At 36.4% G+C, this 263109-nt stretch overlaps 2 protein-coding genes, 1 non-coding gene and 1 pseudogene across 3 annotated transcripts; 2 read left to right on the forward strand and 2 right to left on the reverse strand.

Annotated features, from left to right (window-relative positions):
- Nucleotides 1-16028: 16028 nt before the first annotated feature.
- LOC121441317 (connector enhancer of kinase suppressor of ras 2-like) lies at nt 16029-193767 on the forward strand. The gene is made up of 21 exons (XM_041642450.1): nt 16029-16047; nt 18199-18362; nt 19194-19396; nt 25034-25121; nt 51331-51372; nt 66282-66401; nt 72762-72821; nt 77485-77553; nt 91998-92144; nt 101613-101746; nt 104983-105194; nt 118360-118449; nt 119960-120174; nt 150163-150211; nt 150568-150740; nt 153601-153674; nt 154226-154297; nt 159981-160048; nt 164964-165064; nt 167579-168113; nt 193353-193767. The coding sequence occupies exons 1-21, from the start codon at nt 16029-16031 to the stop codon at nt 193355-193357; spliced, it is 2640 nt and encodes an 879-aa protein (XP_041498384.1). The 3' UTR covers nt 193358-193767.
- Nucleotides 120317-120451, forward strand: LOC121441369. The gene has a single exon (XR_005973454.1). It is a non-coding gene; the product is annotated as a small nucleolar RNA SNORA70 (small nucleolar RNA).
- Nucleotides 193768-215494: 21727 nt separating the features above from the next.
- LOC121441341 (kelch-like protein 34) lies at nt 215495-217583 on the reverse strand. Its single transcript, XM_041642473.1, has one exon. The coding sequence runs from the start codon at nt 217528-217530 to the stop codon at nt 215596-215598; it is 1935 nt and encodes a 644-aa protein (XP_041498407.1). The 5' UTR covers nt 217531-217583; the 3' UTR covers nt 215495-215595.
- Nucleotides 217584-229416: 11833 nt separating this feature from the next.
- On the reverse strand, nt 229417-230665 carry LOC121441318 (annotated as a pseudogene).
- Nucleotides 230666-263109: the final 32444 nt, after the last annotated feature.

A 263109-nucleotide genomic window follows, 5' to 3' on the forward strand; every position in this document is an offset into this window, starting at 1 on the left:
GTCTGGTTACCATTCTACTGAAATTAACATCTTACCTCATCAACTTTTTAAATTGCCCTTTGGTAGTCAGGAAATATATATAAGAAAAGAAGAGGAAACAATATAATTGATAGGATGCAAATTACCAAAACTAAGCCCCTTCTCTGTATTTTACCTGCTAACTAGTTTGCAGTCAAACACTTGCATGGAATAGTGAGCTATTATAACCTCGTTAATAACGTCTGATTCTCAACACTCATTCTAACTGTACTTTTGTTTCCCACAGACATTTTTGTTCAGGAATGTTAAATACGGCATGAACATTTTGAGCAAATAAATGTTGTGCTGTCTAATAATTGGTTTTCAATTGTATAAATATAAGTATGTGTGTAAATAGTGGCACATTTACTCAGGGCAGAGTTGATGAAACTGAAAAGACTTTTGCTGATTGCTTTCCTGCAAGGATACGATGGTCTTGTCATTAACACCTTATTTTCATTTTGATAGATCTGTGGAATGTGTTTTGGTGAATTTGGTTTAGGAGGATGATTAGAATTTAAGACCTGTGGTCACATCTCTAAGAAATGATATTATATTTTGAAATATAACTATTTTAATACTTAATTCTTGCAATTTTAATAAGAACGTATTGACTTTTCATAGAAAACAGTCAATTTTAAGAAAAAAAAAACCATTTTTTTCCTGATCTTGAATCACTGAAAACAAGAGAGAATGACTGGTAAAAAAATTACTTTTTCTCATTCATGTATTAAAAGTGGTATTTGGATGGAGGACAATTGAGAAACATTAAGACAGCAAATTAGTTCCCATGTTGTACAAAATGGTGGTTAGAAAGTTTACTAAAGATCCTATGCTAGTATTTAATTTCTTTTATTACTAGCAGTTTTGCTTTTCTCCTTAAGCATGACTTCCATTTGTGTTTTCCTTGGTAAAAAGGCTTCTTCTTTCTTGACATTAGCATATATTATATAAATAAAGTTAATTCGCGTATATAGTTCAGAGGGATTTGAACTGTAGACGTTATGAGCCTTCTTTTAGCCAGTCTAATAGTATTGACTTTAAATATTTGGGAGACGATGCTCTCTTGATTTTTTTGTTAGTTCTATTTGATATTGATATGCTTCTAATTGATAGTGTGCAGTATTTTATACTTTATTTCAAACTTAAGGATATTTTAGATTTTTTTTGGCAGGAATGGTTGATGTATTTAGGTTTAGTTTTAAAGCAGTGGTTCTCAACTTGTGGATCATGACTAATGCAATTACAGTTATGAAGAAGCAATGAAACAATTTTATGTTTGGAGGTCACCACACCATGAGAAACTTCATTAAAGTGTCACAACATTAGGACAGTTCAGAACCGCTGCTTTAAAGCAAGTGATTTAAAAAAGGGAACAACCATGAGATCATATGGTTGAGAAGCTGTACTTTTATGCCATAAACAATGGTAAATACTTTGGATTTCTGATTTCCTTTCCTATAAAATGATTCTGAACAATGTTAAACAATGAATATACTATTCTTTAAAATTCTAAATCTATGATCCTAAACTTACTCATCCATGCCCACATTTGATTTAATGACCCCCAGAGATAATGATTCTTTTGCATTTCCATATCAATTATATTCTGATGCCTAATAGAATACCAAGAACAAAACTAAATGAGCATTGTGTGAACATTTTCTGTGTAACAAAAGCAGTGTCGCCTTCATGTTTAAGGTAGATCTGAATCACCCTCCACCAGTATGGGTTTCCTATTAGCAAATGATTGGGACATTCCTGAAAATTAGATTATAAGTACTTCTTCCTTTTCTTTTCTTTTTAAAAAAAATTTGTTACATTTATTCATTTGTCTATTTATTGTGTGTGTGTGTGTGTGTGTGTGTGTGTGTGTGTTTGCTTACACCAAGGTACCTATGTGGATGTTAGATGACAACATGGAGGAGTCAATGCTTGCCTTTAACCATGAGTATTCCAGGGATGGAATTCCTGCCCTTTGGCTTGGGGTGAATGCCTTTACCCACTAAACCTCCTTGCCAACTCTCTTTGTTTTGTTCCTCTTTGTTATAAGAATGTGCCTTAAAGGGCTAGAAAGTTGGTTCAGCCATTAGTTAAACGCCAGCTATTAGCTAAGGGGTAGACTCACAACCAAAATATGAAGAATCTGCCTTAAATTCTTAAATACAATTCAAACAATATTTTATTAATATTTTCTGAAAAATACCCTGCTTAGTTTCTCACCACACTGACATCTTTGTACTCTGTATAGGCTATTAAAGAAAGCTAGAACAAGGAATAGCTTTTAGAAATCTCTTGTTAATTTGCCATTATAGTACATGTAAAGAACTGAACCTACAAAAGTTAAAGAACTTGTCTAAACTCCCTTTTTTCCCTAAGGAATCTATAATGTATGAGAGTTCACAAATACTATCTTCTATGAATATTTTCATTATGATGAAGACATCTCCGTTAGGAACAAAAAGAATGAATTCTCTGATTATTGATGTCAGAGATAAGAAACATTTTCTGTTTGAACTTTAGTTGTCTTTATCCTTCATTTTTTCTTTCTTATCCCCTTCCCTCTCCCAATGAAACTCTTCTTCTTAACAATCCCCCATTTTTGTCTTCCTTTTGTGTGTAATCCACTGAATTTAATTAGTGTTTCTTCCTCAAGTATGATTGGAAGTTATGTACTGGAGTTAAGGCAATATATCAGTGACTACATACATCATTACCAGTAGTACCTTAGTAAAGGAGGGGATTTTATAGATTCCCCCTGTGACTCATGATAAAATATTGATGGGACTCATCCGTGTGCTGGTCTTGTGTAGATAATCCATAACTGTAGTGCTTTCATGAGAGCAATGGCAATTTCATGTCCAGAAAACATCTTTTTTGCTAAATGTCTCCTCATTCTCTGGCTCGTATATTGCCTGTTCCCTCTTTGATGATATTCATTGAACTTTGGAGGGAGTGATAGATCTGTCCCATTTATGTTTTAGCACTCTTCACTTATTCTAGACATTTTAGTTACTTAGAGGTTTCTGCAGTAACCACAGTTGGATATAGTAAGAAGCATTTGTAATGAAGGCAGGGTTCAGCCCTTATCTATAGGTGTAAATATGAATATTTATAAAGCAGTTTGATAATTAGTAAAGCAATAGTAATATGTAGTAGGAGGCTTCTCGTTCGTTTCCCAGCTGCCCAGACTCAAAATAATCACACAGAAACTGTATTAATTACAACATTGCTTGACCAATAGCTTAGGCTTCTTTTTTTATTTTTTATTTTTGAGACAGGGTTTCTCTGTAGCTTTCATTCCTGTCCTGGAACTAGCTCTTCTAGACCAGGCTGGCCTCGAACTCACAGAGATCCGCCTGCCTCTGACTCCCGAGTGCTGGGATTAAAGGCGTGCGCCACCACCGCCTGGCTTAGCTTAGGCTTCTTATTAAGTAACTCATACATCTTATATTAACCCATTTCTATTAATCTATTTATCTTATCTTACCACAAGGTTCAAGGTTTACCAGTAAGGTTCTGGGGCATCTGTCTTATTTGGCAGCTACATGGCATCTCTCTGATTTCTTTCTCCCATCATCCAGTTTAGTTTTCCTGCCTATCTCTATTCTGCCCTGCCACAGGCCAAAGCAGTTTCTTTATTAACCAATGTTAATACAACATATTCACAGTGTACAGAGGGGAATCCCACATCAGTAGTAGGCTCATCTTAATGGTCTATTACTTCCTCAGTCATGGGCTCATAATGAGAGTTACAGAACTAGTTATGAGTTCCTTACTTTGGACCTGCCCCCAGATACAATCCATAGTATGTTACTATCAACTATGCCATTGCTGCATTTCATGACATATCTTACTTGGTAAGTCATTATTATAACTCACAGGATTCACTGTTGAGTAAGATTGTTGATGACTTTTCTTTCCCAGTAACCTATTTCTGGCACTATGAAAGCCAGCCAGCAGGGAAGAAGCTTCCAGTTCAACTCCAGCATAATCTTAAAGCACAGGCAATGATCCTACTCATAGAATACTACCCTCATAAAGAATTGTTTTAGATTTTAACATCATCAAATGTAAAATTCTAATTCCAAACCCCATTTATAGATAGTGAAGATGCTAGTAACTGCTGATGCAAACTTTTCCAAGTGATCTTCTGAAATCTGTGTTTTATGGCCCAATGATTTTAAATCTCATTTTCTAAAGCTTTACAGCGGGGTGTTACATAGTTCAGTGTTACAGAATTAAACATATTTCTAAACACACAGTACTTTCTTGTGTTTGATTAGAACAGAATCAGTTGTTTGCTATACTGTGTAATCTATTATAACTAATTTACTTTACTAAATTTTCACTTCAATTATAAGTAATATACTGCACCTAAAATTAATGTGTATGTTTCTTTTTATAATACAATTTTTGTTTATATTACATAAACTACCTAGTCATACTACTAGGAATATTAACTGGATTATGTCAAAAATTTATTTGAAAAATCAAGACTAAAAGTTCTTTTCAATTTTTTAGAGAACTGATTATCATAGTATCTTTTAAAACTAAATTTTGATAGTACTTTCTTGTATTTGAGGGTTTTGCATACTTTACACTATTCTCGTTCTGGTTTTATTCAGTATCTGAATATCCTAGAGTTAGTTAAAACCTCACCAATTAGAGTAACAGATTTCAAAGGATACTTATTTAAAATTGAGAGTTACTATTATAGTGTGACATCTGCATTTAATAAGACATGTAAATTACATGACCATAGTGAGACTTCTGATAATTTAAAAAAATAAATATAATGATGCTAAATAAGTAACTATTACTAATAAAAACTTAAAAATATATTAAGATATTTCAAGTTTTCTGTTTGTAGGCCTCTTATTGTGTTCTATCAAGTATTCAATCAGTAGGTGAAAGTGAGTAGTAGTACTTTTTCTTTTCTTTTTTCCTTTGATATGGAAACTTTTTCTTTCTCCACTCAAACACATTGTATTTCTTTTCCAAGCATCTTTTCTAGCAGCATTTGCTGTCATTTTAGAGCTATTTTCTTTTCCATGTTAATTTTCAGATGTTTTGAAAATTTTCCATCCCGTAATAAAGGTAAATTTTTTAATAATCACTAGAGAATGAACTGCATCACAATATCCAGTTTCTGATTGCAATTGTCAAAGAGGATTGGTAACACCTTTCCTGCCACCATAAGCATTGTGGCCACTCCAGGACAGCACTGAGTCGTACTGTGAGGGTCAGCAGAAAAATTTCCTATCATTGGCAACCCACCTAGTTGCTCCTGTTTCAGGACAAATGGTGAACTGAAATGCTTCTCGGCTGTCTTATGTTTTAGGAAAAAATTAATTTTAATGAGTATAATGACTGAAATCTATCACTTATTTTGAATTAGCAGCTTTAAATTCCTAATTTTCTGCTTTCACTGATTTGTAATTATTTGGTTTGAATTCAAATGATAATCATATATTAAAACTAAGAAACTTAGACAATAGAAATTTAGCAATTGAGACTTGTTTCTGTTTGGAGGGGGAAGGGTTGGTGAAGTTCATTCAAATCCAGGGCCTTGGATATGCTAGGCAAACACTCTGCACCAGGTATCCTGTAACTGCAGTTACAGATGGTTGTGAGCTACTGTGTGGTGCTGGGAATTGAACTTGGGTCCTCTCTGAAAGAGTAGCCAATGATCTTAACTGCTGAGCTAGCTCTCCAGTGATGCTGTTGATTAAATAGTAACTTTGAAAACATTTCCTGAACATAGCATTCTGTAACAATCTTTTCCACATGGACCCATTCTTTTGTTGCTCCTTCTTGTTTCAGAAATACAAATATACAAAAGCATTGCATAAAGTATACCAGATCGCAAGGATAACTTAATGGAGAGAACCTGCATACTAAATGACTAATCTTTCATAGAATTGGCTGTGAACTATAAAAGCCTATATGAGGGTGGATATGCAAGAAGTAAAACAACAAAAAAAGTCCACAATGGTTCACTAAAGCATAACTTGAGTAGAAAGGGACAATGGATTTTTATTACAGGCTGGAGATCATATGTATTATGCTGAAAAAACCCTTAAGTGTCTTTTATCAATAAAAATGTTTTAATTTTGATGTAGTTCTTGTTTTATGCCAGCTCAGTAATGTATCTTGGTTAGGACAGATCTTTTCCTTCATTTTGATACAGTATTCTCATTTATTTAAATCTTATTTTATAATTTTAATTAAAAATTTTAAAGAGTTCTATTTTCTCCAAATGTATAACCAGCTAGTTGTTCTAGCAGAATTTACCAATATTCTCTTTTAGTACAACTTCAAAGCATCATGATGTTTAATAGAACATTTGCAAACTGAACAAGCAATTTCCTTCACCTTTAGGTTTGGTTTATCAAATGATTCTTAATTATTGATCATTTTTCCTTTTGTGTGAAATTTAGCTTTAGTTTGTCAAATATCAATTTTAAGAACCCACAATGGTTTTAAATGAGATTGAACTGGATTAGTATGTTAATTTTGGGAAAAATAGTGTGAAAACTATTGAATTTTCTCATCCAAAATGTGATATAGCCTTTCTTATTTATTTGGAGTTTCTTTCTACAGTCAGGAAATTTGAGGCCTTTAAATTAAAACTAATATACATTGCTGTTCTTTTAGTTTAATGTTTTTATTCATATTATGAATGAAATTTTTATTCCATTTTCTGACTGACTTTGCTGTTTAAAAGGTTACTATGAACTACATTTAAGGAATGTGATGTTTATTCTGTTTTTCAGTTATTTTTCTACTAATAATATACATTGCCCCTAGATTTCTTCTTATAATATCCATAACTCTTACTAATTTTATTTTCTCTTTATATCTGTTAAGACAAAAATGAAGACTGGTTTAATGCTAAATATTCTTGACCTTTAATGAGACCACTTCTTGAGTTTCATTGTTGATCATAGTGATTCTGAATTGTTCTAAATATGCTTCTTCCTTTGTAAAGGCTTAATTAATCAATATGCCAAAGCTTACATTTTTAGTTCTTTTGTAAGTAAAAGATGAGTTGCCCATCTCCCCATAACCGGAATAGCTGGTTTAGAAAACTTAGTTTATCATTGGTAGTATCTGAGCCTTAAATATTTTCTTTATAAGTTTTAGGAAGGAAGTTTGTGCATAGGATGATATTTTTATATTTATAAAAATGTTATTTTATTTTATGAAGTAACTTGCTATTAGATTTTCTATTAAATGTAGTTTCAGCTTTAAGAACTTTTATTTTGAAATCCTATCAATGATTAATATTTTTATTACTGAACCTTTAGAATATCTAAATCTAGTCTGTCATTGTTTATAAATTTCCTGAACACAACTATAGGCATTCTTCCTGAAATTCAGAAAGCATATATGAGGGAACAGGACCACTAGACAACTAGTAGTCGGGCCAAAGGGTATTCATTTTTCATTGAAAGCATATTTACATTCAATATATTCTGCCTCCTCTCGCAGCTTCTCCCAGCTTCTTTTCACCTACCAGTTCCAGCAACTCCGTGCCCTTTCTTTCTGTCACATTTGGAAAAACAAAAACCCATAAAAATCTAAGGCTACACACACACACACACACACACACACACACACACACACAACCCCACAAAACTCCAACACCAAAACATACAGGCAAAATACCAATAAAACAAAACAAAAAAATTGTATGTCTTTTGGGCTGACCATTTAGCACTGGACAACAAATTAGAATCCTTTTCTTGCTTTCAACTTTCTCATGTAGGGTTGCAGTCTTGTGGACTTTTCTTCATTCAGTATGGTATGTCCTTTGATATCATAGTTCATGTCATGCTTGCACAGTCATGTTGGTGAGACTTTACAGGTGCAGCTTCTATGACTAGGAGACATAGTCTCACAACAAATTCCCTGATCCTCTGGCTCTACAGCCTTTCTGACCCCTCTTTCCTAATGTTCACTCTTCATTTTGATTGGTTGTAGTTTTCTGTAGTGGTCCCCATCGGTTGCAAAGAGAGTTTTCTTTGATAACGGATGAAGACTATACTTATCTGTGGTGTAAGGACAAATGTTTATAGATTGCTGTTAGGCATTCTGCTGGTTCAGTGAATTAGTGGCTATAATTTTTCTTCCAGTAATCATGACTTCACTAGCCGTGAGTAGTTAGCTAGGTTTCCAGTACTAGACATGATTTTCCTCTTGGTGAGCAGGTCTTAAATCCAATTAGAGAACAGTTGGTTGCTATCAATGTTTGTGTGCCACTACTGCACCCTTAGGGTTACTGTGCCATCCTGCTCATTGTTAGAGTTCATAGGCATCCTAACTGGGTAGGACTGTTGGTTTCTTCCCTCCTTTGCAAAGAACATTATATGGACTGAGCAGGTTATATTTATATGTAATATAAATATATAACGCATATGTATAAATTCATGAAATAGGAATTAGTGAAAAAAAGAGACCATAAATATTAAAGAGAGCTGGATGGATATGTGGGAGGGTTTGGAAGGAGGAAACTGAAGAAAGAAATGTTGTAATTTTAATTTCAAAAATTAAAAACAAACAATAAAAAATGTCCAAACAAAGCTATATGAGACCAAAAGGTATACAAAAATATCATTGAGCTTGTTTATTTATTTTGTTTGTTTTATTGAGACAAGGTTTTACTTTGTAGCTTTGTCTGGCCTGGAACTCCCTATGTAATAGCTAGCTCATAGTAATCTGCCCGCCTCTACCTCCACAGTGTTAGGATTAAATCGTGCATCATCATGACTCACAAAAGATTGTTCTATTAAAGTTCCATTATCTCTCTGTGTTATTTCATGTCACGAAAAGAAGGAATGGAAGTAGTTGAACCAGTTTCATATTCATTTACATTTTAAGAAATCATGATCCAAAATACGGGTTTCTAATCTTCCTGAGGTTTTCTAACTATACAAAGAATGTTAATCATATATCATATTCATATATTTATTTATTTAAAGGAAAAATTTAAAAGGCTTTTAATTTTAAAAAAGAATCTAGAGACACTGACCATATTTATTTTGAGATAGGACCATTTTTTCAAAATCAATGATTCTCTTTCCTATACTAAATTTTCCTTACACTCACTTTTCTTCCTTTCATCCCTCCTTTTTCCTTCCTCTCTTCCTTCATTCTTCCCTTCCTTCCTTTTCTTATATGGTTCTCACAAGGTTACCAATAATACACAATCCTTAATGAACCATCTTTAATTGAAGCAGAAATTATTTTGTTTTACTCTCCTTTTGAGATTTGGAGTTGTTATGCGAAGTGAAATCTACACACACCACATGCACACACATGCATCATTTCCTAGGAGGACATGACTCAATTTTGAATTAAGAAACAAGGTTGCACCTTAAACAATTTACTGTTTTTAGCGCATAACACTAGGAGGTCAGGATTAGAGTTCATTATTCACAACTTGAACGTATATAAAATGTTAACAGGAACTTAAAATTGCCTTCATCCTTGCTGAATGATCATATTCCTCTTAAATTACTTTTAATCTGTTATGCTATAACCATTGAGAACATGTTTCCAGGGTGACTGATGACAATAAAAAGTAGTTATATATTTTCTTGCATTGTTACATATTTTAGTATATTTTTATTTTCTTTGTGAAACGAAAAGGATTCGTTTTAAATTCCTTAGGAATGTTTTCTAGTTCTGTAAAAGTACACTGAGTTCATTAGCCTACGTTTTAAAGTTGTCATAAGTGATTGGAAGAAGTAGTTCAGACATAAAGTTCATAATTTAGCATGAATAAAGCCCTGGCTTCAATTCTCAGCACTACAAAAAATTAAAATTATTATGAATATTGAACACCTTTGGCAAAGGAGCATTCAAGTATAAAAATTCAAAAGCTAATATTAATATCATCTATATTAACTTAGGGATTTTAACCAGTATTTTCTATAGCTTTCATCAAAATTTCTTTTGTGCATATCAAGTTTTGCTCTTGTTATGCTTATAACATCTGCAGGACAGTTAAAAACCCCTGCTTGTAGCTCATCAAGATATATTTTGGTAAGTTCTTTGTTGCTTTCACAGGTTCATTTATAGCTATTTTGAATGAAGGCCTCTGTAGAAGGCAATGGTATTGTGTTTATATGCATGCAAATCTTATATCCCTTAGGGTCTTTTCATTAAAATTCACCATTGGAAGAATTTAGGGTTTGATTGAAATAAAAACTCATGAAAAGATTGTTTGTACAGCTGCTTTTAAGCAGGGGCCAAAGTCTCATAGGAGGGTGAATGAATACATTGTTGTTGAGCCAAGCTAACAAGTTTCTTGAGTAGTGTTTTACAAAATATAAAATCATTACATGTGTTGGATCTTTGCCCTTGCCCTCACCTCCCCACATTCCTTTCTCTTTCTCTTCTTTCATGGTCTCCTTTCTCTAGAAGGGCTGATTGCTTATTTTTTTTTATAGAGACAATTGAAAAATACTTTGTTTTCTTGTTAAACTTAAGTATAGGTAACCTCAGAGTGGTACTTTAAACCATCATTTTTAGATTCTGAAACCTGAGAAAGCATGATGTTCACGCCTCTTTCCTTTAGAAAGTACCATTTATGAAAGTACTCTTTTTAGTGGGAATTTAATAAGAAGACTCATAGTGCTAAAATTTATTAGCTTCACTTGCCAGCAAAAGGAGTATCATATTAAAATATGACTTGGAGTTTGGAAATGGCATATAAAAATTAATTCTTAAATTCTTAGCGAGCAATTGCAGTTTGTTAGAGAGATTACTTTATGGCTGGAGAGGCAGTGGTACCTCTGTAGGAAGGAGTGATCACAGCACAGTGTTAGCTAAGGTACTGGCCTCCCACCTGTGCTTGTTCTTACACATCTTCTTACAACTGCCCTCCTTCCTTCTTATCATCAGGCAATTAGTATTCTGACCCACTGGAAAGAATTGGGAGTCCAGAGGGAATGGAGGGAAATCAGTAATTTTTTTCTTTTTCAAAACTGAAAATAGATTCTTCTCTAAAATCCATCCAGACCCCACCCTTTACTCCTCCCAGTCCTTCAGCTTTCCTCTCCCCTAGATCCACTCCTTTTCCATTTCCCTTCAGAATGGAGCAGGCCTCCATGAAACAACTGAATGTAATGAAACAAGATACAATAAGACTGGGCACAAATCCGCATATCAAGGCTGGACGAGGCAACCCAGTAGGAGGAAAACGGTCCCAAGAGCAGGTCAGAGTCAGACACCCCCACTCCCACTGTTAAGAGTCCAACAAGAACACCAAGCTAAACAACCACAGCATGTATGCAGAGAACCCAGTGCAGACTTATGCAGGCCGCATACTTGCTCACTTCAATCTCTGTGAGCCCCTGTGAGCCTTGCTTAGTTGATTTGGTGGGCCCTGTTCTCTGTGTTCTCCATCCTCTAACTCCTAAGTCTCTCCTCCCTCTCTTTAATAGTCCCTGAGCGCTGAGGAGAGCAGTAATTTCTAATGACATCTTTCACATTTGATTCTCTAGTAGACATTGATTGTAATAGAATGCTTGTGTAATGAAAGTATTTTACTGAGAAAAGTAATTATAGGAAATATCGAAAGACCCATAGTTTTGGAGCTTATCATTTGTGCTTTCTTTACTATTTTTGAAAATCTCCTACTATACCATTTATAACTGATAGTAACAATATTGGGAAGCATGAGACTATTGCTCATTTAGGCTGGAGAATTTCTCTAATGTTTTTAATGTTTTGCTTTTTATAAGCCCTTAAATATACAATTAGGGATTTATTTAAATAAACATAATTAAAATTAGTTTGGAGTAGCTTTTTCCTCCCCTTTATTTTGTCTAACTTAAAGCATGAAAAATGTGCTTCTTTGTAGTCTATACATTTATAGTAAATATTTGTTGATTCTTTTCTGTCATTATATGAGCTTTCATCCCGAATTGATAATTTCTAGATACTTGGAAACATAAACCTATTATTTCCAAGAATTGTATTATTATGTATCCTATTTGATAATGATAAAACTTTAAAAAATAAAAAGAACAATTCTCTTTTTGCCTTGGGCGAGTGAACTGGTCTATTTATTGTTATTTCTGAATGATAGGAATACAAAATCCCAGATCACACCCCAGACAAAATAAATAATAATCTGATTCGATCATATCTGCAAATACTTTATATGTATATATAATTTGAAAACAATGAAAAGTTATTATTGTGAGTAATCAGAATTATTTTAAAGATATTTCACAAACTTTAGGGGGAAATAGTCTGAAATATCTTATTTGTGTAATAGAGTAAAATATCTGACAATTAAATTACATATTTCATATTGATTCCGATACATAAAGTAAAACACTGCTTATATTTTTGATACCCTATCAGAAATAGTTATAGGATTAATGTAGGCCAGTTTTTTCTAATTATAAACCCTCATATGTTGTAAAAGAAATATTTGTAGTTTCATTTCAGTTTTAATGTTCAGCATAGCAAATGATTTGTTTAGTGATTAGTAACAAAATATATTGACTAAAAATTAAATTGGGCCATATATTTTAGAACTTGTCATAGTCATAAAAATTATAAGACACCACAGGGTTCTTTTTTGTTATTTGCCCCCAAGAGATTATTGAATAGTAATAATGTTGACATTCATTTGTCTTAGGAAAATGCTTGTGTAACAGTGAATGTGGCTTTAAACTCTGAATTTTAAATTATGAATAAGATTTGTTTCATGTTAAGAAAGGATCATGGGAGATGTATTGAGATAAAGTTTAATAGTGGATGAGGCCATTTTTTTCTGCAGTTACTTTACACCAAGATTTTCTTTTATTGAGGCTATTTCAGTCAGAAGTAATAAGCCTGAGTTAAAATGATAGTCTATAACCTAAAGGTAAAATTGACATCTATCTTAGCATACTTCTAGATGCAGGATTTTAAATGAAATTTGTACCACTTGCCACATTGTCTTTTAATTACGATTTCTTATTGAGGAGAACATGAGTATAATTCTAAATAGTATCTTTTTCTTGTAGGTCTTTTCATTCGTGTAGCTTACTCAGTAGATAGTAAAAAGGATTATTAGGACTGATAAATCAAATGTCTTAAAGAAAGACATGTTTGGGAAAGATGAATACTCAATAAATATGGCTGAAATAGCTGACCGAGTGATGGGACCAAGCTGAAAGATTAGTTACTAATAGATTACTCTTTCTTTAACAAAAGGCAATGTGGTTACCAGTTCTGTTCTATATATTGAAGCCAAAGAGTTTTTCACAGCATAGGTATGAACAAAACCTTTAGTCTTCCTTTCATTTTCTCATACTTCCCATTCATTTTGTCTCCCTAGGACTTTGCTGTTTCCAGCTTCTAGTGGTCTTTCCTCCTTCACTGCCTCCTTCACTCCTACTTCTCTCCAGATAGCAGTTCTTCCCTTCTCCACAGAAAGCCTGTCCTTGGTCTCCTGATTTGGAGCAAGGTCATTTCCTTCTCCTCCCCTCCTCTCCCCTCCCCTGCCCTGCCCTCCTCTCTTCTATCCTCCCTTACCTTCCCCTTAGTGAATTGTTAGGCTCATTTGTATGATTCCATAATTCCTGTGCTTCTCTGTTAATAAAATATTAGTTCCAGGAAAGAAGGGACCATGTCAGATTCGGTTACCTTCTTCTCCATGCTCCCTAGAACAATACCTGACTCTCAAACAGGCATTTACTAATTGCTTGTTGAATGAATAATTAAAAGTCGGTATCAGGACTTGGGAAAATATTAATATGCTATAGGAAAAAGCCAGGAGATCTTTCAAAGGGGAATCATATAGAGGTGGATAATGAGGTAAAAATGTAAGATGCAGGCAGTACTTTAGAAAACTGGTTTAAATCTGAAAAAAAAAATGAGAGCGTTGGGGAAATGTAGTATGGAAATAAGGTTTCTGTTTTCCCCAGAACCTGTCTTCCCTCGAGAACGTACTCTCCTAGCAACCTGAGATTCCTGATTAATATATTGTAATACTATTTATTTGCAATTCATCTGAATAGCATTTTATATGCTTTATGAATCTAATCTATAGAATTATAGGTTCTATTAATATGTTGTTATATGGAATCATATGTTCTTGTACATTGTAGCATCATTAAAGGAAATATTTTAAACATACATTTTTCTACATGACAACCCACTATGACTAGACGCAGAGCACAGTATTCATTTCTTTTGATTTATTCTATGTCTTTTGCACCATGTATCTTGATCACATTCATTTCCCCATCCCCTTGCATCTGTCATGCACGCCTGCACCCCCCCACCCGGTCAAAGTTTAAGAGAAAAAAAGAAAATGGAAAAAGTTAAAAATCTGGCCATGGAATCTTCAGTGTTACACAATGAGTCGCGCAGTAAACCCCTTTCTTTGTCCATATATATTTACTTGCAAGTGGTCATTGCAAAGTCATTGGTCTGGTTCAAGGCCTCTAGTTTCTACTACACTATTGAGGCTGGGTCCTTACTAGGACTCTTCTTGGACATCCAATTGTTGCCCTTTGTTGTGGAGAGCCTATAGCTTTGGGTATGTGAGTCAGCTTCCTTCACATGCTCCAGCAGGTCATCGATGGGGTGGATGTTGGGGCAGGCCAAGTCATATACCAGCCAATCCTCCCCTGTCCTCATCTCCAGCATTGCCCCTACTAATTCACCTCTTGCAGTGATGAGTGAGGGGTGGGGCCATTTCTCCTTTCACTCCCTCAGGGTGGGCTCTCCCACACCTGTACCACTAGGGCCAGTTCTATTGTGTTGCCCAGGCTAGGCACAGAGGCCACTCTTCCAAGTACTACCGCTGGTGAAGGGTAGGGGCAGCCCTGAGCTCTACCGACCCCAACCAGCTCTTCCACCTCTCTCAGGTGTTTATTGGCAGGAGGTGGGGGAACATCTCTCCTCTGCCCATGGTAGCACATATCTGATGAGTAATAGAGAGCTCTCTCCTTTGTCTGTAACATGGACACTTCCAACCACTGGGCAGCTCTGCTGTGCTGCCTAGGTGAGGGGCAGGACCCGTTTCCTGAGTGCTAAAGCTGGTATTGGGAAGGGTCTGCTCTGTCATTTGTTGCAGGCAGTAAGGAGCAAGGCGTATGGGGGGCCATCTCTCACCTTCCCACACTGCCACCTCATAGATGAGTAGTGGGGCCAGCTCTCCCATAATTACAGCTTTGAGGCCGGCTCACCCACACCTCCACCAACAGGGTTGGCTCTATTGTGTTACCCAGGTGAAGTGCAGGGCCTGCTCTCCCAGGTGGTACAGCTAGTGGGGTTCAGGGACAGTTCTTCTGCTCTTATGACCACAGGGCCAGCTCTTCCATCTGTCCAGGTGTTGATGGCCAGGGGCAGCTCTTCCCCACCCACGCTCACAACTTCAGAGCTAGCCCATTCACACCTGTGCTAACAGTGTTGGCTCTATTGTGCATTGGTGAGGGGGGAGCATCTCCCTCCAGTCCATGCCACCCTATGGCAGATAAGGGTGGGGCTAAGTTTTCTGGCAATCACTACTTTGGCTCTGGCTCACCCACACCTCCACCAACAGGGTTGGGTCTATGATGTTGCTCAGGCTAGGTGCAGGGGTATATATTTCCTTAAGAAATCTTTTTGCTGACTTAAAGATCATGAACAGATAGTCTTAAATGAGTGATTGGCTTGCTTTTACCTACTGAATGTTTTAAATTATATCTAATCATATTTCCTCCTTCACATTAACCCCTAGACAATTTAGAGTCTATGTGATAGTGCTTTGTACATTCTAATAAATCTGATCTTCATTGGTGTGCACTTGTTTGTATCACTATTTTAGCTTCATATTATATGGGTAACCATATTTTTGTTACTTTCAATTTTCATGGTCCTACTGAATTTTGCATCTGTAAATGGAACAGTTAAATTTATTTTTGATAGAAATCGTAATTTAAACTTTTTAACAAGATCTTTAGCTTTGTAAATGGAAAAAGGTTTAGACATTAATTACTGGTATGATCAAAATGGTTACTCTGGAGAATTGTAAGCAATCCTTTCCATTTTCCCTCCATTCTCAATTCAGTGTAGTATTTAAAAGCAGAGAAAAGGAACTTGCCTTAGAGCCCCACCTTACCATTTATAAGGTGTAGAATCCTAGACCTGGCCCCAAATTTTCAGGTTTCTTCCAAAAAAATCAAGACAATGATATGCAGCTAATAAGTTTGCTATAAAAATTAAATAAGGAAATATTTGTAAAGCACTTAGATTAGTGCTTGGCACACAGTGAACACACACACAAATATATAGAAAGTAGTATTGATCTTCAGCATGACTACTTTTTTGGAACTAACAGAAAGCTGTTGAAGTCATGGTCTTTTTCTAAAATAAATTAGGACAGAGTAACTGCGTACAGGCCTAGAAGAAAGTCGCCTTCTTTTTCTATTTCATTTGGTTTTCTTGAGAGTTCATGTGAAAATGAATTGTATGCTACTTGTTAGATTGCAGCCGTGTTTATGCAGAGGGCAACTGAATGACGGCATTGACTAAAATAAGGGAGCGTTCGCCAAGTCAGCATGTATTGTATTGGTTTCAGTGCTGTTGAAAGACTAGTGGCGGTGTTTTCCCTTTCGTTTATTTGAATGGAGCTTTAGACTATGTGTCTGTCAGGTACTTTACATTGTCCTCACTTCCTGGAAGTATGCCAGCATGGAATTCAGTCCTTGCTAGTTTTTGCTAGCATTGTTTTCACCTGTGTGAAAAAGAATGGGACGCTGTTACCTCATGTTATTTTGTCTCATATAAATAGCTCGAGTGTTCTCTGCCCGTTATACTGCCTTGGTTTTTTTTTTTACACGAATATAATACACTTTATTTTTGGAAACTTTTTTTAGTCTTTAGGTGGTCTGATGTAGTCAGAAAAGATCCAACTTCAAATCTTCTAGTTCTGATTTTCTGATCAGTTACTTACTATGTATACTTACGGAGTTACTTAATCTTGCTGTTTTAATTTTTTTTCCCCCAACATGATATTTTTATTAATTATTCCTTAATGTTATTCAGTGCACCCCAATCACACTAGCTTTCTATTCCTCCCAGGTCTACCCTCCCATCTAGCACCCCCTCCGACTCCAAATTAAAAACATTAAGTCCAGTTAGTATTGCTCATATACTCGTTGGAGCATGGCCAAGATTTAAAACTGATAACAATAGTCCCCTTATTTGACACCTCCCAATCTCCTCTTTGTCCTCACCAATACTATAAAATTTCCAGAAGAAAATCAAAATGTTTTTTAAAGTTTATCTTTAGGATAGCAGAGTTTTAAGTATAAAAGACATCAAAGAATAGAAATTTATTGAAACAAAGTATTCAGCTTTAAAGTTATTGAAGTAGTGGTACAATGATAGAAGAGAGGAGTTCAAAGTACAGGAAGATAGATTCATTAGGCTTATGTAAGAAGAATGAGGCCCCTCCCTCTGAAATAGTGTTAAAGAAAATGAAATGGTATGATAATCTAACTCTAAAAGTAGTTATTCATTCTAAATATTTGTCTCAAATTAGAAGTTAGAAGACAGGTGAGGTTTTCAGTGATTACCTGGAAAAGTTTGAATAGGAATAGTGATCTAGCAATTGTTATTGAAGTCTGCTTGTTTGTTTCCCAGCTGCCCAGACCCAAAATAATCACTCAGAAACTATATTAATTACAACACTGCTTGACCTGTTAGCTTATGCTTCTTACTGACTAGCTCTTATACCTTAAATTAACCCATTTCTATTAATCTGTGTATGGCCACATGATTGCGGCCTACCAGTAAGGTTCTTTCCGGTATCTGTCTCCTGCAGTGGCTACATGACTTCTCCTTGACTCTGCCTTTTCTCTCCTCCTCTGTCTGCTTGGAATTCCCGCCTTGCCCTCTTCTGCCCTACAATAGGCACAAAGCAGCTTTTTTGTTAACAGATGGTATTCACAACATACAGAGGAGAATCCCACATCAAACAACGAAGAATATAATTATTTTTTGCTACAGCTCACATATAGAATGAGAAAAAATGGGTGATTTGACTAGACCAATGTCAAAATGGATTTAAGTTGTGGCATGGTAGGAGTTATTGCTTGCTTTCCACCTGTCCATCAATTGATTTATATCAACAATTGTTCTTTTGTATTTTTTTTCTTTTTTAATTTTATTTTGTAGGTCTTGATGATTGTTTGCAGCAGTATATTAAGAACTTTGAGAGGGAGAAGATCAGTGGAGATCAGCTGCTACGCATCACACATCAGGAACTGGAAGATCTGGGAGTCAGCCATATTGGCCATCAGGAGCTAATCTTGGAGGCAGTTGACCTTCTGTGTGCACTGGTAAGGATTTAAACTGATTGGAAAGAAAACCTTTCTTATCTCCTGTCTTCCACTGTCTGCTGTTTTGTTTCTTTCTCTTTTATTTGTTTTTGCTGTGCTTCCATATCACAGTGCATCATTGAGATAATCGGGACAGAAACCCGGGAACAGGAAGAAATACAGAGGCCATTAAAGAGTCATGTTTACAGGGTTCTTCTTCATGTTCATGGCCTGCTCAGCCTACTTTCTTTTCCTTTTTTTGTTTTGTTTGTTTTTGTTTCTTGAGACAGGGTTTCTCAGTGTAACAGCCCTGACTGTCCTGGAATTTGCTCTGTAGACCTGGCTGTCCTGGATTCACAAAGATCTGCCTGTCTCAGCCTCCCGAGTGCTGGGATTAAAGGTGTTTACCAACACCTCCTGGCCTCCTCTGACTTCTTATGGTACCCAGGACCACCAATTCAGGGACGGCACCACCCACAGTGGTCTGGGCCTTCCCACATCAAATATTAATCAATAAAATGCCCTACAGACTTTCCTGTGGACAGCCAGATCTTATAGAGACGTTTTCTCAATTGAAGTTCTCAGCTCTCAGATGACTAGGTTGTTCCGAGTTGACATAAAAACTAGCTAGTACAGCTATCTTTATTATAATTGTCTTCCTTGGTATCCCCAAACACGCATTTGACTGGATTCCACTAAGCCAGGTATCTATCTTACTCATTTGTAATTCTAACATTGTCCCACTGCCATTGCATAATAAAGTACTCATTCAGTTCTTTTTATATCAATAAATTTTTAATAAATAAAGAAAATATTGACATTAAATATACGTTTCTCTGTTTTATTATTCAGAATTATGGCTTAGAAACAGAAAATCTAAAAACCCTTTCTCACAAGTTGAATGCATCTGCCAAAAATCTACAGAACTTCATAACAGGAAGGAGAAGGAGTGGCCATTATGATGGGAGGACCAGCAGAAAATTGCCAAATGACTTTCTGACCTCAGTTGTGGATCTGATTGGAGCAGCCAAGAGTCTCCTCGCCTGGTTGGACAGGTATACTCTTCCCCATGTTCTATAAGTAACTCGTCCTCATATGCCAGTTTGTATCATCACATTATTTCACATTTTCTTATGAAAATATTAGTCAGATAGAAAAGTAAAAATAATAAATATCTGGTTATGGGCGTGCTGTGGATTTTCCTGTCCAGAAGTCTGAAGACTGGACAGAGCCAAGAGATCAAATAGACACTGGCCTGTCAACTGAAGAGTTGCTGGGATCCTGAGGACCTGGCTGCGGTGGTCCGAGTGCCAAGGATTGTTCCTCTACCTATGACCATCCCATGATATTGGCAGCCATTGCTGTGGCTGCCAGAGCAGCTAAGGCTGCTGGACTTTCCATTAGTCAATCAGTTGCTTCTGCTAGCACAATGGATACCTTCTCAGGGCAGGTTGTAAATGCCTTGGCCATTCAAATTGAGCTAAATTTACAAATGAATATTGCAGTTAGTTTTGCTATTGGTTTTGGTTAACGACCACTTCTAGGTTATACAGTAAAAGCTTATTGCTGTTATTCATGAACCCTGGAGCGCACAATTTACAAATTGGTTCTTGAGATTATTCTAGTTAACTATACCAGGGTTCCTCACACCAGCACTGAGACCTTACTTAAAGGGCTCCAATTTGGGCAGACTTGTTTAGGATTGAGCAGGCACAACCTCCTTAAGGAGTGCTTACATGTTCTGGAGCATCATCTTCATGGTTTCATGGTACCAGAACCAAAGGAAAGCTCAGGTCAATGTTGCCACATGGCAGGTCCTCTTAGCTATTGCCCCAGAGGATCTTTCAGCATGAGTCTGGCTGAACTCAGTGATGGGTGACTAGTGAGCCAATGACAGGAGAGGTTTTTCGGGGGCTGCCTCAACCTAAGATAGGAAATGTGTTTTGACCTGGATGCTTTCCCATGATGGGTAAGGGGTATTGCCTGACATTCAATGCCATCTAAGACAGGCCTAGTCATATAATTTATATAAAAGGGGGACAGCCCTATCTCATTCCTGATTTTAATAGCATTGTAATTTTTCTCCATTTGGGATAATGTTGGCTGTGGGGTAATCATATAGCTTTCAGTTAAAAAACCTATTTAAAATTATATCATAAAAAGAAAGTAGGGTGAGAAAGCCATGAGGTTTAAGCCAGTATATGCAGCATTCCTCCATAGCCTTTGCTTCAGTTCCTGCCTCCAGGTTCTCATCTTGAGTTCCTGCCCTTATTTCCCTTCATGATAAAATGTTAAATGGCACTGGAATCCTATTCTCTTTGGATGTATACCTTGCTCAACCTGGATGAAGTGGGAAGGGCCATGTGCTTCCCACAGGGCAGGGTGCCTTGCCCTCTCTTAAGATTGGAGGGGGGATGGGGGGGAGAGTGTGTGGAGGGAGTGGGAGGGAAGTGGGAGGAGGGGAGGAAGTGGGAATTTGGATTGGTATTTTTTTAAGTAATAAAATAAAATAATAATAATTTAAAAAAGAATGTTACTCTAAGCTGAAATAACCTCCATATTTACATATATAGTAAATATTACCTCTGGTCAGTAAGATAGGCTAATTGTTAATGCTTAAATAACACATCAGTATTAGTTTTATTTTCTGTCACTATTATTTAATCTGTAACTATACATTTGTTTATCCCAAAATAAAGTGATTTAAGTAAATTTCATTGTATTTTCTTTTCCTTGCATAGAATGATTACAGAATGCTTTTGTTTCCAAATGGTAGGCCTAAGTATACATACTCTAAATTAATTTTTATAATATAATAGTTTTGAGATTTTGTTGTATTATGTATCATTACATTATATCATCAATACAACTCTTGATAAGCATCAATTCACCTCCATGTACAAACACCCACAGAAATCCCTGAAGCCATGCAAGTCATAGTTGTTTTATGCTTATTTTATAGGAAGTGACAGTATGACAAAGTCCTAAAGAAAATAGTTGGTGTGAATTTTGTACTATATCAGCAGTATTCAGTTAAATTAGAGGCTATTTGATATTTTGACCCTAAAAATTAAATAAGTACTTAAAAGCAACACAAAAAGATAAATTGGGATAACTTTTAAGTTCTATATAGATTTTTGAAAGTTGAAAAAAGAAATGAATGTTTATTATTTTTAATCACAGAAAACTTCAACTGTAGACTGGCTTGATCATTAACATTGCTTTAACAACTTGAGTTAAAAGAAAAAAAAAACTGAACTTGGTGGCACATGCCTTTAATCCCAGCTCTGAGGAGGCAGGTAGATCTCTTTGAGTTCTAGATCAGCCTGCCAGCCTGGTCTACACATTGCACTTCAGGACAGTCAGTCTAAGTTACCTCCTTTGACCCTGTCTCAAAAAAAATTAATAAAATAAAATAAGAAGAACAAAAGAAAGTCTTGGTCTTACTAATACATTTGCACTACATAGGAAAGACAGTGGGGTGCAGCCCAGAGTCATTGTTTTGTTCAGATCTGTAAATTTAAAAGATTCCTCCTTGCAGAAGATTGGAGAAGACCAATGCTAGAAAAAAGGAATACTACTTTGGAGACTTTTTCAGGATTTAATCACTGCTACTACTGCTAGCATGACGATGACACTCTTTGACATGAATAACTTTAGGCATATAATTATTTACTCAAAACAATCCAAAATGGTTGTCCTTATTTTACAATTAGGCAACCTAGGATGGTTAAATTCAAAACCAAATGAGTAAATGGACCTAGTACTTTATAGAGCCTAATAATCCAACGATATATTTTATTTTCTCCACTGCTATGAGATTTTAATTAATGAAGCAAAAATAAGAATATATCAAGATGTCTGGATAGACAAATAAGGCCTCGGGTCAGATAAGAGCTGGAGAGTCAGAGAATGGGGATATTTGGAAGGAATAAGTCATGCCGGACTTGGCCAACCCAGTGAATAATCAAAGGAAATGTAAGGAAAATACTAGAATGTATTTTGATTGTCCTACTTGATTTTTCAAAACCCATAGACAGACCTTCCTAACATGTTATATGATTCTACTTATAAACTAGGCCAATTGTTCTTATTAACTGTTCTTTCTATAATATGTCGTTCACAACAGCGAAGATTTTTCTTGTACTTTGCTCACTGATATCATAGTTATCCAGAAAATGTCCAAGCCTGTACAGTACACATTATAATTTTTTTGAAGGAATAGAGGGCTATGGAATAAGAAATGAGCCCTGTGGACCACCAACAGTTGAAAAACAATTAGAAGTTTAGTTCATGTTTGGCATGGTTGCCTTTAATCCTAGCACTTGAGAGGCAGAGGCAGGAACTGACTTCAAGGCCAGCCTGGTCTACAGAGTGAGTCCAAGGAGGAGGAGGAGGAGGAGGAAAGAAGTTTAGCTCATGAGAACAAATTTAGAAGTATAACTAGAATAAAAAATAAACTTATATGAAAGTAGTGTCATGGAAGCAAAAGAAAATAAGAATTTGAAGGAAAAAAGTTATCAGTAGGGTGAGATGTTGCTAAAAGAATAGATAGGGTATAGTATGTGATACATTAAGAAATCAGGATATTTGTGAATTATTTGGTTGAACATAATGTGAGAAAAGCTGCAGGATAGTTTTCTATTTTAACTTTACCTGTGAATCAATGTTTAATCTTTAGTGATTATAGAAAAAAATATTAGCACAAATTCTAAGTCCTAATAATACATTAGGGAACGTGACTGTTCCACCTCTGTCTTGGGTTGTAGGAGTATCAATCTGTATTTCTCCTTGAGTGATAGAAATTTTAGAAAGTATTGATACCAATTTAAATGTAATAGAATCTTATTTTCAATTACATTGAGAAATTTATTTTCCTGATAAGCAATATAAACTTCTGTTAAATATTGTTAGTAGGTATATGCTTATTATATGTTTAGTTTTCAAAAAAAATGTTTTCTACATAGCAGTTCATCCAAACATTCTACGTACCCTGAAGTAATAAGAGCGACGGGGCTGCGTCCCCAGCACCCCGGCTGCCTGCTCAGCTAGCTTATGCCCCGAAATAACAACACACAAACTGTATTCATTTAATCACTGCTTGGCCCTTTAGCCCTAGCCCTTACTGGCTAATTCTCACATCCCGATCAACCCATCTCTAATAATCTGTGAGAACCGGTCTTACCGGGAAGATTCTAGCGTAGTCCATCCTGGGTCGGAGCTTCATGCCGGGAGCGGGGCATGGCGTCTCTCTCAGGTGTCTGCTCCCTAGAGGAGAGCTGTCAAGTCTCTGAGCTCACTTCCTCTTCCTCCCAGCGTTCTGTTCTGTTTACTCCTCCCACCTATCCTCTAACCAATAAAATGGGCCAGGGCAGTTCCTTTTTTAGCCAATGACCTTCCTCCATCAATACCCCCTTTTTGGTGTATCCTGAAGTCTTTTGAAAAATATGTTTAACCTTTACTGTTATTTTATGTTTGTGAGTGTTAAGCTTATGTGCATGTCTGCACATCCTGCATATATAGTACCCACAAAGGTCAGAAGAAAGTATTGGATCTCCTGGAACTGGAGTTGTGAGCCATCATGTGGGTGCTGGGAATGGAGCCAGGTCCTCTGTAAGCAAGCACTCTTAACTGCTGAACCATATTTCTACACTCCATGTCCTAAAAAGTATACACAGAAAACAAAACACAAGAATTAGATGCTAAAAAGTAGAAGGAATATTATCCATGAGCATCATTGTAGATCTCATATTTATCTGTAATAAATATGCTTTTCTTTTCATTAACTAAAATTTAATTACTTAAATATAAAATTTCCATATAAATCATGCTGAGCAAATGTTAAGATTTGTTTTTCAGTCTATATTTGATTTGTAAGGTTTATCCACTACAATTAAATATTGCTAAGTATTTTATCTTATTTTAAAGTTCTTTATATATAAAATTGTCATGATAGATGAAATGGAACAATTCCCTACATAGAAGAGATTTATCATTGCTTCAATCTCTCACTAGAAGAGATTGAAGCAATGATAAACCCTAGGTAAATTTATGTTAGTGTCTAACTGCATGTGACTCTGGGTTCTGGATTCAGACTTCTGAGTCTGAACACTAACTCCCACACTCACTCGTTCTGTTTCTTAGACAAATCACTAGATAATTATCTACCTTCATTGTTTTCTTTTGTAAAACGAAAATAATAAAAGATTGCCTATTTCATAAGAATTACTGTGAATATCAATTAAGTATGTATGTCACAATTAGAATAGTGATTCACATGTAGTAAGCCATCAGTAACCATTGTTTTAGTAATATTGCTAACCTATAATTATGAGTATTTCAAGTAAATGTCATATTTAAAATGTTAGGTTTCTTTGGAAATAAATACTTAGATGCTTAATGCTTTGTATTAGATTTAGTAAAGGACTATTTAAAAAAGCATTAGAGAACTAGATATTAAGAAATTTATGAAGAAAATTTTGATATAAAGAAAACTATATATTTCTAAATTTTAATTCTTCTTAATTTTACTCATGTTATTCTAAACGAGTCCCAGATATTGTGTTTTCTCACTATGTAAGCTTTAGAACAATTTATTTCATTATTATTCAAAATCATATTTTATACCATTTCATTTTGGTGGTCTTTAAAAGCTGCTCTGAATAATCACAGTCTTTGTTTTACCTTTGTAGGTCACCATTTGCTGCTGTGACAGACTATTCAGTCACAAGAAATAACGTCATACAGCTCTGCTTGGAACTAACAACAATCGTGCAACAGGTATTGACTGACAGTTTCCTTTGGTTAAATTACTAGCTATTATATATTTCATAAATGAGTAAATAATTTTGTTTTAGTTTTTCAAGATAGAGTTTTTCTGTGTAGCTTTGGAACCTGTCCTAAAACTCACTCTCTAGACCAGGCTGGCCTTGAACTCACAAATCCTTGGATTAAAGGCACGTGCCACTACTGCCTAGTGAGCAAATAATTCTTAAAAAACAAATTATTTATTCGAAAAGTATGCATGTATCATAAGTTTTGTTTCTCAGAAGATATAAAAATGAATTGGAATTCCTAACTTCATTATTATAAGATCCTGTCTGTCAGTTTCATCGTCAATGGAATGTCTAAACTGTGTCACTTTCGCAGAATGAAATCACTCTATCCAACAGAGTCCGATTTTTGCTCTAAGATACAGTTTCACTTTGTGTGTACACATAAATAAATATACCTAAGAGCCTTTTAGTAGTGATCTAATTACCTGAGCAAATTTTTCAGTAAAAAGGAAGCGGGAGATTCCAAGATCAAATGCCTTCAAGAGTCCAACAACTAGTATAAATGTTTGAGTACATTCTTTTATAAAACAATGAGAAATGTCAGAGACTGAAGTAAATTTACTAGTAGAGCTACGATAATTTTTTAAGTAAAATCCATCTAGGAGGATTGCTGTTTAGAGCTACAACTCTCCATAACTCTTGTGGCATCCTATCACCACTGCTTCTTTCTCAGGATACCATTATGCAGTAATGCAGGGACTGGGAGAATGGGAATAATGTATAATGATGCAAAAAAATTATTGGATAAGCTAGTGAAATTGTGATTTACTTTATCCTTGTGCCACCTATCCTTGATTGTTAGCCATAGTTCTCAGATTGCTATATTGTTTATAATTCCTCAAAATAGGGAATTTTATTAATATAGACTTACTAGCTTCAATATACTTTTCTATCATGTAGTTATTTTTGCATCATTTATCTCATATTTTATGTTCTCATTATTTTCATTTAGGGTCTAGTTAGTAACATTGTGATGCCTCATCATGATATACATCAGACACTTATCAGATTGATATGATGGAAATGAAAAGCTTTCGTTAGTCAAATGATGGGAAACATTTTTTGGCATTTTATTAATTTTCGTTTTTCTTTATTCTTTTCTCATACAATATATTCTGAATGCAGCTCCCCTCCATCACTCCTCCCATTTCCCTTCCACCTGCCCTCTTCTCCAGATCCACTGCTCCTCCATTTCCCTTCAGAAAAGAGCAGGCCTCCCAGGGATATCAACTGAACATAATATAACAGGATGCTCTAGGAAAAAAGTCTCATCAAGGCTGAATGAGGCAACCCAGAAGGAGGAAAAGGGTGATGGGAAACATTTGATTAGCTTATAAGTACTCCAATAATATGTGTCCCTTCATATTTGATAATGATAAATAACTTTTTAAAAATTTCAACTAGAAAATAGAAAAGCATAGTATATTGAAAGTACACATTAGGAAATATTTTTCTGAAGGGCCATATCAAAGTAGTAGATATTTAAGACTTTATAGGCTAGATTGTATTTGTCACAATAATCTCTCTTATTTTAAGGCAGAAAAGTAGAAGGTATAAATACATGAATGTGTTTAGAATCCATTAAAAATTGTTTCATAAAAATTAGCCAAATTTCAGCCATAGCTATTGACCTGTGTTCCAGAGCGGTGGAGTCCAGTGTGACCAACTGCTGTTTTGATGGCATGAAAAAAATGTTAGAAACTGAAATGCTTGGGCCTCACTTCAAATGTATTATTATAGGTAAGGCCCAAGATCTTGCATTTCTGCAAGGTTTTCTAGGTGGTTTTGATTGCCATGCATTGCTCTTGGGAACAGAGTTAATAGCAATAACATAACTTACAGCTAATGACTCCTGTGGTTATGGCTTATCAGAAACATTTATTTTTATTGAATTTTTTTTCATACAATATACTCTGATCATGGCTTCCCTTCCCTAACTCCTTCCCGATCCTCTCATCTCTCAACACACCAAACTCCAGGCCCTTTCTTTCTCTTTAGAATGCAAGCAGGCAACCAATAAAAACAAATGATGATTTACAAGAACAAAAAAAAAATCCAAAACATTTCTTAAAAATGTTCTTTCTAGAGTGTTACTTTATCTCTATGTCTGTTTTTTTGGCACAGTGTATGTGCACATAATAACAAAATACATTATTAACACTTTACTGTTACTTGGTAAAAATTTGTGGTAATTAAATTATCTGTTATTTAATCAATCTTTTTTGCTTTTACATGACAATTGTAATACTGTGAAATTAAAATTAAATTTATTGTTTGTTTTTATTTTTAATTTTTATACTAAAGGAGTTAATACTTATTGCTATTTTTATTATTTCAACATTGAAAATACTTTCAAGTATATTTGTGAAATGAATGTTGGTATTTATTGAATAGTGGGCTAACTCTTCGTTGTTTTTGTAAACCGAGACTGCAGTGCTTGATGACCTTGGAGATCATCAAGTAATCATTGCTTAACTCACATATATCAATATTGTTTTTTAATGAGAAGGCAGTACATGAAGGGATTTTAAACAAAAGTTATATATAAGGTAAGGTAAAAATAGTTTTCTCTGTTTAGAATTCACAGATTATACAGCACACCTTTGTTCTTAACCTTCACCTATTACTTTGAGAAGAATATGGAAATAATTTTTAGTGAATTACCATTTTTCTGCAGAGATATGCAGTGATAGAAATGCAGTGCATGTCAGATATGGCTAGCTCACACATTCTGTGATTCATTGATTTCTTGCTTTTCTCCTGATTGCATGAATGTCTGCTATTGACAGTTACTTTACATAAAACATCCCCCATCCTTACATTGCCCTCAAAGACTTGTTAGTATTCGCAATAGGTCTTTTCAGTAGCTTTGCTCTTTATCTCTAGATTATCCTTGAGCATCTTATTATAAGGTAGTAATGGGTTTAAGTTTTGCTACTTAGAGGTCAGAAAACGTTAAGTAGACTAGAGATTCTTTTACAGGCTGAACTTTAAGTACACATTGTCTTGACCAAACATAAAATTGCTAAACTAATTCAAATGTACTTGGAACACAAAAGGACTTTTTGTACCCTCCACCCACTGGATACTCTGCTTGAAAGATAATGGTGTGCCCTCTTAGGACATTTTGCTCATATATCACCAGCTTCTATATTTTACAATTCAGTAGCTCATGTCATTTGTCATAACTACTTCTACCTCATTTTCATTTTCCCATCACATACCATGTTTGATGTGTCATCTGTAGAACAAAATCTTACATTGTTGGTTTATTCCTTGCTTTTCCATATTTCTAATTTATACCTAGTTCTGTTGTTCCTTAAAGGAAACATTAAATGCGAATTCCTCTTAGTAAATAATGTCGTGACAACCTTTTTTAATCTGTCTATAAATATAGACCTTATCACTTTTGAATTAGTCATTACAAATCAAAGCCCATTTTTCTGTTTAAAATACATTGCTAACTTGTTCCTTTGGGATTCAAAGGAGCTAACATTCTATTTCAGCATAACTCTGGTTTTATCTTCAAGAACTCCCAGGTATATTAACTCTAACTCATACAGATAAATTATCTTTAGTAAAACAGAGCTTAGTTTGGCTGTTCATCTTATGATACCTCTGTACAATATACCCTATATCTTTCATCTCTGCCTGATTAAAATTATGTCCTATACTTTAAGGACTTTGAGAAATGATAATTAGTTCATGAAGCTTTTCTGATTTCCCACAAGTGTCTGTGGGAAATCTGTCTCTTAGTATTGAATATTTATTGTAATGTGTTTCCTGCTATTGTTGAAATTAAGTGTAACACCTTGCTATTGGTCTTTTACTTTCTCACACATCCAATTGTTTACCTTTTTCTGTAAAAGATTAGACTAGTTATTTGCCGTATTCTCTTTTATCCCATTTTTGATGCGTGTTTTTTGATGCACTGTTGTATGAGCAGAGGTAGAGTTCCTCATCATTCTGTGCAGAGCATCACATACCTTCTGGGGCAGTGATAGCCTTGAAGAGCAATCATCTTACTGTCATTAGATGATAAACTCCTTGAAGACAAAAACAGTGTCTTTCTTAGTTCATATATACTGCTGGTTAAAAATAATTGAATGAGCAGAATTATCCTCTGTCCTTGCCATGAGTTCATTTGTCTTTTGCAAAGAAAGAAAAATGAAGGAAGGAAGGGAAAAAAAGGAAGAATTGTGTTACTCTTTTATTAACTCATGTGAGAAAGCTTCCTTTCTGTTTGTTATTCATATTTTAAAAACCTCAATGATATCCATCACTTTAAATCTCTCTTAAATAGTTAAAACATGATTATTTGAACTGCTGACACAGCTTAGTGACCGAGCGCTTGTTTTCTGCATATGGCACTACATACTACCTCAGTGCTATAAAAGTAAAAATAAATAAGAAGTGATTATTCTCATAATTATATTACAGGCTAGCATAAAAATCTGTTCTGAAACATTATACAGATACCTAATGCTAACAAAATGTATCTTTTAGGAATTTTGTGTATTTGTAGTCAGAAATTATCTCTGAATTACTGCACTGTTTTTTTTTTTTTTGGCTGTAGATGATACAATCTAATTCCTGAGCTCTGTGTTATGTTTCTGCTCAGAAGTACCAAAAGGAATGAGGACTGATAGATAAAATTGTGAAATAAAATAGTTAACTGTTTGGTTCTGGATAGGCAAATTTTACTTTTCTATTTTTTCCAAATTTCCAAAAAGTGAATTTAAATTATCCAGAAAAGAAAGACTTTTTTTCCACACTGAAGGAATGTTAGTTTAAATTTGACAATGGAACCTATCATAACCAAATACTAAAATTATATTTTAAAATAAATTACATATAGTTACCCTCCAACAAATTGTGTGTGTGTGTGTGTGTGTGTGTGTAGTAACCAAAGATTTATTTGGAATATATGAAATAACTAAATATAGAAATTAAAGTTCAGCTACCACTTAAAAGGACAAGTTGAATAAGTAAGGTATAGACTTTAAAATATATCTAGGGCATGCGTTTATTACCAGGATTTTGGGAAATCTCACGTGAACAGTTTTATGCTTTGAAATGTGCTGTGCTTAAAATGATTATTTTACTCCACTTTAATTATTTTTATTCCCTTTGCAGCAAGATGAGATTATCAATATCTAAAAATAAACTGTCATAAATTGTTTTTGTCCCTCTCTTAACACAAAGGGGTGGTCCAATGAAGTAAGTGCAAAGTTCTTATTGGCGTCGGGCACTTCTATTTTGAATAATGTTAAAATTAGAGAGAAAAAGCCCTTTAAATCTCTTTTGAAAATCTCCATTTGGAAGAATTTACTTGGTCTAATTTAATCTATATCATCTTTACTTATTCTGTGTTTTGATAGGTTGAGATTTTTTTGAAGTTATAAGGGTATTTTCCCCTAACACTTTTGTTCCCTACATAAAATTCATTATACCAACACAAGAAAAAATGGGGAAACTTGTTTTAAAATCTTAACTGGAAAGAATTCTCACAAAGAACTGAAAATTCTTTTAGAGCACTGTCAGCAACTGAATCAAAAAAAAATGAGACAAGTACCCACGCATTTCTTGTCAGCATGAAATAATTGCCATGATGCCTGTCTTTGTGAATATTAGCATAACCTAAGATAATTCTACTGTATCATTTTAATATTCTCTACTTCAGACAAAAACTGAGACTGTCACTAATTAAGAATTGAGCAGTAAAGTGTCACTTTGAAAGGTAAAGCTTTGATGAGGTTGAGACTCCTTGGGATAAGGGACAAGGATGAAGGAAATTAGGAGAGATGTAACCCAGCTCTGCTGAAGAACAGTTCACACTGAAAAATTCATTTCATGGTTTTTACAACTTGTAAACAAAAGTTATCACATCTATCTCAAAGTTATTAGAAGGATGAAAATAAATAGGAGTTAAAATGGCCAAGAGACGTCAAGTGAAAACCAAGAAGAATGTAACCAGAGACTGCTAAGAGGCAGTAAAACATTTTTATTTTAAAACCAAATATACAGAAACCATTAGTTAGTTTAGTTGGCCAAAATTTACACTTATGTTAGAATTATATGCTGAGAGAATAGTTTGGAGTGTTGTAAAACATTTTTAAATCAGATTTTCAATTGTTAAATTCATTTTTTAATTAATTAATTTTATTTATTAAAAATTTCCACCTCCTCCCATTTCCCTCCCTCTCCAGTCCTAAGAGCAGTCAGGGTTCCCTGCCCTGTGGGAAGTCCAAGGTCCTCCCCCCTCCATCCAGGTCTAGGAAGGTGAGCATCCAAACAGACTAGGTTCCCACAAAGCCAGTGCATGCAGTAGGATCAAAACCCAGTGCCATAGTCCTTGGCTTCTCAGCAGCCCTTATTGTCCGCCATGTTCAGAGAGTCCGGTTTGATCCCATGCATTTTCAGTCCCAGTCCAGCTGGCCTTGGTGAGCTCCCATTAAATCATTCCCACCATCTCAGTGGGTGGGCGCATCCCTCGTGATCCTGACTTCCTTGCTCATGTTTTCTGTCCTTCTGCTCTTCATCTGGACCTTGGGAGCTCAGTCCAGTGCTCCAATGTGGGTCTCTATCTCTATCTCCATCCCTCGCCAGATGAAGGATCTATGGTGATATGCAAGATATTCATCAGTGTGGCTATAGGATAGGGCCATTTCAGGCTCTCTCTCCTCTGCTGCCCAAGGAACTAGTTGGGGAAATCTTGGACACCTGGGAAACCCTCTAGAGCCAAGACTCTAGCCAACCCTAAAATGGCTCCCTTGGTTAGGATAACTTCTTCCCTGTTCCCATATTTCAGAGTTCAGAGTGAAAACTTCCTTTTAAATTTTATTTTTTGGAAAAATACCTTTACTTGAAATTGTTTTTTCTGAGCTTTTTTTTCTTTGTTCCATTTTTACATGGAATAGTTATGTTGCTTCATTATAAATACATATTTAAGAAAAGAAAAAGGTATTATTTGTTGATATACTATAAATAGCAATACTGAAAAATGGTTTATTTTGCTGAGCAATCTCTCTTAAATTATGTATTTGTGCTTTTAGACATTTTAACTTTATAGTACCTTTTATATAAATTAAATTAAATATTAACTATTCTACAATTATGATTTTGAAAGTAAAATTTTAATCTCTTAAATATTCCCACTAAAATTTAACTACTTTTATCTATTTAGTTTTGAGATTTTAGTTACTCAAGCTAAACACTTTTAAGAAAATTATAACATTTTATGGCAGTAAAATAGAATTTGTGATTTATATTTGTAGAGAATACAATTTATAAACAGTTGGAAAATATTGTAGACTTTATTTAAAAATGTAACCTACAATTGATTTTAAATTTTTAATGATTATTCAAGGAAACCTTTATTAATAATGGCTGTCAGTCTACTTTATCATATTCTATGTATATGAATGTCAATTCCTTTACTTTCTTCAGGAACACTCTCTCTAATTTACTCCCATATTTTATCCTAAAATACTGTGGTAGAATTTGACATGAAATAAGATCTGAGTTTATTTGTACTGAATATGCTTTTCAAAAAATGGTGTACGCTTAGATAAATTGCTTCAGAGGTCTGTTATTATTTACCTGTAAATGTTTACCTTTAAGTATCTTGTTAGATTATTGCAGGGTTTTAGGTGAACATTTGAACATTCATAATATCTTAATAAATGGCTGTTAGAATTATTAGCAAGAGACTTTGGAAACAAAACTAAGCTAGCTTCTTGTTCAGAACAAGCTCTGAAGACTGATACTCTGCTTCATTTTGCTGTTGAATGGTCATAGAATAAACAACTTTTCTGAAATGTGTGATTTAAAAAATAATTTGGAAGCTGAGTATAATATCACATGCCTTTAATGCCATCAGAGGCAGGTGAATCTCTGATTTCGGGGCAAGCCTGGTCTACATAGTAGGTTCCAAGACAATCAGAGCTACAGAGTGAGACCGTATCTCAAAAACATTAAATAAAATATATTTTGGTTTTATTCAGGACATTCTATATTTTAATATACATTTATATAATTTGTATTCTGGAACATATCTTACCATTCATATTTAAATATAATACAGAAATTAATGTTGGTCATATATGAACTTGCCACTCACACTTAACATTTATAAATCACCTACATGTGAACATGTACAACTCAAAACATGTCCATTTTAGTGGTCAGTGTATAATAATCATACAAAATATGTCTTTTAAAGTTGATAGTAAAAGCAAACATGAGTTATATTTATGTAGAGATGCAGAATGGTGCCCTCAATTGTGTGTGAATGAGCAGAATACTTACTCTTTAGATCATGCAGGGTTAAGGCATGAAAAGTTGAGCCAGAGTAGTCTTGTAGTCATTTCAAACACAGCTTTAAATACTTTTACTGCATGCTCAGGGTTAGTGCTTAAACCTTCTTGAATCAGACATTTACCCGAAAATTGAATCGGGGCTTTTGGGATTGAAACTAGAGCATTTCAGACCAAAAACCAGAGCAAGGCTTATATATAATTTTTTAACCAGTATGAATTATATCAATTCAGCTTACCCAGTGAAGATGGTATAACAGTTGATTCTATTTTTCTCTCATATTTAAACTAATATCTTTAATTCATTTCACCTATAGCTTATCCTTTAAGTGTTCTTCAACTACTTTAATAATTCAGAAGCAGGAAATATTTTCAGATTTCCTAGCTTATCCTAATATAATAGATCAAAAATCAGATAATAGAAATATTAGAGACAGTAGTCAAATAACTTGAAGATTTTATCTGGATACACATATAAAAGTGGAATTTGCAAGGTTGATATTATGTTAAATATATGTACAACTGTATGCTTTCCAAAGGCCTGTGTGTAATTAAAATGTTCTAATCAGATAAAAGTACACATGCATAAGAAAGTTTCATGATCTTAAATAATCATTAAGAGCTGTTTATTTTCCTAAGGCTCAGGATGAAAGAACGAGTGAATAAATTATTGCTTGCTAGAAGTTTCTCGGGAAATGCAAATCAAGACAACTTTAAGATACCATCTTACACCTGTCAGAATGGCTAAAATAAAAAACACCAAGGATAGCCTTTGCTGGAGAGGTTGTGGAGAAAGGGGTACACTCATCCATTGCTGGTGGGAATGCAAACTTGTGCAACCACTTTGGAAAGCAGTGTGGTGGTCTATCAGGAAATTCAGGATCAACTTACCCCTGGACCCAGCAATACCACTCTTGGGAATATACCCAAGAGAGGCCTTATCATACAATAAAAATATATGCTCTACTATGTTCATAGCAGCATTGTTTGTAATAGCCAGAACCTGGAAACAACCTAGATGCCCTTCAATAGAAGAATGGATGAAGAAAGTATGAAATATATACATATTAGAGTACTACTCAGCAGTAAAAAACAAGGGTTTCTTGAATTTTGCATGCAAATGGATGGAAATAGAAAACACTATCCTGAGTGAGGTAAGCCAGACCCAAAAAAGAGGAGCATGGGATGTACTCACTCATATTTGGTTTCTAGCCATAAACAAAGGACATTGAGCCTATAGTTAGTGATCCTAGAGAAGCTAAATAAGGAGAACCCAAAGAAAAACATATAGGCATCCTCCTGAATATTAACCTTCATCATGCGAGGAAAGGAGACAGAGACAGAGACCCACATTGGAGCACCGGACAGAAATCTCAAGGTCCAAATCAGGAGCAGAAGGAGAGAGAGCATGAGCAAGAAACTCAGGTCCACGAGGGGTGCACCCACACACTGAGACAATGGGGATGTTCTATTGGGAACTCACCAAGGCCAGCTGGCCTGGGTCTGAAAAAGCTTGGGATAAAACCAGACTCGCTGAACATAGCGGACAATGAGGACTACTGAGAACTCAATAACAATGGCAATGGGTTTCTGATCCTACTGCACGCACTGGCTTTGTAGAAGCCTAGGCAGTTTGGATGCCCACCTTACTAGAACTGGATGGAGGTAGGGGTTCCTTGGACTTTCCACAGGGCAGGGAACCCTGATTGCTCTTCGGGCTGAGGAGGGAGGGGGACTTGATTGGGGGTGGGGGAGGGAAATAGGAGGCGGTGGCGGGGAAGAGACAGAAATCTTTAATAAATAAATAAATTAAAAAAAATAAAAAAAGAAAAAAACGAAAATTAATAAAAAAAGGTCATCCTGCCAAAACACTTTTAAATATGTAGACTACAGCAATATCTGTACCAAAAACAATAGATTGTTTATACTGCACTAGATGGGAATTGACAATGGACTGTTTCTCAAATATCTGCTTTATTTACTATATTATAGTAATGTTGTATAATATTCCATATGTGCAAAAGAATATATGCAGCATGTTTTCTATAGAACGTAATAATAAATAGTACATAAATCTATCTTATAAATCTAATAGTTGGAGTGCTAAATAATGTTTTAATTATTGAGTTTCTCCTGCATCCTATCTGCCTGCCATCTCTTGTTTTGTCATTTTTTGTCTTTAAAGAGTCATATATCATACTTTATTAACCACATTTAATGATGCATGTCTTTGAGCTATAGAAAAGTATTATTACCAAGCATCTCGCTTTTTTCACTTGGCATGTTCTAAATTTTGTTTGATTTATAGCTGTAGTTAATTTCACTGAATATAATATTGTATTCTGCTCATATTCACTAATGAGTTTATTCTCCTGATCATGGACATTTGAGTATATACACATATTTAAGTATATACCAAAGCATATCTACTACGTTATATAGTTTATGATACACTATATCATTTTCTCCAAATATTTTTGCTTATTACATTTTTTCATTTTCATTCAACCCATGAACTTTTTTGTCACATATTTTATTATATAATCAACTTTCAAAAGCTTTTATAATTTTCTACAAAAAATCCTAAGAATTAGATTTTACCATTATGCCTATGTTATGTGAAAGAAACAGTGCAAAATGTTAGGTGTAAGGAAACAGATGTAGAAAAGTATGTTCTTGACCCTCATAGGGAATAAAATAAGCCTTAGACGATATTCCCTGGTGTGCTACCATTTGCAACATATGGTAACTACTCTGTGAAATTTCATGCTAAAAGTAATAGCAATACATTTCTAAAAGTTTTTTTGATGACAGATTTGGTGAAAGCAGACGGCCTCAGCATATCTAGTACTTGGCACATAAATGTTTGCTGAAAAAATGCTTATGTTTCCCCCTAAAAATTCACCAAAAAAAGGTTAAAGAAATTCTAAGTTAGATTTATTAATTACTCTGATACTAAAAATGACCTAAAAGAGAACTAACCAGAAAATACTAATTTTACAATCCATTTATATTGTGATTATGGCACATATAAATTAGCTGCACATATTCTAACATGACTTATTCCTATTCCTTTTCCCCTTAGTCTTTGTACCTTTAGGGACAAGGGTTAACACAATGCTTACAATACCGGCATCATAGTGATTTGAGGAAATGAACAAGATAGAAATTATTGTGAAGAAGACTAGAAGTTCAAGGAAAAGACTTGATTTGAAGATAGGGAATTTTTTGTCCCATTATAATCCAATCTACTTCTTCCCTCTCCAAATTTTCTAGTGTCACTTAGAATCATTTGTAGCTTAAAAACAACAGTTTTGATATCATATTGAAGTTGGAAATGTGAGCTTTAAATATGAAATATAATGTCCCTGAATAATGCAATACTACAGATAGTATGTGTTTAAAAAAACTAGATGGGAGAGCAAAGTATCAAAGAGATATCTTTATAGGTTTTGATTCTTCTATAGCTAACTCTTTATTGGTTCTGGTTTACATATGTATCTACTATTGAGTGCTGTGCAGATTTTTCCCAAATGCTTTTAAAATGTCTTTTGGGATGCTTCTCAGGACCTATCGACACCACAACTATTAATTTCCTTTGTCATGCCTTACTGTTTTCTATTTCTCTCCTCAGCTCACTATCTCAGTGCATGCTCCTTTTCTTTTCATGTAAATTTCAAACATAAATGTTCAATTTCTGTACTTTGTACAGGGAATGAAATCTCTGCTCAGGTACTTTCCCTACTCTTTTTAACCCCTCACTCGCATCCTATCTCCTGAGAAAATCTTATTCTACATATTTTCTCAGTCACTAGGAAGAAAAGGATTTGTAGGCTATGACATTTCTTTCTTGAGTTTAGCATGGTGTTTTTACAACATTATTATGTTTTTCCCAGACGCCAAGTTAAGAAGATAGATCGAATATCATTATCTTATTTTTTGAAACAGGGTCTCAGTAGCTAGCCCATGTTGCCCTAAAATTCATAATTTTCCTTCCCGAAACTTGCAAATCCTAGAATTACACACATAATACTTTTACATGTGATTACTGTCAATTTTATAGGTGACTAAATTCAAAGTTAGGGATGTGACATAAGTGACATTATTCAGGGCTTTAATCAAGGTGTTCATTACTCCTCAAGTTAAGCTTCATCCTAGAATCAAATAGCTTTAATCAAGGTGTTCATTACTCCTCAAGTTAAGCTTCATCCTAGAATCAAATAGCTTTTGTAAGTATTAGTGGTTGGCCACCACCCAAGACCTATTAAATTAAGTCCCACTGTGTAATGGGACTTGACATTAATATTTATTAAATGATGTCACAGATAATTCTAATATATAACAAATTGAGATGATCACTGTGCTCTATTTACACCTTGGCAGTGAACGAATGTGAGGTGGGAAGAAGATATATATGCCAAGAACAGTGTTTACCAAATGTTGGTCCAATATTACTGTGGATGAAGCATTTTAAACCTGCAAATTATGCAGGCTTTATTGAAGGCTGAAGTATTGAGAAGTGTGGATAATAAGACTCAGTTATCCATAAGGAATATCAATCAGCTCAGAGCCTGATCAGCTGAAAGCCCAAAAGAGTTTAGAATTCATAACTAAAAGTGACTCATTTGCCAGGTATTATGGCACACATCTGTAATCTCAGCACCTGGAAAGTAAAGGCAAGACAATCACTGCAAGCTCAAGGCTATTGTCTACCCAATGAAGTACAATACTAGCCAAAGCTACATTATGAGACCCTGTTTCAAATACACACACACACACACACACACACACACACACGCCCGCGTACACACACACGCCCGCATACACACACACGCACACATGCACGCACCCTTGACAATTTATCTCAGCAGTCAATAATATGTTAAAAAGATTAGTCATGGTCTTTTGAACATTGAGTGTGTTATTTTACTTTAACTTGTATTAAATTCATTGTGTGACAGCTTCATAAATACATATAATGCATTGATTACTTTCACCCTCTCTGAGAGCCTTCCCCACAATTCCCATTTTACCTCTCTTTCCTCCTTCGAAGTCTCTTTTTGCTATTCATGTCTTTTTGTTTTATTTTGTAACTTGTTGGGTATACTTAGCATCATCTATGTTATCATGAATCTGGAACTACCTATAAGAACATCTAGGCTCATCAGTGGGTACGTAACTGTAGACAGTTTGTTCCCTTCCCCCGAACCCATCCTTAGCCAGTCATTTACAAGATAGGATTAGGGCCCAGTGAGACACACTCCAATCCATGATTGGCTGTTGATAGACCCAGTTTTTTGTAGGTCCAATGCAGGCAAGTGCTGCTGATATAAAATCATTATTGCATGGGCTGTGTCATGACTGGAAGATAGTATTTCACAGGCCTTTTCCCCATCTTCCATCTGTTACATTCTTTCAGTCCTTCCTTCCAGAATGCTTCCTGATCAGTAGGTGGGATGGTATAATTGTACTGTTTAGGGATAAACATTCAAACAACCCTTATCTCAGAACCTAGAGCATCCATTAGTCTCTGCATTCACTGCTGTTCACTACAAAGAGTTGCACATATTAAGGCCAAGAGTAGCATCAGATATTTTATTATGCTCTTGTAATTAAAGGAGGACCAGTGCTACTCTGATGTGTTATCAACAGACAAGGGTAGGAACTAGCTAGATAGCCAAGGAGCACTACTAATATTTTAATCATTTGTTATTTATCAGACTATCCCTGGATCAATTTCATATTAGTCTTTACATGGTTTGCATAACATATTTTTCATACTGATATAAGAAATGAAGATGTGATTTTTAATAACAGTACTTTAGGTGGGGTTTAATGACAGCCAACATCAAATAGCGAATTCAGGTGTATTTAGGCCATAAGAAGTAAAATAGTTGGCTGAAATTATACTTAATGGTATCAGTCTGAATAACTGATCAGAATTAAGTAATTAGAAAAAGAGAGCTTGAATCAAACTTATAAAAATGTCATTAAAGTGTTAATGAACACAAAATGACAAAGGAGTAGACCTAGATGAAGGTGGTAGTAACCTGAGACTGATTGTGTGTTACAGTGTGAAGTTCAACATAGGACCTCTGAGAAAAATTGCACCCATATTTCTTGAAAAGATGCCTTAGAAAATGAATGGCATAGTTTTTATATTAAGCTACATTTGTCATATACTCAGATGCATATCTATCTTGTTTTCCCCTTGTATCTGGGGACTATATTACTCAAGATCAGAGATATTATGCTGCGGTAGCAGCCTGAAAATGTTAGTGGTTTCAACACTGGTGCTCACAATCTACATCCACCCTGGTTGCTAGATCTCCTATATCATTTCTTCACTTCAGAGCCAACTGTGAAAGGGTAGTATTCTCTAGAATACTCCTGGTCATTATGACAGGTACGATAGAACATAGTAAACTATGGGTTTTTTTTTCATATGGAAATAAGACACAGTTCATCAACTCACAATTTATTGCCCACAACATATTTCATGTCTGACGGAACTTAGTCAGTCTAAAAAGTTTACTTCTCCTATTAAGAAGGCAGTGCCTGTTCAGAAATGTTTAAATGTCATCTGTTGAGAGAGAATAAATGGCTTGTTGAATTTTTCCAAAGTATCAGATTCTAGCTTATGATCATTCAATGCTAGTATTTAGAAACCTTAAATGGACATCTGGTGTGTCAAATATTTCCTTAGAAGGCTTATCAAATTAAGCCTAAAACTTGGGCTTCTACTACTGTTTAAATTTATTAGTATTTAGGTATTATCTCTATTGTCATCTATCTAAAATATTAATCAAATACCTAAGAAATTTAAAATACTACATTTACTAAAAAGAAATGATTTTACTTTGCCCAGGAAAAATACAATTGAAATAGATAAAAGATATATGAGTTAATGAGTTTTATAATTCTAATAGTAGGAATTTATTTGAATAAATTGTGACAACAGTTTTCTTGCAATCAGGTAGAAAATCTTGAGGAAGTAATATTTAATGTATATATTTATTTAGGATAGTGTATGGTGTTTATTTTTTCTTGTGCTATTTAATTAAAATTGTCACAAGGGAAAATTTCCCTCACAGATATCATACAGATTTTCTTTTCCTTGGGATATGTTAGATGGTCTTTATAAATAAATTGAACATCTAGAAGCTAAAAAGCTTTGCATTACAAAGAAATGTTACCTTCATTGTATGAATGCACACTTCTTGATATCTTTTATGCAAGAGAAAACTTCCATGGATAGAAAGTCTCAATCATTTTTATTATAAATATCTTCTGAGATCTTGCACATTAAAGTTAAGCTTAAATTCACATTCAGAATGTTTTTAAAGCTGTGAAACTCAATCCTTTTTGTACAAAATAGAAGTGTGAAGAAACTAAATATACTATGAGTTTTTCAATTACATATTTTATTTTCAAATGATTTTTTTGAAAGTCACATTTTTATACCTCATCTGTAAAACATTTATTATAAAAATTGAACATTGAGAGTTAGTGTGATGAAATATTTATAAGGTGAGTTAACCTCATAGAATCTATGCGGCCCCTAAAGAAATTAAAGTTACAAGGCAGTTGTTTATAAGGTTCCTTTTTGAAAGTATTGAAAGTTTAATTGCAAAAATTAATAACTGACTCAACACATACAACATGAAAAGCATAGTTCATGATGGAAATTAATTTACTGCTTCCTCAGACTGACTAAAGTGATATTAAAGTTACAGAAATTATGGTCTCAATATAATTAACTTTCTAGTCATTCGTGGCTTTCTATTAAATCTTGGAAATTTGAAATCATTAGGAATTTTTAGGGATCTAAATAACTTTTTAAATAATCAACATACTTTTTCTCTGTACCCCATAATCTTCATATGTTAAAGGTTTCACTTATCCACCCACCTCACTATTGAAATATTAGTCTTTTATTTTCAACTGGAAAACTAAAATGGTTACAGCTGACTTGCACTTCATTTACTATGGTCTTATTGGAGTGAAATGGGATAGATTATTACAAAGTACTATCATACGAGATATGGAAGAATTAACCATATTTATTGAGAGATGATTTTTTTCAGCCTTCCTATCACAGCATGATTATTTCTTTGTGGGATCCATTGCCTCAAAAGATTTCAGAACTGCATTTGTGTAATTAATTTTTGTATTTTATATTAATTAATAGCCTGTAACTATCCATTTCAAAAGACAACCAGTATTAGAGTTCATATGAACTACCATTTCTAGTGCTCTCTTTGAAATGTCCATATTAGTTTATGTGTCCTTGCCCTTTCAGTACTGTCTCCATGTACTATCTTGGAAAGTATGGTTAATGCTATATTCCTGTTTTGTTTTATAACTTTGAAAAACATTAAATGGCAGTTAGAAGTAGAGAATAATATAACTAGCAAATACACATAGTCCAGCACTTCATATTGACATCTTGAAATTTTGTCTTATTTTATTTTTTATTTTTTAAAAAATCTTATTTCACATATTAATTACAGTTCCCTCTCCCTCCAGTCCATCCGTTCCCCAAACCTTCTACCCACCCCAACCCTATTCACTTCTCAGAGAGGGTAAGGCGTCCCATGGGGAGTCAACAAAGTCTGTCACATCACTTGAAGCAGGACCAAGGCTCTCCCACCTGTATCTAGGCTGAGCAAGGCATCCTTCCATAGGGAATAGGCTCTAAAGAGTCAGGTCATGCACTAGGGAGAAATACTGGTTCCATTGCTACTGGCCTCACAAAATGCCCAAGCCACACAACTGCTATCCACATTCAGAAGGCCTAGTTGGGTCTTATGCAGGTTCCCCAGCATAAGTCTGGAGTGAGTGAGCTCCCCCACTTGCTCAGGTCAGCTGTCCTGTGGGTTTCTCCATCATGGTCTTGGCCCCTTTGCTCATAATATCGCTCTTCCACTTTTAAGCCTGGACTCCAAGAGCTCGGCCCAGTGCTTAACTGTGGATCTCTGCATCTGCTTCCATCAGTTACTGGATGAAGGTTCTATGATGACAAAGTAGTCATCAATCTGATTACAAGGCAAGGCCGTTAAGTACCGTCTCCTCTATTGCTTAGATTCTTAGCTATTTCCCTATGTCTTGTAACTTGACTAATATGACAATGAACAAAGCAGTGCAAATAACTCTCTGAGATAGTGATTTTATTTCCTTTGGACATATGTACAGAGATTGGATTGCTGGTTAATATGGAAATTCTAATTTTAATTTTAAGAGTAAACTCATTTTTCAAAATTATTATACTAATTTATATTCCCATGAAAAATAATCAAGAGATTCCATTTCTCAACATTCTTGATAGGATTTTTGACATTTTGATAATTGTCATCATAACAGTAGGAAGATAATACCTCATTCTGACTTTAAGCCTCCCCAAGAATTAGTGATAGTGACCATTTCTCTCTATTTTGGAAAAATGTCTAGTCAGGTCTTTTGCTCAATTTTCATTGGATTATTTGATTTTTCTGTTTTATTCATTTGACATGCAAGTTCTTTACATATTTTAGTTAACAATTCATTATGGATATATATTTTTAAAATATTTTCTTTTTCCTATTCCATTTTTAATTTTTCTGGGAGTTCTGAGGATGGAACCTAGAGATTTACATGTGCTTCTATTTCAGTGTTTTGTTGATAATTTATTTTGTTATGCAGAAACATTTTTAAATTGATGCAGTTCCACTTGCTGTTTTTGTGGCCTCCATTTTTAATTATATGTATGTAAGTTTTTTTATTGTATTGTATTTTTCCTATTTGGAATTTTATTTGATTAATTTTATTTCAGCTTTTTATCTTTTGAATTATCTGTGCATTTATTTCTTTAGAATTCGTAGTAATGCTTGACTTAATCTAATCCTTCATTATGTTTGTAAGAATTTAGTGATAGGGAAATATGGTAAAAGTAAAGCATTTCATTACTGCTTTGTTAACTAAGAGACAGTTATATGTTTGTTAAATATCCTACCTTAGTATACCACAGTATTATTGATCAGTGTATTGTAACCACCTAAACAGATAATATGTTGCAAAAGGAATTATACTCTTCATATGTGGCTGAGCGGTGTTAGTGCACGCCTTTAATCCCAGCACTTGGGAGGCAGAAGCAGATGGATCTCTGTGAGTTTGTGGGCAACCTGGTCTACAAGAGCTAGTTCCAAGACAGGCTCCAAAGCTGCAGAGAAAGCCTGTGTTGAAATACCAAAAACAAACAAACAAAAAAATCTTCAAATATATGGAAACATTGTATCACTATGTGCAACAGAGGGACAATGATTGTAGGTGAGTTCAACAAAGATAAAAAAAAAATCACAGAAATGGGCCATTTGTTAAGTAGAAAAGAACATTAGGGATTATCTAATTTCATTTGCTTCCATTTCAGTCTACGGGTAATAACTGTTAACATTCGCATGTTCTGTAATTTACAAAACAGTTCCATGTCACTTGATGTTCATAGACAACAGAGTTGTTATTATTGTGATACTCATGACAACTCTGTGAGGTAAGTATAAACATTCCCATTATTTTTTAATCTACTAATTATGGTTGTCTATTCAAAAGGCAATTCATTGTTTTTCCTTTTATTATAGAGTGTGGCTTATTGTAGAAGATAGAGGCATTAAGCATAATAGCAAAAATATTCAGTAATTAACTACACTGAAAGACATTTTTATAGTTACAGTTTTATTGCCAAGTAACTGTCTAGTTGTGTGAATTACTTACCTACTTTATTTCTGTATTTCTTACCTGTGAAGCTGTGAGGGCTGTCTACTATGGCTATACCCATCCACACACTTCCATTCTTTTTGTATTCTTTTCTCTGTTACCACTTATAATCCCATATAAGCAGATGAAAATATTAGGAAATTCTGAGAATAACTGGCCCTTATAAGTAAAATAGCTAAGCTGTCTCTTTCTCAAAGTAATGATTACAGGAATACAAGCAAGACTGTGATAATTGAGCTGTTCAAAATGGTGGATAATATGCAGAAAAACTGTGCAAGATCCAGACAAAATCCCAACATAGAGGGCATGAAGGTGAATATGTAAGCCCACCGGTAGCTGAGGGATTAGTAACCATTGATGGCTGTTGGGAGAGGGAGGGTCGAGAACATTGTAATAATATGACTTCTGGTAGGCTGCTCCCACAACAGAACCAGTCACAATCCCAAGACAAGCTGGGCAACAAACTACACTTGCTGGCAAAACAGTAAAAAAAGCAAAAGAAGTAATCTCAAAATTGTAAAGGAAGAAATAGAAGGATGGAGAGGGCAGTAAGGGAAGTAGCTGAGGGGGTGAATATAAATTCTCAAAGAATTAATTTTAAAATGGGTGGATGCACTGTTGAGGAAGAGCTTTCCCCCATCTGCCTTATATCTCAAGAGCACATAGGATGAAATCCCAAAGAGCTAAGCAATAACATGCTGGTAATGCCTGTATACTAACCCATGGGTAACTTTATTGCACTAACAAGTCAGCTTTCGGTCTTTAAAAGTGAAGCTATTGTTATTTCACCTTTCTCCTGTATTTAGCTACGTCCCACATCCCTAAAGAAGCCCCCCTTTCCCATTTCCCTATCAGATGAATTATACCCTGATACTTGCCTTTACCTATATTACAGAGTATTTTATTTTAAAAAAATATTTTATTTTTTTCTCCCTTTGAAACCCACAACGTCTTCTCCAAGACCTAAATTTAACCACATGCTTTTTATACTTGAGGATGTATGAACATATTTTTTTAAAAAAATTAAAAGTAAAGTTCATACTCCTAGCCTCCTTGAGGATAAAATGTCTTCCTGGTATGTCTAAGAAGATATGCAATTTTAAAAATTTCATATGTCCATTAAGAAGCTATGAAAAAGGAAGACGAAAACAGAGAAGAAATGAGACGTTTTTATTTTCTTAATTGCCTTATTTCAACTTTATACTCTGTAGCACACCATACCACATTTACTTGCAACTGAAATACTCTATAACGTTAGTGTTAGAGTAGGCTGCCTTCAACTTCAACCCTCCCCTAGGAAAGTGAAGAAAATTTAATTAGTTGTTAAAATTTTGCCACCCTGTAGTGCAGGAGCCTTGAAATAAATACAAACTTTATTCTCCTTTAAACACAAACAAAATTTCCTAACAGCCTAAGGCTTTCATATTTTTATAAAACAAGTCCTTATTGCTGGCCTGCTTTCTTTCCCACTGCATAACCTGCACATACCTTATCCTATAACAAAATATGTGTCCATGTTCCTTACTGATTTTTGCCGTTGTTCAGTTTTTAAAAAAAAAAAACAACCAGAATTGTTTTTTTATCTTTTTTTTTCTTTTTCAGAATTGTTATTTTGCCCTGAATTCCCAGTATTCTCATTTGAAAGCCATTTAGTCCAGCTAAAATACCATCTCTTCCCCAGAGAGATAAGCCAGAATTATGAATCGTAATTTATCGCCTTCTGATGGACCTTTTTCATTAATATTATATTGTCTACATTATCTTATTGTTTTCTCTCCCACTAAATAAGGAAATCCCAGGATTAAGTTTAATGTATCTCTGATCACTCAAAGGTGCCTAACACTACATTTCAAAAATACTAAAACGTCTTATGGCAAACTGCGACTTGAATGTATAGAGAGAGTGTAGATGGAGTCTGTGCTTTCCTTTCCCAGCTTTCCAAACCTCAAGAGTTGCACAGAAATGAATTACAACACTATTTGGCTCAGGCATATTCCTAGCTAGTTCTTACATGTTAAATTAACCCATTTCTACTAATCTACATGTTACCACGAGGCTGTGGCTTACCAGTAGTGTTCTGGCATCTTTCTCCTTTGGCAACTGCATGGTGTCTCTTTGACCCTGCCTACTCTCTATATCTCTGTTTGGATTTCCTGCCTGGCTTTACTTTGCTAAGCTATTGGCCGAAACAGCTTTATTCTTCAACCAGTAAAAGCAAAACATATACAGAATGACATCCCACATCAAGGGAGTGACAAAGTAAAACAATGAAAGAGGCAACTTGTTGCTTGAGTTACTCAGGCATATAAGTCATCTCAGTAGCTTAATAACAGAATTATATAGAGGTGTGAACATACAATATGAATATACTGTATTCAGAGGCTTTCATTGATGGGTCATTTAACATCTTCTAAGATTCATTATTTATAAAAGTATGGTATCAACACTAAAATTAGACTGATGAAAATCTAAGGCAGTTATAAAAATACAGTTTCATAAAATACAATTGTATACAGTATTAGAGACCTATACTATTTCTTTTTATGTATTTAATAACCTGTGTAGTGTTCTTGAGAGTATAATATACATATATTAATGAGAAGTGCTGTTTATTCAGGGTATTAAATAGTGCTTAAAACTTGTCGACCAGTACATGGTATACCAGTAGTAGTGTGTAGGAATAGAATAAATTTTGTGTGTTCTGTGCTCAGTATAGCAAAGATATCATTATTTTACAAAAATGATAATTAATTATAATCTATAATACAGCTCATCTCTAAAATGGTATTTCTGTGTATATATGTTTTGAAATACGAAGTGATCAAAATTGGAGGAACAATCGTCACTTAATGAATACATTCTCATTAAGAATTACGTGCATAAAATTCAAATCGCATGATTTAAAGAAGCAATATATGGATAAGGATGAAGAATTGCAAATTTCATTTTGCATATAGAGCAAAAGACAACTTAAGCTATTGAAAAGAATTTGAGGAATGTATACTGTTCTAAAACCAACTTTTAAAAACTAAATTTAATTTAAACATGAAAAACTAGAACATAAGAGTTATATCTTTCCATACCATGGGTATGTTCATAAGAATGTAGATTTTTCTATATACAACACTATTTTCTTTTAAAACCTTGAAATACATTTTTAGGACAATATTTAGCCCCAAGTGTTAATAAAACCTACACTTTGAGAAGCAAGTGTTTTAACATCCTATTTTTAAGGAAGTAAAATAACTTACTAATAAAATTAATCCTCCAAATTACCTGGGGCTGTTTAAATATTTACCATGATAAAAACAAATTACATAAAATTCGTGCTTAAAATATCATATAATTATTTAGCTTTTATTATTTTCTGTGATAACAGGTTATTATGTACTGACTCTGTTTCTTGGTTTTGTTATACAGTATTTAATATACTGTGACCTTGTCCTTGATAAAAGTCTATGGCTTTCATTAAGAATCAAGCCAACATAGGCAAAACAAAGAAGAGATACAAACAAGTATATAAGTGTCTATTCAAAATAGTGAACTATTAAATAAGTTTAGTGGATGAAAAAAATCAAGTGATAAATTGTGTGAATGTATGCACCATGAGATTCTAAGGAATGCAGGACTGTTTAGAGTAAGCCAGTAACAATGTTTTTAAACCAGGTTACTAGTTTGTGAATTCTGTACACTTCATTTTTAATTTGGTTAATTTTTCCTCTTATATAATAATCTTAATCTTGATCTTGATAAATAAACTTTTTCTAAAAATGCCATCTCATCAAAATCCTCTTGACAGTCTCCATTTGTGAGCCTACTGAATCTATATTACTGGACATGAAACCCATGGCTGCATTTTAGCTTGGACTCTTGAGTAATTCTTGCATGGAAAACTAAAATTTGAACTTGATTACATTAAATGTGTTTGACTGCAGATGCCTTGCTCTTGTACAAATGTCTTTATATGTGCTGCCACTTAAAAGCAACCACTACTAATTGTTTTTAGGTAGAATTTGGCTGCTTTCTCCTCTGCTCTTTGAGCCCTATAATTTTGTCAATTAAACTAATCAAAGGAATTCCAAATGTTTTTATTTAATATTTAAGGCTTTATACACAAACACTTAAAAATTTTAAAAATATCAATTGAAAATTCATTTTTAAAAAGAGTTCACTTACAATCATTTAGCTATGTTTATGTGAAATGGTAAGTTTAATTCTAACATTTGTATATGCTTTATTACTCTGGTTGAAAATTTTAACTACCTTGGTCACCTGATATATATTTCTTTAGGCTTTTGCTTAAAAGATTACATCAGAATAATTGGGCATGTACCACAATTTCATTTTTCCAAATACCATTAAATCTACAACTATAAGTGTAATAAGTTGAGGCAATATACCACAGCTGATGAAAAGTTTTGCAGGTTTGAAATTTGACTGATACAAGGAATACTGTAATGTAGTTTTATTGAATTTTATAGTAAGGGTATTAACTTTTAAAAATAAATACTTGCTCTTTCACATAATTTTGTGGCATTTATGCTTTACAAGACATTAAACTTTAAATGTCATGAAAACTGTGGATTCCTGTGTAAGTTTTGGCACATCTGTGCAAATGCTATGTGATTTGCTTTTCTTTCTGTTGCTGTAATAAAATACTTGAACATGAAGTAACTTAGGGGAGAAAAGGGCTATTTCATTAAATAATCCAGCTACAGTCCATCATTGTGAGGAAGTCAAGGCAGGATTTTAATCAGCTGATATTAAATTCACAGTGACGAGCAGAGAAATGAATGTTTCCATTCTTACATCATTCAGGAACCTTGCCAATGAAATGGCATCAAGCAGAGCAAACTAGGTCTTCCTATATTACCTTAAGTCAACCTTCTGGTCTGGGCCTCAGGCCAACCCAAATGTAGACAATCAGTACTTGAGATTCTCTGCCCAGATAATTCTAGGTCATGACAAGTTGACAATTAAACCATCACAGCATATTATACTCATTTTTTAGTGCCTAGCACAATAGAATAGTAGTTACTCATTCAAGAGGAAAAGACATAAATTTTCATGGTCCAATCTGTTATATATATATATATATATATATATATATATATATATATATATATATGTATATATATATATCACTAGACTATTTTACAAAATATATTTTATTACCTCTAGTAATTTTTAAATTTCATATTAAAGCATTAGACATATTAATGTAGTTAATATTCTAAATTATTTAGTATGTTTCCACCCATTGCATTATTATCCTCTTATGTCCTCAGATTATTCTTTTTAGGAAGTAGGAATCTCTTCATGTTAAATCCTAGGTCAATATTAGTCATCTTAGATAGTTTCATTCTATCTTAAATCAAAATATAGTCCATTCTTATATATAGTTCCAATCTTATTTGAAATTAGCCATTTTCCAAGAAGTTCTGGAAAATGGTACAAGACAACAAAACTGAAATTTTCATTATTATTAAGTTGATCTTTGTTTCTATTCCTTCTCAGTGAGCATATATACATACATACATACATATATACAGCATCAAGATCGTATAAGGGTGGTTGTTTTTACTTCCTTAGTAATATGTATGTATCTGCTTTCTCCCTCGCTAAATTAATAATTATTAATGATGCAGGTGAAAAAGACATGACTTTTTTGTTTTGTCTTATAAGTCATACAGAACAGGTTTAGCACATTAATGCTATTTACAATAAGTAGTGTTGCTAAAGATACGTTTAAGATTATTTCAACATTTCTTTGTGTTATATCCATATTAGATATGGCGTGAAATTATTATCTTGTATGAGTATTATGCTGCTAGTAGGGTATATAAATTATTAGGCCACTAGTAGAATATTAACTTAAATGATATTTACTTTCTTAAGGAGATTCCCTTTGAAGTTTGAAAGTAAAAGTAATGGATTTTTATTTTTTATTTTTTTTAACTTTTTTTTTATTGAGAAAAGGAAAAAAAACAAATTTCCTCCTCCTCCCAGCCTCCCATTTCCCTCCCCCTCCTCCCACCCTTCTCCCCCTTCTCCCACCCTTCTCCTCCTCCCCCCACTCCTCTCCCCATCCCTCTCCAGTCCAAAGAGCAGTCAGGGTTCCCTGCCCTGTGGTAAGTCCTAGGTCCTCCCCCCTCCGTCCATTTCTAGGAAGGTGAACATCCAAACTGGCTAGGCTCCCACAAAGCCAGCACATTACGTAGGTTCAAAACCCCGTGCCATTGTCCTTGGGTTCTCATCAGCCCTCATTGTTCGCCATGCTAATTGCCAAACAAGAGTAATATTTTACAATAGCATATTTATTACTCCTTATGTGTCAATCTCTGAGGCAAGCAGTTTATCTCATTTTTCTCACTTAATTCTCAGATCACTCCTATTGGGTCACTACTACTACATATCATGTCTATGGCCAGTTTACAAATTTCTTGAAGAAAATGACAACCATTATGTTTCTAAGCATAAGTCACTTTTACATATTGTGATTTATTGGTGAACAAATAGTTAAGAAAAAATGTAGTTGATTTTTAACTTTTTTTGTACAATTTCAAAGATTCAAATTTATGTAAGAACTATAAACCTGATATTTTAAAATATATAATAGAAAGTAGATTTGATTAGTTTGAGTAGTTAAAAATAGAAAAGTATGAGATTTTGATATCAATGTTGAAATAAATGTTAGTGTATTCTTAATGGTCTAATCATAATAAATCAATGTTTAAAATCTTGGAGATAGTTTGACAGATTTACTTATCATGGGTAAAAATTTCAGATAGAAAAATCTCTAATAATTTTTTAAATGTTTCCAAAAGTAATCTTAACATCTATTGCCCCTTGTTATATGTGCTTAAAGTTAGTCAAATTAGAAAATATACTTAAGGCAAAGTAACTGACCATCTAACCTTACCATTGGTTCTACTTGGGTTAAAAAAAAGTAAAATTTCCAGATTTTACTCATTCTTATTTGAGTTTTTGCATGGAATGTCAAGAATTTTTCTTAGTACAATTTCTAAAAACATACATTAAAATGGATATTAATTTTTTGAACATAATATTTGTTCTTGTTTTCAGGATTGCACTGTATATGAAACTGAGAATAAAATCCTTCATGTGGTAAGTAGATTTGGATGTATTTTTATCTCCATTAGATAATATTTACTTAGCAATTAAAAGAATATGGCTTGAAAAATGTAATCCATAATAAAAAAAAAAGATTAACTAACTTACTTTAGTTAAGTATACATTTTAGGAAACCTCTAAAAGAATCAAAACATGTTAGTTATAGTCAACTTGTTTTAGCTAATAGAAAAAAATGCTCTGATGTAATATTTGAATATTATGAGGCAAGATTTGAGTAAAATAATCTTGCAAACAGAATTGGAAAGTACAATTTTTCTCAGTAATTTATGATTTAAAAAATATACCAGAACAAGGTATTTTCTTCTACAGTAGGAGTAATTTGTCGCTATATTCATTTGGATGAGATATTTCCTAAGAAAATCAAACTCCCTTGCTCTGATCTTGTATTCAAGAACTAATCTATCTAGAAACTTGTCATTATTTGTTAAATCCATTCATTTCTTTGGTTACTTTTTTTACATTTATTCATTTTGTTGATGATGGGGGAGGTATGAATACATGCCACAGTATGCATGTACAGATCAGAGGACAATCTGATTGGAAGTTTGCTATTTTTTTTATGAGAAGTGAGGTGTTGTTAAATTATACTCAGAGAAAAGGTATCTCTTGTTGTTAGTAAACACCTTGATGACTTTTGCCCTTTCTTTAGGGTGATCTCAGGAAAGAAGAACTGATGTACTCTTCTCTATTTTAGCCTAGGAAAAAACAATAACTATCCCTCTTTTTAGGTACTGCTATCCATAGGCTCTGGAGAACAGGAAGGAAATAATAGCATATGTGTTTGTGTGTGTGTGCGTGTGTGTGTATGTTTTCCAATCATTAGTTTAATTTTTTAAGCATATTATAGGTTAAGTAGTAATCCTGAATTTCATTCAAAATATGAAACTGGTGTATGCACATATATACATGTAACACACACACATATGCGGACTTCAGAGGAAACTTGTAGGAGTGGCTTCTCTCCTACAATGTGTGTTCCAGAATTCAAATTTAGGTCATCAGGCTTTCCCCACTGAGCCATCTCACCTACTCAAAAATCTAAACTTTTTGACCACATTTCTGAAGCTGCTGACATTGTAAGTGGAAAATTCCTTATCTGACTTCATATGATGGGGCCCATTCAACATTGAGGCTCACAACACAACTAATCCAACATCACCAAGGAAAAGATGACTCTCTCAGACCTCACCAACAGCTGTGCTATATCTTTTTCATGTAGCTAATGCAAGAATACCTACAAAGAATAATGAAATGGTGTATGTGCGGGCCAGCCGCAGGTTTCACATGAGACCTGTGGACATTACTTACAGTTGTTCATTTCTTGCTTTAATTTTGTTTATTCCTTCTGTAATATAAATATATTGCTAAAAATACCCCCAAAATGTCTGTAGATAATCTGTTTGTGTCAGGGTGAAAAAGGATAAAGATACGTTTATCTATAATACGGAATGTAAACTGTTGACAAAATGGACGGCAGTGTAAAGCACAAAACTTCTCCAGGAGAACGTGGTATTGCAATGACCACTGTGTATGACATAAAGAAACAGAAGGATGAACTGTTGAAGTACTGTGCTAAAATGCTGAACAAAATGTCACATAAATTAAAGACTGGAAATCTCAAGTTATATATTTAAATAGCGGAGCCACTACATTGCTATCAGCACCTTCCAATTACTGTGCTCATCATGATGAAACAAGGGCTGATCTACCTCAATGAACTGAAACTTAAAAGGAACTGTATTTCCTAAGCTAGGTGCAGAAGTTTAAAGCATGACTCAGCATGAAAATTTTCAAGATTTGTTGTGATAAAGCTTCTGCCTATGGGAAAATGAAAATATTCATTGAAGTGGCTATAAAAGATTATATCATCATTGGGACTCTAGTTGTTCATTCGTTGGCTGGTAGTAGAATAGTCAAAATGGTCCTGAATCAAGATGATCATGATAATAGTTACAATCAAGATGACATTTTTAATACAGCAGAGAAAATGCCTATTGTTGACACAGTAAAAAGAGATAGTGGGCTTTTTGGAGGAATAGAGAAATGTTCATTTATAACAGAATAAGAAATCATAGTAGTTCATAAGCTCAAGAAGAGACTTCTAAGACAAAATCTGTTTTTAATGGGTTAAATGACTCTGGAAGAAACAATAAAAAAAACTATCCAGTACTGTGCTGTCTTATCTCTAGGAGACCTACTTCTTGATCCTGTAACTGAAAATTTTTATGATGATTTAAGAAGAAAAAAATCATTGGTCTCTGAATGGCAAATCAGATTTTATAGTATTTTGGATTACATAAAATATTCTGATATGATTGAAACCAAGATTTGCATAAGGAGAGATAGACATTTTGCCTTACACCTTTAATCCCAACACTTGGAAGGCAGAGGTAGGCAGAAGTCTGTAAATTCATGCCTAACCTCATCTGTATAGTAAGTTCCCAAGAATGTCAGAAGTGAGACCCTCTCATTAAAAAAAATGTATAAGTAATAAAAGCAAAGTTCAAATGATACATATAGTATAACATTGTTTGAATATATTTATACTACAGAAAATGTCTTGAAGATGTTTGTAATAGACTAGATCTTCTTTTGTCTGGTAGGAATGGGATGGCAGTTGTCAAAGAGGAAGGAAATGCTCAAGTGTGGAAAGCTATAATACCTTAGGAATTCCCTAAGGAAATATAGGTATCGTTGTGCCCTTTAACACACCTGGGAAAACTAGAGAGCTAAGCAAAGTTATGAAGTGTCTATTCTTAAATTAGGTCAATATGTAAGGATTAGCTTTTAAAAAGAAAGAGAAAGAAAATATGTTCTAATACACTATAATATTAAAATAATCCTACTTCATGAAGTAGACTTATTAAGTTTGTTTAATGTCCACAATAAGAGTCAACAGAACACTGCCTATTTTTTTAAAAGATACCATATTATAAAGAAGGCATGTCCACTGTAAACAGAGACCACCAAGTGAGCTAAGACAAATGATTGTAGTAAAAGTAACCAAACAGAAATAGAAGTAAGACTACACTAAAATCATTAAAATGAAAATCAGATGTTAAAGATAATATGAGAGGGAGACACAAAGTGGACTTCGATAGTACAGTACTAAGATATTTACATATTTGGAAAATGGAAATATGAGAGCAAGCTTTTAGAAGACAGGTTTTAGTTCTCATCACTGTTTCTAAAGGAAGAAAGCAATAATAAAGGCTATAATAGAATAATTTTGGACTAGAAATTTATATATTCACTAAAGTTAGAAAATGTGTTGAAAGGATAATTATTTCAAGATATATTCATAGTAACAGTTCATAATTATAATGGCAAGAAGTAACTTTGCATCCATTCAACAGAGGGACTAGAGGAAAAGAAGCTCATTTTTGTGGTAAATGTCTGTAATCCCAGCAGCTGAGAAATTGAGGGAGGAGGATTATGAGCTCCAAGGTACCTGGGCTATATATTGAGACTGTCCCAGATAAGAGAGAGAGAATATGAGTATGAGTATATTTCCATAAGACAGTGGATGAAAAATTATAATTATTTTAAAGAAAAGCAATGGCCAAAGCTAATTTGCAGAAACAAAATTTAAAAGCATGTTTTTAGATTAACAAGGTTGCTAAAGTAATTTCTTGATAAATACGTTAAAATAAAATTATTAAATAAGTGAACAAAGTAAGCCAAATTCCAGAATAGGAAAGTATAAGATGACGAAGAATACATGATAAAAAAAACACAGATGAGATGACTAAGAGCAAAAAAAAAAGGATATAAAAGTGCTAATTATTTTTAAATTACAGTTTTAACTATTAAAAGATAATGTGCATATTCTGAGTTTTGTATATTTTTAAAGTGACAATCTCCTAATTGCATATTAAATTATAACATCTAATCAGAGGCAGTTACCCTCAGATACCAAGTAATTTTAATAAAGCAGTAAAAAAGTGTTTTCTATCTATTCCTAAACATACTTTTAAACATACTCATGTACTGACAGAAATCTTCATGAAAATAGAATGGGCTTAATTTTTGCTATCCATGTATACTACCAATGCCTTTTAGGAAAGCAAGTTTGACATATATTAATTCTAATATTTGCATGGTATTTTACAATTGCTTCTGCCGTTACTTTGAGTGCTATATACAAACTAAACTCATTTTGGTTCTCAGGAAAAATTACTATCATCTCTCTTTTATAGATGAATAAATTTAAGCATATAATAGTTAAATTTCTTGAAATGACAGAAATGATTTATAATCAGTTTCTCTACTCCTAAGGTTCAGGGAAAAATCATTGAAGAGATGGTGGAAATATTGTAAGAACCAGTGGATTGGGATGCCTGCCACTAGATACTGTCTTATAGACATGATAGGGAAGCTGCACCTAGGAAATCTCAAAGTATGGTGCCTTATCAAACCTGAATAATAGTAGCATCAGTTGACATGCCAGTGTGGATGGAGGAAATTTCACTAGGTCCCACCCCTAGATGATGAGCCACAGATAGTCAGTGGCTGCTAAGAGAATAATCAGTTTTCTCCAGGGTCAAGTTGCCTGAAAGGTGCTCCAATCTCAAGTGGTCATTCCTAAACATAAATGCAATTCAAAATATACCTAGTAGCTTAGGCGAAGGCGCTCAAAGAATTGGATAGGTGAGAGGGGGAGGTGAAATTTTATATATATATGTATATATATATATGTATATATATATATATATATTTATGTATGAAATTCTCAAAAATCCATATTCCTATACATTCCTAGGAATAAAATCTAGAATAAATTGTGGAATACAATAATATTTTCTATAGGAAATGTTCAAATAATCATAATACATAATAATGAAAAATAAGAAATGGAGTAATACTACAGTCAACTATGGTACATTAATAGTACATAATATTTACTACTCATGATTATTACCTGAAAATTTTCAGGAATATATAATTTATGTTATAATTTATGAATAAATTATATTAGTATCCCCAAAATATTCATTGACCAGTGTTAAGATTCTAAATTATAATGCTAAGTAAATCATGCATAGAGTAAGTCCTTACTGCTAAAATTTTAAAAGTGAATATTCAGGAATAGTAGTATAGTAAATAGAATTTACTGTATTTGCTTGGAAAGATGAGAACTGAATTTTCAGCTTCAAGTAATTTCCTATTTTCAATTATTTATAGTATGTTTATAATAAAAACAAGAGAATTATATATTTTATTCTACTTTATTCATGCTTCTGATGGGATCTAAGGCTTAATTTCATATTCATATGGGTAAAACAGTCAAAACTGGTTTGAATATGACTTAAGGACAATTTTGATATATCGCATTTCTCATTAAAATCGGAGTAGTCTGTGAAAAAGTATTGCGGAAGGGAATTTGCTTGTAGTGTCTAGTAGGGATGTGTATCAATGTAAATCATGACCAAGAAAGAAAAGATACTGAACAACCTAGGATTTGGGGGTTTTGCGTTAGATCCAATTGTCAAAACTGAATGAGACCATGAAACACATTTCAGATAATTGATGTAGTATATACTGGAGTGATAAACATTTTCTTATAAGTCATGTTCCTTGGAATGTTGGGGACCATCTGCTTTGCTTTGCTGGCACCATTGTTTTATATGTTAAAATGGCATCAGAGTATCTGGGATTTTCTTTAGTTCCATGCTTTTATACCTCACTCCCCCCTTTCTCCGTAGTCTTTGTGACTGATCTCCTCCACAACCTATTTTACTCACTTTTATTTAACTTTGGTAATAAATGTTAACTACTTTCTGCATGTTAAGTATTTGTTTTACTTCACAAATGTTTTGTGTAAGTTTTCATATCGGCAAGTTTATTGATTTTTCTAAAAATTCATCTGGCCTGGGATTCTTGTGCATCCTCTGCTGTCTAGACTAAAGTTCACAAGGTCAACAGTTGGATATAAGAGGGGAGCCTGCCAAAGGATGTGAAGAGCTCATTTCAGCCTTTGTCCTCACATTGATATGATATATTAAAAACAGCCTTCTTCTGCTGATGATCCCAAACCTTAAAGATTCTTTAAGTAGTTGTGTAACAGCATGTCTCACAATGGAATAAAAGTGATGATATTTAATCTCTTAGAGCTTTCTTGAATTCAGTAGAATGCTAATGACTTTCAAATTCATATGATTTTATATTGATCTTCAGAAGTTCTCTGATGTGTGAAAAGGCAGCTTTTATCAATTATAACCCAGAATCCTCTCCTAAAGCTGCTATCTTGTTCTAAATGCAAATTGAATTTCTGTATGCTTGAAATTCCAGTGTGACTATTGCACTCAGGCATGTAAGTTCTAGTTATTCTCATTAATATGATTTCTAATACTGAGGTTTTTTTAGATGAAAAGCACTAGGAGGTTGCTTGACATGTATTACAGTTAATGTAAGCGATCCTACTAACTTGACATGTATTACAGTTAATGTAAGTGATCCTGCTAACTTGGCCCCAGTTCACGCCTTGTTGTCAACCTAAAGATACATGGTTACACTATTACTGAGCCAGAAATTGGTTTCTGGAGTTTGTATTGGATTTTGACACTTTGGTTATTATTAACATTATAAACCATTTTAATCTTATTTTAATCTCTTGGCCTGAAGAGACGGCTAAAGAGTTAAGAGTACTTGCTATGCCTGCAGAGGATCTAGGTTTGGGTCCCAGCACCTACACTGTAGTTCCCAATCATCTGTAACCCTAATTCCAAGGGATTCAATACCTTCTTCTGGCATTCTTGGGTGCCAGGCACATTCATGTTGCACAGACATACAATCAGGCAAAACACTCATTTAACATAAAATAAAAATAAATCTTTTTTTAAAATTAACTCTTCTATAACTGTTACCCATACCAAAAGGACAAAGGAGGAATGCAAGTGTAAAATGATAGAAGTAGTAAGTATTTGCCTTTCCTACGACAAAAGGAGAAACATAGTCTTAAATATTACAGCTGACATAAAGAAGATAACCTGGTATTGCTGTTTCTTTTTATGATGTGTATAGACAGTAGTATATTTATATGTGTTCTTGGTGATGTTATATTTGCTGAACGTATTATACATCACAGACTACTTTAATATTTAGACTGAATTTAAGGGTATAATCATTGTCCTCATAAAGGATTTGTTTATATTGAGTACCATCATAATATAGTAGAAAGGGCACTGATGAGTGGTAAAAAAAAAAAAAAGAAAAAGAAATGATGTCCTGACTCCAGCCTGACACTTCATCTCTGTGAACAAGCTTAAATTAGCCTTTCTAATTAACTTGAGGAATTGGACTAGCTGTAATATCTTAGGTGTAAATGCCAAAGCTATTTTATGATAAGCTCACAAAATCATGTGAAAGCAACTGGCCACATAAGTGATGAGTTTGTGGACAATCTTTATCTGGTACCATTCTGTATGTGATCAAGACACTGGATTTTTAAAAGTACAGCCAAGTTGCTGTAAAATTAATTTTCAAGATAATTGAGTAAGCATAGAAATGGAAACTTCACACTAACTTAAACAAGGAAAGTTTGATTCAAATCATTATTAACCTATACTAAGAATTCTGTTAGGATAAAAAGGGAATCATGAAAATCATTCCTGAAGCCTAAGAGTACCCAAAAAAAAAAAAAAAAGAAAAAAGAATTGGCTGCTGCTATAGTAAGAACCTAGACAGAGCTGTAAAGTTGCTGAGAGATTTGTATAAATGGTTTAGGTATGTGGTTGGAGCAGAACAATATCTGGAATCCTCGAAAGAATGAGCATGTCTCATAGAACCTAAATTGGAAACAAGAAAATTTAATGTATAGCCCATGAGAACCTGAAAAAGAAGTCTTATTTCCACCTGCAATGTCCCTGCAGTGCCCTCTACTGACAAAAAATATAATACTGTGCCCAATGTAAAGGCAGAAATGCGTAAACATCCAGTTCATGAGCATAGAAAAGGCACTGAAGGGTAGCTTTGGTGCTGAGATTTAATAGATTCCTAACTGACACAATAAGGATAGCACTTACCTCTGCAGAAACATACAGGCCACCTTCAGATTTCTTGGGTGTATGTGGAAATACTGCCCAGAGATCTCACCTGTTTGGTCCTTATTTACCTAAAATTTATATATTATATATATAGTCTGTAAAGTATTGAGCTCATCCAGATCATTTATTCCATTTGAATCGAATTCCCAAAGCACAATTAAGTCACCTTCTTAATAACTTCATTTTCAGTTCACTGATATATCAAAATTTTTGTCATCTTTGAGCCTAGAAAGTAGTATACCTACCCTCTTTTGAAGTGGTTCCCAACCTTCCTAATGATGCGACCCTTTAATATAGTTCGTCATGTTTTAGTGACCAACCATAAAATTATTTTTGTTGCTACTCCATAACTGTAATTTTGCTACTGTTATGAACCATGATATAAATATCTGATATTCAGGATGTCTGATATGCGACCCCTATGAACGGGTCATTCGACCAAAGGGGTCATGACCCACAGGTTGAGAACCACTGCTCTATTGAGTGTCATCTGCTTGGAGACCCACCACAAACATGCCTGCCACTGCTTCCTGAACACAAATCGCAGGTAAATGATCTAGTTCTGGTTTCTAGCTTAGACTCTGTCCGTATGGTAATGCAGAGAAGTAGGTACTGTCTTTTATTTTTATTAAAATCTTTATGTGTGACATAACATAGACACTTGGAAGGATTAAGGAATTTCCCTAATATCATGTAACTAGTGGGTTGTACACTGGGGTTCAGTCCCAAGTTTTTCATCAGTCTTATATGATTGCCCTTCTATGAGAACAAAAGTCCAATTCTGTGGCTCAGAAATGAATGCAGATTATTTCAGTGACTTTCCACTCATAGTTTTCCATTCATATCTATGGTGGGTAAGAATCTAAGATGGCCACCAAGATCTATGCTCCTGGCGTATAATTAGCAATGCTTGAGTGTAGTTGAGATCAGAAGATACAATGAATTCTACTTCTACATGTCTAAATTTTGTTCTGTGACAAAAATGAAGGATTTTTTTTCAAATATGTTTAAAACCCTTTATGATTCGACTTAAATCATAGAAAAGAAGAAATTATCTCTGGTGAACTTAACCTTGTAAGCCATTTTTAAATGTCTCAAAGAAGATGAAATCTGTTGACTGGGCAAAAGCCAGACAGCTTATCTCACTGTATCCTATGAAGTGCTCCATGTAATCAGGACCTGAGGGCAACTCTTGGGAGCTAACAATAATACTTAGATAACAAGAAGAAAGAATATGAAAACCTCAGTAATATAGCCACGTGGAAATGAATTTTACCAATAACCTAAATGAACATGAAGCAAATTCTGTGTCTTAAGCCATCTTTTGGATATTTAGCCCTGTTGACATCTGACAGGCTTGCAAAGCCATCATCTGCAGAGTAAGAACTGGGTCTAGTATCTGGATTCCTAGCTCACAGAAACTGGGAAAAAATAAGTGTGTTATTTTAAGCCTCTGAGCTTGTGGTGATTTGTATCAATCCCAAGTACATGACCAATTTAAATTTAAATCCAGACCAAATCAAAGAACTTGAAAATTTTTAAATAAACCAAAAAAGAGACTAGAAATCAAGAGAGAATAATTTTGAAAACATTTCTTTTGGTCATTTAAATTAAAATGTAGAATACTATATTTCCACCTCTAACATTATTTTATAAGAGCTGGCATGTCATGGGAGGACAAATTACTTTATTGAGCATCAAGATTTATGGGGGTTTGCTTTGACTATGCCTGTAGCGCTGTCAGCTTGTCAGGTTGTTTGACCTTTTAGGATCCGCAAGTGTCATTTAGGAAGACTGAACAAAAACTCTTCAGTTATGTTTATTGAAAGTCTATGACCATGAGGATTTCAACAATTAGAAGCCTTAGTGACAGAGTAGATGCTATCAATAATTGTCAGGACCTATACATTTCAGTGTAAGAATTTAGAAGGTAAGTTGATTTGATTGCTGTGAGTTGTGAATTAGTATTTTTAACTCACAAGGTCTTAGGGGTTATTATTTCTCTGTTTTTGGGAGCTACAGTATAACATGCTTAATGTTTGTGATGCTAAGGTTACAACGCCAAATAAATTACCAGAAACACTACTCCAAGCTGTGGAATCCATAAGCATTGTATTTGGCCTTTAATTCACATAGCATATTCTCTGTGATTGTTGAGTATATGAATGGCTTTAATGTCAGCATGATTGTGGTCAGGATAGATTCATTTAATCTTGTTGAGCTTTTCTCTCCACTACCATATTTTGAAACATAAAGAAATTACAAAAGGGTTTGGGGGCTTTAGAGGAATGAGTTTACAAGTCTTTTATTTGCTTGTATCTGTAGTTCATTTCTTTTTTTCCCAGCAGATTAATTTTTATTACTTTATAAATAATACCAATCAAAATTTCCACTACCTCCCCTCCTCCCACTTCCCTCTCCCTTCCCCACTCACTCTTCCTCCCTCCCCCTCCAGTCCTAGGAGAGTGCAGGGTACCCTGCCCTGTGGGAAGTCCAAGGCCCTCCCCCCTCCATCCAGGCTTAGGAAGGTATGCATGCAAAGAGAATAGGATCCCAAAAAGCCAGTACATGCAGCAGAGACAAATTCCAGTGCCATTTTCATTGGCTTCTCAGTCTGCCCCAATTGTCAACTACATTCAGAGAGTCCGATTTGATCCCATGCTCGTTCAGTCCCAGTCCAACTGGATTTGGTGGGCTCCCATTAGCTCAGGCACACTGTCTCAGTGGGTGGACAAACCCCTAGTGGTCCTGACTTCCTTGCTCATATTCTCCCTCCTTTTCCTCTTCAACTGGACCTTGAGAGCTCAGTCCGGTGCTCTGATGTGGGTCTCTGTCTCCATCTGTTGCTGGAGGAAGGTTCTATGGAGATACTCAAGAAAGTCATCAGTCTGACTACGGGACAAGGCCAGTTCAGGCATCCTCTTCTCCGCTGCTCAGAGTCCCCTTCGACACCTGGGAACCCTTCTAGAGCCAAGCCTCTTGCCAACCCCAAAATGGCTCCCTTAATTAAGATATCTTCTTCCCTGCTTCCATATCCGTCCTTTCTCCATCTCAACCATCCCACTCCCCTAAGCTCTCCCCAACCCTCACATTCCCCCTTCTCTCTCCCCCTCTCCCCTTCCCTCACTCCACCCACACCCCCATGCTCCCAACTTTTGCCCGGCAATCTGTATATGTTTTTCTTTGGGTTCACCTTATTACTCAGCTTCTCTAGGATCGTAAACTATAGGCTCAATGTCCGTTGTTTATGGCTAGAATGCACTAATGAGTGAATAGATACCATATTCATCTTTTTGGGTCTGGGTTACCTCACTCAGGATAGTGTTTTCTATTTCCATCCATTTCCATGCAAAATTCAAGATGTCATTGTTTTTTACCGCTGAGTAGTACTCTAATGTGTAGATATTCCACACTTTCTTCATCCATTCTTCCATTTCTGAAGAAATTTGAAACAGTCCTTTCTGGACATAGATAGAATTTTGACATCACATTGAAATTTATTATTCTATTACATTAGTTTTTAAGTTAAAATTGTCTTTCACTTGTCTTTACTCGTATAAATAAATTCTTCCAGTGTTATGGAACATGTATATGAAATAAAACTTTTAAATCCCAGTTTAAATTTTATTCCTAAACTTTATTCTTTCAGAGTTATCCATGGTTAATTGTACTTTATATTTTAATGATGTACTACTATAAGTAGAAGTATAGAATTTCTAGCTCAGGGCCCAGTAAAATTACTCAGTGGGTAAAGATGGTTTCCAGAAAGCCTGACAAATTGATCTTGAGCCATGGTGGAAAAAAAATACAAACTTCCAAAAGTTGTCCTCTGAATTCCACATGCTTACCATGGTATACAAATGTGTGTGTGTGTGTTTGTGTGTGTGCATGTACTCATATACTTACAAATAAATGTAATAAAAAATTTCACCTTCAACAAATATGTCAAGCACTTGGACATTAAATATTATATTATATTTATATTTCCAAATGAAATTTACCATTTAGAATTCTCACAATTATTTGAATCAGTGTATATTTTATACAAATTCCATCGCAAAATAATAGATACTGGCAAGATTTATACTCAATTATTTTAATAGCCAATCAAAATAGTAAAATAAATGTATACTCCGTTCTCTAAACTGTTATAAATGAAAAATGTTTATATCAGTAATTAGCATTTCCCTCTTTTCTGTGTGTCTGAAAGTAAACCTGAGTTATTAAAATTATGGGTGTATTAAATCATATACTTCACATGAATGCCATTTGTTGATTTCTTTTTTTTGGGGGGGGGCGGTAGGGAGTGGGTTTCCAGACAAGGTTTCTCTGTGTAGCCCTAGCTATCCTGGAACTAGTTCTGTAGATTAGGCTGGCCTCAAACTCACAGAGATCCTCCTGCCGTTGCCTCCTGAGTGCTGGAATTAAAGGTGTGTGCCACCACCTCCTGGTTTTCACTATGTTTTTAATTGAGTTATCTAACATACATCTAATGCAGACAAAACAATACAAAGGGAAGTTAATTGGACACGAGTTAGTAACTAATAATCAAAGTAAACACAATAATTAAGAATTCAGATCATTCTGCCAAATCAGTAGCCATGACTTGTTTTTAGCCTAATTCTTACATCCGTTCAGCTGGCTATAATAATATCTACTACTTCAGGAAGTTAGAACGATAAATGAGAATGAACATGAAATAATTTTCATTGTGCCAAACATTTGTAGGTACTCTGCAAATAATTTCTGCTAGCAATAATATTAGATAATAATTGCAGTGTATCTCCCTATGGTTACTGTTTTTTTTCTAAAATACAATCTTGGATAGTTTTAAATATGATTGAGTTTTAAACTAGTAGTGTAAACCTGATGTGGTGGTTTACAACTGCATTACAAGCACTGTGCAGGCTGACACAGAAGAGAGGATTCATTTTAGCTCACAGTTCCGGTTACAGTCCATCATTGCGGGCAAAGTCACAGCAGCTAGGGCTTCATGGAGCTGGTAATAGCACATCCATAATTGGAAACAGTAATGAATGCATACATGTCATTGTTCAGCTAGTTCTCTCTGTTTCTTACAATCCAAGATTCTCTGCCCAGGCAATAATCCTACCCATAATGGGTATATCATCTTACTTCAATTAATTAATCAAGATAACCCCCCACAAACACACCTTAGGCCAGTATCCTAGGTGACTCTAGATTGTCAAGTTGGCAATTAACACTAACCATCACTTATGAGTAGATGTTTATCAGGGTAAATACTTTCATTGTATCCTGAGACCTTAATATCAGAAAGAAGGCGAGTAATAAACTTTCTATGATTGTTATGTAGCTAGACTGGCCAGTGTAACTGTTGTTTATTATAACATGGTCATGGAATTAAGAATAGTGTGTTATTTCATCTCATGTGTAAGGACTGAGGACTTTGCAGGTAAGAAAAACAATAGATAAGTAAGTATTTGTTTATTATCTTTGGATATTAGCTATATTGGACTGTTTTAAATATAATTATCATATATATTATAAACTTTATAAGGCTGTCTTCATTGCATCATTTAATTTTTTATTTGAAGAAATACAGTCTCAAAGATAAAATTTGCTTACAAAGTCATTGTCAGTGGGGTAATTACAAACATCTATCCTCATATCAGGCTCGTATTTTTCCTCTGGGTATTGGTGTTAGGTGACTAATGTCTGTCTTTAGGAGCTGATAACCACAATTAAAGTGCAGTCTTGAAAAACAGATGCAAAAATCATGAGTCTCATTACAGAAGCAAATTTAGCCTGACAATTTCTGTAGCGGAGGGTATCAGAGCCTAGTGAGACAGAGTGAATCACCTCCTTCATGGAAAACTAATGCAGTCACTGTAGAACAAGTAAAACGTAGCAGAGATGGAGTATTATACCTTGCTTCCCACGAAACCGTAACTCCTTCAGTAAAGAAGAAAACTGCTTATCATTCAGATAAGATAAGGATATATTTGCAGTGATCAGATGTGAGCGGTAGGTAAGCAGGGTACAGGGAAAAGTTAAAAATTACTGGAATATAAATGTTCCCTAGCTCAGCAGGGTTCGGAATGAAGGTCAATTTCTGACTGGTGACCGAAGGGTGAAGAAACAGTTTGAGCTTGTTGCAAGTTTCACCTGATGGAAGTAGGAAGTTCTATACAAAGGTAAACTTGATCCAGAAAGTCATGAAAAATGCAAAAAGAATTATCCAAACAAGTGATGCATCTTTCAAATGCATCATTTTCTTTAAGTTTTCTGATCATTAAATAAAAGAACCCAGATTTTAATATTATTTAGAATATAGTTAAATATAATTTGAATTAAATTAAACCTCAATATCAAGAGTTTCTCAGATTATCAAAATTGTTAGTTAATAATTTAGATGTGATGCATCAAATGATATAAATAATACATTAACTATAACTTGGATTAGTCACCTGGACATATAGTTCATATATCCTTAACTTTAAAAATAAAGATACCTTTGTGTATTATGTGTTCCTAGTGACCTTTTGTATACGATTTTTAAAAAATGAAATGCCAGTTGACATTTCCTCAACTTTATGTTTCCCTCCTTAGAAAGTTATACTAGGGGCTGGACAGATGGCTCGGTGAATCAGAGTAAGTTTAGTTTCCAGTACTCACACTGCCTAGTTCTCAATCGCCTGTAAGCCAGATCTAGAGCCAGCTGATGGCTCTGAGGGACCTGCACTAATTTTCACACAAACATGTACTAGAAAATAAAACTCTCCAGAATCATAGTAAGTGGTGACTTGTATGTTACTACAACATATGTTTACCGTAACTTTTCTTTTCCTCTTCCAGTGTAAAACTCTTTCTGGAGTGTGTGACCACATCATATCCCTGTCATCAGATCCTCTGGTTTCACAGTCGGCTCACCTGGAAGTGATTCAGCTGGCAAATATTAAACCGAGTGAAGGGCTGGTAAGGGATACCATGTTTATCAAAGCCATCATCCATCAGCACACAGCACAAGATGTGGGCAAGAAGGCAGCCTCAGAATAGAGGAGTCTAGGAATTTCCACAGATCCTCACCCTCCTCTCCTTTTCATCTCCTGTAGAGGTCAAGGTAGAAGAGGGTGGCATTGAAACCACTTTTAAAAGACAAACCAATAAAAAGAGAGAAAAGGAAATGAGAATTCTGAGTTATCCTATTTGGTTGAGTAATCATTGATTGCATTCTTTCACCAATTAAAATTCCTGATCTTAAGGACATTTAAGAGTTTTGCAACAAGCACAGTGTTACCTGTCATTCAAGTAGGTATTTTCTGGGTTTGTTTTACAATGATTTATCCTGGTTTTAATAGATCTTCCTTCCCCTTGAGTAAGTAATTAGAGAAAACTCACATATTTTGTTTGTGGGTCTATGTGTAGTGCATGTGTGTTTGTGTATGTGTTTATGTGTGTGTGGGCAGGCATGGCTATGTATTCACATGTGGGGCCTGGATTTAATATGGAATGCCCTCCTTAGTTATTCTCTCCCTTACTGAGACAAGATTATCTTACTAAACCTAAAGCTTATTAGACTGACCAGCTCACTAGTCAGCCTAGCCAGCAGGTACCCCAATACTTCCTATCTCTTCCAGCTCTGGGGTTACAGGCAAGTTTCACCATGTTTGGCATTTTGTGTGGGTGTTGGGAACTCGAACTCAGGTCTTTATACTTACTTATCAAGCTCTTTACCCATTGAGCCATCTCTCCAGACATTATAATGTATATGAATTGCATCTCTGCCATTTTTCACATCTCTTGTTAGAAGAATTGAATGAGCAACTGGATAGTGCTACCACTAGGTTAATATTCATGAAGTGCGTTGATAATGTTAGTAGTTTGTTCAACTGGTTAAAAACATCTTGATTATAAGTTTAACTCAAAGGAGAGCTTTTTAAATATAACTGTAGAAAGCAATTATATAAAATTGATATAAACGAGAAAGGCACAGACACACTAAGCAGAAACTGGCTGGTAAGCATTACCACTTATTAAATGTTAATTTCATCCTTTGGTGTTATAAACTTTCTCCCCATAGATAACGATGTTCTGGAAAATAGAAATCTTGGAAGCAAACATATTCTTAATGATCTCTGAGGAAATTTTAACTTTTTATGTGCTTTTTCACACACATGTGTGTGTTTGTATAGTTATGTTTGTAACTATTTTGGGGAGAAAGCCTTTATTAACCACCAGTGATATTTAGTTTGAAGCCATTCATGCATTCTATACAGTAACTTCTTTCCTGCTAGTTGACAAATTGATTCTGGTTATCCATCATTTCTAGATTTTTTTGCTTGTTTGTTTATTTGTTTTAGTTTGGATTTTTTGATTTTATAAGTGATTTCTTGAAAAGATGAAAATCAAGTATAGCATCCTGGTTACACAACATCATACTAAGTTATAAGTACTATATCTAAGTTTGCTACAGTTTGTTTATAAGCTTATTTCTAATATGTATAGGTTTATATGGAGAAACCTTTATGATTTAGAATTCTCATTACAGCATTTTCCCCTTTAAAGTTTACTTTCTGTGGCTTCAACTAACATCATTTACAGCAGTCCTAAAATATTAATGGAAATTTCAGAGACAATTTAGATTGCATACTATTCTGAATAGTGTGATTAAAATTTCATACCAACTCATCTAGGACATGAGTAATCCTTTTGTCCAGCTTAGCCGAACTATCTATGATACCCACTCACTAACTACTTAATAGCTATTGAGGTTATTATATTGACAGTCATAATACTGCAAGACCTTGTGCTCAATCAACTCATATTTAACTTACAAATAGCCCCAACGTTCATTTATGTTGCTAAGACACCAGAAAATGATTCCTATAGCCAATAAACTGAAAATACATAATACTTTGCGCATTATTTCAGCATATAATCGTAATTTTTATATTACTAATAGTTATTTTTAACTCATTTTATTTAAAAATAAAAATTCATTATTATGGTTGTGTAAGAAAAACAGTACACACATATAGACATACTATGTTTGATAGGATCCATACCCTCAGATATGTCATAGACTTTTTGAACATATGAATAGGTCACTTCTTCCTGAATGTCTGTGCTCCTTTTGGTATCTTTACCAAAGTAATTTTGTTTTTGAAGATAAAACACCCTCAAATATTTAATACTAAATATTTTCCCTTCTCCATCTCCTCTTTCAGGTATAGTCAATGAAAGATCTTAGCATAATGGGTGCAGTAGAAAATTAGGAACTAATACATTATATTAGTTTAGAATTTGTGAATCTGGATTAAAAACATTTACATAAAATATGAGAGCAGTCTTAGGGATGTGGGAGAATAAATTTAACTTCTGTGGCCTTGATTTTATCACAGAGAAAATATAGGGGCAGGAGTAGATCATCTTTAGATGTTCTTTGAGTTTTATGACTCTGTGATTCTAATAGTAGTGTTTGAAGAAAAGCACCTATTTTTCCTTTTAATTGGCATTAAAATCACGGGAACACTAAGCATGTGAAGTGAGCTAAAACTCAATTTACTTTATTGTTCATGAACTTTATGAACAATTTGTTTTCTCTATGAACATACAGCCCTGGAGAAATTGTTTTAAAGTGAGGTCGGTCTGTATCTTCTTTTTAGAATGGACATAAATTTAAAGTAGCGATAACCAAAAATTTAAATAGGTTGGAAAATATCAGAGAAAAGGAAAAAAATAGAAATTAGAATAAGTATTAGAAGTTCTTTCTTTTTGCCTTTTATTTTCCTCACAACATATAGAATAAGTATTAATTTTCTCATTTTGCAAGTAAGAAGAGAACCAAAAATTTTACTGATTGTCTTTCATTAAATAATAACCAGTAGAGGCAGGACATAAATCTAAACAAAACGTATCTGGCAAATACTTTTTCAATATCTTATATCCAAATTTGGAATAGCTAAAGGGAGATAAAGGCAGCTTAAGAGAATAATCTTAAATTTGAGTTTGAATTTTTCTTAAAGAACCTCATTTTTAAAGGACAGTGGGCAATACTTCAACTGAGTTGCTATTTCACAGGGAGAGAAATAAAAACCTAAAATATTGAGTATTAATTGAAAGAATTAAGGGTGAACTTCTTTCTTATGAGTCTTATCAAGTTTGCAGATTAGAGGCTTTACATGACTTACTTAAGATGCTTTTTTAAATGCACTCACTTTTAAGTAACCTTCATAGATCATGTTTAAAATAGATCAGTTTGAGAATGTGACCAGCATTTGGTAAGTTCTTAACCATGTGATATGTCTAAAAGGCAAATACGGGGAGAGACTGCAAACACGTGTGCCTAGTTGTAATTAAGCCATGGCCATGTGATTTGCCTTTAAAAAACAACGATTAGCAGAAAATTAAAAGATGTGGAAATGAGATCTATTAGAGCATTTAAAAGCTGAGTGATAGATAAGAGATTATGAGTTGAATAGAGGGTAGGGGCCTCAAGGCGTCATTCTGGAAGCATGGCTTCAGGCTTCTTCCTCTTGTGAGGTGCTTGAGCTACCTCCAAACTTGTAAAACTGCGTTATTGTACCATCTTGACAGTAAGGCTGCTCTGACTGCTACTGCATAACTGGCATTTGGAGATGAAGTGGAACAAACATCATTTTAGCTAGCAAACTGAGCATGGTAAAGGGAGCTGTTAAGTCAACACCAGAATTAATTGTTGCCCAAAAGGAAAAAAAAAGATGGTTTTCACGCCTTTAATCCCAGCACTTGGGAGGCAGAGGCAGGCGGATCTCTGTGAGTTCGAGACCGGCCTGGTCTACAAGAGCTAGTTCCAGGACAGGCTCCAAAACCACAGAGAAACCCTGTCTCGAAAAACCAAAAAAAAAAAAAAAAAAGAAAAGAAAAGAAAAGAAATATAAGGCAAATATTCATTGCATTTCCAGAAAAACAATGTTATTTGAATGATATATCATCCTGCTATTTGGCGCTTTCTCAGAGAGAAGCAATAATGAGGTGTATTTTCTGTGAACTCTTCATCATTGAAAATATGATTAATTTCAAATTCATCCAAACAATTTGCTTCTTCTCTTTCTTTTGTTGATTTACTTTGGGGCATTTTTTTCTAATTGGTACTACTAAAGATAGATTAAAGGATAAATAAATCTATTTTCCATTATTTAAAGCAGTTGTTGCAAATAATTTATTGATTAGAAATAATACATAAATAATCTTTATTCATGTGCCATTTTAAAATCGTGCTTTCTAACCCTTGGTTCATGATTATGAAATAACTTTAGAGTTGAACTCTATGTATATATCTATACCCAATCTTAATCAGGATCTCACTGTTCCAGTCTGTTTTGGAACTCAATATGTAGACCAGGCTGACCTCTGTCTTCCCAATACTGGAACTGAAGGCTTGTACAACTATTCTCTTTATATAAATATTTAATTAATAATTTTCTAGTTTCTGCCATAATTACACATAGATATTTATTCCTGAATCATAGATTATTCCCATAATTTTTTTTTCATCCCAGGATTTGATTTTCTTTTCAGAACACTTTTATTAGTATACTAGATTTTCTTTGTGACCATAACCTTTTTAGTATCATTTAAAACTCTTCTTGAGGGCTGATGAGAAGCCAAGGACAATGGCACAGGGTTTTGATCCTACTTAATGTGCTGGCTTTGTGGGAGCCTAACCAGGTTGGATGCTCACCTTCCTAGATATGGACGGAGGGGGGAGAACCTAGGACTTACCACAGGGCAGGGAACCCTGACTGCTCTTTGGACTGGAGAGGGAGGGGGAGAGGAGTGGGGGGAGGGGGAGAAGGGTGGAAGTATGGGGAGAAGGGTGGGAGGAGGGGGAGGGAAATGGGAGGCTGGGAGGAGGCGGAAACTTGTTTTTTTTTCCTTTTCTCAATAAAAAAAATAAAAAATAAAATAAAACTCTTCTTAAATACCAGTAATCATAATCAATACACCCAATATTAAAAGATTTGTGGAAAGTAAAATAATCAACCTCTACTTATCATTATTGGAGAAAATGACTTTGAAATACATTTGTAAACTATCCAGTGTCAAACCTAGATACACTTTCCAACTCCATTATGCATACTACATATTGCTAAGGTTATTTTTAGACCTTTAGACTGGATTTCAACAGCTAGGAGTGTAGGTCAATGGTAGAGAGTTTTTCTATCATGAGTGAGGCCTGTGGCTTGATCCTTGGGATCACCAAAAATTAATATAGATTAATTAATGATTTTCTGCTTTAATTTTTACAATATTCAAGTGTTATGTTTTAATAAGAAAAGTGCATTAACTCTGCTGGAAATAACTCCAAAAGTTTGAGGTTCTGTGATTGAGAGGGTATCTGGATTCAGATATGACACCTGACTTTACCACCTTAGACTTACTCTCCAGGCATTCTGCCCTTTAGTTTTCTTAACTCTAAAACCGTGTCAATCGAATTACACCACAAAGACTTGTGTAAAATAGGTGTAAGATACTTAAAACAGACCCAAGCACATTATAATAGCTACTAGTGATGATGGAAATAGGTTGGTGGATAGATGGATGGGTGGATGGATGTCTAGATGATAGATAGATAGATAGATAGATAGATAGATAGATAGATAGATAATTATGGATGAGGATTGTGTTCTAGTTGAAATAATGTTTTCTTTATTTATTTTGCTGCCAGTTCCCACTTTATTTACTCACAACCTTTGAATGGAAAACTTTAAAAAAAAGTGTAGTATTTACCTCTTACAAATACTATTTAAGATCTTTTATTGATTAGATAATATCTTTTAAATAGCTAGGGTAGAAGTGTCAGTATCAATCATTCTATCCTAAGATTTTTAATATTATAATATTTACTTTCCAAGAAATAATGGGATATATATTAACTCAAAAGTGTGTATGTCATACACCCTCACCAGCATCAGGGTAAATATTACCATATTATTATAGCCAAAGCTTAATATAGCCAATTTGTCAGTTAATTTCCATGTATACTTCTACTTGGGCTATTATTTACTATTCTATTAAACTGTGAACTTCCATTTAAAACTAGAGTTTACTGATAAACAGCCTTCTTTTAAAACTACATTCATTTCATTTCCCATTTAGAGATCCAGGCTCAACAATTTTGTAGAACTATTACACTTTTTATATATGATACTTTGAAATGACTTTTTAGAATAAAAGAACTACCTAGTCATTTCTTGGTCCTTCCATATAGTTAACTATTCTGCTTCATTTTTCTTTTTCTTCCTCTCACTGAAATATGTCTGTGGCTTCACGTTTTCTGATTCTTTTTCTTAGGGTATGTATATTAAATCCACATATGATGGCCTCCATGTAATCACTGGAACAACAGAAAATGTAAGTACTAAAACATTTCCAATTTGAGTATTTATGTGTTTCACATGATTGAGGTTAAATGTTGGTTCCAAGAACACATCTAAAAATACTTACTAAATTAGTAGATTCTGGATGCATTGGAATTTCACTCATTTTATTTACTCTAGAATAGTGGCTTAGAGAAATTCTGATGCTTTCCTTTTTAAGCCAGAGAATTATCTTTGTTAAGTACTTTCTGGTTCATGCTAGGTTATTGTGACAACTAAAATAATCTACTTCCATCATCAATTATTGAGTTATCTTAAGAAACTTAAGTGATGTGAGAAACGTCCCATCAGTCAGGCTGTTGTATACTGGCAGCATAATTCAGCTCAATGAAATAGAGGCGTAGCTGAATGGTTTTAACAGTGAGATTCGTCCATTAGTCTACTTTGAGAGCTTGCTAGAAATTTAAATTCAAAGGTTCTATCACAGATCCAGAATCCTAGGAACATCCTACCTTTATGAAAAGATTCTAACAGGTGTTTTGACTATAAATTGGAAAAGATTATCATAACATACTAGGTTGTAAAATTCAAATGAGCAAAGATAGTAGCACACAGAAGTGACTAGCTATGCTCTAAAAAGAGAAATATAAATGCATTAAATAAATCATTAACATGATTAGCATAATAGAAATTGAATAATAAAAAGTCATTAATTAGCCCATATTTCTCTTTTCTTTCATAAACAGGTTAGGAACTTTGGTTTTGTTCTTATTTTCTTTTAGAGATTCAGACAAATTGAATGTTTATGCTGTGTTTCTTTAAAGAATACTGTGGTGGAATTAAGTTAATTTCAGTTGTCATTTATCTCAGTGTTTTATCAATGTTTTCTTCTTTGAAATCACCATTTTCTGTAGTTAATTCACCTATTTACTCTAATTATTATTGATTTAACTTCTTTTCTTGGTTTCTTGTTGAAAATGAAACATCAATGAAAATCAGTAAAATGTGCGTTGTGAATTATTTCCTATTTGAGCTTGAGTAAGACGTTAAACACTACGTGTTTGCCATCCTTCTCTAATTTCCGTGCACTCGTTAGATCATTCCTGCACTCCCCGCTCATTTAACAAGCCCACTGTGTCTGTGCTGTGATCCAGGCAAGGCATTGAGCATTGGAAGGATATATATGATAAACTAGTTTTGTTTTCCTTGAGAAGTACAAAGTATGTAGGGCTCAACTATGTGAGCAAGTGTTACTATTTACTTGATACATGAAGGAAAAAATGTAATAAGTATTGTCAAGTAAACCAGAGAAGAAATCACAGAAACGGTGCTTTTGTCCTGTGTCATGGAGAACTGGTAGGAATGGCTCTCCCTCCGTTATCTAACATTTGTGAATGTAACAGCTGAGTACTGTGCTTCATACACTTTACTTACGTGGTGAAACTTGGTAAATGGCTAAATGATAAAAGGAGCGTTTGAGCCGGGCGGTGGTGGTGCACGCCTTTAATCCCAGCACTCAGGAGGCAAAGGCAGGCGGATCTCTGTGAGTTCGAGGCTAGCCTGGTCTAGTTCCAGGACAGGAACCAAAAGCTATGGAGAAACCCTGTCTCAAAAAATCAAAAAAGGAGCGTTTGAACATGTGATTGCTATATGTTCATAGTTCATCCTGTGGTTCTTCTTTTCTCTTGATAGTATTATATTATTTTGTTACCTATATAATTTGTAATTCGGAGTTCTAGTTCTGTGTTTAATCTTAGTAAAGCTGGTCACTAGAGTGAGTAAGTTATATTTTTATCTGCTGTGCCATCTTATGAAAAAAATATTAGTTTTGAGCCCATGGCACAAGTGACTGGAACTATTGCCCTATGCGTTCTAATCCGTTCAGAACTGTTATATGGCTCTGGTCTGATTGCTAATATTGCCACGACCTAAAGATATTTTCAGATCACTGATATTTTTTTAGAATAGTGTTCATATCTCAGATTAACCTACCTCCATAACAGTATTTTTAGTTCATTCAATAATATACTTTTTAAATATAATCTTGAATTTTAGCCTATGGCAAATTTTTGTAGGCTAAAACTTTTGTTCCCGTGAGGTAATATAGTATGAAGTCTTTTATGTTTTCAAAATAATTAAAAATTGGAAATGAATTTTTGAAAAGTAGCTGCCCTAAGGACATGGCTAAGTTTGTGCTAGAGTACAAACACGAGGGCCTGACTTTGGATCTCCAGTACCCTCATAGGCAGATAGCACAGCAGAGCTGGGGAGCAGACAGGTAGATCTCTGGGGCTTGCTGACCCATCAGTATGGCTAATCCATGAGCTCTACTTCACTTAAAGAAGCTTTCTCCAAAAGTAAGGGGTGGAGTCACCAAGAGGACTCTGCAGGTAAAGGTGTTTGCTGCTGCACCTGACAACCTGAGTTGGAGCCCTAGAACCAATGCAGTAAATAAAGAGAACTGACACTTTTGGTTTTCTGCTGAATTCCATACCCATGGCATGGCCTGTGGATGCCCTCCCTCTCCCCTACTACACACATACTAAATAAATGCAAAAATAAAAGTTTTAAAGGGCGTGTAAAATGGATCAGTGGGTAAAGGCACTTGGTATACAGAATGATGATCAGTTTTCTGTCCCTGGAAGCTACACGGTAGAAGGAAATAACTCACTCCCCAAATCTGTTCTCTGATTGCTACACATGCCACCAAGACACATTCTTGCCCTTATACAAATGAAATAAATAAATATATTTTAGGAAGGATGTAGTGAGCCGGACAGGATCGCCATTACAAGATGGCGCCGACATCCTGTCTTGTTGGTTATAAACAACTCCATATTTGGCTATGGCTTTGAGAGCTGCGCGTCCCCGCTTCCCGCATGCGCAGAGGATGAGGATCCTTGAGCCTATCCCGATGCGGTCTGGTGTCAGCTGTTGGTGGCAGCCAATCACAGGGCTACCCGTGTGCCAATTCCCTATTTAAGCGGCTGCCTTAGTGCACCCCGGTCCCTTCGCTTCCTGCTGCCTCTCCCGTCTGCTCCCTGTTCCTTGTTTTCCCGCCCCCTCATTCCATGCTCCCCATCAATCAAGGGCACTCCAGTAAAAGCGTGTTCTGAGTGGAATCCTGGTGTGGTGGTCATTCTTTCTCGCCGGTCGAGAGGTCCGCCACAGAAGGAAGAATAAGGTGGTGAAGCAATTTGACATCAACTACCTGATGTCCACCTGTGGCCTAGATGCACACACATACAAACAAACACAAGCATAAAACAAAAACACAGAATAACCCAAAATGCCTTTTAAAGAACATTCCATTCCTGGGACTCAAAAGTAGTGTTTTATTCTCTGGATTCTGTCACCATATTATTTTTCTTTTCTGTTTTTAATAGATACTACTGAGTAATATCAGAATACAAGCAAATAATTTTAATAGATTAATATGTCTTATTATTCTATATAGACAGTACACAAGGGTGTATTGCCATGTGAAGATTTCTGAATTGTTAATAGGTAGTAACTAGAAAATAAGACTATAAAATCTATTTATAATACCTGGAGAAAAAAAATTCTATCACAAATCTCATTTAGTTTCTTTTATACAACTTAATACTCACAAATACTAAATTGCTGTGTTGGTTTTATTTATTTTTGTTTTGAATTTTATATTAAAAATAAAGTATTGAAATTACGTATTATAGACATGTTGATATTTTGTTTTATTTAGTGTAGTTTGCCAACAAATCGTATTATAGTATATGAAACGGAACAGCATGCTCTTGACATTAGACATGTGGAGAGAATAATACATAAGACAGTCTTGACCTAAGTGCTGCTTGTGTTTGAATTTTCTGTTCTCTGTTATTTAGGGTTGATTTTATTAATAGTGAAATAAATTTACAAATTGATTATCTGACTTCAAAGTTTAATGATAATTATATGCATATACTTGAAAATAATGATTTGTTTACATTACTGAGGTTTATTTATATTAAATGGGAAGGACACAAGTAAAAACTCAGAATATTGTGAAATATACATATATATATATTGCATTTTTTATTGAAAATATTTTTTCATACAGTATATTCTGATCACCATTTCCCTCCCTCATCTCCTCTCAGATCCTACCCACGTTTGCAACTCCAAACCTTCTGTTTCTCTCTTAGAGCTTTTTATTTCTTCTATATTTTTTAATTTGCCTGTTTGAAATATATTTTCAATCAAGTTGCCTAGTAGTATTTAGCAGGGTTTTCTAGACTAAGTTTGCCAAGCTTAGTAACAATTATTATTGTCCTTTAATGCTTTCAGAAAGATGTTATTGTTTTCCAATATAGATAGTCTCTGTATGACTTTCTTTTTGGTTTTTCGAGACAGGGTTTCTCTGTAGCTTTGGTGCCTGTCCTGGAACTAGCTCTCATAGACCAGGCTGGCTTCGAACTCACAGAGATCCGCCTGCCTCTGCCTCCCAAGTGCTGGGATTAAAGGTGTGCTCCACCACCGCCCAGCTGACTTTCATTTATATTGTCAGAATGCAAACTGTATGTTAGCTATGAGTAAACACATTATATATATATAATAATTACTTAAAAGTTATGATTTTATTTTTAAATCTAATTAAAGAGGTGGATTGCTGTGATGTTCCCAGAGAAAGAAAAAAGCTGATAAACCTTGTGTTATCATTTCTTTTATGTTAAATTCAGTCACCTGCAGATCGATGCAAGAAAATCCATGCTGGGGATGAAGTGATTCAAGTTAATCATCAGACTGTGGTATGTATAATTACCTTAAGAGTCAGTGGGAGAAACTAATTTAAAGATTTGCGAAAACTTTAAAATGATACCAGTGAAATTAAAGGCCAGTATTTTATAAAAGATAACTGAAGAACTTTAAAAAACGTAACTGAGTAATTACTCTTCCAAATTGTTTTATGGAATGTAAGACATGGATTTTTGAAAAATGAGGGTATATTGTGCTTATAAATTTGACATTTTCTGGTAGAACTTAAATTTTTTTCATTTTTATAAATTTGTGAATTAGCTACTAGATAAAGTTAATGGTTATATATGCATTTATTTATCTGTTGTAACATTGACTTATTCATTAATATGTAGAAAATTTGGTCATAATTTAAATGCACATTTTAATAAAAATTATAATCCTCAGTAGCTGATTTGGCTCTTAGTTTTCCAAGAGGTTTAGTTCTAAAAATAATATACTAAATTAAATATGTTCACAAAGCTTTCTTACTCGATGAGGCTCACCGATCTGTTCAGAGAAATATGAATGCCAGTGGCATTTAATGCCTATCTCAGATGTGATAGATTTTCAAAGATGTAGAAATACATAGTATTGATTTCTGTTTATTTTATATGCCTCAAATGGTGCAGTTTATTCACCCTCTTTGGCAAACATTAGATCTGTTGCCAAAATTTGAAAATAAAATATTCTTAGATTATCATTTTAATAATCCTTTTTGAAAATATGGGAATTTAAGAAATAGATATCCTGCATATAGTTTAGTAACGTTAGAGTGGGTAATTCTTTCTTGTTCATACCATTGAGCTAAATTTGCTTCTACGTACCCTAAAGAAAGAAGAAAATTTGGGAAAACTGTTTTTTCTTGAGGGACGTTTAGAACGGCTCCAAATGATCATAAAAGTTAAAAATGTTTCTCAGTGAGTTCATTATCTACCTGATATAAAAGTGGATAGACTCTTTTAAAAATGTGATGTGTTAGTGTGTGGCTGGTACTGAACAACAGAGTTCTGGGAATGCACAAGGGCTTTCTGCCAATGACATCATTTTCTCATTAGAGCAAAAGTCCTGATGACATCATTTTCTCATGAGAAAAATAATTCTTTCCACTTGTCCTTTTGAAAAATTCTGGGCCCATAGTGTGAGAATTTGGGCAAGGGGATAAAGCAACCAACTATTCCAGTACATCAGTAGCTTTTCCTTCTGTTCTGTTCGTATTGCTTCCTTCTCTGCAAGAGATTTTAACATGTAGACCCCATTGCATATTTTTGACATGAGTTTCTACTTGATCAAATTAAAGTTGCAAGTTAGTCTCTAGTGCAAAGGAAGATTGTTTAAAGAGTACTCTTTATGGAACAGATCTGACATTCATGAAATAAATATCAAAGTCTAAAAGTTTATAGATGAACTAATAAAATCTGCACGAATTGGTGACATTTAAATGCTGAGGATGTGCATACACATTTTCATCACTGGAATAATTTAAAATTTTTGTAAACTGTATAAAATAAGGATTCGGGAAACTTAGTTCTGGTTTTTGCTCTCAATTGTAATCATGGATTTAAGTGGCTAATATTACTAGAGTAGCTTACCTTTTCTAGAAACATTAACTGTAAATGAAATTTTAATATATAACTGTAAACACAAATATCATGTCACGGTAGTTTTCTGTAGTTTTAAAATCTTTCTACTGCAGGTAATATTGTACAATATAAAAATCTACTCATTTTCTTTATATAAATTTCATTGAAAAACTATTTTAAATATTCCCATGAGGGTCAATGAAAGATGAATTAATAACAGGAAGTTTTGAATGACATTGTTTTATTTTTATTTGTTTATTTTTGATTTTTTGGGCCAGGGTTTCTCTGTTTATTTTTGGAACCTGTTTTGGAACTCATTCTTTAGACCAGGCTGGCCTCGAACTCCCAGAGATCTACCTTCCTTTGCCTCCCAACAGATGGGATTAAGCGCCACCACTGCCTGGCCTGAATGCCATTGTTTTAAATGGCTGATATGGTTCATATACTCAATAGCAATTGACTTTTTTACCTGTCTTACCTCTTCATGTCCAATAGATAATGTATGATTTTCCTATGTTCTTTTATTTAAATATATATAACTATATATATATATAACTATATATATATATATATATATATATATATATATATAGTTACTTAAACGAAACTGAAGTTACATGTCCATTTTCATGTTGCTTCTAAACTTTTCACATCAACATACTTCTGTGGCTGAGAAACTGGCTTCCAGATAGGAAGAAGAAAAAAATAATGAACATCCAAGCAAAGCAGAATGATTCCTATTCATGTCTTCCTTGCCAGTGAAGATCAACTCATCAAAGGCTGCTGAAAACACCCCAGATTCATTCATTCATTCTCTCTCTCTCTCTCTCTCTCTCTCCTCTCTCTCTTCCCTCTCTCTCCCTACCTCCCCCCTCCTCTCTCTCTCATTCCCTCCATCTTTCTACCACCTTGGCATAATTTGAACCAGCAACTCTGCCCTCATGATGGAGTTTAAACATGTTTTGTACTGATGAAACTGTAGTGATTTTTAAAAAACATCTGGGCCTACCCATAACGAATCTGCTATATTACAGGTTAGTTTTTCTGTGTGAGAGAAAGTGTTCTGAGTATTTAATCTATACTAAAAGCAGGCACTTTCTTCTTGGGCATATCATTTCAAAGAAGGGCATATGTATGGTGATTGAGTATGGCTTTTGGAAAATTTCCCTCTATTTTGTGTTAACATTAAAACATATCCATTGTGATTGTGAAAGGTTTTCTAGCACTTCTTGAATATTTTGGTAAACATGGTCAAATAGATTTGGTTATAAAAACTACCTAAACAGATTAACCAGGGTGAGATGTCAAGAAGACAGACTGCACAAGTAGTGTTGTTAGATCACTGATTACTGAGAGATGGAAGATAAGCATTATATGGTAGTGTCTTTTTTTACTTTCAAGATGGTGAATATTACTGAGTAAGACCTGGAAATCATAGTGAAGGGGATGAGGGGAGAGAACAGCCTGAAGGGCTATTGATTTAACTTGGGAACTTCATTCTATTTCCGGCTGTACCTCTCTGATTCTCAACATAGCTTCTCATTTCTGACTGTGGCCTCAACTTTTTGTTCTTCAAGCCTAAAATAAGAGCTCATTGTTGAAAGGGGGAGAAGTCAACATAATCAGAATATATTAATGTTCATTCCCTTTTGTCCCTTTGAGCTCTAACCTTTTTCCTGGATATCGTTTAGTGCCATATATATCATGATTCTGTTTAACATTAAATATATTTCCCCCCAGTTTTCTAGATAAATTTTGTCCTAGATTTTTGGCTTTCCTTTCTAATTCTTTTGCTCTCCTTCACTATGTGCATTTCTGCTCACTTAGCTATTTCTCCTCCATTCTTACCTGTTCAGTTATCATTATTCTTCCCTATTCTATTCTCCCTTTTCAAGGGAAAAGTTATTTATCTTATAATCCCTTAAACTCAAAATATTGAAAACTGAGACCTCAAATAGCAGTGTTTCCTCTATTTCCCATATATTATTCATATAGTCACAAGGTGTTACTAGACTCTAGAAATTAATTATATTGGCAATATGTTTAACATATTAATGAGCAAATAATTCTTATAATAACCTACAAGAACAATATTGGGGTTCTCCAGAATTGGTATTCTGAAACAAAGCACATGAAATAGTATCTTTTAGAAGGGGAAACTATAAGACATTGAAATTAAACAGTATCACACATTTCAGTTACTCATAATAATGCCTATTGTCTTATATAGTAGTTTATGAGATATTAGGTTTTATGTTACTTTAAATTGAACATCTTCATTAAATTGTGTGCAAACTGGTTTTAATGTATCACTTATTTGGCATAAAATGTATTATTTATTTTGCATAATCAACTCATTACTTTATCATCTACCATAATATTTCATTTTCTTTCTGTTATCAAACTAGAATTCATTCTATTAAATCCTTCTATAAAATAAATTAGTTATGTTAATATCTTAATAAAAGTCACTTCCTGTCAACCAATTTCTTTTCTTTGCAGACCTCTGTGTCTTGATTTGTTACTTTCTTATTTACACAGTTCAAAGTAGCTTCACTGTGAAGAGTGTAATTGGTTTCTTAAGTGGTTACTGTAACACATTTTATTATCAGAATACCTTTTAAGTGCCAAGGTGCAGTTAAATATAATCTAGTTTTTAAATGAATCTTTAAATGACAACTTGCAATTGATTGTTTTGTATGCTTAAGATTTATCTATTGCCAGATATTCTTTTATATACTCTAGGTTTTTAGTTCAAATGTGTATTTTATTTGCAAATTGGTATAATTAACCTCCGTCCTTTCCTACCTTTGAGGAATCTGTCAAATTAACCTCATCTACTCCTTCCCATGAGAAATATGTGTAGACAATTACTAAATAGCACTAAACTTTCTGGTAAAATTATTACATGTAAGAATAATACTGGAGGATACCATGGATACCATGTCATAGGAAATTTGCTAGACAATAACATTAATAGGATATTTATCCTTAGTATTCAGCATCATTAATAAAATTCTGATTAGCATTGGAACTAAAATTTTATATATTGTTATCCATTGTTTCTTTCTTTCTTTTTTTTTTTTTTTTTGGTTTTTCGAGACAGGGTTTCTCTGTAGCTTTGGTGCCTGTCCTGGAACTAGCTCTTGTAGACCAGGCTGGCCTCAAACTCACAGAGATCCGCCTGCCTCTGCCTCCCGAGTGCTGGGATTAAAGGCATGCGCCACCACCCCCCGGCCCTATCCATTGTTTCTTATTTACTTTTTCTTTTACACTGTCCTGTTCTGAATTTTATTATCTTCATAGTAAGAAAGAAGAGGTTTTTGAAATTAGAATATATGGTGTGTACCGTTTACTGTACCCATTGAAAGCTGCTATTGAGTTAGCATTTTTGTGTTGGTTGTCAGAATTTTGATAAAATTAGTTTTAAAGACAATTTCTAAAATGTGGAAATCTTAAAGTAAAACCTTTTATTAATAAATATTTAGAATGATATCTAGTTAACTATACATGTGCATATATGCACGTGGTTTATCTTGTATTATAATATGAACATATTGCAATATTTAGAAGTATTTTTATAGCCACAACTTTGTTGAAGTGTCTGCTTATAAATGGCATCTTAAAAATTATTCAAAGCGGCTATACATTTTTATGTCTGTTACCTTTTTAATACTAAGGTTTGAATTGTATTTTTTTGTGACTTAGGCTCAAATATTGAATTAACCTAATTATTTTCGAAGTATGGATATTTTTTCAAAATCAATAAGCAAGAAATTTAGATTTTAATATAATGAGGTAATAATTCATTCCGTAACATTGGTAACTTGGAACATTTTCTTTTTTTCTTATTTTAAAATAGATATATTTCCAGTGTATTTTGAAGACTAGAACTGAACTATAGGAAGGACTGGCTAAATCAATAATTTCAAATACATGTACACACAATACATTTGTGAATTTTTTAACTCATAAAGATATTTTTATAAAATTTATTTTAAATTCTGTATTATTGTGATCTTTTGAAAATGTGCAAGTGCTTTTTAAAGGACTAATGTATACTATATAATCAGAGGTTTTTCCCACATTTTTGCCTTGTGCTATGATGTGATTGCCTTCTTCTTTTTTCCCTAGCAATACTTTTCAGAATAAATTAATTTTATAATTTGGAGAAATCAAAGGATATCATGAATGGTGCCGAACTGAAAAAAAAATTGGCTATGATTTAGTTTTTATTGATCATATCAATGAGTACTATGGAGCCTCCAAAATAAACTTTTGACCTTAAGAGACTACATTACCAAATGCCATATTGAAATGGGAAAAGGAAATGACAGCTATGTGTACAAGATATTGACCTATGCCCACAGCTTTGGAATCGTATTGCCAATGCAGAGATGGTAGTGAGACAGAGGGTACACCTAATATCAGTGACTGTTTACAGAAATAGGAATGCTGCATGATTCATTAAAGGGAAAAACCGTGATGATGGTTGTTTCTTCATGTAGATTCCACATGGGTTAATCAAGATGCAAGCCTCAGAACTTCTGATTGACTGATGGATGGACTCTAGGGGGAAAATGTCATTTCTGAGATTGCTGAAATTGCCTTGCTTTATTTCCTCCCTTTAACTATCTGGGCAATAAGAAATTGTTATTGCTTGGAAATTTGCCTTTTAATTACTTAACACTCAGATCAGGACACACATTGTGTATATGTATATGTATAAATTTAAAGTGTTATATGTAATATTATATATATATATATTTTATACAACACTTTAAAATTTATGTGGAAATATTAAATATTGACGATATATACATTCAAATGATGAATTAATTCAGCATGTTCTAAGTTTCACATTTAAATTAAGCCACACGGAAACAGAAGCCCTTTAAAAATAGCTACGTGTGCCTTGACATTCATGTTGTACTGAAGAATTGCCTTTTAGCATTTTTGGGGATATGAAATGAAGTAATTCAATAAACATAAAACTAGAGACGTTTCCCCTGATGAAAATGAAATATTGAATTGCCATATTCACTTTTTCAAATATTTGTTTTTTTATCTTATTTCAAGACTATCTTTTCCAATTATCTGTATAAATATTAATACTAAGGTTTTCTTTTTCTTTTTTTTTCACTTTGTTTTTTATTTATTTATTAAAGATTTCTGCCTCCTCTTAGGATGGATAAAACTTAGAATGTCTCGGTCTGCTCCGAATTACCTTTCAAAGTTATTTTATGGTAGAACTTAAAATCACTTATATAGATTTTGTTAAATCAACATATATAGATTAGTTTATCTTTGGATCATGAATAATTTCTTACTTTTCTTCAAGGCATGAATGGTTGTATGAAAGTAAGTTTATAGTATCTCCAAATGCTTAAGATTGTAGGGTTTTCATTCCCATTTTGGGAGAAACTGAGCGAAGTTAATTGTGTGCATGAGTACTGTACACCTAGTTCTAGGATCTTTGAAAGACACGACATGTCAGAGCTTAATACTTCTGAAATGTTACTTACTATGGGATTTCTTCCATGGAGCTTGTTTGGCTAAAAAAAAAAAAGGAAAGGAAAGGAAAGTCACTGGCACAAAATATTCATTGATTACATTCTTAGTAACTTTATAGTAACTCTAAGAAACAGAATATGATAATAAATAACTCAGTTCAAAAATCTTTAGCAAAGGTTGAGAGTGTTTATCCGTAATGCGATCATTTGTGCATTGCCTCTGGCCTCCTCAGTGCTTTCATTGAGAAAGGGAGACATCTCAGTGTGGAGTAACTTCTGTAGTCTCTTTGAGGTTCTAAGAAAGGGTATCGTTTATACATTACCACTGGGGAGCTAAGAATGTGAGTATGCACACACATATGTAAGTATTGATAATGAAACTCATTTTTATGAAGGGCAATATTTTTTAAACTATTTTAAGAAATATCCTACTTTCCTACCTGTGGATATAAAGATGATCTCTGTAACTCCACATATATCCACAAAAAAGGAAAATCTCCAGATTGATATGATAGTTTTAAAAATCTGATGTTTATGAATGTTTGTTAAGTTTTACTACTTGGGTCCAAAGAGTAATGTCTGTCACTTCATAATTTGGTTAAATAATTAACCAGGTGTTTGGAAAACGAATAGACCAGGGAATGTCATAAAGATAACTTCCTTCTATGTGCCCAAATGAATGAAAATCTCTCGCCTCTACTGCACTGACCCAAAGAACCTTGTGTTCTCAGTCCAGGCAGCCATTTGTCCAGAATCTCCCAACTTATGTTTCCTCTTACCCAGAAACACCTGCTTCAGCCTGAAAAGTACACGTAAAAGCCCCCCTCCACAAGAAACCAGAACTTCTGGCTTCTGACCTTCAGAACCTTAGTGACTTTCTTGGGAATTTTTAATCTTGTGTTACATAAAATACATCTTAATATATGTGTTAAGGTTTGGTTATAAGTTAGTGATTGATAAAATTAGCCAGTCTTCTTACTTGTCCAATGGGAAGGATAGCATTAGTTCAACATGTGTGAAAAGTGTTATCTTGAATTAATAAGAAGATATACTATGTAAGACAAATATCATAATTTTGAAAGGTTATTCTAATTGTAAAATATTTTAGGACAAGTAAGAATTTTGTTCACTGTTCTATTATGTGCCATAATCACATTGTAATTTAAAGGGCAGTATTTTATATTTATTTACAGGGAACATTGTATTGCTTCTTTGAGGGTAAATACTATGTATAATAGCTTTGATATCACATATATTTTTTAGAGGGAAGGTCACTTAACATTTATTTAACATAGCAAACTTCAAGTGCATTTAATAAAAATGTTCATGCTACATTTTGATTTTACATCGATACTAAAGCCATTTTGTAGTTTTAGCATTCTGTTGTCACTGAAACATTTAGTTCTCATATTGTCATCTCATCTCATCAGTCAAATTAACATATACTGATTGTCTATTTTTGGAAAGCATATTATTTATTGAAGGGATATCTAAACATGAAACTGTTTTTACTCAGAAGCCAGTGTTGTGATGGTAAGTAGAGAAAGATAGCAAGGAAAAATTATACTAATGAGGCACAGTATTGCAAGATTCATATGAAAAAAAAGGACTGTGCTTGTAAGAAGAGGCAATAGGAGTCTGGCAGTGGTGGCACATGCCTTTTATCCCAGCACTCGGAGGCAGAGGCAGGCGATCTCTCAGTTCAAGGACAGGTTCCAAAGATACAGAGAAACCTGTCTCAAAAAATTTTTAAAAAAGGAGGCATTATGATGGATATTGCAAGCAAATGAGCCTTTATGAATAGGTAAGATTTTAGATTTTCGAAGTGACAGAAAAAGTACAAGCAGAGGGACCAGCACTTCAGCAGTGAGCAAACCATGCTGTTGGAAGGAAAGAGTGCTTACTACTTAACCAACTCTTCATTTTTGATTTCAAAAGCCTCTAAGTGGCCTGCTTCTTTCTCCTGCCTCCTTATCTTTACCTTGCTCTGTCATCCACCCTCGCTAAACTGTTGAAAGTTGTTCAGACTTATAATTTCTTGCACAGATTTCTTTACCTATTGAATTCCTGTGAGTCTTTCACTCCAAACCCTAAAGATTTCAGTTTAGACTAATTGGAAACCTTCCCCTAAACCCAAGGACGGAATAGGTTGGATTGCCCACTTTTTGCAGGATGGGAGGGTTCTACTATAGCTTGGAGTTGTTCCTTCATTTTAATCTAAATGTTTACCTGTTCATCTATTTCTGTGCTCATTATGTTATAATCATACTCTAGGGTCTCAATAAATACTAATTTGAGTTACTATGTCCAGTCTAAAATTATATAAAATATTGTAGGCATTGGCAAGTCATTACCTTCAGTAAGTTCATCATTTATTATAGCAGTTTTCAAAGTATGATTCCCAGACTAAGAGCAAGTAGTATCAGTATTGTATGGAAACTTGGATTTAGAAAGCAAAGCAAATTATTAGACTCCTACCCCAGAACTACAACTGGATCTTAATCTCTGAAGTAAAACCTAGCAGTCTTATCGTTGAAAACAAGCCTTTATTTATTTAGTATAAACTCATGTTTGAGAGCCATATTTAAGAGAAGAAGAGCTGGAATTTGGGGAAATTTAAAAGCTTTGAAAGGAAGAAAACATTGGCACATAGTGGTGCTGTGGAGATGTAAAAGACTAGAAGAAGAAAGGTAGGGTATGACTCAGTTTGAATCTAAGAAGTAAGTACCCTGTCTAGACGAAAAGTAATGTTCGTTGCTAGGAAATTTTCATGATGTACCTGCAGATAAAATGGGGTAAATATCCATAGGCGAATCCAAACTTGATAAAATTGTATGGAAGTTATTGGTAGTTGTGGTAAATGAAATAAAAAAGGGGAGATAATATATTTGTGTTGTAAAATACTGATTTCATTTGAGATGCCAGAGATATTTGAATGACGATATTGAGCTATAACTGAACAGACATAAATATAAACTCTTGTCTCTGCCATTTAATTTGTAATGTTGCCCCCAACCAGTCACTTTTTCCATTTTATCGCATGTAATGTTATCTTAATACTTGCTTCTTTGAGCTGCTATAAGAAAGAAATAGAAATTAAAATAATTTCATATAAATATAAAGAACCTACTTCAATATACTATTGGTATGTGATTATTTGGTAGATATTAGCACCACAGTTAGAGTATGTGACAGAAGCACTTAGTAGGAAACAGAAAAGGTTTGAAAGATTTGAGAGTCATATGCAGAAGATTGCTAATGGAAACTATTAACAGAGAAGGGATTATTATAACAAGACAACATGAAATATTATCTCATACAGACATCGAGAAGAAAGGACAAGGAGGCAAAGATTTAGCAGGACCATATATGTCTGCACACGTTGATCTGTCCTTATCTTTTTACCTCCCCTTCCTTTATTAAAACTGTAATATCTTGTGACTTTGGAAGCTCTCTTATCATTTGAACTACTAAATTATTGAAACATTTCTTGATTTTCTTTCACAAATCAAGCAATTCTTTTTATATAGCTTGATTTAATAGTGGTTTTTCCATGTTTATTCATAGCCTACTATCTCTAATTCCTGTTCTTTGATTCCTTCCAATATTGGTGGCTTATACTGTTATTATTGGTAGACTTTAGGATGTCTTCACTTCTTTAAGCTCCCTGTTTCTCTTACTACATGAGAACTCAGAAGCCAGTGGAAAGAATGCCATAATTTCTTATATATTGCTGATAAGTATTAACATGATTTCTATCATTTAAATCTTTCACACTTGATATTTTAAAGCTAGCCAGAAACATAAATTAGAAAATGGAAAGTTAAAGTGATTCACTTTCATTTGTGTTGTTTAGCTCTTTGGACATTTGGACACATAGATTTAGCTCTTTGCATGGGGGATCCCAAGCTTCTTCGAACTGTAACACACATACATGCCTCATTATATCACACCTTCTGTCCATGTTCTATTATCTGTCAACGATAAGTATCTCAACGAGGTAAAGGGTAATAAATCAATTTCAAGAATTCTTTGTACCTCATTATGTGACTGTAAGAATATGATGATACCACAGCACCATATCTGCAAATCACTTTGCCTGAAGTTGTAAGAATACATCACACTTGCTAATACATTGAAGACAGTTGTTAAGTATGACAGTATAAAACAAGAGGAACTAAAGACATTAAATAATTTGAAATTAAAAGCCGGGCGGTGGTGGCGCACGCCTTTAATCCCAGCACTCGGGAGACAGAGGCAGGCGGATCTCTGTGAGTTCGAGGCCAGCCTGGTCTACAAGAGCTAGTTCCAGGAGAGGCTCCAAAACCACAGAGAAACCCTGTCTCGAAAAACCAAAAAAAAAAAAAAAAAAAAAAAAATAATTTGAAATTATCTACGTTAATAATTTCAAAAGAGGACTGAGGAAATAAAAGAGACATTCAAATGATAAAGTCGTCACATCCAATTACCATTCTTCTATGTATATTGCTCATCAGGCCTCATTTCCATTCCAGAATTGTTATGTGAAATGGACCTAATGATTAAGGGGTGTGTCTACTGAAAATTAGTCACGGAATAAAATATCAGTGTAGTTCTTATTGAACACACATGTTAATAAACTTATATTCCTTTTTATTAGTCATCTAAAATGCAATGCTCAGAGACTTCATCTCCCATTTCTATTGATATTTTAGTGTAGTTGCCTTTCTGATTCTGTGCATTAAGTAGACTGTTTTCAATAGTAAGCTTTTCTCATTAGCTCTTGAAATTCATATTGTCCTAATTAAAACACTACTATTTGTAAATTAAAACCTTGTTTTTATTGTTTTTTAAATTTTTTAAAATGTTTATTTCTAAAATTTAAAGAAATAAAAAGTGGAATGTAGAAAGTATATTGTTCTCCTTAATGTAGTCATCATTAGTGATATTACATCCATTCTACCTTCCATAGCTGTAACCATTTTTAACAAAAATGATATTTTTACCACCATGAGACTTACTTTGTTCCACACATAATTTTATATCCCCTTGTAGTGAATATTTAAATAATTTAAAATATTGGTTTAATTGTACAGTGTTACATATTTATCCTGACATTTCCTTGTGATAATGAAAATAGAATTTGAGAGCCAAACTATTTACTACATATGATTCTTAATTTATATTTGTTTGCTTTTGTTAAAACTATTGACTTCATCATCTTAAATGATAATAATCAGTTTGGTTAAAATAAAGTCAAGTTATATACTCAAATATTTGACTATTAAATAACATTCAGATAAAATTAAAGTATATTCAAGTTAACTTTGTTGCCAGAAACAATTTCACTTTCTTGTGGACAAGTAATTCTATTTTTAATCATTTACTTAAAAGTATACAGAAATTATAACAGAAAAGGACAAGTTAAATTGAACTGTACATTTCACAGAAAAGCATACAACTTTAAAAGTCTTCAGCTAAACCCAGCATGGTCATTTCCTTAGAATCCAACTACATGGGAAGCAGAGACAAGAAGATTATCAAAAATTCATAAGTTTAAAGCCACTCAGCACTATATAGCAAGATCCAATGTCAAAAATAAATAAGTATATAAATATATTAACTATCCATAGTGATTATACAGGGTAAAATATGATTTAATACATGAATACAAATAAATGTGCAGTAAATTGTTGAAAACTATCAGTTCTTGGTTGCTTGTTTTAATTAATAATTTAGGTATGATTATTATTGATAAGTTGTTTATAAGTTTTGTATGAAGAATTTGACTTCCCTCAGATTTATAATTCAATATTCATTTTGTGGCGAGAGTATGAATGAATGCCCAGATTCATATCCACTTATTTTGCCTCTTAGCTTGTACAAACAGCTATCCGGACATTAGCTATCAGATATCAGAATGGATCTAATATATTTATAACCATCCCCTCTTATAGAAAACAGGAAGCATTGGGCTGGTTTCCTAATAGAAATTGATCTGCATTAATCTTCTTTTCAAAAGCTGCGTCCTCTTATTTATCACAGTGACCATTTTGGTCCATAGCAAGCTTTTCGAGATTTGGAGCACTGAAGCTCCTTTGTTTCGTTGTTCTCCTTTCTTTTCTTCGCTCACTTCATCTGTGGTTGAATTTATCTGTTAGAGGAAGTTCAATAAATATATGAAACATCTACCATTAAACTACAATGTATACATTCCAGATTAATTCCTGAGTCTCTTTCAATCTTTGCATCATTTGGTGGAAGTTCTTATTTTTTCCAGTTGAGTAATATCTTTTAGACAATAACGTGATGAAGAGCACAGCAAAGACATCTATCTACTTTGAGTGCCTAAAAGAAACTACATGACTCTTTAGAACATTTGCTGAATTATTTTTGAAATCCAACTTAAATTTTTGACTCCACTAGACTTAAGATAAAAGGTTCTTTTAAGTATTTAATATTAATATGAAATATATTTTTAAAAATTAATAATACAGTAATTGATTTTTAATGTTTCTTTTAAACTATCCATTTTAACTAGCCAGGTCTGAAACCTTAATTACTTGATACTGTATCACTAATCCATTTTAAAAGCAAACTAACAAAAGTTCTATGTTTAAAATTTTTAAAGATGATTAGTGAAGTAATTTAACATGAATATTCATTAAGCCAGTTTTCAAATCATTTACTATTTGTCTTAATTGTCCTGAGCTGATATTTAAATAAAGCAGCTTCATTACATTTAGCTCACAAATATTAAGTTTATAGGGTTACTTGGAACACATTGGCAGTAGATGCTGCACTGAAGTAACATTACCATGTCATTTTTAAATCTATCTTTATACCATAATGAAAGGTTTATTTCACTGAAGCTGCTGCCCTTGCTTCAGAATGTTTCCTTGGTGTGTCCGTACCTGCTATCGGTAGCACAATATCAGTCACGAGTCTCTAAAAGATGGTGATGAGAAAGCCTGTGGTGTGGTTTGTTAGCTCAAGACTTTGCCAACTCATCATTTTCTGGCATGTGGACTTTTAAATTGTACTTGTGAAGAGCTATGGCCAAGACCTCGCAGCTAAGCAGTATCAACGGTGATAGAATTTCTTTATATTCCAAATCACGTGAATGGCAAGATATGTTTTAGTCTCCGCTTTGATATGGTAAATGTCCATTATGTTGTCTCATAATTATATGGACTCTAATGCAATAATATGGTTAATAATTCAAACATAAAACTTCTCTCTTGAATATATATCTCCTGAAAATAGGTAGGCGGATACTCCGATTATGTGATTTCTTTTTTACTAATCTTATTAAAGGGGGAGAACATTAAATCTTCGAGTACTGTACCTCAATTTTATTGTAATGATTTTGCTGGTTACCAGGTGGGGTGGCAGTTGAAAAATTTGGTGAATGCACTACGAGAGGACCCGAGTGGTGTTATCTTAACTTTGAAAAAGCGACCTCAGAGCATGCTTACCTCAGCACCAGCTTTACTGAAAAATATGAGATGGAAGCCCCTTGCTCTGCAGGTAATAAAGCTTAATCATAAGTCATACACCATCATTTTAGCCATAGATTATCGCAGTAATGCTTCGTTTCTGTGCCTCATCTCAGCAGCATATGAATTAATCTTGTATGCTTTTGAAAATTTGTTTGTGAAATTATCTCTTCACTGCTTATCCTTATAGGCTTAATTGTGATGGAATTTGAGAGAATCACTAAAACCCAAGTGATAACACTAATTTAATTAGAAACCTAAAGCATAATTCTAAAACTTCACAAGTTAATCCACGCCAAAATATGGAGAGGGGAAAAAATGAAGAGGTTAACTTTTTGTGATAGGATCTTGAATATTATATGTTAGAATCACATCCACTTCTGGAAGAAGCTAGCAGATAGTTTATAGAGTTACTTTAAATAAGGAAATAAATTTGTACCTTATAAAGAGTAGAAATTTAATTTTCAAAATAGCAATTAAAAATTAACTAGTGTATTCCTCATTATAGCTCATTTTTCACTTGTCCACCCCCTGCAGCAGAAAAACCAGGGAGAGTGTTACATTTTACATCGTGAATATGAAAAAAAGAAGTTTTGCGGTTTTCTTCATTATGAAATTTTACTGTAAAATGTTAATTTGAGTGGTAATAAAGCATATAAGAGTTATTTAAGAGATATAAAATATTGTTATTGCACAAAGACAAGAAATCAATATATTTTTATTTCAATCAGGATATAATCCTTAAATGTATAATTGAATTTTTTCACCAATCTCCACTTTGTTAAAATAGTAGACTATTACCCTTTTCTAGAAATCTAGTTGATTTTTCTTTTTTAAATAGTTTCCCATCTAATGTAGAATACTGATAATTTCTCATATTAAAAAGAAAAGCTTCGTTATAGTCTCTGCTGTGTAAGATTTAGTAATTTTTCTACTAGTGCCCTTTACAAGCAACATTTTTTTCTAGTAAGTTTTCCATTAAACAGCTCTTATAAATATAATTTGTTTGCATTCTTTTAAACTTTACCACTTATCAGCCTTAAAGTTGGCATTATATTTAGATAATATTAAAACACATAAACTGTTACAATGTTAACATTTTTAATGCAAAACTTTTTCTAATTTTCAAATGAATAAATATAGATTGCATTAGTATTTCTAAATGCATTTGACTTACAATATTTATACCAAAATATCTTATGATTGTTAATGTTCTGAGGCTGTTTGCTTCATCTGGAATTTTCTATTGTCTATGCCAATGATCTTTTTTCAAAGTTTAAAGGGGAAGGAACACTTGAGAAGAGCCTCACACTTTCAGCTATAAATAGCTGGAAAAATCACTACTTGTGTGAAGTTTTTCATAAAGGGACCTAAACACCAAAAGAGATCCTAGTTCTTGTTGTTCCATGTACTTTGAAGTAGTCTGCTTAGTAATTTATTTCATTGTTAGATCTTTTTCCAGTAGCATAAACTGAAGTAGAGAATGAATGTTAATAGCAATTAACACTTTTATATAAAAAGTAAAATAATCAAAAAAACTAGTATTTTATATCTTATACATACACATGACATATTTTCTTCAAAGTTAGAGGGCAAAGATCTTTTAAAATTAATTCCATCATTTTGTACAATATAATTATGACATATTTTAAGGTACTGTTTTAGGTCTATTCTTATATAGCTATACATAAGCATTATCAAATCATTAATTATATTTATTTCTCACTACCTACTAATATATGCTGAATATTTTTATGTTTACCTTTTCATAATACTAAAATATGGGGGTGGATAATTTAAATAAGTACATATGTATATACCATATATCACAAATTTGTAAGTTTGCTATTTACCCCAATAAGAATTACCTAAAATGAATTCCCAATGTTCACCATCTCTAGATAAGTAAGCCTGTTAGTGAAAACAAAATTACTTTTAACATCTTTGAAAATAGCTTCAAAATTGACTTTTGCAAAGCAGAAGGAAAAGAATTGGTTTTCTTAATAATTAGATTCTTCTAGCAGTGCTAAACCAAATTCTTGAGTGTAAGAAGAATGTGTTCTGTACGTATACAGCAGCACCACCACCACACGGTCGTACAGCCTATTTCAGGACTGGATATTACACCATTATAATCAAGTTCTTTCATGAACTTAGGCTTTAGCCTGTACTTAAATCAATTCCACTTAGTGGAAACTACCTGATGAGAATTTTTATAGAATATAGATTTGAGAACAAGAGAATGGGGAAACAGGTAAAAATTTTAAAATCTAGAGTTTGAATGCAGACTGTCCTAGAAAAGAAAAGTCAAATGATAAGATGAGGTTTGATGGCAATTGTGGATTGCTTCATACCTTTATCTGAGATATTTTTTCTTCCTAGTTCCTGAGAACCAGCCTCAGCTGTGAACCATAAGTACTAATGCAGTAACAGTCCTCTAGGTAGACACAAGCATCATCATTATTGTTTTCTTAATTCTGGTGTCTATACAAATCACCTGAGACTAGAATGCCTATTAATTCACTTACATATAAATCATCAAAATGCAAACTTGAAGTTTGAATTATGTTGGTTATTTTTATCAAGTATACCAGTAATTTAGTAGGAATTACTTTAATTAAAATCTACACAAAGAATCTGTGAAATTTATTTAAATCAGCATTTCTAGTTCATTTCCTAATTACCAGGCTTAACTTACCTATTAACATTTTTCAAATAAATATTGCAATTGACTTTACATGGAGGTCAAAAATAGTGCATACATCTTTTTCAAACCAATTATTTTAAACAAAAATGGTAATAATTTTATTTATACAAATAAAATGGCATATATATCCTAAAGTATTTATTCCTAAACTGTTTCAAATAGGGCTACTCAATATGAATTAACTGCAATGAGAGATTTTGATTTGGAATTTCTTTGGAAATCATAGCCAAATAAGCAAAAGCATACAATCCAACTTCATGCTCACAGAGAAATTTCATCAGCACATTTCATGAAATTTGGCAGTTCTTTTGATAAAATTCTATTTTCTCAAACTTTTGATGCTAGACCTGAAGGACGTAAAGATCGCTTCATCAGATACAATGACCAAATTTAATTACATCTGAAAAACTGAATTCTGTTATCATCTGTGTATTTTCATAAGTAGCAGAGATGTCTGTCTTTGAGACCCAATCATTTATTCTAAGAAGGTAAACGGGGTACCTTGCCTTCTGAGAGCTGCTTTCAAATCATCTTAGTGGCGCTCTGCTAATTTCCAGGATGTGGATAAGCATGGTGACTGCATATAGTCACATTCGTCTATCGGTGAAATAAATTTCAGGGAGTGCTAAATATGTCACAAGTATATGTTTAGATGGTTTGGCTACTAAATTAGGATGCATTGCAGCAAGAATACATGGACAGTCATTTTCTTCTTACAAGAGATGTATCGAAGAATTAGCTGGACGCTGCCAAGAAATCTCCTTAAATCATCACTGGGAGTCATTGAATTTTTAAAACTGTTAAAGAACCCAGCTTTTGGTGGAGAAAAACATCTCAGGTCAATCAATGCTAGAGTTCAAAATCTGATTTAAATATTGTTCAAGACATTTCATATGAATTAAGATAAAGCTATATGAATTTAGGAATAATTTATATTCCTAAATTATTTTCTACTCCATAAATCTCATATATTGATGCCATAGTTATTAGTATTGGCTTGTTATTTTGTACTTAAATTTTATTGTTTAATTAACCTTGTTGGCAATTTACAGGATATTTAAGTGATTTGAGCAGAAAGGAAGTAGTCAACAGCAGTCAATTTTGTATATCAATTGGTATAACGACTATAGAATGGTGATCACATTCAATTTAAAGTGCATACAAATATAAATGGTTAAAGTAATTGTATAAAAAGTCAAAGCAGGAGCAGCAACAAAATTTATTTCAATATCCAAAATGCAAGTTGATGTTATTAAACAAATATTAGTGAAAGACAATTTGTACGTTTCTGAAAGTTGTTTTGAAAACATATTGTAAAGAAAATGTTTTATATGAGGTATAACACTACAAAATAATTTTAACTAAAACTGTAACTGGGCTGGCTGGATAACAGTACGATTTCTGTGTTTTACATGCTCATATTAGGAAATAACTGCACGCAGCTGTCATATCAATTATAATTCATCAGTGTTCAAACCATAAAATAAAAATCTAAGTAACATTGGCGGGTTTCAGCCTAATGCTTTTACAGTTTTAACACTGACTACAAATAAGAAGCTATGATGTGAAGTGAGCCGTTTTTAAACAATTGACAATTGAGTTAAGCTATGCTTTTCAGAGATTTTAAAATGTAAAGGGATTCAAGTAAAACCTCAAATTCAAATGTAGTTTCTTCGGTGAATATTCCATAATGTTGTTAACTATATTTTGGAATACATAACTTCAATTTTTATATTATCATTTAATTATGCATGTAAGATTGAGCAGCACAAAATTACATACACTTGTCTTATTATCAGTACAGATGATTTGATGGAAAAAGCTATTTTGTAATATGACTACAAAGGCTTTTTATTATATATTGTATAAGAACATACATATTTTGGTGTCCATATATCTGTGTTATTTAATTTCAAGGATCTAAGGTCTCCTGATCATATTCATGGTCTAAAAAATGTTTTCTTTATAGTCTAGTAAGAACAACAGAAAATTTATCTACTTATAAAAAGTACAAATATTTTATATTAATAAATCTGTATTCGATTAGAAGCTGTGAAACTGAGGGAGAATTTTTAAACAATGCAATTATTTTGCTTACATTATTTTCAAATATAATTTCTCACTTAGGAAAAGCTTGGCCAGGTAAAAAGTACACATTATTTTTTAAAATTATATCTAGCATTCTTTATGTGGTCATGAAATGTACAAAATTGTATGCAAATTCTTGTTTCCAAACCCAGAATACTTTTTCTCTGGAGCATTTGTTGGAATGATCAAGGAAATAATTGTTAATATAAAGTAATATTCTAATACTAAATGAAGCTAGTACTGGGAATTTAGTAAGAATGGGCCTGAACTGTGTAAGGACTTAAAGACTGTCCCATGCTAGAAAATTGAGGTATTGTGATCAGCTGGAATCTGTGATTATTTCTAAGAATAAAGAAAATGAATGGCTAGGTTATATACTTAATGTAATCATTTGTATCTCAGTTGATATTTTTACCCCTGAAAGGGAAAACAAGTTTTTGTGTGAATTTGACATAAGTGTATTTTGGAACTAAATACTATTACAGTGTATAACATTGAAATATTGGGGTTGCCTCTATGTCATTGGGTTCACTGAAGACTTTTATATATCTAACTTCGCTGGATCATTTACTGAGGGCCAACTTAATTAAAATATGCTTGCCAAGGATTTGGAAATATAAAATATTTCAAGTAAAACTTAAAATTCAAATTACTTTCTTAAGTGTAGACATTCTTTTTAATAATCTTTACCAGAGACATCTCATATATACTGATTTACTTAAATATAGAGATTTCATATATGTGTATAATATATATATATATATATATATTAGTTCTTTGCAGATGTGCTATTCGTGATATTAAAATTGGTAAATACAAAGACAAAAACACTTGATCAATCAAATAAATTTAAAGTAATGATTCACTTAATCTCTTGTAAAAGTTAAAAATTTTCTTTGACAATTACAACCCTCCATCAGTATGTAAACTAATCAGTAAGATGTTATTTCTGAAGTCTTCACCCATACTTCAGGGAAAGATTTGTACCGTATTATATTTTAGAGAATGTTTTTAAGATATTTATATAGTTTAAACTGGCACTGAAATGCATATATAAGTTCTAAGTAGATTTCTGAGTCCTGGTGACAATAGCAAGTGCCTGTTAAGCTTCTAAATGTACATTTAAAGAGATGCATATGACTTTGAACGTAAAAAGATAAGTGGCAGTGTTCTACAATAATTTATCAGACTTGATTTACAAGAGTAAGGTACACACATGCACACACATACACACACATAGACGTACACACATACACACACAGATGATCTTCTGTGTGAGAGTGCTGTTCAACCAGTGGAAGAGCTTTATGGTGTAAGAACCATACTGGATGTTATGACAAGGTCCTAAATAAAATCATTTGGATGGGAATTCAAAATGGACCTAAATCACACTTGGTTACATACCATAGTGCCATGTTATATTAAAGCCTTACAACAATATGCAGTCTTAAAACAATACTCTTAATTAATGATAGTAGTTTTTCCCATGCACATTTTAATAAACATGTTAAAGTTGTGAAAGAAAAAAATAGCATTATTATTTTTACTTAAAATGCCAATCTTTCTTAGTACAATTATAACTGTTACAATGATGCTATGTTAGAATAAATAATGATTTACAGAAAATGTTTCTAGGATAAGAGTAGCGATAGTTTAGTTTTTTTAAATTCTCTTACTTGAAATTTTTACTCAAAGAATATACCTATTAAAATTTGATTTGAATTCTGAAAGATCATTAGTTTTTTAATTGGGAGACGATAAACTTGTTATTTTCCATGTAATTTCATACTAATAGCAGATGTTTTTTGTTTTTGTTCATTTGGTTTTTTGCTTGTTATAATTAGGAATTTCTTTTTTTTTCCTCAATGGTTGATTTCATCTTAATTTCATCATTTATTCTATGCCTTACACTGTTATTGTCTTCCTAAAGTTTCTTAATGATCTCAGAATTCTTTCAATCATTTAATTTTATACTATTTTAATTCTTGTCCACAGTGTTTTTAATGTTAGGTCACAGTTTATTTTTTCATTGCCAATGTCAAAGTTGATTTTTAATTTGATACTCAAATTAATATTTTCTTTTTATCGCTGTTTAGCTTGATAAAAATAGCACAACTAGTACACAAAAATAACTATCTGTATATTGATTATTTACTATCTGTGCTTTAATTGCTGTAGAACGTACTGATAAGCCAGATTACACCAACACAATAAACCCATTAAAACACTTCTTCTGATTTACCTATCAATAAAATAAACACCCAGTTGAACTCAAGAACAGAATTGAATAATTCTTCTTTTGTTCGGTAAAAACAAGTTGAATTTTTTAAAGCAGTTCAATTAATTAGATCAGGGTAACGTAATCAAACCTGACATCTATTTGAACATTTTAAGCTTTTTTTCTTATATTAATCTTCCAGTATACTGATTCACATTTACTGATCACATTAGTAGCAACTCCTTGTTGAAAATAGAAAGGTACAAATACAGGAATTTGTAGGAAGTTGGCATTGCTAATCCTTAAGTCTCCTAGAAAGGAAATGTATACAGAATAAAATATTCTGCTAGACTTCACCTCATGCTTAAGGCATATTTAAATACCCTTGTAAAAATTAATACAATTCCGTTTTTCTTTGTTTTTTGTGGAGTGGAAAGAAAAAAGTATGTACTAAACAAACAAAAACTCTATATATCACCAAGGGAATGGAGAAACATCTTCAAACTGCAATTAGCAACCTTAAAATAGAGGAAAAAGAATAAAAAATTGAGTCAGATTGCTTTTTATGAAAAGCTTGTGTTATTAGGAAGTGGTTTAAGTTCACATAAAGTGAGATATTGTAACGTACCATACTAGTACATTAAAAAGCATACTAAATATTCATTTGTCTTCCATAGTAAATTGATTTTAAAATATTGGAAATTAATATAATGTGTAATAAGGTTTTCTTTTACTTCATGTTTATTATCATTATCTGTATTTAGAGCTAAAAGATAACAACAAAATAAAAAACTATAATCAGTCATATTGCAGTAAATATGAGTATGTGTGTGTGCATGTGTATGTATCACTGAACCTTTCATTCAAATATTATAGAGGCATGAAACAGTCTTAGAATTTTCATTTAATATCATTGGGCTTCATGGCATTCATCAGTACAAATGACTCTTCCAGTCATCTACATCTCAAGAGTTTCTCATTGCCAAGAATTTTTTTTTCTATAGGACAGGAATAGATTAACTGGATTCTATTCCAAAAAAAAAATTATATTGTCAGACAGAGAAGTTTTTATTGCATACTATCATAATGTATTAATTAATTAATGTATAAAGTTTCTTACCATTGTAAGTCATCATATGATAGAAAATTAAATTTTATACATGATTATTCCTTTTTCCTGTCTCTCTTTCTTTAAGTTTGATTTTATATACATTTAAACTTAACCACCATTTTGGCAGAAAGTGTGATTTCAAGCTATTAAGGGGAGCTGTGTAATGAGGAAGGTCAAAATCATTAACTGATTCCCAAATTATGTAGCGTATCCCAGTAACCTACATTGTAATCTCCATTGTATTCACGCCTGACTTTCAAACAATTTTTGGTTATCTGTATGAAAGTAACGCTACAGTGCAAAATAGTTGTAAGATGCATTTACTTGAGTTTCCAGCAATGCATGTTGAAGTAGTAGAATTGTGAGTCTATCACCTAGATATGCCAAATGTGTTTCATACAGGCTAAAATAGCACCATTTTGTCATACGAAGATGCAATTCATTTTGTGGTCATTATCATCGTGTTTGAGACTGCATTGAGATACTTATTTTAATGTTAATTGTATGTATACTTAATCAGTAAGATCTGTAAGATAAATATAAAAATTTGTGAATTTAAGTTTCAATTTAGGATAATGTTTTTCAATCCACAAGATTATTCTCAAATACTGTGAATCTTGGAATTGGGACTGCTCTTAAGACTAATGTGATTAAGTCGGTTTATACAGTATGTTTAGAAGGCAACTTCCTATTTAATACTTAAATCCAAGGTATCTATAGGCATGCAACCAAAGATGAGTTTTAAATACTAGATGAAAATATGTGTCTGTGAAAGATGAAATGTTTGTGTCTCCTTATTCACTATGCTTTTGAAGATGTGATATAAAATGGCTCTGAGGGCTGGGGATGAGACAGCTACCAGTGTTTATGTTGGGAGAAAGTACAGTTTTCTAGAAAATTCTCTCCTGTGTTGATAGCCATTTTTGCCTTCTTTGAGCATCTGTGACATTTCTTACTAATATAACACTATAGTTTTTCAAATGTCAGTCAGGATGTGAGGAAGCTAATTCTTTTATGAATTATTTTTATTAGCTTTCAAAAGTACAATTCTGGCAAAGTTAATTAAAATACATTTCTTTTTGTGAGTGACATGTCTTCTCATTATGAATCATTGAATGGTATTTTTACTTTATAAGTAGCTTTTGGATGGTTAAGCCATTGAAAAGGTGAGTTGGGAACTGCATTGAAAACTCTATTATTTGTTATTTGTTTGGGGAGGGATCAAAGAAATACCCATGTAAAATAACATTTTTCTTTATTTCAGCCAAGTTCAAAACTTTGCACAAACAGATCATTTTTAAATGATTACTATGTGTCATTGTTGTTGTTTTGTGTTGTTTGTGTGCGTATGTATTTTCTTTTTCATTTTAACCAGCCTCTTATACCTAGAAGTCCCACAAGCAGCGTTGCCACGCCCTCCAGCACCATCAGTACACCCACCAAGAGAGACAGCTCTGCCCTCCAGGATCTCTACATTCCCCCTCCTCCTGCAGAGCCCTATATTCCCAGGTATAAGCTACCCATGGCATTATTCTGGACAGCTTCTAGAGAAAGGCTAATATAATAGCTCCTAAACTGGAAAGCTAGTTTTTCAAGAGCACTGTGAATAGTTTTTTCTGGAATTCTAAACATATTCTAGAAGGCAATTCTCATTATACCAAATGCTCTTTTGTTAATAATGACAACAACTAAATTTTAATAAGCATAAATTGGACCATGAGTATCTTACACTCATAACCTTGCATAATAGGAAAGTAGTATTAAATAACCAAAAATTTTTTTTGGTTATTTTACAAGGTAAATACTAAGGGAGGATTTTTGCTTGTGAAGCTTTAAGAAATGTCAGTTTAATGTAAAACATTTCATATGTTTTTAAATGGATAGAGTTTATAGATGAGTTCTACACATTCTTAAGTAAAAGAAGTTGTATTTACTATCTCAAATTTTAGGTGATCATTAAAAGAATATTGTAATGGCATCTTTTATAGGGTAAGAATTTTGATAATATAAAAACATAATACTGGTTATATTTTGTACTTAACAAAATTTCTTTCTTTGTGTTGTAAATAATTATTTTAAAGGTCCTTAAATAATTATTTGCTATAATAACTAATTTGCCTTATTAACTCTACTATGTCTAATTAAGTGCAAAGACTATCTACTGGGGCAATGATCTTTTAACCTAAATACTTAAATCTAGAGCATAACCATGCATTTATTATTTTTGTACATGTACATATAAATTTAAGAAAAGTGAAATTGTTTCTATTACAGTGATTACTTTAAGTTCTTCAGAAACTCATACTATGAATATATACATACGCACACACATTTATATATTTAATTGTACATACATACTTATATATTATTACTTCATTCCATTAAAATTTTTTTTGCATGCATGGTACATTTCCAAATTTAACATTATTGAGTAGATTCCATATAGACATGTTTAATAAACTTGACATGTTGAGAAAGGCTGCTTCTCTATAATGTTATATTATAGAAAATGCCAGCTCTTGCAATTTTCTTCTGCAGGGAATGTCTATATAAATATAACATGGAAATTCAATAGTTCTGAATTACCTTATGGTACAACTGCATTAGTATTCATGTCATGGGCCCCGTAGAGAAACCTGCAAATTTACAGATAAACATAACCTTTCTCCAGTATTATGAATTCACAACAACTGTTTCCAAGCTAATTGCAATATCAATTTTTTTCCAATGGAGAATTAGCAATAACAGAAAAATACCAGGCAATTAGTTCAAGAAAAGCTTTCAGTTAACTAAAAATGAAATTTGCACTGATATTTATATTTATGTTCTTTATATTTCCTAAGAGCTGGTTATATATTTATAATTCAATAATAAGAAATGTATTGGTTTTAGGAAGTAAAAAAGTAAATGATTATAATAATGATAACTTTACCTAGGAAAGAAGTAAATTAATAAGACAACTTTCTGATTTAGTCATCTTTGAGAATATTATTTATTGCTGTCTACATATTTAAAATATTTGGATTATAGTTCTTTGAATTGGGACATCTAAACATTTTCATGAAGATACAGAAATACAGACTTTTGGTAGGCCAAGACTCATAATTCTTAAATTGGCATATTTTAATAAATGCATCACTGTTTTATATGGTATAATGAAAGCTAATTAAAAATGATTCGAGTTTCTTTTGCAAGTTTAAAATTTTGGTCTTGTTTTGATGTTGAATTAATGTTTTCTTATTTGATAACATTGATTTATGGGACACTTTTGGGTAACTGGGAACACCTAGAATCAATGAAGCACAACGATGCATGGAAGGAAAAGCATAGCTTTTACATTCATAGTCATGTTCTAGAAGACAAGAAAAATATCAGATACCTAGGGAAACATTTCCTAAGATAAATAAGGTGTTGTTTTAATTAGTCCTAGAGGGGATCTTTCATTAGGAGTTCAGTCATCCATTACTTTCTAAAAACCATGGCCTTGCACCTCGGACCACTCATGAGGGAAAATCGCAAACTAGACATTCTCACAAAGTGAGCAGTGCTCATTAAAGTTTCACAATGTAAAAGGGGGGATTAAGTAAAAAATATATGATTTGGGGGCAATATGAGGTCACCCAAGAGAAGGTAGAGCTGCAGAGTGAGGAATGAATATGATTCAAATGCATTGAACACGTGAAATTTTCAATAAAAATAAAAAATGAAATTATTGTAACAAAAATATTTTAAAGGAAATATTTTTAAATAACAGCAATGAGATTTAGGAATCCCATAAAATGTCAAGAAAATGTCTGCTTAAATTATTACAGATGAAAAGTGGAATTGCTGTTCCCCAAATCCCATTTGTAAATTCCATATTTTACCATATTTTCTCCTATCTCCATAAGAAACATTGCTAATGTGTAATAATTTTTATATAGCCTTTCTGAATGAGCTCCACATAAACACCTTTTCTTTTTTGTTAAATTTATTTATTATGTATACAATATTCTGTCTGTATGCCTGAAGGCCAGAAGAGGGCGCCAGACTTCTTTACAGATGGTTGTGAGCCACCATGTGGTTGCTGGGAATTGAACTCAGGACCTTTGGAAGAGCAGGCAATGCTCTTAACCACTGAGCCATCTCTCCAGCCCCATAAACACCTTTTCAACTCTCAGGAAATACATAGAGTTTGAATATTTATAGTAACCATTTATAATAACATTAAAATTCATTTACATTAATAATCTGCTGTTTGAACTTCTTATAATACTGATTTATAGGTACTAATGTCATTCATAAGACCATAGTTTCCCTTTATTTTGGTGACAGAATCAGAAAGAACTTTGTTTTCAGCAACACAAATCCTGTCAAAACCAATAAGATAAACAGAAGAAAAAATCTATGATTAAATTGTTAGCATTATACCTAGTATCTTTCCTTCAACTAAAATCAATTTATGTGGTTAAATTATTTTTCTTCCTATGACATGACACAGTGAAAATGAACTAGAGCAGAAGTTTGTATTTCTAACTGGCATTTATTATCTGTATGACATTGAGGCAATTTATTTAACCATTGGGCCTCATTCTTATTTGAGACAAAATAGGAATAATTTTAACTAACCCTATAATTCTCAAAGAAATCTTATAAAAATCTGAAAATACATTGTAAAGGAATGGTATTATTTGTATTTTAAGGTCCCTCTAATTTTGTATGGCCCTAATGCTACACCCATCTCCTCTACCTTCACATTGCTTTAGGGACGAAAAGGGAAACCTTCCTTGTGAAGACCTCAGAGGACATATGGTGGGCAAGCCAGTTCATAAGGGATCTGAATCCCCAAACTCATTTCTGGATCAGGAATATCGAAAGAGGTTTAACATCGTGGAAGAAGATACCGTCTTGTATTGCTATGAATATGAAAAAGGACGATCAAGTAGTCAAGGAAGACGAGAAAGCACACCGACCTATGGTAAGAGTTTCTTCTTCTCTGGTTTATATAAGGATACACATCTTCCCGGAGTTTTTTGATTCCCTTTAAGAGATTTGGAGTGGTGAGATTACTGGATCCCTCTCCAATTGTTAAAATCCATCAGTGTCATCATGTACTTCTGAGTAGACTACTAACAATTTCAGGCATAATATTAGAAAGTTTTCTATATTTTCTAATGACTAGTAAAGATTTTAACTCAGAATGGCATATGAAAATTGTAGAATCACATGTATTTCTTCTCTGATAGGTGATAAATTAAGTCAAGAGTTTTATAAGTATAAATGCTTATAACTAACATGATTTCTTTGAAATAAAATCATTGATTTAATCCTCGAGGATTTTTTTGTTGTTGTTTTCAAGACAGGGTTTCTCTGTGCTGCTTTGTAGCCTGTCCTGGAACTAGCTCTTGTAGCCCTGGCTGTCCTTGAACTCAGAGATCCTCCTTACCTCAGCCTCCCAAGTGCTGGAACTTAAGGTGTGTACCACCACCGCCCAGCAATCCTTGAGGATTTTTAAAGAAGCATTTAGATAGGCTTTTCTGAGGAAAATAGTGTCAGATTTTATATTCTTCTAAGAAGTTTAAGTGATTGATCTTGTCTTTGAGTAGAAGAAACTGTTAACTAGAAAGGACAAACCTTATTTAGGGCATAGAATTACTGTTAGGATTTTTATTGTTGACTCTTCATTTTCTTTGTATGATCAAGAAGATAACACAGTCACAGTTGAAATTGATACAGTGTATCTCCAATATTTGCCTGTGAAGATGCCTGAAATGTAAAATGAATGGATTTAATTGGAAGTCTATGCTTTTTCCCTGTCCAGTGTCAAATTAATCCTTAAAAGTGAGGAACATACACTTTGGGAAAAGGCAAGATCCTTCCTAATTAGTACAACCTGCTCCATCCTCTGTTCCCAAAAGACAGCTTATATCTTCTTATACATGCTTAATTTTCTTACAGCTATTTGGTAAAGTTATATATGTAAAGTTTTGCCAAACAGTTGCCTTAAGAATAAAAAAAAGAAATAATAGTTACTCCTCTTTTAATTACAAGGAGTAAATAAAATGATATAAATAAAGTTATTCGAAAAGTTCCTGGCAAACAGTACCAACTTTTTACATCTTTTAAACTCCTGTGTCTACATTACTTATATTTTGGAAGAAAACTTTATAGTAAAGGACAATAAATTTATAACTAGTTCCTTGTAGTCACCATATAAAAATGATTTATTTAAGACCGTTAATAAAATAATCATAACATTTAAAAAAAAAGAATAGAAACCAAGGTCGGCAAAGTGTCTCCATGGGTAAAAAGTGCTTGCTGTGCAAGCCTGACAATTGGAGTTTGGCCCTGCAACCCACTGAAAAGCTAGAATACAACTCCCAGAAGCTCTACATGGGACCTCATGGTACATCCACACATGTACCACGACACATACACAAACCCCTACACACACACACACACAAATAGTGATAAGAATAAAGAAATGAAAAGAACATGAGCGCTTACAATCATTTGTGTTTGTCTGTGCATGTGCTTCTTTGTCATAAGAATAAGCATTTATATTTTTAACATAACTTTTAAAATTATTTTTAAAACAACATTTTTTTATTTTACATACCAATTCCAGTTCCCTCTTCTTCCCCTCCTCTAGCTCCCCCACATTCCGCCACTTCATCCCTATTTTCTGGAGAGGGTGAGGCCTCCCGTGGGGAGTCAACAAAGTCTGTCACATCACTTGAGACAGGACCAAGGCTCTCCCCACTGTATTTAGGCTGAGCAAGGTATCCCTCCAAGAAGAATAGGCTACAAAAATCCAGTTTATGCACTAGGGATAAATCTTGGTCCCTTTGCCAATGATCCTACAGACTGCCCCAGCCACACAACTGTCACTCACCTTCAGAGGGCCTACTTTAGGCCTATACAGGTTCTCGACTGTCAGTCTAATTAGTGAGCTCCCACTAGCTCAGGTCAGCTGTTTCTGTGGGTATCCCCATCATGGTCTTGACCCCTTTGCTCATATTATTGCTCCTTCTTCTCTTCTACTGGTCTTTGGGAACTGGGCCCAGTGTTTTGCTCTGAATCTCTGCATCTGCTTCCATCAGTTACTGGATGAAGGTTCTATGATGACAATTAAGGTAATCATCAATCTGATTACAGGGCAAGGGCAGTTCAGGCACCCTCTCCACTATTGCTTAGATTCTTAGCTGGGGTCAACCTTGTGGATTCCTTTGAATTTCCCAAGTGCTAGATTTCTTGCTAGCCCCATAATGGCTCCCTCTTTCAAAATAAGTGGTTTTTAAAGATAAAGCAAAGGAAACCACCCACAAATCACAATCCCAGAGAACCTAGACAACAATGGGGACCCTAATAGAGACATACACAGATCTAATCTACATGGGAAGTAGAAAAAGACAAGATCTCCTGAGTAAATTCGAAGCACGGGGACCCTGGGAGAGGGTTGAAGGCGAGGGAAGAGGATGGGAGGGGAGCAGAGAAAAATGTAGAGCTCAACAAAAATCAGTAATGTACAAAAGTGGAAAAAAATTAAAAAGATATCCTTTTCCTTGGTCTGCCTCGCTCTCCTTACCTCATCTTGGCCATCCCATTCTGTACTGAAAAGGGCTTAGTCCACTTAAGCCTCCCAACAATAGTATATCTGTACATGAAAAAAATCTAAACTGCAAAGAAATTAAATAGTTCGCACAGCTACTAAGTAATGAGCTGAGATGAACTACCTATGGATATTTGTTGACCCTATCAGTGATGAGAGCTTGCCATATATGATTAAAAAGGAATTCTCAAAAACTCTAGAAAAAATCATTTTAAAACATTTCATTAGTCTTTCCAAACTCGAATTTTATTTCAAGCAAGCAGAAGTAGTCCTAATTTTATGTCTTAGCTTATATGTTATTTTGTATCTACTCACCAACAATAAACATGTATTTATATAAACATGGCCCTGACAGCTTTTTAAAAAGCTTCCTATATTGTGGGTAAGGAACAATGGTGTGGCTTATCCTTTTAAACCGGGGTAAAAGGTTTCATTTTACTAACAATAAAAACCAAAATAATTTCAGATTATATGCAAAAGTAGATCTATTTATAAAACCAATGTCAATTGGGATTTACTATTATTCTCTGTAGTACCAACTGTGTCCCCAGATCCTATCTATCACCTGACTACTCCAGAATGACCCTGAAGGCATACAACTTTATGCTTCACTTTTCTCATTTATTTAATGAAGATGATTTCTGCCTCATAGAGTTTTTGTGAGAGTTTAATGACAATGCACTGTAAATTGCCTCAGTACCCAGTATATTAGATATTAATTTTCATTATTGTCATTACAAAATTAAAGGAAAATAGAATTAAATCACATTAACAATTGGTTTCATCTTCCCAGGCTTCAAATGGAAAGGTTCAGTTTAATAAAAATCAGTTGCTTGGCAACTTTTCAGAGCAGAACTATTTTCCACCAGCTTCCTCTGCTAGTGGATTCCATGCCCCTTCTGTTTCATGAAAGAACACCGTTACAGTTACATTTCTACGTAACAAATTCAGTTAAAGAGTAGGCACAATTGGCTGAACCCCTTTGTGGCCACAGGAAGTCAAATTTCGTAGGAACAGAAGGGAAATAATTTAAAATATCTCAAGAACCATGTGAGCTGGGAAATGGAAACCCAGACCTTTTCTCATTGGTTGAAAATCTAACTCCTCATCAAAAGCATATAAATGAATGTGTATAGTATTTTGGACATTATTCTCATAAATGTTTGTGCATTGAGTAAACTTAGTGTCTAGAATATTATACCTTGACATTTTCAACTTCACTGATAAAAGAAAATCAAATATTTCCTCTCTTTTAGTCACCTAAATAGTAAATGGCTTTAATGATCTATTGTCATATGGTGAAGGGGCAAGTTCTACTACTTGGGAAATAAGAATGATATCTGTACATTTCAAAGTTTGTTGTCATACTTACTCCAATGCCTTTCTTTTTTTTAAAAAAACCAGGCTGGCCTTGAACTCACAGAGATCCGCCTGCCTCTGCCTCTCAAGTGGTAGGATTAAAGGTGTACACTACCACCGCCCGGCTCCATTGCCTTACTTTTTTTATTAAAAATTATTCTCTTTGAAGACACCAAATTATAACTTAAGCATTTTTTTCTAAATTCTTAAAGATTTAAATACACAGAATTCATTTATATTTCTTTCATTTCTGAATAGCTGGCTTCTCTCTTTCTTGTCACTTTCCATTATAAATAACTTCCTTTGAAAGTAAAAATTTGGTTTATTTCATTAGCTATTCTAGAGAGGAAAAAAAGTTGTACTGTCCACAGAAGATCTATCTATATATTCTAGTAAGAAATACTATTCCCAAAGGAGTAATCATAGAATTTAATGAAGGAGAAATGTGAGATATATACTATGCTCACAGGAATTATTATTCTTTTTGGACTTTTTGAAAAAAGTATAAATATTCTACTTTGGGGAGCTTCACAGAATGGTTTTTAGCATCAAGCTAACTGTGATTAGAGACCATGTAACTAATGGATAAAAATAAGAAAGTATATTCCTATTATGAGAATTAGAGTAATCATCTAGGGAAGGCTCTCTTTGTCAATTTCTATAGCTTTGTTGATAAAGTTATTAAAGCACATTAGTTTCAAAGTCAGGTTGCTTGTGTTGGTGTCCGAGCTTGGCTATACTTGAACTTGAGCTTAATAGAGGCTACACTTACACCTCAGGATTTCGTCTGGAAAAACAGAATAGCAGTACTATTACTATATCTGTAAGAACTAAACATTAGCTTACATATGTTTGTCACTTAGCACAATGTTTTTCTCATTTGATGTTCTTAAGAAATGGTACCTAGATGGGTGGTGGTGGCACACACCTTTAATCCCAGCACTTGGGAGGCAGAGATAGGCGGATCTCTGTGAGTTTGAGGCCAGCATGGTCTACAGAGCTAGTTCCAGAACAGCTAGGGCTGTTACACAGAGAAACTCTCTCTCTCGAAAAACCAAAAAGAAAGAAAAAAAGAAAAGAAATGGTATCTAAATGGCTTGGTAAGTGGTTGCTGCTCATAAATAAAATGTGCCGAAGAATTTCATCTGCTTTTGAATCATTTTAGCACTTAATGTCCTCCCTGTTATAGGACCTAGTAAATAAAGGATTAAAACAGTAAAGGTATATCTTCATATTTGGTCTCTCTACTAAAGCAATAGCCAACTATTGAAGTCTTAGACAGGATAAAAGGATAAAATGATGTGGGAAATAAATAAAAGTGTTGGAAACTCTGAAAGACATGGGCCCTTGGAAGAAAGGTTTGTTTTGCAAGCATTCAAGGAAACAGCTATTAGATAAAATAGTAAAGAAAGGGAGACTTTCAATAGGTTCCAGAGCATTAATATACAGAAAAAAAATAATGTAAAGATAGCTGTTCAGAATGGTTATTTAGTTCTCTTTTCAAAAGAATAACAACACCTTCACATGACTATCAGTGGAATAATGTGGTCCATATGAAATGGTGCTCCCTGTACAGACAGAATGGAAAAGCCAAGAACAGAAAGTAACAGCATTTCTCACCTGGAGGGAGTCATACCCATCAGAAGACATTTGACAATTTCTTAGCTAATTTTGTCTTTGTAATAATGGCATAATAAAGGGTACAGGGTCTTTTTTGAATACCATCTTTTTTGTTAATTAAATTTTTTTATTTACTTTACATCACAATCGCAGTTTCCTCTCCCTCCTCTCCTCCAGTTCCCTCCCCTGCCTCCCTTCTACCCCCACCCCCAGCATCTATCTACTCCTCCTGCATCTCCATTCAGAAAGTGGCAGGCCTTCCATTGGCATCACAAAGCATGGCAGGATGCAGGTTATTAATGTTACCCAGTACATCAAGGAGAAGATAAGGTTGCTAATCTGCATCGCTGCAATGTACCATACTGTATCCAAACGTAAGAAGGCCAGAATGTTGTTGGTGAGAAACCCTGACTACCTTAACAACCAATTCACAGAAATAGATACTAGAAAAAAATCAAACTTAGAGAACTTATATAATACAGAGATCATTGTCTTGTTTTTTATTTGTTTGTTTTTTAGTTAAAAGAGCCTAGGGAATTAGCCCTTTGGAAATATATACCTACATTTATTCATGATTAGCATATTCTCTGATCAAAAATAGTATGTGATTGTAAGTGTCTGTAATTATCTATTCTGCCCCCACAGTTAAACAAACTAACCATAATATCCTCTGGAGCTAGATATGATACATTATTTCCCTGGCTAAAATCGGAGTGCATTTTCTCTTATTGCAAATGTAACAAGCAACAGTTGCTAACATATAGATAAAGCTGTTAGTGTTAGCTTTCAAATCACAAATGTGAACTAAGTAATCTGACATTTTCTTGACAATTTTCTATAAATCTCTGGTTTTGAAAATCCATTTAAGAAAAGTTACGTAGTTAAATAAGACTATGGTATAATCATATTTTTTACTCCTCTTGTAGATTAATAAATGCAAACTGTGTTGAATGCCTTCTTGCATTTGGACTATATCCAGTGTTTCTCTAATGCATTTGTACATGAGTCTTTGTTTCTTTGGGTCACAAAATAGTATTAACTTTCCAGTGGAGCAAATGCTTAATAGAACACATTTGGGAAACACTAAAAGGCTTGGAATTCAGCTTAAACACTCCAGATTGTTGATATCTGTATTAAAGCTGAGTGTAGCAAGAGGCCAATGTATTTATCAAATCCTGTTTTACTCCATGTTCTACAATATTCAAAGGAGGGACCAGACTTCTTCTGCCACTTAGTATTGAAAATATCCTAATCCTTCCTCATTCCTTCCACAACTCTCATGTGATTGTCGCTGTATAGGAGCAAACATTAAGATAAGAAATACTGACTTCTCAAATTCATCTGACTACATGGCGAACTCAAATTAATTATACACACACAACGCACACATATCCCTCCTCTTGCTAGAATTACCTTTATAAAAGGTAATTTGATTTAAAAATAGCCTAGTAATTAAGCATTAAAATGACCATGATTGTTTACCACTGTCTCCTTCACTTACATCACTCCTCATTTGTGTATATATATATAAGTCTACATCACTTTTATAAAGCAGTAGGAAAACAAACAAGATGAGACTTTTTTCTCTTTATTTATTCTTCTCTCAAATACATCTGAACCACATCCTCTCCTCCCTCCACTCATCCCAGACCCAACCTCCTCCCCTCTCCCCCAGATCCACTGCTCCTCCATTTCCCTTCAGGAAACAGCAAGCCTCCAAGGGATATCAACTGAACACAGCACAATGAGATGTGACTTATTTTTAGAAAAAAAATATTGCAATTGTTTTTTGTCTCTCATCAGTGAAACTGAAAATAGTAACAAATTCAAAGTTTATATTGGATTTTTATTATTTATACTTGTTATTATAAACTATTCTTAAACAAATAGCCTGTTGAAATACTTACAAACCACTTTTTCCCAAGGTGTTTTACCTAAAAACAAAATTTTTAAATGTAACACTGAATATGAAAGCACTCACCCTTACTTATTTTATTAGATCCACATATGTTTTCATTCTCCTTCAGAAAAATTACTGACTTTCCATTAATTCAGATTTTCTTTCTCTTCAAATGTGTGTTTCTTTACCTTAAATAACCCCAGGATGTTTTCCTAGAGATGCAGTCAACCATCTGAAAGTAATTTTTGTGTCTGGTATGTGCAGAGTTTGATGGGTTTACATAGCATGCTTATTGCTTAAGCATTCCTTACTATACTCGTTTTCATCAAATTATTGGCTAAAATATTTAGAACAGATGTGTATATATGTAACTTTCCTGTGAGAATTAAGTAATAAGTCAGACTTTTGGAGAGTTTCTCTGCACGTTTTTTTTTTAACTTTTGCCAACTATGAAAAGAATATTGCTTCCCAGGTGCTATTTATTATCCTGAAACCTAATGATTTGTGTGTGGAGGGAGGAAAGGGAGAATGGTAAAATTGGAAAAGAAAGCAGCTCACTGGTGTTTCAACGGACATGCTACCCATGGAAACGTTTTTAGAAGATAAACCAGGAACAAGGACTTGTAGTTCTGACTTGCCTACCAGGCAGCTTTGTAAAGCTCAATTTGGCCTTTTTTTTTAAATAATGAAGTGATTAAGAGTACTTCTGCTCTTCCAGAGTTGTGTGTGTGTGTATATCCATGCCCATGACAGACTCTCACACAGACATACAAATAAAAATCTTTTAAAATTGTTTCAAATGTAGTGCATGGACCAGAGTGATATACTACCTTGGATGGATGGGAAAGAAAGGAAGAGGAACAAAGCTATGAAAATACAAACACTGAGGTGTGATTTAGAGCATAGATGGTCGGGTCCAGTGCATGAAGAAACCCCTTGTTGTTATTTTGTTTTGTTTTGTTTTTAACAAGCTGCTTAAAAGTACAGAACAGTTGTTGCATTTAAGGCACTATTCAGAGTATGGGAATACCGCAAGTAAAGAAAGAGTACACTACAGCAGAGGCGTGTTTTTTCTCATTAAATTTATATTTAATTTCCCTAAAAGAAAGACATAAACCATTCAACTAAATCACTACTTATTTGAACAAAGTTGGTATATCATGAAGAACAAGAAGAAATGAACAAGAATTATGTCATGGAAGAAGTAGGTGTCTCTGCTTACTTCTGAATGATACATGTGAATTTAGAGAGAAAAGAGAGTAAAACGTGAGGGACAGACCCCTGGGGGGGAGTATGAACAGCATTTCAAAGAAAGAATAATCTATCACCAATGCTGCAGACACAGCAGAAAGGTCAAGAGGTCTAAACTGAGTTCAAGTTAGCAATGTGGAAGTCCTAGTGTCCTTGTAGTAGATGTTTTGGTGGAGTAGTAAGGCAAAGCAAGCATTCAAGAGAGGATATGGAGAAGAATTGGAGGTTGGTCATCTAAAGCAGCTTTCTGATGGTGATTTTGATGAAATAGAGAAAGCTAACAAAGTGCTGGGTTGGTGGATTATAGGGTTGCTTTAAGGCATTCTCTTTAATGCCTTTAGGGTGAGAGGCAATAAGTTCAAATGAGCAATCTGATGACTTGTGGTTTCCTTACTATGTGACATCCTTTTATGAATGCCATCTCTGAACCTGTGATGGATAGTCATAACAAAGCTATGTAAGATCTGGTTACTGAGAGGAAGTAGAGCAACATCTACGTAGACAGCAACAATATAGTATAGTAAGCATTGTATATATACCAAAGGTATCGGGAATGATGCTAAGGGAATACAACAGGTTGAGCAAATCATTCTGTCATTTGGCATTCTAGTATTTTTAATATCACCTAATAAAGGCATTTATTTTTAAGCAATTATATGTACTAGTGTTAAAGAAGCTATTATCTTTTTAGTAAATTTTACCTCAGAATAATTTAGATACATCGTTATAAACTACTCTATTGTTACCTATAATCTTAACATTAGAAAATCATATCCCATTTGTGGGGAGTTTTCAGTTAAACATAGTTCATATTTTTAAAGGCTGCTTGCCATTAATCTTGAAATAATATTCAGTCAAACCACAAAATATTTATTCACACTTACTAGACTACAATAAAAAGTACAACCCCAGCTACTATAATGATGCCAGTTAGAAAACTCCAGATGTACAGCACATCTAAATAACAAAGCATTGGTTAGACGATAAGGTATTAATGCAGAAGTGTGACCAGGCTCCTGGATAAGATTCAAAGTGAACTCCAGAAGTAACAGATGCCCTATCCTTTTAGAAATAACATTTTACTCTAAGAGGTAGTGAATAACAAAAAAAATTTAGAGGAGCTGTAGTTTTCCTTTCTTGACGGCAGTTCTCTCTGTAATTTTTCTCATAAAATAATAATACTAACTGCATCCTCAAAACTTAATGCACTGCTATGTAAAGATAGTACATTTTCCACAGTAGTTTTTATAGATTTATAAACATTTATGTAATGGTAGATCAAATGTGTTTTAATTTTGTGAGCCAATGTTTTTGTTGAATTCTTAAGTATATGATCTTAAAATATATGCATAAATCACAGTATATACTTAAGTACACTACAACTATAAAGTTCTTTTACCATTTGAACTTAGTATCTCATGAAAATAAATCTGTTTCTATATTTTAGTGGAAGAGGACATTTTAAAGTAACATTGAGGTTGGGCAGTGGTGGTGCACACCTTTAATTCCAGCACTCAGATCTCTGAGTTTGAGGACAGCCTGGTCTACAGAGAGACTTTTGGGAGAGACAGGCTACACACAGAAACCCTGTCCCAAAAGAAAAAAAAACTAATATTGACAAGCAAAATTATTTAGTTTTACCTAAGTCAATGTCTACCTATTTTTTAAATATTTATTTTAAATTTTCATTGTTGGATTTATAATAATAACACAACCCTGATTTCTATTGCTGTGATCAAACACTATAACCAAAAGCAACTTTTCATTTCAACTAACATATATGTCCCTCATAGCCCATCCTACAGGTAAATCAGGTCATGGAAAAAGGGATAGAAGAATGGGCCACTAATAAAAACTGCTTAATGGTTTACTTACTCAGTGTGCTTTCTTATATTCCACAGAACCACCTGCCCAGGGATGGCACCACTGGGCTAAACTTTTTCACATCAATCATCAGCCCTCCCTCCAAATAAAAACAAAACACAGGCTTGCCTATAGGCTACTCTTATGGAGACATTTTCTCAATTAAGATTCTCTCTTCTCAGATATGTCTAGGTTTGTGAAGGTTTCCAAAAATCAACCAGCACATCTGATTTCTCGAAAAAGGAATTTTAATTCTTTCTGGCCTTTTCTGAAGTCTTTGTATTTTCCTTCAATTTTGTTTTGGTAATGTACAGTATAATTAAGTTAAATAATGACTTCCAGAATCATCAGTATAAAAGTCATATACATATTTGTTCCTCTAGCAACTGAAACATAAATTAATGGGTTAACTCTGTTAGCATCTTAGATATTACCCAGTTGCAATGACTACATTCTGCGTGTCCTATGCTATGTGAGAAATGTCTCTGCTCTTCTTGTGTTGATACTTGACTCCAGACTACTAATGCTTTTAAAACCAACACACGCATTTTTCAATACATAACTGTTTGTTTATTTGATAGTAAATGAATAATTCTTATTTATTAGATTTTTGCTTTTCAAAACAATATTTTGGTGGCATGTAAAGGTGCTATTAGCTGCATTAGTTTTGGTATGCATGCTAAAAGAATAAGTTGTGGCTGTCTTGGAAATGTAGCACTTATAAAATGAAAAATTTGGGGAACTGATCAATAAAGCAATGGAATAGGAATTTTTCAAAGACGACTTCTTACCTGCTCGCCCTACCCTTGATGGGCAGAATAGACGGAACTACGTCATCTCACTCATTGTTACTGTGCAAAAAGAGCAGAGATAAATTACATAAGAATGTTAAAATCATAAGCGACAACTTATAAAGGCAGTTGCAAGCCTTGAAAGATTAAATAATACCACAGTGCTGCCTCATTAATAATTTTATCATGTCCAGTCAATGCTCAGACTTTAAAATAGCCTAGCAAAATATACTAAATAAATTTTATCTGTATAGATAATTCAAAGGTATAAGGTTGGTGTATTTTTCTAGAGGAGTTAAAATCTCCTACATTTCTTAATTTTTTTTGGCTGGTACATAAAAAAGACATGAAACTATAAGGGTAACTTCTAGAGATGCAAAAGAAGGGATCAGCAAGAGAAGAGTAAAGGACAGTAAATGTGACCTAAATATGCTATCTACATGTATATATAGAATTAACCCTCTTAGTTTTCATAATTAATACATGTTAATTATCTGACAAAAATCTAATTTAATTCATGCAGTGAAGAAAGAGGTTAACTGAAAGATTAAAAGAGAAAAGATTGCTGAATCTGCCATTCTATATGCAGTTTCATTAGAAATATATAAAGTGGTACTTTGAAAATGGTAAATGTCACCAAAAATTATGTCACAGCTGGTATTCATATGCCTTGATTTGAATCCTGATATTAGGCATTTACCAGATGTGTTTCCTTGGACAAATTATTTAACAGGTCTCAGTTTTCTCATGGTAAAAAGGTAAACCTTATCCTAATAAGCATAAGGTTTTAATGTTCCAATTCTTATAAAACTCTTAGGAAGTACATGACATAGAGTTAGTGTTTATATGCACTTTTATTGTTGTGATATCTTGTTTTTATGATCCAAGTTTTATAGATTTCTGGTTTTCATTGATTCAGAATTTATTAAACTACGACCTTTTGTCATATATATCTTTTGTCAACTTTTGGGTGATTTGATTTTCATTGGCTATTCTGTACTTCAGGAAATTTAAGTTGAACAAAATACTTGACTGTTCTACCAGGGTCTACTACGTGAAGTCTTTGCTATGACTGCTGCTTACTAAATTAAAGTGGTATTTATTGAGGAAAAAGACCCAGAAAGAAATTGGACAAAGAAGTGACTACTTGATTCTACAAACTAGACAGACATACTTATTGTATCAAAATATGCAGGTCTAGGTTTAAGGCCATGAAACAGAATCCACATATTGCTAAGACAGGGTAATATCCAAGTGCATGTTGCTATAATTTAGTTAAAATTAAGTTAGTTTGTGATAGTATATCAGAAACAGCAAGTTAATGTTCTTTCTAAAAGTAAGGTTAAATGCAAGGTTCCATTACCTTAGAAGTATCTAGCAATAACATAGATTTAAAGGCATTATGGAATAAGACTAAAATCTATTACTAAACTAATGAAAAGAAATATGGAAATAGTGATCTTCTTTGTAAAATATTATATAACCTTACTATCCAGGACTCCAACGAGAGCAAACATGGGATATTCTTTATTAACTCTAAGAAGCACTTTAAACTAGTATTATCTGGACAGTTCGCAGAGGCAGTTTCACCTTCTGGCTCAAAACACACATTTTCTTCATCCACACATGCCAACCATAACGTTGCATATGAGAGTGTGTTTTGTATACTGTAGCTGAAAATATAAAAAGTATAAGCCTACCTGGGGAAGAAAAACAATGTGATGTGAACTTTGTTCTCTGTGTTTAGGCAAGCTACGACCTATATCTATGCCAGTCGAATATAATTGGGTGGGGGACTATGAAGATCCAAATAAGATGAAGAGAGATAGTAGAAGAGGTAAGTGTTCTAGAATTTCAGTGTAGGCTGGGTTATTTGAACAAAAAGCAAAATTAAATGTTTTTAAAATAGATTACTATGGCGTTAGCAAAAACTTACTGTCATTGACTGACAGTACTACTAAGTGAAGCCAGACCAATATTTGATTCCCCTTAACATTAGTAATGGGTGTTTTATATGAATGCCTTCTAAGATGTTCAAGGCAGATAATTACACAGAGAAAGAAGAAGATTTGTAAATTGAAAGTTTATATTTGGAAGCAAGGTCAGAAGTGTGAAACTGCATAAAAGAATTCATTTCAGTTCAATAAATAGAACCAGTTTTGTCATCAGTCCCAATTAATCAGCAGTGCAGCTGACTTCGTCCATGAAACCTCATGTGATGGAACCTTATCATGAGCATTGAAGCACGTAGATTGGAAAGAAATGTATGGTGGAAACTGGGCCGGTGACTCCTAACAAAAACCACAGAGAACTGGGGGAACCGGTGCTTTCTGCTTTTTCTGTTCTTTGCTGTTCAGGGTTATTCTCTTACCTGGGAGTGGGCTACTTTTTAAGTATCTACCCAAAGTAAGTTTTTAGATTCACTTAGGCTATTACTGAGGTGAGCAGTAGGAGGAGCAAGTGAAACCTTCACCGCTTAGTAGACTTCCCAAGTGTAGATAAGATGGGCCCAGCTACTGATGCTCCTTCTACTTTCAGAAGAGCCATAAATTGTAGATGGACAACAAAACAAAAGCCGTTCCTAGAAACTAGGCTTCCTTTATGGTATGGTTGACCCATTTACTTATCATTTCTATCCAATAAACTGTAAAACATCCACAGATCACCTGGGCAAGCAAGCATAAATGTCTGCTTCATAAGTCTCCTTAACACTTTTTTTTTAGAGTGAGATTTAAAAATGTTGAGAAGTTCAAGGACACTGTCAGATTCCTTTGCATACATGTATTAATTCCATTTTCCAAGCTTCAGTATCTAATCTCATTAATTTTATTGGACAAATCAAGAAAAAATTAAAATGTTTATGATATGCCATCTCTAAGATTCTTTGGGACTTCTTACAATAGTGACATCCTGTGGGAAATTTTTATAGTAACTACTAAATGCTGACTACTAATTTAAGGAAGGATTCTATGAACTAAGTTTATAATGTGGCTTTAACTTCTTCAAGAATGTTACCCAAAACATTGGAGGCTATTGTTTATCATCAAGGTTTAGGAGACTTTTCCTCGGAGCTTCCTAAAAAGTGTAAGTCCCACCCATACAGAGCTTAAAGTTTAAGTTCTACAGGCGATTTAGATGTAGTTACTCCAGAGTTCAGACCAGAAGAAATAATCCAAAGGATATGTCTTATTGTCTTAGGATACCAAATAATTACGTTCTACTATTATCACTACATATATTGTAAGTTAAATCAAGGTAATGAGTGGAATCTTACAGCACGATTTGGAAAGAATGGTACACTTCAGATATTTGCATATTTATGTCAGTGTATTTCTCTTTTTATGTAGAAAACTCTCTACTTCGCTATATGAGCAATGAAAAAATTGCTCAAGAAGAAAACATGTTTCAGAGAAACAGCAAAAAAGACACAGGAAAGAAGTCAAAAAAGAAGGGTGATAAGAGTAACAGTCCAACTCACTATTCACTGCTACCTAGTTTGCAAATGGATGCATTGAGACAAGACATCTTGAGCACACCAGTTCCAGAAACCACACTGTACCATGTAAGTAAACTCCAAAAGTCTTTCATATAGCTTTTCTTGGAAGGCAAATTACTTTTGTTGTTAAAATCCAATTTTTTCCCATTGCACTATTTTTATAAAAGACTCTAACATTAAAAATTGACCTTAAAATTATTAGGGATTTTTGCAACTAATTAAGCCGACCAGGTTCCTTTCCCCTTGGGGCCCTGGTGTGCAATGGTTGCAAACAGCAGCCTCCTTGGTAGTGTACGCAGCCTGATACCTGTACGGGTTGCCCTAAGGGACCTTGGAGACAATTTTCTGGCACTTATTCAAGTCTCTGATCTCAATGCTGTCTCCAATGTAGGCTCCAGACAGGCATGTGTGGTACCTTTGGGAAGCCCCAGGGCACAATGGCCAGGGTTCACATTGGCTAGGTCATCATGTCCATCCGCACTAAGCTGCAGAATAAGGAACATGTGATTGAGAGTCTTCGTAGAGCCAAGTTCAAATTCCCTGGCTGCCAGAAAATCCACATCTCAAAGAAATGGGGCTTTACTAAGTTTAATGCAGATGAATTTGAAGACATGGTTGCTGAGAAGTGACTCGTTCCTGATGGCTGTGGGGTCAAATATATTCCTAATCGTGGTCCCCTGGACAAGTGGCGAGCCGTACACTCCTGAGGGCTTTCATGGTGCTCTCCTGTACCCTACCAAATCATGTTCAGTAATAAATCTCACATCCAGAAAAAAAATATTAGGGATTGATTCATTTTACAACTCATGTGATCAAAGTATTCCTATTTTGTAGCAACATCCTATTTAGTGAAATAACTTAATAGGCACAGTATTGATAAAGAAGAGTAGTTAAGATTTGTATGTTAATAAATACTTGGGAAGGTCCAGAAATCCAGATTAGAGATCAAATGCTTCATATTTCATGATAACACTTCAAAAGGACCACCTGCTTTCTGCTAGCTAGGAAAACTGGCAAGACACCGCACACGATTGGGGCTGGGGGTATGGCTCAGTTGGAAATCTCTTTGCTGCACAAGTGTGAGGACCAAATCCAGATTTCTAGCACACAGGTAAAGTCAGGCATAGCGGCATTTGTAACCACACAGTCCTGTACTCCTAGTACTAGGGAAGTAGACACAAAATACTCAGAACTCACTGCTTAGACAACCCAGCTGGATCAGTTGTTCCATGTTCAGTGGGTGACCTCTCAAAAGTAAAGTAAAGGGGCTAGAAAACTAGCCCAGTGCTTAAGAGCACTGACTACTCTTCCAGAGGATGAGGGTTATATTCCCAGCACCCACATGGAGGCTCACAGCCTTCTGTAACTTCAGTTCCAGGCGTTTCAACACTCTCTTCTGGCCTCTGCAGGCCCTAGACACATACATGGTACACAGACATATGTGTACACAAAGCACCAAGAACATAAAATATATAAATGTTTGAAAATATTGTGAATGGAGGGGGTGGTAGAAGAAAACATTCAAAGACAACTTTTGGCTTCCATGTATGTGCACACACACAAATGCATATGCAAAAGCACATATGGGGGAAATATGCTGATATTTCCAATTTAATTTAACTTATATATGGGAGTATGCAAAAAGTGTAGAAACAAGGAAAGATACCATACTCTGGGAAAAATAAGAAAAAGTGTCATCATGGGCAGCAGTTGAGGCAAGAATGAAAAGTTTGAGTAGTGATATTTTAATGAGAATGTAAATGCTAATTATCACAAACGAGATGTTCCAGGGATTCCACGAGGTTCAGAATTGCTAGTTTGTTAAAAAGAAAACCTGTGAGTCATTGTATGAGGAAGAGTCAATACATTACCTACAAATGCAGGCAGAGTTAGATCAGGAGTTTTGTAATGGAGTTTTGAGACTCCCACAGTAATATAAAGAGCTCATTAAAGAATTTTGGGCTAAAACCATATGATCACATCGGCATGTAGTAGTGTTCTAATGAAGGAGCATCACTTGAAAGGTCAAAGGCAAAGCCATTAAATCCATCCCAGATGAATTATGAGAAACCAGAATAATAACCATGCAGAAGCTGAAAATCTTGTTAGTCAATAACATTCCTTTAAAGCTTCAACATGTTTCAGGCTACTTAGGATAGAGTTTGTTTTAACAATAGAACTGTAGCTTCCACTTCCACTTGACCATTGAAAATAGACTAAATTGGGCTGGGGAGATAGCACAGTCACTAAAAGTGATTGTCATACAACAGGGGGACCAGAGTTCAGATCCCTAGTACCCATATAAAAAAGTCAGGCATGGTAAGACACACCTATAGCTCCAGCACAGGAGAGCCATGGAGACAGGAAGATCTCTTGGCTTGCTAGACAGGTAGTGTAGCCTAACTGGTAAACTTAAATTTCAGTAAGAAACCTTGCCTCAAAAAAGGTAGAGAATTCTGGACATCCAAAGTGAACCTCTGACTTCCACAGGTGTGCATACATGTGCATCCCCATGTAAATGCCCATGTTCAAGTGCACACACATGAATATGTACATACATGGAAAAGATTATGAGATCTTGAATTAGTAGTTGGAGAAATAGAACTTAATGCTCAAAGTATCAAATCTACCATATTGTTAAAGTATGACATCTAAGTATGCAAGATGTGAAAGAGTTAAGAACTTTATTCTTGAACTGTCCCTCAGGATTACTATGTTAAATTATCTTTCCTAATCTCATAAAACTAGGTTAGAAAAAATGTTTTTATCTTTGTGGATTAGAGTTTCATCAGCTTCAATGTCCACCTTCCCTTTCCCAAAGTTCATATTCCTTGTCTCTTCCTCTACAAGAAACTAAAATGTCTCAGCCAAGCCCTTTAAATAGCTGACAAATCATATTATTCTTTCCAGCAACATATGAAGGGCATCTAAAAACAGTATTCTTTGATAACCTGTGAATGGGGCTACTTTTGTTATCATCACAACTCAGAAGAGCCATGCAATCACTGAGCTTCCTCTAGAGCCTGGTTCCAATTTTGAGTAACATCCTGAACAAAGATCTCAAGATGAGAGACAGCCAGCCTATTCAAGAGCAAAATTGGTAGTTAGAGATGAAGCTGAAGAGGGAACAAGAGGCCACTTTGATTCAGAGTAGACTAGCTGGTAGAAAGTTTGGATTGAACCTTAGAAGAGCAGTAATCAATCAAACACATTTATATATACAGTGTGTTCCATTCTGTCGTGCATGGACAGACTTGTGTATACAGAGAAAAAAATAGAGAATGGCCCTGGAACATTTGAATTATTGAAGAAAGGAAGGCCATAAAAGGCAAGTCCAACTGCTAAGAATATTGTGTATTATTACTTAGGAGTAAAAATTGTTGCTACTTTTTTAAAGAGCATTCATTATTTACTGAGGAAAATCAAAACCCTGGTTGAGGAACTTCATTTCTAGAGGCCCATTTAAAAATGAACATTTTTTCTTTCTGTTATAGTTTCATGAAAATGCAAGGTCAATATCAATATGTAACTTAATCACCTTCATTATTAAATGTTTATCTTCATCTTCCCTGATTCTTTGAATAACATGCGTGTTTTTGATACAATAGGATTTAAGGGAAAGATTGAACACTGAGTTTCATAGGTCACTGTATCTGCTATAGTACTAATTCCATGGCATCTACAGATGTTTGCATTCCAATTTAGATGAAATGTTAATTTGATATCAGGATTATATCAGCATTTTATAGTAATACAGTACCTTGTTAAGTTGTGGTGACTAACTCCACTAATAAGGAAGTGACTGAACTGGAATGTTAGTGCCCTTTTCAATATTTTTGACTTGGAAATAGATCCTTTATGCATGTCCTATTACAGTCCCAGGAAAGGCAACAAGATTAACTCCCTCACACCATGTCTCATATACTCTTGGACAGAGATTCAGTGCCAGCCAGTCCTTGCTTTCTTCCCTTCTTGACCATCTGATTATAGAGATTCCACTATGCCTACCTCATCAGCTAACATTATTCTTCATTCTTAACATTAGTTTTACTTGTAGGTAAAATAGCTCAATTCTGTCTGAAAATGTGGAAGTTGCTAACTGCCCTTAGGGCACACAAAGAAAAGACAAGCAGTAGTGTATGTGTGTTTGTATGAAATCCAAATGTAGTAAGTCTTTATAAAGATAAATAACTGAATTGCCCTGAATCTCATCTTTCAATATTATAGAAGAAATTGTTACCAGCTTTCCAAATGGCATTATTCAGTGAAATAAATCAAGAACCTACTGAAGTAACTTTTAAAAAAGAAATCAGTGTACACTTTTGCTTAGTGCAATATACACATAACGATATGACAATAAGCATATTTCATATCTCATTAAGACTGCAAAAAATTAATAAATTATTTTAAATATACATGCAGAGATATCAGAATGAATAAAATGATTGTATATCCATGCACCATGCTTTCATAATATGATTTTAAAATAGTTTGTTAACAGATTTTTAGTAGGTGTTGAAAAACCCATTAACACCTTTCCTAACATCCCAACATTCCTCTAATTCATCTTAATTTTTAAGATGTGAGTAGAAACATTTAGCTGTTACATTATTTCTAATAAGGAGGTTTGCCCATTCTGATAAATTTGTGAGGAAATATTTTGTTAAGTTAAAAGGTCATTGGAGGGGTGTTAAGACTTTTTATTTGTTTATTTTTTAACTTAACAAATTAATTTTTTTAACAAATTTTTTAATTTGACCTGCAAAAGGACATTATACTAAGCACGTTATAAGTATTATTTCAACCTCAGTAAGCTATGAAGAAGGTACTGGTGTCAGACTCATTTTACAGGTTAGGAAACTGAAACACAGATATTTTTTTTTAATTGAGAAAAAAAAATTTCCGCCTCCTCCCAGCCTCCCACTCCTCCCCCCCTCCCCCCACTCCTCTCCCTTTCCCCCCACTCCTCTCCCTCTCCCTCTCAAGTCTGAAGAGCAGTCAGGGTTCCCTGCCCTGTGGAAAGTCCAAAGTCCTCCCCCCTCCATCCTGGTCTAGGAAGGTGAACATCCAAACTGGCTAGGCTCCCACAAAGCCAGAACATGTAGTAGGATCAAAACCCAGTGCCATTGTCCTTGGCTTCTCAGCAGCCCTCATTGTCCGCCATATTCAGAGAGTCCGGTTTTATCCCCTGCTTTTTCAGTCACAGTCCAGCTGGCCTTGGTGAGCTCCCAATAGATCAGCCCCACTGTCTCAATGGGTGGGTGCACCCCTCTTGGTCCTGACTTCCTTGCTCATCTTCTCCCTCCTTCTGTTCCTCATTGGGACTTTGGGAGCTCAGTCCAGTGCTCCAGTGTGGGTCTCTGTCTCTATCTCCATCCATCGCCAGATGAAGGTTCTGTGGTGATATGCAAAATATTCATCAGTATGGCTATAGGATAGGGTCATTTCAGGTTCCCTATCTTCAGCTGCCCCAGGAACTAACTGGGGACCTCGCCTTGGGCACCTGGAAGCCCCTCTAGGTCCAAGTCTCTTCCCAACCCTAAGATGGCTCCCTTATTTAAAAGTAGTTACATGGTAGAACTGAAATTTGAACATCAACATTTTAACAACTCTCCAAAACTAGCATAACTTTATCAGAAATGTAACAATTGTAGTAGTTAAAACTGTATGTAACTGTAGACCCTAGTCTAAGAATTATAGAATACAAAAGGCTGATAAGTATCACTTCTATAATTAAATATTAGCTAACATTTCCTGATAACTTATGATGACTCCATGCCAGAAACTTACACATTGCTGTTGAGTCCTCAAAATGATTATATGATGCTGGCATTCTTAATACTGTTTCTGTTTGTGGTACTAAAAGGAAAAGAGACTGTTCTTTTTACATAGACATAAAAGGTGTCATATTTGGGTCCAAAAACCCCATCTTTAGATGAACAAAGCCATTTTCACTTGGAAAGTTCACCATCTAGCAGGGAAACCAAAACTATTGTTTTCTGTAAAGAAAATATAAACATTATTAAATTAGCTGAACTTATGAAGGTTGGTTTGCCTAGCAGCTCTCTTATTTAACAACATTGTTTCAGGATCCCAGTAACTAAAACAAGAGGACAATTAGTAGTAGAAAGAAGCAATCTGTGAGCCAAGCGTTGTTTACAACTAATTTTACCTCATTTTGACTTTAGTCACCTAGAAAATTGCTCCAATACATTGTGACACGTTTCTCCTTAACAAAGAGCATGCAAGCATGTTAAATATCTATTTTAAATATATGCTTAGTATTGTGCTTACTCTGGTTTCTATGGATAGCTTGGTTATTTCAAAACCAATTATTTACTGTGTCAAATCATAGTAGCACTGGCAAAATCTCACACAGCCGTCAGCACTGTGAAATATGTCTGTCAGTAGTCCACTTCTACAGAGCAGGGATTCTAAGTATGAGCTATCCCTAGAAAAATGTGTTGGTGCTTTGGGTTTGACCCAGAAGTGAAAATCCTTTCTTTGATTTTTATGGACAAGTAGTAATTTCAGTTTTACATGTGTATGTGTATGCACCAAATAATAGAGTTCTAAAATAGCAGAAGTGAAATATAACATTATCACTTATATTATCACTAACCTACTAGATGCTTTTTTTGAAACTTTATATACACAGCTAAATGAGACATATTTATATATCGTATATATTTCTCTTCTTCTATTAGCCTTCAGAACATAATATGTTTGTTTAATGTGTATGCACTTATTTTGCCAGCATGTGTTTAAGTTTCCCAAAACCTTTAGAACTGGAGTTACAGGCAGTTATGAGCCATCTAATGTGGGTGCTGGGAACAGAACTGGGTCCTCTGCCTGAGCAGTAAGTGCTCTTAATCACTGAGCCTGCCCTCGAGTCCCCTACTAGATAATTTTAAATTACAAGGTAAATAATCATAAAATAATACTTGAATGAAGTTTGCTAAGTATTTTAATTCTGTAGGTTTCTTCCAGTAAACCTGCTGTCCAAGAAACCATGACAAAGTAGTGAAGCCCAATGTAGATGGTTCTAATTTACATGGTTGTCAGGAGAGAAGTTATGCTTATACATCATTAGAACTTTTTAAGTTACTGATTATTTTAGTTGCTGTTTTTTCCCATAATAAATTATCTGTAAGTTCCTTCCCTTCAATTTCAGTCTATTTTAGGTTAAGAACGTTGTCCTCTAATGCGTCGTAATTCATGTTTTAGCACAGTTGTCTAAGAATGATGCTGTGAATCATCCACAGGTAAAGTGCCTAGACAATAACACTGCATTGGTATAAACTATTTTCCCCACTGTAAAGTATGGACACAAGAATACCTGGGCCCAAAGGATCTGTTGATGTGTCTTAGAGGCCTGCAGTGATAAACAATTGAGATTCACTGCCTTAGCTGTAGATATATGTTTACATGGGGAATCTGAATGAAATTTTGACTGTAATTGTTTATAGATGTGCAAGTTTTATTGAAGGCTAGTCTGAAAAAATCGGAAAGGAAAATTCACTTGTATTTTCCTGACTCAGGTATTCTAACAGCTGTTTTTGTTTCCATACCCGGGTGGTTTATAAGCTTTTCTTTTTGTTGTTGTTTGTTTCTGTTTTATGAGACACAGTTTTGAACGTGTGGCAGTCGTATGGCCATAACCTCCAGAGAACTAGATTGCAGGAGAAAAGCACCACCTATAGTTTTGTTTTTCCTTTTGAGTGAGTTACCTATTGGTACCCTTGTTTCCACATTTGAGGTCATCACAAACTGATATATTTGTAACTGAACTGTTTAGACTAGAGAATAAAAATACTTTATGAACTTAAAAGATTTACAAATTGAGCCTTAGATATAGTACAGACATCCATTTTCTTTTTCCTATAAATCACAACCATCTCCCTTCCAAAAAAAAAAAAAACTAGGCAAAATACATTAACTCACCTGTATGGAATGCTGAGAGGTAGGAAGGCTAGAGACCTCCAAACATAAAGTACAGCCTGGTGGTAAATTCTCAGTATTTTTTTCTTGACTACTATGTGAACTGGCCCTGCTTCTGGCCTGGCCTGTAGTGTTCTAGTCTGCTTTTCTGTAACTTTGATACACTGACCAAAAGTAACTTGGGAAGGAGAAGGTTTATTTTAACTTACATCAAGGGAAGCCAAAACAAGAAGTGTAGCAGAGACCAGAAAAGAATGTTCCTAATTGGCTTGCTTCCTTTGGCTTGCTCAACTGCTCTCCTTAGTTAGCCCAGGCCCACATTCCTAAGGATAATAAGGGCCGGGCCCTCCTACATCAGTTAGCCTCATGGACATGACCACAGTCTAAATTGATGGTACTGTTATTTAGTTGAGGTTTTCTCTTCATAGATGACTAGACTTGTGTAAAGTTAACAGTGGAAACAAACAAAATAAGGTCCATAAAACAGTTTTCCTCTTTACCAATGGGCCAGAAAGGAGGTAGTTCAATAGGACACGAACCCTTTCAACAATGCCTGTCTGTTGTAAAAAGCAAGAAAAAACAAAAGGAAAAAAAAGTCATGCTTTCCTTGTCTACCACAAGCAGAAAAAAAATCACTCATTTACAAAGAATACATAACAATATTGCATATAAATGCACCAATAATTGAGATCCAAAATAGAAGAATGAAAATAGATCAGAAGGGAGAAGTTCATAAGCTTACAATTATGACTGGGGACTTCAAATCCCTCTTTTAGTAATTTATGGAATCAGTAAACATGTTAGCGAGAATATAAATGTACAGAATGATTGTCTGCACAGAATTGGATCTGTTACTGGGCTGCATGGTTTTATGTCAACTTGACACAAGCTAAAGTCATCTGAGACAGGTCACTAAGCTCAAATAAATCACTATGATGTACATAAAATACAGAAAGATTGGTTATTTTATATATTTATATTTTAACACATTAGCATCTGAGACATAGATTGAGAATCTAAAATGTATTCTCTTCTGATATCAAATCATTTCTTCCTCATAAACATGGTGCCCACAAAGCACACAGGTAAGGCCCGAAAGTTCTGTTACAGAATAGTGCGCATCATGGTCACTTAGCCAGAAAACGTGCATTATCTGTGCAAGGTCATGCTGCAAACCAACATATATACAACAAAAGGAAAACCGAATTTGAAACAGAGACTAAGATTGGTCATTCCAGCTGTTTCACGAATTCACTTGGACCAACAATGATATATCCAGGTTATCTTTTAATCTTTTAGCCAATTTTTAGGTTACAAATAAACCTTGATCAGTAACTATTTTGACCTGAAATCATAAAACAATAATAAAGTAGCTTTACTGAAACAAACACTGATGCACAAACCAAGGGCCATTTGTGCATTTGAGCTTAGTGACCCATCTTGTAACCTGTTGCAAGAGTGAATGTAAAAATAGTTGTGGCATTTTAGCAGGTCACTGTTGGATGCAGATGCATCTTTTTCTTGCTTCTAAGATATATTTCATGTGAACATTGTACATTTATTATTGTAATACATACTATTATGCAGCTTATTTTACCTGAAACTCTTAAGCTGACCAAGAGTCCTCCCTATAAGACAGATGGGAATGTGTATAATAATTAGGTATTTGAAAAGTTCTGGTTTGATGTAATCTGGTTTTGTTGTTGTTGTTGTTGTTGTTGTTGTTGTTCTGTTTAAAAGAGAAGTAAAGCATTCTAATTAAAAATTTATTAGGTTTTTTTTTTAAAAAAAGTCATCTGAGAGAAGGGAACTCAATTAAGAAAACACCTTCATAAGATCCAGCTGTACATAGGCCCATTGGGCATTTTCTTATTTAGTGATTGATGGTAGAGGGTCCAGCTCATTGTGAGCAGTGCCATCCCTGGGCTGATGTAAGCCAGTAAGCAGCACTCCTCCATAGCCTCTGCATCAGCTCCTGCCTCCAGGTTCATGCCCTGTTTGAGTTCCTGTCGTGGATTCCTTCAATAGTGAACAGCAATGTGGAAGTGTAAGGCAAATAAACCCCTTGCCTCCCCCAAGTTGTTTTTGGTTGTGGCGTTTCTCACAGGAATAGTAACCGTAACTAAGACAGCTACCTAACATGTTATATATTCCTTTCAAGCATACATTGGCCATTCATCGGGATGAGATCATATCTTGGGCCATAAAACAAAGTTTAATTTTAAAAGAAAAGAAAAATGCAAAGTATGCACTGTTGATCATTTTAAAAAAAAGGAAATCAGTAACAAAACGGAAATTAATATCCAACTTCTTGAAATTAAACAGCATACTACTGAATAATCCTTAGATAAAAGAAAGTCTCAAGAAAATTAAAATACTTAGAGAATTTGTAACAATATATTATTGTGTCGGGCCAGTAGTTCTGGCTCACACCTTTAGTCCTAGCTCTTGGAAGGCAGAAACAGGGAAAGATCTATAAATTTGAGGACAGCCTAATCTACATAGTGAGTTGCAGGCCAGCCAAGGCTACGATGTGAGACCGTGTCTCAATTTTTTTTCTTGTATTAAAGGAAAGAAGTGCTCATGATTTCCACTCCTACCTCAAGATTAAAATAGGAAACTAGACATACTGTTGCATGCCTATAATCTCAACACTTGGGAAGTGCGAGCAGAAGGACTGCAAGTTTTAGGCCAGCCTGGTCTGCATAGCAAGGTGCTATCTCACCAGAAAAGCAGAAAGAAGACTTAGTAAAGAGGAGTCTCCGTGAAACTGAATACGCAGAAAAACGAAGCAATATAATCAATAGCTGTGAGATTTTTTAATGTATTGACAAACATCTAGCAAGACTAAGGAAAGAAAAAAGAAAACACTCAAATTACCAAATTTAGGAGTGAAAAACTGTTAATTACTTCAGGCCTAATTGGCACTAAACAATAAAAGAATTCTTAGTTAAAAAGAAATTGATCAATTTCCCAAAAATCACAAAGCTGACTCAAGATGAAGTGTGTAATCTGAATGGTTCTATAACTATTAAAGAAATGTAATGAATCATGAAAAGATATGTTTAAATAGAGAAATGTTGAAATTAGAACCAAAGCCAAGTGATTTAAGTGCTTATAACCCTGGCATTTGGGAAGCTGAGGCAGGAGAACCACAAATTTAAGGTTAGCTTAGACTACATATTGAGACCATGTCTCAAAAAACTTATGTAAATTAAGTTTAGAGTTATTCGATTTCACTTTACTGTTTTGTGGAGTTTTTTTAAGTATTTGTAAGCCTGGTGTATGATACTTTGATTTTTATCTTAGAAATTCCTAAGAAACTGATTAAATTCCTAAAATGTATTGATCTTTAACATAGGTAAATATATTAAATTCTCTCATTCATTTTCTTTTTAAAATTCAGCGTTGAACAAACAAAAAGATTCACTAATATCGTCTCACTTTGAAGGTGATGTCTCCTAATACTATATAAAACAAGTTCTCAAAGCCGGTTTTTTCTGTTCCACGTTTGAGCAAATGTGGATCTTATTCTGCTAGTTACTGATTAATGACGGCCAGGAAGCAAAACACAAAATCTAGTTTAATCATTAAGGGACCATATAAAGCAGAACACAGAACAATTAAATTAGGAATTTAATAAATTTAAATTTATTAAGTTTTAAACTTACTACGAATTCCTTGTTGCCCTTAGGGGGAGGGGGGACAAATTCCAAATTGGAGACCTTTGACTTGATTACTAAGGTCAGTCACTGCAAATTCTTTGAATACATACTTGCCTTTGAAAACCCTCACTTTCTTGTATTTGATAAACCTGTGCTTCTTATTTCTACTGTCAAGAAGCAACCTCAAATTTTATAAACAAGAAGTTATTTTGCTCCCATGATAACTACTCATATTGCATCGCTACCTTAACTCATTTAACCACACATCAGAAGTTTAATCAAACTAGCAAAATTACCTTACCTTCAGAACTCTGTGACAGTCCGCTATGACTGTAAGGCTATAACTTATGGCACATTCTTTTCTTCACTAAATTCTTAAATATACAGTCCACTTAATGGTTTCAACACACTCGAACTTGACAAAAGTGATTTGTAGTTTTGGGAGGAATTGATCTATTTCCTCTAAACTACAAATTTATTATTGTTTAATGTCTTTTTTCCCATTTTTTATTGAGAAAAGGAGAAAAAAAAACAAGTTTCCACCTCCTCCCAGCCTCCCATTTCCCTCCCCCTCCTCCCACCCTTCTCCCCCTCCTCCCACCCTTCTCCCCCTCCCCCCACTCCTCCCCCCCCTCCCTCTCCAGTCCAAAGAGCAGTCAGGGTTCCCTGCCCTGTGGTAAGTCCTAGGTCCTCCCCCCTCCGTCCATTCCTAGGAAGGTGAACATCCAAACTGGCTAGGCTCCCACAAAGCCAGCACATTACGTAGGTTCAAAACCCCGTGCCATTGTCCTTGTCTTCTCATCAGCCCTCATTGTTCGCCATGATCAGAGAGTCCAGTTTTATCCCATGCTTTTTCAGTCACAGTCCAGCTGGCCTTGTTGAGCTCTCAATAGATCAGTCCCACTGTGTCAGTGGGTGGGTGCACCCCTCGTGGTCCCTAATTCTTTGCTCATGTTCTCCCTCCTTCTGCTCCTCATTGGGACCTTGGGAGCTCAGTCCAGTGCTCCAGTGTGGGTCTCTGTCTCTATCTCCATCCATCACCAGATGAAGGTTCTATGATGATATGCAAGATATTCGTCAGTATTGCTATAGGATAGGGTCATTTCAGGTTCCCTATCCTCAGCTGCCCAAGGAACTAACTGGGGACCTCGGCTTGGGCATCTGGGAGCCACTCTAGGTTCAAGTCTCTTGCCAACTCTAAGGTGGCTCCCTTAACTAAGAATTGTGCTTCCGTGCTCCCCTATCTAACCTTCCTTTATCCCAATCCTCCTTTTTCCCCAAGTTCCCCCCATTCTCCCCTTCTCCCTTTTCTCTCCCCATCTCCCCTTACCCCCATCCCACCCCACCCCCAAGATCTCAATTTTCTCCCCGGCAATTTTGTCTACTTCCCATAGCCAAGAGGACAACTATATGTTTTTCCTTTGGTTCACCTTCTTACTTAGCTTCTTTGGGATCACCAATTGTAGACTCCGTGACCCTTGTTTATGGCTAGAAACCAATTATGAGTGAGTACATCCCATATTTATCTTTTTGGGTCTGGGTTACCTCACTCAGGATAGTGTTTTCTATTTCCATACAGTCTTTAATTCCCATGTCTGCAAATTTTGAATTTTCTTCCTTGCTAATTTGTGTCTAAATCTTACATACTTTCCTCTTAATGAAATATGTTCAGGCATAATTGCTGATGACTATTACAGCCTAGTTTCTTGAAAACAGTTTTTTAAAGAGCATTGTTTGAAAAAAACCATATGGATACTGGAAACCATACTTGGGTCCTCTGGCAGCCCAGCAAGTGCTCTAAATTGATCCTGCCCAGCTTCTTTTCATGCTAATATCAACTCTTACTGTACAATGCAGTGTCAGAGTAGAAAAAGATGAGGTATCTCTCAATGAGGTGATTGCAAGTGGTAACTTTGAAAACTTTTTAAATCAACATCTGAATTTGATCTTGTGTATTCTTTGAGAAATATTTCTATTAAGAAAAAAACTCCAGATCAAGAAAACCTCAAACAACTGGTATGTATAGCTTCATTTGAAATAGTTATCTTAGAAGTTTTGTATTGTGTATTAGGCAAAAATATCCCAGAGTAAGAGTTTGACATAAACATACTTTTATCCACTAAGAAATTAAGATAAAAGCTAGCTTTCCTGAAACAAAGTCCACTGACAGAAAAGAATTCCATGATAGTAAATGTCTACATTATTGTCTGAAACTAAATTTAACCAGGAAAAACTGTTTGATCTCAGACTCTTTTTCCAGAGAAAACCATTATGTTAATAGTCAGAAAAGTTTTTCAGTAATTGTGATTTAGCTATATCATTGTTAATAAAAAGCACCATACCACAATTCAGTTGAGATACTTAGATTTTGTGCCTTCTCTTCTAGAAGTGATTCTTTTTTATTGTTACTCTCTTCGTTTTATATATAACTTATTTTCTTGTCTTTTGATTCCAGATATTAGGTCACTTTGTGTTCCTTTTTTCTGGTTATTCTCATCTCTTTGTCACAAAAGACTGGCAAACCTGCCCCGATTTCTCTGATATCGATATGCCAACAGTTTCTGACAAACAGAAAAGTTCAGAGCAGTAGCTGCTGTATTTCTACGTGTACCTTTTAAAGACTTTCCACCTGTTTCAAGTACAAAATATATGTTAATTATACATAACAGTCAGATACCCAAAATAACTGTATCTAATGTGGCTGGTGTTAACTTATTTCCATATGTGGTGGAGCTTAAACGGTGTTTTTTTAAAGAGCCATCTAGCTTTTGGTATTGAAACAGGTGCATTTAAATCCTAAGTTATCAGTAATTACATTCACATGGATGACTAATTACCTGCTATTCAGTTACAAATGGCATTCAAATAAAGTTAGTAGTCTGATTGAAATCCTTGATCTTACACATAAGAAAACTGAAGTCACTAATAGTTTAATGACATGACAGCAAACGTAGAACTGGAATAGGGATTACAATATGGAGACTTCTAAGTCAAGTCTTCCGGTTCTTCTAGAGTGTTGCTCTATTGGCACTGCGTTCCATTCCTAACGAAAACTGAATATTCTCAGTTATTATCTCAGCTGTATATCGAATGGTTTGAAGGAGCTGGGGATAAGAATGGAAGTAGGGAGATAAGATAGGATAGGGTCAAATCAAGTGAGAGGGTAGAACAGCTTCAAGCCTGTATGCTAAAGTAAAAGTAGTGAGCAGAATTACACTCAGGATATGTTTGGAACATAAGTAGACAGGATGTACTGACAGATTATGTATGTAACTTACAGCCTATACCACAGTTCTGCACACACTCAGGTGTTTAGTTGTAGTATGAGGAGCTGCGGGGCTGCGTCCCCAGCACCCCGGCTGCCTGCTAGCTTATGCCCCAAAATAATTACACGGACACTGTATTCTTTTAAACACTGCTTGGCCCATTATATCTAGCCTCTTCTTGGCTAACTCTCGCACCTGGACTAGCCCATTTCTAATAATGTGTGTAGCACCCCAAGGTGTGCTTACCGGGAAGATTCTAGCCTATGTCCATCCTGGGTCGGAGCTTCGCGTCTGCCCGGGAGAGGGGAGCATGGCCTCTGCTCCAGAGAGCAGAGCTGTCGAGTCTGAGCTCACTTCCTCTTCCTCCCAGCATTCTGTTCTGTTTACGCCTCCCACCTATGTTTTAACCTATGAGGCCAAGCAATTTCTTTATTACTTAACCAATGACCTTCCTCCATCATTTAGTAACTGCTTGATTTGTGTTTTTAACAGGTATCATGTGAGGAGCTGAGTAGCCAGTAGTGATCAAAACAGATGGTTTCTGCCTAAATAGACAGGAGGGAAAAAAACACAACATGAGACTCAGAGCCAAGTAATTTCAATGATTTTTTTTAATTAATTAGGAATGACTCTAATGGAAAAAAATGTGTGTGTAACAGTGAATGGGCTGCAGGAGATTTCTCCAGCATAACGAATTAGTACAGATGCAGGCTCTTCTTCAGATCCATGCTTTCCTCATTCTTGTATTGGCATGGGGTTTTCAAACTGCAGCTTTCATTTACCGCCGTTAATAGGCGAGATAAAATGTGACTACACTTCCATCCCTGTCTACTTTGGCTAAGCTTTCTGACCTTTCATACCTTAAATTCCGTCTCATTTACAAAACTGAGACGTTAACATGACCCTTCATATTGTGATATTATAAGAGTAAATCATCCTCTCTGACCTACAGAACAATATGTCTTCCTAAATAAATTGATGTAGCATAAAATTGTAGCTAGGGGTTACTGATTTAAATTATCTCCACTAACATATTACCTTTTTCTGTTTTGTAGAGTCCTTCCTTTCAATATAGCTGTGAACTTGTATCACATGTCAGAAAGCATTCATAGATGATTGCTTTGGTGTCATTTTGTGACATTTGTGACATATTTCTTCTTCTTCAAATGGCTACAATGATTATATACTACTTTGAAGGCAGCAGTGCATGTGGTGGTTAGGAGCACAGAATTGACAGACATAGGATTGAATTTTACTCTGCCCTTCCTTAGGTGATCCTGAGTGAGCAGCTTTGCATTCCATGCCTCGGTTTTCTCTTGCTTACTAGAGTGTCAATGATACCCTCTTTACAGCTGATTTTGGTGGTGGTGGTGGTGGTGGTGGTGGTGGTGGTGGTGGTGGTGGTGGTTTAGTTTGGGTTTTGGTAAGAATGAAAATTGATAACTTACATCATGTTCCTAATATTGTATCTAACACAGAATAATCCCTCAGTAAATAATTATCATGATCTTAGAATGATGGTTTCTATTTTCTAAATGGGTAATTCTTTTTTTTTTGCTTTTTTATTTTTTATTTTTATTTTTTGGTGATTCTTGTTAACAGGCATTAATCACCCCCTTCTCCTTCTCCATACCCTTCTCTATACAACTGTAGTAAGTAAAAAGAAGCTTTGCATAAGATAGGATATCGTACAAGCTTCAGTCATATTCTTTCCTACATAAGCTGGGAAAAAGTCATTCTTCATAATCATTGACTGTGATTAATCTAAGTAGTTTGAAGAGAATGTAGCCTCATCTAAACTATCATTCTATATCATATTAGCTTTATTGATTATGTTTTCAAAGCATGAATTTTGAGTCAATGTGAATACATTTTAGTCGAAAAAAGTTCAGATTCATGAAGAGCCAAGAACTACATTACCCCCACTGAACTGAAACATCGAGTGTTACTTGCCTCTGTTCCAAGTTTATTTCATGTTGTACATGAGTAAGAGTATCACCACCAGCAACTAACCAGTTAAGCTCTATGCTGTTTCTTGCAAATAGAAGATTTGTTTATTTAATATTTAGTGCTATTAGCATATACTCCACTTCTCATATTTATGCTCTTTTACTGCCAAAATATAATAATTAGATAGTAAGAGATAAAGTGTTTTACTTTATAAAATATTTAAGACTTCAAATAATTTTGTTTATTTGTTTATTTGAAAAATTAAATATGTAGAAGCAGCTGTCACTTATCCGAAGTACTTCAAATTGCTAAGCACCTTCTTGTCTTACATAGACGAAGGGATGCTATTGGTTTGACTAGTCACTGAAGAAATCTTGGAACTTTGTGGAAAATTACAGTGAAAGAAAGTTGCTATATTGCAACAAGAGAGTATTTTGATTGCAAATTTTTCCATAAGTGCAGTAATTTGCAACTTGAGAAGAATTTAATAGTAGCTGAGCTTTCAAAATGCAACACAGAAACTGTCATTTTCTTCTACAATTAAAATAAGTGCTTCTGAAAATTTCAGGATAAGAATGACCCAAATTACCACCACACACACCCCCCCCACACACACTTCTTCATCCAAAAGACTGGAGAATGAAGTTTGAAGAGAACATCTGTGGGCAAATGAAAAACAAATGGTCTTTTCAGGCAAATGTCTGAAAAAGGAACTTTTATAGCCAAACAGAATCCTATTGCATGCATCACCATGGTTAAGAAGAAGATCAGCAATACTTTCATAATGGCTTTTTATTTTAGCACATTCTATTTTTTTGCATGGAATTACAATTTCAAGACATCCATTCATAATTCATCATATAATTATTTGCATAAATATCTTTTGACACAGATTTAATGTACTTTGGTCAACCACAGCTTGAATTTAATATGTTAAATGTTCTAAAACAATCTCAGTGCAAATAATGCTAAAGAAGACTAATAAAAAAGAATTTTCTTGATATCCCCAAAGGAATGGTCTACTAAAAAACATATATCTAGGAATATTCTGCACATATGGATTACTGCACAGAAGACAACTGGTTTGTTGTCTACCACCGCCCAATAACTTTGTAGGTTAAAATAACCAGCTAGTTAAGATTATATCATGGGCTCTTTGCTGGTGTTTTGCTCAGTCGTTATTCATTCACAACCAGGAACTCAGTTTATATTAAGCCCCATTATAGGCAGAGGACAAAACAGTGTATAAAAAATAATTCTTTATTGGAGTTCATATTTGAAAAGAAGTCTGTGCAATAAATAAGAAATACAAGCATATTTGTTGTTAAATTCTAAGAAGAAAAATCAAACAGGGAGTGTTAACTGCAGGAGGACTAACAATTTTATATAAAGAATGCTGAAATTATTTTTAAAGTAAACATTTAAGTAATGACTTAAAGGAGATCTAGAGTAAGCCCTAATAATGTCTGGGTGAAGGAACATTGAGGTAACAGCAAGAGTAAAGACTGTGAGATAGACCTGTACTTTGGCTTGATAGGGAATCAGTCATTATGGCTGGAATAAAGTTAATGAGAAGGAGAGTAAAAGGTAAAAAGTAATAAGGGAACACATCATGTTCAAGATTAGGAAAAGATTCTAATCAGAATGAGAAAGCATTGGAGAGTATTACATGTAGGAATTAAAATATTCTGAACATTTTAATAGGATCACACTGGCTCTTGTATTTAAATTGGAGAGGTTAAAAACAAAAGCAGAGAGAATGGTAAGGATACCTGTCAGTAATCAAGGTAACTAAAGATGGTGGCTTAGACAAGAGTGGTAATCATAAAAGGAGACTACAAATATATGTGACAATCTTGTCCAACTCGTTTATGGTTTATCTATAGGCTGTAAAAAAAAAAGAACAAAAAGGAGGTGAACTTTACTCCAAGATTTTATACATTACCCAATAGGATGGGAAAAAAATGAATAGCATTTACTTGAATATAGAAGACTGAGTAGCACATTTGACAGATGGCGAGTATTATATCAGTGTTATTCATATTAAATCAACTGAAACGGGCAGCCTATATAAATCAATCAAGACATCCTGGTTAGGATATAAATTCAGAAGTTGTTAAAGATCAGAGTATGTAGAACATTCTTAAAAAAATTAAAGGGACTTTTCATTCTGTAAAAGCATGTTTTTCTTATGTACTGTTAAAAGAGAAAGTAGAAGCCTGGCTCTTCCCAGTAGGACCATATTGAATAAATCTCCCTCTTCTACTTGGACTGTTAGTTTGGCCTGTTGGGGACATGTGACTGAGCCTGGCTTGTTGTTGGGACACAGGTTATGACTCCTTCCATCTGGTAATAATGGCAGCTATGGCAAGAATACCCATACCTTTTGAAATGGCTGCTGCCTGCAGCAAGTTGTCCCTGAAAGGAAGGGGAAAGATGGAAGTTCCTAGCAGCTACTGGAGTTTGTTTACTCTAGGGACATTTTTCTGTTGTTTCATAAGAACTGGCATCTGTTGCTTTTTTTGTGATGATAATATAATTACATCACTTCTCCTTTCCCTATCCTCCCTCTAAACCCTCCCATAGACTCCTTTTCTCTTTTCAGTTGAAGGTCTCTTTTTTCATTAATTAGTGTTACACACATTTATATACAGATATATTCATAAATATAACCTGTTCCATCTGTGTAATGTTATTTGTCTATATGTTTTCAGGGCTGACCATTTGGTATTGGATAGCAAATTGTGTTCTTCCCTGGGGGAAGAATACTTCTACTCTCAGCATTCTGTAGTTGACTGTAGTTCTTGGGGTTGAGGCCTCATGGGCTTTCCCCACTCACTTTTGATGTCTGTTGGTTTTTGTATGTATTTCATGAAGCTGAAAAACGAGTCTTTGGGGTTAGTTTTGGTTTTTAAGAAGCTGTGATTTTTAATAATTTCTTTGAGTTTTGCTTTCCAGTTTGCTTTTGTGTTTTTTGGCAACTTTGGGTTCTTTTGAACCTTTTGGTACTGTTTTGTCTTTTGGAGTTCTTCCGTTGAACTCTCTGAGCTATTATTGCTTGATTTGTTTATTTATTTATTTTATGTGTGTTTTTGCTACATGTATACATGTACAGTGTGTGCATGCCTGGTACCCTTGGAAGTCAGAAGAGTGTCAGACCCCTGAAACTGTGGTTATGGATGGTCATGAGCCACCATGTGGGTGCTGGAAACTGGACCCAGGCCCTCCAAAAGTATAACAAATATTCTTATTCACTGAGCCATGTCTCCAGTCCCAAAGACTACTGTAGTTAAAGAGAGCTCTCAGAGGCATTAGAGGTGGCAAAAGAGGCAGTGCTCTGATGTTGCTGCAGTCAAAGCCTTCGGGGGAGGCATGCTTAGGTCTCCTTTGTCTTGGGTTTCCTTTTTCTCTTCAGAGACCTGTGTATTTTAATCCTCATCATAAGAATCTCTCAGCTCTAGGAGGAACCTTGGCTTGATTCTTCGAGCTGTGAGGTCTTTGCAGAGTTACCAGTGTCTTAAAGGGAGAAGCCTATAATCTAATAATAATCCCATTTGTTGGGCAGGCCTTATTGATCTGGAAGTTTTTTAAAAGCAGATTTAGAAATCTGTTGAAATAGTTGGGATAACTTCCATGTAACAGGAATGTTCGAGGACTCTATTGAGTCACTGGGCTCTGTTGAATCATTTAAAATAGAATAACTGATCGCTGCTGTGATTTATGTAACTATAAAATATCCCTTGCTACCTTGGTATGCTGTAGAAAGAGTTGTAGCTGACTAGCCTTTTCTAAGCATGGGATGGTTTCTAAGATAGCAGTGGGGCAAAAAACTGTCTCTGCCCCTAGAAATTCTGAAATTAACTAAGAAACTTCTGCACAATTTATTTTTTGTTTCTTTTTTAACTCTTTGTGTGATGATAATAATGATTCTCATGACTTTTAACAATGTATGAATGTGTCTATAATTTGGGGACTATTAAGTGAAAATAGTTCTGTGCCATTTTTTAAAGCTAACTAAAATGCAAAAATTTAGATACAATTTGATTTTGAGACAAAAAAAAAACACAAATGGGTTTTACCAGACTTTGCCCCTAGCAGGTTTATCTCAAATACTAATTAGCTTACTTTTTGATGATTTGAGTCTGGCACTTTCAAATGTTAATTTTAGAAACTGATTACAAGATTTAGGAGAGATAACCTAAAGATAATTAAAAATAGCATTACATTTAATCTTAGAAAATGTCTGAACACGACTCAGAAGGAATCTTGAAGGCCATTAAGCTAGAGAAAGGCAAAGGGGGCAGCCTCGGGAGTAGAAGTCTGCACAAAGTTACATGGAGGAATAGGGGCCTCCAGGGGATGAATAAAAATGGCCAGTGTCAGGAAAGACATGGTTGGGATTTGGCTTAGTAGATAGAATGGAGGGGGAAAAGGTAATTTTAAATTGGATTGTCACACAGTAGCTGCAAAGATCTTTAGATAACTGTACTGGGCATGGGAGGGGTGGGGGCTGCTATCTTTGAGAGAAACTGGAGTGTCATGTCTCCACGCAGCACCAGTGATCAAACTCAGTCAAGGGGAAGTAGGATACCCTTAATAGGCTTTGAGAAAACTCTGATACCTCCTCTCTCAGTATTTTCATGTAGCATTTTTCTTCTTGAAAAAGAGCAATTGCAGAGCTTGCCTTTTTGTCTTTGTTGCCTAGGAAAATGTGTGATGGGGTCCAAAGGCAAGTGTGAAGGACAGATCCATACTTATTGACCTCCGAGCCTGCTAATGTCTATTTTCTATCTAGCTTAACAGTTTGCTCTAAGTAGATACTGCATACTAAATAAGATAAACAGTACTATTCACAAAGAGGTAGTGTTAACCTTGATATTCATGTTTGTAGACAGAATAATCTTAGGATATATGCAGTGTACTATGTAACTTTGGCAGGTGAACCATGAAGAAAATGCCATTAATCATTTTTGTTCAGTTAAGGTTTTAATGAAGTAGAGTGATTATTAGGGGCTAGAGAGAAGGCTCGATGGTTAAAAGTATTGTCTGTTCTTCTAGAGGATCCAACTTAACTACCAGTACCCACATGTACTAAGAGATGTAGGTAATTCTAGTTCCAGGTGATCCAATGCACACTTCTGTGGGTAGTGTATACACATGGTACCCAGACATACATGCAGACAAAATTTACCTATACACATTAAATAAAAATAAATATTTTAAATGATTATAGCTATGCATATTTACTATTTAAAAAGGTAACAGAAAATGCTTCTTATTGGGACCATCAAAAAAGCTTAATGAATAGTGTTATATTATTAAAAATGGCGGGAAAGAGAGAGACAGCATCATACAGCAGGACGCACTAAAGGGTATTTTTATTAGGGAAAGGAAAGTGAAAGAGGGAAGGACCAAGACTGGCCTCTGGAGACAGGTGCGGTGAAAGAGAGCAAAGGGAGGGAGAGGCAGAGAGAGAGGGGAGGCAATCAGGACCGCCTTTTATGAGGGAATGCCGCTGTAGCAACGTAGCTGTAGCAACCTAGCTGATGACGTTGTCCAGACTCTGAGCAGGATAGACAGAGTACTGCCTGAGTCCTCACAAGTGCATCCTGCCGGGTGACAGGCCAGCATAATACTGAGTGCTAACATTCCTCCCTTTTTGTTTTTTAGCCGGGCGGTGTGTTTTTTATTCAAAGGTGAAAAGTTAAAGGCGATAGCAGGTGGGACAGGGATGAGGGTGTTGGAGTTTTCAGAACTGCTTCCTGCTGACCTGGAGGTGTTGCATTTTGGGGGAATGAGAAAGCTGGGGTGCTGGGCAAGTCCTAGCATAGCTGGCTGTTTCACTGCTCTTCGAGGTCTGTGGGGCCTGGCATGATGCTGGCAGAGCAGCGGACAAATTTAAGTTTAGGGAGAATTTTTTTTCTTAGGTCTTGATAATTGAGGGACGGGAGTCCTAAGACCAGGGAAAGGTTGGGAGGCTTAGGCTGTTGATTGACAGTACTTAATTGAGGGGTACATCTGACTTGTTTGAGGTGAATCCAAGTCGACTCCCTGGAGCTTATAAGAATTCCTAGAGTTCATGAAAAGATAGGTTTTAGACACATTAGCATTCCCACTGTTTAGACCCTATACTGAAATCCATATTGTAGAAATGGCAATATACTCACTCCAGAAACGATCTTGGTTGTAGGCATTAAAACTCTTTCTTCTATCCAAAAACTGTGATAGATGTTTTCTGCACAATGAAAAGCACCTTTTAAGTCTATAATTAGAAAACAACTAAAGGGAATTTAAAATCCTGAGCTTATGGCTATGATAATACAGTGATATCATGAGTAGTACTCTGCCAGAACTAGATTAGCAGTTTATCAGAATTCCATCGATTACTTCTAAGACTGTGAATGTTTGGAGTTTTATATCACAGTAGTATAGTGAGGGAAAGAAATGTGAGATATTTCATTCTCTTATACATCTCAGATCACTTCCTCCTTAGCACCACTTAAGCTTTCCCTCTTCATGTAAACAAACCTGAAAGCGCCATTTATCTAATCCGCCAGGACACACAGGTGGCTGACCACTCAACAGTCACTGCAGAGTAAATTCCTTTTATCAAAGGGATGGTAAGAAGTTGTGAGTTTATCTCGTTGTTGAGACTGGTAACGAGGCAAATTGTGTCTAGACCTAGTATTAACTCTGGAGAGTGAGGCCTGTGACCTAAATTTTACACAGAGAACTGAAAAGGCAGCTGAAGCCTTGGTTCCTGCTGTTAAACTGACAAAGCTACCTCTAGCCTAGTCCTCAAACAGCATCAAAGCTGTGCCTATCCATCTTCTTTAGAGGAAATAGGGTGCTCCCAGGAGTTGGCATGTCTCTCTATTACAAAAGGCCTTTTTAATTAAATATTTTAAAGCCATATTCCACAGATCTCTGAGCATTTGAGGACTGTGTGTCTATTAGGTATATCTAAGTAGACAAACTCTGTTTCTAGTTACTTGTTTTATGATTAAGTCTGAAAACATATACAAGGGACGAGGTAAGGCTTATCCCTGTAATTAATTATGTCAGTACTTAGCATGAATACAATTAAAGAACTTGATCATTTATACAATGACTATTAACTTGTATTTCTTAACAGTTTACAATATGTTAGCAGCTTTCATAAAACTAGAAGCTTGGTGTTGAACACTTGGCAAAGACATAAGTACATATGTGTAAATCTCTAAGTTAGCTTTTGTTAGTCTGAATTGTTCTTTATAACCTTAAATTTTTATCATCATATAGAATATATTTTAAAGCAGAGTTGAATCACATATACAATATATTGTAAAAAATTTGACCATATAGTTTTATCATCATACAAAACTCCATACCAATCTAAAATATTTGAGACTTGTTGCTTCCTTAGTCTAGAAGGAAATACAGTGAACAGAACTCATTAGGACTAAGAAGTATATCCTTTAACCTTAGTAAAAGTTGGCTGCCAGACACGTGGCTGCCTATATCATGATGGGGTCACCAGCCAAGATGGAAGAGAAGCGATATGGTGGCTGTTTAAAACATGTTTTACTAAACAATAGTTATATGTACACATACACACAGTTGAATCCAAGTTACATACACACAAAGTTAAATCTAGCTTACATTCACACATACAGAGTTAAATCTAAGTCACATACTTGTACACACAAGCACGCACACGCACACATACACACATTTTATATATATATAACATTAAACAGGAGTTGAATAAATTAAAAGATAGTGAAAACCAAGGGAAGCTGGCTTCTCCATTTCTTGGCTCCCTCGTTGTAGCAGACTTCAACAGGACATTTAGAAAGGAATAGCAGACAGATATAAGCAGGTTTTGGAGCAAAGAAAGTGGAGAAAATGGGCCCCTTTGTTGGGCCCTGCCACTGAGCAGACAGGTCACACGCACAGAGTTAGTCCAAGAGGCTTATTAGGGAATGGGAGGGCAGAAGAGTCAAAGGCCATGTCAGAGTACAGACTTGAGAGAGGCAGACCTATAAGAGGAAGGAGAAAAACAAGAGAGAGAAAGGGCAAGAGAGTAAACTGGAGACAAAGTAGTTAAGGCAAGAGACAAGCAAAGAGAATGAACTCTGCCTGGCAGATAGTTTTAAAGGGTACTTGTGTCACATAGCTGATGGCGGAAAGGAACCTAGTTTCATGTAACTACTTTGGCAGCAGAGGCAGGCTGTTGCTGTGGAAACTTAACATTGGGATTCTTTAATGAAATAAGAAGAGTCAAAGGTATAATATCCCAGGTTTTTTTCATTTGATACTGTTTATTTAATGAAAGGGGGAAAGGCAGCTTAACAGGTTTCATAGCTGAGTAGAGGAGCAAGGAGAGAGAACAGAGAGAGAGCATGGAACAAAGTTTACAGTGGACAACGCAGATCCCACAAGTGAGATAGAGAAATAAGATCCAAGGGTCTGCAATTCCTAGCATCCCAGGAATTCAGAGAGTATTGGATTTGAGAAGGCACATGCTGCTCAGTGATTCATCAAACACAGACCAGGGGTCAGGGCTCTGAGCCCGAGAGATGAGAAGGCATAAGCTGGCCAGCAGGTTCATCACCCAAATGTACGGGGACCGTGGGAGTGCTCAGCCCCAAGAGACAAGTGGTTGCCTGATATCAGGGCTTGTTATGGAGGCAAGAAACCACAATCACGAGACAAATTCTCACTCATGGGAAATAATCAGAGAAGGAGGGCTCACCAACAGTACCGGTGTAGGATGAAGGGGTCCAGTGATCCATTAGTTGCAGAAGTGAGACTGTTGTATGTGGACAAGATTCCAGGGTTCTGGCATGCTTTGGACTGCTGGTGGGCAGGAGGAAGCACCAGAAGAATCTGCTGAGATCACAACACCAATGTTATTTAAAATACAGCAGGGGAGAGAATTGCCATCATGGGACAGAGCTCACATGGTGGATATTTTATTGGGAGGAGGGAAGGGACAAGACTGGCATCTGGAGACAGATGCAGTGGGAAAGAAAAAAAGAGAGGGATAGAGAGGTAGAGAGAGAGAGAGAGAGAGAGAGAGAGAGAGAGAGAGGAGGTGGATGGGGCCACCTTTTATGAGGGGACTTAACTGTAGGGACACAGCTGATGAAGTTATCAGGACTCTAAGCAGATCAGTATACTGCCTGAGTACTGGTGAGTACATCCTGCCATTGACAGGCCAGAATAATGCCTGAATGCTAACCAATATGTTCTTCAGATAGATTGTGATAGAGCTTTGAAAAGAACTGGCTTTCATGATGCTTTGAAAATGAATCAATTTTTGATGATCAATAAACATTATAAGCTTATATTTTAATCTCTCTCTCACACACACACACACACATACACACATACGCACTTCTCTCTCCTGCATATGCTTTCAGATTCATTCTGCCTTAAATACATAACAATAAAACAAGCAGACAGATGAGAGATGGAGAGAGAGAGAGAGAGAGAGGGAGAGGTATGTAGGTAAGTAAGTGGGTAGAAATAGATATCAGAAAGGGAAAACTTCTCTCTATCCTCTAGGAAAGAGAGATGGCCACAGGTTCTTTAATGAGAACCTGGAACCAAATTGAGATTAGCAGTGTTGGGAAATTAATAATTAACTCTATGGTTGAAATTAGAAAGTCAAAGAGAGGTGGATCCATATCTGTGTGTATGTTTTGCTAAAGATAAAACCCAAGGCCAAAGATAATTCCTGGTGTCAACAGGATATAAAAACAACCTTTTACTCAGAAACATGGGCAAGCCTCCCAAACGTGAGCTGCATTAGTGAGACATCAGGCCTTGTCATCACAAAACGTCCTGGTTAGTGTCTGAAAGGACCCAAGAAATAGAGGCAGAATACTGTAACATGAACAGGGCCAGGCCTGCTTGTTTGGGTTTCTGTCCTGCCCTTTACCCCACAACTGTTTAGCCCCAAAGAAAATCACACATAGATCTCTATAAGTTATAAAGCTGATTGGCCCATTAGCTCTAGCCTCTCACTGGCTAACTCTCACATCTTGATTAACCCATTTTTCTGATCTATGTTAGCCACGTGGCTCAGTACCTGTTTTCAGTGGGGCAGATGACATCCTGCTGCTTCTGTGGTCTGGGCAGGAGTGGGAGGAATCAACTTCCTCCTTCCCAGAATTCTCCTGTTCTCATTACATCATTTCTACTTCCTGTCTTTTTTTTTCCCACCTATATTTCCTGTCTGGCCAATCAGCGTTTATCTATAACATGATTGACAGAATACAGACAATTCTCCCGCACCAGGATACAGCAAAAGTCTTGGGCAGAAAAGAAAGAAGTTTCTACTTGATCTAAAATTTTGAAGTGTCTAAAATAAGTTGATACTGAAGAAAGGGCAGTGAACTGAACAACCAGGTGATATGTTACACACTAAATAAAAATATAGCACAATTACAAAAGTACTTCAATTTCAAAACAAAACACAAAACTCGAAAATGGTTGCTGTTCTAGAATCAGTACCAACTGGCTATTCTTACATATAATATAAATATCCTTAAATGTAAAAATATTGTCAGTTAAATAAGTATAATAGATAAGATAAAGTTTATTGGATATAATCAGGGAGAATTAAATAAAATGGAAAAGAATTAATTTACTTAAAGGACAATGCAGAATGATGAAAGGAAAAACATGAAATAAAAATAGGTGATAACTTGACAAATGCCAACATTCATCTAGAGAAAAAGGAGCTGGTAAAGACAAAGTTTGAAATAAATAATAACTGAAAGTGTGCAGAATAGAAGAAATAATGCAACCTAATGAATACTCAATGAGATTAGGTTAAATTATAATTTGGACACTTCATAAAAGTGTAGAATATTGATAATGAGAAAAATATCTTAAAAGCTAATGGAAGACTAAACATAGAATTTAGTAGAGTAGATAGAGATGTCGTAAGGGCAACATTAAATGCCAAAAACATAAAATGTTCAAATTGCCACTCTGAAGCTAGGCATGGAGACTCATACCTGAAATCCCAGCAGTCGAGTTACTGAGACTGGAGGATGTAGAGTTTGAGGCCAGCCTGAGGTAACTAGTGAAATCCTTTAATAAAAGTTATTTTTAAATTGTTCATTATTTTAAATTGAAGATATACCCAGCCAAACTGTTATTCAAATTTATTTTTATAATTTTGAGCATAAAAATAGAATTTAATTCTTAGTCTATTATACAAGAGCCTCTAAGAGATATATTTTATTTTAGCATGAACCAGAAAAGGTTTCCTTAAAGCAATTAATCCTTTCATCTTATAGAATATCAATGTCATTTGAAAAATAAGGAAATATCAAAGATGTTCCTCATTTATATTCATAAAACATCTGATTTTTTTAATGTGGCTACATTTATTACATACCTGGAAGTTCTTAGTTTTCAACCATATAGTACTCTGAAATCATAATCTTTATGGAAATATTGCGTGTTTATATGGAAAGGCAAAATTATCTTGTTAAAGAAAACCTGGAGAACATGAACTATTTTTTTCTGTAAATTTTTAAGACCTTGAAACTTTAAGGAATGGTATACAGAAAGCATAGGAGGAGGCCTCAGACATAGCTTAGTAATAGGACATATGTCAAACGTGCATTGATGTCTAGCACCATAATAAACTGAACTAAGAAGTATAAAAGGCATAACACATTAAATAACCCAGTTCTTATTAGCTGTTATTAATCTTGATAGCTTCTGAAAAAAAAACAGACATCGTCTCAGATTTGTCATGTTTAAGAGTAATGAGCTAGAAAGCTAAGATTACATGAGGGGACGCAAAAGGAAGAAACTGAGTGAGTAATTTCATGCAAAAAATAGATGGGAATATATTAAACATACTAGCCGGAAATACCAATATCCATAATGAGTTTTGTCTTTTATGTATTCTCTCAGTAACTGTGAATTTCTATAAACATGATTCATGCAAAGGTTACTATGTTTGCATATATTTATATATTGATATGTGTTTCTATAAATACACTTATGTGTATTTATATACATGCAAGACAACATAAACATTTAGGGTGTTGGGTAATTATATTTCTGGATTACACTGTATATCAAGAGATTGGCTGACTGTAGCAGGTACCCATCAATATATTTATAAATCATGCACACAACAAAAAAATTATAGAAATATACTATTTTAGGAAGTAATATATTAAATATTAATGTGAATTTATTATTCAACTAAAACAGGAAAATTTTATATAATCAAAATCTATTTAACCCTTATTTGCTTGTGTAAAAAAAAGAAAAAATTGTTACAAGAACATTCACTTGAAAAAATGCCTGTGACCTAATACACAGGCAGTCTCTGTTCTCTCTTAGTTACTTAATCATAATTCGTCTTATTATACCAGTGAAAATTTATATGTTATCTAACTAGAATCAGTAACCTATAGTCATTAATTGGAAGTTAGGTGAGTCAGTACAGCTCTGTTTTTCCTCCAGACATAGTAAACTGTTGAATATGTACTTAGTATTGAGTTGTTTAGCTATAACTAGATACATGGAATAGTGCAAATGAACCATTATAATATCCCAGGGAAAGTAGGTAGGAAAGATATACAGTTATAATTGCATGGTATGGTCAATGATTTAGATGACACAATACTGTTTCATTGATAGGACAGTGGTATTGGACATTATAATCCACAAATATTAGAGGCAGTGGCTGGGACATGTTCAAAATACCAGCCATATAGTAGTGGGGTTTGGTAGTTGAGGAGTGGGTAGGTTCCTATGTCAGAAGCAGATATGAGGAACTGGAGTGCTGATTCCATTGATCAAAGTGCTTATAGATTTAGAGACTTAAGGGAGACAGAAATAAAAGAGACATTTGCCTTCTGGTTTGTCTGATTATGTAAGAACCAGATGAGATGTTGTGTTAGAAACCACAGGGAGTTTCTCTAAGGGCACAGCTATGTGTGCGGTGGTGAGAACATTTTCTTTCACCAATGTGTTGTGCCCTGGAATCGCTCAACAAAACGAGGATCCTGACAAGTCTTCTCCTGGTCCATGGAAGATGAGAAAGGAATGTCATTGTATGCATTTATTTTGAAATATTAATGGGGAGAAGCACTTCTCTAACCCGGGTTTCGCGTCATCATTCAGCTGGTGAGAGTTCTGTGTAGCCCATGGTTCTCTGGTTCACACTCTGCATGTGAGATAATAATCTTCCCTATCTTTAATTTCAGACATTTCAGCAGTCCTCTCTGCAGCACAAATCAAAGAAGAAGAACAAAGGTAATAAAAGAAAACAAAACTTGAACTTCTTTTGTACTACGATAATAATCACCAGCATATTTCATTAATTCTCTCTTTGCCTTGAAGCCAGTATGGTTTCGGATTAATTACCATGCAGATCCTTTGATATCATGTGATCCCAACAAGTCTTGAGATGAAAATTGCTATTTCCAATTATGTTGTCATCATATGTGGAAGAAAAGGCATCAAAGATGCCTGTATTTTCTGTGATAACACAATTAGAAAATGATAATTTTAAGATTGATAGTGTCTTGCTTGCTTTTAGGGTTTATGAATTAATCTCTTATCTTTATGCACATTCCAAAATTAAGAGTGTTGCTACTTACTATCTTTAGGAGCCATAGCAGGCAAGAGCAAAAGACGAATTTCTTGCAAGGATCTTGGCCGTGGTGACTGTGAGGGATGGCTTTGGAAAAAGAAAGATGCAAAAAGCTATTTTTCACAGAAATGGAAGAAGTACTGGTTTGTCCTGAAGGATGCATCCCTGTACTGGTACATTAATGAAGAGGTAAGACAGAGCACATTTGTGTTCTCATCGGTTCATTATCTGTAACAATAATTGTCAACATTTGAGACATATGATTTTAGATCGTATCACCCTCAAGCCAATTCGGGATCCATCTTCAGCATTCTGGATGACCTGTTGCTCCATTTTTCTAATGTAGCAACATACCTGAAGCACAATTAAAATATGGAGAAATTCTCCGTTTCTAAAGATACCAAGCAACTAATGTTATAGTTTAACTAAAAACAGAGATTTTTAAAAGCTCTTGCTCAAAGTTTTATAGGGATTTTCTTCTTCTGCTTTGAAAGAGGGGACTGCTTAGCAACTGAAGTCAGTAATTGTTTCAATTTATTTCAGTTTCTCCTAAAGAAAAAAATGAACTAGTAGACTAATATTGAAATTAAGTATCCATTACAATTGGACCACTTGAGGGAAGGGGCATGTTTAATGTGTTTTAATTGTTCTTACAACTTTTCTAGTTTGTTTGATATAACATATTTGTATCTAGACTAATCATGTAACAATCAGTCATGTATCTCACTGAATTGTCAAAGTGTGTTTTATTAGTTGATTTTTTTTTCTGCTTGACACAACATTACTTGTTTGCTGTACCTATCTACTACTTTGGTGTATTATAAACATATAGATTAATATATGTGTACATATAGGGTACTTGCAGTTTTATACAAATAGGATACTAAGATATTAAACAATTTGCATTTAAAGGGTAATTCCTTAAAGTTACCATAATTATTAGAACTTTGCTCGTAACGTGCACTATCTAGAGAATTTGATGTTCCCTGAACAAGCTATTACGCTGCTGTCTTACATCATGCTGAAAGAGCAGACTCAGGAATTACACTACTTGACCAATTGTATTTATCTCTTCATCTGCAAAAACGAAAATAATGATGCATATCAAACTAAGCTTTCTTAGAGATAAATAAATGAACCATGTCTGACAAAATGCTAAATGTTCAAATAATGTTATTCAATGAAGACTTATTTGGAAAATCTTAAAATAATAATTTCCTATATTCTTATGTGAAAATATTATTTCTTGTTTTGATAATTTATGGCAGTCATATAATGAAATAAAAATCTGTCTCACTAAGTATGTCTTGTTTATAGTAAGCAAATATGAATACATTTTATTTGCTAGATATACCAAATTTGGATGCATATCAATTAGCATCAAAATACAGTATCTCTGTTTTTCTTTATTGTGATTTACTTCTAGACTAATTTATAAGACAATCTGTTTTCTGCATATACTAAATTATAGTCTATCTTTCAAATTATAAAGGATGAAATTTTTGCGTGTTTTATTAATTAGTGCCTATATTTTAATCATTGACAAGTTGTTATTACTGTTACTCATGTAAAATATAAATGAATATTTTTGTAGTACATATTCCAGGAAAACCTTATTGTTATTTTAGGGAAATAGAGTATTTTATGTTGCATCATTATGAAGAGATAATATTCCAAATATATTTCAAGTTTTAAATTAAGGCCATCAAAAGTAACGTAAGCTAGAAGTCAAATGGAAGCATTTTCTTTAACGCAAGATTGAAAAAATATTTAAAGACAAAAATTTAATACTCTTTCTGTACATAACATAAATTTCAGTTGCTATCTACAGCTCAAACTTTTAACTTTTGCATAGTTCATTAATAATAGAAATAACGCAAATGCATATATACACGGGAAAAGGGAACTGAGAGTAGCTTTTTTTCATTAAAATAATGGAAGGGAGAGTAATCTTACTTCAGTTTGATACAGAAAGAGTTGTGGACTGGTGTAGCAGTTCCAGTACAATTTTGGAATGGTAAACATCTACAAAGCTTTGTTACAGCCAGAGCAAGGGACAAGATTTAGCCACCGAATCACTTCATACTTGATTAAACTCGAGACTAATATAAGGCTTTGAATAATATACCTACCCTGGTTTTATTAACTACTATTTAAGAGAGGAGTACTTATGAATTTTATTAATTTTTTAGATTAAAAATGGTATTATGTAAGAGAGATATCTAAAACTGCATATTTGAAAATCAAGTTGACCTATTTAATTTCCAAACTATTGAATACCCTAAAAATTGTTATATAAAAAAATCAAATTTGATTAAAAAATTGCTATGAAAGAAAATTTGAATTGGTAAGCAACTCCATATTTTATATCTAAATATTACAAGTGATCGAAAAGGGGGCCGGAGCGATTTAGTCAGCACTTGTTTCTAGCACCTACATGGTGGCTCACAACCTATTGTAATTTCAGTTTCCGGGGATTTGGTGCCATCTTCTGACCTCTGTCAGGCAACAGACATGCACATGTTGCTTGTACATGAATTCTGATAAAACTCTCATACACAGAACATAAATCACACCTTTCTAAATGATGGAAAATTTTGTACTAAAAATGTATAGCTGTTTTGTGTATCTGGTCTGAAACGGTTCCTTTTACTTTTTTTGGTTTATGTTCTAAAGATCAAACCCAGAGCTCAATACATCCTGCACAAATGAGTACTCTACCACTGAACTACTTCTTCAGGCCCCAATTTGTTTTTATTTTTCAGCCCCTCAAAAAATTATAAAGCATATTTTACTTTATAAATTATTTTCTATCCTCATATTAATATAAAAATAATGTATATATTTTAGTTTTTAAACATTCTAAGTTTTCAAAATATTAAAATTTCCTTTAATTTATGGATATGTAGAATTTATGAAATGTAAGTAGAATTAAGAACAAAATGAGTAGCACATTTATTACTCTAAGTATCTACATCACACCTACATGGTATAATTAGCTTCAGACTTCCTTGGTATGATACACTAATCAAAAGTGTTGCTTCTTTAGGATGAAAAAGCAGAAGGATTCATCAGTCTGCCTGAATTTAAAATTGATAGAGCCAGTGAATGCCGCAAGAAATAGTAAGTTCATTTTACTTGGAGAGAGGAGGGGGGGAAGGATAATTTATTTTGTAATTTTCTAGATTTTAAGTTATAGTTTGTTTATCTGATGATTTCAAACTGAGAGTATAAGAAAGCAATTTTGAGGGCAGAGCATGCATACAATTTTACTTATTTCTGTCGTGATAGAAGCATTATGTATGTGAAGTTAGGTTAGGCATTGCATTAATTTTATCCATACAAATTATTTAGTTTGAGCCAAACAGTTCTCAAAATTTTTTCTCTTGCATGTGCAAACACATAAAAACACCAGTGATGATGATAGACAAGGTATCACTATATAGCTCTGGCTGTCCTTATAACTCACTTTGTAGACCAGGCTGGCCTCGCACTGACAGAGATCCACCTGTGTCTCCCCTCCAAGTGCTGGAATTAAAAGCATGCACCACTATATAATATATTTTGATTACATTCTTTCACCTCTCTGAACTCATTTACACCGTTACAGGTACTTAAAACCATTTTTCAATTTGTCCAAAAGTCAGTGAAAATATTTATTGTTTTATTCACAGTGCATTCAAAGCCTGCCATCCTAAAATCAAAAGCTTCTATTTTGCTGCTGAACATCTTGATGACATGAACAGGTAAGGTATTATTTTCATCTCAATTACTTAATTATGCCTCAAATTCAAAATCTAAGCCTTGTCTTTAATATTCTTTAAAGAATTTCATTGTAGATTCTGTATTGGTTAATTAAAATTGAGTAGTTCAGCTATAGTTATACATGATCATACTTAATTTTAAAAAATATTTGCCTAATTCGTGATTTAAATTTCACATACAATACAATTTCTATTTTCAAAATAATAAAAAATATCATTTTAAAAATTCAACTTTTGTTGACTGTCAATTTTACCACAAAAGTACTATAAGTAATATAAATCCAAAATAGTACCGTAAAAACCAGGTTTTTAGATGTTAAATTTTAGGAATATATCTTAACATGTATTTCTAGATGCTCAGAAAAGGCACACAAAACCTGACTTATTCAGGTGCTAAATATATTTGGTGGAATATCCATTTCAATGATTTAGATGTAGCTAGTGTAGTAATTCTTCCTGTCCCATTCATGTAGCACTGGACAGGACTATGAAACCAACTGGTTTGGCTCTGCTGGGTTTCCACGGTGGCTAAAGAAAAGCCTGCATACATTTCCCTCTACATGTGCCCCATTGTTTCACATTACAATTTTAGTCACTTTAAGGTTGCTTTTGTTTTCTTTAATTTCCCCTCTCCATTTAATGAAACGATACAAAATGGGTTTAAAAATCAAAAGGTCCTCCCTTTTACAGTTGCGGAAACTAATGCATATTGCATGTAATTTCCCTTAGGAAGAGGCACCAAAGTGTAGTGACCAAAACTGTGACCCTTTAGACAAGACTGAATCCCCCATTACAATTTATTAACTATGCAAATTTATGCAATAAACTTAGCCTTTCTGTACTAAATAATTGACGCTTTTATTTATTTATTTATTTAAAATTTATTTATTAAGGATTTCTGTCTCTTCCCCGCCACCCGCCTCCCATTTCCCTCCTCCTCCCTCAATTAAGTGTGTGTCGTCCCCCCCCCCCCCCCCCCCCCCCCCCCCGCTCAGCCTGAAAAGCAATCAGAGTTCCCTGTCCTGTGGGAAGTCCAAGGAACCCCCACCTCCATCCAGGTCTAGTAAGTTGAGCATCCAAACTGCCTAGGCTCCCACAAAGCCAGTGCGTGCAGTAGGATCAGAAACCCATTGCCATTGTTCTTGAGTTCTCAGTAGTCCTCATTGTCCGCTATGTTCAGAGAGTCCAGTTTTATCCCAGGCTTTTTCAGACCCAGGCCAGCTGGCCTTGGTGAGTTCCCAGTAGAACATCCCGGTGTGTGGGTGCACCCCTCGCGGTCCTGAGTTCCTTGCTCGTGCTCTCTTTCCTTCTGCTCCTGATTTGGACCTTGAGGTTTATGTCCGGTGCTCCAATGTGGGTCTCTGTCTCTGATAATTGACCCTTTTATAGACTAAGAAAAATTATCCCTCTCAGTAAGGATTTTTTAACTTTTAAATACTATATTAGTCTTCAGTAGCAATAAGTATTAATGTCTGTATACTTTTGTTCTCTTAACTCATTTACTTTTATTTAGATCTCTAAAAATTATATCTAAATATTTTAAGCATAAAAATTGTACTACTTCATAAATATACTTAAGCAGAGCAGATGAATGCTTAAGCTACTTTTATAAATAAAATTTTTGACACCTGAAGTACAGCCATGGTTTCTAAAAAGCAAAAGTGCATGAAATTAAATTTTTATTGTGGTTTGTATAATTTATTATGTTATGTATGTATGGATGGATGGATGTATTTAATGTAGTGTTCTGTCTGCATGTACACCTGAAGGCCAGAAGACGACACCATGTCTCTTTACAGATGGTTGTGAGCCACCATGTGGTTGCTGGGAATTGAACTCAGGACTTTTGGAAGAGCATCCAGTGCTCTTACCACTGAGTCATCTCTCCAGCCCCCTAATTTACTACTCTTAAAATTTCATACCAGCACAAAGAATTTTCAGAGATTTTTCTCCTTGTTCTAGAAGTGAAAATGTTTATTCACCTGTACATGATGGAGGACTCGTGGCTCTCTATTTTTGGTGCTATAATTATCCTGCAATTCTATACTTCTGTGTCCATGCTATCTGTTTAACGAAATGATAAAGTCAGTTCCCTAGGGATACACATGAAGGGTTTGCATTATAACCAAAATAAGAGTAAGTAACACAAATGAGGATCTCTTGTATTATAGGATCAATGTATTAGGTGTCAGTTGCCCCCCTGTAAGAATTCAAATAATTTAACCATTCTTGATATCTGCTAATTTAGAACCATTTTAGCTAGCATTGTTGGTGCATTTTATCAACTGTAAAAAGCTTTCTTGACCTATATTTGCTACTTGTTCACAGTATACTGAAAAGGATGTATTACTACTCTTCCCTGATACTTCTATAAGTCTAAACAACAGAAAAGAAAAAGAAAAAACTAAACCAAACCCATGTCATTCATTTTATTATTTTAAGTAATGTGTCAAAGAAAAGAAACATCTCATCCAAAATGTCAGCACCACATTATACTTTTAAAAGTCTTGTTTTATGTAAGACTTAATGTACTATATATTTTAGAATTATCGATGTAAAAATTGAATTTTTAAATTTAATTGTAATCTACCTTTATTCTTTTCCTTTGTTTTTCTTTCTCTAATAATTTTATTCTTAGTATGTATTTTCAATAGGCAATTTTAAAAACTTGTTAATAGGATAAAATAGTCAGTGCTAAAAACATTCACACAATATTAGTGATATGGAAAGACACCCATATACAGCTTTGTCTGCTTACCTGATTATTATACATAGCAAGATAATGTGGATATTGATTTATTCCATATGTAATCTTTGAAAACATGCCTGATTCCAGAGGGGATATTTTTTAAAAAATAAGCATAATTATAGTCAATACATGCTTATCTGATTATTTCATGGCTTTAAAGGTATTACTGTTTTATATAAATTTTTATCATAGTACAGAATAATATATGTTTGTTCTCTAGATTTTGAAATATATACTATGCCAGTAGTAACAGTGCCTAGTAATTAGGGTATAAAAGTACTCATTAAATTCAGTTTTCCATGAAATCTCTATACACAAAATTGTGCACTTTTCTAAGTGTGCATGTATGCATGTGTGTGCATGTATCCTTGTAACTGTGAGTTACTTGTCTCTTAGTGTATTAGGCTGTGTTACTCTAATCATATTCCCTAGCCTATATATTCATGTTCTAAAGCATTAGAATATGATGAGGTAAGCCAGGCAGTGTTGGAGCACACCTTTAATCCCAGCACTCGAGAGGCAGAGGCAGGTAAATCTCTGTGAGTTCAAGGCAATCCTGGTCTACAAGAGCTACTCCAGGACACATGTCAAAGCTACAGAGGAACCCTGTCTTCAAAAGCCAGGAAAAAAGGAGTATATGATGAAATACTGAAATTAGGACTAGTATTAAAGAACTTCCACATCAGCATTCTCGAAAAAGATGATGTTGAATATGTGTATCCCTGCCCTCCTTACCTAACATAGATTCCCTACTCCCAAGCAACTTTGACCTTCCAAATTTTACCTTCCATGCTGCTTTAAAAGATGGCATTTGCTACCTTGGTAAAACTTCATAGACGCTTACTTATATCCCGATTTGTTATCTGCCGCCATTGTTGAAATGCAGGCATCATGAAGATGGCTACTTTGTTTTGTATACTCTTGATTCTAGGTGCCTAGAACCATCCCTGGCACATACAGTCTCTCAATAAATACTTCTGGAATCAGTTAACATATGTACATCTGCTTTCATGTCTACCTAAGATAGCAAGTCAAAATTATACCAAGTATATCAGTAAGTGAGGTTCTTCCAGCTGGAGCTTAAGGACACATATATGCAAGAGACAGCAACAGCTGTCTGTCTAAGCTATACACAGCAGCCTAAGAATATCCATACATGTTCCAAAGAAGTTTTATCATCATCAGAATTTTTTTTCTAAAAGTAGCTTAAATTTTCAGTTGCCTTAGGAATCTTAGCAATCTAGAGTTCAGTGAAAGCAAGAACTATGCCTTATACATTTCTTTGTCTCTAAAACACAGGCTATTGTTAAACACAAATATATATTTAATAAATGATAAATTGAAAAACTGAAGAAGCCTCTCTTAAATACCTCAATTCACCTACCAAGAACTTCCATTTTCATTAGAATTCTGATTAAAACATCAATGTTTTTCAAGAAATACAAACATAATAGTAGATTAAATGTCAGTGATCAGTTTTCTTTAGTGTTATTGTCATCCTTGTGACCCTAACAACATCAATCTACTCTTTCCCGAGAGTAGTCAAATTTGCCCTGTAATAATTCAACCCTTTTCTTACTAAAAAAAATGAACTATATATTAAATTTTATTCTGAACTTTTGCTAATAATTCTTCATTTTCAAAGTTTTTATCATGAGGTCAACTTCTTGATTTATAATTTACTAGACTATGCATATAATATGTATGTTATTGAATTCCTGTGAATATTTTGTTGTATACTAATAGGACTCCAATTGTTCTTTAATTCCCATATATTCTTTAGACTGATATTTACATGATATGTTTTACTAAACTGAAGTTTGTATTTAAGTTACTTTTTCTTAAAATTACAATTTATATTTGAATAGATACCCATGAGAGATACAACTTTCCTCTCCTCCGGATATGCTAGGTATATGATACATACAGCACCATTTGGAAAAGTTGTGAAATATGTGACTCAGTTAATAATGTGTAGCTGAAAGACATCCAGGATCTTAGGAGAAAAAAAAATCTCAACAACAGGTTTTCTTTCATCTACATCTGAATCAGACTGTTCCACAATTTGATGATACTAAAACTCTAACAATAATTCCAAAATTGGTTAAGGTAAATTCTCCCTGATTTCAGTTCTGGGAAAACATTTGGCCCATGCTCAGAATTTCCAGGTGGGAGATTGTCAGTTTGTTTACAAATATTTGTGACTTGATAATCCAGTGGTTGAAATGATGCCTACAGGAATATTCCTGGTAGAGTTAAATAGAAATTGAAATAATATTTGACTTCACTAACAATAGCAACAATACTTAAGAAATATTAGCTTGCTGTCGTTCATGAAAGTATGTTTTCTAGATCATAATAGGTTAAAATTATATATGTACTTTTTATTTCTGGGGAGCTAAATGCTCTCGTATTTAGGAACAAGATTCAAAAGTACTTCTGAGATGTAATTCCCTTTGGGTCATTTAACTTAATTGAGTATATTCAAACTATTATTTCATGGTAAAGCTATTATTTTTACAGGCAAGCTTTGTAACATTTTCTCCTATCTCTATAAATTAGACTGACTCTTAAAAAGTGTCTTCAAAAGAGTATTTGTTCTGAAAAAAAAAACAAAAGAGTGGGCATTTTTGTAGTGCTTATATATTTGAAGGAAAAGAAATGATATGGCTTTGGTCATCTCAAAATCTGTTATATTCCACACATTAACAGCTTTACATAACTGTTTCATTGGAATTGTATCAGTGTGGGAACAATTTGCACTACAGTAGATTATTGCCTATTGAAGGCTTCAATTTTTTTTCAAGTTTAATAAAGAACGTATTTTATATGTAGGGTTATCCTATACTTAGACATTTTGCAATAAATATTTCTAACAAATATAATGAATTATCATTGATTTCTTTCTTTTTCTAGATGGCTTAATAGAATTAACATGATGACTGCAGGATATGCAGAAAGGGAGAGGATTAAGCAAGAACAAGGTAAAGGAATACCTTTTATTTTATAATCCTGTTACACTTTTTTCTTACATAAAAAGGCAGAGCTAATGAGGAAATAATTTTTCTAAAGAAAATCATCAGTGACTCTTGATATAGCATTGATAAGGGAAAGATGCAGTATTTTATTAAATATTAATGTATTTCTGCAAAGACCCTCAATGGGTTCTGTTAAAAAAGATAAGCTTGGTGCAATATAGAAAATGAAACCTAATAACATACATATCAAGTTCCAGGAAACAAGGGTAAGCAGAGTCCTTCCAGGAAGGGAGTGGGGGAACGACTTTTGGTTGGCTCTGTTTTCTGAAGTAACTTTTGTAATGAGGAAATGGTGTGGACCAATCACTATAATATTCCACAGTATGGAAGCAGATTGCATAATTCTACAAATACTGGAGAGGCCATCTTCTTCAAGTCAGTACGTGCAGGCAAACTTCATCCAACACTCTACTGTAGTAAAGGTGTCTGGTGGCGTAAAATTCTTCACTTTATGGCTCAGTGTAATTTTTAGACTTTCCTTTGTGGTAAGAGTACTGAAAAAAAATACTAGCCTTCCTTTTCAGATTTCTTGAAAAGGTGTGAAATAGCTCTTCAAAGGTGTTTTGGCTGATTGTTTAAAGATAATAGAGTTGTAAATATGGGTAATATGTAGATAGTAAAATTAACCTAGAAAAATATCAAATTGTATATATCGCAGAACTTTTATTATCAAATTTCAGAATTTTATTACCTGATGTTGCTTTCAAGTTGAGAATAAGCTGGATTGTAATCAATTGCCTTTATTATGGAAGCAAGTTTTATTGTGGAGGAGAGGACAGGTTAATTTATATTGCATGTGCAAGTTCCAATGAGTATTTTGTGGTACATGCTGCCTTGCCCTATTGTATAAGTATATATTTTAATGCCTACTAAATAAAGTTTGGTAGAAAAATCAGACCAACGATAATACTTGCTATTTCCACAGAGTAAAAAGGTACCTTAACATACATCAGAAACATACTAGACTTCCTATTTAATATATAGTTAAGTCTCTTGGCCTTCTACTTAGGAAACTGATAAGAATGCATATCAACTCCACACTTCTATGGTTATTTGATATCTCCTAAGTAATTCTTAATGCTGAAGTTAAATTGCAAACACAATATAACTCTGTAAGGTTTTAAAAAGAAAATGCTGGTATCCAAAGGCTATGAAGAACTACGTAGGTAGTGGACAAAGTAATGAACAAGTACTGTTATACTGTTGTGTAAGAGGAAAGTGGAAAGGTTCTGCTTGACACTAAGATGCATATAGGTAATGATAATGCAGTATATATTTCAGAAATCTAGAAAGGGGAATTTTAATATTTTACAGTAGAAATAATTTCTTGATATCATTGTAAAGTTTTAATCACATAAAAATTAATGACCTATCAGCAAGATGTCTCTGTCAATTCTAGAGTTTTGGAAGTTGCTTACAATGTACTTCCTGTTAGCTTAGGTAATATTATCTCCTTCTGGGGTTTTTGAAGAGTTGAAGACACACAGTTATAGTTATAGTTATAGTTATAGTTATAGTTATAGTTATAGTTATAGTTATAGTTATTGAATTCCTTAGAATGGTAAAGGATAAATTAGATATAAAACTTTAGACTCACAAAGATAGGATAGATGATAGAGTATTTTCCTTAATTTGCCAAATGTAAATGGACTAAATATTGTAACAATAATTCTGGCTTGAGAACTATTTTGTATATGTAATTTTACTATGTTAAAGTTAAAACCTTCCTTTTTATTTAGACAGAAAAGGGGAGATAAAGTGGGATTCCCCTCTTTATGCTATGAATTCAATTGGTTAATAAAGAAACTGCTTTGGCCTACGGCAAGGCAAAATATAGCCAGGATGGAAGAGATATATATATAGAAAGAGAGAATAGGCGGAGTCAGAGAGACACCAGGTAGCTGCCAAAGGAGATGGACACACCAGAATCTTACCAGTAATCCACAGCATTGTGGTGATACACAGATGAAAAGAAATGGGTTAATTTAAGATGCAAGAGTTAGTTAATAAGAAGCCTCAGCTAATAGGTCAAGCAGTGTTGTAATTAATATTAAAAAATTAATGACCTATATGATACTTCTTTGATAGTTCTAAATAAGAACAAGCTTTAAAAATATGTCCTTTGTGTCAACATATAATGGTAAAAAGGGACCTTCCCTCTTCTACTGATGGCCGTGTTTATTCATAATTACTTATAAATTTTGATATTTCACATGACAAATCAAAATATATATTTAGATTTTTTAAGAGAAAAAATTCTATTTGCTCTTAGAAAAAAATCAGGCTGGTTTCAGCCAGTAAGCTATAGTGTATGTATTATTTCACATGTTCCTAAAGAGCCTAATTTTCAATGTTGCCTTTTTTCTGGCATTGTTCTCTCCCTTACAGCTTAGCATAAGAAGTTGATATGTAAAGTAATATTTCTGCTTTTTCTTTAGAACCCCAGAAAATGTTTAGATTGTTATTGCTTTTTAATAAGCCAAAAATTGCATCAAATAGGGATTAGAGTTTTTCCTAATTTAGCTGAGTAGGAAAAATAAACACTTCAGATTTCTTATGTATGGCAATGGCTCTAGAGCTATGGATAAAATGCTAATCATCTCTTTTCTAGTGTGCTAATAAGGACCACTTGAGGTATTATTTCACCAAAATGTCATGGTATCCTTAATGCAAACATTAAGGATAAACTCACCCAGCATTCTTGGAAACAGTGGGAAGTATAAGAGTAGAGTGAGCTTAGCAAGCTTTGTGTGCTGGGGCTGGGAGGAGGGTGAATTGAATGCTAGTGTTAACTTCCAGGAAGATTCCAGGCTCTCACAAAACTGCGCAGACCCTAGGACTCCAGATTTCATTCTTCATTGCTCAAAAATACCACAAAGAAATAAAGACTATCTGTGAAAAAATGAACATCATCAGTCATTTACTGCCTTTGTGATCTGTGTCAGACTGCCCTGGAATAAAATCTGCAAATATACCCCACAAGATAAATGCTGCTAATATCTCTGGAGTGGATTCAAAGTACAAAGCAGTTGATTATATGTTACTTTATTTAGTACTACCACATACACAACTACAAAAGTCAGTTATTATTAGCTGTTCTTTCTCAGATTAGAAAATAGGCCCAACAATAAAGTTAAATAATGCCTATAAGAGGGTCAATGCATAAAGTAGTTGTATGGTGACGAATTGAACCTTTGCCTGCTTCTGAATATCAGACATGCTTTTTTTCACAATCATTTAATAAATGTTTCTGGGTATCTATGCCAATTCATCTTTGAGGGAGGACTTAGTTATATTGGTGGTCATTGTCCAGTGTCTCCATTATTTTCCATTGAGCTTTTGAGATAGGGTTTAGCTGTGTAACCCAAGCTGATCTCAACCTGAAAATCCTAGGTCAGCCTCCTGAGCTCTGAGTTACAGTTGTGTGCTTCCATGACCAGTTTCTCAAAACCAAAAAAAAAAAGGTACTAATTGAGATTGGAGACTTTGTATATTTTTCTCAGTGGGCGTTGTCAGGGTCCTTGTGTTTTAAGGCCTGAATAGAAGGGGCAGTTTATTTTATGTCCTATATCTATTGCTAGAGACTTTCTATTGACAGTAACAGAAGTGAAAAGTCAGGAGTGGGTAAAGGAGATTAAATTGCATAACTATACCCAACATTAAACTGTTGTGTTAAACTGATGTGTCTGATGTGTCAAGCAAGAGTCCCGGAAATGTAATTCTCAGAGCTTTGGCTCAAGTCAGTTTCTTAGTTCAAATCCAGCTCCATTATTCCCTACCAGGAATGGAACAATTTCTGAAAAAAAATCTAGTTGCATTCATTTTTAGTCAGTAGCATGGGAAAAACATTACAACTGAAAGTTTCTAGAAAGGGAAGGGCTCATACTAAATTATGTGTAGGGATTTTTCCCTTGAATCTGAACACCACATAAGTCTTGTGGTACTTGTTTTAGGATATAAGTTTTCATACAGATTTCCTTTTCTCTTAATCCCTGTTCTCTCTCCTACAATTGCTGTAGAAATTATCCTGCTTCTCTTTGCTTGTAACTCACAGAAGGAATCAGCGCAGGAGTTAGGACCACGATATAGTCTAACTGATTCTGATATGAATCTGGTGCTGGATTTGACTTACAATATTAATATATCTCTCAGAGTTGAACTTCCCTCTTGTCTCAGTTCTGCCAAGTATCTTCGTCTATCAGCTTATAGTTGTTATCTTTTTAAGTAGTTCTGAAATTTGGGGCTTGGAGCACCCATCAGCAAGTATTCAAATTTTTTTTGCACTTGGCCAGATTTAGGGTTTGCCATGCCTTTCCAAGGAGAGGTGGGAGTATGATACTATAAAGATTCATGTCACCATGACACTAGAAAACAGCAATTGTTAGATAACCAGTGAAGGGAAGCCAAAGCAATTTCAAACATTAATTTGGAGATGTTTATATCAGAGATATACAGCAGCAGCATACGGTTTATTGCATCTCTTCTCTGAGCATTCATCACGGTAATGTGACATACTTTAAAAACATCCTGTGGCATTTATTAAGTAAAGCTTCTGAAAAAAAATGTTCTAAAATTAAACATTCCCTCCACCTGTTGTGGCTTATAGAGTATCTTTCCCTTAGCTGTCTTAAGACTGGCTGTTTGTCATTAATTTTTCATGGGGTTGGGATTAGGTTATTGTGTTCTTCTTCTCCAAAACAGCTAAAAATGAAGCTGGACTCTTGAGCAGGGTGATGATGGTAAACATGCCATAGGAATTGAACTTAAGTCTTGTTTTGGTTAAGAGATATTATCTTTTCTTGAGGATATGTCTGTAAATACTTACTAAAGCCTCGGGGTGTCCATGTCTGTAAACTTTCAGACTACTGGAGTGAGATTGACAAAGAAGAAGCAGATACTCCATCAACACCGAAGCAAGACAGCCCTCCGCCCCCCTATGATACATACCCACGGCCTCCCTCTGTAAGTTACATGTGCGGGTGCTTACTACATGGCAGGGCAACTTGAACTTAATGATCCATTTATATGTTTAAAAGAAAGTATATTAAATTCCAAGTCAGATGAGATTTCATAGGGAAAAGAACATTGATGATCTAAACTCAGAAGGAAAATATGTTAATATATTTATTCAAGGGAAATAATCATCACAGGTTGTTGGCAGAATGAATTTGCCAGGCTTAAGGGAGCAAAAAAGAACAGAAAAGTTTCCTTACCAAAAGATGTAAATTGATCTTACTTATTCTATACTAATAAAGTCAATTTATGTATTTTAGAAACAACTAATGAATATTAGCACTATAGTACTGGAGGTCCAGCTCAGTAATAGATATCATAATGCTATCTTAGTTTGCTTTCTATTGTTGTAGGAAAATAGCATAACCTAAAGCAACTTGGGAAAGTTTATTTGGCTTATAAGTACTGATTATAATCCATCATTGAGGGAAGCCAAGGCAGGAACACAAGCACAGCAAAACCCAGAGGTAGGAACTCAAGCAGAGACCCTGGTGGAACTCTATTTACTGGCTTGCTCAGCCTGCTTTCTCATACAACCCAGGACCACCTGCCCAGGGGTCATAGCACCCACAGTGGCATGGGCCTTGGGCCCTCCAACATCAATCATTAATCAAGAAAATGCCACACAAGCTTGCCTTCATAACAGTTTGATAGGGTTATTTTATCAATTGGCATTCCTTCTTCCTGATAATCTAGCTTGTGTCAAGTTTGAAAAAAAATAACCAGCACAGATGCACATATCCCTGGGTTTTGGATATAGCCATGGTATCTGCTTTAATATATATGTTTATGGTGTTCCAGAATTCTTATGGAATTTTCTTAAGTCTATAACTCATTCTATGTGTAGACTATATATATATATATATATATGTATATATATATATATATATATATACATATATATATATATATATTTCATTCTTTTACTGAGGTAATTACCCTACTTTTCTTAAGACTATGCCAATTTATGCCTGTTTCCCATCAAAATTACTGAGCATATGTCAGTGTTTCCATTTAATTTTGTGGTCATGTTACCAAAATAATCAACTCTCTGTATCTTGGGGCTTAGTCTTCCACAAAGGAAAAGGAAGTAAGTTTATGTGACTATACCAGTCAACTTCATTTAACCTTTGCATTATTCCAAGTAATTAATATTTTCCCTTTCTTTAAAAACCCCAGGATCTGAATGATTCCTTTGAAATTTATAAAAAATGAAAGGGGGCCACAGCTTTGCTTTTTTGAAATTATTGTTTTAATTATCTACCAAGAAGTAGATTTGCATATGGTTTTTTAAATGTATCCTTAGTTTTGTTTAAGCCTACCCCTGCCCCCACTCTCTGACCCCTCTGTCTCCATCCCCCACTTAAATCTCCAGTCCCCAGCATTCCCTCTGTACTCTCGTTGTTCTACTCCTCTTCTGATAAATGCATCTTTTTCCCTTTGAGCAACAATAGCGTCTTGGAAAGAAACCATTCATATTATTGTAGTTAATTTGTTGTTCAACATACTACTCGATATGTTGAAAGGTAACAATCTGCCCATGGATGATGCTAAGTAATTTCTGTCCCTTTTCCGAAAGGGGCGGTATGTTCATAGCAGCTAAATTTGTCCTGGCTGCCGCTTCAACACCATTTGTAATTAACAAGTGTAGCTCCTTGCAGAAAGGCACCTGGGCTAGCCTGCTAGCCTCTGTAGCTGGAATAAGGCTTTTCCCAGGTAGAGTGTTTCACTTGAAATGTTTTATAGCATTTTATTGATGCTATTCATCTTTCTTGTTTGTCTTTTATACTATAATATATATTGTCACATTTCACATTTATGCACAGAATAAATTCCTTTTTATGTAGTCTATAGTGTCTATACTCACAGAAAATGCCAGTCCCCAACAAACTATAACTTCATCCTGCCTGTAGTCTCCAGAAATTACGATAGAATATACAAGACCATAAGACAGCTTTTCTGTGGTACCCATAGAAACAGACATTTACTTTTGAAGAAGCAGAAAGGTTTGCTTTGTTTATAGACAACTTGTTCTCATATATAAAGGCCTCTCTCTCTTTCTCTTACCCCCTAAGCTGCCTAAAATCCAGAAATAGGAATCTATGGGCATTTTTTTAGAATTTCGAATTATGTAGAGAATTTAAAATTGTTTAGTTGCTGAGTGTTTCTTATATAAACATTTACAATTACTCATCCTTCCATTATTATCAGATTTGTACTATTGTATCAGATGTTTCATGGACAGCTGTTACATCTGTATCTCAGGACATCTGAATTCCTAACTATTAAAGTATAAACTGGGTCCTAAACTGAAGTGTCTACAAATGTGCTCAGTTGTTACTTGACTGTGTAAGAATCCATGTAATCCATGTAAATACTCTATGGTAAAAAGAAAATAAGTTCTTTGACCATCGAAATAGTCTGCCATTTCTGTGGAAACTGATGAGGGGCTCCTTTCCACAGATGAGTTGCGCCAGTCCTTATGTGGAAACAAAGCACAGCCGGCTCTCCTCCACTGAGACCTCTCAGTCTTCACATGAGGAGTTCCGCCAGGAAGTTACTGGGAGCAGTGCCGTGTCCCCCATTCGCAAGACAGCCAGTCAGCGCCGCTCCTGGCAGGATTTAATCGAGACACCGCTGACAAGTTCAGGCTTACATTACCTTCAGACTCTGCCTCTGGAAGATTCTGTCTTCTCTGACTCGGCGGCCATCTCCCCTGAGCACAGGCGACAGTCTACTCTTCCCACTCAGAAGTGCCATCTCCAGGATCACTATGGCCCATACCCATTAGCGGAGAGTGAGAGGATGCAGGTGTTAAACGGCAATGGGGGCAAGCCCCGAAGTTTTACTCTGCCTCGAGACAGCGGGTTCAACCACTGCTGTCTGAATGCACCGGTTAGTGCCTGTGACCCACAAGATGACATCCAGCCACCAGAGGTGGAAGAAGAGGAGGAAGAGGAAGAAGGGGAGGCAGCAGGAGAAAACATAGGCGAGAAAAGTAAGTATGTTTATGGAAATTCTTAGCCCGTATGCACAGTTAGACCTTTTCAACTTGGTTATTTGAATCTGGTTCCCTTGGAAAAAAAGGAATGGTCATACTGCATAGAAAGTTAGGGCTCCCTAATTTATGAACCAGGCCAAACATCACTAGAACAAATACTTTTGCTCTCAACTCCCCATTTACTTTTTAAAGGTCATAATTTTCATTTCTTTGCTTTCTTTTCTTCCCTGTTTCTTCTCCTTGCTTTCATGCATCATCTTGCTAGTCCCCAGTGATTGCCCCCTAAGTCTGCATTAAGGAACTATAAATGTTTCAAGTAGGGTGGTAACAAAGCCCTGGTTGAATAACCAAACACACACACACACACACACACACACACACAAACACATGGCCACCAGCATTAACACAAATACTTTTATATCTTTCCTTTCACTGGCGGATTTAAAGGAGAAGCCTGAAAAACACTTTCCCACCCAGAAGTTTCATAAAGCATTTGTCACCTTTGCTCAGCTTTTTCTAGAAACCAATTTGCCAGAAGCATCCATTTATTTGGTTGGTATGTACATTAATCCCAAAACTCTATTTATGGTTATCAACTTTAAAGAAAAAGAAAATAATTCGGAAACCTTCTGGTAACTCTCTAGGGCATCATAAAAAATATTCTCAGTCAAGCATAGTGACACATACATATATACTTAGGATGTAGAGACAGGGGGGTCAGGAATTTAAAGCCATTAAAATACACAGCAAACTCAGAGCTAATGCGGGTTACATGAGACCCACCCCCACCCAAAAAAAAGGGCTGAATCTGTTTACTAGCTATCAAGTTTGTTATATAGATGCCAAGCTTCTGTTTCTAACTACCGTGTTCACTGGTCAGGAAACCCTAACTTATTTAAGGAAAGACTATAACTCAGTTATTTAAATCAAAGTTCTGGCTCTAATTTATAAAAGTAAAAAGAAAAGATTGCAGGTGAAAAGCACTAAGCTCTTTATTTAATGCAGTTTAAGTCAGCTAGTGCAGAAGACTAGCTCCCCCTTTTGAAGATACAAATAGAATAAAATATTCACCCCATTAGTCAAGTATATGAGACCTTGATTAGAGGATACATTAGCATAAGTTCTTTATTACTAGTGGAAAAAACAACTCCTTGCATACAAGTAACTAACAGGTCCGGAATCTGATTTCAGTGTCAGTGTGAACCTTGGTGTCTTTCACATCGGAGCCTCTCATGCTCACTGACTTAGAAGTATTCTATGTCTTCCACCAGCAAGATAAAAGGACCCCTTGTAATAACATTCACAGGCTAAGACTGTTTCGGGGTAAAGTATATTTTAAATACAGTCTCCATGAGAAATATTACGAAAGATGTGACTGTCTATACTGGAAAGGTAATTAGCACCCATCACCTGCAAACAGTACCAACATCCGTATCTATCAGAGATTATAGAAGATGCTTACGAAAGGAATATTTAGGAGTCACCGTAGGCTTTTTATAGAAGATCTATCAATCCTAATATATGCTTCATATTGTAATGATTACCAGAATTAACAAAGTCTTTTCTAAATTTTAAGTATTGATTAGAAAAATTGTTATAGCTCTCATTCAGGTGCTTTACAACTACTATACATAATACATAAATATGGGGGTTTTGTTTATTATTATGTAAACCCTAGAAAAGGAAAATACTCAACCTTAGACAATTAAACAATATTAAATTCTCTTCATAAAACTTTCTATCCATTCTATAGGCAGAGTCATCAATGTTAGCTTTTTAAAGTGATTTATTGGGTTTATCCTAATCATAATGTTGGGAAGAAGCAGGAAGATGCAATCATGTCTGACACATGGTACCAGGCCTGCCCTTTTTTTCAGGTTTCCAAAATCCCATAGTGTCTCTAGTTAGATGGATTTTGATATTTTTTTAAGAATCCTCTTTTTGTTGTTCTGTGTATAGGATTTATTTTTCGGACGTATGGATGTACCCCTGTGTTTATATGATTTTTTTAAAAGTTCAGGTTCCAATTGTCTTAATTGCATAATTATTTGATGCTCTCTTTTTCAGTGAAGCTCTTTATAGAATAAACATGCCAATAAATGTAACATTATACATTTTGTTATTACAGCCCAATACTGTGGGGAAGTCCATACAATTTCAATAAAATTTGTTTCACTAAAATGGTTATGTACTATCTTTGAGACCCCCATCTACTTCTATTGGGGTACTCATAAATCTTCCCATTTGATTTTTTTCTGTGTACTTCCAACTATTTTGTATGGAGCACTGCATCCCATTTTGCCTAGACATTTTTTCTTATTCACTGTAATGTAAAATCCCTTTCTAATAGTAAGGGATTTTTATTCTAAATATTTAGGCTTTTACAACATGATGAATGCTTCATTTGGAAAAAGATTCACTTTACAAATCAGTATTTTCAAAATACTGTTTAGGATCTAGTTAAAAGATGTCATAATCTTGCCTTGTGTAGACTGGTCCTTAGAAATAACTGCAAAGGCTGATAATTCAGATGGAGCTGCTTGATATTATGCCAAAACAAATTATACACAGAACAAGAATTCATGATCATTATGTTAGCATCACAAATGTACATCCTCTGACACATTTTTGTAGCCACACAGATTGACAACCATACAAACTTGCAAAAGTCAGAGTCTCTCAGTAGCTTGCTTCTATCCTGCTTGAGGCCAGCATTCAAGTTTGATCCACTAGAGAGACTGTGTACTAACCATGGGCATGGGTGCAAGGAAATTGAGTATTAGGTTTCTGGCTCAGAACTTTTTTTTTCATTTTGCCTAAACATTGAAAATAGGGAGTATTTAGACAAGTGAGCAAAACGGGTAATACAAAACATGAAAATGTAAATTGTTTTATAGAGAAGTATCATTAACAAAACTCCTTTTATGTAGTTTCTTTTGTCTCAATCTATATAGTGTTATACACTGAGTGACATGTTTGCAATGAACTCCCAAGAACAAAATGTACCTAAGTCCACACCCTGAAAAGTTTTTCATTTCCTTGTGGTTATAAAATTTAGCCTTAATTTACAAAGGGCAAATTTAGCCTTCTATAGAACAGACTGTAATCTGTGTTTTCATGGCTGAACTACCTTTTGTCTGATTTTGAAATTCAGTTATTTAACTGAGTCATACTGTGACAATTTTCTCAGGCTGAGCTCCTTTTAGTCTGAACTAGATGGCCCTAAAAGTACACAGATGAGATGAGATATGTCTTGTTTTCCTTTGACTGAAAAGTCAGCATGCATATTAATTATCCTGACCTACTTCACTGGCATTTGGGAAAAGACAAGTAATTTCCTATTATCCCAATTAGCAGTTTCAAAGCTTACTGGGATATGGGCCTTTTAATAATCTCCTTAAATTAAATTATTAATTATGTCAGCCTCTACAACTTTTAAAGAGTATGAATCATTATAGTATAAGACAAAATATAAAGCTATACTTAATTCAGAAATGATTTGTTATTAACACTAAAGTACTATCTTGAGTAACATAGTTAGCATTGGCTAGAATGCCTTTTACTACTTTGTAGTAGTAGGGAATTAAGATGAGGTTTCCAAAAGCTTTATCCCTTGATTCTGCTCATATCCTCCTTGGCAGTTATAAGATAGTCTTTCTTAGATATGTGCACACACGTTCTTTGTGCGCTCATTTCTTCAATAAAGTCATAATGTTCTATTTTTCATTATCTTGAGATTACCTATTGGTATTCTTATTTAATTTACACATGTATTTAGCTTAGTCTTCAAAATCTAAAGTAAAACCTAGCTCTTTCAGCCAGAATGGAAAGAGATTCATTCTATTACCATGTAACAACAGTATACATGGTAATTAGATTATCTGGAAGTGATATCCATGCTTTCCAAATTAGAACACCTGAAAAATACTTGCTTAATTTTCATTTTAAAATACAGTATTCTTTGCACACCACTGGCAACGTGGGAGCTGTACAGATTGTTTTGTGGTTCAGTAGCCCACTATCTGGAACTATCTAGACGGAGACGCTGAGGAACGACTACTAATAGAGTGCAGAGAAGCCTTCAACCTGTTCAGTTATTGTAAGAGTCCAAGAGTCATTTCTTGGAGAGGCACTAAAAGGTAGACGTTTCTTTAAGAGCATTCTGGTAGATTGTGGGCAACAAGATGATGTACTTTGAATACAAACCTGCATTGAAGGTGGAGTTGAAGGAATGGAACAAGTTGAGAAGAAAGGAAAATGTTGCATCACTTTTGTGTTTTCAAGGTAAATTTTGAACACAAGTAAATTATTTGGGGAGAGCATCATCATAAATAATCTCTGAAGTTATTGTGGAAATCTAAATGGAGTAGATAAAGAATGACACAAGCAAGCTGAATTTAAAAGATGTAATAAAGTCAAAGAAGAGTAGAGTACCTTAAATATGTCAATTTTTTGAAGTTTTAGGCACTATCCTTGGCTGGATATACAAGTAAATATAAAGAAAGAACAGAAAATCGAGGGGGGAAATCTCAATATCAGATTATCTGATGTATATAGAATACTGTAAGTGAATATAAAACACTGATAATTATATGTAAAATCACCTATCTATAATTCTAATACTGTTTAGAAGTTAGACTTAAATCACACTGCCCTCATTTTTGCCTACATGATAAAGACAATTATTTACCATTATTGATATGAAGCAGAAATCAAATCATTGTGTGTCTGTTTATTTTAGACATTATTTAAAGCTAGAATTTGGAAGGATTTAGCATACCCTGTTTATGTTGGGATTCTAGTGACTAGAATTGCTGCTCTTTGCACCATGGCAACTTTCTTTTAAATAGTTTATCTATTTTTATTTTATGTGTGTTGGTATTTTGCCTGCATGTAAGCTGGTGTGAGAGTGTCAGGTCTTGGAGTTATAGACAGTTGTTAGCTGCCATGTGGGAGCTGAGACTTGAATCTGGGGCCTCTGTCAGAACAGTTGGTGCTCTTAACTGCAGAGTTATCTCTCCAGCCCTTTGATAGTCACATTGAATGTGGTTGTGTATGGTCAAAACAAGCCTCCTCTGTATAACTCCCATTTCAAATATAAATGTCACACATATGAAATGATTGGTTCATTTTCATGAATCAGATAGAAAATAGATCTCCAACATCTCTGAGCTATTGTCCTTACACCAAAATCCATAGCATTTGAAAAGAAGGTGAGTCACATTAACTATGTGCTTGGTTCATCACCTAGTGCCATCTTAATTAGTTTGGGGAAAGTATAAATAATGTCTCTCGTAGTTTATAGTTTAGTAAATGACCGATGGCCCTCCATCTCTCAGGAAAATAATCTCGGAGATGTTCAAAGTAACAAGACCAGATTTCAATAGAGAAAGAAAGACAGACATCTACATGCTAGAGTCATACTAGCAAAGATGTAGCCCGATAAGATTTAATCTCATGTGGCAAAGTGACAACCTATCATTACCATAGGCAAGACAAGCTGTGATTTACATTTTTTACCAAAATAGGTAATCAAATTCAGTCATAATGTTGCCTTTTACTATTTTCACAATTCATAAAAGCAAACCACTTTTCAATTCAGTGATGACTTACTGTTAGCTTCTCAGTGGAAGTAGTCTCTAGCAAGTTGTAGAGAAGCCTCTCAAATTCAGCCTGCTGTTTCCTTGTTTACCCTGAATTCATGTATCACAAGTTTTCTCATCCGCTTACCTAATGCCTCAGGACATGTTTACCTTCTTTCTGGAAATTTTCTTATGCTCTCAGCCTATCCTAAAGCACTGTCATCAAACAGCCAGGCCAGATTCTAAAATTTGTTCTGAAGAGCTCTAGGAGTGCTCAGGAGAGCTCAGTGCCTAAGATCACTTTGCTGGTTTTCCAGAGGGCCTAGGTTTAGTTCCCAGGGAAACCCGCATCCAGCGGCCCACGATACCTACAGTTCCAGCGTCTGGGAACTGGATATCCTCCTCCAGCCTCCACAAACATTGTGCACAGCTAGCATATTCTCTGTCTGTCTCTGTCTGTCTGTCTGTCTGTCCGTCTGTCTCTCTCTCTCTCTCTCTCACACACACACGCACAAATAATTCAGTTATATTATGAAAAATCATCTTTAATGAGAGAAAGTCCTGAGTAATATGTTATTTATTCATTAAAGGGCAAGTGCCCATATATGTATGTTTGAATGTAAAGGTGACTCTTTGCTAAACAAATAATTAATATTAAAGCTTCATACTTCAGAACTTCTAGAATGTTTTCCTATACAGTATGACAGTTTCATATATATTTATTTCTGATACCAACATAAGACATATGTATGCCAATAAAATAAATCTAATAAATTATTTCACAGAAATTTTAAGATAATTGAATACTATAGTTAAACTTGTTTCAGGAAATTTGCAAATTACTTAATATCCCAATCATGGACTTTAGAACATTTCAATATCTAGATTTAATCTACAAAAATTTAAATCCCTGTACTTTACTTCTCCTTTACTGTAAGAATATATAATCCAATTAGTTCATTTATTCAGTAGGTATTTATTGGTGAGTTATCAAATAGCGAGCACTATATTATTAGTAGATCTTAATCTTCAATAAGTCTGATTTTAATGAAAAAATATAATTTTAGTAAAAGAAAACAATAATTCAAAACATATAGCAACTTTCTTACTTTGTGCCAATAATTTTCTCTCATATCCAATTTACAATTTTGTAAAAATGATTCTTAGAGAAATAGCACAAAATAGTCTGTTCTCATTTTAATTTATTTATAATTTATGCCTCTTTGCAAAATTGAAGATGAGTTGACTAATAGCTTTGTCTGACTTGGCTCACTCCTTAGAAATCGTGGCTTAGAATTAAGCATTCTAGCATTAACTCTTCTGATTAATACAAATCAAATGTCTGACACAGTGAAGTGAATACATTATATTCTACAGGCTCTGGATAACTATTTCTTTCATTTAAAACTTGCTTCATAATTTTATAATGAAGTGATTATAAAATTTGATTATTAGAAAAATATAGGGAATATTAGCTGAGTGAGTACTAAGTACATAATATACATTTTAATGTCTTAATAGAAATTTAAAGCTTCACTGTAGTAGTATGGGGCGGCAGGGCTGCGTCCCCCACACCCGGCCGCCCACATGGCTAGCTTATGCTCCGAAATAACAACACACAAACTGTATTCTTTTAATCACTGCTTGGCCCATTCTCTTCTAGGCTAATTCTCACATATTAATTTAACCCATTTCTAATCATCTGTGTATGGCACCCCAAGGTGCGCTTACCGGGGAGATTCTAGTCTAGTCCATCCTGGGTCGGAGCTTCATCCCGGGAGCGGGGCATGGCATCTCTCTCTCAGGCGTCTGCTCCCGAGAGAGCTGTGGAGTCTCTGACCTCACTTCCTCTTCCTCCCAGTGTTCTGTCCTGTTTTCTCCTCCCACCTATCCTCTAACCAATAAAATGGGCCAGGGCAGTTCCTTTATTAGCCAATGACCTTCCTCCATCATTTCCCCTTTTTCGGTTTAAACAAAAAAAAAAAGGCTTTAACTTTAACATAGCAAAATTACATATAAAAAATCAGTTATCAAGTAAAAGTTACAATAATCTTTATCATAACTAAGGAAAACTATAACTATAACTAACTATTCTTAACTCCATCAAAGACTCCAGAAAGATACACTACTACCTAAGCAAACAAGAAAAAAGCAACTTTTAAAACTCTAGAAATGACAGAGACATCTCGCTGCCTGGACAGTCACCCAAAGTTCCTCTGTACCGTTGGGGCATCCATCTTCAGCCTTCAGGCCCATGGTATCCAGCAGACATTTCCATAAAGCAGGAAAATTCAAAGTCAGTTCAGTCACTATCTGTTGTGTCCTGCAGAATGTCTCGCGGACTCTTTCATGAATCAGGAACCCCGAAAGATCATCTCACCTTAGACAAGTTCAGTAGTCCTCTTTCTGTGGGTTCTCTTGTCCAGTTTATGCAATAGTCCAGGCAAGAGCAGTTTCTTGCCCAAATGGCTATCAAACTCCATAAGGAGCCTCTTCGATGCCCATCTTCCTCTTGAAGTAGATTGGTGCTACCAGGAGCAGAGTGTCTCATTGTCATGAAAAGTCCTATTCTTAGAAAGACATGAAGAATGTCTATCTAAAATATATCTCTATATATCTAGAAAATCTAACTAACATGACTACAAACTTGACTATTATTTATGATTATCCATCAACAACCTATATTTCCTAATTATACATTACATTTTAATAATGAACTACACAATCACAATACCTTAATAAAGATCAGAAATACATATACATATAACAAATTTGACCTTAAATCTCTATCAATAAAGCAAAATCTATACTAATGCAAATTATTCATATCTATATCATATCCCCCTTTAAATGTAAAAGAACATTTATAAACATTTTTTGGGAATATGGGCGCAGTTATTTCTCTCCAAACTGCTTCCTGCTGAATGGGGGTGTCGTTAATTAGGTCTTTCATGGTATAACCTGTGTGCTAGTTTCATCTCAGTTGGCAGTTGAGCGAAGCAATTTTCTGAAGATGTTCACTGCAACCCTTCAGGAGGGCGTGGTCGATCATACCAAATCAGAATAGAAGAAATGAACAGCATCTCATCCTCTGTGAAAACAAAATAAGAAACTCCTTTCCAAAGCATCATGTCCTTAGATCCAAATTTCAAAGTTAAGGCATTTTCAAAGTATCTATGTTGGATTAGTTCAGCAGCATTTATAAACAAATATCTTTTAGCAGCTGTTGGTCCTTCCTCAGCATTCAAACGATTCAAAGAGAGCATAATAGCATACAGTATCAAAATTCTCTGTATATTTTCCATCTTTGTGCAGCTTTGTTTTAACCTCTATTTTGTTTATTTTTACTTTTAACTCTTTGCTTTTTGAGACAGGTTCTCTGTATCTTTGACCGGAAGTAACTCTGTAGACCAGGCTGTCTTTGAACTCTCAGAGATCCGCCTGTCTCTGCCTCCCAGGCATTCGGGATTAAAGGTGTACACTACTACACCTTGAACTCACAGAGATCTGTTTGTCTCTGCCTTCTAGGCACTGGGATTAAAGGCGTGTGCTACCACACACAACAACTCTCTTCCTTTTTTTTATGTTTTTTACTTTAAGAACTTCAACTTTTAGTCTGCATATATTTTTAACACACTTTAAACCATTCAGAAATTTTCTCTGTCTTTGAATCTCTCTTTACTGTATATCTCTCTTTTTCTGACCACATGAGTCTTTAATTTACCAAGCGATCTCAGTAGGACTAAAGGCGTGGCTTTGCCAACTAGATCCAGTCCATTCCTTAGCTTTCCAGCCTCATGGCTGAGGTACTGGCTGTAGCCATGTTTACTGGATGGCATTTCAAGGTCCCTGCCAGCAAGTGAGCTACAACAGACAACACTCAAGTCCTCTCTCAGTAGCCGGCCCTCCTGCCTCAAACAGTCAGAGTTTGCCCTGGCAGGACAGCCCAGAAAGCCGGCATTTTTAAACGGCGCAGCTTTTTTCCTGCTACGGCTGAAAACCGAAAAGAATGCGCTCAGCTTTTCGTCAACACCGTTTAAGTGTTTCGTGGCAGGACCTCTTAATGAGCTGCAGGCTTTGCAGCTAAAGCTGAGTCAGGAAGCCTCTCTTAGAAGAAAGCGCATGCTTGCCTCTAGCAAGCAGAGCAGACCCGAGAACACAGCGAGTCTAGTTGCCATCAAACAAATCGTAGCACTTTACTCCAAATGGTCTATTCAAAAGCTCTGTCTCCTGCAGGAGTCAGACAGAGATCGCAATGGTGGCACAGCCCCAGGAAGTCGCGCTTTAAAATGACACAGCGTTTTTTCTGCTACTGTTGCCGAATCAGGAAATCTCTCTACAGCACGCCACCAACAAACAGCAAAAATCTGTGTTAAACTCTCTCTCCCTTATTTTTAAGCCTTCTCAGGTTTTTTAAGTGGGTTTCGGCTGTCCACACGTCTGAGCGCCAACCTGTAGTAGTATGGGGCGGCAGGGCTGCGTCCCCCACACCCAGCCGCCCACATGGCTAGCTTATGCTCCGAAATAACAACACACAAACTGTATTCTTTTAATCACTGCTTGGCCCATTCTCTTCTAGGCTAATTCTCACATATTAATTTAACCCATTTCTAATCATCTGTGTATGGCACCCCAAGGTGCGCTTACCGGGGAGATTCTAGTCTAGTCCATCCTGGGTCGGAGCTTCATCCCGGGAGCGGGGCATGGCATCTCTCTCTCAGGCGTCTGCTCCCGAGAGAGCTGTGGAGTCTCTGACCTCACTTCCTCTTCCTCCCAGTGTTCTGTCCTGTTTTCTCCTCCCACCTATCCTCTAACCAATAAAATGGGCCAGGGCAGTTCCTTTATTAGCCAATGACCTTCCTCCATCATTTCCCCTTTTTCGGTTTAAACAAAAAAAAAAGGCTTTAACTTTAACATAGCAAAATTACATATAAAAAAACAGTTATCAAGTAAAAGTTACAATAATCTTTATCATAACTAAGGAAAACTATAACTATAACTAACTATTCTTAACTCCATCAAAGACTCCAGAAAGATACACTACTACACTTCACAGTTTAAGGATTTTGAATTTTCTTCCGCGTTTGAAATCTTTACCCTGCAATTTTAAGTCTAATGTTTTATTGTGCTAAGAGTCTTTGGCTAAATCACCCACAGAATATATTAACATAATGCCTAAAATCTATTTATTTCTCCTCCAAATTTTGTCATCCCTGACTGAATGGATTTTTTTCATTTCAAAGTTTGTTTTAAATTCTTTTTTACTTTACCCTACCACCACAGAATCTGTTCTATGACTTATAAAATGGACATTTTAAAGCACACACCCTGTGACTCTTGGTGAGAGAAAATAGCCCATGACTTTAGTATCACTAATTCCCTTTATATCTTCTTCCCCTTGGCAACTCTGCTGTTTTCTCGCTGTTCTTTAATTTTGTCAAACTCAAGAGTTTGCATGTTTTTTTTCTAAAAAGAATGGGGATAACATGGAGTCAGTATGGCTTTCAACCAAATCTAACAAGAAGTCCCACCCCTCACTTTGAACACTGTTGTCCTTGTATACATTATATACTTGCCGGGCAGCCTCCTCTAGATCTATCATCTTGGGCACTGAGGATTATGATATGCTTTTGTTAACTTAGTTAAGACCATGCCTCAACATTGGTGACAAGAAAATGTTTACAGCTCCGAAGATAAATCAACACAAATGCTGAATATTTTTGCTTAATAATTAGATAAAGGTATATTTAACTAAGTTTGAATGCTTCTTTAAATCATTAGGATGTATCCTTTTAATAAGTTTCTTTTGGTTGTTTCTCTCTGGTAATATTACAGAATGTTTTGTTAGCTTTTTTTGTTGAGGTTGTCATTCTGTATGTAAATATAAATAAGAGCTCTCTTACCATAACATAAAACTTAAGAGTTCTAAGACAGTTATATTCAACCTCCCATCCAAAACAGACATTTAATATTTAAGAAAGATTATTATTAATCCTCTGTTTGAATATTTTAGGATTTCAGAGCTCTTGAGTCCAAAAGATGGGATGTTACATTGTTAAAGTTCTTCCTCACATTTATACAAAAATAGATTTCTGACAATTTTATATTGATTGTGAATCTGAAAATAACAAATGAGATTAAAAAACAAAATTAATAAAAGGCCATCATATGGAAGGCAGAATAAGATGGTCTTGGAAGTTCCAGAGAGCAGAAGAGGTGAAAGATAAACAAAGGCTAATTTTTATCTTGCCCGTATGTAGAGAGACTGGTCTCATATATTTCATGGCTTCCCCATACTTGGAAGATTTAAAAAAGAGACCAATGCCAGGTTAGAAGGTACATGCACTCTAAGCTGCCTGGCAATCTGAAGACTTCTTCCAACTCCTAAATTTTATGATTTTTTTTTGTTTAGCATAGTGTCCTCACCATTATTGCTTTCCATATGCATGTGTCCAGAACTGTACAGCGGGACAGTGTTGTCAAACACAGTTTCTCTATTCTTCAGCTGACTCCCTGTAATCCCCCTAACTTTCTCCTGATAGGAGATCTAGATACCATTGTCTCGAGTGTGGTGGAACTATTACAGAGAACCATTAACTTATTAAGTGATAGTTTACATAATGCTTTATTGTCAGCAAGATATAAGTAATATCCCATGCTGATTTCTTTTAGCCCAAATGCAACTATTCACATTTTCTGTTATGTTTTAATATATCCAGTTTTGTCCAGAAGTATCCATTTCAAATCTCATTTTTATCATCTATGGTATTAATCATCCATCTAACTGAATAGGGAAGTCTTCATTTTCCAACATTCCAAACATTCTTTCCATGTTTAGTGAATTCATTGGTTAAAGAAAACTCATTTAAAAAAAAAACACTTCTAAAAAGAAGGAATCAAGGACTGAAACTTTTATGACAATCACATTTTTTCATAGTGCTTTTTGTAGAGCCACCAAATTAGAAATAACTTTCTGTCCGTATTCATAAGGGTTTCACGTGAAATGCCATCTTGTATAGTCACACTACCTATGACTTTCTTCTTATTTCCCGTCATGGCACTGCTATCCAAAAGCTAGTTTGAAATGCTTCCTTTTTGCTACTAAATCCAAATTGGTCCTCTCATTTATTTTTTAATATGAAACTCCCCAAATCGTAGCCTATTGGAAACTCCCTCATCTGTTTTTATCAGGATATCAGAATGTTCTTTAAAGAACCACTGCTGATTTTTTATTTGTTTCAACAAGACAGCTGTTTAAGCTTAAGCAGTGTCTTAAAGAATTCCTATAATAATTTCCAAAATGGCTAGAAACCAAATATGAGTGAGTAGCTGGCCTGGGTCTGAAAAAGTCTGGGATAAAACCGGACTCGCTGAACATAGCGGACAATGAGGACTACTGAGAACTCAAGAACAATGGCAATGGGTTTTTGATCCTACTGCACGTACTGGCTTTGTGGGAGCCTATGCAGTTTGGATGCTCACCTTACTAGACCTGGATGGAGCTGGGTGATCCTTGGACTTCCCACAGGGCAGGGAACCCTGATTGCTCTTTGGGCTGACGAGGGAGGGGGACTTGATTGGGGGAGGGGGAGGGAAATGAGAGGCTGTGGCGGGGAAGAGACAGAAATCTTTAATTAATAAATAAATTTAAAAAAATAAAAATAATAATTTCCAAAATGTTCATTCATTTGCTATGGTTGCTGCAGGTCCAAAGAGCTCTTGTTTTCTCCAGAAGCATTTCTTCAGTGCTGCAGTCTACAGGCCCCTTGCAGGAAAAGCCTGCAATGTCAGTCACATTATATGGCTCTTTTGTATTTTGTCATTACTTTTTCTTAATTTCTAAAGACTCTTTCTTTGCCACAAGCCTCAGCTATGCCTGCCTTTGTGGCATTCTTCTTATAAGCATGCGCTGTTATCTGCTCATGTGTTTCTAGTTAGCCTATCCTCCTATTCATAGAACTCTTCCACACCTCAAGGCTTTTTTCTAAGGAATCTTGAATTGTGTATCTTTTTCTACTTTTAGTGGGCAATTTATATCTGTATTTCTAAGATTTTTTTATCAAACTAATTACTGAAATTTTCTATTGTGTTACTAAGGTTTCTATCTTCAATATTAAGTTTTTATCAATGTTTATAAAGAGAAATAAATTACAAGATCAGTTTCATCCCCCTCCTTTCTTCTTCAACCTTATCCTTTAGTGAGAAAGGACTCTACCATGTTACCCTAGGCAGATCTTTAATTCCTGGGCTCAGGTAATCCTCCCACAGCCGATTCCATGGCAGAAACTACAGGTTTGGCACTGTACCAGGCCTTTTCAGTCCCTTTTATAGCTGTTGCCACCATAAACGTTTTCCACTGCTGTTGAGTGTGAGGTTCCAAATGCATTGTACCTCTTTCTTTATATTTCTTTTTATTTTTAGACTCATTTATTTTGTGTGTATGGGTGTTTTCCCTACATGTATATATTTGTACCACATACATGTGTGGTGCCCTTGGAGGTTGGAAGAGGGCTTTGGATGCCCAGCCACTGGAGTTATGAATAGTTATGAGCCACCGCCTGGGAACTGGGAACCAAAATCTCCTCATAAGAGCAGCAAGTAGTTTTAACTACTGACTTACATCTCTAGCCCTGTCTTTATGTTCCTGAAACAAAAATTATCCAGGTTTTAGTATATGCACCAATTACATGCATATATTCTTTTTTTGTGGTTTTTTACTTTATTTTATTTTATTTTTTGCTTGAGAATGACAGAGCTGTTCACTTAGGTCGGCTTGCTGGGGCGTCTGGGGTACCTGATGATGAGAGGTACCACATGCTGGCACCTTTGTTTTTTTTTTTTCAGTATATCTTTGGTCAATTTTATTTTTCATTCATATGTTCTTGATTTTTTAACTACTCTCTTTTTTTTTCTTTTTTTTTATTGAGAAAAAAAATTTATCTCCACCAAGTGAGCAACATTAGTGTGTTGATGACTTAAGTAGAAAAGAAAACGAAGCTAGGGTTATATAATTTATATTTTTCCATCTTCAGATGGTTTCATAAAAATTAATTCACCAATTTCAGTTCTACAAGTACCTCCATTGGGGTAGTTTTTCATGATTTTTAACCCTTTATTCTTACTGCCCTCATATGATACCACAGAATTACAAGATAGAGCAACTGTATAAACCTTTGACTTGTAGCAAAACTATTAAGTGCAAGGAAACAAGAATACCAAAGAATGCCAGGAACTTGTATTTTAGATCCATAGCCTGTCCTTGATAAGCTATTTCTTTGTTCAACTATTAAGTAGTTTCCAGGATTTATAATTTCCCTGCTCAGCATTAATTCACATAACCTAAAATATTAGCACCAAATTGCAGAAACAAGTTGAGTTCCAAGCTTTTTATTGTAATCCTTTTTTTCAACAATAGACTTTTTTTACTTTTTAACATTTATTGGTGTATGTATTGTGTGTGCATCTGCACACATATACACATGCATGTGATCAGAGCACAACTTCTGGGGAGTCTATTTTCTCTTCTACCATCATGTGGGTCCCAGGTTTTTAAGATGGGTAATCAGACTTGGAGCCATTTGCCAGAACTTAGACCTTTTATATAAAGTAATAATAATGTGCTATTACAAGTTGAGCACCCCTTATCCAAAAATCTGAAACACCAAATACTTTGAAATCCAAAATTTTGGGGAAGTTTTCTATTTCAAGACATTTTGGATTTGGGATTTTAAGATTAAAGATTCTCAAGCAGTCAAAGAAAAAAATCCATACAAATATTCCAAAACACACACACACAGAAAAAACCCTGAAGCCTGAAGTCCTTTTAGTTTGAAGCATTTTGGATAATGAATGCTCTAGTATTAAAGCATAAGGAACTTATAAAGTGTGGGATAAAATAGGTGCGGTAGGGCACACCTGCAATCTCAGCACTCAGAAAGGAAGTCGAAGCAGAAAGATAGGAGTTCACAGCTGCTTTCAACTGTATAGCGAATTCGGGGCCATCTGCTCTACCATATGACCCTGTATCAAAACAAAACAAACAAAAAAACTTTTGGTACTATTTTAACATTTTAGAAAGTGCCTGGCAGTGTTTCAGAGTGTGTAATCATAAAACGAAAAATGAGATAAGGTATTTCCTTATTTTCCCGCATAATCAATGTTAAGTCTTTTCCAACTGAATAATTAATATAGCTGAGGTGATCATAAAAATCAACAAGTAAGCTTGATTTAGCCATTCAAAACATTATTTTCCTAATTTCCTAAGAATGTATTAAAGAGGGTATAAAGAATGTCATGTATAATGTTGTCATAGAACCCAGAATAAATAAATATTAAATAAAACTATTTTTAAAACTTTTCATACATTTGTAGCTTGCAAAAAATGTATATTGTAGCGGAAAGAAAGACATGGGTTTCCAAAACTTGATTTCTGATTGTTCTTGTTTCTGATTATTGACCTATTATCCCAAAAAGCAAATAAAATAATACTGTTTAATTAGTAGGCCTCCCAGCACTGGGAATGGAATATGACAGTCAAGTTACACAAATTATTCACTGTGGAAACATCTGTAATATTCCTGCTGGTGACACAAAAACTGTCTTCTGTAGTATCTGAAAAGTATAAGAAAATCCATTGCTGATATTCAGAACTACTTTTTGTATATTAAGGTCACTGATATCAGATGGAGTGCATTTAGCCACTTGATAAACTATTTCAGTGGAGTGTAGAAACATTAAAATGATGAAAAGTCTTCCTGTAATCAGATTATATGAAAGAGTAGAATGCTACCAAGCTTTCTGTCGTGACTTGTTTCATCACAGTTAGAACTGTGATGTGTTAAGGATATACTTGTCCAAACTTGAATTCTATTTGTTGCTTGATTTCTAAAACCAGAACATGTCTTAAGTGGAGACTATGTGACTTAATTGTATATCACCCCTAGTAGTTCATATCCAAGTGTCTGTATAACCCAATTAAATTAAAGTGTGAGTGAAAATTAAACTAATCAAGTAATATAGAATACAAATTATTATGCTTTTTAAAATTATCACTAGTCAGAATATTGAATTTTTAGAACTATGTAGTTGAACTAGTGATATTATAAGAAATCGTATCTTATAAATGACTGAAAAGTGATAAATTAGACTTAAAATGATCTGAACCCAGTTTTTATGACATTGTATCATACTATAAAAGCTGAAACGTGAATATCAGTAAGTTCATAATATGACATTTCGATTTCTTAAAACAACAAATGGTTATGTTACAATGATACCTGTTTTCCTGTTGCATACAACATAGAAGGAAGAGTGGTCAAATTTAAAGGACCAAGTTCCAAACAGCAATAAACATTCTCTACTGAGCATTTGCCTATACCTCCACCAACAGCTCCCCAAGACAGTGAGGGACTTAAAATCTTTTCCATGTTTCTAATCAACATCTGTCAATGAAGTAAGAACTATTGAAAAATATGAGCTGTATTGATAATTAATCCTTGCCTTCATCTATTACTAATACTAATGACATACAAATAACTTGTCACCATAGGCCATTCAAATGATATACCTAAATGATTCTTCCTTGATGCAGAAGTGCCAGAAACAGCACATGTGATATCAGTCTCTTCCTGAAATTTGTCTACCGAAAAATTCCACCTCTACCATATAGTTTACATTTAAGATTTTAAGTAGATTTTCTTATTTCAGGTACATGCAATTTTATCCAGTACTCACCAGTCAGACAAAAGGTTTTTAAAAAAAACCATTGAGAAGAGCACACAAGGCACATGACTAAAAGTGTGAAGAAGTCTTATCAGGGGAATCCATTACAAATGAAAAATTATATATAAGGGAAGTATCTTTAAGAAAAGAAGACAGGGTCTCATTATAGACCACACTCTGGGCCTCAGATGTACAGAGATCCTTCTGCTTTGATCTTCCAAGTGCTGATGCCACCACACCAGACTAGATTTGTTAAGTTGCTTTAGCAACTCCTGAGGAAAGTGTAAGTTCAAAGGAGTTTCAGGTTTTTTCCATGCTAAATACAGAAGTGGCATTTGATTTCAGCTTCACTGTTTCTATGGGGAGCAATGTAATGTAGTATCTACTCCCCAAGCTGACTTTTTATCACCATGGTGACCAATCTACCCACACATCTAAGACCTGTAATCGTTCCTAGTATGACTAAAACCAAGGTCTTGGTTCTCTAGGCTTTCTCTAATTCAAATATATTAACTTTTAAGAAAGAGTTACTACTAATACTTTTGAGGTATCTACTGATTTTTCACAAAAGAAAGAAAATAGGCTCTCTAATGTAGTGAAGATTTCCAGTAAGGAGGAAGAAAATGTCATCCCGACATTTTCTTTGGTCAGGTTCTGGTTTTATGTCTATTTATGGTGTGTACTATGCTTAGTCAATTGCTGCAGAATAATGTCTTAGTTTAAACTGTGTGACAGCCTTCCTTAATAGTAATACGCACATGTGATTAACATACACTTTATGATGGTTTGAAACTTTTAATTTAAAGATTTTCTGAATTTACTTCAAAATTCAAGATTGATGTCTTTTAGATTATTTCTGCACTTAATAACCAAATCAAGAGATAAGTTGTTCTAGAATCTTGATTATTAGTATTCATGGACTTAAGAAGGGTTTGGTGTAATATTTCATGATAAATAAACTTATAACATTAGCTGTTTAGATCTGATGAAGTAGATCTGAACCATACACAAACCAATACATCTTCTAATATGTTTATATATGTATATGTGTATGTATACATATAGAAATTTGTGGTAGTAGTATGTATACATCTATCAAAGAACTCTGAAAACATAGCCCTATGTGGGTTCTTGCATTTCTTCATCCAATAATGAGGCTAATAACATAAACACGCATAAAATAAATAAGACCAGTTTCATGGAATCCTTTGGTGATCATTTTTGTTATAGATAAATTATTTACTCCATAGATATTATTGTTTTTGATCTTCCCTTCCCCCACAAACAATGGTAGTAACCAAAGCAAATTGAATCTCAATGCATTTGTTTATTATCTGCAAGTCAATCAATAGGGAATTTTAAGTTAAACTAGGGAATCCTAAATATACCCCATTTTTACATGTTTCTAGCCAATAAAAGTGACTTGAGACAGCCTCTCTTCCTTAATAGTCGTATCTTTTCATTCTAGAGAAGGCAACATAGTCTTTTATAAATAAAATATAACGTATAGAAATGTTTAAAGCTTGACTGGGTTGTAATGAAATATGGAGTTCTCGTTTTTTTCAAATATATTACAAGTAATGTAGCCCCATAAAGCACTATAAAATTGATTGACTTGCAGATAATAAACAAGTGTATTGAGATTAGATTTTTTTCACATTTCAATATAAATTATATTTTAAGATAGAACCTTCTGACATTTCAAAGATTTTATTTTCATAAAAGAAATGCTCACCCTAGTGAAGTTCCTATATGAATCTACTTTTCTGTAATTATACTGCTGAGTGTAAAATTCAACATATGATACCAAATGTTAAGCACAGATATGGCAGGCAACCTTTCATAGTAGCTATATAAAGCCATTTTTATTTTTCCATAAGAACACTGAGAGTCAGCATCTCTGTAACTCTCCAGTAAAATGTAGTTTTCTTTATAAAGATTAATACTATACAATATTTTCCAGAAGAAGAAATGAAGCTCATATTTAATAGAATATTTCAGATGGTACACTTCCTATAGTTTTCTAATTCTATACTTTTCTATCCCAAGTACAGAATACATTTTCTGGTCCAAAATCTAATAGCCATTAATTTCTAACATAGCTCAGATTGAATATGAATACTCGTTGGCCCAGATTTTCGATTAAGGTGAAAAGTTGTACTAATTGGTTTCACCTGTGGTACATTCTTGTAAATATATTTTACAGTGATTTTTATTTACCACATTTCTTTCTTGTAAACAACATGATACATATCACTAAAATAGAATTTCAATGTTGAATTGTGAAACTATTTTAACAAAGGAGCTTTATGATACAGTCTGATATAATAATTGTAGGAGAAGTAAAAAGGATATGACATGTTAAATTAGCTATATAACAGATTTAAGTAAAGAAAAGGTGTTAGTGGTAAATGACTCATCTTGAATTTTCTTCTTCTCTTGGCACTTGCTTTGCTGGAGAGGTATTTTTGATGGTCCTGAAATTCAACTGGCAATGACCCCAGAGTGGCTTATCTCCTTGCCAGAGTTGTTAATGAGTAAATGATCCCAAATGTCAGACTGGCATGCCAAGGAGGTTATTAATAAAGCATTAACATTTAGAAGTTATTGAAAGAGAAAAAAAATCAGTGTTTTAAATATTGAAATCTCAAAGACAGTAAGCAAAATCCACTTCTAAGTTCTCCTGTCAGAGCAGTATATAGTGTGAGAGGAAAAACTCTTTAGATTTGAAGTGTAAGAAGAACTCCTTTTCTTGCTTTGCTACAATGTTTCCACTCCTGCCCCTCCACACAACCAGCTGTTATATTCTTGTTGAAAAGAATTTAGTATTTTCACTCCCTTTTTTAGATTGTGTCTCTCTTCCCCTCCCTGTAGCGGAGCAGGTGAGCAGGCCTGCTTTTCATTCCGCCTGGCTCCCGCAAGGCTAGCTTAGCCCCAGAATAATTACACGGAAACTGTATTCATTTAAACACTGCCTGGCCCATTAGTTCCAGCCTCTTATTGGCTAATTCTCACATCTTGCTTTAACCCATATTTAGTAATCCGTGTAGCACCACGAGATGGTAATTTACCAGAAAAGATTCTAACCCATGTCTATCTTGGACCGGAGCTTCATGGCACTTGCCTGACTCTGCTTTCTTCCTCCCAGCATTCTGTTCTGTCTACTCCACCCACCTAAGGGCTGTCCTATCAAAAGGCCAAGGCAGTTTTTTTATTAACCAATGAAAGCAACACATAGACAGGTGACCCTCCTATATCACTTCCCCCCCTCATTTGCTTTCCTGGAATAATATGCTCCTGGGTCTGATACTGAATGACATTCTTTAAAAATAATAGTGCTCTTCCCATATGATAATGGCAGAACTTTTAGGATAGTTTAAAATTTCAATACGAGAGGAAGAATAGAGTGGAGTAGGGCTGCGGAGGTAGTTCAGAGGTAGACCACATATTCACCATTCATGAGGCCCTGAATACAAACCTTGTACCACAGAGGTGATCAAGGAGAGCCTAGAAATATAGCCCATCCTATAAGGTATATCCATTAGATATTGCTTGCAAAGATATTGTTGATTTGGATATGTTCATTTATTTTTAGATTATATTTTGAATAATTGGGAAGTTTGGCCACTGACTGCACCTAATAAAAATGGGCAGTAAAAGTATCCTTACAACAGCCTTAACATTTACTGAGCAAAGTTCAAGTTAATTGATCAGCAAATTTGCCAAAGGAGATAAAAGGAAGACACACAAAATTTATCTTCAGAACCCCAGCTCCCCTACTTTCTCTTAGCTATTATCCTATGAGAATTTTCAGTTTGGAGAATTTAAGTCAAGTAAGATGTCCATCCATATTCAGTAGCTTCTAAGATAAAAATATAATCAATAAATCAGTATTTTAAAAACATTTTTATTACCTGATCACTTAAGTGGCTCAAAGTTCAGGTCAGAAAAAACTGCCTTTCAAAGTACTTATGGGTTTTTTTTTAAATGTAGTGTGATTAGAAGGAGGAAAAGAGAACCTATAGAATGAAATGATTTAGAAAGAAACTTAAATATTGTTAATTCCAATTTGTTGGGGTCTTTTTCCATTTGTGGCAAAGTCATACGTAATCATAAGGTGCTTGGTGACTTATGTCTTCACCATATTGTCCAGTCTCATCACTGAATTACTTTCACACTGATCATCAGGTGATCTAATTACTTCGGTTTATAAATACATAAACTCATAGTAAAGTTTAAACTCTCATATATTAAAAACATACATTGTTCATATCAAGGACGTATTGCAAAAGTTTTGTTTTTCTTGTAGTGTGTTCATATCTCATAATCTAGTCACTAGACACCCATTAATACTTCTGAAAGAAAACTTCACCAGGAAAAAGGCCGTCTTGGTAGAGGTTAATGTGGTTATTTTATTAATAATATTGTCAGATGAAATATATGAGCTGTCTCTGCATCACTCAACTAAAATATTAGAAAATAGTAATGAACTATAATGGAGGAATCACATTTGTGTATACACAGACACACATAAACACACATACACCCATTTTATCTTTGCTCCACAACATGTACATGTAAAAATTTATTCCTCTTGCTTTCCATTCTAATAACCGAATAGCAAACAATGAAAGCTTCTACTCTTAATTCAACCTTTTAGAAGAAAGTAGGTGCTCAAGTCACAGGTCCATTCCTTCAGATGCTTATGTTGATGAAAGTAGTTATTACTTATACTTTAAGAAAAACTCAAATCTGGATATTTATATACTTAGAGAAAAATGAAGACTTCAGATAAGTATGTTAACTAAACTTCTAAAACCCAAGTAATTCTCTCTGACGCTCCTATGTTGTCCCTGCTAGGCTTGGTCATCTGTTCTCAGCGGCCTTCACTATATGCAAGCAGTCTGTGACTATTTGTTGGAGCTTTCGCTCCTGGACTTGCCCTCAAGTTTACTCGGAATGAAAGCAGATAAATAGGAAAGTTTTCTTTTGGAATTCAAACTAAAGTGAGACTATTCCTAAGTGCTCATTTGCTTTAAGTACATAGTTCCAGTTTCAAGCAGTTTGCTCTCATTCAACAAGAAAATGTTTGTACCTGCTTAGTATTCAAATTTAGTCATAGTCATTCTCATACAAATGTTTATGACTTCAACATTAACCACTCTAATGTAGCCTCAAACATCTGATTGAAATCAACTCTTCCAAGTGGGTATGTTTTTAATGTTCCTAAAATTTGTGTTTTCAGAATTTATATTTTTGCTTATTATTTGAGTAGTCCTTAGTGGAGTCATTTTTAAACTCATAAAAAAAGGATAAAAGGACATATATTTCTCAAAATAGTTTGCATTCTCACAGTGGACTGTTGAGAATCTGAAAGAGACTTGCAGAAAGGCACAGAAGGGCGAGTCTCTCAGAAGCAAACGATAAACATATAGAATAGTCTCACTTCAAAAATGGGTTTGTTTGTGTTTGCATAAAACTCTTGTCAATGAGGCATGCACCTTGAGCCCTTTGTGCCTTTACCAGTGTTTGGCCTGGCTTGTAGTACCTAACCATACAGTTGATTCAATTGGACTTAGTCTAAGAATATCCTTATAGTTGTTCTATTTGCCTCAAAAATAGGAAATATTTCCTAGGCCTTGGGAGGCAGAAGCAGGCGGATCTCTGTGAGTTCAAGACCAGATTGGTCTACAAGAGCTAGTTCCAGGACAGGCTCCAAAACCACAGAGAAACCCTGTTTCGAAAAACCAAAAAAAAAAAAAAGGAAATATTTATGGGGCTGGAGAGATGGCTCAGCAGTTAAGAGCATTGCCTGCTCTTCCAAAGGTCTTGAGTTCAATTCCCAGCAACCACATGGTGGCTCACAACCATCTGGAATGAGGTCTGGTGCCCTCTTCTGGCCTTCAGGCATACACGCAGAAAGAATATAAAAAATAAATAAATATTTAAAAAAAAAACAAAAAAAATTTAACTCAACATAAAATTTTATCTTTCAAGAATATATTCAAGCAGTTCATCAAGTTTTTTCCTAACTTTCCTGACTTCAGGACTCCAAGATATTTCCAACACATTCTTCAACAAAAACCTTGAACTTGTATTAGCTGAGTGATAGTGTTCCACTGATGGAAGGGGTGCAATTAAATGCTATATAACATCCCTACCTACAGGCTAATGACTTAGAAACTACTGGTGTATACAGGATAGTGAATCCTACCCACTGAGTAGCCCTTGCCAGTGCAGATTTCAAACTACAATGGGCAAAAGAATCATTACTTGTATAAACTGAGAATTCCAGAGTTCTGTCCTCAGACATCCTGATCCAGTATGTAAGAAGTGGCACCTAGAAATTTATGTTTAACAAATACCTCCATCCTTAAGAGTCTCTAGTCAGTGGTACTTAATCACAAATAGTTGGAGAGATATCTTTTTCTTAAGGAGTTACCTTTTTTGTGCTAACATTAACAGGTTGGTAAAGAGTGCTCACCATTTTGAAATAGTGATTCTTCACCACAATCTTATACTCAGACAAGGGACTAAACTGGAGAGATATTTTCAAATCTCTTATAATAAAATTCAGTAATCTTATAGAAGCAATACTGTAAGTGTAATTAAACCCCACTTGATTACCAGGGCTCTAGTTAAATGTGCATTAAGGAATATACTAGAAATGAAAGTATTCATGTAATATTATCTCTACAAAAATGATGAATGTGTCTAAAACAACTTATAAAATATTTTAATTACATAGAAAATTAAGGACAGTTTAAATTGAGATAAGACTTTATGACTCAGGTTAGATTGCCTCTGATTTTCCATTCTGAAATCCCATACCCTTATCAAACAGTGGTAGAACCTAGAGACATATTTCCAGGATGATAATCTTTTAATGATGAGGTGTTGTTTGTTATTTCACTTGACCTACATAAAAAAATTACTTAGCTCTCAGCCCCTTTTATAAACAGTGTATGATGTGATAGATAAGTGCTTCTCCTGGTTTTGAACTACACTCTATTTCATTTTCTACACACCAGTTATTCCCCTTCCCATTTTCTAAGGAATGTAGCAGTAGACAGATTGCTTTCTCTGATCCTTCTCCCTCCTTGTTTCTTCTGGGGATATAACCAAAAATATGATAGGGTGCGGCAGACAAAATTCTGCCTTATACTAGTGATGACAAATATTGCCAATGTGTACCTACCGACAATATTTGGATTCCTGAAGATGAAAAATAAAATGAACAAAGAGAGATGTTAGTTTTTCTGAACTCTGCTCCGCTTTTCCAGTCATTCAAAAGTGTTGTTCTCTTCCAGTTTATAAACTCCTTGATGTGTGGCTAATGCTCAGATGTAAAATCATCTTTTTGTCATGCTTCTTGTTGTGACTTTTCATTTTTTTTTTCACTTGGTATCATTTAGTCTGGGGCCTCCTCACCAGAACAATGCTAGCTAGGCTATTGCAATTTCTCTGGATCAGAACAGTTGCTTTTATGTCACAGCAGGAAGACAAAAAAAAAACCTTCATACCTTAAGACTGTGTAAAAATGAGGAAACATATAGAAATCCATTTTGATTTGAAAAAAAAGACTGATGGTTTTGCACGTATGTGGAGAATACTTTAGCTGGCTTTTCTGATTCAAACTATAGACATATATGTACAAGTTAGAGGTGGGGAAAGATGTGTCTGTTAGTTATTGTATGTAACTGGAAGATTGGCGTTCCAAACAAACTAAATCAAAACTGGTCCTATTTATGGCGAGGTAGACTTGCATGCCAACAGAAAGACATTATGGTATTAAAACCATATGCAATTCTAGACCTTATTTTCTCTTCATGGGTACTGCATGGTGGTATTTCTAATACAAATACTGATGTGCTTTGGAATAATGGCACGCGCAAGTCTTTCATCATATTGTATCACTGCTTTATTATATTAGGCTAATACACTACGAGAGTTGGTAGAACCTCTCCATGCCAAATCGGATCCACTTCTGTTGGCACTCAACCCATTGGAATCACAGATTGCTAAGCTAATGTTTAGAGAATTTAGATCGAAGAGAGTCGGCACGGCGCAGACTCAACATCAACCTCTTGCAAGCAACTAAAATGGCCTCGTCCTTGCTGTTTATAACAGAAAACAGACTTGTAAAAAGCTTAGACCATCAAGTGTTGTGGATTTGGGGCCTCCCTAAAGGGATATTATGAGGGGCAGGCCACTCTTTAAGAAGAATTCGAGCTTTCTACAGTGGGACTAGCATAAGATCAAACCAATCAAGATGGAACACAGTAGCCGAAAACTGCCCTGTCTATGGGTGAACAGAGGGTAAAGGGTCTTGCCTGGGGAAGGGCTCTATGGTGGCACCTCAGTTGTGTTCGCCTGACACCAGGAAGAGAGGGATCAGCACCGATAATTAGAAAATGCTGTTTAATGGACTCTTGGTGGCCTGGTTAAGGCAAAGCAGTGGAAGCAAATTCTGTGTTAAGTGTATTTGCATTTTTAAATCTTGACATGCTGTATTGTACTAAATTAAGTGTTAATCTATTAAGGCAAGGTGTACACACCCTGCTCTGAAACTTAATATGTTTATTCTATTATTAAAGCATATTCAGGTGTAAGGCAGACTGCTTTCAGTGACAGTAATGAAGGAAATTCCTCATGCCAGGCTTTATTCAATTCCTTAGCTAAAATCCTAACTTTCTCCTTTGTCTTGGCACTTAAATAGAAGTGATGTTGCCTCTTAAACTGGAATGAGCTATCCTTTTTCTGTAAAATAATCCAAATCTGTAGGCTATGGTTTTCCATATTTGAAAAAATATTTTGTCTGGATGTCTTTCAAACAAGCTTCAGATATTATTTAATACTATGTAACTGGGTCCCCTGTGGCTCATTATTGCTTATTTTTCTTCTGTGGTAGATGTGAAATTTCCTTTAGTTGGATAAGATACACTGTAATGATTTCAATGCTAATTATTGGATATTTCATACTGTGCAGTGAAAAATAATTTAATATTGTATTATGAAATGTTTTTCTTCCTGTTGCTGCAGTGTGTGGTATTGCTTAATATGAATACCTGTTAAAATATTAAATTACTTAAAATAAAAATATTACCAGTTGGTACCAGATCTTTCTAGATAGCTGAATATTTGCTAAGTATGCTTGATAGCAAGTATTTTTCCAGTGAGAAGAAATCTATGCTTCTTTCTCACAAATGAAGTTTGTGTTGTGAATCAAAATCACATGGATCTGCCTTATAATTGCCTTTGTGCTCTAACCATTTCATGTGTTTTTAAGTATATCTAAAGAATGGTGGTTCTTGGTTCATGGAAATAAGTCAAATTTATTTTATTGGCATTTAATAGTAATGAAATTCTCTTGGGTCATTCTCACTGTTGATATTATAGTAAAACTTTATGATTTGAAGAATTCTAGGTGGTTTTCCTCATTAATGAGTGTAGTGACTGTGTATTAATTTTCAAATAAAATATCCCTTAGCTTTACTTTGAAGCTGTCACTATTATGAATTTCTGCCTTAAACTTCCATTTTAACTGGTTACATATTTAAACTATGTGGGTAAATTTGGATTCTGACATTAATTTCTATGTTTTTCTTTCAAACAGCCATTCCTTCTTAGGGATTAGTAAATTAGTATTAAAGATGCTGACATTCTGCCATTTGAAATATTCATCATTAAAAAAAACCGGGGGCTGGAGAGATGGCTCAGAGGTTAAGAGCACTGACTGCTCTTCCAGAGGTCCTGAGTTCAATTCCCAGCAACCACATGGTGGCTCACAACCATCTATAAAGAGATCTGGTGCCCTCTTCTGGCATACAAACATACATGGAAGGAATGTTGTATACATAATAAATAAATAAATCTTTAAAAAAAAAAAAAAACCTCTTGTACCCTGATAATACGGCACTGTCATATAGTTATTATTAAACTACATAATTTTACAAAAATTGCAAATTGGAGAAGAACTGACACTTATAGCCTCTGAACATAGTTAACTTATAAGTACGGGCTTTGCCTGATCTAAAAAGAGAAGAAAAGAAAACCCTAGCAATATAGGTAGATCCAATCACTTGTTCCTCTCAGTGAAGGGGATTTTGCTCATTAAAATCCATTTTTCCACCCGAGAAACTGTTGCCTAATATTAATGTTGGAATATTGTTACTTTTCCTAAAAGAAAAATTATTTCCAGTTTTTAAATAAATAATTGGCTACAAAGGAAAAACTAAAAGCTAGCTTGTAAAATCTTTGCTTTCTTCTAATATAACAAGCTGCCTTCCCCTCCTCCCAAGTTTTACAAATCAAGGCATAGCACATTGATTGATATAAAGGCATGAATTAAAATCGCTAGTGCTTAACTATAAAACAGTTCCAGTTGTAGTGCAAACCCCTGCTTATTTAGTATAAACCCTACAAAGATAACAAATCCACTAAAAGTCTGTCACCTTATATATAAATAAGTTGTTCTCTGTGACATGATAATAAATTAGTATTCATAAAAATGATTCTGTGGTCTCAGTGAAAATGACAGTTGCCCTTTGGGACAAAAATAGTGTTCCACGTACTTGATATGATTAGCCTGGAAGCCTTAAAGTGCTTTCTGGTTGCATAAGAAGAGATGCCACTCAGATGTGGTTGATGACTACTACTACTATGTCTAGCCTTCTCTACCATTTGTAACTTAACCTTTCCCAACCTTGGAGCTCATTGCACAGCTGTGTTGTAGAAAGAACAACTGTTTCTATGAGGATATCATTGTCCAATTTTAAAAGAACAGAATTCTCTTCCAAAACATGTACCAAGACTCCATTTCCCGTTGTTTGCTTCAGAGCCCAATTCTTGGTTTTGTTTCCACCTTTTACTCTGCTTTAGCAGCGTCATTACAGTGCCAGGGAGTATGGGAAGACAAGAATGAGATTTCAGTGTCCTTAGTTTTCATCACAGAAGCATGAACAGTATTAACCAATTACTTTTCAGTCATTACACAGTCACCTAATAGGCAATCTTCTTTGGAACATCTTATTTATAGAGACATCTATTACTCCATTTGAATTTGTTGAGAGCCTGAGGCATTATGGCAGATAGAGAATGGGAAATGCAAATGTGAGTAACACAAATTTCCCTGAGAGGAAAGTCGCAATATAGACCTTTGAAGGAGAATCCACTAGCATACGGGAAGAAAATACTGGAAATTTCCTCATGAGTTTTGTATCCCATCCTTTTCAGCATCATTTTTTTGCCTATATTTATAGCGTAGACTAATATAGACTAATAAATGTGTGTAAATTATGAACAACAAACATGTTTTAGCCTGTAAGTGTGTAGAGTCAAGAAAAGTTAGAAATTACTGAGCCGAAATGCATAGAATATATTAACCAAAAGTTTTGGAGAATTGAGAAATACATTATGATCTGCTTATAAGTTGTTTCAAGACATTACAACAAACTAGTATTTTTCATTAGGTAATCTTTTGTTTGAGCTTTTCTTTATTCTTTTTACTACCGGGCGATCATATGTAACCTGCAGAAGACCAATGAACTATTATTGTGATATTCACTGTGTTCCTGGATTCCTAATAGCATATTCATATATATATGAATGACATCAAAGAATATCTTTTTTTCACTCCTGCCAAGTGTGGCACAACCAGAAATGATCATCCCCTGACACAGAATACAAATTAATTGTTCAATTTTGACCTTCAAATCCACCAGTTAATTAAATTTTATATAAGAAAAGGGACTTTATACACCCTTTCTCCTTTAGGAAAATGAAACTTTTTTGATGAGTACCTGACACAGACCTAATTTATCTGCTGCAAATGTAAATACAATTTGGGGGAAATTTTATTCCTTCATAGATCCAGATTTCGTGAATAAATTAGATGCCAATTAAAATGTCATTGCAGCAGTGATACACTTCCTCAGTGGGAATCACAGAAGGTTCCTATATATTTCCTTTTATTTGAATGTGTTCTACACTTTGCCAATTTTCAGAAACATTCACTCAAATTGCAAAAGAGCTGGTTTTTAGCCAGTCTTCCAATGACTGAGCTGGCACATTGAAAGAAATTCAGTTGGGAAGCAGGCCTCACCGAGTGTTTGCCTCATCTTCCAAAGCAAGTTCTTCCAAGAGAAGAAAAAGCAAAGTTTGAGAAGAGAAAACCCTGGAGGGAAATGTGAAGGAGATGAAGAAGAAGAGAACAAACAGAAGAAAAGAAAGGTGCTTTCATGTTCTCAGTTGCAACAGTAGCCCTGTAGACTTAATTGATATTCATCTGAGAAAAACCAAGGAAACCAATTGAAAACTATAAAAGAAAATAAAGGTCTGTTTTTGTCTTGAATGTTGAGTTCTGTGTTGTTTTGACTGTTGAGCACAGTGAATCAGATTTATAATGTGACTCTACCCCTCACTCCCTTCCTTTGAAAATAAAGAGACTCTTTGTGTAGTCTTAAAATGTTAAATACTTGGTGACATTTTGTGGTAGCCTGGCTTCTCAATCTGTCATCCTTACTCATTCCACTACTGTGTCCTGTGCAGTGTTGCATGTATGTGGTGTATACAGAACTAAGGGGGGACTTTCTTTTCTCTGCTAGGAGCCGCACCATCCACTTGCTGTACTTTAAAATGTTTCTGTGTTCTGTGTTATTGTGAGTCATTGTTCGGATGTGCTGCCCAGAGGTGGACTCTTGCTTGGCTTTTTGTACAGATGCCATACCAAATTCTTTGTGCAATTATTTTCTTTTGGTTAAATGCTTCTCTCAAATAATTATAAGTAGGGACAGAGGAGACTATTGCTTTTAAAATAGTTACTTATGTAAATTTTTAACATAATCTAGGCTTAGTCTTCTTAAAATAAAACTTGGCTGAAATTGTATAAAACTTAAAGATTCTGCTCCAGCATTCTAAAATGTTAAAAGTTAAGGCAAGTGGGCTGGCTGGAGATATAGTTCAGGAATAGGATGTTTGCCTAGTATGTGCGAGACCCTTGGTTTAATCCCCAGCAGAGAGTTAGGGATACAGAGACATAAAGACATAGAGAAGAAGAACAAACGATGGGCAAAATGTAACAAGATATATATGCCCTACAGTATTAGGTAATATGAGAAAGATTTCTCTTAAAATAAAAAAAAATCACTGTGTGAAAACCATCCTTAAATTCTAACACTATAATCTAGATCCTTTTTGCTTCTTTCCCCTTCTTTCTAGAACTGAAAGAAGTTTTAATACGTTGTGCCACCTGACACCTTAGCTACTATAATTCTCATCCACTAAGCCTCTTAGTGATAGCCAAACCCCTGCTCTCAAAAATTACTTCCGTCTTTACATGCAATCTAACCTTGAGGCAAATAGAATAATTACTAAATTCCCCAGTGTCCTTTCCTGAATTATGATTTTATGAATTGGAATTGTTGTTTTCAAATGTGTCCTCGTTTTTACAACTCCATTTAGTGACCATAAGTTGCCATGTGGTTTTGTTCCTTCCTTCTTCCTAGGCATTCTCATTTGAAATTCTCTATAATGAATCCATCTTGCTTTAACCTTGAAAACCCATTCTTTTCGTAGACTTCCATCCACCCATCCACCAAAATCCCCTATGTACTGAAAACATTCAAGGATGAACCACGAGAGAAGGTTAAGATTTTATTTAGTGGAATTTGTTATATAATACACTGAGAACATATGCTGACAGATGATAAGGGATTTTCTACTGAAAAGACTGAACGATCATAGCTATGCTCAGCTACTCAGAACTGCAGAAAGCTACATACAGCCTTAAACAAAACTGCTTTTCAATCCTAAAGGTAGTCCCTTAAAATTATAACATTATTTTAGACTTTGGGGGCAGTTTTAGGTGTAGCGTTTTAAAATTTGTTTAGAGCATCCTCTGCATAGCCCAAGGGATGGTGTTCATAGTTTACACAAATTATGGGTATAACTCATCACCCCCATAAGTGTTCTGCCTCTGACATTTACCTTCTTTGCCAGAATATGAGCACACAGAAATATTCCTGTGTAGAAAGTATTACCGTCTCTGTATAGTTTGTATCCAGTTAGAAACCTTTTCTATGGAAAGCTCAGTACTTTTTATTAAAAGATTGCATGCAAAACATGAAATAAGTGTTTAGAATGCTGCATTTTAAGCTACTCACACATTAATTGGCACCTTCAAATAAATTCATACTTTAAATGATTAAATTTTTATTCCACCATTTATGTGAGATTATGATCTTGAGCAAAGACCTCCCCTGATATAAAATGAATATTTCTTCATATGATGGTGAAGATCAAATGAAATTATGAGTGTTAGTTATTTACCCTACAGCCTGACACAAAAAAAATGTTCATTAGTATTATGTTAATTAGGGAATCTACTTTTAAAACTGTATCCAAAAGCTTAGGATTGCATGGACCATGGTGGAATGCATGACATTCTATATTTATGCCTTGGGCCAGTATAAATAGTATTCCTCAAATAAGACCCCACTGCTCCCCAAAGAAGAATCCTAGTTCATTTTTATTACTTATATGACAAACTGATATGTTTAATAATGATATAACATCATTATTAAGATAATTTTAAAGCAAGATGACACATTAAATTGTTCATCTAGATTTAAAATCCACACTTATGATTGTCTTAATTCTCTCAAAAATATTTAAGTGGAGTATTTTTCTTGTCAGAATTTTAAAATGTTATAAATTCTCTTAGTACATGTCAGATATTTCTTTATATTTGCTTATAAATATATCCATGTGCTTCATTTTAATTTAATTTAAAACATTAGTATTGCTAAGTATGGTAGCTTATATCTGTATCCCAATACTTGGGAGACCAAGGCAAAAGGAGTGCCATGAATTTGCGGCCAGCCTCATGTGTTACAGGACACAGCCTGGGCTGCATAGTGAATTGCAGGCCACCCTGGCCTACAGAGTGAACTCCTGCCTGAAAAATCAAAACATTATTTTTGATAATAACTTAGGATCAGTTACTGTATTGATGATGTACCAGAAATTGTCATGGCAGTCACATGAAATCTAATAATCTATTAAATAGCTCAACAATCTTAATCATATGTATACCAACCAATATCTTCCATCTTAGGAAGTCTGAAAAAATGAAAATCATTCAGTATTAATTAACCAGGAAAACTCTATTAAATAGCATATCTGCCTTTATTAGTTATTGTCTTAAAATACTAAACTATGTGAAGCAGCATTTCCTTGTTATGTACATTTTATATTCTAATTCTTTGGATTTGAGATATGTGTAGCTATTTTTCTCTCAAGAGGCTCTTTGTTGAATCATAAATCCTATTTAATCCTTCTAAAATAATTGGCTGCCCATCGAATATCTAACCCAATCTAGCACCTGTGAGGTATTTTGGTTTACTTAATTTAATTTTACTTATTAGAGATATTTAAGTATTAGACTTAATACCTAATCATTCATCAGACTGTTTTTCAGGTAATCCAATTTTTAGAAGAGTTTTCCAACTACAAAATAACTTTATTAAACTGCATGTCTGTCTCTTTCCCTCCCTTCTCCCCATTTTTTACCCCGCTCCCACCCTGTCTTTCAGGTGAAAACCAGGAAGAGAAGTTAGGAGACTTACTTCTCTTACTTGTACAGTGCCCTGTACAAGATTTGTACAGGGCACTGGAGGAAGCCAGTCTGTCGCTAATAGGAGAACATCGCATTTCAACCAAGATGGAATACAGGCTATCATTTCTAAAAAGATGTAATGATCCTGTGATGAATGAAAAACTGCACAGGCTGAGAATTCTTAAAAGCACTTTAAAGGTAAGGTATGAAAGGGACAGATAAATTCCTTTGGGCAGGTTTATTCCTAACCGAAACTCAATTGTCAGATACTCTAAGTGGTACAACAAAACAGGGAACTGGAGGACAGACAAGGTAAGCAGCAAGAACCTGCAGCAGAGTGACGGGGAGGGGAATCTGTCAGGACTTTTGTTGAAGTCCTAAGTCACTGACTAAATGCTGCATGACTTAGTTTTAGGAGAAAGCAGGATGTGGTTAAGACTTTCTTCTCGAAAAGCAGGCTTGGTGCTATTCCTTAGTCTTTTGATTCCTTAGGAGAAGTTCACCATGTATATTTATCAAAGCTATTAAAGGCATATGGTGTGCATGTAGAATATTTAAGCGCTTGAAATGTTTTGTGAATATTTCCTGCATAAATTTCAACACATCTGGAGTGAAGGTTCCACGTGAAATCATCATGTTCCACGTAGAGATTGCATAATTGTTCTGTTCATATGATCCGTTCCGAACATGCATATCACCTTCCCAATGTGTACTTCTGTAAGATCTTAAGAGTGTTTTCATTCTTCTTATGCCACACCTAGATTGGGGAGCAGGTGGTAAGGACAGGGGAACAGAGGGGCAGAAGTTGAAGAAGGAGGTTGTATAGATGAGGAAAGGGCCCATCTTATAAACCACCTGAACAGGTCCTGCATCACACAGAAAGGGAAACAAAATAAAAAGAATTATCATACAGAATGTGGAGCACAGCAATTCCAAAACACAGAATGTCAGAGGACTTCTTTGAAAAGTCTTTAAATCCACAGCATTCTCCTAAGAATGTAATTTTGGAATAGAGATGAGTACTAAATAGATATATGCAATAGAAAAAATGATTATTTGAAACGTTTTCAGGTAATAATGGCCAAGGATTCAGAGTCAACTAATCCTGTGGTATTTGTACAAATGCTATTCCACAGAACAATTAATGGACCTTGGTAGCTAATACCACAATTCTAGGCAGAGCTATAATAGTCATGAGAGTAATTGTAGTGACCAACTGTATTCCAAAGATATTCTCACTATCCTAACTTTTTTTTATTTTTGTTCTTTGTTAAATTTTTCCCTATAACTTATTCAGATCATACTTTTCCTCTCTTCCAATTCCTCCCAGATCCTTTTCTCTCTTCCAGCTCTTCCCAGATTCTCTCCACCCTGTTTCTCTCTGTCTGTCTCTGTCTCTGTCTCTCTCTCTCTTTGTGTGTGTGTGTGTGTGTCAAAAACAAATAAATAAAAACCAAGAAATACACACAAAACAAAACCAGATCTGAAACCAAAATATGCAAGCAAAGGACAAATGAGACCAAAAGAAAGTCCAAGCAAAGCAATATGAGATAAAAGGTCTGCAGAAATCCTGAGTTCTTTTTATGTCCCTTGCCTCTTTGCCATATGTGAATATCTTAAATATCTGGTCCTTGTATGCTGGCTGTCATATCCCTCTCTCTCCCACGCCCTCCCTCTCTCCCTCTCTCCCTCCCTTACCTGCCTACTTCCTCTTCTCCTTCTCTCATTTCTTCTCTTTTATGCTCTGTAAATACTCTACAATATTTTTGTCCTGTGACAATGAATATGAACCACTATAAATGTTGGGTTCAAGAAGAAAGAGTGACTCACCAAATACATGGTGCTATGTTTCACTCTTCTGCTCTTCTAAGACAAAGATAATGAAGAAAGTCACTAAAAGGAAGTGTCCCTTGCTGGTTCAAAAATTGGGGGGATAGAAAGAACCCTGTACGTTGGGGAATGAAAAAGTAATAGGTTGTAAAATCTTCTGTTACAGAAAAATGCCTGAACAAACGCAAAAGTAGATCTCAGATCCCACCATAGGCAACTCCCACCATCATCATCCCATATCTATTAATCTCTTGTCTCCTCACTGGCCAAAGCGCTTCTTAGGCATATTATTGTCTTCTTTCTCTCCCAACTCTGAAACAGAGGTGTGCTTTTTCACTCCTGCAAAACATTTCCAGGATTCCCTTAGCCCTCTGTTAGATCCATAAAAGACCAGACTGGTTTTCTCAAACTGTCCTAACCCTTTCTCCATCTTACCTTCCACAGCAAAAATTCTCTTCTCCATTCGATACTTGTGCCTTTGAGAATTATACCCAAATGAAGCATTGAGAGTTAAACCAAAATGACGCCTAGTCATCGGCTGAATCCCAGCCTGTAATATGAAAGGGAAAGGCATTGTTCTTTATAGGGTCCCAGTGCTATGAGAAGGGATCTTCAATAGTCACAGGGCAAGAATTCTGGATTGCAGCAACAGGGGGGCCCTGTTACTCTCACTGGGTCATGAAGAGTTTACCATAAAGAAGGAAAAGCAGGACAGTTCCAGAATAACTCAAGAGTTAGTGGTAAATCTACCTGATGGCAGGGATGGGATGGTACAGAAACATCATAGAGAGAGAAAGGCTTCTTCTCGGGTGTTTAAGCAAGGTTTGAAGAAATGAGAGACTTTTAAGCTGGGTCTTCCAACTTGAGGAAGGTTTCCTTAAAACATGAAGGTTTCCATAAGCAGAAATTGCAAATGGAAAAGGCCAAGAGTAAAAAGTTAAACACGGACAACAAGCAAGCTAAGACATATCACTGAGTTATAAGAAAAAAAAGATGCAACATGATTTTCGTCTAGATAAGTGAATGTGAGCTTATCAAATCAGTTCGTAGAGCCTTCTGAATTTATTGGCTCGATGACTTGTTTGAAATTTTGATAAACGTTCATTTCTATCTTAACTATTAAATTCTTTTGCTTTTCAGGCCAGAGAAGGGGAAGTAGCCATTATTGACAAAGTCCTAGACAATCCAGACTTCACATCTAAAGAATTCCAACAATGGAAGCAGATGTACCTCGACCTTTTCTTGGATATCTGTCAAAGCAGCACCTCAAATGACCCACTAAGTATCTCTTCGGAAGTAGATGTTATCTCTTCCTCTCTAACACATACTCATTCGTACATTGAGACACATGTATAAGTGCATTCTGACTCAAGGCCACCTAGTACCTGCTGGTACTCTGAACAGGTACATGAGGTAGTTTTTTATCAATGTTGGACACTTGACAAGCTATACTTTAATGTTACCAAACTCTATGAAACAAAGCATACATGGTCACATTACCGCTGTCTTTAATGAGCATTTGTATGTTTTATATGTAGTCCGTGCTCAGCTTATGTGCAAAATCAACTCTCTTTAATGACTTCAATTAACTTTTACAAAGAAGTCTGCATACAGGTGGTCTTCAGATAGAAAAAGCACAAAAAGGCAGTTTTCTACCTGAAGTCGTCTTTTCTCCCTTTAAGTTAATTTTCTATAAATGAGACTTCAAACGTAAATCACACTTTTTTCAGGTGCAGACCTCCTTGTGGGTGGGAAAGAATTTAAACCTTTTTATATTTATTAAAATGTCCTAAGAATTTTCTTAAACATTGCACAAAGTTTAATGCTGTAGTTTTATTTTTGTGAAATGTAGGTGCGCATAAAAGAGTTTAGCAAACTAGAAGAGCGCCAAGATAAGAAAGGTTCAGGCAGCTAATACCCGTCTTAATAGTCTAGTGACCTGTGCAAACTGGCTAATGGAAGGCACTATTCCAAATCAAGGAGAGCACTGCATGGTGTATCAGGGCAAAGCTTTGTAAGATGTTTTTGTAACTAAGACCAAAATCGAAGATAGAGCTGCTTTATTTTCTTGGTTTAAATCTTCCTTTATTTTTGTAGTGACGAAATGCTGATTGTGTACAGAAGAATTTAAGAATGGATTTTTTAAAACAGACTTAACTCACCCAGAAAGGCAGCTAACAGCTATACATACATACCTACATAATGGATACATACATGCATACATACATATATATATATATATATATATATATACATAATTTCAGCACAAACTCGTGGTTTTTGAACTCTTAACTCTTTTTTTTTCTTTCAGCAATGTTTATTGTTTAATAGTGTTTAAAGGTAAGAGTTGAGTCAAATCATAAATTCTTACATTGTGGCCATATATCTATGAAGTCTATTATATGCATTATTTTCTTTTTTTTTGTTTTAATAATTTTTTTTATTAAGAAAAGAAGAAAAAAAAAACATAAACAAAAAACAAGTTTCCACCTCCTCCCAGCCTCCCATTTCCCTCCCCCTCCTCCCACCCTTCTACCCCTCCCCCCACTCCTCTCCCCCTCCCTCTCCAGTCCACAGAGCAGTCCAGGTTCCCTGCCCTGTGGTAAGTCCTAGGTCCTCCCCCCTCCGTCCATATCTAGGAAGGTGAACATCCAAACTGGCTAGGCTTCCACAAAGCCAGCACATTAAGTAGGATCAAAACCCCGTGCCATTGTCCTTGGCGTCTCATTAGCCCTCATTGTTCGCCATGTTCAGAGAGTCCGGTTTTATCCCATGCCTTTTCGGTCACAGTCCAGCTGGCCTTGGTGAGCTCCCAGTAGATCAGCTCCACTGTCTCAGTGGGTGGGTGCACGCCTCGTGGTCCCGACTTCTTTGCTCATGTTCTCCCTCCTTCTGCTCCTCATTGGGACCTTGGCAGCTCAGTCCAGTGCTCCAGTGTGGGTCTCTGTCTCTGTCTCCATCCATCACCAGATGAAGTTTCTATGATGATATGCAAGATATTCGTCAGTATTGCTCTCGGATAGGGTCATTTCAGGTTCCCAATCCTCAGCTACCCAAGGAACTAACTGGGAACCTCATCTTGGGCACTTGGGAGCCCCTCTAGGGTCAAATCTCTTGCTCACCCTAAAGTGGTTCCCTTAACTAAGAATTGTGGTTCCGTGCTCCCCTATCCACCTTTCCTTTATCCCAATTCTCCTGATTCCCCAAATCCCCCCTCCTTCCCTTCTACCTTTTCTCTCCCCATCTCCCCTTACCCCCATCCCACCCCACCCCCAAGATCCTAATTTTCTCCCCGGCAATTGGGTCTACTTCCCTTAGCCAAGAGGATAACTATATGTTTTTCCTTGGGTTCACCTTCTTACTTAGCTTCTTTAGGTTCACCTATTGTAGACTCCGTGGCCCTAATTTATGGCTAGAAACCAATTATGAGCGAGTACATCCCATGTTCATCTTTTTGGGTCTGGGACACCTCACTCAGGATAGTGTTTTCTATTTCCATCCATTTGCATGCAAAATTCGAGAAGTCATTGTTTTTTACCGCAGCGTAGTACTCTAGCATGTATATATTCCATACTTTCTTCATCCATTCTTCCATTGAAGGGCATCTAGGTTGTTTCCAGGTTCTGGCTATTACAAATAATACTGCTATGAACATAGTTGAACAAATGCTTTTGTCATATGATAGAGCATCTCTTGGGTATATTCCCAGGAGTGGTATTGCTGGGTCCAGAGGTAAGTTGATCCCGAATTTCCTGAGAAACCGAAACACTGACTTCCACACTGGTTGCACAAGATGGCATTCCCACCAGCAATGGATGAGGGTACCCGTTCCTCCACAGCCTCTCCAGCAAAGGTTATCCTTGGTGTTTTTGACTTTAGCCATTCTGACAGGTGTAAGATGATATCTCAAAGTTGTTTTGATTTGCATTTCCCTGATTGCTAAGGAAGTTGAGCACGACTTTAAGTGTCTTTTGGCCATTTGAATTTCCTCTGCTGAGAATTCTCTGTTCAGTTCAGTGCCCCATTTTTTAATTGGGTTAATTAGCATTTTAAAGTCTAGTTTCTTGAGTTCTTTATATATTTTGGAGATCAGACCTTTGTCTGTTGTGGGGTTGGTGAAGATCTTCTCCCAATCAGTAGGTTGCCTTTGTGTCTTATTGACTATGTCCTTTGCTTTACAGAAGCTTCTCAGTTTAAGTAGGTCCCATTTATTCAATGTTGCCCTTAATGTCTGTGCTTCTGGGGTTATACATAGGAAGCGATCTCCTGTGCCCAGCTCCTGTAGGGTACTTCCCACTTTCTCTTCTATCAGGTTCAGTGTGTTCGGGCTGATATTGAGGTCTTTAATCCATTTGGACTTGAGTTTTGTGCACGGTGATAGATAAGGGTCTATTTTCATTCTTCTACAAGATGACATCCAGTTGTGCCAGCACCATTTGTTGAAGATGCTTTCTTTCTTCCATTTTATACTTTTAGCTCCTTTATCGAAAATCAGGTGTTCATAGGTTTGTGGGATAAAATCCGGGTCTTCTATACGATTCCATTGGTCGACTTCTCTGTTTTTATGCCAGTACCACACTGTTTTCATTACTGTAGCTCTGTAATAGAGTTTGAAGTCAGGGATGGTAATGCCTCCAGAAGATCCTTTATTGTATAGGATTGTTTTGGCTATCCTGGGTTTTTTGTTTTTCCATATAAAGTTGATTATTGTCCTCTCCAGATCTGTGAAGAATTTTGATGGGATCTTGATGGGGATTGCATTGAATCTATAAATAGCCTTTGGTAGAATTGCCATTTTTACTATGTTGATCCTCCCAATCCAAGAGCAAGGGAGGTCCATCCATTTTTTGGTATCCTCTTCAATTTCTTTCTTCAATGCCTTAAAGTTCTTGTCAAATAGATCTTTCACTTCCTTGGTTAGATGTACCCCAAGATATTTTATGCTGTTTTTGGCTATTGTGAATGGTGAAGCTTCTCTGATTTCCCTCTCTGCTTCCATATCCTTTGTGTATAAGAGGGCGACTGATTTTTTGGAGTTGATCTTGTATCCTGCCACATTACTAAAGCTGTTTATCAGCTGTAGGAGTTCTTTGGTGGAGTTTTTGGGGTCGCTTATGTACACTATCATATCATCTGCAAATAACGAAAGTTTAACTTCTTCCTTTCCAATTCGAATCCCCTTGATTCCATTATGTTGTCTTATTGCTATTGCTAGAACTTCAAGCACTATATTGAAGAGGTATGGGGAGAGTGGACAGCCTTGTCGTGTTCCTGAGTTAAGTGGGATGGCTTTGAGTTTCTCTCCGTTTAATTTGATGTTAGCTGTCGGCTTGCTGTATATAGCTTTTATTATATTTAGGTATGACCCTTGTATCCCTAATCTCTCCAAGACTTTTAACATAAATGGATGTTGAATTTTGTCAAATGCTTTTTCAGCATCTAATGAAATGATCATATGGTTTTTTTCTTTCAGTTTATTTATATGCTGGATTACATTGATAGATTTTCGTATGTTGAACCAGCCCTGCATCTCAGGAATGAAGCCTACTTGATCATAATGGATAATTTTTCGGATGTGTTCTTGGATTCGATTTGCCAGTATTTTGTTGAGGATTTTTGCGTCGATATTCATGAGTGAGATTGGCCTGTAGTTCTCTTTCCTGGTTGAGTCTTTGAGTGGTTTTGGTATCAGAGTAATTGTGGCTTCATAAAAGGAGTTTGGTAATGACCCTTCTGTTTCTATCTTGTGGAATACATTAAGGAGTATAGGTATTAGATCTTCTTGGAAGATCTGGTAGAATTCCGCATTGAAACCTCTGGTCCTGGGCTTTTTTTGGTAGGGAGGTTTTTGATAACCTCTTCTAATTCTTCGCGACTAACAGGTCTATTTAGATTGTTCACCAGGTCCTGATTTAACTTTGGTATATAATATTTATCTAAAAAAGTATCCATTTCCTTTACATTTTCCCATTTTGTGGCATATAGGCTTTTGTAGTAAGATCTAATGATTCTCTGAATTTCCTCTGTGTCTGTGGTTATGTCCCCCTTTTCATTTCTGATCTTATTAATTTGCAAATTCTCTCTCTGCCGTTTGATTAGCTTGGATAGTGGTTTGTCAATCTTGTTGATTTTCTCCAGGAACCAGCTTTTTGTTTCATTGATTTTTTGTATTGTTTTCTGTGTTTCTATTTTGTTGATTTCAGCCCTCATTTTGATTATTTCCAGTCTTCTACTCCTCCTAGGTGAGTCTGCTTCTTTTTTTTCTAGAGCTTTCAGGTGGGCTGTTAAGTCTCCAATGTGAGCTTTCTCTGTTTTCTTTAAGTGGGCACTTAGTGCTATGAACTTTCCTCTTAGGACTGCTTTCATAGTGTCCCATAAGTTTGAGTATGTTGTTTCTTTATTTTCATTGAATTCCAGGAAGACTTTAATTTCTTTCTTTATTTCTTCCTTAATCCAGCTATGGTTCAATAGTTGACTGTTCAGTTTCCATGACTTTGTATGCTTTCTGGGGGTAGCATTATTGTTGAATTCTAACTTTAATCCATGGTGATCTGATAAGACACAGGTGGTTACTAATATTTTTTTGTAACTGTGGATGTTTGCTTTGTTACCGACTATGTGGTCGATTTTCGAGAAGGTTCCATGAGCTGCAGAGATGAAGGTATATTCTTTCCTATTTGGATGGAATGTTCTATAGATGTCTGTTAAGTCCATTTGATTCATTACCTCCACTAATTCTCTTATTTCTCTGTTAGGTTCCTGTCTGATTGACCTGTCCATTGGTGAGAGAGGAGTGTTGAAGTCTCCTACTATTAGTGTGTGCGGTTTGATGGCTGCCTTGAATTTTAGCAATGTTTCTTTTATGTACGTGGGTGCTTTTATATTAGGGGCATAGATGTTCAGGATTGAGACTTCATCCTGATGAACTGTTCCTGTTATGAGTATAAAATGCCCCTCTCCATCTCTTCTGATTGATTTAAGTTTAAAGTCAACTTTGTTATAGATTAGTATGGCCACACCTGCCTGTTTCTTAGGTCCATTTGCTTGATAGGCCTTTTCCCAGCCCTTTACTCTGAGTAGGTGCCTGTCTTTGTGGTTGAGGTGTGTTTCTTGTAAACAGCAGAATGTTGGATCCTGTTTTCTTATCCAATCTCTTAGCCTGTGCCTTTTTATAGGTGAGTTGAGTCCATTGACATTAAGTGATATTAATGACCAGTGGTTGTTAACTCCGGTCATTTTTTTTTAGTCATAGAGTTTGTGTGTTTCCCTTCTTTGTTTTGTGTTGGTGAAGGGTCTCTAGATGTCTGAGTTATTGTGGTCATTGTTGGACTCCTTGGTTAGTGATTTTCCTTCAATTACTTTCTGTAAGGCTGGATTTGTGGCTGCGTATTGTTTAAATTTGTTTTTATCCTGGAAAATTTTATTTTCTCCCTTTATAGTGAATGAAAGCTTGGCTGGGTATAGTAATCTGGGCTTGCACCCATGGTCTCTCAGTTTCTGCAGTACATCTATCCAGGACCTTCTGGCTTTCATGATTTCCATGGAGAAGTCAGGTGTAAGTCTGATAGGTTTACCTTTATAAGTAATTTGGCCTTTTTCCTTTGCAGCTCTTAATATTCTTTCCTTATTCTGTATGCTTTGTGTTTTGATAATTATATGGCGAGGGGATGTTTTTTTTTGATCCAGCCTATTCGGTGTTCTGTATGCTTCTTGCACCTTCATAGGAAAATCTTTCCTTAGGTTGGGAAAGTTTTCTTCTATAATTTTATTAAATAGATTTTCTGGACCATTGAGCTGCCCTTCTTCTCCTTCTTCTACTCCTATTATTCTTAGGTTTGGTCTTTTTATTGTGTCCCATATTTCCTGAATGTTTTGTGATGAGAGTTTGTTGGACTTGCTGTTTTCTTTGATCAGTGTGTTTATTTTCTCTATGGTATCTTCAGAATCCGAGAGTCTTTCTTCTATCTCTTGTATTCTGCTGGTTATGCTTGTTTCTGTAGTCTCTATTCGTTTACCTAGATTTTCCATGTCCAGACGGCCCTCTGTTTGTGTTTTCTTCTTTGCCTCCATTTCAGTTTTCAGGTCTTGAACTGTTTCCATTATCTGTTTGATTGTTTTTCCTTGGTTTTCTAGGGTATCATTCACTGATTTATTCAATTCTTCAAACTTTCTGTTATATTTCTCATCCATTTCTATAAGGGCGTTTTTTACATGCTGTTTAAGGGTGTCAATCACTTTCATGAAGTCAATCTTTTCTCCTTCCTCTTGATTAAGGGGTTCTTGTCCTCCCGTTGTGAGGGCGCTTGTTTCTGGTAGCTTCATGTTGCTTTTCAGCTTGTTGGGCGAATTCTTGCCTTGACGTCGGCCCATCTCTTCTTCCAAATGCTCCCTATGGATCTTCTTTTACCGGATTAGGTCTCCTTGCCTACCAAACGCTGTCTCTCCCCAATGTTGGCTCTCCCAATGCTGGGTCTCCTGGCGCCGAAAGATCAGGCCTCTGTGCTGGTTGGGCAGCTCGCAGACAAAGCGCCTACCCCGCTTGGTGCAGGCAGGCCACAGAAACAAAGGAACTGCTGCCCGCCCGGGAGCCCCGGATACTCGGACCCAGCGCCCAGATGGGCTGGGCTGGGCGATGCCACGCGCCTAAAGAGGGCAGTGGGGGCGAAGTGGGGAGGGCTCTGGGCGGAAGCTGGGTGGGCCAGGAAGAAAGAGGCAGCACCCGGGGAGTAGAGGCCCTGCAGAGAGCCCAAGCAGGACAGGGGGCCAAGAAACCCCCGAGCTCCCCGTCCCAGGCTGGCGCCGTGGGCCAGAAACTCACCCCAGTGCTGGGTCTCCTGGCGCCGAAAGATCAGGCCTCCGTGCTGGTTGGGCAGCTCGCAGACAAAGCGCCTACCCCGCTTGGTGCAGGCAGGCCACAGAAACAAAGGAACTGCTGCCCCCCGGGAGCCCCGGGTACTCAGACTCAGCGCCCAGATAGGCTGGGCTGGGCGATGCCAAGCGCCAAGAGAGGGCAGTGGGGGCGAAGTGGGGAGGGCTCTGGACGGAAGCTGGGTGGGCCAGGAAGAAAGAGGCAGCACCCGGGGAGTAGAGGCCCTGCAGAGAGCCCAAGCAGGACAGGGGGCCAAGAAACCCCCGAGCTCCCCGTCCCAGGCTGGCGCCGTGGGCCAGAAACTCACCCCAGTGCTGGGTCTCCTGGCGCCGAAAGATCAGGCCTCCGTGCTGGTTGGGCAGCTCGCAGACAAAGCGCCGACCCCGCTTGGTGCAGGCAGGCCACAGAAACAAAGGAACTGCTGCCCGCCCGGGAGCCCCGGGTACTCGGACCCAGCGCCCAGATAGGCTGGGCTGGGCGATGCCACGCGCCAAGAGAGGGCAGTGGGGGCGAAGTGGGGAGGGCTCTGGACGGAAGCTGGGTGGGCCAGGAAGAAAGAGGCAGCAGAGAGCCCAAGCAGGACAGGGGGCCAAGAAACCCCCGAGCTCCCCGTCCCAGGCTGGCGCCGTGGGCCAGAAACTCACCCCAATGCTGGGTCTCCTGGCGCCGAAAGATCAGGCCTCCGTGCTGGTTGGGCAGCTCGCAGACAAAGCGCCGACCCCGCTTGGTGCAGGCAGGCCACAGAAACAAAGGAACTGCTGCCCGCCCGGGAGCCCCGGGTACTCGGACCCAGCGCCCAGATAGGCTGGGCTGGGCGATGCCACGCGCCAAAAGAGGGCAGTGGGGGCGAAGTGGGGAGGGCTCTGGACGGAAGCTGGGTGGGCCAGGAAGAAAGAGGCAGCACCCGGGGAGTAGAGGCCCTGCAGAGAGCCCAAGCAGGACAGGGGGCCAAGAAACCCCCGAGCTCCCCGTCCCAGGCTGGCGCCGTGGGCCAGAAACTCACCCCAATGCTGGGTCTCCTGGCGCCGAAAGATCAGGCCTCCGTGCTGGTTGGGCAGCTCGCAGACAAAGCGCCTACCCCGCTTGGTGCAGGCAGGCCACAGAAACAAAGGAACTGCTGCCCCCCGGGAGCCCCGGGTACTCGGACCCAGCGCCCAGATAGGCTGCGCTGGGCGATGCCACGCGCCAAAAGAGGGCAGTGGGGGCGAAGTGGGGAGGGCTCTGGACGGAAGCTGGGTGGGCCAGGAAGAAAGAGGCCCTGCAGAGAGCCCAAGCAGGACAGGGGGCCAAGAAACCCCCGAGCTCCCCGTCCCAGGCTGGCGCCGTGGGCCAGAAACTCACCCCAATGCTGGGTCTCCTGGCGCCGAAAGATCAGGCCTCCGTGCTGGTTGGGCAGCTCGCAGACAAAGCGCCTACCCCACTTGGTGCAGGCAGGCCACAGAAACAAAGCTATGCATTATTTTCTATTAAAACTTTAAAGCTGCTTGAATAGCTATGTGTGATGGAAAGGAAATATGGTTTCTCAAAAATATGCATGTTATTCTCCGGAGCCAATGTTATCAGCCATGACAAATGGGCTGAGGTATTCACCTTGGCCAACTCTTAACTCTTAAAAGACAAAGTATACACTGAATTGAGTCCATTTTCCAGGCAATTTCTAATTTTCCCTTGGTCTGTTAACTAAACTTCTGTAATTATACATCAGACCAGGGAGTAAAATACATTTAGTCATAGCAGATGGAAGTTACAATAGAGAAATCAATGTGAAAAAATGTTAATGGACTTGTCCGCTAAGGAACGGAGAGTGCGGTCATTCAGGGAGTCGCCACTCTGAGTGACCTGAGATCAGGCACTTAGAGGTTTCCCTATTCCTGACCTGTTTATACAGTGGGTGGAGTGTATGGCAACATCCTCTTCATATATACAGCCATTTCTGTGTGTCCAGTTTTGGAAAGTGACCACAGCATGAAAGTGACTTGCTGCTTTTTACTGTGTGGCTGCATAGTGTACAAGTCACAATTCGCTGTTTTTCCAGGAGGGAGAGAGCCTCCTTTACTATTATTCTATATCCTAAAATCTACTTCTGATCAGCTTTCTCCTGTCGCCTGTACAGCTCAGTGAATGTACTTATATCTCTAAGAGTTCAAATATTTTTGCTGTAGAGAAGGAAGTAAAAGCTACACCGCGGAATCTTTTTCTTTGCTTTTGAAATCACATGAAATCACTATCGTTTTGCAGACTTTGCACAACTCTACAGGAGAGTGGCCTTTCTACAGCACACTTTCGGTAATCCTATATTTACTCAAAATGGATGAGAAACCACGTATTAATGTTTGTATGGAATTTTGAGTCCAGTGTAATATTTTTATCATTTAAAAAAAACCCTATTTGTAAAAACATTTATTTACTGCATGGTTATTGACACACATTAAATTTGTGGGATTTTGTGTATGTAAAAGAGAGAAAGAGAGAGAGAAAAAACAAACAAACAAACAAAAAATCCCTCTTGTCCTAAAAAGAAGTGTGCTTGTTACAGTTGTTTAGGCATATTGATGTTTACTAGACCAATGTGTATCGTCACTTAAAAATCTCTGTACATGATGGATGTGTCACGTATACAGTGGACAAACGGCCTGCAAACAGCAAGCAGTTAGTGGGAAACTAGCTCTGTTACTAGTAAGCAGCTTCTACCTTTGTGAAGTCAGCTGTTGCTTTACTGGTAAAACTTAAACTAAGAAATTTCACTAGACTCCTGACTAGCCTAGCATGAAAGAGACCTTTAAACATTATATAGCTGTACATTTTATTGCCTTAGTTTCAGGTCTAGGGGAGAGGCAGCACTGTAAACTGAAGTCAAGTTCAGCCCTTAACAAATCCTTATAAAGCACCAACTTTATTCACACAGAGGGCTTACCACAGTCCTCGGTGACATAATCACACCACCACCCTCACTACCACCGCCCCACTTACAAGTTCTCACTTTGCCACCTCCCTGACAGCCCAAGCCAGAAGTAACACCTGTTCACAGCTTACCAAGGTCTCCTATGAGACCTTGAAAACCCCAGATAAGCTGTCTTTCCACTGGCCTGACATAACCATGTAGAGTTCACCTACTCATTCTTTTCTGTGAGCCTTCAGGGACTGGAGGGAGTAAGCCACCACAAATCAGCTAATTTTCATGGTTAAGGGTTGCTGAAATATGTCTAAACTAATAAGCCGCCTCCAGCCAGTGTAAAAGCAGATGGAAAAGGAACAGGAAAAAATTAAAACCAAGAATAGTTTCTCAAAGAAATGCTTTTTCTGAGATTTTTTTTTCCTTCTCAGTTCCATCTCGATAAGAAACTGTTAGAGCAGCACTGTACCCGTGGCCCTGCACTGTAAAAGTCAGTCTCCTCTGTACAACCGTTCTATGTTCTTTAAGCCAGACACGCACGTAGACATTCACAATTCCATCAGGTAATACTGTCTTGTGGGACTCTTACACCTGTTATAAGCAACAATTTTCTGTGGGTTGTGTGTAACTAATTGTACATTTTTAGAAGGAAGACATGAAAGTAATCGCAGTCACCTGAAAAACAGTTTAGGGAGGGAGATAAGGTCCTATTTTACTTCCAAAAGTCCACCTTTAGCACAGGGTGAGTTTGTCTGAAAGCTCTTCATTTAACTAAAGGTGATTCATATCTTTGTATTTGACCATTCCTGACCGCCATTTACAGTTGAAGAGGAATAGTTATTCTTTGGCTAAAGTCGCATTTGTCTCCTTACCCTTCAGAGCTGCTCTATCAGAGTCCCAATCTTCGGGTTGCTGGCAAGGTCAAGGACAGCTTTCTCTTGGGTCCTCTGAGGACTGGAGTCACCTGTTCAACCCAACACTAAATCTAGTGCCTCCCCAGGCTCTCCCTCCCTTGTCTCCTCCCCACCCTCCGCCAGCTGCAGCACTGCACACCGAAGGCCACTCCAAGCCCAGGGCAGCACACAGTCTATGTCTTCCCAACGGTCCAGGTCAAGGTCATAGCCTACTACGTTACGGGTTGGCACCTGGTGTGAATCCCTCCACTTGAGGCCGCCTAGTAGTAGCACTGTCTCTTCTACCACAGCAAGTCCATAGCAGAAGCGATCGTAGGGTAGTGACCGCAACCGAGTCCACTGATCCGTGCTGGGATCATAGCGTTCAATCTCAGAGAAGGGCTCGTACCTTCCCAAAAAGGCAAACACTGCGCCTCGCAGCACCGCAAGGTAATGCCCATAGCGAGCTGTGCCCATGGGTGCCCTCTTCCTCCATGCCCTTTCTCCAGGGCTAAGGGAGTACATATCCCGGAGGCTACTTGTGCCTCTTTCACCTCTCCCAGCCTTGCCCCCAGAGATGTACACAACACCATGGTCTCCAACGGCACCTGCGTGGCCGTGCAGTGCCCGCGGCAGCTCCCCAGCTGCCACCCAGCGGTCCCTGCGCAGATCGTACATCTCCACTGAGGCCAGTGCTTCGCCACAGGAGCCCAAGCCCCCAACGGCCAGGAGATTGTCACCTACCACTCCACACCAGAAGTAGGCCCGTGCTTCTCGCATAGCGGGCACCTCTGTCCAAGTGTGGAAGCGCGGGTCATAACGGTGCACAGAGGCTGTGACCAGCCTTGGTCCATCTGCCAGGGAGCTAGGTGGACTACCAGAAAGGCTCTCCCCTCCCAGGACAAATAGGAAGTTGCCCATGGCACATATACTGTGGCCTAGCAGCGGTGCCGGCAGCCGTGTCAGGCTGCGCCAGCTGTGGTTGTATACGTCAAAGGACACCACATCCAGGGTGTGCTCCCACTCCTCCTCCTTCATCTCTTCTTCCTCTTCTTCCTCCTCTTCCTCCGGTTCAGGTGCAGGGCGGCGATTCCTTACTACCTCTGGTAGGACCACAATTTCTTCAGTAACAGTCTCCCTCGCTCTAAGACCACCAACCAGTAAGATGCGTGTCTGGGGACTCCGGATACTAGTCTGTTCTCCCTGCAGGAGCGGCTGGCGAGAAGGTGCTGTGTGGTAATTGAGGGCCTGGATGATGAGGCCCTTGATCCGAGTAGGTAAAGTAAGACCAGAGCCTGAGTACACGCGCCTCAACACACCCGCAGGCACCAAGCCAAAGCGGATACATCCAAGCAGTGTTGAACTGTGTGCCAGGCGCTGGGTCGCAGGCTCCTGCCTCAGCCAGGCTAGTGCCAGGCCAAGCAGCTGCGTCTCAGTCACCCGTGCCACATCAGGGGCACCCAGCACAACCTTCATTGATAGAGGGTTGAGTTCCAGCAGTCCCGAGAGGCCAGCGCCCATCAGTAGCAGCTCCCTCAGGTGGCGCACGATGCAGCGTTCAGCTGCACCAAGGGTGTGAGCCAGGCCAAAGCGAGCAGCCACATTGGCAGTGAAGCAGCAATTCTCTGGGGCAAGCTGACGTTCCAGGTAGTGGCCACACAGCCCCAAGGCCTCCGTGACTTGCAGGTAGCTGGCGGCCTCCAGAGTGTCCTCCACAGTGTCCATAGAGAGGGGCAGCCAGGCAGTGTAGATAAAGTCCAGCAGACGCTGCAGGCCAGTCGCTGATGGCACACACAGGTGAATTACATGAGCCTGTGATTCCTTAGTGTGACTCTTGAACAGGGCCCTAAAGTAGTCGCTGGAGCATGCCAGAAGTGACCTGTGCGCTGGGAACTCACTGCCCTCGACCTCCAGTATCACGTCGCACAAGAAGCCTTCAGCACGTAGGGCCTGGTAGCCCGTGAGAAGAGAGCTGCCATGAGCTTTGCAGTAAGACAGGAAGTAACTCATGGTGCCCGAGGCGGGAAGCTGGAATGGAGCCAGCCCAGCACGGCTGGAGGCATCCCGCAGCACCGACCCCCCTCCTCCGCTGTCCAGCAGCAGAGCCCCCTAGCAAAGGCCGATTTTTGCCTGCTCTGCTTAAAATTTAGGGTTTTTTCATCCAGATCTGGCAGTTGTTCTGTGCCCGTCTCAAACAACGAATGATCTAGAGACAATTTCCAGAAGTCTCTAGGAGAAGAAGTTGTGAATTTCAGAGCCTTCTCGGTATTGCTAGGCTTGCATTCAGCTGCTGCTGCTGCATGGCAGCGCGTTACCCAAAGCCCCCTCCCCTACACAATTTGGGGAGCCCACACACGCACGCCAGGGGCGGCGGTGGCCGTGCACCATCACCTGAAGAGGTCGATCTGACAGTGCACCAGCGAGGGTACCTGATCTCCAACAGGGCAAGTGCGTGGATGTGGCCCTATTGTGGGGGCCCCGGGAGTGCAGGATTGTGGCTCTGAATTCCCGGCCATGGAGCAGAAGGACCTGTTCTGTGGACACCCGTGCAGTCCGAAGACAACTGGCTAGGGGGCTGGGGGTGAGCTTGTTCTGAGAGGAGCATCAGATCAAACCCTGTGGCACTGGGGGGAGCGCAGGTCAGCCTAGACGTTTGGGAGCGTGATTGCGCGCTGCACATAACATGCCGGTAGCTCACAGGGACAGGAATAGTGCTCGCCTTGGCTCACTGGCGCGCGGCTACCCGCCCCGCCCTGCGCCTCAGCTGCTGGCTGCTAATCAGGTGCCCGGCAGGAAACTTCTGAGCCAGGGCACTGACTTCTGCGACCCGAATGGCCTTTGGTCACCGCGGGGAGCCCGAGGATCCCCTCGAACACTGGAGTTGTGTGAGGAGAGCTCACGAAGGGCCTGAGTCCCTTGGGACTCTCGGCCTGGAGGTGTGCTTGGTTGAGCTGGAGGACTGGAGACCTCCTGTTGCCCCAATGACTTAAAGAAGCTCCAGGCTCAACTTTTGGCTTTGAATATGTCCTAATTAGTAGGGAGCAAGCGCGATAAAGCGGCGACGTTGTGCTCTGACACTTAAGCGGAGGCCTCCGCTCAGAGAACAGAGTTAAATCAGAGGGAACCCAAGCTCTGGGTCAGATGTGTATGCCCCTCACCTGCGCTCACCCATGTGAGATTCAGGGGCATGTGCCTTTCCTAAAGCAGGTGGAGTCTCCCAAGCTGCCTTGTTTCACATTCATTCCACAGAATTTGCTCCCTTCCCCCCACCCCACCCCCATCTCTGCCTTCGGACCCTAGAGGAAATCTCTTTGGTATTCTTGTGGAACCCATCTCTTTGCAACACGGAGGAAGAAGTTGCAACTAACTTGAGTTGTTTTTGAGTGGCAACGCCTCAAAAAAAAATCTTCTAGTTTTCTCTGGTTTTCTGGGCTGTGGTCTTACGACTGGCTGCTGCATCCTCAAGGTTATGGCAAGATAATGGGCAGCATAGTGACAAAACTCCGGAGAGCTGTGGTTTCTAGGGCCCCTCCTCACAAAGTTATTTTTCTAAGAAACACCCAGTGTCGAAATGTGACTGTCCGTCACGGACCCGCATCCTTCTCTTACACTACAAACTCATCAAGTGCTCTTTCTTGCCAATTTGGAGGCTTCTGTTTCATTTTGCTTTCAGCTACTGTTCCTTTGCCCACCTTTCAAGAACAACTCCGCCCCCTAGCAGTCTGTTCTAGATGAGTCTTTCAGACAAAGTTGTATTTCATAGAAGATTTGAAGGATAAAACGCTCTTGTTTCCTACTTGGTCAGCCATCAGTACTTATAAAGTATCCGATTACATGCAATTCTTTAATTACATAAAATATTAGTCAAAATTCTATGGGGCTGAAGAGATAGTTCGGGACTTAAGAGTACTTGCTGCTTGCTCTTGCAGTGGTCATGGGTCCACTTCCCAGAACCCACATGGTGGCTCACATCCACTTGTAAGTCCAGTTGCAGAGAATCCAACACCCTCTTCTGTCCTCGGTGCAGGCACACAAGTGGTACAAAGACATGCATCCAGGCAAAAACACTCATACATCTAAAATAAAAATAAACCTTTTAAAAAGTGATTCTGCTGCCAAAGATAGAATTGAGTTCTAACAAATTACCAAATTATAGAGTGTAGGTAGGGGCGGGGGTTGTACTCCCTTAACTCTAAAAATGTTCCAACTAAAATTCCTAACATTAGCAGCATAAATGATTCCAGGGAGAGTGTTGTTCCTATGGAGATGGAAGACAGTCTTAAAATGCTTGGCTCCAAAGGGAAACATAAACCGGGTGTGGCATCATATGCCTTTTGTCTCACCCAGCACTCAGGAGGCAGAGGCAGGTGGATATCTGAGTTTGAGGCCAGCCTGGTCAGCAGAGCAAGTTCCAGGCCAGCCGATGCTGCACAGTGAGACCCTGTCTCAAAAAAAAGAAAACAAAAACAAAAAAAAAATCTCTTTTAAAAGTTAACTATTGCTACAATTCGTTTTACACAATTCTCCATTTTAAATCTAAATGCCCTTCACTCAACCTAATTAAATTTTGCTAGAAGGAAGTTGGGGGCTCATTAAGCCAAACCTTGGCCCAGTCCCCCAAAATAGCATTGTTCTGCTTTATACAAATATGCCAAATGAGCTCCAGACAGAGTATGGTTTGTCTGAATGCCTTGAATATTGAGTTCTAGAGTTTGGCCAGGAATCCAGGGTTCTTTTCCTACTATATATTATGTGACCACATGTATAATAAAAATCAAATCGTGCAACACACTTTATTTCAAAGGTGATAAAGTGCCATTTTAGTAATTTAAAAAGACTTGTGTGTGGTTTTTTGAACAGCACCTTGTTCACACCTGTATTAATTCACATCCATCAGAGCTACCCATCACTGTACATTTGTATTCAAGATGTCACATTGCAAGGCAAAGATGGCTGTGGAAAAATCTGAAACTCTTAACATCAAAAGAATGTGTTTACCGCTGGCTCAATGTGACATACTTTGCCAGTGCCAAAGTGATGGTGTGTGTTAACTGAAGACATTTTTACATTGTGTGTGCTTGTGAGACCTTGTTTAGAAAATGTAACTGTCAACCCAAGAACATCATTGTCATTTGAGTAATGGTTATGTAGTGTTAGTATTTTTATTTCTGTGCAATATTAAATAATATTAAATAAACAATTTAGTCTCTGTGTTTAAACTGTGGTAGATGTGTGTCTTAAATTGATATCTTGGCCCATTCCTTAAACGGGATACTGTATAAACAAAAGAAAGTCATTGTTCATAGTTCTGAACGCTGGAAGTCAGCATTCAAGGCGCTAGCACACTCAGTGTTTAGTGAAAACTCTCTACTGTGTAAAGACGGTGCCTTCTTGCTGTGTCTTACATGGCAGAAAGACAGCGGGCATTAATCCTATCACCAAGGCAGAACCCAGTGACCTACTCCCCAGAGACCAACATTCTCAAAGGTCTTACACTGACTATTAACTTTCCACATGTGAATTCTGGGAGGACACATATATTCTGACAAAACAATATCCAGCAGTGCTGAGTGGCTCTGATGGGATGTCCATGTGGTCATTCTGTTGGAAATGATCTCCTTATGAGTTGTCCTCCCCCTACTAGATTATCAACTCTTCAGAGCAGGGGATGTGTCTGCAGCCCTTGTCTTAGTCATTGCCACAAGCAGTGTTGTGTTAAACAGATGAAATAATGAAGGAGAAAGCCTTGTGTTTCTCCTTTTTACACAGCTGGGGTAAGACACATACAAGTAAGGCCATAAGAAACAAAAGGGTGACCATACGTGACTCTAACTGTGGAGTCTGGGTGGACTCGACCCTTCTGAAAAGGAATTAATACCTTGTCAACCAACTAGTGCTACTCTGTTACTCCAGTTCTTTAACAAGACCACACCTCCGTGGCTCTCACATGAATGATTGCCCACCCAACTCAGACACCAGGTGCCCTAAAGACACTAGCAGTAGCCCGTGATCCATCTGGTGTGGTTGAGCTTCTCCTCCTCACCCCAGTATGCCCGTTGGAACTTTAGTATCTTCTCTGAACCCTTCACCAAGAGTCAGGCCTGTGAACCGCTGTTGTCGATCCCCTCCACCTACCCTCATCTCTGTAAGAAAGCATAGAACTAAATCTCTTACAAGCAGCCTTCTCAACCCCACGTCCAAGCTGCAATACTACTTACCCGGAGCCCTCTACCTGCCCTGAGTAGACCTGTTAGAACAAAATCTCAGCCTGTAAAGTGTTTGAAACACACGCATGAGAACCCAAGTTTAGGGCCTATTGAATTGTTCCTGAAGTCATAGTGATGGGAATGTCACAACAAAAGGATCACTTGAGCTCACTAACTGGCTAGTCTTTCTGAATTGGTGAGCCCCGGGTTCAGTGAGAGACCCTGTCTCTAAAAATAATGTAAGAGCAATCAAGGGAACAACTTGACATCACCCTCTGGCCTCCACACACATGTGCGCATACATACCTGCATGAACACATGCACACACCACACACCAAAAAATGTTATAAAAAATTGTGATTTTTGGTAGCAAATTTCAGGTATAATTAAGGTATTTTTATAATGAACATATAAAACACCATCCATTTCATCCATATAAAGGTTACCAAAGGCAGGGCGTCTCTTTCTCCTCTGCCATCACTGGTTCCTTTCAATCCAAATATCTTCCTTCCAGCACATGGTTTCTGGCAACCTCTATGGAAAGCCTATTATTAGAAATTGACACATTATGTTTCTTGTGAAAAGACAATAACAAGCAGAAACACACGCAATAGAAAGAAAAAGTACTCCCCCATCGCCATCACCTTTTTTCTGAGACTATTTGTGTATCTATGGAATACATTTTATCTTTGTGATACGCAATTTCAGAAAAAAAAAGGTGTGTGTGTGTGTGTGTGTCTGAGAGAAACAAAACAAAGACAGAGACAGAACCATGAGTGATGATGTCATTCTAGCCCGGCTTAAGAGTCCTGGGCTCCAGCTGCACTATGATCCACGTGGCTGTAAACCAAGTGTCTTAAATTTTGTGAGCATCATTTTATCGTTCTTAAAAGGATAGTGACTCAGCATTCGCACCATCATTAAAATAAAAGAGAACTAAGTGTGGAGGGTGTTTCTGGGGGTCTGGCACAAGAAATGGGTTTCTTCTCCTCTCCACCTCTTAAGTAAAGCCTTATGAAAAAACTCACAGTACCAGGGCTGGGGAGATGGCTCAGAAGTTAAAAACACTTGCTGCTCTTTCAGAGGACCACAGTTCAATTCCTACTACCCATGTGGCAGCTAACAACTATCTGTATCTCTGCTTGCACTGGCCCTGATGTCCTCTCCTGGTGTCTTTGGACCCTGCATGCACTTGGTGCACAGATGTAGGAAGTATATCTGTTACGTACAGGCAAGTCCTGTGTCACAATTAGGGTTTCTATGGCTGTGAAATGACACCATGACCATGGTAAATAAAGGAAAACATTTACCTGGGGTGGCTTGCTTACAGTTCAGCAGTTCAATTCACTATCATCAGGGTGGGACATGGTAACATGCAGGCAGACATGGTGCTGGAGGAGCTGAGAACCCTACATCTTGCAGGCAACAGGAAGTCAACTGAATATCACACTGAGAGAAGCTTAAGCAAGAGACCTCAAAGTCCACAGCCACAGTGACAATCTTCCTCCAGCAAGACCACATATTCTAATAGTAACACTCCCTTTGTGGGCCATTTTCTTTCAAACCACCATATGCCGGCACCTAAAAATAAATACATCTTTTAAAAAGAAGAAATAAAGAAAGCTATCTCACAGTACTGTATCAAAGAATGCGATAAAGTAGTGGTCCTCCTACACCATTGCATAAGAACAGTGAATAAACAAACCTTTTAAGACATGAGAGACGGCTCAGAAGTAAGAACACTTACTGATCTTATGGAAGACCCGGGTTTGACTCCCATACCAACATAGTAGCTCTCAACCATCTGTAACTCCAGTTCCAAGGGATCTGAAATCTTCTGACCTCCTTGGATACTGCACACTTGTGGTACATAGGCAGGCAGGCAGGCAAAACACCCACAGGCATAAAATAAAAATAAATCAATCTTTTGAAAGAAAGAAACAGTCATTCTCAGCTCAACCTCAAGCTTGTTAAATTAGGAACTCTAGGACTGAGGCTTGTGTTCTGTTCTAACAAGCCCTCCCCACAATGTCTATGATGTCCTGAGTTTACTGTTCTAAAGAATAACTTCTGGGTTTTGATATCAATGTTTTCCCCAAACAGGGTTACATCCATCCATTTTTCTCTTGCCAACAACACAATATCATGCTTCACAATGGGGTTTAATGTGTGATAGCTGATGGGGGACAACCAAATCACAGCAAGAAGAAAAGCCAGTGGTGAGAGACCCAAAGGAGAAAGGCGACTTCCGCTCCATGTCACACAGCTTAAAAAAAATAGGAGCTTGTATTTTCTTTCCTTTATTATCCTCACTAGATGACAGAGTTGGTGATGGCTTACTGATGCAGGAGATTGTGGCCTGCTACCCCACGCATAAACTAAAGTAAAAAGCAGTTGATTGAATCCTCAACTTAAAGTTGGCTGTAGTCCTCATTTCCTATCCAGATGCCCTATTTTCAGAAGCTCTTGGATGAATCATTAAATATTCAAAGAAGTCAACCAAAGGATATAGGGTCTGGAACAATTCCTCCTCCTATAGGGAGCAGGTGAAAGGGCTGGACTACAGGGTTTGGGCTAAGAAGAAGTCAATAACCACAATTTTCAATTTTCTGAAGAGCCGAGAGGAAAGCAGAGATAGTCACCTGGCCAGAGTGCAGAATTGGCAATTGGAAGTTACAAAAAAAAAATATCACCATCACATGTCTATAGAACCTAATGCCAATTTAGAATATTGAAGCAAAGTGTACAAGTAGGAAACATAGACAATGCTAGGTCATAAGGTGGGTTTTATGAAGCTTGAAGAGCAGAGGTACCCAATTTAGATTAATAAATCTTTCCGACAGGGGGAGCTGTCTGGGAACTCTCCAATCCCAGAGGTTTCCTTGTGTCCCCTCGTGAGCAGAAGGCCCCCTTGCTACACGAACCTTGTTTGTGCATTTATGAAAAACACAGAAGGGCCTAGAAATCTGCTCTCCCGGAAACCACCCTGAGCTCTAGTAGGGAGGGTCGTGGTCAGTATGCAGACATGACAGTTCCCTGTGTAAGTGACTCCTACAATTTCCGAGCTAACCTGCTGGACTGACCCACAGTTACCTTCTGTGGGAACATGCTTGCTGCCACATGCTTCTGGTTCCTGCCTTTACTCGCCTGCTCGTACCTACCTCTTCTGGGACCAGGTTCTACTAAATCCCTTTCTCAGAAAGTCTTATGCCAGGAAAGATACACACCATTGCAAAACCCCACCCAAGATACACTGAAATTTTGGAGAAGGTCAAGGCAAAGATCTGGCATCCCCAGCCAGATCAGCCCTAGAGATACTGTGGATGGTGATTTGAATAAAAAAATGGCCCCCTATGGGCCTATAGGGAGTGGCACGATTGGGAGGTGTGATCTTGTTGGAGTAGGTGTGGCCTTGTTGGAGAAGTGTGGTTCAGTCCCTGCCTGCTATCTGTGGATCAATATATAAAATTCTCAGCTCCTCCACCAGCCCCATGCCTGCCTAGATGCCACCATGCTTTCCTTCATAATAATGGACTAAGCCTCTGAACTGAAAGCAAGCCCCAATTAAATGTTTCCCTTTATAAGAGTTGCCATGGGGATGGTATCTCTTCACAACAATAGAAACCCTAACTAAGACAATATGTGTGCAGGTATATGGATCCAATGGCATACCTGCACCTGAGAGTCAAGACAGCATCACACTAAAGGGACATCTCTTCCTCCCCACTACCCATCCAGTCTTTCAGTGCAATTCTGGAAGGCAAACTGAGCTCCGAGGTAGTTTCAGACATACATGCCACTATTTTTTCTTAAGACTTGTCTTCAGGTACCAACTACATGGTTTACTTAAAGTCTTTTTTCTATTGGATTGATTCATGCTCTGTCAATAAAATAAACAACTCTCACCTCGAAGAAATAGTAGAGATGATTTCATATGGGGCCAAATCTGAATGACTGTAGCCCAGGACAGAGATTTAGGTTTCCTGAACTTCCAATGAACAAAGAAAATGATAGAACACCCAACACATTGATGACTATATCAGGTAGGTAGGTGGGTTAAAGTAAAAAAAGAAAAATTCTACTCTAGGCCTTAGATGCTCTCTGGTAGCATTCTTGTCCCTTTGGTTGGTGCAAAATGGGGTTCTGTTCACACATTCCAAAGGATTTACCTAAAAACATTACAGAGGATGGCAATAAATGGCTGTTAAGGGGACTAAAGATGTCCCAAGATAATTTGGCTATGGCTTTGAAACACTCTGACATCTCTACATCATTGAAGTTCTAATTAATCAATCAACTTTTGTAGTCACAACTACTTGCCAGGAATTCTGGTTCATAGTTGTTACCATTTCTCCCTAGCTCCACCCCAGGCCAGGAGCATCCTGCTTTTGCTATACAACCCTAGCTTCTCGTCATTCCTCACGAGGCTTAAGCTGACTCAGTTGCTTTCTTCTAGTGGTTTCCACTCCATCTTTCATGAGATGGCTCATGTCCTTTTTTTCACTCCACAAAAGACCTTCCCTCAAATTCTACCTTCATGTGTGTTCAAGTACACCACTGAGCTTCACACTTGGCTTGGTTTCCCAGGGGTCAGTTTACGACTTTAATAACATTCGTAATCAGACATACAAGGGAGATGGGATCACCAGAATCCAAAGAGCTAGCTTAGAAGTAGCTTCCAGGGCCCTGTTCTCCCCAACTAGATCAGAAAACCTAGGCCCAATGCAAGGGGGGATGGCTGCCCTTTTAACAAGGTTTCCAAGAAGTTTTCATTCGCTTCCAAAGTAGTCCTGCTAGCAGCGGGTCAGCTAGCCACCAGGAATAGCACCCGGACCTTTTCAGAGGGGCAGATCTGCAGCTGCTCACAGAGCTACTAAAACTCTAGAGGTGAGACACATCCTCTCATGTTTTAACACACCTCCCAAGAAATTCCCATGACTGATAATGTTCTAAAGTTCAAGAGCCACTTACATAGAATGTAAATTTATCCATTCAGCTACATGTAGAGGTGCAGAGGGGAGGATAAGGACTTTAACGCCAGCATGAGCTACATGGCCAGCTTGAGGCCAGCCTTGGCTACGTAAGACTCTGATCCCAAAACAAGAACAAACAAATTAATTCATTCAAAATATATCTATTGAGTTCTTTGTATATTTTGGAGATCAGACCTCTGTCTGATGTGTGGTTAGTGAAGATCTTTTCCCATTCTGTAGGCTGTCATTTTGTCTTGTTGACCATGTCCTTTGCTTTACAGAAGCTTTTCAGTTTCAGGAGGTCCCATTTATTAATTGTTTCTCTCAGTGTCTGTGCTGCTGGGGTTATAGTTAGGAAGTGGTCTTCTGTGCCAATGCATTCAAGTGTACTTCTGACTTTCCCTTCTATAAGGTTCAGTGTGGCTGACTTTATGTTGAGGTCTTTGATGCATTTGGACTTGAGTTTTGTGCATGGTGATAGATATGGGTCTATTTTCATTCTCCTACATGTTGATATCCAGTTATGCCAGCACCATTTTTTAAATATGCTTTCTTTTTTCCATTTGATATTTTTTGCTTCTTTGTCAAAAATCAGGTGTTCAAAGGTGTGTAGATTAATATCCGGGTCTTTGATTTGGTTCCATTGGTCCTCCTGTCTGTTTTTATGCCAATACCAGGCTGATGAACCACTTTCTAAATTAGTGGTTTATCCTCTCCAGAGGCAATGAATTTGTGCAGTTGTCCTGGCCTTGCCTCTTGCTCTTCTCTTCTTCTCCACTGACTACTGCCAGTGGAGAAGTACTCGCTAAGACCACTTCCAGAAACCCCAAATACATACCATTTTGTACCATTCTGTTATTTAGAACTCTTCAGCTTCCTTTTTCCAAAACAGATTTTTCTGACCAAACCTAATGGAGTGTGTGTGTGTGTGTGTGTGTGTGTGTGTGTACACACACACACACATATATATGTATATATTACTATACATATATACATGTATATAGTATAGTAAAAAGGTAGCATTTTAACCATGCCAAATGGACAGGCCAGTAGTGAGTACATATGTCCTTCTGCAAATTGTCATCATCAACTAAAACTATATTCATTTAAAATCTCCATGCCCCTTCTCCCCAGCCAGACAAAAGCATCATTCTGCATTCTGCCTCTATTAATTTGACTGTTCCTGACATCTCATGTAAGTGACTCATAAGATAGCATGACTTTTGTGTCTGGTTTATTCCACATAACAATGTTTTCAAAATTTATCCACATTGTAGCATGTATCAACAATTAAACTTTTTTATTTTTTCTGATTCTGAATAATATTCTATTTGATGCACAGACTGCATTGCCTGCTTAGTGTAAACAAGGCCCTGGATTTAATCCTCAGCACGAAAAATCAACTAATGATGTACATCTGTCTCTTGGCAATAGCGTTGTCTACAACATTTTGCCTGTTTTGGACAATGCTGCCGAGAATATTGGAGCACAAATGTCTGTTCCAGTCTCTGGTTTTGGTTTTCTGCATATACCTAGAAATGGAACTGTTACATCCTATGACAATTCAATACCTTTGTCCACATTGCTTGGCTTATTGTGTTTGAGGTATAAAATTCTTAATATTGTCTGGATGTTGATTCCTTGTTAGAGGTGTGATTAACAAATATTTTCTCCTACATTGTGTTGTCCTTGTACTTTATTGATAGCATCCTTCAGTGTATACAACTTTTGTTTTGATAAAATTCAACTTATCTGTTTTTCTTTTTTGTTTTATTTTATTTTTGTTTTGTTTTGTTTTTTGTTTTTTTTCAAGATAAGGTTTCTCTGTGTATCAATCCAGGCTGTCCTGGAACTAGCTTTGTAGACCAGACTGGCCTGAAACTCACTGAAATTCAGCTGCCTCATCCTCCCAAGTGCTGGAATTAAAGGTGTGTGCCACCACTACCTGGCATCTGTTTTTCTTATATGTTGGGCTTTTGGTATCTTACATAAGAAACCACTGATAGGGCTGGAGAGATGGCTCAGAGGTTAAGAGCATTGCCTGTTCTTCCAAATGTCCTGAGTTCAATTCCCAGGAACCACATGGTGGCTCACAACCATCTGTAATGGGGTCTAGTGTTCTCTTCTGGCCTACAGGCATACACACAGACAGAATATTGTATACATAATAAATAAATATTAAAAAAGAAATCACTGATAAATCTAAGATCATAAAACTTTTCTCCCATCTTTTCTAATAAAACTTTTATGCATGTAAGTAAATATATGTACTTAGCCTATTTTGAGATAATAATGGTAGAAAGTGTCAAACTTTATTCTTTGACATGTGAGTTACAAATGTTTTTGAAAATATTGTCCTTTGCTTATTAGTTTTGACACACTTGTCAATCATAATTTGATGCAAATTAAAACTACATTAATATTCCATTTTATCCCCAGGCTGAATAGCAGTCATTAAGCAAACAAATAACAACAAGTGTTGGCAAAGAATGTGGAGAAAGGAAAAAATTTACAGAATTCTGATGGGAATAAACTAGTCAAATCACAGTAGAAGTCAGTGTATGGGAGTTCTCATAAACTAAAAACAGTTTCCATAAAAATACTTCCATATGGCCCTGTTGTACAACTACTGGATATTTACCTTGGACTCCACGTCAACATATCCCACAGATGTTTACACATCAGTCTTTATTGAAACACTATTCACAAAAGCTAACTTACAGAACCAACTTCATCATGTAGTCTGCAAAATTCTGATAAATGTTAATGCTTACAATGTACTTCTGCATTGAACGCCTCGCTTTCAGAATCATACCCAGGGAATTGTTTGGTACCATGAGGAATAAACAAGCCTCCATCCATAGCTCCATTCAGAGCCCCCCCAAAACATTTTTTGTCAGTTGTAGTTCAGGCAAGACCCATATCCAAATAGCAAGTGAACGCCCCAGGCTGCCCATCAATGCTTCCCTTACTGTATTCACCTCCAGTCACCTCCATTTGGCCTTCACTGATCTTGTCCACAGCAAACCTATCGAGAAGCCTGCAGGCCAGCAGCAGGCCGGTACAATAGGCTGCAGAATAGTTTGTCAGGCCAGTTTTCACACTGTATTTTGGCAGTTCTTGTGCATACGCTGCGCAGACTATCGTATCCCTTCCATACGGGCATACGCAATCTGGCAGATGACGTCTCTGTTAGTTATGCCAACCATCATTTTGTATTGTGGTGTGCTGTATTTATTTTTGTCTGCGATCACCAATTGTTTGTGAGCATAGTGGTCAGTTTTCCCCTTTTGCTGCCTTCTAAATTTCATTTGGTATCTCTTAAAGTAGGCCTTCTTCTTGATAGCTTTCACAGACCCTCATCCTGAGCAACAGAAACCCGCAATTGCAGCTCCAAGAAGACCTGCAGGCCTGGGAGGGCTAGGCGGAAAAAGCCATAACATTATCTTTAAGGTCACTCTCTTGTGCTTCCGTTGCATTGGAATGCTCAGGTCTTGCTGTAGCAGGATAGCTGGGTTCTGGTGGTGCCATATTGCCCTTTCTACTATTGATTGTGTTCTTACACTGGCATTTAGGCATCTGGATTTGGGATGGTTATAGGTCTAGGTGTTGATTCCTGTTTTTGTCTTTGTTGGGTGGGTGTTTTGTTCCTTGGTCTTCTGATGTAAATGACCAAGGATTCTAGTTAGTAATGAGTCTTCAGGTTCAGTGGGGTCTATCCACTGGGGTTTTGGGGGACTTGAGTCCCTAGATACGGCCTGGCCTTCGGTAGAGCCTTTTGAAATAGTTGGCCAGAATATGGAGTCCAGGGCAGGGGGTTCAGTCTGGGGTTGTTGGGCAGGTTTATAAGGAGTGTTAACAGGCAGTGGGCAATGTCTTACCTGGGATCCCTAGGACCAGCCTGGTCTCCGGTGAAGCTGCCTGGGCTATGGACCAGAGTGTGGAGCCCAGGACTGGGGGCACCATCTGGGGTGTTGGTGAGCTTTAAGTAGTAGGTGATGTCTTACCTTGGGTTCCTAAATCCAACCTGGCCTCCAGTAAAGCCTAAATCTTCTTCCGAAGTTGTAAAACAGAATATGGAGTCCGGGGCGGGGGGTGCATGTCTTTTTTTGTTTGGTTTTTTTTTTATGAGACAGGATTTTACTGTAGCTTTGGAGCCTGTCCTGGAACTAGCTCTTATAGACTAGGCTGGCCTCGAACTTAAAGAGATCTGCCTGCCTCTGCCTCTGAGAGCTGGGATTAAAGGCGTGCGCCACCACCACCCAGCTTCATGTCTTTTTTTTTAAATTAAGATAATGCTGAGTGTTGTTTAGAATGCATCCAATCCTGTGTTTATAGTATTGGAACGAATCAGAAGAATGAAACACACAGTTACGAGATTTGCGACTTGAGGACAATCTCTTTGATTAGACTTTTGGAGAAGATCGCTAACCGTATTTGTGAGCAATTAGCATGGGATGTGCTGGCAAAAGAAAGTTCTTCCGTCATCCTGAGCCCTGGAACTTCTCCTTTCCCAGCTTTACTTACGTTACTCATCAGGAGAAAATGCCAGTCAGCTCATAATTGTAAACAAGCTGTGTTAGAAGGAAACATGGCAAAACACAGAACTGATCATACGTGAACACCATTTACTTCCTGGTAAGAATAACTGTATCTGTAAGACTAACTTCTAAAAAGTTAACTTTCCTGACCGTGGAGTAAAGGGATGAAGACACACCTGACTAGTGGCCCATAGGACATGGTACAAAAAAAGTGGCATCAGTCGAGAGAACATTAAGCAGACGAGTAATAAAGTATATGTAATCCTCCCAAAGTAGAGTTTGTCCCACTACTTATGGTGACCGGCTTCCCAGTAAAGAGGGCACAGCCTTTGCATGCCCACCATGGTCTCGATAAGGCAGTTCCAGGGTCAGAAGTCCTTGAACAGTTATAGCTCCATGGCACACAGTGGAAACTTCATAGTTGGACAAGTGACCTCTTAAAGAGGGGTAACCAGCAGACCCAGTAACTAGTAATAGCCACTTGTGCATTTGTTGAACTAATGTTAACTATGAAACTGGATCATTTTCCCAAAGGTCCCCAAAGCATGGAGGAAATCATTGCCAGAGCCCTGAGATGCATTTTACAACACTGGTTTAATACAGAGCCCGAGTTGCTCAAAACTGCTAATTTTCTGGGTTTCTGTAACAAATGTCTATCACCAAATAGGAAGTTCGAGTTAGTACTCTGTTTGGGAAGTCACCGAGCACTCTGTGCAGACTTAAGATTCCACCCCCACAAGACTTTGCCCAAGTAACAGCTAATCCAATTTTTTTCTTTGCAATTGCGGCTAGAAACTTAGCAAACCTAGCAGAAGACTGGTTTCTGAGGCTTGTCCCTGCTCTTTGGTACACTCTCCAGGCAGTATATCATGTTTTCAAAGTGCTTTAGTGATTAGTTACAAGAACACAATTCCCAGACCCCAGCCTTTGATCTACTACCATAAATCGGCCATACTTTTGATATGAGTGCTGGGAATTTTTACAAAATAATTCTCTTTGTTTGATGCATTCCATTTTTTTTTCAATTGATTTACTCCTTCATGGCGAAACAATGTATCCATCTATAAATATGCATAAGGACTTCTTTATTGAGACCATTAGGCTCTAAGAACCGCTCGTGATGAAATCCTTAGCCCCGCTCTCAGCGGTCTTCCCAAAGTAGAACAGAATGTCTTTCCTCTTCTCCAAAGAATTCCTTTTATGATAAGCTTAACATTTCTTCAGACAAAATGCTACAATTGCCAGAGACTTCCAAGCTGACATTTACTTAGTTTTTACAAGAGGAATATTTAGAATTTACACAAGGCTTACATCCGAACAGCTTCAACTTCTGTAGGTATAAACCTCAAAGGGCAGCTCAAAAACCCAAACTTAAAGGCCCTGCATTTGCACATGTCGGTAGAAGAGTGTCCGCATGACTGGCTCTCTGTCAATATGCTCGGAGTCTCACCCCATGTGGCCACCTGCTTACCAGGAGACACTTTCAGCAGGCAGGTGTTTCTTCAGTGACAAGTGACACTTACCAGTAGTCAATTATTTACATCTCTGTCCCATCAAAATTTCCCACAGCCTCCTGCAGGAATTAGCAGGAGTCATCCCAGAGAGGCTGTGGCGTGAGCTGCTTCTTAATCTTTCTATCATGCTGAGGATTTAAAAGGACGCATGACCCTGCCTCTGTCCTGCACTTCACAATTGCTCTTCCAGTGAAGAGACCCAAGGTTCCCATGTCTCCAGGAACATAGCAAACTAATTTTGAAAATCAAAAGCCTAAAAAGCTGGGTCAGCAAGATGGCTCGGTCAGTCAGTATGCTTGGCACAAAGCCTGATGACCTGAGTTTGATTCGTGGGACCCATAGAATGAAAGGAGAGAAGTGACTCCTACAAGCTGTCCTCTGACCTCCATGTGCACGCTGTAGCCCACGCATATATAGATAAATAGACAGAGGAGTAAATAAATGTGAAAATAAAATAAATAAAATCTAAGCAAAAATGGAGACTGTATAATAGTAAGAATAAAAATTGACCACATTTGCACATCCAGAATATACTATTAAAAGTGGTGTATTTCCAGGATAATTTCAATACTCATATTTCTCTCTCTTCCTCCATTTCTCCCTCATTCCTTTCTCCTTTCTATCATTAATTTTTGAAAGCATAATTTTTCTAATTTGGGTTACTTTGTCAATGTAATGCATCGCAGTTGATGTTTATTTCTTTAGTTAGCATATGATGTAGTTGGTTTTATTAAGACATCTTCACACATAGATACACGCACACGGATATCATTATACGATGTTTTTATTCTGTCTGTTCTCCTCCATTTCCTCTCCACCTTCTTGCTGGTTCCCGAAAGAGTTCTCCCTTCTGTTTTCATTACTTACATTCCATTACCATCTCTTGTGCCTTTGTTCCCACCCCCTATTCATGCCTTCTTCTCCCAGACTCCTGTCTACTTTCAATATGTGCTTATTTTGAGGAATTCAAATAGTTTAGGAAATTACAAAGATAAGAAAATTGGCAGTCACCCACAGAACATCAACCAGAAACCATTATCAAATATTATGGGAGTTCTAGAAAATTGCCTAGAACTATGAAATAAAAGTGGATGAACAGATGGAAACAGGCATGAAGACGTTTAAGAACCATTTTAATTAGTTTTTTGTATTAATACACAAAATAATAGATTTCACTATGTGCTCCTCATAAAAAGAACTTGGAAGTGTTTTTTCAAGTCTGTAAAGAATTGTGTTGGAATTTTAATGGAAATTGCATTGCATGTATAGATTGCTTTTTTTTTTTTTTTTGGATTTTCGAGACAGGGTTTCTCTGTAGCTTTGGTGGCTGTCCGAAACTAGCTCTGTAGACCAGGCTGGCTTCGAACTCCCAGAGATCCGCCTGCCTCTGCCTCCTGAGTGCTGGGATTAAAGGCATGCGCCACCACTGCCCGGCTATAGATTGCTTTTGACAAGATGGCCATTTTTACTATGTTGATCCTACTGATCCATGAGCATGGGAGATCTTTCCATCTCCTGATATCTTCTACAGTTTCTGTCTTCAAAGACTTCAAGTTTTTATCATATAAGTCTTTCACTTCCTTGGTTAAAGTTATCCCCAAGATATTTTATATTATTTGAGAATATTGTAAAAAGGTGTTGTTTCCCTGATTTCTTTCTCAGTTTTTTTGACATTTGTATACAGGAGGGCTAATGATATTTTTAGTTAATCTTATATCTAGCCACTTCCTGAAAGTGTTTAGCCTATTTAGGAGCTTCCTGGTGGGATGCTTAGTCATTTGTGTATATTATACTATCTGCAAATAATGATACTTTAATGGCTTCCTTTCCAGTTTGTGTCCCCTTGATCCACTTTTGCTGTCGTATTGCTCTAGATAGAAATTGAAGTACTGTGTTGAATAGATAGAGAGAGAGTGGACAATTTAGTCTGGTTCCTGATTTTAGTGGAATTGTTTTGAATTTCCCTCCACTTAATTTGATGTTGGCTATAGGCTTGTTGCAAATTGCCTTTATTATGTTTAGATATGTCCCTTGTTTTCCTATTTTCTCTAGGATTATTATCATGAATGGGGTATTATATTTTGTCAAAGGCTTTTTCTGCATCTAATGGAGATGATCATGTAGTATTTGTCTTTCAGTTTATTTATATGGTGGTTTACATTGACTGATTTTCTTATATTGAACCATCCCTGCATCTGGCGTCAATCCTACTTGATCATGTTGGATGATCATTTTGCTATTCTTAGGTTCATTTTGCAATTTTCATGAGGGAGATTGGTCTGTAATTTTCTTTATTTGTTGAGTCTTTATGTGATTTGGATATCAGGGTATCTGTGACCTCAGAAAATGAAACTGGGCAATTTTCCTTCTGTTTTCATTTTCTGGAAATATTTGAGGAGTATTGACATTAGCTCCTCTTTGAAAGTTTGCTAGAATTTGGAGCTAAAGCTGTCTGGCCCTGAGCTTATTACTCTTCAATGCCTGAGATTCTCTCCCATCTCTTGTATTCTGTTGATGATCCTTGCATCGGATGTTTGCATTCCTACACTTTTCATTTCCAGAATTTCTTGTTTGCGTTTTCTCTATTGCTCCTATTTCCATTCCCAAATATTAAAGAGTTTTATTATTTCCTTCAACTGTTTGTTTTTCTGACATTCTTTAAGGGATTTATTCATTTCCCCACAGTTGTCTGTTTGTGTTTTCCTCGCTTTCATTGAGGGATTTATTCATTTACTCCAATGGTTTGTTTGTGTTTTCCAGGATTTTGTTAAGAGATCCATTTCCTTCCTAAGGACCTATATCATCTTCATATAGTTGGTTTTAAGGTCCTTTTTCTTGTGCTTCAGCTATATTGAAATATCCAGGGCTTGCTGTTGTAGAATAGCTGCCTTATGGTGGTGCCATATTGCCCTGGCTATTGTTGATTGTATGCTTACACTGGCATCTACACATACGCATTTGTGGTGATTGTAGGTCTAGGTGCTGACTTCCGGGTTTGTCTTTGTTGGATGGATGTTTTGTTTCTTGGTTTCTGCTTCCTCCCTGGATTTTCAGAGAGTGTGTTGGCTGTTTGTCACCTGTTTTCTTACTTAGCATGCTTGGCTAGTTTGGTCACAAGGAATGCTTGCTGGTGTGGGAGGCTGGGGGCAGGGAGCATCCTGGCAGAGATAGTCTATTGTAGCACTAGGAGTGTCCCCAAGGGTTGGATCTCTGGAAACAATGAGAGTGGAGAAGTTCCTTGAGCAGCCCACCTGTTCTTCTGACAGATGTGCCTGTGGTGAGCAAAGGGTGTCTGACAGAGTTGGGTGCTGGAACACATCTACAAGAGGGGGGTGAAGGGATCAACAGGAGGCATGGACTTGGGAGTTGCAGTTGGTGTTCTGTTTCAGTGGTAGGGGTGATCCTGAGACCTGGGTCTGGGGCAGCAGAGAGCCACAGGCATTTTAAAGATAAAAAGTCCTTAGAGTTGGAGGGATGACTCAGTAGTTAAGAATGCTTGCTGCTCTTTCAGAAGACTGAAATTTGACTCTCAACACCCACATTGGAGATCTTATAACAGTATGTAACTCCAGCTCCAGATGATCTGACACCCTCTGCTGGCTTCTGAGGGCACCCACACAGAAGCACATAGACACATATATATACAAGCAAAAATAAAACAATATTTTTAAAAATAGTGGAACAATATACTGTGGAAAATATTTAAGCTGATTTAATGTCAGATTAGGTAGGCTTAAAGAAATATTTCCTAAAATAAAAGGAAAATCCATAGCCACGAATAACAGTCACGCCTGTAAACCTGATTGATACTCAGAAGCCTGAAGCAGAAGGATAGCCATGAGTTTGAGGTTAACCTGATCCACATAGTAAGTTTCAGGGCAGCCTGGTCTAGAAAATAATACCCAAGCTCAAAACAAAACAAAAGAGAACAATCTATAATGATAAATGGGTTAACTCAGTGGGAAATAATTTGGATGCTAAATGTGAATTCACAACCTATAACAGGTTTAATCAAGAAAAACTTGACAGTATTAAAAATCTAGATGGATAGATATGAGGAAGCCTAACTTAATATCAGAGCAGCCATGACAGGCTGCAGGCTAGCAATACTGGGACTAGGCCTCACCCATACAATGGTCCTGAGTCCAGGAACCAATTTGAATTAAGACAAACAAGTACCAGACATTCCAGAATGTTACGAATAGTTTACATAACTTGTATATAGGTTGCCAATTTCCTTGCAGCATTAGTACCCATCCCTGTTCGACAAGACTCCTGTTGCCCCACTCCTGCCCAATTAGGAGTTCAACCGCCATCTGAATTCAGAATTTCCCTACCCCCATCCTTTACACATTAAAACCCTGCCATAACTGAACTGAACTCAGGCCTCTCTGATCCAACCGCTGTGTCAGAACAGACAGAGGGTCCAAGTTTGAACTTACAATAAAAGCTCTTTGCTTTTGTTTATGAAATCAGACTTTTGGTGGTCTCTGGTGTGTTTATGATGTGGGCATAACAAGATCTATAGTGTGGGGCAAATTTAAACTCCTGCCTCATCAACTTAATGGAATAAGTAAGAAAGAGCATCCAAGAAATGTAAATGCACTAGTGAGCTGCATGACCTAATGAATAATTGGATAATTCCTGTGAAACACATGGAATGTTAGCCAAAACAGATCAATGCACCAGGGCTTAAGTGAGTCCCGATAAACCGAAGACCAAAATCACACAGAGAGAAGTAAATCAGGCATCAGTAACTGCAATACAAGCAGAGTCAAATTTTATAGTTGATGCAAAGCCTCTGGATCCCTGTTGATTCTTCTATAGGTCAAAAGGGAGCTGAAAAGAACTGAAGGACACATGAGGGTCATCATTTTTCCTGTCTGCAAAATAAGAGGATTCCTGCAATGGAACACTAGGGAGGAGGAGGATGTTATCTCTGCCCTAAGAATGGTCCTCCAATATTGAACCCCCTAATTACCATCACCAAGTAACTTTTTCTATGTGTCACAATTTAAGAAAATTGAGAAGACAAATTGTGGATGTATTATCCTAAGGTAAGCATCCCCTACCCCCTGAAATATTTGAAAATGGCATGTAACTTGCTTCAAATTTGGATCACATTTTCATTCATTGTGTGTATTGTGGGCAAAGGGATGCGTGAGTGGAAGGCTGAAGACAATTGCAACCATCAGTTCTCATATGGGTCATGGTGGTCAAACTCACGCTGTCAGCATGATTTACCCATGAAACCATCTTACCAGCCCACGCTTCCAGTGCTTCTTATGTGAGGGACAGCTGCATGAGGATTTGGGTGGAACTGGATTGGCTATGAGCTTGTAATTCTCCAGCTGAATGGTTGATAAGGAGGGCTTCTGTATATTAGTCTGTCTGACAAATGCTTTAAATATTTTCATAACAAAAACTTTTTTAAAAAAAAAAAGAGGGAAAGCCAAGCATTGGCTTTCTATGGTAACTATGGTACCATAGAACCCCATTGGTAACTATGGGGTTCACAAATATCTCTAAAACTATCCTGGGCTTAAGGCAAATGAAAAAGGAGAGGGAATTTTTTTTTCCTTTTGCACACTTTGAAATGTAACCCTAGAGAAGATGGCTATAAGGCCCTAGAAAGATGCCAGGTGGCTCAAGATGAAGATGCATGGTCACACTTATGAATGAAATTAGTTTCCAGTTGGCTTCAAACTTGATTCCACTCTTAGAAGAGGCTCCATAAATAACTTGCATAGTGGAACTTTGTATAATAATCACTCATTTGACATTTTTCCTTTCCAGTTTTTATTTTTAAATGCATATAAAATTTCTCAGCCATGAGACTTTTTTTTCCTTCTCTGCATCTGGTACCCATGGTATGCAAAAGGCCAATTCTCTATTTTTAGCTTTTGTGGGTTTCAACATTACTTCTAGATTCAATGGATAAAAAAAAAATGTTCATTGATATATGTTTAGAGGACAAGGTAATTTCATAAACTGGATGCTGAAACTCAATGGACTCGTGCAGAATTATGATGCTTTTGATAAGATATGATAATATCTTATTAACTACATAAACCACTGGAACATAATATGAACAGTGTTGATGCAGTAATAAAAAAATCAAACTAACAGAAGCTTGCCACCTGTATTTGTGAAATAATACATAAAGCTCAGTGGCTATATTAACACAGCTTTCTATTAATTCATGCCTTTGTTAATGTACATCAAGTCTCCATTAGGGGGCTAACCACTTTATTTTTCAAATTAATCGCCAATTCGTGAATACCTGTTATAGCCTTCTTTGACCTTAAAAAATAGTAAGAATAATAAAATTTTACCAATTAAAAAAATCCTGACTGTGGAATTTAACTTAGGAGCAAAGCCTTCTCCAAAATTTGCTGTCTACTTGTCCCAAATTGACCTCCACAGTAGCTTCCCTGGGAAGGACAAATCCTACATCATAGAAATCATGATCTAGAAGTTTCTTAAACTCATAAATATAGATGACAAGGTCCTTTGGGATCTGTCTCCAGTGCCTCATCTCACTGTGACAGGAAGTTCTCTTCGCGAATCATTCTGCACGGATTGACTCCATCTGAACTTTACATAACCAGCTGGTGGACTGCTTCGTGGCTGCTGTGAGCAATCCCCCGGCTCCAGTCGCCTTCAGCCTGTTAGATTAAGGGTGTCTGCACTTGGAATGATTGCAACTGGTGTTCCACCAGGAAACGTTTCCTTTATACTTGTGCTTGACAATGTACGGCTGATGATAACCTATAGCAGTCGGGTTAGTTGGAGACCCCGGCTCACTTCATTTCTGGTTTCAAGCTGTCCTTCTCTCACTACCATAAGTTTGGAATAATGGGTGAGTCTTCTTCAATGTTTCCTTGAAAAATTTTTCTCAGAATCATAAAAAATCGCATAATTTTCCCCAAGCAATTCATTGCTATTTCAATATGTTGCTGAAAATGCACTAAGTACAAATTTTTATATTGGTGAAATGTATATTCTATTATGTTAAAGGGCAAGAATAACATGTTCTTAGACATATAAAAGACAATTTTCTCAATCATTAAAGTACTCTTAAGCCCATATATAATCATTTGCCCATATATAATCATTTTCAAGGATTTTAATGTAATTGAAAACATTTAAAATACCAAATGCTTAAATGTACAGTAATCTATTATATGGATCGAGGTGGGTTGTATTATTTATTTATTTATTAAAAATTTCTGCCTCCTCCCATCCCCCCGTTTCCCTCCCACTCCCCTCACACTCCCATTCCCCCTCCCTCTCCAATCCTAAGAGAAGTCAGGGTGCCCTGCCCTGTGGGAAGTCCAAGGTCCTCCCTCCTCCATCCAGGTCTAGGAAGGTGAGCATCCAAACAGACCAGGCTCCCAAAAAGCCAGTACATGCAGTATAATCAAAACCCAGTGTCATTATCATTGGCTTCTCAGTCAGCCCTCATTGTCAGCCACATTCAGAATCCAGTTTGATCACATGCTCGTTCAGTCCCAGTCCAGCTGGCCTTGGTGAGCTCCCATTAGATAAATCACACCGTCTCTGTGGGTGTGTGCACCCCTTGCGGTCCTGACTTCCTTGCTCATGTTCTCCCTCCTTCTGCTCTTCATCTGGGCCTTGAAAGCTCAGTCCAGTGCTCCAATGTGGGTTTCTGTCTCTATCTCCATCCATCGCCAGATGAAGGTTATATGGTGATATGCAAGATATTCATCTATGGGAGAAAGCCAGTTCAGGCACCCTCTCCTCTGCTGCCCAAGGACCTAGCTGGGGAAATCCCCTTGGACACCTGGGAACCCCTCTAGACTCAAGTCTCTTGCCAGCCCTAAAATGGCTCCCTTAATTAAGATATCTTCTTCCCTGCTCCCATATCCACCCTTCCTCCATCTCAACCATCCCATTCCCCCAAGCTCTCCCCAATCCTCCCCTTCTCCCTTTTCTCTCCCCATCTCCTCTTTCCCTCCAACCCCATCCCCACCCCCGTGCTCCCAACTTTTGCCCCGCGATCTTGTCTACTTCCAATATCCAGGAGGATAGATATATGTTTTTCTTTGAGTTCACCTTCTTATTTAGCTTCTCTAGGATCATGAACTATAGGCTCGATGTCCTTTGTTTATGGCTAGAATCCACTAATGAGTGAGTATATCCCATGTTCATCTTTTTGGGTCTGGGTTATCTCACTCAGGAAAGTGTTTTCTATTTCCATCCATTTGCATGGAGCAGAATTTTTTAACCATTGTTTCACATCAAATTCATCTGGGAAGTTTGTTGAAACATAGAATTGTGAAATTCAGAAATTTTTCCTTTTATGCTTTTAAAATTATATGTTTGCCTGTATAGGTATACATGTGTTCATGACAAAGCACACACGTGGAGGTCAGAGAACAACTTGTGAGACTCTGTTTTCTCCTTCCACCATGTGGGTCCTACTGAGTGATCTCAGGTATCAGGCTTGGTGGCAAGCACCTTTGCCCACTAGAGCCATCTCACCGGTGCCAGCATTTTTAGTTCTGTAGAAGGAACCAGAATAGCCCCTAGTGTTGCTGACACTGTCAGCCTGTGGCCCTGAGACAGAGACTGGGTTAACAAGCAGTCCTCTGCCAGTGGAAACACATCGATAATAAATCTGGAATAAAATTTTCCCAAGCTGTCATTATCATAGTGAGGAGAGGACCTGTATATACTCAACCTTTATTGTGTGGCAAGCATAGGTCTGGATTCTGGGTACACAGTGACTAGCACAATAAATATAGTGCTACCTTTATGACCCTAGAAACAGTAAGCAAGAAAGCATGAGCAAGAAACACAGTAAAATATTCGCTACTACAATATATAATAGACACAGAGAGGAAAATAGCAGGATGCTATCAGAGACAACAATATGGGGATGGATAAGTTGGAGTCCTTCATTGAAGGTAATACTTTGCTTTTGCCTTTGTTTCTTATGGAATATTTACTTGGGATTTTCTATGGAAATATTTAAAATACTAAAATAAGAAGAAAATAACAGCCCACATTTTACCATCTAGAAACAACTTATAACATCTAGCGTTGCTACTTCCAATTAAGTCTGTAAACAGTTTCTTTCACTGATGTGAGAAGTGGATTCAATGGCCAATGAGGACACTAAGTCAGCCTTGCTATTCTGACAGTAGAGGAAAAAGAAATAACAGAAAGAATGCAGTGTTCAACAGAACTTGTCAACAATTGACTAAGCGACCAAGAGGGAAGCAAATACCAGGTGTTGGCATAATCAAGATGATGATGCTGCCGCCATTAGAGAAGCAGGAAGTAAGAAGCAGAGTAGGCTGGAAGAAGGGAAAGGACACCAATAATTCACTTGTGGAACATCTAAAAGGCATCATCAGTGGCTTGTAGAAAAGTGTCTAAGGCACAGAAATATTTAGATGTTTCACGTTGTTGCTAGTTAAAGACAGAGTAAAGTAATAGATGGCCTGGGGCAGAACTTAGCAAAGAAAGGGAACATGATTGTACCTCAAGAAAAGCCAACGTGAGACTAGATTAAAGGAAAAGCAACCAGACTGTCAAAAGGGAGTAAGAAGTCAACCTGACAGCCTGTAATAGACAGAACAGTGGTCCTGAAGCACTCATAGCCTAATCTCTGGAACCTGTGAAAATGTCACCTTACATTGTAAAAAGGACTTTGACCATAAAAATAGTATAGATCCTGAAATTGAAAGAGAGAAGCAGAAAAGGACCTGTCTTAGTTAGGGTTTCTCTTGCCAGAATGAAACACCATGACCAAAACCAAGTTGGGAGAGAAAGGATTTCTCCAGCTTACATGTCCACAGCACCTTTCATCATGGAAGGAAATCAGGACAAGAGCTCAAACAGGGCCAGAGCCTGGAGGTGGGAGCTGATGAAGAGGCCATGAAGGGGTGCTGCTTCCTCCCCATGACTTGCTCAGCCTGCTATCTTATAGAACCCATGACCACCAGACTAGGTATGGCACCAGCCACCATGAGTGGGGCCTTCCCCTATCAGTCATTAATTAGTAAAATGCTGTACAGCCAAATCTTATGAAGGCATTGTCTCAAAGTTCCCTCCTTTCCGATAACTCTAGTTTGTGTGTCAAGGTGACAAGACTAGCCAGGATTGGATGATGGGAGAAGAGATAAGAATAGAACTGGAAAGGAATTGGACCTACCAATATTGACTTTGAAGATGGAAGAGAGGGGCCACACATGTGGGGAGCTTTCTATGAGACCCTACCTCCACAAGGAACAGAGTTCTGCCTACAGACTCAATGATCTTAGAAACAGATTCTCCACAGCTATAACTTCCAGATTGGAACTCATCCCTGACAACACCATGGTTTTTAATCCAGTAGGCCTGTGTCAAACTCTGAAAGTATGAAACTACCAGGTAATGTTTAGTGATGTTTTGAGCATCTAAGGTTTTACTAAATTGTTTTGACAGTTGCTTCCCCAAAAAGTCACTCTTCTTGATATTTCTAAGATGTATTTATTTTTATTTGTATGATTGTTTTGCCTGTGTGCGTATCTGTGTACCATGTGTATGCAGTACTCAAGGAGGCCAGAAGAGGGTGTCAGAGCCTATGTAACTGGAAATGCAGAGAGTTGCTAGCCTCCTTATGGGTTCTGGGGACTGAAATAGAGTCCTCTGCAAGAGCCACAAACACTCTTATCCATTGAGCCATCTCTCCAGCTCCTAAAGTAACCTGTCCTTATTTATTTATTGTGTGAATAGTGCTGGGAGTTGAACTTAGGTCCTCACACATGGTAGACAAGCACTTTGTATTGCTGAACTGTATTTCCAGCCCTTACTGTGTTTTATTGAGACTTGCTTCCCTGTTTGACCATTGAAATCATTAATTGTGTCTTTTATAGCCCTCCGAAGTCCTTGGAAAGTCTAACTGAAGTCACCGCAGACCCATCAGAGGTTATGGTTGATGTGTCTCCCACTGTGTCCGCATGTTTCAATTGATTGGTTGGCCAGTTCCTCACTTATGGCGCAGGGTTCTGTCTGCATGCTGCACAAGGTAGACACACAAGGTCCAGTGCCTCTCTCCTTCCCTCACTCATGTCCAGGTCCTTTCATGACAATGGTTGTCAGAGTTGCTATGCCAGCTTCCTGCTTGTGTTTAAGGAAATGAACCAAGTAACAGGAGTTCAGAGAGTCTATGGCCCTGCCTAAATGTCAGGCACTTTGATTATTCCTCATAGCACAATAAATAAAAACCCAGAGACAGATATTGGGGTTCGAGCTGAAGATCAGAAAAGCAAAGCAGCCAACCACCAGAGAGACCTTTTGCCTCTACCAAATTTCTACCAAAAGGGCAAGATCCTGTCTCCACGAATCCTCAGACTCCACACTCTAGGAAGTTCCTGTCTCTTCCCCTTTATAGTCCTCTCTCTGCCCAGCCATATCACTCCTGTCTCCACCTCCCTAGTGCTGGGATTAAAATTGCGTGACACCCAAACCCTGGGATTAAATATGTGAGCCACCACCACCTGGATCTGTTTCTGGATCCATCTTGTGTAGCCCAGGGTAGTCCTGAACTCACAGAGATCCGTCGACCTCTGTCTCCCGAGTCCTGGAATTAAAGGTGTGTGCCACCACTCCCTGGCCTGAATGGCTGACTAGTTTGGCTGCTTTACCCTCTGATCTTCAGGCAAGCTTTATTTATTAAAACACAAATAATATACCACTATAATTCTTCCCCTATTGTTCTTGTAACACTGATAATGTCACAGTTCTTGATAGCTGGCATTTACTCATCTCCCAAATGGAGTCACTTAGGGACAACATTCATCCCCTTTGCCTTCAAGCAGTATTCCTCAGGCCTGGCTCTCCATAAAAAAATAATAACTGGGGAGTTTTTTAGAAGTAATACTATGCCAGTCCCATGCTAGATTAAATGAAGCATACTATCAGAGTATGGGGAGTGTCTCAAAGTTGACAACCTTCTCTAGAGGAGGCAGAGAAACTTGAAGGATAAGCATGAGACATCATCACTGGGATGATGATACTGGTAATAATATGATGAGAGACACAGACAATATCAAGGAGCCAAGAGAGCTTCCTGGATGGCAGCCAGCAAAAACAAACACAATTGGGATTACACTCATAAAAAGTATAAGGAACCAGCTTCCAACAGCCAAAATGAGGCTAGAAATGTGTTCTTCCTCAGAGACTACAAAACAGAACTCAGGATAGCCAATACATGAATTTCAGCCTTTTGAAGCCTAGAACTAAAGAATCCAAGTCCACCCAGACTTAATAATGTTCTCATCTCAGCTATGGGATGACAAAATGTATCTGTGTGTTTGTGTGTACACATGAAAACATACACAAAGGGATGTGCAGGTATGTGTGCTCTTGATGTGGAGGCCAGAGGTCTACTTTGGGTGTCATTCTTCAGGAGCTGTCCACCTTATTTTTTAAGACAGGTTATCTCGCTGGGACACAAAACTCACCAATTAGGACAGGTATGCTTGCCAGAGAAGCCCTGGGTTCTGTCTGACTCTGTCTCTCAGATGCTGGGTTTGTAAGAACACTCTAACATCTCTGGCCTATAAAGGGTAAAAACGTGAGTCCTGGAGACTCACCTCAAGTCCTCAGGCTTGCACACACAAAACAAACCCTTATTGACTGAACTGTCTCTCAAGTCCATACTTGAACTGCTACATTTTAATAATTTTTAAGCAGCAACAGAAGACTACTGTTTAAACTAATGTAACTGCGAAAGCAGTTTTGAGCTACTAATTACCAACGAACAAACAATTTAGTGACACTGACTTTGATTGAGAAATATAAATCAAAAGTTGACAGATGAGAAATGTTCTCAAGTTTGGTTGGCCAATCTGCTCTAGAACAAACAGCGGTTCACTTTCCACTGAGCACTTATGATGGCAATAACTTCCGCAGCATTTCTTTCTGCAAAGTCTCTGGATTCAGCCAAGGAAAATACTAATGAGCATGAGAAATTATTGTGACTGGCCAGCTATGATGTGAAACTATACGACACAGAAAGCTGTGACTGGTGCAAGGATAATTGAAATGCATGAACTTGTAAAAAAGATTTACGTATCATCTAGGTGCTATTATCAGCGAATAATTTTGGCTCTCTTTGAACAGTTTATCGTGTCCTTCGCCCGTGGATGTGTGGATGTTTTACTAAACAGTTAAGCACCTTCATCTTCTGTACCATCTCACCAGCACCTCCTTGGCCTATGTTCTTTTTACCATCAGGCCCACCTTGTCTGGCTTTGGAGTCATGCCGGTAAGCATTTAGCAACAATGTCCCAGAGAAGATACACATTTATGAAGATAAAGGGTTATTTAATGAACAATTAGTTACTACTAATAAAATATGCAGTGCTCTTCATTATCGATTGCCACCAAGTTCGCGAGCTTTGGGCAAGGGGGATGGAGGTTAAAATACACAGACACACACAGACAGAGAGACAGCAACACGGGTCATCCTTGAATTCCCCAAGAATGCCCTCTTTATTGTGTTTAGGGGCAGATTATATAGAGATAGCCACGCCCCAGCCAAACCCACCAGAAACCACTCTCCTGCCATCAGGAACTCCTGAAGGTCTCGTGCTCAGAGCAGCTGTAGGCACTCAGATCAGGGGATTACAAGAAATTCAGGATCTGGGGTCTCACTGCTCCCAACAATCAATTTCATAGAGTCAATTGATTTTCAGAGATTGCCTTTGTTGATTCTTTTTTCTTCTACCGGACATCGGATTGCAATTTAATAACTGCCGCATCCTTGCACAACTCCCAGGGAGTTGGCCTGACTAGGGGCAATAAAAGAATGAAGAAAAAGCAGACAGACAGACGGAGAGAGAGAGAGAGAGAGAGAGAGAGAGAGAGAGAGAGAGAGAGAGAAAATCTGGGGTCAGGACTGGGCTCTCCAAGCTCAGAGGATTTATTACTTACAGTTGAACAGAGATCCAAATCATTGCACACTACTGAACAAGAGATGGGGTTGTTGCACACAGATTACCAAGCAGTCAGGGTTTATGGTCCATAGCTCGATCAAGGAAACAGGTTTAGCTGATCTTGGTAAGAGCAGTCTCCAGGCTAAGAGTGTTTTAGGCTGTAAATATCCAGGGGAAGAAACCTACTGTGGACATTTTCTATACATACCGTCAAAGTTCAAATTTGGACTGGGGGGAGGGGTGACTTTGCCATTTTCCAATGGGTCTGAAGCCTTGAGGTCTATAACATGGCATATCAGCATCACATATTCACTCGGGACATACTCAGGGCTTCAGCCACTCCTTACAAATCACAATATCACAAAACCAGGGGGGAAATTAGTTCTTCCTGAGTAGCCAATGGCCAGGAAGTTGCTCATCTCTATCTTAATGACTGCAGTCTGACACGGATATTAGTTAATAATCTTGTTTACATCAACCAGAAGAATAAAAATTTTTTAAATGAAGATACATGCTGGAACATTTTTCTTTGGCAATATGAGCTACTTCTTTACTGAATGACTCAAGATTTTAAGCACTAAAAAATATTTCCTCAAAGGTTTGTGCTTTCTACAACAGAAGCAGATACAGATACAACCCAGTTTTATGTTTTATCTGCAGTCTTAATCTCATTATCATTATATTTTTAAAGATACACTTATTTATGTATATGGGTGCTTTGTCTACATGGATGCACTCAAGCGGACATCAGAGCCCATGAGGCTATGGATATAGATAAGATTGTGGGTTCTGGGGATTGAAGTCAGGACCTCTGGAAGAGCAGTAAGTGTTCTAAGCCACTGAGCCATCTCTCTAACCCCCCCCCATGGCATTCTTTATGTGTATGTGCCATGTCTGTGCGAGTGAATTAACACACTGAGCTCAGAAGAAGACGTCAGATTATTTGGAGCTGTGAGCCCCCTGATGTGGGTGCTGGGAACCAAGCCTGGGTCCTCCAGGAGAGAAGCCAGTGCTCTTAACCATTAAGTCGTCTCTTCAGTCCTCCATGACATTCTTAAGTCTAGACATCAACAACACCCATAATGACTTGATCCATTGTAAAGAATGGATAAACAAGCTTCTTCTTAATCTTAATAAGTCTATCTTTTTGAACTTTATTATTTTGTGTATGTGGTTTGTGTACATGAATGTCTGTGTACAAAATGTATGTCTGGTGCCCACAGAGAGGCCAGAAGAGGACATTGGATCCCCTAAAACTGTAGTTACAAAAAGTTGTGGGTCACCATTTGGGTGCTGGTACTAGAACCAAGATCTGTTGAAAGAACAGCTTGTGCTCTTCTGAGGCATTTTGAACTTTAATTTCTTTATCTCAAGCCATAGAATTTTATGCCCAGAGGAGAGAAACTGTGATTAAGATGTGCCCAGAGATCATCATGAAAGAGGGTGGAAAGACTGCAAGGGCTGGAGGTTATAGAAGACTACAGCAAGACAGTGTCATTGAGTAATAAACTTACAATAGTGCAACATTTATTCTAAGCTGTCTGCACCAAGAAACTTGACCACATAAATAAGTACCTAAAATGGACATGTTTTTTTATACCAATGTTGCTCGATTTGCTCAATATTCTCCAAACGTACGTTAAATGTTACATAGTGATCTATTGACAAACACTTTTACAATGGTTTTATATGTTCGTTAAATATTTGTTTTGTTTGGCAAGCTGCAGGTACCATGGAATGTGTGTAAGTTAGAGGACAACCTGCAGGAGCTGATTCTCTTCCATCATGTAGATACCAGGGAGATGAACTCAGGTCACTGGGCCTGGTTGCAGGTACCTTTATACAGTGAGCCTATTTTTAGACTGGAATTAGAGATAGTTTGTTCTTTTATTTTTATTAAACATTTTCATACAATATATTTTGATCATATTCTTTGTTAATATTCCCCTCTCCCAACTCCTCTCAGATCCTCTCCACCTTCCTACCCACCCAACTTTCTTTCTCTCTCTCTCAAAAAAAAAGAGAGGAAAACAACAAACAAAAAGCTCAAAACTGACTGTACTAGTTGATTTTGTGTGTCAACTTGACATAAGCTGGAGTCATCAGAGCAAGTAGCCTCAATTGAGGAAATGGCTCAGGACCTATCTGTAAGGCATTTTCTCATTTAGTGACCAATGAAGGAGGGCCCAGGACATGGTGGGTGGCGCCATCCCTGTGCTGTTGGTCCTGGGTTCTATAAGGAGGTGGGATTAGCAAGCCATGAAGAGCAAGCCCGTAAGCAACACCTCTCCACAGGCTCTGCATCAACTCCTGCCTATGGGATCCTGCCCTGTTTGAGTTCCTGTCCTGGCTTCCTTCAGTGATGAACAGCAATGCTGAAGTGTAAGCCTAATAAACCCTTTCCTCCCAAACTTGCTTGTTGGTCATCATGTTTGATTGCAGCAATAGAAACCCTAAGATGCAGACAAAGTTGAAAAAAGAAAATAGAAAGAAAGAAAATCAATAAAAAATATCAAAACAAAACAAATATTGAACAAAAAATGAAATCTATTTTATGTTAGCCAACTACCACTGGACATGGGACCTGCCCTGGAGTATGGTTGATATATCCAGTGACACTCCATTGGAAACACTGATTTCATTTTCCCAGTAGGCATCAGTTATAATGACTACTTAGTTCTGGCTGGAATATATAATCACTTTCTCTTCTCAGTGTCTCAGGTTGTAAAATCACCCACTATCCCCGTGTGAGGGTTACTAGGTGATTTTGATTGTAGCAGTGTTTCTTTTATGAACTTGGGTGCCCTTGTGTTGATGCATAAATGCTTAGAATTGTAATATATTCTTGGTGGATTTTTCTTCTAATGAGTATATAATATCCTTCCTCCATTTCTATCATTTATAGATTTAATCTTTTTGTAGATTTCCTGGGGTGTTTTCTGCCTAGGTTATTTTAGATTTATCATTTTCCTTTACTAAGGTATGTATTCATTCTGCCTTGTATTAAACACCTGAGATTCACTCATCCGTGTTTTATACTCTGTTGGTGAGGTTTTTATTCTAATTCCTAAATTTTTCATTCCTGGTTTTATAACAGTATGAGTTTTCCTTGGTGATTCTATTTCTTTGTTAAATCTCTCTTTCATATCTTGAATTATTTCATTCAGCTGTCTGTGTTTTCACAGTTTTCATTAAGGATTTATTCATATCCTCTTTAACATCTTTGAACATATTCATAACTGCTATTTTGAAGTCATTGTCTTGTGCTCTGGGTAAATTGCCTTTCGTGGGGGGAGGGGCAGAGGTGATGGTTTGCAATAGGGTTGCTGACTTCTGGAAGAGGCACACTGTTTTGATTGTTCATGTTTGTGTTTTTGCATGGAAATCTAGAGTTAGGCATCTGGAGTTATGATGTTGGGAGTGTTCTTTGGTGTATATACCTGATCTCATCTTTGTTGAGTGTATGTTCTATTCTTTGCTTGCCATTGCCCAGTCTGACTTCTAGCCAAGTGTGGTGGCTGTAGGGCCCTTAGTTTCTGCAAGTTGGTGGGGAGTGACAAAGAAATGAAAGTGGGCTAGAAGGAAAGGCTGAGGGAGGTCATGGAGAAAAAAAATCTAGGAGACCATAGGTCTACATTAAGAAGACAAATTCCAAGAGGATAGAAGAAGGCTAGAAGGATGGCTTCAGCAGGCAGGATGCAAAGTACTAAGAGTAAATCTGGAGAGACTGGAATGGAAGACAGGAAGGAACATGGTCACTACATGAGTCCCAGCCTAGTGTGGCAGCTGTGGGTCCCTGGTGGAGAGGGGTTCTTCACCACTGAGCCATCTCAATGACCTTTACAAATAGTACTTTTAATGATGTATCAACTCTAAGCTTATAGATTATTCAATTTTATTGAAAATAAAGAATTAGAACTGTATGGTTTGGGAAATAAGCCTGTTTTTTTCATCATTTATTTTCTACATTTCAATAGTACATAAAAAGGTATTACCACACAGCCATCACTTTTACTTGTTAGACTTTCTCCCGACAGGCATCGTGTTTAGCCTGATATACTTGGGAAGCTTATCAAATTCTTTCCATTAACTATATATCACCGTAATATCTTTACAACTTTTGTTTCAATAAATGTTTACATTATATTTTCATCAAAAATTGGGACCCGAACCAGGCAGTGGTGTTGCACACCTTTAATCCCAGCATTTGGGAGGAAGAGGAAAGTGGATTTCTATGAATTCTACAGAGTGAGTTCTGGAACAGCCAAGGCTACACAGAGAAACCGTGATTCAAAAAATAAACAAGAAAAAGATGGAAACTGAAGCTTTAATTCATTCAAGTTATGAAAAATATCAGCCAAATAATCTATATGGGAAAGCCTGGCCTCAAATGCAAGGTAATTAGTCAAATTTATCTCATCATCAATACTACATCACATATACTAGAGTTTCTCCATATGACTTAGGTTTCTCATAGCATGATACTTTCAGGGTAGTTACCCTTCTTAGGGAGGCATTTTTCCGTGATTCCAGAACCAGGTACTGCTTGGCCCAGAAGAAACATGGTGTCACTTGTTTTATTGATTACAGCAATCTCAGGGACCACTCAGATTCAAATGGGTGAAAAACAGATTCTCTCTCTCAGGAGCACACTGAGGAGTCACTAGATAACATTCAAAAAATGTCCAGCTGAAAAAGAAAAGAAGAGTACTGAAAAATCACTTTTGAAAACTGTAATCTTGCCACAGCCAATTTCTGAAAGTGAGTAAAGAATGTGGGTTGTAGATGCTGGGTTTCACTTATCTTTTCTCCCCATACAACTGTAACTTCCTGAGTTATTAAGAATAAGGGTTATCTTGGAGCCAATATGCAATAATTCCCATACGATATATGTGTTTCCCCTTTCCCGGTAGCCACATTTAATAATAACCCATAGAGGCTCACAGCAAACTCTCACTGATGAGAGCAAGAAGGAAACCTGAAGAAGTACTGAAGGTATTTGCAGGGTTGTTTCTTACAGTACAGAACCTCTCCTCCATTCACTTACTGTCAAGAATAGCATTTCCACTAAAAACAAGGTTTACCTGTCAAAAAAAAAAAACTCCAATAATCTAAACTAGTATTGTCAACCTCTGGACATAGGCTTCTATTAACCCTCAACTCATACTTTATGCTGCAAAGTGGTCATTCCTGGTTCAGTTATTACTTACCAGAAACATTGTAACTGCTGTTTTGACCTAACAAATTTGCCAAAATTTATTCTCAGCCTATCCCAAGCTGCAAATCGAGTGACAGTGGCTAGTTAAAATCATGGGTTACATAAATATGCTGTAGGGAGGAGGAGTGCGGCTCTGTCCTGCCTGGCTCCCGGCCACCAGGCTAGCTTATATCCCAAAATAACAACACACAAATTGTATTCATTTAATCACTGCCTGGCTTATTAGTTCTAACCTCTTATTGGCTAACTCATATATATTCGTTTAACCCATCTCCATTAATGTGTATCGTCACTTGCCTGTGGCTTACCGGCATTAAGTCTAACCAGCGTCTGTCTTGGACAGGAGAACTATGGCATCTGCCGCAATGCCCTTCTTCCTCCCAGCACCCAGTCCTATCTTCCCCACCTATCTAAGTTCTGCCCTATCAAAAGGCCAAGGCAGTTTCTTTATTTGACCAATGAAAGAAACACATAGAAAGAAGAGCCTCCTACACCAAGATAGATGTAGCTACCACCCCTCGTGGGAGACGTTTCTCTTTGCAGCAAATGAAGAGCATCACAGAAAAGCACAACTAGACACAATACAAGAGATCAACAGATCTTGGGAAACCCAACCCCATCCTGTTCACATATCTTTCATCTACAGCTCAAAGAGCATCTCTGAAGAGGAGACGAGAAGAGTGTAAGAGTTAGAATACCAGGATGTCTGCTGTGAAACAGACTCTCCTAGGAATGAGTGCGTAAAAAAGACCAGAACAGTGGCACTATTGATGGACATGTTAACATGAAACAGAGCAATATTCAGAGTCCCCACCCTAGACAAAGAACTATAGGCAAATATTGACTGCTGGGAGAAGGAGAATTAGCCTCTCCCAGGGATGAGCCTTTATTGGTTGTCCAATGGAGAGTCATCAGCCTTGAAACCATATGCACACAAACAACAAAAATGGACTCATATATATATATATATATATATATATATATATATATGTAACAAATACAATCAAAGAAAAAGAGGCCGTGAACTTCAGAGTGGGGGCATGGAAGAGGTTTGAAGGAGGGTAAATGGGGAGGACTGGAAGAAGGAAAAGGAAAGTAATATAATTATAATTATTATATATTTCAATTAAAACATTTATTAAGAAGAAAAATTCATGGGCTATAGTACTGAAAAGAAGAGAAAATGCATGCTGGGGTACAGTTAGCTCTGTTAAACTAGAGATGGATTTCAAATTTTACAGATGTGAAACTACCTTCTACCTTTCCCATGGTCCCTTCTCCCCCATCCCACCAAGCATGGTAGTCTTTCAACTAAAAAGCCTTGCTATGCCTTCCCGTGACCTTGAAGCTTCCCAGGGCATCATGGTAGAATCTACTCAAGCACATTTCCATTGCTGATTATTTCTTTCTGAAGTCCTTTGCGGCATTGTTACCTCATTTGCTATTTACCCCACAGAATTCATCAGGCTGCCATTTGGCTCTCTTCCCACTTGCATCAATCGCACATGATGCTCAAGTCTTCTTGCACTTCCCTTCTTTCCATCAGTTTATCCAAGGACACATTCATATTGAACTGATATCTGGGCTCCAAAGTACGTACAGTTTTGGAATGGCTTACACAAATAAGAGTGGAGGACAGGCTGAGAGGCTTTGAGACCATGGGCTTCCAGGAGGATGCTTTACTGCACTTTTCAAATTATCCAGAGAGATGAAAACATGCTGCTTTTATAGGAAGAAAACGTTTGTGTCTCATCAACTGTACGTCTAGTGACACATCCATGTTTAAAAATAAAAAACCTTCATAGCAGTTATAATTCTGTATCTTAATTACATCTAGAGAGCTTGTAACATTCTATAATATTATCTTTAAATATAACCCATAGGTGATAGTCACTTCCATGACTTTATCTCTGTATTATGAAGATGAAAGTGTAGTTTTGGAAAATATAGAAGACAGAGAAGGATATGGGTGAGATTAGGTGACGCAGGATGTTCTGTAGAAGTTTTAGTTTTTAAATTGTTTTCACCACCAGAACCATTTCAAAACAGGCACCTATGGAAATAAAATCTTGGGTGTGCCATTTCCCTGACCAGCAGGTGCTATGCCTCTCAAGAATTCATAACAGGAATTCAGAAGAAATGATTTACTTTGGTTTTCCTCCTGAACAGAAGTGCACAATGTGCTCCTAGTATAAATTTAGCTAGGTACATGAGTGAAAAATGTGTTTTGCTACAATACAATAATGAACCTTTTATTTTCAGTCCCTAATGCATAGTGGTCTAATTGGGCTTTATGGCTCCTCCATCTTCTCCTGGCTTCTGTATTCCAAGCACAGATGATCCAGCTACCAACCAGTCAGCATGCTGAGCATGCGTTTGTCTAAGGAGCTTTCCCAGCTCTGCAGTGCACACTTTGCCTGGTGTGAAAGGGTTGGAGTTGGTGTGTAAGCACCTTAGCTTCTTGATTCCTCAGATGGACTCTTTCAAAAGCTACTGGTTGTGCTGCACGTAAAATTGTGAGCACACCAGCAGCCATTTTTAAGTGATTGTTGTTCTTTTCGGTCAGCACAGCCCAATGAGCTGAAAAAGTCCGCTCTGCTCTACACTGACCCACCGGGTGCTGAGAGCAGCTGGCGAACGATTGCTCGGTGCTCATCGCACTGGAGTAAAGAGCACAAATAAAGGATTAAGAAAAGACTGGTGCCTGAGTCACCCCAGAGCAGTTCCAGGTCACATGTGCCTCTAGACTGGACGTGACATTTAGATGTCCCAGGTCACCCCAAGACAGATTATCCACTAGTCCTCTTTTGGCTTCACGACCTGTACTTGGAAGCTTTCCCGACTTCTCCTTATCCTTCAGGAGAAAAATAGATGATGAGTGTTCAATGGTGCATGAAACAGACAGGCTTTCCTACTCTCCTACCCTGAAAGAAGCTATTCCATCTTGGTCAAAGAGCCAAAACCCTGACTCTAGGAGCTAGTCATTCTCTCTTCTTTCCCATCTTATTCTTTCTTCCATTTTCTCCAGTTCTCTCCGCCTCTTTTTTTCTTTTTCTTTTTCTTTCTTTCTCTCATACTCTCTTTCTTTGGCAGGGTCTCACCATGTAGTCCTGGCTGGTCTAAAGCTTATTGTTTAGATAAGGCTTGGTTTAAAACAGCCTGCCTTGCCTCTGCCTTCCCAATTACAGCCATGGCTAGCACATGTAACTTGCCTTTTTCTTACTGCCTCTTCTTCAGCAAGCCAACTTCAACCTAAAAAACTGGTGTTTTCCAGTCAGAACAGCTCTGATCAAAAACACCGATGACAGCTTATGCTGGAGAGAAGGCAGAGAAAGGGGAACACTCCTCCATTGCTGGTGGGAATGCAAACTTGTACAGCCACTTTGGAAATCAGTATGACAATTTCTCAGAAAACTGAGAATCAACCTACCTCAAGACCCGGCAACTCCATTCTTGGGCATATACTCAAAGGATACTCAATTATACTACAAGGACACTTGTTCAACTATGTTCATAGCAGCATTATTTGTAATAGTCAGAACCTGGAAAAACCTAGATGCTCCTCAACTGAAGAATGGATGAAGAAAATGTGGTACATTTACACATTAGAATACTACTTAGTGGGAAAAAAAGACATCTTGAATTTTGCAGGCAAATGGATGGAACTAGAAAAAACTATCCTGAGTGACGTAACCCAGTCCCAGAAAGAAAATCTTGGTATGTATTCACTCATAAGTGGATATTAGATGTTAAACAAAGGATAATCAGCCTATAGTCCACAACCCCAGAGAAACTGGAGAACAAAGAGAACCCTAAGAGAGACATCCATGGATCTCCCCGGGGAAGGAGAAAAAGACAAGATCTCCTGAGCAAATTGGAAGCATGGGGAAGGGAGAGAAGGGAGGGCACAAGTGGAGAGGAGGGAAGAAGTGGGGGAGGAAGAGAACCTGAGGGAACATGATGGTCAAGATGGGGGAAGGACAGAAAGGGAGAGCAAGGAAAGTTATAACTTGATTGAGGGAGCTGTAATGGGGCTAGCACTAGAGAAATTCCCAGGAATCCACAAGGATGGCACTAGAGAAATTCCCAGGAATCCACAAGGATGACCCCAGCTAAGACCATAAGCAATAGTGGAGAGGTCTGAACTGGCCTTGCCCTGTAGTCAGATTGACGACTATCTTACTTGTCATCATAGAACCTTCATCTAGCAACTGATGAAGGCAGATGCAGAGATCCACAGCTAAGCACTGGGCCGAGCTTCTGAAGACCAGTCCAAGAGAGGGAAGAGTGATAATATGAGCAAAAGGGTCAAGGCTATGATGGTGATACCCACAGAAACAACTGACCTGAGTTAATAGGAGCTCAGTGACTCAGGTCTGACAGCAGAAGGACATGCAGAGGACCAAACTAGGCCCTCTGAATGTTGGTGACAGATGTGTGGTTGGGGCAGTCTTTGCAGCCACTGGTAGTAAGACCAGGATTTATCCATAGTGCTTGAATTAGCTTTTTAAAGTCCAGGCTTTTTGGAGAGATACCTTGCTCAGCCTAAATATAGAGGAGGAGGGCCTTGGTCCTGCCTCAAAGTGATGTGCTAGACTTTGTTGACTCCCCATGGGAAGCTTTACCCTCTCTGAGGAGTGGATGGGGCTGGGGTAGGGGGAAGGTGAGGGAAGCAGAAGAGGGGAGGGAGTGGGATTGGGATAGGTATGCAAAATGAGAAAAGATCCTTTAAAAAAATAAATTAATAAAAATATTTTTAAATGTTGTTCTTTTAACATGCCATTGTTGTTATTTCTCAGTCATTCTTCAAAGTTGGTGCCTCCCTATGATACAACTGCCTTGTGTCTGGCCATCCATCGCTGGGGTTTCCACTACACAAGGAATCAGAGACAAGACATCAGGCATCCAAAGGAAGGGTCTTCTGTCCCAAGCCTCTGGTTTCCAGAATCATATCGTGTGATTTCATCTGATTCACTGGGATCAAAAGTTGGCAAATAACCATAATATTTGAAGACCAGAGACTGTTACATAATCATCCTCTGGTGGAGACAATGAGGTCATGTGTTTGACCATCTAATTGCTGATCGGGGACACGTTTGATTGCAAATAATTTGCTCACTGGCCCACGACTTAATTACTGAGTGTCTGAATCAACAAAGCTTTTAGATGTAGGTCTTGCCTAATGGTGCATTTGTTAGAGATCATTGCCTTCATCTGGCCTCTAAAGGAAAGGTCTGGGGGATATGGCGGACCACTGCCAACACCGTCCTCAATGACCTCATATTGGAAAATATGCCAGTTCCCACAGTTTATTCTCCAGCCAGCAATGGGCTTTATTGTTTGTGTCCAGGGCCAAATAGAATGAGTCTTGGAGTATCAGATATTGGTAAAACCTCTTGTGGAAGTACAATTTCTGGGGGAAATGAATGGTACTCGGCCTAGAGGAAATGGTTTCCATGCCCAAGCTGGGTAAAGAAAACATGTTGGGAAAAGTCTAGCAGGCATGTGTAACCTTTTGACACTTTCGCACAGTGTTATCACCCCTAGAATTCATGCTTGAGAACCGTGTAATCAAATCACACACACATACACAAAAATTGTTTAAATCAGTTTATGGTTTTACATTAGCCTGCACTCATAGCTCTCCTGGGGTACATCTGACCTGTCAGTCATGAGTCAAATATACCTGGGGAAAATAAACAAAAGCAGAGTCTATGGGTGGGAAAATACACAGGAGAAGACCTAGCTCCAGATCAAGGAGTCCATTGGTTCCCCAACTAAAGGTAATTTCTCCTGGTTAAGCGCTGCCCAGAAAACCCCACCCATCGTTATGTGAATAGTGGTAACGAGGTGCCTTCAGCCTGAAACTCCATTTGTCATAGCTGATGCCTTGCAATGAATTCAAGACTTGGAAAAATATCAATTTTGTTATTAGTAGTAGTCGTCGTAGTATCATTATTATTTTGGTTTTTCAAGACAGGGTTTTTCTGTGTAGCCCTGGCTGTCCTGGAACTCACTCTGTGGACCAAGCTGGCCTTGAACCCACAGAGATCCACCTGCCTCTACCTCCCAAGTGCTGAGATTAAAGGTGTGCCCCACCATGGCCAGTGGAAAAACATTAATTTTGAGGGTTAGGATTTTTTTGGTGTTTTGATTGTTTGAGGTTTAAAAATTCTTGATCTATGCATTATTGTTATTTTATCACTAGAGACCATTATGTTACTTCCTATTTCTCCAACTGCAATTTTAGATAAACACAGCAAGCTATTTTTTAAAAAAATTACAGTGAAATTGGACTCATCTACATAATTTTTAAAACACTAAACAAAGGCCTGCTTTTCAATAATAAACAGAAGCTCCCAGGTCTTGCTGAGTGCTGAGCCTTCTGGAAGTTGCAATGTCTCCCTTGGCTTCTTTGGAAGCTCGTCACCTCCTACCAGATGCAGGAAAACACAATCTGAGCTCAAGAATTGTTGTGTGTGGCCAGAGTCCAAACACAGCAGCAAACAAAGCAAAACAAAATCGTCAGTCTATAGTGAAGTCTTCCTTGTTGCATTTTCTTGTGTTTCTTTCAAAAGCCTGCCATTAGAGACAAAGGGATGTGGCTTGTATAGGAGGAGGACGGCATTATTAGTGTGTTCTACAATGCTGTTGGAAAGAACAGTGTTCTGCCTAGGGCACTAATATAGATGAGCAAATACTGATAAGTCAGAGTAGAAAGACAGGGAAAATTATGGGGACCCGGAGAGAAAAAAGAGCCTCTCATCCCCATGTCTAGCTTAGAGATTTTCATTAACCAAGAAGCAAGAACTCCAGCACCATTTGTTGTGAAGGTTGCCAAACTACAGTCCATAGAGTTACTGTGTATTGAAAAAGCAGTAAAACCAGGCTTAAGGTAGAAATGTGGACAGGGTTTCATTCCTTTTTCCAGACACTCTGAGAACCTTGCCTACTGGGAAGGTGTTTTACCTTCCTGCATCCCTGAGATCAAGATGGTTACCTTATCAATTGTAATCCTGTCAAGTGCCCATCGGAGCCATCCTAAGTTTTCCTTTAGTTTTCTTAGGAATAGTTTGAATATAATTGCTTCAAAAACTCCCAAAGCCCTAATAGGACTATTGTGAAACTAAAATGAAGTATGACATCTTACAGAAGTTCATACCATGCTCCTAAGTATGCCTTCACCTGCTTTCTGAGTGCCTCTTTCTCTTCGTGGACAAGCCCATGTGGTAGAATATTATTTGAAAATGTGTTACATTTGTTTATGCTGTGGAACATTTGTTTTAATGATACAAAGATGTGGTGCATTCTTTTATGCTGTGTTTGTTTAACTCTGTGAAACTGTGTCACTTTGCCCGTGTCTAAAACATTTGATTGATCGATTAGAGAACTGAATGGCCAATAACAAGGCAGGAGAAAAAGGGGAGGGGCTGGCAGGCAAGAGAAATCTGGGCAAGGAGATTTAGGGGCAAGAGAAGGAGGACTCCAGGAGCTAGCCCCCCAACTACATAGCAAGCCACAGAGTAAGAAATAAAGAAAGGTATATAGAATAAAGATAAAAGCCCAGAAGCAAAAAATAGATGGGAATAATTTAAGTTAAGAAAAGTTGGCTAAGAACCTGAAAACAGCCTAAATGCCCCTCGACCAAAGAATGGATAAGGAAAATGTGGTACATTTGCACACTGGAGTACTACACAGCAGAAAAAAAATAATGACATCTTGAAATTTGCAGGCAAATGGATGGAGCTAGAAAACATCACATTGAGTAAGGTAACCCAGAACCAAAAAGACAAATATCCTATGTACTCGCTCATAAATGATTTTTAAATATAAAGCAAAGAAAACCAGCCTACAAATCACAATCCCAGAGAACCTAGACAATAATGAGAGACATACATGGATCTAACCTACATGGGAAGTAGAAAAAGACAAGATCTCCTGAGTAAATTGGGAGCATGTTGACTATGGGAGACAGTTGAGGGGAGGGAAGACGAAGGGAGGGGAGTAGAGAAAAATGTATAGCTCAATAAAATCAATTTTTAAAAAAAGTAAAGCTGGCTAGAAATAAGCCAAGCTAAGGTTGGGCATTTATAAGTAATAATAAGTTTTCATGTGTATTTATTTGGGACCTGGGTGATGCCTCCCCCTAAAGAGCCAAAAGAGCCCAAAGAGTAACAAACAACAACAAGCCCAATATAAAGCATCTTTCAAAAGATCTCCAACTCTGTTTCCTACTGCCTAGTCCCCAGATATTTTGCTTTGTCAAAACCACAGATCCAGGTTTGGACTGAATTTAGGTCCCTAAAAGACTAAGGGAACTCCTCAGGCTGTTGCAGATGACAGAGTGGAGCTGAGCCTCCTTCCCTGTCTCCCTTGACAATAAGAAGCAAGAATAACTTCCAGAGAAGTGTATTCTGTATTCCCGTTTCTGTATTCCTGGACCCATTAGCCACCCACACAACACGACTGGACAAAACCTGCCCATGCCTTCCCTCCCCATCTGAACTCAGAATCCTATTTGCAACTGAGATTTCCGAGGGCAGGCCTGCCTGTGCCTGGCAGCTCAACTGTAGGCATTTGAAGCCCTAGGGAAAAGTCTCTTTCTCTCTGGAATCTGCATCTTAATGCATTCACTGAACCCTTAGAGCTGGTCATAAAAAACGAGCCTTGTTAGTGTGGTTTCTCGCAGTCAGTCATGTCCCAGAATTATTTTGTCCAGGAGGAGAAGTCAAATGTTAACGGATTGATCTTTCTCTTTTAATAAACAAGCACAGAGGTGAAGGTTGTGAGGCCCAAAGCATCCCAGAATCTGAAAATGATTGCTTAATCGAGGCTGTTTTTCTTTTTCAGAACACCTTTAGGTGATGATACTGTTAAGACTACCATCTTACTTTAAGGCTGAATGCCCTGTGTTATAATCAGATGGGGTTTTGTGGGGCTTTTTGTTTGTTTTGGTTTTGTTTTGCTTTGCCAGTGTCATTTGCTTTCAGTACAGGATCTATACAAATTTGATCATTTTGCCTAGAGAAAGAAAAGAACTCTGTACACGAGCTCTCTGGGTTCCCTTGGCCTGGCAATATGCTGGCGGTTTGCAGTCCCCTCTAGAGAATGCTCTGTGCGTGAATGAATACATGATTGTGTCTGAATGTTATAATATAGCCCTTCCTTCAAAAGCGCACAGAAATTTCATTAATGGCATGTGAGTCAAAGAACAGCAAAGGGCCACATTGATGCATACATTCCGCATCAGGTTACAGTCCCAAGGGGGCACCAATTAGCAAGTTAAATGCAGTTTCTATTTCAAGCTAGATTACAAAGCAATGGGATAATGCCGCAGGCCTTTAAAGGGAACGCATTTTAATTGATCAGTCTGTAGTCCTTGAATCCAAATGAGTCCTCTTCTCATTCCCAAGGGGGAAACCCTAATTCTAGGTCAGCTGAAGAATAGAGGGGAGTCTATTTCACAAGATGGCACATTCAAATTAATAGCCTTCTTTCCAGGGGCCTATTCATAATGGGAGGCTTTTTGTAAATCCTCTAACTACTCCTGTTCAAAACCTATGGATTCATTTGGGTAATTGTCACCCACCCCCACCCCACCCCCATGCCCTGGGCTTTGCTGCTAGAATACCACTGTCAGGTATTCGGGAAGTAACCTTGGAAACAAAGATAATTACCTTCCAGTCTTCGCTGTCAAAATGTAAAGAGCATACAAAATGAGGGGCGGAAGTGACTCTTCCATCTTGGCAGCTGCTGCTCCACAGAGAATTCCCATATGTCCCTTGCAGTTCTAGGTCCCGTTGGGCCTTCTCTTTTTATTCTGTCTCAAGCACCATAGGAAGGAAAAGGGGCAAGTGGGAGGATGTTTCATGCGAGGTGCTCATGTAGATGGATTTGTTTCCCCCAGCACAGAATTCCCCTGGCCCATGGTGAACAGCCAGGATAATGGGTTCAGTGAATGCTGTATTCAGATTCTAATGGAAATCACACCATTGCAGATGTGTGCTAACAAATGCGCATGCTGCCTCCTGCATTGCTGAACACAGTGCTGTTTCTAGTTGTTTTCCTACAAAACCTTCAACTACTTGAACCTTGTTTATCTTCCGTGGAAAAGGTTTATACATGATGTGTTTTTCTTATAAATATTTGGCATGAATAAGCCCAATTCAACAAGATATATGGGATTTCTGTTTTGAGTTGGTGGTCTCAGTATGTTGCCCAGAGTAGTATTGAACTACTGGACTCCAGTAATCCTCTTGCCTCGGTCTCCCCAGTGGCTGGGACTACAGGTACAAGCCACCCACCCTATCAGGTTGATGTATAGATGGGAGTTCTGTTTGTTTGTTTTGCTGGGGACCAAACCCACTAGCAGACATATGCTCTACCACTGAGACACCACACACAGCTCAAGATGAATATTTAAAGTACTTAGTGTGAAATATGTGAATTTTGAAAATAACTTAATTGAAAGCAAGGATTCTTCTTTTCTTATAGTATATGTACCATCCAATGACTAATTCAATATGGAACTTTCCATATCATATAGATAGTGGATTTGAGCCTTAACAAAATTACATACATATTAAATTCAAAACTCTCCTAAATCCACTGAATTTGTCTCATGACTTGACTTAGTATTATGCTGTGAATGTGCCTTGGAGATTTATTAAAAAGTGGAGACTGTTTTTATAACATTAAACTAGACCTTCATTTTGAAGCAGAACATGCTAATCTATATTTAAACGAAGTGAGCACTGGAGTAAATTTGATAACACACTATCCAACCATACCGGACGGCCTGAGGCATCACAGTCCGAGATAGGGGCACAGCTTGATTGGGGTTCACCCCACAGTCTGGCAAAAAACACCTGGGAGCCCAAGCCAATTAGACAACGGGCAACCCTAAGAAAACTACCTCCAGAGAAGGGAAAAGCAAGCCAGTCTTTCCCACCTGTGGCTTTCAGACAATGACTTGAGCTTTTGACAATGACTGCTTCTAAAGCAGTGAGAAAGACCTTTGAGCTCCAGCCATAGTGCTGTGGCCTGGTCATACCAGGTAGGGGACACACTTGATTTTCACACAGTCCAGTGGTGGATAATCTGGTCCCTCACTGTGTGGTTGCTCAATGCTTCTTCTCAGGTTATAATAGTATTAATCATGAATTAAATTTATTTTCTCTCT

The sequence above is a fragment of the Microtus oregoni genome, unplaced genomic scaffold (genome assembly GCF_018167655.1).
Source record: "Microtus oregoni isolate MIOR12 unplaced genomic scaffold, Mior012 000074F_ref0000038, whole genome shotgun sequence".
NCBI lineage: Eukaryota > Metazoa > Chordata > Mammalia > Rodentia > Cricetidae > Microtus > Microtus oregoni.

Coding starts and splice junctions, on each gene's coding strand:
- LOC121441317 (XM_041642450.1), top strand. Junction 77,554..91,997: donor AAGTTAATCATCAGACTGTG/GTATGTATAATT, acceptor GCTGGTTACCAG/GTGGGGTGGCAGTTGAAAAA. Junction 154,298..159,980: donor CATCTTGATGACATGAACAG/GTAAGGTATTAT, acceptor TTCTTTTTCTAG/ATGGCTTAATAGAATTAACA.
- LOC121441341 (XM_041642473.1), bottom strand. CDS start 217,530: ATGAGTTACTTCCTGTCTTACTGCAAAGCTCATGGCAGCTCTCTTCTC.